The 288358-nt window shown below is 38.8% G+C and overlaps 5 protein-coding genes, 3 long non-coding RNA genes and 8 gene segments (V, D, J or C); 1 reads left to right on the forward strand and 15 right to left on the reverse strand.

Annotated features, from left to right (window-relative positions):
* The window catches only part of LOC101730959, a 7683-nt gene extending 2762 nt beyond the window's left edge, over nucleotides 1-4921 (reverse strand). Inside the window, 3 exon segments of the C gene segment in view lie at nucleotides 427-456; nucleotides 4207-4545; nucleotides 4893-4921. Coding sequence covers nucleotides 427-456; nucleotides 4207-4545; nucleotides 4893-4899 — 376 coding nt within the window.
* A 17853-nt stretch (nucleotides 4922-22774) lies between these two features.
* On the reverse strand, nucleotides 22775-23824 carry LOC116408327. Its single transcript, XR_004220874.1, has 2 exons — nucleotides 23705-23824; nucleotides 22775-22996 (listed from the first exon to the last, which is right to left on the reverse strand). It is a non-coding gene; the product is annotated as an uncharacterized LOC116408327 (long non-coding RNA).
* Nucleotides 23825-29638: 5814 nt separating this feature from the next.
* LOC116412143 lies at nucleotides 29639-39184 on the reverse strand. The segment is given in 5 exon segments: nucleotides 29639-30394; nucleotides 31770-32087; nucleotides 32493-32816; nucleotides 33952-34251; nucleotides 39046-39184. Coding segments are annotated over 5 exon segments (1401 nt in total).
* Nucleotides 39185-48044: 8860 nt separating this feature from the next.
* Nucleotides 48045-58400, reverse strand: LOC100135349 (Ig mu chain C region membrane-bound form). Its single transcript, XM_018089627.2, has 6 exons — nucleotides 58000-58400; nucleotides 55543-55893; nucleotides 54625-54945; nucleotides 53173-53502; nucleotides 48504-48622; nucleotides 48045-48381 (listed from the first exon to the last, which is right to left on the reverse strand). The coding sequence occupies exons 1-6, from the start codon at nucleotides 58322-58324 to the stop codon at nucleotides 48370-48372; spliced, it is 1458 nt and encodes a 485-aa protein (XP_017945116.2). The 5' UTR covers nucleotides 58325-58400; the 3' UTR covers nucleotides 48045-48369.
* A 2595-nt stretch (nucleotides 58401-60995) lies between these two features.
* Nucleotides 60996-65937, reverse strand: LOC116406682 (circumsporozoite protein-like). Its single transcript, XM_031891315.1, has 2 exons — nucleotides 64083-65937; nucleotides 60996-61741 (listed from the first exon to the last, which is right to left on the reverse strand). Exon 1 carries the CDS (start codon nucleotides 65461-65463, stop codon nucleotides 64225-64227), a length of 1239 nt encoding a protein of 412 aa, XP_031747175.1. The 5' UTR covers nucleotides 65464-65937; the 3' UTR covers nucleotides 60996-61741; nucleotides 64083-64224.
* A 15300-nt stretch (nucleotides 65938-81237) lies between these two features.
* Nucleotides 81238-82185, reverse strand: LOC116406690. Its single transcript, XR_004219752.1, has 2 exons — nucleotides 81974-82185; nucleotides 81238-81300 (listed from the first exon to the last, which is right to left on the reverse strand). It is a non-coding gene; the product is annotated as an uncharacterized LOC116406690 (long non-coding RNA).
* Nucleotides 82186-89858: 7673 nt separating this feature from the next.
* Nucleotides 89859-108249, reverse strand: LOC100494943 (Ig heavy chain C region, membrane-bound form). The gene is made up of 10 exons (XM_031891299.1): nucleotides 107976-108249; nucleotides 105284-105592; nucleotides 104171-104470; nucleotides 103061-103393; nucleotides 98439-98735; nucleotides 98019-98264; nucleotides 93140-93436; nucleotides 92018-92263; nucleotides 90957-91117; nucleotides 89859-90402 (listed from the first exon to the last, which is right to left on the reverse strand). The coding sequence occupies exons 1-10, from the start codon at nucleotides 108190-108192 to the stop codon at nucleotides 90394-90396; spliced, it is 2415 nt and encodes an 804-aa protein (XP_031747159.1). The 5' UTR covers nucleotides 108193-108249; the 3' UTR covers nucleotides 89859-90393.
* A 7416-nt stretch (nucleotides 108250-115665) lies between these two features.
* LOC548369 (uncharacterized loc548369) lies at nucleotides 115666-211059 on the reverse strand. Its single transcript, NM_001114211.1, is given in 9 exon segments — nucleotides 115666-116220; nucleotides 116651-116986; nucleotides 118078-118404; nucleotides 118915-119217; nucleotides 127570-127614; nucleotides 144831-144836; nucleotides 148266-148277; nucleotides 210580-210885; nucleotides 210974-211059. Coding segments are annotated over 8 exon segments (1554 nt in total). The 5' UTR covers nucleotides 210716-210885; nucleotides 210974-211059; the 3' UTR covers nucleotides 115666-115831.
* On the reverse strand, nucleotides 155061-156248 carry LOC116406695. Its single transcript, XR_004219755.1, has 2 exons — nucleotides 156075-156248; nucleotides 155061-155349 (listed from the first exon to the last, which is right to left on the reverse strand). It is a non-coding gene; the product is annotated as an uncharacterized LOC116406695 (long non-coding RNA).
* On the reverse strand, nucleotides 186088-186727 carry LOC116406688. The segment is given in 2 exon segments: nucleotides 186088-186487; nucleotides 186575-186727. Coding segments are annotated over 2 exon segments (375 nt in total).
* LOC108645683 lies at nucleotides 190917-191409 on the reverse strand. The segment is given in 2 exon segments: nucleotides 190917-191255; nucleotides 191342-191409. Coding segments are annotated over 2 exon segments (375 nt in total).
* On the reverse strand, nucleotides 200054-211041 carry LOC108645684. The segment is given in 2 exon segments: nucleotides 200054-200569; nucleotides 210974-211041. Coding segments are annotated over 2 exon segments (375 nt in total).
* Nucleotides 211060-218300: 7241 nt separating the features above from the next.
* LOC116406689 lies at nucleotides 218301-218788 on the reverse strand. The segment is given in 2 exon segments: nucleotides 218301-218637; nucleotides 218726-218788. Coding segments are annotated over 2 exon segments (375 nt in total).
* Nucleotides 218789-231276: 12488 nt separating this feature from the next.
* On the reverse strand, nucleotides 231277-231758 carry LOC116412146. The segment is given in 2 exon segments: nucleotides 231277-231602; nucleotides 231693-231758. Coding segments are annotated over 2 exon segments (372 nt in total).
* A 26462-nt stretch (nucleotides 231759-258220) lies between these two features.
* On the forward strand, nucleotides 258221-263207 carry LOC100494784. The gene is made up of 2 exons (XM_002942185.5): nucleotides 258221-258385; nucleotides 260328-263207. Exons 1-2 carry the CDS (start codon nucleotides 258314-258316, stop codon nucleotides 262683-262685), a joined length of 2430 nt encoding a protein of 809 aa, XP_002942231.5. The 5' UTR covers nucleotides 258221-258313; the 3' UTR covers nucleotides 262686-263207.
* Nucleotides 263208-287782: 24575 nt separating this feature from the next.
* LOC116412153 lies at nucleotides 287783-288302 on the reverse strand. The segment is given in 2 exon segments: nucleotides 287783-288165; nucleotides 288239-288302. Coding segments are annotated over 2 exon segments (438 nt in total).
* Nucleotides 288303-288358: the final 56 nt, after the last annotated feature.

Here is a 288358-nt window from a genome sequence, read left to right on the forward strand (position 1 = left end):
CTCTGGCAAGTGGCAGGCCAAATTCTGCCCAACACCCCACCTGCAATGTCAACACACACAGATTTCTCTTCCTTCTGTTGACTCTTGCTTATTTTTATACTTGTGCACGAATATATATGTAGGGTCTGTTTTGTCTTCACATAAGAGGTAAAAAAACAAGAAGGAATGTAATAAAAGGCACTAAGTTTGCCCAGGTGCAGTAACCCATAGCTACCAATCAGCAGGTGGAAATTACCTGTCACCTATTTGAAAGCAAACAGCTTATTGGTTGCTATTTTTTACTATATTTATTGAGCTCATATACATATTAACAACATAACCTCTTCTCATTGTGCCTTGGTATAACCTCTAATTATTCCCCTTAGTACTTAGCTGCTGCTGTGCATCTGTATTTTGTCACATGTAGAATAATGTTACATCACATACCTGGGCCAGTAATCCATGCCCCGAGGTCTTCTGAATGGGGAATTATAGAAGCCAGGAAAAACACAGCATTAGGGAAGTATTTGTAATATTTTTCTCTTCAAATTTAAATTTGAGAAGTTAGAACAGAAAATTGAAACAAAACAAATGTACAATAGAATCAATATATGAAGGAGAACCATAGCTATTATTAATATATCACCAGACATTACCTGATATTTATTCTAGGTTTTCTTGCAGATTTTATGGTTTATAAATGGTTTATTAATGTTCTTCCTCAAACAAACATTCCTTTTTTAATTGCAAACAACTCAGTTGTGGTATTGGAAATCGTTGGCACATGTTGGAATTAGCCAATTAGATGAGGGAAATCTGGCAGTGACTCACAGCTCCAAAAAAATGTTAGGCTGAGGAAATCTCAAATAAGATTTAATATACAAACAACTGTAAAAAGGAACCATTACTGTTTGCGAAACATATAAATTAAACAATCGCTACGGTGTGGTGCATTTTAATATAAGCAACAGTTCCTCTTCAAGGGTAGAAACATACATTAGAACAACAAATAATTGCAGCTACAATTCTTTAATGTAATCATATTATCAACTTACATTCATTTGGGCCTTTATCTCAACAGGGGCCTCCTGTTAGCTGTGTAATTCCCTTTTACAAAATACATTTTTAAATAGAATATCACAAATTATGTAAGAGGTAAAAAAAACAAGAAGGGATGTAATAAAAGTCACTAAGTTTGCCCAGGTGCAGTAATCCAAAACTACCAATCAGCAGGTGGAAATGACTTGTTACCTATTTGAAAGCAAACAGCTTATTGGTTACTATGGGTTACTGCTATTGGGCAAACAATGCCTTTTATTACATATGGAGGAAAGTATTTGTTATTTCCTTAATATTTTCTTTAAACAAAAACAAAGATAAAATAAAAAGTGAATGTATGTCCAGTTACCCTTTAAATCCCCCACTAGGAATCTCAATAAATTCTACATTGCTTACAGAATCCAGTTTCTTTCATTCATTCAGTTTATTTTTCTGCACCTTCTTATGCTTTTTATTCACAAATCCTTCTTGACGGTTGGGTTGACTGACCCCAGCAGCAAAAAAAGCTATTGCTCAAGCCTACAATGCTATTGTTATTGTTATTTTTACTCTATTCAGTCCCTCTCCTATTCATATTCCAGTCTCTCATTTAAATCAGTGCCTTGATGCTAGAATAATTTGGACCCTAGCAACTAGATAACTGCTGAAATTCCAAACTAGAGAGCTGCTGAATATAAATCTAAATGTAATGTTTTAGGGCTTTTTTTTACTAGCCCTAGGCAACACAGGACTTTCCTGCCAAAGATTTGTTCCTGCTAAGATGCCCCCAGTTGCCCCCCATTTTCTTTTCTGCAGTGTATTGAGTATATCCTTAGGGACCAACTCACTATGTATTATATATAAATAATTTGAAAGTCAAGGCTGATTACTAATGATTTTAGATTCTCATTGCATAGCAGAAACCAGTTCATTCTTCATCAAAATGTGATATCAGCCCTGTAGCATAAGCCTTTATGACAGCCAACACCTCATTTTTTGGTTGCTTAGCTTCTCAATAGCTGCCCAGAGCACACTGAGCATGTATCACTGACACTCCTAACAAAATCCAAGATGGTGACCCTCAGGTCACAACTTTGAAAGAATTGATCATTAAAATAATATTATACCTGAACTTCTACACTGTTGCAGTGAGTTTGGTGTGTAAAATACTACAACATTTCGACTCATATTTGTTTTTAGGGTTTAGTTTTACTTTATATGATAACACTTCTGTTTATTCAGACACATCATAACTCCCACTGGAACCAGTTCATTATGTCTACTGTTTGTTTAGTATATTTTCAGGATTGCTTTTTAAAACAATAAACTCAAAGACATCTACAGTCCCTCATTTATAGGAGTTACACTGGCCTAATATTGGGCAACCATGTTGAATGTTTTGGATTACACATTCTCAAATAACTAGTTTTATACATAATTAGCATTATCAATTGTGTAAATTTTATTCGTAAGCTGGTGACAAAAATTGGTCCTCACAATAATGATATATTTTACTGTATATTGGCAAAGATATTGTTGTATGAGCATTCCTGTAAACACAACACTTGCTGTTCCAGCTGCTTAATAATGAGCAATATTATTATTATGAAATTAGGTATCTTTATATTTTGCTGTCATGGATTCCCTTAAGATATAAAAGCAACTTACTCAAATAGGCGATAGTTTATATATTTAAAATTAGCTTTTGTAAATTAGCTGATACTGTACACTCTCTATGTTCCATGTTATATGTTCCCATATATTTTTTCCTACTGCATTTATTTGAGTAGCATGGAAACAGCCATTTCTCCATATAAATACTTGCATATAGTAGGGGAGGGTGAACAAAGACAAACATCTATATTGATAACGTCCTGCATATTCATGTGTCTGTTAGTAAATGAGGGTGTGAGTATAAACATGCTCTATTTCTAAAATAGGGCATGAAACAGTATAAGGAAGGCTTTTGTAATCATTTAAAACTTATATTAGAAAGAAAAAACTTTCAGTTATTTTCCAGCAATAATGACCTGCTTAGAAAAGGTAGCCAAAAATTCCTCTCTCCTCTCTGAGATTTGTTACCATTAGAGTTGTACATGGCCACATTTAGCCCTGGTTGAAAAATGCATGATATGTATTTTAGTGTAAGCAACAGCTGCTTTTAATATTATTCATTTTTGTGCTTACATATACAGGTATGGGACCTGTTAACCAGAATGCTGGAGACCTGGGATTTTCTGGATAAGTAATTTTTCTTTTTTCACCGATAAGGATTAATTATACAGTATCTTCATTAGAATCAAGTCCACGGTAGTGTTTACAGAGAAAAAGGATATCATTTGTAAAATTTGAATTATTTGTTTAAGTCTAGGGAGGAAGGCCTTCCCGTAATTCAGAGATTTCTGAATACCGGTTTTCAATGGATCCCATACCTGTACCAAGCAGCTTTGACTTTGTAACATTAAGGACAGAAGAATTTGGCTGTAAGGTGACACTACTGTCTGGGGCCTATTTATTAGGTGGTGTAAAATGAAATTTGCTGAAAATCAAATAATGCATTTAGACAATGTAAAATAAAACACACCTTGATAAATTTGCCATTGTTTCTGGCAGAAGTTGCCTTAAGGAAAAAAGCCTGGCGACGTGTGGCGAATTTTTTTGCCATAAATACACCACATAATAAATCTGCCCCTCTATGTCTGTCCCCAACATGGTTAGTGAATATGAACACAAATAAAGACACACAGTATGTTAGTGATGCAGCTTTGTACATTTCCATGTAACAATTTATTTATGCTTAAACAGACATGATAAGACACAGTTTCAGACAACCAAGGGCTCTTATAAATGATCATAAAAGATGGACGAATGGATTATATATTTGGATGCAGAAAAGCCATAAGCACCCTTTATGTGGGGCATGCCAAGGGATCTTTTGTTCGCATGAAAACACAGGAAAAGGTAATTATCTAATGATACATATGGTACTTGCATTAATAATGTACAAAGGGAGAGCTAGAGGGGTGGAAGTGCACAGGCAGGCAGTTATCAGACATCTTTGTGTTTCTGATATGGGACAGTATAAGGAAGTAATGCTAAGTGAAAGGGTCAACATTTTTTACTATAGCTGCTTGCTATCACACATGGAATGGACAGAACAGGTGAAAAAAAATAAAAATTAACAGTTACCAACAGATATTTCTTTGATCAGGGTTTCATTGCCATTTGTCATGTGACGCACATTGCAGGTATACCAGGTTTTCTTTTTCCATTTGTCTTTGGAGATGGTGATCATACTGAACATGGCGTATGTGTTGTCTCCTGATCCATTATTTAACTGGGGTTCACTGTTTAATACTTGGCTGGCATTCATGGGACTTCCATTTTGCTGCCAGGTAACGTTGACGTTTTTTGGATAGAAGCCCTTAACAAGGCATATAATGCTAATAAGGGAAGAGGCATCTTTTTCAAGTTCTTTTGTACGAGGTGAATACAAAAAAATTGATGGTTTAGTGTTGGTGTTGTTTCCTACAAAGAAAAAGTGATCTTTTTAGTGTGATGGAAAAGCATACCGTGCTCCTCGGCTAATACCCTATTTCAGAGTGCAGTGTAGGTCTGTGGCTTTATGGCTTTATGGTGTACCTCTAAGCTAGTCACAACAACTTGGTGCCCACCTCATTTCACCTCAAGTAACTCTTGAGCTTCTCTCACAGCTGTAAATAATGGTGGTGAATACCTAAAGTACCATTCTGTTTAGTTATTTTTCAAATATATGTGCAGTATGAACTTCAGTATACACAGGCCATAGATGAACACATATAGTAGCCCATAATGTTAATTTATTTAGTGTTATACAGGCTAATGCATTATCTTACCTGGCATTATGGAGGTTTTTGGAGTTCTGTTGCAGCTGGTGCCTAAAAATGCAAAGGTAATATTTTAGGAACATCAGGAATAATTTGAAAATCTTAGTGCTAAGGGAACAACAATGCAGGTTATAAGATAATATTCAGAAACAATATTTAGTTAAATTATAATTTGTTTTCATGAAAAGTGGCTAATTGGCCAGAGTGTGTATTATGTGCTTCAAAGAGGATCAGTTCATATGTACAGCTTGTTAATTTTAATATATTTTCCTCAGGCTATTTTGTGTTGAATAAAATGTGCTTAAAACTGTAAGTTGTTAGCAGCACTGTACCTTTTGAAACACCATACATACCCCTGAACCTACCTAAACTCATTTATACTTGCCTATGGCGCCGTGCCATGTACTAAAGGAAGGGAAAGAAGTACAAGAGCACTAAGGGGCACAGAGCTCACCATTTAGTACTTATTTAGGGACCACTTCTTCCCAAGGTCTGGCTGTTCTCTTTGATCTGAACTGAGAGTCAAAAAAGGCAATGGCATTCCGAGTACACAAACCCCCACCAACCCAATGAATAGTGACTGTCTATCGCATCTTACAGCAGCCCCTCTGGCATTTGCCAGAATCCACAGACTACTCACACGATAGCACACAATAAAGAAAATTAAGAGGAAGTTAGAGGATAGGGACCCTTACTAGCCTACCCATTTTCATTCTCTATGAATACAGTGCTTAATATGCTGTATTTAGGGGGGTATCCCCAGACAGTGTGCAAAGTGTAAGAAAGTGGCAGGTGCACCCCCTTTTGCACATTTCACACTGCCTGCACTGCACTGCAAATTTGTGTGCTTATTTTAAAAACCCAAATGTAGCCTATATCAGCTTCTTTTTCGCCATGGAGGCAGCCATTCAAGTTGAACAGTCCAAAAGGCACAAGTTACATAGCAGATAACAGATGTAAATTGTATACAATAAAATGGGTTTAGTTCTTACTCAGAAAAATAAACAGGGGTCAAATGCTATTGATGGAATAACAACCTTTTGCATATGAAACAGGACATTTGAAGCCAAGAAATAGTTTATTCGTAGTTGTTCAACAGATACAAATCAGCTGTGTTTCTGGGGCTGCTGTTGCATGAGGCAGCAGCTCTGATGCTGCCCACCCACCTGCCCCATGCTTACCTCTTTAGTGTGGGAATGAGTCTGGGGGGGGGCCGCATCACTAGTGCAGAAAGTGCTAATGTGCTCTCTGCACTAGCAGAGCTGAATTTCTGTTTAAAAAGAATGGAAATTTGGCTCTCAAAGTTACCAGAGGTTTTTCTGCTGTCCCTGGTTACTGGCTTCTCACCTTGCCTCATGGCAGGATCAGCCCTGACAAACATAAATTTAAAAAACAAAACACTCTTTTTGACATTCTAATACATTAATACATACCTGCAATATCTAATTTCCTTTAAAAAAAAAAAAACTATACTAATAATTTGTTGTATTTTTAAAAGTGTGTAGTATGGGCTGAAAAGGTATTATTGCAATAAGTGCTAGTAAAAAGTTATTTATTTAAACTGCATAGTACTCTGAATAACAGAACAATGATTATCACAATCTACTGTTCATGTTTTAGCTCGTATGTATGCCCCATAAATGTTTTTTTCTGTTCAGATTTTGATGTTAAGATCAAACTTTCAATTTTTTTACGTCTTTGCTAAGCTAACTCATCATACAAACATATATATGGTTTTAATGCTGTATGTATCTCTGCCTAGTACTGCAGTAATTATCATACTAATACAGATACAATAATAGCATTTACCGCTGTACTGATTAAAGTCAGTATCTGATTTGTAGCTCTATATCCAGATTCAGGGAAAAGTTTACCAGTTTGTGTATAAGGAAGATATGTGATGTGTGAAGGAAGATATGTGACGCTGAATATGAATACACATGGATAGCTGGAGTTTGGTTACTTAGTAATATTAACCTTTCATTTTAAAAACTAAACAAAAGCATCAGTGTTGTCAGTTGTCATTATCTCACCTTTTAGCTCTGAGGTGACTGGGGTGCTTGTTGATCCATGTGTCACAGTGCAAGTAAAAGATTCACTATTCCATCTAGAAATGGGGATGGTCAGCTGGCTACTGGAGGCAAAGTAACCGCTTTGCTGCGCAACTGCTGGGAAGTTCTTAATCCCACTAGTTATAGATCCTGAGCTGGACTTCCACTGGATGTTAACTGGTTGAGGAAGAAATCCAGAAGCAAAGCATCCAATAGTAGCAATTTCATTTGACGAACTACAGCAAGGTTTCAGAGGGAAAACAGATGGGGCACTGCTTTGAGCTGTGGATTTCAAATAGAGATATAAATTATTGTGTGTTATTGTTCCCTTAAACCCATTTTGATGGCAACAAGACTTTAACATATTCTTATCACATATAAGAGCCTTTCTTAAATTACATTTAAAGTCTGTTTCACTGGGAGGTGCAAAAATTCTAGACCCCCCCCCCCCCATGAAAAAGATTGCTAAGATTTTCTATGGGCTGGTGCTCCTGTTATGAGAAAACTGCACCGGCCTATGGAAAAGCTACTTAAGCGCTGCACTATCACCTTATGCGCCTTCAATCATGGAACATGGATTTTTGCAAGGGACGCTAGTAGGAAAGGTAAGTAAAATGCCAGTGCAGTGCTTAGTGAGGTTTTTCCAGAGACTGGTGAAGTTCTCTCCTAACAGGAGCACCAGCCTAGGGAAAAAAACTTTACTTTGAAATAATCTTTACATATCCTTTAAGGCACACAAGGTTGAAGAGAAAACAGTTAATTGGACATAAAGATACGATAACCTTTCAGGTAGAAAGAGGAATAAAAATCAGCAGTGCTTCAGATTTTTTAAATCCCCTCTTTGTTTTTCATCGTACTTAATGACTGATATAAAGAAACTTAATGAAAACAGTTTGATTCATTAGCTGCTGATGAAACTGACCATAGTATGTTGTGTGAAAGTAATAGGAAACTTAGACAGAAGTATACTAAAGTGTGTGTCATAATACAGTAGATTAAAAAGGTTTTAGATAAGAGACTTCCATAGGAATACTAATACTGGTTTAAGGAAATTTTAAACAGATGATTATGTTAAGGCTGTGGCCTTACATTTTACTAAACAGTTTTATTGTATCAGTGCTTACAGGCCTGGACTAGCCATCTGTGGGTTCTGGGAAATTCCAGAGGAGCTGCTGTAAGATGCCATAGGCATTTACTATTTATTGGGCTGGTGGGGGGGGATATTTGGGCCTCTGTATGTTTGAAATGCCAGGGCCTATTTTGTATCCCAGTCCAGCCCTGTGTACAGGCTTTTACAACCCCCTGCCATGGAGATTTCCATTTATGGGCCCATCTAGATGGCCGCAATTACATCTATATATATATATATATACAGTATATACAGGTATGGGACCTGTTATCCAGAATGCTGGGGACCTGGGGTTTTCAGGATAAGGGCTCTTTCCGTAATTTAGATCTCCACACCTTAAGTCTACTAACATCATATAAATGTTAAATAAACCCAATAGGATTGTTTTGACTTTAAGAAGCTTTAATTATATCTTAGTTGGGATTAAGTACAAGTTACGGTTTTATTATTATAGAGAACAAGAAAATAATTTTTAAAAATGAGAATTATTTGCTTATAATGTACTCTATGGGAAATGGCCTTTACGTAATGCGGAACTTTCTGGATAATGGGTTTCTGGATAAGGGGTCCTATACCTGTATATCTATATATATATATGCAACTCTGCAAGTTGGTATGAAAAATATATAAGTGTAATGAAGTTTCTATAGTAATTTTACAAAGGGATATTTTCTGGATAAAACGCCACATCTGAGACTTTGGGATATGGATGAACATAACTGTATGATAAACATATGCTGTGCCTTAAAACACGCCCGATCCCCCTTTATAAGATGCTGTACATTCAACGTAACCATTACCTCCATCTGTACAAGCTTATGCCACTATAAAATGAAATTACCAGAATCATGACACATCTTACAACTAGGCCTTTAAACCTCAGAATTACAATTCCTTGAACAACTGTTAGCATTCTACTCTCTGGGGCCTTGCTTATCACTAGGAAATGTTACAATTCTGGTCTCTGGGGTCTTGCTTATCACAAACAACTGCTACTTTTTGTGGTCTCTGGGGTCTTGCTTATCACAAACAACTGCTACACTTGTGGTCTCTGGGGGTCTTGCTTATCACAAGAAACCGCTACATTTTTGGTCTCTGGGGTCTTGCTTATCACAAGAAACTGCTACACTTGTGGTCTCTGGGGTCTTGCTTATCACAAACAACTGCTACACTTGTGGTCTCTGGGGTCTTTCTTATGACAACTCGCAATGTGCAAACAAACAACACAGGAAATGCTATTTATTGCTATGTTTATGTCATTGGTATTTTTTTGACAGAAGCACATTAATGAAAGGCTAGTAAGTACTGGCAAAGACTAAAAATATTTGCTATACTTATTCACATGAAGAGACTGCTGTTTGTAAGTATCTTTCTATATATTTTGTAATGTTATTCATATTATTCTCATTTATAAAGCACCAATGTTTTGCTCAGAGTTGCAGAACCATGAAAATTCACTGTGTGACAATAATTTACAGCTTAAACCAGCTTGCAGTCTGGAAGTCATGGGGTGCCCATGGATGGATGTGGTTTTTGAGATTTTGTAAAAATACAAATTAGGTATAAACGAAAGGACTAGGCTAGTAATGATCATGATATTGTAAGTTCTCAATGATGTTACATTTTTATCTTAGGACAACATTTAAACACAAGTTTCGCTTTAATTAAATAATACTTTAAGTTAATTTATAATGGGATCCTTTAGAGCCCTTGACATTCTACACATCATGATTTCCAAGATAAACCCCCTAATCATAAAATGGCAATATTTCCCAGCTGTCTTCAAAATCAGTTTATATTTGATATAAATATAATTATACTGTATTGAGATGCTTTCTGTTTTAATCTTTATCTTTTGCTTCTGAAGAATGGATGGAACTTGAAAATGGAATTCTTCTAAATGGAATGGACAAGCAAACACTCAAAATGTGAGTTTCTCAAATAAGCAACAGTTAATTATTATGATTTTTATTAATATGATTATTCCATTGATGGACCTTCACACAGGCAGGTCTCCTTTACTTGTAAGTGGCATTAAATTTATATTTGTATTAAAACAATTATTTCTATTTTCCTGTCTAGAGACTTTCAGCATGTAGCTTTGTATAAGCATATTCTTGTCTGTTTGGCCGCTTAAGCCCTATAGTGACATAGGAAAGACTTAAGATTTTACATACTGAAAGTTCTAGGTTTCATCAGGTTTGCCACACAATTCTGATTGCATTGGAAAATAATTTTGCTATAGGGATTTAATAATTTGGAGGATAAGCTATGAAGTTTTATAGCCATCTGTTGAATTAGGTAGAAAGCATTAGTTTTAAGGGCTAGGGTAAAGGAAGGAGCAGCATGCATTTTATTTGCAATTGATTAAGAACATACAGCTTTCTAGACTAGATATGAATTAACCACCCCTACTGCTGCAAAAGCGAGTCTTTGTCAGAGACACTCATTTCTGCCTGCCTGCTTTACTAACAATACCGTAGCTGCCAAACATTGTATGGTGGGGACAGAGTGGCACTGAGACAGGAACCCAGGAGGCCTTGGAAAGGGCATCACATGGGCACACTGAGCCACTGTCGAATACTGGAGGTTATGATTTGGGTGCTCAGGCAGGGTAGCAATAAATGCACATATAGGGTAGAAGAGAAAACAGTATCAGGTAGAGCCACAGGCAATTGCCATAACTGTGTAATACATGGAATGACTGAAGCTTAAAACAGGTTTGGGGTTGGTAACAGTGAAGCTGGAATTTTTTGAGCTTCCGTCTAGCATCTGGATACAATATAAAGCTATTCTGTGTAGATATCAGAAAGCTGGCATGGAGTAAAGTCTAGAATGGCATAAAGGATATATAATAGAATGGTGGATAGAAGCATACAACCTAGCACTTAACAGGGGAGCTGCAGGGCTAAGGCAAGATTTTGCTAGATAACAATAGGGGAAAGAATAAAGGAAGGATGGGGTTAATCAAACAATTTAGCTGGCTTCACAGAAGGATTGGTGTGCTCGGTTGCAGGGGCACTTATATGAACACTGGCCAATTTGAGCAACAGTGTAGCAATCCACAGCAATAAATAAACAAATGGCTTTTAACAGTTCGCTCCAAGTTAAAGCTAAAATACATTTTTAATTTGGTGGCCATGGATTACTGGCCTGGTACAAGATTGTATTATGTGCAAATATGCCCTATAGTGTAATAGGATGGAAAAATGTAGTGCATGGATGCAGTCATGCAGTGAATGCATGTATAGGCCACACAATATAAAAGCTTTAGTGCTGGATGGGTTTAAACACAGCACTGTATGTGTAAGACAGACATAGAAGAATATAGTTACTGAGTGAAAAGTGGGTCAGGTAGGTCAGAAGTGGACCATGGAGCTCCTGCTGTACTATATGTACTTTACAGAGCCTTGTATCATCACAATTACCAAAGGCAATAAAACATACATGCTATGCTCTATAGTATGCATATAGCAAGTAGTAGAAGCTTATGGTGTATCATATAGGAGTGAAAGAAAAGCAAGATACATGAGGGTTAGCTTTCTTAAGAAATGTGTTTTAAGAGATTGTCTAAAATTCAATTGGAAATTGGTACAATGTTAGAAATGTAGGTAGTTGTGTAACTATAAATTACAGGGCCGCATAGAAATTTTTAGAAACTTTGAGTAAATGACCTGTTTCAAAAACATTATAATACTGGACCCTCTATTCCTAGTACCATTTTAGCCACAGAGTCTGGTTCCCCTGTTGCTACACCCCTGCCTACATGCATGCAGTAAGCAGTATAACTGTATAAATATCTTTAGCCATCTCTAAAGTAAATAAAAATTTAGGATTAAGAAATGCCATTGCAAGTTTAAGCTTGTATTAGTTATAATAAAAGCTTTCTTGCATAGCTAACATGCTGTCCCAATGATATATGCATATACAGTAGCCAGACATCAAGCTAGAATTCCATTCAGCTCTCAAAAATTAAGAATGGGGAATATTTCAGGCATTGAGAGAAACTGTAAAAATTAACTAAAAAAACAAGTGGCTGGCAGGATTATGCAACATAACGCTACATGATAATTTGAGTTTTTTGGAACCTGCTATGCTTACAAAGATATGGTTTATTAAAAGGCATTTTAGTAAGAGACATTCTGCTTAACAGTGGGAGGAATCAAGAAAGCACTTAATAATGGCACTTATAAAAGGTGGTGGGGGGGGGGTATGGTACTAAATTAATGTTTGTAGCAGAATTATGAATGATAGGCAGATTTTATGTTTCTGTGTCATAGCTACAATGCCAGTAACTACAGATGATGTGGTACAGAAGGCATGTATACCAATTAAATTTGTTCTTACATTAAGCATTTTAAAGGCTGGACAATAGTATTGTTTGCAGGGACATTTAAGGTATATTACTATTAAATGACCAATGTGCTATTTTTCAAGAATCATAGTGATATTGGAATGTGCAGGGGACCTACAGGGGTACAAAAAGAAATGTAGGAACATCTACAATACATTGTGGAATGTTTTTGGGGGTATTGTCTATAGCACTAAGCAATTTAAAAAAAATTAAATGGGGGTGCAATGAGTGTGTGACCACAAAATGCATACAGACATTTGGTGTAATAAAAGCATGTAAATGTTATTGGAAGCTGCAGGTCAAAATGGAAGAACAGTGGGACTACACTATCCGCTCCTCCTGCTAAATAGCTGTATATATAGGAAAAGTGCTGCATGTGGGCACACTGAGCCACTGTGCCATAGTGATATTGGAATGTGCAGGGGACCTGCAGGGGTACAAAAAGAAATGTAGGAACATCTACAATACATTGTGGAATGTTTATGGGGGTACTGTCTATAGCACTAAGCAATTTCGAAAAATTAAATGGGGGTGCAATGAGTGTGTGACCATAAAATGCATACAGACATTTGGTGTAATAAAAGCATGTAAATGTTATTGGAAGCTGCAGGTCAAAATGGAAGAACAGTGGGACTACACTATCCACTCCTCCTGCTAAATAGCTGTATATATAGGAAAAGGGCTGCATGTGGGCACACTGAGCCACTGTGCCATAGTGATATTGGAATGTACAGGGGACCTGCAGGGGTACAAAAAGAAATGTAGGAACATCTACAATACATTGTGGAATGTTTTGGGGGTTATTGTCTATAGCACTAAGCAATTTTGAAAAATTAAATGGGGGTGCAATGAGTGTGTGACCACAAAATGCATACAGACTACAGACATTTGGTGTAATAAAAGCATGTAAATGTTATTGGAAGCTCCAGGTCAAAATGGAAGAACAGGGGACTACACTATCCACTCCTCCTGCTAAATAGCTGTATAGGAAAAGGGCTGCATGTGGGTACACTGAGCCACTGTGGAATGCTCAAGGTTAGAATTTGGGTGCTTCAACAGGGTAGCATTTAATGCATACATACATATATATGTTTGTGTTTTTATGTATGTGTGGATAACATGGAGCATGGTGCTGTTGAAATAGGTTAGAGAATTGTGATGCTGAGAAATAAATAAAAGAGGAAACAGAATCAGGATGAATCAGCTTACACCATAAGCTTCTCCTATCTGCAGGCAATTACTATGACTGTGTCATACAAGGAATGACTGGGCAGCTTAGTACAGGTTTGGGGATTGGTAACAGTGAAGCTGCAATTTATCTAGCTTCTTTCTAGCATCTGGATGCAGTTTAAAATTATTCTGTGTAGATATCAGAAAGCTGGTATGATCTTCTTGGAGTCAAGTCTAGCATGGTATATGAGATATATAATGGAATTGTGGATAAAAACATGCAAGCTAGTGGGTTAAGGATATGATGGAGGTTGCTGTGGTGGCAGGGGAGCTGCAGGGCTAAAGCTGTGTGGTAAAAAGAATGGGGAAAAGAAAAATGGGTTTAGCTGGCTTTGCAGTAGGATTGGTGTGCTAGGTTGCATGGGACCTTCAAGAATACATTTATGAACACTGTCCAAACCGACACCTGGATAACAATCCACAGCAATACATAAACAATAAATAAGCATATTGCTTTGAGCACTCCACTTAAAATTTAAATCTGAAATACATAATTTGTTGGTCACCATGGGTTACTGGACTGGAAATGTGTATATATGTAGTATAACAGTATGGAGAAATGTAGTGTATTAATGCAGTCAAGTAATATGACTGCATGTTGACACCATACAAATATAGCTGTAGTTCTGATATAAAAAATATAGATGTATATTGTTACAGAGCTGCAAAAATTGAATGTATAATGTGGAAATGTAGGTGAGGAGTGTACCACAGGGCTCTTGTTGATCTATATGTGCTGTACAGAGTTGTGCATCACCACAGACACATTATGCACTATATACTGATAGCTCACACAAAATATACGCTATAGTTCATGGGTTCAGTCTTTGTGGCCTAAACTAAGATGAACCATAGCTGTTGAATTGGGTAGAAAGCAAGTTTTAAGGGCTAGGGTAAAGGAAGGAGCAGCATGCATTGTATTTGCAATTGATTAAGAACATACAGCTTTCTAGACCACATATGAATTAACCCCCTTACTGCTGCCAAAGCGAGTTTTTGTCAGATAAACTAATTTCTGCCTGCCTGCTTTACTACCAATACTGTAGCTGCCAAATATTGTATGGTGGGGACAGAGTGGCACTGAGACAGGAACCCAGGAGGCCTTGAATATACTCCAGTCCTGCTGTAATTGTAAAGGTGTGATGGAAAGCATTTGGTGGAAAAAGGGCATGTAAATATTATTGGAAGCTGCAAATTATAATTGAAGAACAGTGGTACTACACAGTAAGGTGCCCCTACTAGATAGGAAAGGGCTGCACATGGACACACTGAGCCACTGTGGAATACTGGAGGTTATGATTTGGGTTCTCAGGCAGGGTAGAGAAAACAGTATCAGGTTGAGCCACAGGCAATCGCCATAACTGTGTAATACATGGAATGACTGTGAAGGTTCTTAGAACAGGTTTGGGGTTGGTAACAGTGAAGCTGGAAATTTTTGAGCTTCTGTCTAGCATCTGGATGCAATATAAAGTTATTCTGTGTAGATATCAGAAAGCTGGCATGATGTGCATGGAGTCATGTCTAGAATGGCATATAGGATATATAATGGAATGGTGGATAGAAGCATACAGCCTAGTAACAGGGGAGCTGCAGGGCTAAGGCGAGATTGTGCTAGACAACAATAGGGGAAAGAATAAAGGAAAGATGGGGTTAATCCAACAATTTAGCTGGCTTCACAGAAGGATTGGTGTGCTCGGTTGCAGGGGCACTTATATGAACACTGGCTAATTTGACACCAGTGTAGCAATCCACAGCAATAAATAAACAAATAGCTTTTAACAGTCCACTCCAAGTTAAAGCTGAAATTCATTTTTAATTTTGTAGCCATGGATTACTGGACTGGTACACAATTGTATTACCGTATATACTCGAGTATAAGCCGATCCGAATATAAGCCGAGGTACCTAATTTTACCTAAGAAAACTGGAAAAATGTACTGACTCGAGTATAAGCCCCTCAATGGTGCAGCATGAAAAGCATCCATATACCGGTATACAAAATCTTTAATCCCATAACTAAATATGGCACATATTAGTGTTAAATAGACTGGTAACAGTGATGTAGATCTGTAGATCGGTAGCATACACAATGAAATAGCAGACATGGATACATACAATACTATAGGGGTAATTTACCAAAAAGTATAAAAAGACAGGCATAAGCCCTTTGCACACTGAGCACATACAAATGCAGGTCTGATACACAGTAGCCATGTTTCCCAAGTGTAGGAGTCAGCTCACATAAATTATAATTTCACAGTATTAATCTTTAGTTTATATTTTTTCTCGCTCCTTTTCATGAATTTACATATGCTGTAAATGTGTTTGGTTCCATTTGGGAAGATTTTGTCACATACCACTCTGCAAACATATTGTTCAGTTGAAGCATTACAGTCCCTTTTTTTTTAATTTTTTTTTTTATAAAACATAACCTCATTCGTTTCAACTGTAAAATACACAGCTTTCTAACTGATTCTCCTCATTTCCCAGGGGCTGCCTCCATATGCCATGTAATTCAAGCACATCGTATTGTACAAGACTTCTGTTTATGTACATCGTATTGCACATATACAGAAGTACATGTAACATTCAGCAATTACTCACTGTGTCCCATAATGTCAGCAGGCTACTGTAGGCTGACGAACGTTGGTGCTCCTAATGGCCGTGCCGCACGCTGTGTCTGTATGTGCAGCCGTGTGCTGCACATTATGTGTATAAGGCCGGCGAACGGCGCGATGCTCATAATGTCTATGAGGACGCCGAGCGACGCGATGCTCATAATGTCCCGCGCACGCCGCGTATACATGCCGATTAAGGCGCGCAACAACCGTATTGCCTGTAGTTTAAGTGCAATTACCGTATATACCCGAGTATAAGCCAATGTTTAATTTTTAAGCACATTTTTAGGGTTGAAAATCTCGGCTTATACTCGAGTATATACGGTATGTGTGAATATGCCCCATAGTGTAATAAGAAGGAAAAATGTAGTGCAGGGATGCAGTTATGCAGTAAATGCATGTATAGGCCACACAATATAAAAGCTGTAGTACTGGATAGTTACTGACCTGTGAAAAGTGGGTCAGGTAGGTTAGAAGTGGGCATGGAGATCCTGCTGTACTATATGTACTGCACAGAGCCTTGTATCATCACAATTACCAAAGGCAATATAAAGATACATGCTATGCTCTACAGTATGTGTATAGCAGGTAGTAGAAGCTTACGGTGTATCATATAGGAGTGAAAGAAAAGCAAGATACATGAGGGTTAGCTTTCTTAAGAAATGTGTTTTAAGAGATTGTCTAAAATTCAATTGGAAATTGATACAATGTTAGACATGTTGGCAGTTGTGTAACTATAAATTACTGGGGCGCACAGAAAAATTATTTTTAGAAACTTTGAGTAAATGACCTGTTCCAAAGACATTATAATACATCCTTAAAATACTGGAACCTCTATTCCTAGTACCCTTTCAGCCACAGAGTCTGGTTCTCCTGTTGCTACACCCCTGCCTACATGCATGCAGTAAACAGTATAATTGTATAAATAGCTTTAGCCATCTCTAAAGTAAATGAAAAATGTAAGATTAAGAAATGCCATTGCAAGTTTAAGCTTACAGTATATTAGTTGTATTAAAAGCTTTCATGCATAGCTAACATGCTGTCCCAATGATATATGCATATACAGTAGCCAGCCATCAAACTAGAATTCCATTCAGCTCTCAAAAATAAAGAATGGGGAATATTTCAGGCACTGAAGGAAACTGTAAAAATGAACTAAAATAAGTGGCTGGCAGGATTATGCAACATAAAGCTACATGATAATTTGAGTTTGTTTGGAACCTGCTATGCTTACAAAGATATGGTTTATTAAAAGGCATTTTAGTTAAAGACATTCTGCTTAACAGTGGGAGGAATCAAAAAGAATTGGTAGCATTGGATAATGGCACTTATAAAAGGTGGGGGGGGTATGGTACTAAATTAATAATAGTAGCAGAATTATGAATGATAAGCAGATTTTATGTTTCTGTGTCATAGCAACAATGCCAGTAACTACAGATGATGTGGTAAAGAAGGCATGTATACCAATGAAATCTTGCTCTTACATTAAGCATCATAAAGGATGGACAATAGTATCATTTGCAGGGACATTTAAAGTATATTACTATTAAATGACCAATGTGCTATTTCTTAAGAATCATAGTGATATTGGAATGTGCAGGGGACCTGCAGGGGTACAAAAAGAAATGTAGGAACATCTACAATACATTGTGGAATGTTTTTGGGGGTATTGTCTATAGCACTAAGCAATTTTAAAAAATTAAATGGGGGTGCAATGAGTGTGTGACCACAAAATGCATACAGATATTTGGTGTAATAAAAGAATGTAAATGTTATTGGAAGCTGCAGGTCAAAATGGAAGAACAGTGGGACTACACTATCCACTCCTCCTGCCAAATAGCTGTAAAAAGGAAAAGGGCTGCATATGGGCACACTGAGTGATATTGGAATATGCAGGGGACCTGCAGGGGTGCAAAAAGAAATGTAGGAACATCTACAATACATTGTGGAATGTTTTGGGTGGTACTGTCTATAGCACTAAGCAATTTAAAATAATTAAATGGGGGTGCAATGAGTGTGTGACCACAAAATGCATACAGACATTTGGTGTAATAAAAGCATGTAAATGTTATTGGAAGCTGCAGGTCAAAATGGAAGAACAGTGGGACTACACTATCCGCTCCTCCTGCTAAATAGCTGTATATATAGGAAAAGGGCTGCATGTGGGCACACTGAGCCACTGTGGAATGCTCAAGGTTAGAATTTGGGTGCTCCAACAGGGTAGCATTTAATGCATACATACATACAGTATATATGTTTGTGTCTATATGTATAAGTGTGGATAACACGGAGCATGGTGCTGTTGAAATAGGTTAGAGAATTGCGATGCTGAGAAATAAATGAAAGAGGAAACAGAATCAGGTTGAGTAGCAGGCAATTACCATGACTGTGTCATACAAGGAATCACTGGGCAGCTTAGTACAGGTTTGGGGTTGGTAACCTGTGAAGCTGCAATTTATCTAGCTTCTTTCTAGCATCTGTATGCAGTTTGTGTAGATATCAGAAAGCTGGTATGATCTGCTTGGAGTCAAGTCTAGCATGGTATGTGAGATATATAATGGAATTGTGGATAAAAGCATGCAAGCTAGTGGGTTAAGGATACGATGGAGGTTGCTGTGGTTGCAGGACAGCTGCAGGGCTAAAGCTGTGTGGTAGAAAGAATGGGGAAAACAAAAATGGGTTTAACCAACAATTTAGCTGGCTTTGCAGTAGGATTGGTGTGCTAGGTTGCATGGGACCTTCAAGAGTACAATTATGAACGCTGTCCAAACCGACACCTGGATAACAATCCACAGCAATACATAAACAATAAATAAGCAAATTGCTTTGAGCACTCCACTTAAAATTTAAATCTGAAATACATAATTTGTTGGTCACCATGGGTTACTGGACTGGAAATGTATATATGTAGTATAACAGTATGGAGAAATGTAGTGTAAAAATGCAGTCAAGTGATATGACTGCATGTTGACACCATACAAATATAGGGGCTGTAGTTCTGATAGGTTTACAACACAGTGCTGTATGTGTAAGATATAAAAAAAATATAGATGTATATTGTTACAGAGCTGCAAAAATGTAATGTATAATGTGGAAATGTAGGTGAGGAGTGTACCACAGTGCTCCTGTTGATCTAAATGTGCTGTACAGAGTTGTGCATCACCACAGACACATTATGCACTATATACTGATAGCTCACACAAAATATACGCTATAGTTCATGGGTTCAGTCTTTGTGGCCTAAACTAAGATGAACCATAGCTTATTGCTGGGTATGTTGCAAAGACACCATTTTTGAAGCACATGCTATTGAAGTTCAGACTTGGATATTTAAGAGAAACCCATATACACATATTAGTGAAATAGGGTTGCTTGGAGGTCTGTGGTGTTTTGCAATTGCTACACAGCGAGGATAGCATTCATATCACAAGCTAGTACAGAGAGTAAATGATAAATGATGACCACAAAATGCATACAGACAAAGACAAGAGATCATCTACACTTACCCAAATCAATATATTTAGGACATAATTAAATTTTTTGTATATATAAAAATATAAAAAGTCTGTCTAATTGACTAATTTATAATCATAAGCCCAGTTATGTGAGCCAAAAAACAGCAGTGTTAATGCACTACACGCACTGCTAAAACTATAGAGCCATATTAAATAACATACTCTTTCTCTCAACTACAGGGCTTGGGCAATAAAGATCAGATCTGAAGCTGCAGTACAACACCAAGTAGAACCAGGGGCAGGCCAAGCTGACCGGGCGCCCTAGGCAACCCAGTCGGACACCTCGCCCCTGCACCTTCCTCATTCGCCCCCCCAACCCCCTTTGGCGCACATGTGCAGTTGAACGCGGGGGGGCGGGGTTCTCGTCGCGATTCGATGGATCATTGCCCCCACCGCGTAAGGACAAGCGGCGGGGACAATGACTAAAGAGCGCGGACTAGGGGTAGGCAGGAGAGGCTGCCTGGCGCCCCCCAATCATTGCGCCCTAGGCAGCTGCCTCTTCTGCCTACCCCTAGTTCCGGCCCTGAGTAGAACACCAGTGATTCCACAGCAGGCACTACATGACTGGCAAATTATAAGATTACATATAAAAAAATGAAAGTGGAGAAAGTATAGATGGCAAGAGAGCAATCTGTCATAATACTAATGCACAAAGCTAAGTTAGACACTCCCAGAATGATAATTATATATTTGAGTAGCATATTTTATATAAAGTTAATAGTACAAGAGGTTTTAAAGGAGTCTTTATTATGAAGGGACCAAATGACTAATGTTCAATATTTACATCTGACTTAAAAATAAATATTGGTTATGAAATGAACAGGTAGTAGCAAGATTCCCGGCTATTTCCAGTTACCCAGAAATCCCCTTTAATAGAACAGGAAGTGCTTCTGTGAAGTCACAATTGTTTCGTGTATTAAGGAGGTGTGTGCATTCTTTATTATTTCTGCATACCCAGTGAATTAATGCTTGCTTTGGGTTAAAGCTACATTTATTTAATAGACACAAGAGATTTTACTTTTCTTGCTTGTCCTAATCTTTCCCCACTCTCTCAAATGTTAAAATACTACATAGGCTACACCAAGGGATCTATTTTAAAAGAAAACTGTAATGAGATAGAGAAAAACTGTTAATGTCGTTATACCAGGCAATGTAAATGATCTCTTTCCTGTATGCAGAGCTGCTCAGAAATGTTTCAGTATTGCTGGCTCTTTATGATTACCTCTGACTGTGGATATTTTTTTGTTGGTAGGGTTCTGATTTTTCATATAGAAATTAATTCTTGCCATAAAAATTTTTGAAGTGCTGTGATTTTTTTGCTGACCTTGTCTTTACCTTTACATTCTTCTCGCTTTAAAAAAAAAAAAAAAAGCAGCAGAATCAACAGAAAGCACTTCTCTTGGAACCAGAGAACTTGCAGCTGTTCTCTTCATTAGCAACCAACATGGAAAGGTGCCTTCAGTCCTTTTTCCTAAATGTATTTAATGTTTAATTAATCAGGCTCATAAGATATGCAGGAGATTTGTATGTCCAACAGTATTTACTAAATATGCAATGTCTAGCCAGCCATCAAAGTGGTGGCTTCAGGGGAGACATTCATTAATTCATAATGGGTCTGTTAGGAGTTTCAAAATCTTTAGTTATATTGCATATTCAGTGCAAGGTCCTTCTTGGATAAACAGTAGGTTATATTTTTTTACTGTGGTAGTATTTTCCCTAATGATGATGTGACTACTCCAAGTTATTAAAGGAAAAGTAACACCAAAAAATTAAAGAGTTTTAAAGTAAATGAAATATAATGTACTGTTGCCCTGTACTGGTAAAAGTTGTGCGTTTGCTACAGTAACACTACTATAGTTTATATAAATAAGCTGCTGTGTAGCCCCGGGGGCAGCCATTCAAGCTGGAAAAAAGGAGAAAAGGTCCAGGTTACATAGCAGATAACAGATAAGCTCTGTAGAATACAATTGTGTTTTATCTGTTATCTGATAAGTGCCTGTGCCTTTTCTCCTTTGAATGGCTGCCCCTTTATATAAACTATAGTAGTGTTTCTGAGGCAAACTCACCAGTTGTACCAGTGCAGGGCCACAGTACATTATATTGGAATTTCTTTGAAACACTTGAATTTTTTGGTGTTACTGTTCCTTTAAACTATCAATGCCAGATAGTGTATAACCCAGTGCATCAGCCCTTCTCTTGATAAGGGGACCAACAGTGTCGTACTGGCCCACCAGGATACCAGGAAAACCCCTGGTGGGCCCAGGGGTCAGTGGGCCCTCCTGCTCATAGCCATTTGCCTACTTCATGGTCATCCCCTATTTATAATGGGAACAAAGAGGAGAAATAGATGGAAGGATAGATGCTAGCATGTAAATAAAAGAGACTTGGAGAATAGAAAAGTGGTTGAGTGAGGAAAGGATTAAAAATAGGTTGGAGGGTGGGGCCCATGGTCTAAGGTTTCCTGGTGGGCCCCTCGTCTTTCTTCTCTGTACTCTACTTCTACATGTGCCTTAGGTTCCAAGACAGGGAAACTTTGAGAGCAGAGGAAGAGTGTAATTCCCTGGTCTGACCTGCACACAAACTGAACCCACAATAGTCTCCCAAATTTCAACCCTAACGCTCCTGATCTAAGTGTCTACCCAAGGGTCTCACTGGATGTGGGTCAACCTGCACATCACTAATTGGGACCTTTAGTATTACACTGGAATACAGTAAGAAATCTTGAGGCCTGCCCTTAGTTATTAAACAAACAGACAAACACACAAACAAAAAAGCAACACTAACTAGCTTTAGTTACAGTGATATTAATAGAATATCTACTTTCTACCATTAACTAATGTGCTAGTATCACTTTAATATATGACCACGGTTAAGCATAGGTTTGACAATATGAATTCCAATAATTAGACTATTTTAATTAGATTATTTTATAAGGAAACTTGCATTATTTTAAATGCATCTGTATACTCACAACTTTTGAAGAATGAACGCAAGCTCAGTTAAAGTGACTTTATTAAATATTGGTAAGGCAGACATAACATGATGTAATGTTTTTTACTTATGAAACACTCATAAATAAGATGTGTATGACTAGAATAGACATACACTGTAGAATGTAAAAAAAGTCCCCTCACTGTGTGGTAGAGTCCAGCACTGTTATAAAGTGCTTTTCATCATGCATTTCAAACTGTAGAATTCTCGAGATGAACCATTTTACCTGTTTTGGGTAGAACAAAAAAGATTAATAGAGGAAGCAGTTGACAATAAATATACCTGGTACATTATTAAGCAGGAGCCGATAAATAAAAACTATAAAACATTTCTGAATCCTGGACAATACCAACTGCAAGGTAAGCCTTCACTTTGTGAATGTATTTCACATTCATCGGGCACACCTAAAAAATATTGCTATCTAGTGGTGCTCGCTGCCAGAGATTACATGTAAACATTACATGTAAACATCAATATACAGAGAAGCAGGGCACTCAGTATTATAAAAGTGGTATTTATTAATTCATAATTTCCAAATGTTTTAACCCAATGTGTTTTGACCCTTGTCAGGGGCACAGACAAATGCAGGTTTGCCAAATTTTTGGCAGGGGTCAAAATGTGTTGCTCAAAAACATTTGTAAATTATACGTTAATAAATACCACTTTTTATAATATTGAGTGCTCTGCTTCTCTGTAAACATACATTATTTTTGGAAAGCATTATGATTTTTAATTTCCCATCTTTAATTTACATATTTCAACACAGCCTGAGTTACATGAAACTGCAATAATAAACACAGCAAGCACATTTTCAAAGCAATTTCTCATATTAGTGGCATTTTTTAATTCAATTTAGAGTTTTAGCCTTTCGCCTTTAGTCTCCATTACCTGCAACTAGAAATTTAGAAGGTTTATGTACTGAGGATCTTCTTACCTTTACTAGTGTGATTGTGGCACTGTAGAAGATGCTAAGGAGAAACAAAGAGATAAATGTGATAGCCGTGGTCCACAGACTTTCATCATCTTCCTCATTGCTACAGTTAATATCACTATATTCCACTGTAGAAAGAAGATAAAAAAAAAGTAAACTAACATTATGTATTATACTTATTGATAGCAAATTAAAGAACAGATACAATTTGTTACTGTACTTTTTAAATTTTATTTTGTCACTTTGCTTCTTTACAATTTTAGAATTAGTGGCATACTTGCATTATGCTTACCAAAATCCAACAATTTATTTAGCTAGGTTTCTAGAATATGAAAATAAATTCTGCCCTTAAAAGTACTGTATCATAGTTTCTAAATAATTGTGATTAATATATTCATGGAAATAAAGGTTTGCCTACTTGATGAATAAATGATGATTAAACCCAGTGGCTTCCTCCATTTTTCTTATAAATTCCCTCTAGACGGAGGGAGGATGTATCAGGACAAGGAGCCTGGTAAGTTTGCTACTCTCCATTGGGCCCCTTTGAAAATTGTGTTTGCAGGGGGGCCCGAAGCAAAGTAGTTACGCCACTGAACTACAGAGTGGTATGTCAGTACAGAACCTACTCGGTTTAGCACGGGTTGACCCCTAGCATCTCTCCACAATTGCCCCCATGCCCAAACATGCAGTGTGACAAACCCTGTACCCTGTATCTGCACTCAGTCAATCCAGCTTCCCTTGTAAAGTAATTTTCAGGTAAAATGGTCACTATAAAAATACTACCTGAAATACTTAAATTCTGAAATTCTTACAATAGATGAAAGTGAATGCAGGCATGGCCAGACCAAGAGTTTGATCCAGCTGAGCACCCAAAATATTTGTAACATGCAGACAAATAACACTTGTTTTTTTTTAAAGGGGGTGGGGGGCATTTTTAAGCTTTTTGCACGAAATGTCTGAATGTCTTTAAATATTATGATATCGGTGAGGGTGAAGGATATCTCTGTGTTACTATTTGAAAATAGGTAATGAGGAGGTACCATGTAAGAATTGAAGAGAAAAAAGGCAAAGCGAATGTGTGTGTACTGTATATGATACAGCCACAACAAAAAATGTAATAAGTAGTCTAACATGTCCACAATGAGAATGAAGTCTCTAATATTAATCAGATTAACAGGTGGTAGAATGTCTAAAAGTTATCAAAAGGGACAGCTGTCATGATGTCAATTAATATCAATGGTGATGACAACTATAGGTAAATGATTCAAACACCTCACAATCATATAGAAAGTTGGTGTGATACCCTTTCCTGAAACCCTGCTCAGTCATCAGAATAAAATGTTATTTTATAAGCACTTTTCCTGATGAAGTTGGACTATTAAGCCAATGAAATGCATTGGGAATGATGTTCTGCACCCTATCAGATGTTCTGTAATGGGGCAGACAGAAGTAGTGGAAATAAAGACCTGACACAAGTCAGTTAATGTATTTATTATGGTCTTTATTATAGGAGCATACCCTGTGTTCATTTTAATTATATTTTCAGTATGACTACTGAGTTTTGGATTTGTGTCGGAAAGTGTTTCTATGTTAAAAAATTGCCGCTTGGGCTGACTCCTTATAAACAGGTGACACAATAAGACAACTGGAAGCAACAAAAGCCATGGAAGCCCTAGTTTAAGGCAACTGACAGGAGTCTCTGTATTTGAATGTTGCTCAAACTTGCCTGCCAAACATTAAAATAGTAATCTTGTAGTGGCTTCTTGGGCTGTAAATGAGCCCTCCAGAGTGTTACATACTAGCTATTCAAATCTTTTGATCACTTTGGGTCACAAGAATTTCCTTTTGGTTTAGGCTGTATAGTTATTTGTTTTTTTATTCTTCTCCACTCTGTGTCTTCTTATGTGCTCTCACCATTTTATTTGTTAGTCCTATCTTTCAATCTACAAATGCAGGTGCACTGAATTTAGTGCAGCCATGATAATTTGAAGTCACAGACTTTTTATTCAAAACAAATCTACCAAATTTAGTTCATCTTTTGGAGCACTACAGGTATGGGACCTGTTATCCGGAATACTTGACACCTAAGATTTTTCAGATTAGGGGTCTTTTCATAATTTGGATCTCCATGCCTTTAGTCTACTAAAAAACTATTTAGACATTAAAGAGGATTGTTTTGCCTTCAATAAGGATTCATTATATCTTATGGAGTCTATCGGAGAAGAACGTCCCATAATTCCCGGAGCTTTCTGAATAATAGGTTTCCGGATAACAGATTTTGTTCTTTATAGTATATACACATGATAAACAGAGATGAATGTCACTCTGTTGTCAGCTTGTATAGGCTGTAATTATCACATTTCCATTGTGCTACAAGTCTGTTTTTTTAACATATTAGTTGCAGATAGTTTCTCAGTGTGTGTTTCAACCCATGTCTGCCCTCAGTGTTTTAGTGTTTCCTATTATCTTTTACCAGCTTGATGCGTAGTTCATCAAGCTGAGATGCAAACAGCAGTAAGCCCCCTTCTCCACATAAGTGCAATGAATATGGCATGTGCTGAGCATACTCTTTTGCCTATGGTTCTTATCACAAAAAAACAAACTTTTTTAAATTTATTTTTTTGTTTACCTTACGGCAGTGGCACACAGGAAGATTAGTCACCCTTGATAAATCTTTGCTATTGCGGTCAACTAATCTCTCCACTGGCAAGAATGTAAATCACCGGTAGGATGGCATACGCGTCACTTTGTTTTTACGAAGTTGCCTCTCAAGGAAATGCACATGCTATCCCACTAGTGATTTACATTCTTGCTGGTGGGATGGCATTTCTGGGAGATTAGTCGCCCACAATAGTGAAGATTTATCGCGTGCGACTGCCCTAAATTGGGCAAATAAGGAAATTAAAGCTACTGTGTGTTGGGTTCTTGTGCAGTTGCTAATTACATTACCAAATCAGAGATAATCCTCCTGAATAATAGACTTCTGTTTATATAATTATCTATCTCACAAAGGCCAAACATGGAGAAGCTTTAGGCTAATGTCCCATGGAGCCAGTTAGGGCAGTGGCACACAGGGAGATTAGTGGCCCGCGATAAATCTTCACCATTGAGGTCGACTAATCTCCCAGGCATGCTATCCCACCACCAAGAATGTAAATCCCTGGTGGGATGGCATACGCATCGCTTCGGTAGTCGCCCAAAGTTTCCTTGCGAGGCAACCTCGGGCAACCAAAGGGATGTGTATACCATCCCACCGGCAATTTACATTCTTGCCGGTGGGATGGCATGTCAGGGAAATTGTCGTCCACAATAGTGAAAATTTACCGCGAGCGACTAATCTCTCCGAAATGCCTTTCCACAATAGAAGTCTCTGATGGAGTGGCATACATATCACTTCGGTTTTCTGAAGTCATGCAAAGTTGCTTGCAGGAGGAAACCTTGTGTAATTTTGGAAAGCCGAAGTGATGCGTAGGCCTTTCCACCACCGACTCATATTGTTGCCGATAGTAAGGCATTTCGTAGGGGTTAGTTGCTCAAGGTAGCAAAGATCTATCACAGGCGACTAACTTGCTCCATGGGACAGTAGCCTTAATTTTCATTTTAAGCTTAAGAAATAACAAAAACATTTTTTTTTGTGATTAAAAGAACAGGTGAAAACCATAATCCTGTTAAACTATAATCCTGTTAAAAAGGAGATATACTTCCAGATCAAATAAACCCTGCACTTCTGTGAGCATATTGCTTAGGTCAGTATCGGCTTCAGATGCTTTAGACTGGCAGCTAAAAACCATGTCATCAATATCAGTTTACATTCTAAATGCATGCTCTGTGCAGTCAATGGTAAATGCTTAATAAACCAACATCATAGAGATTTTGCCCATAGCAACCAATAAGATCTTTGCTTTTGTTTTCTAACTTTTAGGACTGTTTAAATCCAATTGCTGATTGGTTGTTATGTGCAACATCACTGTTGATGTTGGCTTGCACCCTATAATAAATTTGCCCCTTAGGGCCGACGTCACTGGTGATCTTGCCCATAGCAACCAATCAGATCTTTGCTTTTGTTTTCAAACTTGTAGGTGACCATTCAGTTCTAGTAAGAATTTTCCAGCTCCTCGTGGGAGGTACCTCACTGGAGGTGAAATGCAGACCAGAGCTGCTAAACAAATCCTTAATCAGTTAGTTGGCTACCATGGCTTAGATTCCTGAGAAATAAGACATCTCAGCGACAGCCAGTAGAACCTAAAGTAACATTAGACTTCCACTAAGGAATAGAACTGTTGATTAATTAGCACTCTTTGAGAGGGACTAGAATATCAAGGTACTTTAAGGGTACTGAGAGAATAATTCCCCATTTAATTGGGACAGTAAATGAAAATTCATTTTACAAAGCTGTTTACCCAGTGGTGTATTTCTTCCAGGAGACAAATGAAGTACACCAGAGCTGGACACAGTGGTGTAACTACCATGGGAGCAAGGGGTGCAACTAGACTGGGGCCTGCTGCCATGTTGGGAGCAGCCAAGAGCTCTGCATAGCCACAGCCAGAGTCTATTTATGCCCAGAAAGCTCCACGGTACTAGAGGGTCCAAGACTGCAATCTGATGTCATAATGAAGGGGGGGCGGGGGCAAATGCAGAACGTAAGTCTTTAGATAAACCAATGGCTGCACATGGCATAACTGAAACTCTCTCTGACACTCATGAGAATTTATAACCCCTAAATATCTTTTGGGCTTTTTCTTCTTTTCCCTTGTTTCCATGTTTTTCATTCCCTCTGTACCCCGTTCCAATGTGCCTAGTCCTGCTTTTAGCCAACACTTTTTTGTGAGATGTATATATGTAAACTGTTTGTAGTAATTCTCTCTTGTGTTTAAGAGAAACATTAAGTGGCATATGTCTAATCATGTCTAATCAGTTAAAAATAAAGTTTGCAATATTCCAAGGTCTGTTAATTAAAGACAACAACTTGTATTTTGGTATAGGTTCCCTTTAGACCAGTGGTTAACCGATTTATAGTTATAAGAACAGTTGGCCACGGCAGCAGCAATAAGTTTTGACCAGGCTTCTGCTAGAAGTTGCATAATAAAAGCAAAGACCTGATTGGCTGGTACAAACAACTACATAAATTAGCCCTTTTCATTTTTTTTTTAAAATGTAATCAAGGCTTTTGTGTACATGTCTCATATAACTTTTTTTCAGAAAAAGAAATTCAAAAGCTTCTGCATTAAATAACCGGGATGCTTTAAATATTCTATTCTGCTTACTTTTAATATGTTATGGCACTGCCTTTTGTTCAAAAATAACATTTTCTTTTATATTGCCTTTGAACATCCTAAAGAAATATGGCCAAAAAAAGGGACCATGATATGGAATTTAAAATGAAATTTCTGGTGGTACAAAGGCTTTTACAAATGATACAAATGATTTATTAATACATATGTCCCTTAAATGTAAAATGTTTGGTGTTTTAGCTATATTTTTTCTATCATAATACCTGATTATACCTAATAAGGTAGGGGGCAAAACACAAAACTGAAATAGCAGGCACTAGCTTCCATTAGGGCTCTGGTACACGGGGAGATTAGTCGCCCGCGAGCAGGGAGTTTTGCCGCGGGCGACTAATCTCCCCGTGTACCAGAGCCCTTAGCAGTCTAGAAAACTGTGTTTCCATATGTGTGTGCCTTTCCATTTAGTTGCCGTAAATCATAACTTATAATTCATTTGCTACATCTAACATATTATTTTTTATTGATAATTAGTACATATCCATTCAATTATTAGTTGTATTAAGGAATGTATTGCTCACTCTCCCCAACTTTCTGTACATTTCATTTTTCCCCGTATCCTCCAATCTCACAAATATTGTTGGTGGAATATTTTTTTAGATGACAAAATGACAAACATATATAGGTTAGTGATAGAATCATAAACATAAATTTATTGAAATAAGAGCACACATAAGTTGACAGACAAGAAGTTTCTACATCTGGTGTTCCACACATCAGACAGACACAGAGATTAGGCGCTGGAGCACAATATTTTGACTAAAATGGTACTATGACTATCAAAACTTAAACAGGTCAGGATATTTCCAAAACTGGGATAAATTACATTATTAACTGTGTACTTTTGTGCCTATTTACGTACTACAATAACCTTACACCAGATGCAGATGCAGGCAGGAATATTGAAGGTTAGAGGGCATTGTAACACGTAAACAGACTCTTCTCAAATTAGTGGTTGAGGAGATCTTTCTACCATGAAAAATGATGGTTTGATGTTCCACACACCAAACTGAGAAGACAGAAAACTATGTGAAGGATGTATATAGCTAATACATAAAGCAGAGAATTAAGAACACAGAATTCAAGACTCATTTACCCCTATTTTTCTTGATGTCTCTCTGACTGATCGTGTTGTGTGCAGCAATGCAGCTAAAAGTAGCTCCTCTTATCCAGTCTGATTTAGCAATGGTGAGTTTACTAAATGCAAGGTAGGTATCTTCTTCCTCTTCCAACACAGGAGTAGTGGTGATATAGTATTCTTTCTCTATTGGAACACCATCTTTTTTCCAAAATATATAGATCTCTTTGGGTTTGAAGTCTTTAACCACGCAGACAAGACTTACAAAATCATTTCTAAGTTCGTCATCTGAAGGTGGCAGCAGAGAGATGATTGGTTCTGCTCCTTGATCTAGAAAGAAGCAGCCAAAAATGAGCAAAAATGTAAAATTTTAAAATATGCCATACATTTAGGGGCAGATTTTCTTATTTTCAAATTCGATTGACATTTTGAATTGTTGCAGCGAAAATCTCGTCTTTATTGAATTGTCGCTGTGACAATTAGAAAAAGTTGTGATTTTTGGACAAAACCCTGCAAAATCTCTAAATTTTCAAGACAAAAAAAGAACTTCAACTTTGCCGTTGACTTTGACGTGAACTCAGCAAGTTTAAGCTGGCGAATTGGTGAATTTGGATTTTTAGTTGTTTAAACACATAGTAAATCCCGGAAAAGTTCCAGCGTTTTTTCTCTGCGACTTTTTCTAGACAAATTCGAATTGAGTTTAAAATGACTCAATGGTTAGTAAATGAGCCCCTTATTTCTACAGCTATAGTTGCCTAGTGTTTATAACCCTTGATGTAAGCACAGAATATAACATATCTTCACGTTGTAAAGTAATAAAGGGAACATTCATAGCTACATAAAGCTCCCATATTGTATTTTATGCTAATTTAATATGATGATATTAGGTTTGTTAGATTAGGAGAATCAGTCTATGACCCACAGAATGAGCAGTTTGAAGAACTCATGAATAACACATTAAAGAGACAGTTAACTAGACAATCAGTTAGGCATTCCCCATTTATTACAATCACAAACCTTGAACCTCAGGCCAGTGATACTATTTGATAAAATAAAGACATCATCCTGGGGTATATGCCTAAGTGCCATGCCGACATATTTAGTCTCTCCCAAGAGGTCCCTTTGGGTGTCCTGGGCGATACACATGTGCAGTTGAGTAAATTTTAACCTACTGCACATGCCACAAGCAAAGGTTTGGAAAAGAATAATACAGATTTGTTAAGCACTCTATAGACTTACATTGTGTTAACATGAATAGAATGCTTTCTATTTACCTTTAAAATATCAAGTATATAAGTGATATTGTAGAGGTTAGGGATAATACAGGAATATAATGAAATGGTAAGAATGGTATATAGACATATTTTTCTCTGAGCCAAGGACATATTTAAAGCATTTTCTACACACACACATTGTACGGACCTGGCCCTATTAAATTTGTGATTTGCACCTATACCTTTGGGCTCAGAAAATAGAGTTGCCACTTTTTTTTTTATATGCAAAGGTGGTAGCAATTACTAGTACTGCATATATATGGGTGGGCAGGTATATGTAGGTATCCACTGTCATACCCTCTAGCTTGTGTGTCATTCAGATACACAAGCTAGGTAGCACTGAAGGGCACAAAGTGTTAGGGAATCCTATTTTGACCCGTTGTTTTATTATATGATACACTATAACAAGACCATCATTAGATTACTCTTACCTTGATCTTTTTGTATTGACTTTTCTATTGGTGATGGAAGGTCCGGATGTATAATGTTGCAGCTAAATTGGTTGCGGGGTTGCCAGTCCCCAGAACTTATTTTCAAAATGCTTTTTACAGTGAAAGTTCCATCATACTCTTTTTCCGGGGGTGAATCAAATGCAATGACTCTCTTTTTATCACTGCGGGACCATTTCACAGTTAAGCCTTCTGCACTTGCCATCTTGGAGATCACACAGTACACTTTGGGTTCTCTGTTAACAAGCAGATCTTTGGGAGTTGGAGGAAGAACCTCCACCTTTGGCGTTAAGGCTGTGTCTAAAATTAGAAGTGATATATGGGAAAGCTTTTAGTTTAGAACATAGATTACATTCATAAATTGTTAATTTTTGTTTTATAAATTGCATAACAATTATACTCAATACTACAACTCTCTGTTTTTATGGGGCATTTACTGACAGCAGAGAAGGGAGCAAGGTACACTAAAGGGTACAATTTTAAGCCTCTTAGTCCCAAAGTTTGTCCCTAAGTGACTGGCATCATGGTAAGTGACCCTTATTATGTTTATATCAACCATAAACCTTTATTTATTTACACCTTTCCCCAATATTTTAGGATTATAATTGTAAAGTTCTGCAAGTGGTGACTATGACTTTATATATCTTTAGAATGAGAAATTAAAATCTGCAATGCCTCTGTGGTATGGTCTGTTTATTTACTTACCACTGCATTTTGAGATGCTGACATCAGTCTTGCTTCTGGTAGCAGGGTGGGTGACCCTGCAGGTATAGGTATCTCCAGAATTCCAGTCTTCTTTTGGAACAAACACTTTACTTCTGGAGGCAAATGTCCCATTGTCTTCCTTGCAGGGAGGGCTGTTGGATGGAGCAAGAGATGCATCTTCGCCATTGCGCAACCACTGCACTTTGATTTCTGAAGGAGCATATTCAGTCATAAGGCAGAGCAATTCAATTGAATTAGGAGCAGCGCAAGATCCTTGCAAAATCTCCACAGTTGGTTCACTTGGTTCAGTTTCATCTTTGCAATCTGAATTCAAGCAGAAAAAAACATTATTCATGTATGTAGCACCAACTTGATGCAACCCTTCAACTCTGTTTATGTGAAATAATACCAGCAGTTAAAACACTAAGTGCCTTTTGAAGGTTCTCTTTTAATTCAATGTTGTTACTTTCTAAAATACCCTATCATATTTTTATGTAATAAAAGATACAATATTTGCTACAGATCTAGTCCCCAATAACAACAAATCAGTAGGTAGCATTTACTAGTCACCAGTTTAAAAGCAAATATCCTATTGGTTGCTTTGGGTTACTGAACCTAGGCAAACTTAGCCTTCTATTACATATGGAGGGGTTTGAATTTTATTTTTACATTTTGAAAGTTTCCACATTTCTAATGTTTAAGAGGAATCACATGGTATTTTTATTTTTATTTTTTCAGACATGTAGGGGTCCTCCTGTATTTTCAATTAAAATGCCTTTATTGCAAATTTTAGGGGCATACAGCAAGTTTCAGGCCATGTGTGACCTTTTATCAAGCTTGATAAAAAGCCACACATGGCCTGAAATGTTGCTGTATGCCCCTAAAATTTGCAATAAAGGCATTTTAATTGAAAATACAGGAGGTGCTATTCCGGATTGTTTATACCTGGATGTGCCGATGGAAAGTCTCCATTGGGGAACTGCACTACTACAGATTAGAAACAAGGTGTTGTGCTGACTACTATCTCCAAAAATGTAGGGGTCCTCCACCAAAAACTATTTTTGCACAGTGAAATATACATTATTTAACACTGGTTTTAAGGTTATGTGTAAATATAACTGTCTGCCTGTTTATATCCTCTGCACTCCTGGCTGTGACTCCTTAAACAATGCTGTAAACCACCTGATAAAAGCTGAAAAGTCAGGAGTCAGGTCTCCTCCAGGTCTTTTAAACAGCTAGGACAGAAAAGGATACACAAACAATGCTTTCTGCTGCAATTACTTGCAAATAACTTTAAACCAATTTACAGTTTGTAATGAATATATTACTTGGACAACTGCTTAGAATTACATAAATTTAGCTTAAGTTACTGTAGACATACCGACACAAGTTGAATGGAAGAATATACAAAAAAGCCAATATGAAACAATATCAGTAATATTCATGATCCTTTGCCTACCTGGTATCTTTTTGTTTACTTTGGTACTGGTTGGTGCATGTTCCACATTACACTCAAAGGATTTATCCTTCCAGTCAGACAGAGGGATGGTCAGTTGGCTACTGGAGGCAAATGAGCCACTTTGCTGCAGGACAGCTGGAAAGTTCTTTATTCCACTTGTTATGGCTCCTGAATTCCATTTGACAGTTACTGGTGCAGGAAGGAATCCAGAAGACAAACAACCCACAGTGACATGAGAGTCGGAGCCCAGGGATCCACAGCAGGGCCTCAAGGGAAAGACTGATGGAGCATGCTGGGTTGCTAGGTAAAAATAAAACAGTGATAACTAATTTATGTGCTTCATAATATATATATATATATATCAAGCAGTATTTTTCTGTTGGGTAGAATCAAACAAATCAAATAAATCAAAATGAATCAAATAAATGTAGTTTGAAGACAGACATATTGAATAATTTCTTTGTACAATCAATCAAATATATTAAAGGAACATATTAAAATGTGAGTTATGTGAACATATTAAAATCAGTTATCTCCTGCCTCTAGTTATAACCATTGTATCAAGTATGCAGTTTAGTGCCTCTGTCTAGTTTGGACTTTATTTATTTATTTTGACTGGGTCCCCAAATGAGTGGTTCTTTTGCCAGTCTTACCATCAGTGTAGGGCCATATCTGGCATGTCTCAGTGTGTGTCCCAGAGGCCTACAACCAAACAGAGCCTGTGCTGTGTGGTTGGCTTCAGACCACATATATCAGTAATTGGCTAAACAGATTTCCCCTTGGCATGACTGATAGCTCTAAGTTTGAATGGACTTGATAATGAAAAAAAAAATTGTTTTGGTCACAAAGATGGACTCATAATCTGCCAGTTTGGCTGAGAATGGCAGAACAATTTTACACTAGTTGTATACTAGCAAACTAACTGCCATGTTGGGACAAATTCAGAAATCTCTTCAAGCTGACATTACCCAAGCTAATCGATGAGTTAGAGATGCTATTCCTTAGTAAAAAGATAAGCAGTTGGAACTGATACCGGGGCAAAAAAATGTATAAAAAGTTTATTGACTTACTTAAAACAAAACTAAGGAAATTTTTTATCAATGCCATAGGATAGTAAGCGTCTCCCATCTATATAAGAAGCAACTATAACATTCTTACTAACATTTTGTAAAGATTTAACGAAAGTTGTAATCAATAGACCTATAACATTTTACACATCAGACATTAAAAATCTGGCAAAGGTCGTTGCTACATGACTAGGCAAAGTCACATTTTCTTTGATTTCTTATGACTGATTTGGCTTTATGCCTACAAAGGCCACCTCCCTCACATGTGGCCAAGGCCACAAATGCTTTATGTCTACCCTGTGGCTTGTATAAGATCAAAAGGAGGAAATGAGAGAATGACTGGATCATCTTGCAATGCCAGTCTGTGAATGGACAAACTAGTCAAACCTATATATTGTATTTAGTACTGTAAATCATAGTTTGACACATTGATTAATCATTACCAACTGAGATGTGTCTTTGACTGATCACATATTATGTAACTTCTATATAGGGAAACTGTGTAATGAGCACTGAGTACCCTTACATACAGTTTTCACATCACAATTTTAGCAAATCACCAGTTCTCCAAGCACTGCTACCATCCTCTACCATGACAATGGTAATGATTCCCTTTATAAATATTAGGGGCTAATTTACTAAAGTTGGTACCATTGTGTACTAATTGTGGCTGTTATTTTCTAACTCTTAAAAGACTGCTGGTCAAATGAAGCATTTAAATTATTTAAAATATTTAATTTTTAAAAAAGCAAATAATTAAAAAAAATTGAATGATTTGATTAAACTGGACTGTGGGAGATGGCCTTCCTGTAATTCAGAGCTTTATGGATAAGGGGTTTCCGGATAACTGATCCCATACCTGTAACACTTTTTATCACGGCTTGTTACAAAATTGTTAATTAGTATACATTATTAGTTCACAGAAACAAAACTTTCCATTTTACTGTATCCATTACCAATTCCCTATTTTCATACAATACAAATGAGCCCATCAATTATTGATTTACTTGGATCTCATTTCCTAGCTTAAAAGCTTGCAAACCTATATAAAACCTAAATATTAACATTGCATCTACTGGAATTCCAGCTCTATTTATACAGCTCTTATTATAGATAAGCTTGCATTGTCTAAATTGTCTTGTGTATCAGGAAAAACAGAAGCCCTGAGTGAGTACAAATTAGAGAATGGTAAAAGAGATATGATATTTAAATATATTAAGGGTGTTGTTCACCTTGAAACATTATTTAGACTGTGTAAACTAAGTTTAGCAGGTCTTATATTATTTGCATTTGCAAAGATATCATATAACCATTTGATTTGTAGTTCTCCATTTTGCAATTTGAACAATATTGTTGCTATGTATGGTTCCACTTACCCTAGCAACCAGGTAGTTTTTTAAGTCATAGATTAAAAGATGACATGTGTATTCTACTGAAAACCTAATAGAAAGCTATTGGGAAATTTGGAATTGGATTAGGACAAGCAGTTTTTTCATCAAGCGGAATCTGACACATAGTTTAGTGCTATTCTGGTTTTTCCAAAGTCTTCAATGGAGTTTCAGGGGATAAACCCAAAGATATGTGTTTCTAATCAAATGTAATAATAATTTCTTATAATAAATTAAGTGCTTTTTTGTACAAACTAATAAATAAATAGAAAATAGGTGGCTTTTTATATCTCCCTGCAGTTGCCTTGATATACATTGGCTGTCTATAGGTCAGAGACAGCCGGAGCACCGTGGAAGGGGCATCATGGAACATCACTGTAATACTGTAAATACTGAGGTATTGGAGGTTTCATTATGAAACAAATGAATTGTGACTTTGGCTGCAGTACCTTCTGGAAGCTTATTTGGCACAGCTGCAACACTCACAATAAGACAATGCAAAGAAAGAAGATGTAATATAATGTAGTAACATGTTACATAGACACACATTTGCATGGTCTAGTAACTTGTAATGGCATATAACCCTTAGCTTTACTTGTCTAGCACAGTTAGAATACCTAAAGAAGACATCCTGTGGGCTGCTTACTGAACCATGCAAAAATTTTGCCTGTCTTAATAAACAAGATGTAGAGCTCACAAAATCAAAGATTTTGTACACATTTTAACATAAAACTGCAACAGCAACCATACATACATACAGTCACATATTCCTTTGGCTGCACCTGCATCTCCCACAACAAGCTCAATATAAGCACCATGTGCATACTGCTCACTTGCCCTATACACCTACACTAAAAGAATTAAATTAAAAGCTTAATTTCTCCCCTCACCAATCTCACCTAGTACTATGTGTAACTATACTGATAAATGCAGACTGTGTAAATACAAAAAACTATACAAAAAAATATACTTTTACAACCATAACACACATACCTTGCACTAGATGCTTAATATGCACAACCAGTAATAATATAATATATACAGGGCTTTATTTTTTCCCATTTTCATTTTTTGGGGCACTAACTTTCATTAATAACTTGCAACTGACTGACCAAGGCTGTTGATTGGCTGTTTCTGTTAACTGGACCTATGTACTTTTTTATAACCATGTTGGAAATTGTCCCCACAGGTCCTGGTAATTACACCTTCATCTTACTAAATAATACTCATAATACACATGCAACTCTGTAATTGCAGCCCCCTCTTACTATACTAGTTACCATATGCCCACATCTTAAAAACTATATATTAATTATAAATGTCTTTTGAGCGTAAAATATTTTCTACCCTAGTCTGCAGCACCCATATATATCACAAAAAACAATTTTGCCACACAGCTTAGACCTCATCAAGCATACCCCTATTTGTAATAAAAGGCAGTAAATGTACCTAGGTGCAGTAACCCATAGCAACTAATAAGATATTTGCTTTTAAACAGGTGAATGGTAAATACTGCCTCCTGAATTTTATTTTTTTGCTAAAGACTAGACCTGCAGCTTAGCACCTTATTACATTACCCCAACTAATAACACAGTGGACAAGCATTCTACATTTGTCCTAAACTGGATATATGATAAGCTCTTCTTAAGGCAGATGAAGGCAAACAGACCACAAGCCCCCCCAAACACAAACAATGCAATTCCATCAACTAGCTCACAGTGTCAAAGACTGGTGGCAGAGACTACCAATGAAGTTGTGGTTGGGGATTTGCACACTATATTATTTTCCCCATTCTCCATTTTCTTTAACTTATCCTGTCTTCCTTCATTTTTACACCAAATCTTCTCCTCTTACAAGTCCTTACATTATTTTTTCCTCTACTCATTGTTTTATATTTTGTCTCACAATCTGATTATTTATTATCTACCTCCTTTCCTGCATGCACCCTGCCTGGCCTGCTCTTCTCTATTATCATCTTTCCCTTTTTCTATTGCCCTTCTTTTCACCAAACCTATAATTTTTATTCCACCATTTGCCTTCAGGATCTGGGGCAGGGCATCACCTTATTCAAATGGACATAGCTCAGACATACAGTAACCCCTACAACCACCCTGCATCATACAACCCCACTTTATCTGAAAAGCACAGACTACAAACTACATTCTTCCTGAAACCAATGAGTCTGCCTGTTGTTGCGATTCTCTGATCAGAGCACCTACAGAGCAATATACATAGAAGCTACACTTTACCTCACAATCTACCTTCAGTTGATTCCCTAGCTACAAGTGCTTACAGAAGAGCAGTACATTGTTCTAGTGCATAACACAGACTTTTACACATTAAGAGGGAATCTCCAGTCTAACCGTTAGTGCTCTCGGCAGTACCTCCCATTCATGTACTGGGGCACAATGAACAGGTGCTTTCCAGGAGCTTGAAGGCTTAAGGGACCAGAACACAATAACAATATGTGTCATCAGATGCTTCCATTTGGCCTTGCAAACCTTGTACCTTACACCTGCATTTTATCTACTGCCTAACTGCATTTTGTCTACTGCCCTGTACTATTGAACTGGCATTATAACACCTTGAGCACAGCAGCAACCTCTTAATCTCCTTATACAGTCACAGCATTGCCATACATTTCCTAGGAAAAGGCAACTTGGTCTCATTATGAAAGCTATGAAGGTTAAAACCAGTGCCACAAGATAGGTGTTCCTTCCCTCTGTCTCGGTCAGGTGGTGGATATACTGACAGGTCTGTAATTGCACCTGTATCCATGTTGCATGGTGGAGTAAAACTTCACCCTATCCTGCATATTTATTATGTAACATTAATCGCTATATATACAGCCTATAATAACACCATATCTCAGTCATTTAGCTATAGTTATTGGAATATATAGGAATCCTAGTAAATTTTTACCATGTTTCTCCTTCCTAACTGACTTCAACTTTGCCAGTAGGAGAGCAGAAAGATATTTTTCCCAAATCTCTCCCTACTTGACCTTCATGCTAAGCCCAGCCATCCACTTCTCTGGGCCCCTAAAGGGGGCAACTGCACAGTTCAGGAACCACTGCCCTGCGGTGCTAATATACGGTACAAATCTACTGCTCATTCATATGCTGTACCAGCTAGGATGTATTATCCTATTATGTATTATAAGATGTATTATTTTATACTGAGCCTGTGTGATAGCTGGTACAGCATGTGCATGAGCAGTAGATTTTATACAGTATATTAACAGCACAGGGCAGTGGTTCCAGAACTGTGCTCACCCGTAACATTCTGGAATTGCATTTCCATTTCACCCTACAGGTTCAGAATATAGTAATACCAGCCAGTCACATACAACACATTTTTTCAACTCCTCTTCACATTCTATACATATTTCCTCTGTCCCTTGCTGACAATATACAGCTGGGAGCTACTGACCATACTCATAACACAATCCTATTGCACCTTCATTACACTCCCTACAATCACAATAAATAACTCTACTGAAGAAGCTTTGTTGCTTCCTTTAGTTTTTCAGGGAAAACATATTGTATGAAGTAAAAAGCTACTTGCCTCTAAATCTTCCAGAATTGAACTGTAGTGATACTGCAACTGTAAGCTCTACAGCTACATAACCACCCTGCTCTGCAGTATTAACATATAACACCACATGTACAGGGCATGTACAGTGATCTGTAACTGCATATAGCTCTATAGGTCCAATACATAGCAAGCTTTTTGGCATAAACATAATTCTATAATTAAATACTGCACTGACCATAGCCTCCACATATTTGTCACATAGCTCTGGAACTACATAGCTAGCCTTATCTCTAGCTATAATATACAGTACAAAGCTACTAACTAAATACATGCACGCTGTCACACAGAATATATATATATGTAATCATAATCACAAAGCAATACTGTTGCACCTCTCTTACACTCAGTGACCTACAGTGACAATTAAATATTCTACTGACGAACCTCTATTGCTTTAGTCAAGTTTCCAAAAGTATAACATATTGTATTAAGGAAAAAGCTACCCGCCCCCAGCTCTGACTGCTAGAGCTATAATATAGTAATATTGCAACTGCAAGCTCAACAACTTGATAGCCAACCTGCCCTGTAGTTTATATATATAACACCACATTTCAGTTCATGCCCAGCTTTATCTCTAGCTATAATATACAATACAAAACTATTGCTGATAACAAAATGGGCCCTGTAAATCTCTATCCATGTTGCATGGTTCAGTATTGTTACTCTTTGAAACTTCACCCTATCCTGCATATTTATTATGTAACATTAATCGCCATATATACAGCCTTCTATAATTACACCATATCTCAGTCATTTAGCTATAGTTATTGAAATATCTAGGAATGCTAGTAACTATTTACCATGCTTCTCCCCCTTAAGTGACCTCAACTTTGCCAGTAGTATCTTGGAGAGCAGATATTTTTCCCAAATCTCTCCCTACTTGACCTTCATGCTAAGCCCAGCCATCCATTTCTCTGGGCCCCTAAAGGGGGCAACCGCACAGTTCAGGAACCACTGCCCTGTGGTGCTAATATACTGTACAAATCTACAGCTCATTTATATGCTGTACCAGTTATCACACAGGCCAAGATGTAGTATTTTATACTAAGCCTGTGTGATAGCTGGTGTGGCATGTATTCACATGAGCAGTAGATTTTATACAGTATATTAACAGCACCGGGCAGTGGTTCCCGAACTGTGCTCACCCGTAACATTCTGGAACTGCGTTTCCATTTCACCCTACAGGCTCAGAATATAGTAATACCAGCCAGTCATTTACATCACATTTTTTCAACTCCCCTTCACATTCTATAAATATTCCCTCTGTCCATTGCAGACAATATACAGCTGAGAGCTACTGACCATACGCACAAAGCAATCCTATTGCACCTTCATTACACTCCCTACAATCACAATAAATGATTCTACTGAAGAAACTCTGTTGCTTCCTTCAGTTTTTTATGGAAAACATACTGTATGAAGTAAAAAGCTACTTGCCTCTAAATCTGACAGAATTGCAGTATAGTGATACTGCAACTGTAAGCTCTACAGCTACATAACCACCCTGCTCTGCAGTATTAACATATAACACCACATGTACAGGGCATGTACAGTGATCTGTAACTGCATATAGCTCTATGTATTGGACCCACTAGGTCCAATACATAGCAAGCTTTTTGACATAGACTTAATTCTATAATTAAATACTACACTACTTAGTCAGTATGTGACCATAGCCTCCACATATTTGTCACCCAGCTCTGGAACTACATAGCTAGCCTTATCTCTAGCTATAATATACAGTACAAAGCTACTAACTAAATGCATGCACCCTGTCATACAGAATATATATATGTAATCATAATCACAAAGCAATACTGTTGCACCTCTCTTACACTCCCTACAGTGACAATAAAATATTCTACTGATGCACCTCTATTGCTTTAGTCAAGTTTCCAAGGATAACATATTGTATAAGGGAAAGAGCTACCCACCTGCAGCTCTGACTGCTAGAGCTATAATATAGTAATATTGCAACTGCAAGCTCAGCAACTGGATAACTAACCTGCCCTGCAGTTTTTATATATAACACCACATTTCAGTTCATGCCCAGCTTTATCTCTAGCTATAATATACAATACAAAACTATTGCTGATAACAAAATGGACCACGTAAATCTCTATCCATGTTGCATGGTGCAGTATTGTTACTTATACTAAGCCCAGCCATCCCTTTCTCTGGGCCCCTAAAGGGGGCAACTGCACAGTTCAGGAACCACTGCCCTGTGGTGCTAATATACGGTACAAATCTACAGCTCATTTATATGCTGTACCAGTTATCACCCAGGCCAAGATGTAGTATTTTATAATAAGCCTGTGTGATAGCTGGTGTATTCACATGAGCAGTAGATTTTATACAGTATATTAACAGCACCGGGCAGTGGTTCCCGAACTGTGCTCACCCTTAACATTCTGGAATTGCATTTCCATTTCACCCTACAGGTTCAGAATATAGTAATGCCAGCCAGTGATATACAACACGTTTTTTCAACTCCCCTTCACATTTTATACATATTCCCTCTGTCCCTTGCTGACAATATACAGCTGGGAGTTACTGACCATACTCACAAAGCAATCCTATTGCACCTTCGTTACACTCCCTACAATCACAATAAATGATTCTACTGAAGAAGCTTTGTTGCTTCCTTTAGTTTTTCAGGGAAAACATACTGTATGAAGTAAAAAGCTACTTGCCTCTAAATCTGACAGAATTGCAGTATAGTGATACTGCAACTGTAAGCTCTACAGCTACATAACCACCCTGCTCTGCAGTATTAACATACAAAACCACATGTACAGGGCATGTACAGTGATCTGTAACTGCATATAGCGCTACAGTATGTATTGGACCCACTAGGTCCAATACATAGCAAGCTTTTTGGCATAAACATAATTCTATAATTAAATGCTACACTGACCATAGCCTCCACATATTTGTCGCCTAGCTCTGGAACTACATAGCTAGCCTTATCTCTAGCTGTAATATACAGTACAAAGCTACTAACTAAATGCATGCACACTGTCACACGGAATATATATATATGTAATCATAATCACAAAGCAATACTGTTACACTCCCTACAGTGAGAATAAAATATTCTGCTGATGAACCTCTATTGCTTTAGTCAAGTTTCCAAGGATAACATATTGTATAAAGGAAAAAGCCTCGAGCTCTGACAGCTAGAGTTATAATATAGTAATATTGCAAGCTCAGCAACTGGATAACCACCCTGCCCTGCAGTTTATATATAACATAACATTTCAGTTCATGCCCAACTTTATCTCTAGCTATAATATACAATAAAATACAAAACTATTAACTGTAGTATATGCATGCACCCTGTCACAAAGACTTACATACATAGCAGTTGCTTGTTGCATCTGTCTTGCATTCATGATAGACTGTATAATTGTGAAAACATTTACAAAACTATAATTGCACCTCCATCCTAAACTCCTCTCTATATAATAATATAGAACACAGAAACTATAGAATAAAAACATTACAGATCTGTAGTCATCTAACTCTACTGACACCAAAAAAGCCTCCTCGGCAAAGGTGGTTAGTTAAACAGACACATATGGTTTGTGGGACTGTGTTTTCACCTTACCTGGATTTTGACCTGGAAAGTAAGAAAGTATATAGTGAACTGCCATTATAAATTGTAGCCATGTCTCTATTCCTGAACAACTGCAGCCAGGTTGCTAACATTTAAACAGATCATGTCCTATATTGCCATTAGCACACAAACTGTAATATTACCCTCTTGGCAGGTAACTGTTGTTCATGTACTTGTGAAATCGCCATCTGAATACTGTTTTTTGCACAATGAAGAAAATGTTTTTCTAAGCAACTTTACAATATACATTGATTAAATATTTTTGAAATTATTTGTAAAGGTACCTCCAAGTGTAAACAATGTGCATTTATCCATTTTTTCTCTGTACTTTTTCCTGGTTCTGACTCATGAAATAATGTAACAAAGGTAATTTGTCCTCCTCCAGGTATATTAATCAGCTGGCCTCTGCTACCAGAACATACTGCCTTCAGTACCAATTTACCAATTACATTTCCAAATAACTTTAAAATCATTAATACAGACAAGAAAGGTTGCATAGAATTACATTTTTAGAACTTTTTGTTGCCTGGAGTCCTCATTTAAGTGAGATATTTTTCCATCTGCAACTCACAGATAATCCATCTGAACAGTAATGACAATGCTCAGAGTCTGAACATGGATTTTTTGCCATTCTGCTTTTCTAAGACTGCTAACTTACCATTACAGTAAATGCATCGGTTCCTCCCACACCTTTCATAAAGTAAATTGTACAAAGGAAAAAACTTCTATTTAGATTAAATTGATTCATTATTCATTATCACAAAAACAAATCACACAAATCCATAATAATTTTATCTTACTGACCATCAAAATGAGTTTCAAATGTTAAAAAGCTTAATTATGAAACTGGTATTTTTCTTTACAGATAATATAGCCTATAATGCATTAAAAATGCACATTACCACCTACAGATCACAGTAAGGAAATTTGAAACTAAATGGAAACAACTGGCTGCAGCTCTGCTAAAAGACTGACAGGAGACAGATCAAACTGACTGTAACTTCCTTTTGAGGTTGAGGGAACCGCAATATTCAGGTGAGTAGCAAATTTCCAACCTGAATCCCACTAGAGGTAGAGTGTTCACAAACATAATCTGGTCTTGGACATTTAAAATTGGAGTAAAAAGATATTTTGTAAAAATACTTACCTAGCCATAACTATTACCTTCTACAAGCAGCCACAAGTGCAATATGTGTTTCTCTGCCAGATGACATCTGTGCTAATATAACTGGTGTATGTCATGATGACTTAATAAAGAATCAGGCCCAAAATATCATTTCCTTTCCTGCTTATTTGAGACATTGTGTGAAGAACCTTGTACCCTGCTGCTGGGATAAGGGTCCCTTGAGAATTAAACACTCACATACTGAAAATGTTAAGTCACAGTTATAGCATTCAAAGTGGGTTTTTACTGCCCCCACACTCACGTTTTCAGAAAGACAAAGGTCATATCTGGCATTCCCCAATTCGATATTTACCCCAATTGCATTCCTTCCAAAAATAGGTTTCTTACTGTAAAGATTATATTCCTGGAACAAACTGATACTTTTACGAAAGCTGATACTTGTGTCAATTTGTAATAATGTTTTCAGCTGCTTCAAGTAGCCCAATACCCTTCTGTTTAATGGGCTAGTGGTCAGGGATGGCAGCAATGCTTGGCACTGTCACCCACCTGGACTCTTAATTGTATTTGTTCAGTTGTGGTAAATACATAATATTTATTACAACTTTACCCTCATTAGTAGACAAACTAGTACACATGAAGCATATACTCTTATATTGTTTGAAGGTAGAGTTGTCTGCTTCTAATCCTATCTAGATACTGGAAGCAGATAACTTTATCTTGTTATAGGTTCAGAAATAACTAAAAATGTCAAGAATTAACAAATCAATGCATGGGCTTCTGGCTATGAAAACAGTACTAAGATATGGATGCACTGGAACCATAACATGGGAAAATCTAGTTACCGTATATAGTTAAATACCTTGCTAAATAATACTCTTATGTATAATCATACCAACACATGAAGCAATTGTGTCTAATTCAAAGTAAATTAGACACAATTGTGCAGAAAGTCCAGTTGGCATCATTTCCGGCTTTGGTGTGAGAGTGATGTATGCACCCAATTCATTTGGTGCATCTGTGCCTACTGATGCAGGGAGCAGGGGGGACTCTAGAGCTCCCATCTGGTTCAGAGGGGGCAGCAACTACAGGGTTTCCCTGTGTCAATTGGCGCAGCAGAGCTCGATCAAACAGCAGCCAAGAGGTACTCTGTGGTGCCAAGCACAACTATTTGTAAGTGCAAGAGTGCATATTAAAGCAAATACCTTTAATAAATGGGGTTTTTACACTCAACTGACTGTGTGGAAATTTGCAGACGTGCAGTTGCAATCATGGTCATAAATAACTCTTAATATCTCCCACATGTCCTTAGGTACAAGAATAAAACATCATAAATATAAATGTCAGGGGTCTTCTGAACAGTTTGATGCCCAATATACATATGATTACCAAAGCAAGTTGGATGCAGAGATCCCAAAATAAAAACTGACTGTTTTAGCTACAGCAACACACTGCCTGCATTATCTGAGATTAATATGTGATAATTTCATTATTATTATTATAATTTCAACTGGTACATTGCCTTTTTTTCTTAGTAAATTGTATGTTTATCAAGTTAATCTTACCTAACTGTCAGTTGGATCCATTACCAGTTCATCATTGTTCTTAAGGTTACTATATCACATATGCATGTATTTTATTATTTGGGATTAAGACATTTAGTCCATTCTTGAGAATATTTAGTTCCTCTGCCAGTTATAAGTGCTTCAGTGAAATTATCTTCCTTTTTTTTTCTTCTCATCTCAAGGGATGCTTGTGTCTACACAGATTCATTATTCATCCATGTACATAATATACAGTATCTAGTAGAAATACTGTAAGTCTAAAGCAGCTTTTATTAAGATCTTCATCTCATTCTCAATAAAACTTATGTTGAAAGTCATGATCCGTTAATCTTAAACTATATACTGTTTTTTCTTGCATATTTACCCATATTTGGGTTTTATTTTGTACAATAAGTGGGTTTCATACATTAGACATACAGAGTAACATATAAAGCAATCAATAACCGATACAAGAGAGCCCTGCCCAAAAGAGCTAACAATCTACAACTATATGAAATCCTTGCTGTCCAGTTAGGATATATCATCCTTACAGGGGATTTTTATGTCTTTCCATGCCCTCCTACAAGTCATTAATAAACCAATAAAAGATGTATAGTACCTCTGACAACTGTTCTGTATATCATTCTTCAGCCAGTTATTTGTAAATTCTTGTTACCATGGGAAACATTAATTTGGACCTTTATGCATCATTCTTTTCTAGCATTTATCTTTCATGAAATGTGCAGATGTGCAGGTCTCCATAGATTTTTAGTGCAATAACATTTCCTGCATTATGAAAAAACTTTTTTCCAAAATTCATACAAGGTTTACATGTTCCTATGTGTTATTATAAAAAAGATGCTGGTCTTTTCTACCTTGGTGATGCCCAGATTCAATCTTCTTTTCTTGACTGGGATGTAGCAGTTTGAAACATAAAATTTAAATGGTTGCTTCCTTTATGTTTTGGCAATACTATACCTCTGCTCCAATCAATATCTGGGGAAATGTTATAGAATACGAAGAAGCTGGAACAAGGCAGCAATTTACTGCATATGTGCTTTGGACATAGCAGGATTTACTGCATTCTTCATGTTCTATAAAATTTGTACCATTGGTATGTGTAAGTAATTGGGTATTGAAAACTGATTTATGCACCAGGCATATAAGTGTTAAACCATGTTGCATTTATGCACTCTTGGCCATTTATCCACAACCATTTACTTACCCCATTGTTCCTTAAATTTGGAATGTAAACATGTTGTAGGAAACATATAAATTGTCTTAGAGATAATGTAAAGTGGCAGAGGTGTATATCCTGCTGAGGGCAGGATATATTCAAGATCAAAGGTGAATGGGAACACAGTCACAAAGACACAAACATTCTCTAACAGTCTCCCACACACAGCTCAGACAGAGACACTCACCCACATAATGCACTCTCTATACATCGTATAAATACATTTACTTTGGTTTATTATCACTAGGATTATTAGTAGGATATACCTAAGCCTACAGTCTATATCAGGACAGGAAGCAGAAGGAAGAGCTTTGTTGCCTGGTTGTTTGGGTCTGGAATCAGATTATAGTATTTGGTAATTTGCATTTCAGTATCTGGGGAAATAAAGTCCCCATAATTAAACGTTTGAAACAGGAGCTAAGTCTTCTTTATTTACATTAGGTCCTACTTACTGCTATTATTTATTGCCTGACTCATTCAACAATATCCCCATAAATATTACACAATCTGACAAAATGTTAATAAAAAAAAATTGTTTATTCTTTATTTGCATCTAAATTACAAGAAAATGGTTATTTCATTGGAATATTTTGGAAATGAATATATAGTTATAGAACATATTTATTGAGTACCTGACATAAATCAATGCAGTGTAACTGTCAGTTTACATTCCCTTCTCTACGAAATGGTTTTTCATGATGTTCCTGATAATGTAATAGCATAACAATGCTATCCAACACCTTCCTACATATAGTATTTTTGGGGATGCTGAAATCTGTCCATTTAGCTGAAGTTTTCTTTCAGGTGAAGTTTAGTGCATTACTTTGATCATCTCAATCCCGGTCATTCCTTAACCTGAGGAGAAACCACAATACAGTTTAAAACAGTTTAACTAGAGATAATTTTTTTTTTGCATTGATACATAAGGCACTCATTGTTCTCTGGAGCTATAACAATTACACATTTTCTGTGATTACCTTGAACGCTGTGATAGTCACATTATAAAAGAGACTTAGAATGAATAGGACCATGAAGACAGTAGCTGTAAACCAGTTGTTTTCCATCTCTTCTATGCACTCATTTCCCCGCAGAAATACTGAAATAAATTAAGTGGTAGTTACAATTAGTGACAAATTTGTAGTACCTACACTTTACAAACAATTTATACATGCTTATTCAATGCAACCAAAAGTCTATTGGAGCTATAAATGTAAATACAAGGAAAATGTTCCCATAAATTTAAAGCCTTGATAAATTATTACCTTCACTGTCAAACATTGACAGTGAAGATAAGCTGCAACAAATTCTACTCATGGGCCAATATTTTGTAATAGTGGTGCTGGGGGTAAATAGTCTGAGAATGGTAAAACATTTCTTCTGGGACCCTCAACAACTTTTTCCCTCACTGACCTTGGGCCAATGGCATTGTCCATGTCTACATTAGATAAATGACTAACCTCTAGCTAAAATCTTGGCAAAAAAAAGATCTTACAAAGACCCCAGACCAAATTGTCAAAGGAATATTTCACCTTTGGTTTTCAATAAACACTTGGATGTCTTGGGTCCTCGCTGCACTCTGCACCATGTGCTGGATTAAAAACTGGGTGCAATTCTGGGGACACAAGGCAGCCTTGTCCTTACAGCCTGGGCAGGTAGTATGGACAGTGCCCCTTAACACCCTGTTCTGGCATTTCCTAACTTGCACTGAATGCTGCTCCTCATAAATATAGTGCTGCCAAACACTGGCAGTATTAATTGGAAGAGGGCAGGCCTTTGCACTCTGTTCAGGACTACAAATACATGCAGCCATGGGGCAAAATGTGGTGCAGGGTGCAAATGTGCAAAAAAAATATATATGTACCAAATTGTTTTTTCGATTTTCTTCTAGAAATGCAAAAAAGAAAAAAAAACCCACCAAAATATATTTATATAACCCAGTTTTCTTTTTAAATGAAGATTAAAAAGTGTTGTATAGCTTTCTGTTTAATATCATAAGAACTTTTCCTTAATTACAATATAATGTACTGTTACCCTGCACTGGTGCAACTGGTGTGTTTGCCTCTGAAATCCTACTATAGTTTATATAAACAAAGCTTGAATGGCTGCCCCCATGGCTACACAGTAGCTTATTTATATAGACTATAGGAGCGTTCTGTAGCAAACACACCAGTGTTACCAGTGCAAGGCACCAGTACATTACATTTTAATTAAAATTAACTTCCTTTAACCTAATTTTCTATATATTGTGGTGGTGAGGAGGCAAATGTCTTGGGCTCTTCACCTATTGGGGACCAACATGTAGATATGATTTAATGTGGATTTGAACTGCTATCTGCTTATCATTTTAATAAAAAAAAAACAAAAATTATAAGGAATATTCATCATCATGAAGCAATCTGCTTGCTGGTTAATGAATTTACAGTAGGTACTGTATGTGCCAATGATCCCCAACCAGTGGTTCATGAGCAACATGTTGCTCCCCAACCCCTTGGATGTTGCGCCCAGTGGCCTTAATGTAAGTGCTTATTATTGAATTCCTGGCTTGAAGGCAAGTTTTGGTTGCATAAAAACCAGTTGTACTGCCAAACAGAACCTTCTATAGGCTGCCAGTCCACATAGGGGCTACCAAATAGCCAATCACAGCCCTTATTTGGCACCCTTGTAAACATTTTTCATGCTTGTGTTGCTCCCCAACTCTTTTTACATTTGAGTGTGGCTCACGGGTTAAAAAGGTTGGGGACCCCTGGTATGTGCTAACCAAAAGGATGCTTGATAATATTTCATGTTGGTTCTTAGCATAGGGGATTATCTATACCAAATAATTTTATGGTTTGTCTGCTCAGATAAGAACAAACTTAAGTCCCTCTTGCTGCTTGTATTGGTCTCAGGAATGGTTTAGCTACTTTTGCTCATGGCACTTTAATTTCTAGGACAACCCATTGCTTAATTACTAAGCCACCCCAATTATACATATAACATTTACTTCTTGTAAGAGAACTGAAAATAAAGTTTGGGGAGGAAACAAGGGGATTGCAGATTATATATAAAGCAACACCATCATGCTTTACGTACAATTTTGTTGGACAATTGGCTGATTTCGACCATACTACATGACTGCCCATATATTTCAGCCTGGCGTATCACTTAAAAACATTATAATTTTATCTGGTAAGTCAACATGTCGGAGAGATCTACAGCACTTGGCCATTTTTGTATATGGGCAATTTTACTACTTTACTATGGGCTTATGAGTAGGAAAAGTCAGGAGAGTCAGTAGGAAAGTCAGCGTGTTAGCAACCTAACTATGTATAAGCTATAAAGTCAGTTAGCCCTCTGAGTTCCAAAGAGGACTGTTGAGCTGAATTCCTGATATTAGTAGCATATTAAATTCGTTAATATCTTAAAAACCACAAAACTTGAACATGGTGCTCAGACTCATTGTTATTATGTGAACCAGTTTTTATATACTTATCCTCCACTAAAGAATTTTTTCTATATATATCTGTCTAAATGTGATATCAAAGAGATCTGCAAAGGGTCTCACTTGCTGGTGTGGATGAGTCTACTTCCAATTATGCTCTGCATGTTTATAAAATGGAGGGAGGAAATCACCTAGGAAGTGGGCTAGTGCTGTCTGTGGGGCTCCATAGATCATGCTTTAATTAATCTGTTTGCCACAGTCACGCCTCTCCCTGGATTGTGTCTACCTGCTTCTAACTGTATGAGATGATACCTAGAGAATATTTCATGATCCCTGTTCATTAGTAGTTCTGTACCTACTACTAGTTGATACAAAGTGCCCATTCAGTGCCCATGTGCCTCATTAGAAAACTGCACTGACTAAAGTCATAGTCATAAAAAGATAAAAGTCATAAGATTAAAGTCATAGTGAGTTATGCTGAATGATTCAAATATATCAATCACACACCTATCCCTTGCTTTTTGTTCTCCTAGAAAACATGCTGTAGGTAAGAACTTCTAATGATATCCTAGTTGGTTGATGTCTAAATGGGTAAAAGAAAAGTTTTACCCAGAAGTGTTCCAGTTATCCACAGTATTATACAAGTGTGGGCAGGAATATAATGCAATGAGATGCCATTAAAAAATAGAAACTAAAAAAAAAATCAGACTGAGAGGCACAAAAATCCACTCAAGTTCGTCACCCGACCCGTGAGCCCTGATTTTAGACATTGTAATGAAATTACAGGTATAGGACCCATTATCCAGAATACTCGGGACCAAGGGTATTCCGGATAAGGGATCTTTCCGTAATTTGGATCTCCATACCTTGTCTACTAAAAAATCAATAAAACATGAATTAAACCCCATAGGGTTGTTTTGCATCCAAGAAGGATTATTTATATCTTAGTTGGAATCAATTACAAGGTACTGTTTTATTACTACAGAGAAAAAGAGAATCAGTTTTAAAATTCTGTATTATTTGATTAAAATGGAGTCTATGGGAGACAGGCTTTCCGTAATTTGGAGCTTTCTGGATATTGGGTTTCCGGATAAGGGATCCGATACCTGTATTACACATTTATAAATGTGCATTATCTCTATGTGTTTAGTGAATTTTCAAATTTCTTAAACCTTGAAATGTTAATTCTAAACTTTATTGTAAAAAAAGATACATTTATACTTCTGCATTGTTATTAGTTCTGTTTTAATTAGTTCTGTCACTTGGAAATTACATAACATTTACCATAGCATGGAAGAAAGACCAGGTCCTTTGCTCTAAATATTAGATATATTTTATATAAGGGTCATGATGATTAAAAATAACTAAGCTTTAATTAATGATCATTTCATATGACCTTTAGGTCATGCCCTTGGTGGTTACATTTCACTGCTTTGTACAGAACACCTTTTTCAAGCATTATTATGGTGATACATTTATCACTTAAAAACCTCCAGATATAGTCATTTTATTTTATAAAAAAATATTTCATTTTGTACCAGGAGGAAAGACTGGTATGGAAATATATATGTTTGCCTCTAGATCAGGGATCCCCAACCTTTTTTACCCGTGAGCCACGTTCAAATGTAAAAAGAGTTGGGGAGCAACACAAACATGATAAATGTACATAGGGTGCCAAATAAGGGCTGTGACTGGTTATTTGGTAACCCCTATGTTGACTGGAAGCCTACAGGAGACCTGGTCAGTACACATGGTTCTTATTCAACCAAAGCTTGCCTCCTAACCAAGAATTCACAAAAATAAAGCACCTGCTTTGAGGCCACCGGGAGCAACATCCAAGGGGTCAGTGAGCGACATGTTGCTTGCAAGCCACTGGTTGGGGATCACTGCTCTAGATGAACACTACCAGATTAGTAAAGAAATTGGACTTGATGAACATTGTTACATTTTAAGCCTAAATAATGAATTCAGGATTTTTGTTATACCATTGACATTATTGTATTGTTTTTAAATCCTTGTATCAGAACACATATAGCTCAATGGAACAAAAGCATGTATCTTTGGACAAAACATTTTATTGTTGCTTAAGGTGGGTTACATAAAACGAGACAACAAACACAGCACTGAACAACTTTCCTTAAAACCATCAGAAATCTGGAGAGCCTAATAACAAGTAGAAGCAGCGTCAGACAAAACAAGGGTAACATTAACATGACTTGGTTTACCGCTTGACTTATCAATGCTTTGCTGTGTGATGTACAGGGGTAGAGCTTCATGCCCAACAATGCAGGTGTATGTATTTCCTTGATTCCAGTGGGCTGCTGGGATGGTCAGCTTGCTATATAAAAAGTATGTTTGCTCGTCATCATTCTTCATAGCAACAGTATTTACAAATTTGTCTTCACTGATGCTTGCACTTCCTTGCATCCATTGTACGAAGATTTCTTTGGGGTAAAAGCCTTTGATATAACAGGTAATTGTAGCCACCTCCTGCTGTAAAATTTCTTGAGGGGATGGTGGAAGTAAATAGACATCTGGAGCTTTTGGAGTTCCTTCTAAGATACATTATGAAAAAAATAGTTTTGAAGTTATTTTCAATATGTTAAGTGGCAAACCTAAGTTATAAATGACTGTCCTATTGATAGTAGATATCATACTATCTGTTTAGACTGCTACTACTAATTATTATTATTAACATTTATTTATAAAGTGCCAACATATTCCACAGAGCTGTACAATAAGTGGGTTTCATACATTGGACATACAGAGTAACATTTAAAGCAATCAATAACCGATACAAAAGGTGGAGAGGGCCCTGCCCAAAAGAGCTTACAATCTACAAGGAGAAGGGGTTGAGACACAAGGGGGCTGATTTACTACTATTACACGAATTCGAATCCGAATTGGAAAAATTCTGATTGGAAAACGAACATTTTGCGACTTTTTCGTATTTTTTGCGATTTTTTCGTCGCTGTTACGACTTTTCGAAAATTGTCGTGACTTTTTTCGTAACCATTACGTTTTGCGCGAAAAGACGCGACTTTTTCACAACCGTTACGATTTGCTCGTATCTTGTCGCGACTTTTTCGTATTGAGTGCACGTAAGCGGCGGGAGAAACTTTCAGACTTAGCATGATTTTGGAAGCCTCCCATAGGACTCAATGGCACCCTGCAGCTCCAACCTGGCTCAAGAAAAGTCACCATACTGAAGCTTGAATGAATCCAAAACTTTCGTACTCGGCGCGAAAGCTGCGAAAAAGTTGCAACAATTCGCGCAAGTCGTAACGCTACGAAAAAGTCGTGACTTTTTGCGAAACATTCGGAATGGCTACAAAAAAGTTGAGACAATTTTGCGAAAAATCGCAAAATACTGATCATTACGAAAAAAACGCTTTCGGACGCATTCGACCAGTTCGTGGGTTAGTAAATGTGCCCCAAGGTGTGGGAATGGGCATGACTAGAGTTGTGAGAGGTGTGGCAGTACTAATAAGATTGGTTCATTTTTATGTATGGAAAATGCAAACACCCATTTGTTAAACCTCTGGCCAACTTTTCTTCTGTTAATAATCATTTTCTCACTTGAAAAGGAATTAGCCCTTGGTTAACTAATGTAAATTAAATAATGTGTTAGTATATAAATATATAGTAAGAGTACATAATGAATAGCCTGCACTTACCATTCTGTTTGAAGATTGTTTTCTTAACTGGTGATGGCAAATCCTGGCTTCTTACAGTGCATGAGAACTTTTCCCTACTTTCCCAATCCTCAGCACAAACACTTAGGACACTGACAACGCTATAGGTCCCATTGTCATGGAGAACAGGATCCTCAGTGACAAACTCTAGTTTTCCCTCTTTCTCTCTTTCCCAAGCAATGTTAAAGTTTTCTGTGGTTTTCATGCTGCTCACAAGGCAGGTAATCTTAGCAATCCGACTAAAGTAAAGGTCATGAAAGGTGGGTGGGAGAGGATGCACTTGGAGGTTGTCATAGCATTCTTCTGGCAGGAGAAGACAAAGATACATTTGTTCTTAAAGTAAGAGCCATACCAGGTTAATAGCATTTCTAGGACTAGTTGAATAAATAGAATTAATAAGTTTAACAGCAAACTTGTTTGACATCTCTCAGCTCCTAACATTATTAAATGATGATCTGTGTCGTCACAAAGCCAGCTATTCTCCTGGGTACCAATAACCCACTATCTGCCGTTATCGCTAGGATCATATATTTCATCTCATGAAAACTAAAATATTGTAGATTTTTTTACTATCTCATGCATTCTAAACAAAACGTTTACAATCTATTTATTTGCTGATATATGCTTCCAAAATGTTGCAGCTAAAAAATACCAGCTCAATGTATACACATTGATTCCAGCTCATTGTACACATTTATGACATAAAGATTAAAATGTGTGTGCTTCCTATGAATTTGATTCATATTTTCAGTTTGAAGTAAGATCCATAGCACACACTATGGGAATAATGTAATAGCAGGGGGAATTATTATTTCATTTTAGCATGCCATAGCAAAGAAAAAGTTCAGATGTTAATATTATGTGTTAAATGCTAAACCTTTTTACAAATACAATATTTACCTGTGCACTTGGTGATATTTGCTATGGTAGTTGTATTAGAGGAAGGATGAGTGACAACACAGGAGTACTGCATGCCCTTGTTCCACATCCCTTTTAGAATACGCAGTTGGCTGCTGGCACTGTAGGTACCGTCCTCTGTCTTTATAGGGTTTGGCACTGATGCTTCTGCACTTAAATCTTGTTTCCCATTCATCAGCCACTTAAGTTTAATTTGCTCATGGTAGAAGTTCTTAATTATACACACAAGATCCAATGTAGCATTTATTTTCTGAGGTTTTGTATCAGGAGCCACGTCACTCATGCATGGTGGCTGCAGAAATATCTGGACATGAGGCTCTATACAGGGTAACACTGTGATTAAATAAGAAAAAAGGAAAAACAAGAATTCAGAATTTCAAAACCATCATGCAGAACACTAGAAAGAATAAGTCATCTATAGCTTACTTTTTGGTTATAATACTTAATTAGAAATAGTTTTGCTTATATTTACGTAACCTTACTTTTCCATATCTTCATAGCTATAAAAATGACAAATTTACATTATGAACAATAAAGCACCCTGTAGCCCTCATATGACCTGATCTGAGCCAATGCACAGGGGTCAAAGTGACCCTAGTCACAAGTATCCTGAAAATAATAACTTCATTTTTCTTTAGTCAGGCGTGTGGCCAAGTAGTGTCACTGAAAGGAAACCTCTTCATACTGAGGTAATGAATGAATAAAAACAATAATGATGGGTTGTACAAGTGGGGTAGCAAGTAAATTCTCATTAGCCTACTATTCTTTATCATATATAAATCATTCTTATATGGGATCTAAACTGTCCTTAATCTATGCCACTTTGCCCCCTAGTTCTCTAATGTAGATGACCAAAATATAATTGCTGATACAAATAAATTCACCAGTAAAAATGCTGCATACTAGCGGTATGTCAGCCATCTTGCTGTTAACTTACCTACAGAGATAATAATGTGTCAGGTTTCTGCCAGCAACAGTGGGGTTATGGTACTGACTGCTGTTGGCTAATTGGGGAAGGGATAAATAGCTGCCTGCCCTGAGCAAGCAGGTTAATCCATGGTGTGTGTATTTTTTAGCAAGTCTTGTTGCTGAATTGGTATTTAACTTTGGCATGTTTGTTTGGACTTTGAATCTCTCTTACTCCTTGGTGTTCTGATAATCTGATCTATTGATTATGACCCTGGCCTGCTGACAATCTGATTGAGCTTATCCCTGAGTAATTCCTGCATTCCAGATCAGCAGGGCTTATCACAACAGACTGATGAGCTGTGTCTCCCAACAGCTTTCTGCTGCTCTTCCCTGCTAGTGCTGCTTAAAAGTCTAAAAGATTAATTACCTTTTCAACTCTGGGGTCTTAGATCTCTGCTGCATTGCCATAGTTCCATTCCACTCTGCACCTAGCCACTAGAATCCATTTCAGCTCTCTCACTCAGAACATAACATAGTGTCATTTTAGAACCCGTTATCCAGAATGCTCAAGACCAAGGGTATTCCGGATAAGGGGGTCTTTCCATAATTTGGATCTCCATACCTTAAGTCCATTAAAAAAGCAATAAAACATTAATTAAACCCAATAGGATTGTTTTGCATCCAATAAGGATTAATTATATCTTAGTTGGGATCAAGTACAAGGTACTGTTTTATTATTACAGAGAAAAAGGAAATTTGAAAAATCGGAATTATTTGATTAAAATGGAGTCTATGGGAGACAGGCTTCGGAGCTAATTAGGAGCATTCTGGATAACGGGTTCCCGGATAAGGGATCACATACTTGTACAAAGTAATCAAAAAGGAGCAATTACTCCTATTTAGCATTCTGTGATAGATAAAATAATTGACACTGTTTAAAGCAGCGGCCCTCAGTACAGTATTTTGTGGCCCGCACCAACGCCTTCTCAAAAGCAATGAATGGATCGCGATTTTTATTGCGATTCAAGGGATAATGCAAGGCACGGCGGGCGGGAGCTGCTGATTGCGGAAATGACGTTATTCCATCATAACAGTTATTTGCACACAGAACGTCTTCCCATAATAACTGTTATGATGGCATAACGTCATTTCCACAATCAGCAGCTCCCGCCGTGCCTTGCATTATCCCTTGAAAGCCAATTTTTTGTGAAATCCCTTATGTGGCCCAGCCTCATCCTGACTTTGCCTCCTGTGGCCCCCAGGTAAATTAAGTTTGAGCCCCCTGGTTTAAAGTGTCAAGTTGTAGGAAAAAGAAACCAGCTTTACATAGATCATGTGACACTGGCAGATTGGTTTGCATTTTAATAGCTACACTGGTCTGTACCGACAGAGAAAAGTTTACCCTATTAATATGGTGAATAAGAAATATTTAAGCTGTGATCATTGTCCAGAACCCCTTAGGTAGAGAATTGTTAAACAACAGTGTTTAGATGCCCTTTAATCAATCATATAAACATATATTTAGATTACCTTTTAAAGACTTCTCCTGTTTTGTATTGGTAGAATTGTGCACTACTTTACATCTGTATGTTGTGTTCTTCCATTCTGAGGCTAAGATGGTAAGCTGGCTGCTCAAGGTGTAAAGTCCATCAGCTGCACTGAGCACAGGCCCCATAGTCTTGATCCCAGTTGTAATACTACCATCATTCCATTGAATTTCTAATGGATCTGCCATGTAGCCAGTCACCAAGCAGCCCATTGTCACTGAGTTCTCAAAGTCAACATTGCCACAGCAGGGAATAAGAGGAAAGACTGAGGGGGCTGATGCTGTAACTAGAAACAGAGAAACAAGCATACATTATGTATTCAAAAAATGTACTAAAAAAGACTAAAATAGTGTACATCTTTAAAAAATGAAACACTCTTGGCATAGCTGTGAACATGTGGAGACCACAGTTTTCTTTAGTTATAGATTACTTATAGAGATAGAGATAACAGCACTAGACAAGACAATTGTAATAATTGACTGCATACAGGACAGGATGCAAAGTGCAAAATATGATTTGATTTCTACATTCTAGATTTCTAGATTTTCTAGAAGAAGTAAAGAATGCCTGGACCCTAGACATGAATACTCCCTCGTATGACTTAAAGTGATACTGACAAGAAAAAACTACTTTTCAAAATATGAATATATATAAAAAGCTACCTATAGGTCGTGTTGACGGTTTTTCGCTGACAGGTTTGGTTTTGTAAGTAATTGTTACTTGAAGTTCATTCACCTGACTGTTTTGCCAGCCTGACTGTCCCTTCTCAGCCTGTCAGTTACAGCTTCTAATGCTAACAGACAAATATGGCAGCCCCCTCATAGAGGAACACGGGGGATCAGACAGGTTATGTAAATGCCTCAGGCAAATATTTTTATGGCAAAATTATAAAATTCTTGCAAAGACAATGTTATGATAGATGTAAAAAAAGATTTAATCTGGTGTCAGTATCACTTTAATGGTGCTCTTTTGTGCTTTTATACTTCTGCCCAAGGTCTTTGTAAATGACCTCTTGTACCCATTTTTGCCTGTTGCCCATTTCCTCCACGTCAAGCACTAGAAAAACTTGTCACAGAAAGTTTTCTATTCATAAATCTGTTTTGCTGGTGTTTATCCCTGTATCAAAGGTATATCTCTTTCCAAGCACAATGATCCCCACAAATATACAGTACACTGATTCAGGCTACTGCAAATTCACAGTTCTATGGCAAAGCCCTGTTACATCCTTGTTGTTCAAAATGAATATGGCTAAATGCAAACTTGATAAAAAGCATAGTATGGGACCATTTAGTGTATTGCAAAGCTATCTTTATATAGTCAAACAGTTCAATGTGCAGTAACAACAATAGGTAGAATACCAATATATTACAATATACATACCACAGTTTCCCTTGGTGCAAAAAAAGTTCCAAAAGCAAAGCAGACACATTCGGCAAAAGAGAAAACCCTGATGCTTTAGAACTAAGCTCTCTATCAAGGGTTCTAATGTTTTTCTTATTGATTTATCTTGTTCACGCACAACTATTCCTATGTTTTTAATGCTTTTATTTCACCCCATTTTACTTTAAAGGAGATCTAAATCCATTTTAAAAAGTCTAAAAACCACGAAAAACTTCAATACTAAACTACACCATCTAAAAGCTGGCGAGGTCATGTAGAGTTTTAGGGTTTAGAGGTTCTTGGGATTTTTTTCGTTTGTAATCACATAAAATTTTTTACGAAAATTAGAATTTCAAGGTTTTCATACTCTTATTTGTATTCCTTCCATTTTTCATTTGTGCTTTTTATAATACTTTTTTTTAATAAATGAGTTTAGTCATGGTAGAAACAAAACACAAAAAATATGCAAATACAATTTTTCTTGAGTATGCCCCTTAGTAGTTTCCGAAATACTAGCAGTTGGGGTTATATATGATAAAAGGTGCAAATATTTCTGCAAGTCAATTTACTAGGGATCTGTTTAAAAGTAAGCATCTTATAGGTTGCCACGGGTTACTGCACCAGTGCAAACTGAAAGCATTTTAGTACATATAAAGGTTGCTAATACAGGCACATATAGAGTTTTCCCTATTTTAAAGTAAGAAACCCGGTTAACTGCCTATGAAAGTAGGGCTGACAGATAGGGGTGTATTTATCATGCTGTGTAAAAAGTGGAGTAAAACATTATCAGAGATGTTTCTCATAGCAGCCAATCAGATGCTTTGGTATTTTAACTGTTGAAATCTAATTGCTGATTGGTTGCCCTGGGCAACATCACCGGTAATGCTTCACTTCACTTTTTACACAACAAGATAAATATACCCCTTAGACTCAGTAAAAGAGGTGTAAAGCTGAAAGCCTGGTACACCAGTCAAAAGAATGACAACAGAGACAGCAGATCCTGTAGTTCAGATGTGGGATTACATAAATACATGATGATAATTATAAGATGTTGTTATGGAAATGACATTGGCACATGTGTAATTACCATTGCTAATAGAGAACTCACTGCAGATTCTGATTTGACCTTCAGTTATATCTCATCCTGTTATGGACTTGCTGAATGGTTTGAGGGACAGTAACTTTTTTAGCTACACATATAACTTTTGGTTTAATCGAAAAATATATATAGTGGGAGCACGAGACAAAATGCAAAATTGCTGCCAAAAAATGCTTTTATTTTTATGCCATATACAATATGTTTCGGGCCCCTTTCGTGCCCTTTATCAAGGGCCAAGGTCTCTGCTTCTGGTGCCTTAAGCAGCAATAAATAAGTGCTTCAAGGGAACTTAAGAAGTTAGTAGGATGGATAGATGTTTATACATATTTATTTCACATCCTTAAGAGCTTTTAGAAGCATTGGTTATTCTGGTTTTGGTTTAATATAAGAAGTCAATGTTTGCCACGTTAATACAACAGAAATTTTTTATTTTGTCTAATAAATTAAAGAAATAGATTTTCATCCAGTAGAGCAGTTAAATGTCTGTGCTTACTTGTGCTATACTACTAGTCCCATACACCAGTATACTGTTTGGACCTATTTAAGTGCATATAGTACAAAGGGCAAAGTGCTGCGTACTCATGTACTGTGCTGCAAAGTAGCCCTGTAGCCCTTCCTACTTGACAAAGCAGTACGTAGAGCCTTGCTCTTCTTCTTATAAGTGCTTGAATCACATATGACTGAAGGGTACATTATTGTATACACATGTCCCATCCATATGCCACCTCCCTCCTTCACAGGCACAAGTTACAGTGCAACTATTTTGCCTTAGGTATCTGGCACACAATTTTGAGAAGCCACAATCATGTTGGCATTCTGGGAACAAATGTTGCATTGTGGGTACAAAAAAATATGACAGGTTGCACCAGTTTTTTTCGTAGGTGACAACTATAGCATCTTAAAAGTGGAATATGCACCTTTAGATTGTACAGGCATATTTTTATAATGATTCCATGATCTTTGTTTGTGAGCTATGAGCTAAAAACTCACAAGGTCATTACTGGCTTGTATAGTACCACTGGGTATGCTGTGCTGCAAGGGATTTGCTAAGCTTTAAAACCTAAGGTGTTCTATATTGCTTGCCTACTGTACGGTCTTGCAATTCACTTTTAATTTCATTTTTTTAAGGTCAGCAACACCCATGTTGACTAGACTTAATACAGGCTATCAAGTAAACTTTTATGGTTGTAGCCATTATATTGAGGGACCACAGTCTTACCTGGCTCAGATACTCATTAAAACTGACCTTATACCAAGGGGGGACATATATGAAATACGACTCAGATTTGCACATATTTGATGGCAGCCAAACAGAATTCATTTAAGGTGTGCCATATTAAGGGTGGCTATTGCTAACCCTGTAACAAGCCTTCTCACTCCATGACTGCCTAATAGAGAGCAACACCATGGAAGCACTGATCCCCTTCTTGACAAGCTATGCCTCCAAAATTACCTTGACAAGCTATGCCTCCAAAATTACCTTGACAGGCTGCTATGCCTCCACAATTACCTTGACAGGCTGCTATGCCTCCACAATTACCTTGACAGGCTGCTATGCCTCCACAATTACCTTGACAGTCTGCTATGCCTCCAAAATTACCTTGACAGGCTGCTATGCCTCCACAATTACCTTGACAAGCTCTGCCTCCAAAATTACCTTGACAAGCTATGCCTCCAAAATTACCTTGACAGTCTGCTATGCCTCCAAAATTACCTTGACAGGCTGCTATGCCTCCACAATTACCTTGACAGGCTGCTATGCCTCCACAATTACCTTGACAGGCTGCTATGCCTCCAAAATTACCTTGACAGGCTGCTATGCCTCCAAAATTACCTTGACAAGCTCTGCCTCCAAAATTACCTTGACAAGCTATGCCTCCAAAATTACCTTGACAGTCTGCTATGCCTCCAAAATTACCTTGACAGGCTGCTATGCCTCCACAATTACCTTGACAGGCTGCTATGCCTCCACAATTACCTTGACAGGCTGCTATGCCTCCACAATTACCTTGACAAGCTATGCCTCCACAATTACCTTGACAGTCTGCTATGCCTCCAAAATTACCTTGACAGGCTGCTATGCCTCCACAATTACCTTGACAGGCTGCTATGCCTCCAAAATTACCTTGACAAGCTCTGCCTCCAAAATTACCTTGACAAGCTATGCCTCCAAAATTACCTTGACAGTCTGCTATGCCTCCAAAATTACCTTGACAAGCTCTGCCTCCAAAATTACCTTGACAGGCTGCTATGCCTCCAAAATTACCTTGACAAGCTCTGCCTCCAAAATTACCTTGACAAGCTCTGCCTCCAAAATTACCTTGACAAGCTCTGCTTCCAAAATTACCTTGACAAGCTATGCCTCCAAAATTACCTTGACAAGCTATGCCTCCAAGCTTACCACAGTTCAACAGAAGCCGACTCTCAGTTTGATAAATATGCCCAAAAAATCCCATCCAAAGAAACAAGTGAAATTTCCCTGCAGCTACAATTCCTTATCAAGGATATGCCTCCCCTCAGTGCTTGACCAATCAAGCTGCAGCTTCATAATGGTATGAACAATGGCCCTTAATCATAAAGCTTCTTTTCTCTTACCTCTGGTTCTACAGGAGACATGCACACTCTGTTCGCTCTGATTCCTCAATGATCTTATGATCACTGTATAAGCAGTGTGTTCCTGCCCAAAACCCTACATCCATTCCTGTACTGTATATTGCAACAGTGAATGATCTACTAACTGAATAGCTAAAATTTAACATGCAGTTGCAATGCTCATCTCCCCTACAGCATTACCAAAATAATCTAACTTTACCTCATATACACAAACAGTTCTATGTTCCACTTAATTCCTAAGCAATTTAAGTCAGTGATAGTGCTTCTAGCTGCAGCCCTGTCCAGATAATAGCCAGCTGATGTTATCTCTACTGTGCAATAGTCATTAACAGCCTTAACCTCCCAAATAGAGCTAACCAGCTCAAAAGTTCTAAGCCAACACTAACTCAGTTAGACTTTTTCAGTATAGCCTTTTAAGATCCCACTTTTTAATACTCTAAACCGGTGCTGTCCAACTTCTGCTTGTAGATTGTAAGCTCTCTTGTAGATTGTAAGCTCTTTTGGGCAGGGCCCTCTTCACCTCTTGTATCGGTTACTGATTGCTTTATATGTTACTCTGTATGTCCAATGTATGTAACCCACTTATTGTACAGCGCTGCGGAATATAATGGCGCTTTATAAATAAATGTTAATGTAATGTAATGTAATGTACCGAGGGCCGGAATTTCTCTAGCATATATAGTGGAGGGCTGCTAATGGAAGCCAGTTTTTACCAAATGGTTGGTGCTCACTGTAGTGATATCACCCTTCATTCATATGTGAAAGAATTATATTATGTCATATTAAGACACACCCTTAAATCCAAATGCCTCCTCTTCCCCTGTGGATAGCACAGCAACCCCCAGCACATAATTACACATCTTAGGGACCATTTAATGGCTATTTCTAACTACTAACAAACTCCCAGAACAAACCCCTGCCAGGTTCACCTCCTACAGGCAGCATAGGGCAGACAGAGCATGGCACACACTGACCTTATACCAAGGGGGGACATATATGAAATACGACTCAGATTTGCACATATTTGATGGCAGCCAAACAGAATTCATTTAAGGTGTGCCATATTAAGGGTGGCTATTGCTAACCCTGTAACAAGCCTTCTCACTCCATGACTGCCTAATAGAGAGCAACACCATGGAAGCACTGATCCCCTTCTTGACAAGCTATGCCTCCAAAATTACCTTGACAAGCTATGCCTCCAAAATTACCTTGACAGGCTGCTATGCCTCCACAATTACCTTGACAGGCTGCTATGCCTCCACAATTACCTTGACAGGCTGCTATGCCTCCACAATTACCTTGACAGTCTGCTATGCCTCCAAAATTACCTTGACAGGCTGCTATGCCTCCAAAATTACCTTGACAGGCTGCTATGCCTCCACAATTACCTTGACAAGCTCTGCCTCCAAAATTACCTTGACAAGCTATGCCTCCAAAATTACCTTGACAGTCTGCTATGCCTCCAAAATTACCTTGACAGGCTGCTATGCCTCCACAATTACCTTGACAGGCTGCTATGCCTCCACAATTACCTTGACAGGCTGCTATGCCTCCACAATTACCTTGACAGTCTGCTATGCCTCCAAAATTACCTTGACAGGCTGCTATGCCTCCAAAATTACCTTGACAAGCTCTGCCTCCAAAATTACCTTGACAAGCTATGCCTCCAAAATTACCTTGACAGTCTGCTATGCCTCCAAAATTACCTTGACAGGCTGCTATGCCTCCACAATTACCTTGACAGGCTGCTATGCCTCCACAATTACCTTGACAGGCTGCTATGCCTCCACAATTACCTTGACAGTCTGCTATGCCTCCAAAATTACCTTGACAGGCTGCTATGCCTCCACAATTACCTTGACAGGCTGCTATGCCTCCAAAATTACCTTGACAAGCTCTGCCTCCAAAATTACCTTGACAAGCTATGCCTCCAAAATTACCTTGACAGTCTGCTATGCCTCCAAAATTACCTTGACAAGCTCTGCCTCCAAAATTACCTTGACAGGCTGCTATGCCTCCACAATTACCTTGACAAGCTCTGCCTCCAAAATTACCTTGACAAGCTCTGCCTCCAAAATTACCTTGACAAGCTCTGCTTCCAAAATTACCTTGACAAGCTATGCCTCCAAAATTACCTTGACAGGCTGCTATGCCTCCACAATTACCTTGACAAGCTCTGCCTCCAAAATTACCTTGACAAGCTCTGCCTCCAAAATTACCTTGACAAGCTCTGCTTCCAAAATTACCTTGACAAGCTATGCCTCCAAAATTACCTTGACAAGCTATGCCTCCAAGCTTACCACAGTTCAACAGAAGCCGACTCTCAGTTTGATAAATATGCCCAAAAAATCCCATCCAAAGAAACAAGTGAAATTTCCCTGCAGCTACAATTCCTTATCAAGGATATGCCTCCCCTCAGTGCTTGACCAATCAAGCTGCAGCTTCATAATGGTATGAACAATGGCCCTTAATCATAAAGCTTCTTTTCTCTTACCTCTGGTTCTACAGGAGACATGCACACTCTGTTCGCTCTGATTCCTCAATGATCTTATGATCACTGTATAAGCAGTGTGTTCCTGCCCAAAACCCTACATCCATTCCTGTACTGTATATTGCAACAGTGAATGATCTACTAACTGAATAGCTAAAATTTAACATGCAGTTGCAATGCTCATCTCCCCTACAGCATTACCAAAATAATCTAACTTTACCTCATATACACAAACAGTTCTATGTTCCACTTAATTCCTAAGCAATTTAAGTCAGTGATAGTGCTTCTAGCTGCAGCCCTGTCCAGATAATAGCCAGCTGATGTTATCTCTACTGTGCAATAGTCATTAACAGCCTTAACCTCCCAAATAAAGCTAACCAGCTCAAAAGTTCTAAGCCAACACTAACTCAGTTAGACTTTTTCAGTATAGCCTTTTAAGATCCCACTTTTTAATACTCTAAACCGGTGCTGTCCAACTTCTGCTTGTAGATTGTAAGCTCTCTTGTAGATTGTAAGCTCTTTTGGGCAGGGCCCTCTTCACCTCTTGTATCGGTTACTGATTGCTTTATATGTTACTCTGTATGTCCAATGTATGTAACCCACTTATTGTACAGCGCTGCGGAATATAATGGCGCTTTATAAATAAATGTTAATGTAATGTAATGTAATGTACCGAGGGCCGGAATTTCTCTAGCATATATAGTGGAGGGCTGCTAATGGAAGCCAGTTTTTACCAAATGGTTGGTGCTCACTGTAGTGATATCACCCTTCATTCATATGTGAAAGAATTATATTATGTCATATTAAGACACACCCTTAAATCCAAATGCCTCCTCTTCCCCTGTGGATAGCACAGCAACCCCCAGCACATAATTACACACCATTTAATGGCTATTTCTAACTACTAACAAACTCCCAGAACAAACCCCTGCCAGGTTCACCTCCTACAGGCAGCATAGGGCAGTCAGAGCATGGCACACACAGGCAGCATAGGGCAGGCAGAGTATGGCACACACAGGCAACATAGGGCAGGCAAAGAATGGCACACACAGGCAGCATAGGGCAGGTAGATTATGGTTCACAGGTGCAGCATAGGGCAGGCAGAGTATGGCACACACAGGCAGCATAGGGCAGGCAGAGTATGGCACACACAGGCAGCATAGGGCAAGCAGAGTATGGCACACACAAGCAGTACTCTGCCTGCCCTATGCTGCCTGTGTGTGCCCTACTCTGCGCTATGTTGCCTGTGTGTGCCATGCTCTGTCTGCCTATGCTGCCTGTGTGTGCCATGCTCTGTCTGCCCTATGCTGCACCTGTGAGCCATAATCTACCTGCCCAAGCTGCCTGTGTGTGCCATGCTCTGTCTGCCCTATGCTGCATGTGTGTATTATTCTTCAAATGCTTAGCATATTGCTATTACCTAATATTGATGGGAAAGGTTTTGCTTTACAACTAGCCAACCATGGTATCTCTCTGAATCCTCTAGTGCATCTTCATATGCAGCTGGCAGATTTTCCCTATAAAACCCTTAAATCCCACTATATATAAGAATGAATTTTATAGCTGGAACTAGAGCACAAAATTCATGGCCATGCAATAAAAAGCTCAATAAAAGTAGTTTAATGCTAATTTATGTTACATTGTACCCTTAACTATACCATGTCAGTGAGCCCAGGAGTAGCATATACTGTGTATGATCTAATAAAATTAGAGGACTTAACTTGATGTTGAAAGATTAAAAGTATAAAATAAGAATGTTCCTCTTTAAAGAAAAGCAAGCTCAGGGGGGCACAATGCATTAAAAAAACATGGTAAAAGATTAAAGTCAAGACAGCAAACTAAACAAACACTCTTACTTTCCTCTGTCAGATCTTATGATTTCATAAAGAGCAATATAATCTGTTTGCTTTTATCACTTTTGCTAAGCTTCCCACTAAACTAAAGCATCTCCAGTAGCTTCTCCCATATATTTGTATGAAACCGCTCACCACCTTGCGTTCTGCTCATTATAATGTAACACTCACTATAACTATCTATATAACATAAAATGCAGATGCCGCTCCTTTCTGCCCCATAGCACCACTAATAGTTTCTCACTTTCTCTCTTTTGTTTCTACTAATTTTACTTTCTATTGAGTAGTGAAACTACAATAACCACATACTTGATGTTACTAACAGAAAAAAAATCCATATAACCTTAAAAGATATATACATATTACCATTAAATTGATTGCTTCTTTTCTGGTCATGATAAAAAGAGATGTAGAATGATGTATCCAAAGGTTCTCAGTCCCATAAGTGAAATACAGACAGACATCCCTACACCATAGTGTCTGTGGATTTGCATAAACTGAGTACCTGAACAACACTTGGTCTCAAAGGTGCAGAATAATATGTAATTGCTTCCTCTATTATCATGGTCTCTAGAGAACCAATTACAAGGCTGAATAAACACAAGAACATACTATGCTCCATATGATTGAACTCTCTGTATGTTGGGTACCCACAAGAGGTCACAACCTACTACAGATGTACAGTGATAAAAAACAAACAAACAACCAACAACTAAGGGGCACATTTATTATAGTGTGTAAGCCAACATCACTGGTCAGATCTTTGGTTTTGCTTTCTTAATTGGGGACCATCTATTTACCAAACTGTTTCTACATGTATACATGGAAACCCATGTATCATTTATAATCTATTTAGTTTCTGTTATTATGCGTAGTACACTTATATAATGCAGTCTTCCTGCGTAAATAGGCTAAATAGCGCACAATTCAGAATGGAAGGCATGAAGGACTAAGCAGCACCTAGTACAAATATACAAAGCTGCAATGAACACAATTACCTTTAATAAAAAGAGGTTTTATGCACAACTGATTGCAGGGAAATTGCACTTTTGGACATAAATAAGCCCTAATATATGAAATGTCTCATATGCAGAATGGCTCAGATGTATCAATAAAGTCCCCGAGTTAGAAAACATTCGAATTACATACAACTTACACTTACCAACGGAGACTATTACAGTACCGGGCTGCAGCCAAAACATACCACACAGGGTTACCACACTCATCTAAAAAGTTATAATTGAAAAGTTACCGTGCTTGTGCTTTTCTTCCAGGTCTGGTTCATAGTACTGATAGTACCTTACAGAGTTTTGGCTCTTGTTATTCTTGTAACCCTGTACACTGTCATTTAATGTTTTTAAAGCAGTGACATTTTTTTGCCTCCAAAACACAAATCTGATGCAAGTGCTGGTGAGAAAAGAAAAACCATCATCATGGAAAATAAAGTAGAAGTAATAATAAAATCAGAGAGAGGTGAAACTGCAACATCCATTGGCAGAGCATTAGCTTACAGTCGGTCAACAACAGCAACAAAAGACAAAGGTAAAATAATGGACCATGTGAAAGGCCATACCTCATTGAATGCTACGATTATTACCAAGCAATGCAGTGGTTTGATTATTTAGATGGAAAGAATGTTGATAATTTGGATAGAAGTATTTACTCCTAATAAATTTGGAGGCTTTCAGCCAATCCAACCTCAATATATATATATATATATATATATATATATATATATATATATATATATATATATATATATATATATATATATATATATATATACTGTATTAAATAACTATCTGTTATATTATTCTAACCCTTAACAGGTTAAATATCAGGCTCACTGGAGTATTCAAGAGGCTGGGGTGCCCATGCCCCAAACCTCTCGCTTGTTTCTTTCTCTCTCTGTTTTTAATAGCCCGTGGACCACATCATTTTCAAAAAACAGATTATTCTCTCACCACTTGCTTGTAGTGGCCTGGGTGCAGTGCCCCAGACCCGCAGCAAAGGGAAATCCAAACAATTAAGCACGCACTCGTCAAGCACTAGGACAACGGATTTAAAAGGTTCCAAAAACTTTATTGATGGCATAGGTTCTGCCATGAATAATGTTTTTGTAACATTTTAAATCTATTGTCCTAGCGCAAGAAAAGGCTCAAAGCCTTTTCAATGATTTTAAAGCTGCTCATACAACAAGTGAAGGCGACAAAGAATTTGGGGTTATTTCAATCGCTTTAAAGAAAGGGAAAATTTGCATAATATTAAAGTAGTATTAAAGTAAAGATGAAGCAGCGAGTGCCAACGTACATGCTGCAAGTGATTTTCCTGAAACATTGAAAACTGTTATTATTGAGGGTTATATGCCAAAACAAGTTTTTAATGTAGATGAAACTGGCTTGCTAGTGCCTTGGATATTCACACCTGTAAACCTTTGTTCACATATGTAAGACCTTAAGCTCAGACTGTAGGCTCCCACATAGGCCATACTTTGCCTGCCCTACCCTGCCTGTGTGTGCCATACTCTGCCTGCCCTGCTCTATCATGCCTGTGTGTGCCATACTCTGCCTGCCCTATGCTGCCTGTATGTGCCATACTCTGCCTGCCCTATGCTGCCTGTGTGTGCCATACTCTGCCTGCCCTATGCTGCCAGCGTTTGCCATACTCTGCCTGCCCTATGCTGCCTGTGTGTGCCATACTCTGCCTGCCCTATGCTGCCTGTGTGTGCCATACTCTGCCTGCCATACCCTGCCTGTGTGCCATACTCTGCCAACCTTTGTTTCATTCTCTGCCTGCCCTATGCAGCCTATAGGAGGTGAATCTGGCAGGGGTCTGGTCTGGGAGTTTGTTACCATTTGGAAATAGTTGCCAATATTTGTATATTTTTGTGTGCTACCACCATTTATGTGGTTATTGTCTTAAAACTATTGCGATAACATGGGTGTGGTTTGAAGTGGGTGTGGTTTAAAAAAGGGAATGGTCAAAACTGGCTTACATTATCACCCCTCCATTGCGTAGGTCAGAAAAAATCCTTCCCTTGGTACCACAAAAGTGGGATAGCACTGTTTTACATCATCCAAGGTTGTTTAAGGTTGTATTTGAAAATGTTTAAGAATTTATATGCACATAAAGGTAAAAATAAATATTATGTAAGAAGAAACATCTGTATAAGTTGCATTTAATATGTAAATGCATTTCTTCCAACTTACATACAAATTTAACTTAAGAACAAACCTCATTCATAACCAAGGGGCTGCCTGTGTAACAATGGATCAGATTATTACAACATTTTCAAATATTTTCCAGGGGGACTTATTAGATGGGCCTCTGTGCAACTTCTAAAAGTATTGTGCTAATGGGAGAATAATGACCTACATTAAGTTTAGTATAAATAGCTGTCATGATTATAACAATGCAGATGTGGGACAGATATACTGCATATCAAAGAGGGAATTTTGGCCTATCAAATGGATCAAAATGATTTAATATCATCCAGACCTTCCAGAGATACTTTAAGAGTTATTTACAAGAAAAAAATGCATTTGCAGTCGCACAAAGTCTTTAAAGGTATTTGGGTCAAAAGCTCCTTGCACATCTATATAGTTAAGCTTATTGTTGCTTGGTCTGCCCCCCCTCCTGTTAAGAATTAAGTTAAATATGTCTATTGAAGCAGGGCAACCCTGGAGTTACTGACACCTTTGAAGGTGGTGTAGAAGCATTCAATAACAATAATACACTCTTCAGAAATATTTTGCAGTATCTTGTTTTTGTTCTTAACTAGGCTTTATGAATCCAGGCAAAAATCCTATTGGGTTAATTTAATTTAGTAAACTTAAAAAATAAGTGTCAGCGTTTACCTAGAGTGTCCATGTATGGCCAAGCCACAGCTAGGCTGGTATACTGCAGTCCTTGATAATATTGTTCCTCCAGGTTGCACAGATCCAGTGGGGCTGATGGTTCCATAAGGGCCTTAATAGGAGAAATGTTGGTCTCTGAGTTTCCCTTTTGTAGTGCAATATAAATCCTTTTGCTTAAGGTGGATTAAAGGTCCAGTAATGGGTTAGACCCATTTTGCCAGGTGACCCCTCATCCACTGACTCCCCAAACTACAGATACCTCCCTTATACAGGTATCGGACCCCTTATCCGGAAACCCGTTATCCAGAAAGCTCCGAATTACGGAAAGCCCATCTCCCATAGACTCCATTATAAGCAAATAATTCAGAAATGTAAAACTGATTTCCTTTTTTTATGTAGAAATAAAACAGTACCTTGTAATTGATCCCAACTAAGATATAAATAATCCTTATTGGATGCAAAACAATCCTATTGGGTTTAATTAATGTTTTATTGATTTTTTAGTAGACTTAAGGTATGGAGATCCAAATTATGGAAAGACCCCTTATCCGGAATACCCTTGGTCCCGAGCATTCTGGATAATGGGTCCTATACCTTTAATATAATTTCTAACTTATCCTTTGTATTTTCACACCCCATCCCTCGAAAATACCATACTATTGCATTCCTTTGTTCTTTCTAATCACCATTCTGGGCTTAATGGGTGAAGCAACAGACAAGGTATGGCCAGGAAATACTTAAAGTAGGTAATGGAACTCCCATATTGACAGGCTGGTTTTAGAAATTCTTAGAAGAAAAACGGCTCTTGAAGCACCACAACCGCCAGATAATAAATAAAATACGATCTTTATTCACATCCTTTTAAAAACCCAGAACGCCTGACACATTTCATGCTTTTAAGCACTTAATCATAGGCATGCTTATGATTTTAAAAGGATGTGAATAAAGATCAGATTTTATTTATTCTCTGGCAGTTGTGGTGCTTCAAGAGCTGTTTTTCTTCTAAGATTTGGTTTTGCTCCCTTGGGCTACGGGTTTTGGGGCTCTAAGCACCTGAACCAGACTGCAGCATCTGTGAGTTCCTTTTGACTACTGTGATTTCCAGTGTGGGGGTGCTGGCTTTTAGCAGAGGACCTGGGGTTTAATACACCCAGATCACTATCTACTTTAGGTAAATTTTGGGCACTGGCCTTGTATTTATTAATGTAGTTTCGATATGATTGGATCAGTATACCTCATATACAACCTTTATTTCAATAAGTGTGTATATGTGGATATTCATATTGGCTTTAGAAATTGCTGGGCCCAGTTGCAACCATTTTGGTGGGGCCCCCTACACAAAGTATTGCCAGCTGGAACAGAGTTCTGGGGCTGGGTGGGCAAATAGTCCCTGCCTCTCACTCATTTCATGTAAATAATGTTGTAACCCTGCCTTTTCACCTCTCTTTCTCTTGTTTCATTGGCCCCCAACATTATTTGGCACAATATGGCCCCCAAGCACTGGATACTGACACCAAGCATACTATATACAATGTGAACAGTGATTATTGGCCCCTCAAGCACACTATACAGTACACAGCTTTAGGTCCAATTGGCCTAAGGCCGCCCTGAATACTGAATGTGCAATTTGTTGTGCAGACAGAATGGCATCAGTGCCACTAAGGCCAACAGCAAGCTTACTTTCCAAATCACAGAATAATGTAACGTTTAATATCCTGTAACAGAATACACAGCATGAAATAAAGGTATACTGTGAATACAAGATAATTAGGAATAGCACACACACCCATGACCTGAGCACCACACCCAGCTCATATTTTCCTGACTATTCAAAGTCTCACAAAGATGAAAAGTAAATACTTTATTCTAATCTCATTATTACATTATGATGATGCAAGTTTCCTTGTTACTATGACATGTTTTAAGCAAAGGCAGGCCAGACCCCATTGCAGCCTGCATTGCATAAATAGTCTATTTGATGTGCAACTGAAACTAACCTTGCAAGAGATAGTTATAGTATATACTCGAGTATAAGCCGAGTTTTTCAGCACCCAAAATGTGCTGAAAAATTAACCCTCGGCTTATACTTGAGTCCCTCCAACTAACACCCTCTGCTACCTGATTCCCTGTGTGCTCTTCTGTGCTCTGCTGCTTCCTTGCCCCGCCCCCCGGCATGATATCACACGCTCCCTGCTTTCAGCTCCTGTATCTGTGTCTGATGGGGAGGGAGAGCCTTTACAAGCAGGCAGGAATGGAACTGTTTAAAGCAGGCAGGCAGTAAACGAAACATCAAGCATGCATGCTATTGAGGTGAGGAGGGAGGGAGGGAGGGAGGGAGAGGGAGTTCCTTGAAGTAAACCTCAAGCTGAATCCTCTCAGTTTATGATGTGCTCCTTTTGATAGACAGGTTGAGGAGCAAGGCATTTATGAGTGATTACTTCTCCAGGTGACCCTGCTAGAGGAGGCAGTAGGGGGTGCCTGGCATCTCGCATACTCATTCCCTGCACGTATGATTGATAAATCCTAATTTTATTGGAATTTATTTTGATTATTGAAACTTAGAAGCTGCTGCATTTCCCATCCTAGGCTTATACTCGAGTCAATAGGTTTTTCCGGTTTTCTTAGGTAAAATTAGGTACCTCGGCTTATATTCGGATCAGCTTATACTCGAGTATATACGGTAATCCCTGTGTTATTACAAATAGAGCCTAAAATACTGTCCAGGCAATAATAAAACCTATTTTCAAGGCTTCATTAGTAGACTCTGAAGCTCAGGGTAGGGGCCCCATTCTCAATGTCACATCAGTAAAAGTGTATAAAACCCCACACCCCCCAGGGTCAGGTTAGAAGTGTCCCTATGTGAACACTTCTCCACATACATGTTATCAAAAAACATTTCTGTTAAAGCAATAGCAACGTCTCTGAGGGGTCCGGTAAACACTACTCGACACCCCTTATGTCTGTAGTCAGCATGCTTACAATATACCACAATTAGTCCTCTTTCAGAAATATTTGCAGAGAAGGGTGTTACTGAGCATATATGTTATATAAATGCATACATGTATGTCAGGAACTTCATTCAATTAGAATCAGGTGTTTACTGACTGTGGCTGAGGCAGTGCAATCAGAGACTGGCAGATTATATCAATGACTTCCCCCCTGTCTGTATTCCCTAACCACACCCATGATCCAGCTGCAGGCAATTGGCCAATTAAAAGGCTATTTAAACCTCCCTCATACAACAGCCTGTGCTGGATCATTGGTACATTCTGCCATGTTCATACCTCTAGTTCCTGTCCTAAAAATCCTGTTCCTGCCCTGTCCTTTTTCCCTCTGATGATCTGACTTCCAGGTTTTGACCTTGGCCTGTTATGTAACTCCACACACTTTCTGCCTGTCCTGACCTTCGGCCCGTTATAAGAACTGTGATTCTTTGCTGCCTGCCCAGAACTGTGCCTGTTTTTGGAGTTACGTTTTCTGCCAGTTCCTGGATTTTTAGTTCTTGTTATTAAATCTTTTTATAATTACGCAGCAAACTGGCTCCTGATTGATAATTAAGTGTGCAATCATTACAATATGTTTGAAACCATACACAAACAATAGCTTTTGGCTTCCTTAGAAACTGATACATTTGCCCTCTTCTGGTTCACCTCCCCCTCTCATTGTAATGTTGTAAACTCAATGTAACTGTGTTTTTTGGGGTCTTTTACTTTAATTTTGCTTAGTGGGGTAGATAAAGTTGTGCTGCGATGCTAAACCGCATTTGCCAAATAACAGGTAAACCTGTTTAAACCAGCTCCAGCATGTCACATTCTGCTTATTCATTTAGGTCAACCACAAATTTTACCCGGAGCATAATAAATAAATCTTCTTAGGTCACTGCATTACTGATGTGTTGCAAAATATAAAGCGATAGGTGTAAAACACAACATGTTATTGATATCTGGGGCTCCTGCACGAGGTTATCTACAACCTGATTCACCATATGTTTCCTCTGTAAAGCAGAAGTGGTACATGTGCCTGTTCCAGGAGACTGCCATTTTACAGATTATAACTAAGAGTTACAGGCTGCAGCAGGTGTTTCCTTTCAAAATATTAAAAAATACCAATACATGGAATCTTAGAATAAAAAACAAGTGTTCTATCAAATCAAACTTCATTAATAGATTTAGAATATCATGACATTGAAGTAGGGATCATTTAAAGAACCATTTAAAGAGAAAAGTTTAACCTTCAGTTGAAAATTGTATTAAACTTACCATGATTTTCATTTCCTGGATGTATTCCATAAGAACTATTCCTCGGATATCCCCGCCCTCATGCCCCACAGAAGGATCCTCCCAAAAGTTTTAAAAGCCACCCCACCCCCTCTCTATGGCGTCTTTGTTACAAGCTTTAAGACAACCATTATAGAAGGTATGGGAATGTAGTGACATGGAGAAAGGAAAATCATGGTAAATATGATACAATTTTCCTTGTTCCCTGGATGTACTCCATATTAGCTCACTCACCAGGACATAGCAAGCTTAATGCCCAGTTGGGAGGGAAACTAGATTCCAACAGATAATACTACAATAACTTACTGTTGTAACGTTTAGCAACTATTCATTGTCATACTATCAGCTTCAGTTGCAGAACCTAGTAATGTACAGGAGACTTCTTAGCATGTTTTAAATTTAATCTAGAGGAATTGAGCAACAAACAATGATACTAAAGTAAGAAAATCTCTAAATGAATGCAAAAGCTGCACCCAAAGAACTAGAAATTATTTGCAAGAAGAAGAAATACCACACAAACTCATACTGTTTGTAGAGAACAGGACAAAATACGATAACATATCAGGTGAGCAGCATTTCAGTGCAACAGAAAAACCCACAAGGCAACTGAAAAATTGCATCATGGAGAAATACTGTAGTCAGAACCCTAAAAGCCCTGTTAGACTTTCATGAGGTCTTCACAGTATGTGCCTATGCTGACTTCTTGACCACTCATAGTACACTATCCTGTTATGATCTCAAAAGGTTGCTATCCTGTAACCTAACTAGCAAGCTGACCCTTACAAGGATATCCTATTTCCAGAAAACCTCACTTATAGATGTACTGCAATATGTAGACAAACAGCCCCTAAATATGGGCTGTATGATGACACATTAAGGCAACCATCTCTCAAAAGGATAACTATCATAAAATGAGACAAGTAGGACAACCAATCCCTCATTAAAACCTTGTTCTTTAGGCAAGCACAAGACAAGGGCACCCATGCCACTACACTAATATATGGTATAATAATCCCAATCAACATATTGCAGGCACTGGGCAGGAACAAAGTAATACATTCAAAGTAGGAGTCAAGGTCACACCTGATGGACCTAACCAATGTATCCTGTATCCTGACTAAATCTGATGAAGGCCAAAAGCTGTTCCAAGCTCCCCAGCTGGGGAACAACCTTCAGGGAAAGTAATTAACTGTTTTACATGCAATAACACATGCCAGTTAGTTGGCCCATAAGCAGGAAATTTACCTCAAAGGACTATGATAGCAAAAGCCATAACCTAAAAAAAATATATGTTTTATGTCCCTAATCTCTGTGCATGTGATTCCCAGACACATGCCTTACAGATACCTTCAGGGAGACAAGGTTATACTTTGTAGATAAAACCTGCAATCAGAATAGTAATATAATAAAGCCTCTGAGAACAAAGATTTCTTGTCTCCTTTTTTCCTATACTAGAGTCTGCACAGCTCTCTCCTCACACCCCTCTCCTGCTCTTCCCCCTTAGGAATGTGGATCTGAGCCATTCAGCTGGAAGCTTACTCATAGTCTTACAAACTGTGCATCTACAGGGGTCTTGGTGCAGGAGCATGGCATCATGGGAATTTTGTTTACAGAGCTCAGCATTTTTTTTTCCTGTGAGGCTTCTGATCATCTGAAAAGGTGAAATATGGGGAGACTTAAGGGCACTGTTGAGAGAACTGATGGTATGCCTGCAGCTTGAGATTAACTCTTTATTAGCCTTTCCTTCTCCTTTAAGTAGTCAGAATGCTATAGCTTTCTAAACCAACAGCAATACGACCCACCTTAAGCACCAGTAAACTGGAAAAGACCCCTAAAAGAGGACTGCTTTTAACAGAACAAGTAAAACAGAATCAAAGTTAGGGCGCATAGTCACAAGCGTTTAGTCCTGTGCAGAATTAAATGCAATTGATTCTTTTGAATGTGCCTGTACTCACACAGGCGCATGTAAGTGTCGAACACAGCATATTCAGTTCCACCTTCGTTTGGAGCTTACATGCACCTTTGCCAGTAAAGCCCCCCTGCGCTCCACTGCAAGAGAATACCACCACAGAGCAGCGCAGGAAAAAAAGCTGGTGAGTATAAGCCCTAAAGGTATTTGTGTCCAAAGCCAATCCTTGAACTTCTATACAGTAGCACTCAGCGACACAGCATTCTTTCTGTCTCCTATTTCAAAGTGCAGGTGCATCTATAGACCCAGAGGGACCCTGGAGCTACCACCTCTGACGCTGAAGTGGCAATAGATCCAGAGTGCACACAGCAGCCTGCATCACAACATACTTGTGTCAACATAATCAGACACACATAGCTGAAAGCCATAAGGGGTCATTTCTATTTTTACAGTGCAATTTCATTTGATTTGAAATCATTAGTGTTAGACACATCTCCCTCTCATGGCCACAATTACACTGGAATTCTTTAAAATGCAGCGCTTTCCCCCATAATTCCAGCATAATTGCAGCCTGAAGCAATTGCATCTTATCCATTATATTGTGCTGTTGTGGGATGCAATTGCACAAATAATCTTGCAATGTTTTCATTTCTGACATGTAGCAACAAAATTACATCTGTGCCTGATTCTTTAGGCATGAGTATACTCTGTCTATTGCTGGATGCCAATTTGGAAACCCTGGAGTGGTTTCCTCTACGTCAATAGGCACACTGCACATGATTCCTCTTAACAGACTGGCAAGGTTAGACTGTGCAAGTCCAAGGAGAAGCTTCAGACACAAGTACCTTTAATGAATGTTGATGATTTGCAGCTTTGTGTGCAGTTATAATGTACACAATTTGTTCAATAACCAGCTGCCTTGTTTATTTGCTTTGGCAAAACATTTAATTTAGAAAAAGAAAAAAAAATGTTTTTCTTGCTTTTTTGATACCTTTAAAAGTTTAAATTACCCTTCATTGGGGCCGATTGACTAAAGGTCGAAACAATGGGCCTGATTCACTAAAGGGCGATAAAACGTGCGCTATTTTTAGTGTGCGCTAAAATTTTTACCGCTTGTTGATTTTTGCGACTTTTCGCACGATTCACTATAAGCATACTCGCGCCATTTTATGCGCGATACGGCGTGCGATATTTTATTCACTAAATAACGTGCGCGCTAAATGTGTGCGCTAAACATGTACGCTACTTTTCGCACTTCTGTGTGCTAATTATCACACACCCACAGCGGTATGGCACGCATGCACGCTAATTGACGCGCACCCACAACGTTAACTGACGCAAGCGCGCTAATTCACGCACGTGACTTGACGCACGCCACAGCATAAAACTGGCGCCATTTTGCACATTTGCCCTGGGAGAGCACAGAAGTGCTAGAGATTTTTTGGAGAGTTTGTTACAAAAAAAGTTATGTCAAGCAGAAAGGTTGCCAAGAGGAGGGAGCACCTTCAAAGACCTGTGGTGTCAGCCAGCTCTGCCACTGACACAGAGGTGCCCCTTTATCAAGGCAGCTCGGATTTATCTGAGGGTACAGAGTACCAGCCCCAGGAGGCCAGTGAAGAGAGCGAGGAGCTTCCCCCCACCTCATCATCTGGGAAGAAACAGCAGGAGGGTAGGCTTCGCCAGCTGAAGTTTTCTGCATTTGAAAATGAGGCTCTTGTGGAGGGACTGGTGCCTGTGTACCATCGTGTTCTTGGCAAATATGCCACAAAAACGCCCACCTCAAGAAAAAGCCAAGCATGGAAAGACATTGCGGAGCGTGTTAACAGTGTGGCCGTCTGTCTCCGCAATGTCCATCAATGTAAGAAGCGATATCAGGACATTAAGAGGTGCCTGAAAAAAAAGCTGGCAGAGGAGTCCAGATACAGGTAAATATCTTACATTCATCTTTCTATTGAAACACTTGCTCATCTGCTTTTCTACTCAACTGGCTTTTCCTCTTGGCTTACTGTCTTTCCTTCCTTTTTGCATTCTTTCCTGCTTACTTTACTTGTATGTATGGCATGCCTATTATTATGTGTGTAACTTATGTCCTCAAAGCTGTGTAGTACAACATGAAATTAGGCCAGTAAATGGGGGGGGGGGGCCTTTAAGAATATTTATCCAAATACTTAGGGTTCCGTTTACTAAATTGGCTTAAATTAAGTTAGAGATTTTACACACAGAATAAATGGCAAATGTGTTATGGGCACTTTATTAAATTGCAATTATTCTGGCAACAAAACATTGGATTGGCAGTTATCCCACTCGCCAGAAAATATGCTATGTACTAATTAACGCAAGTTTAACTATTCAGCAAAATCCATGTCTATATTAAAGTCCCTGCGCAACCTGGCTATTAGGTCACGCAGGATGGCCCTCTTCCTTTCATGGACCCATAAGGGCCCCAGCGGCAGGCTGTCATACCCTGAGCTGGCGCGCACAAATTTCCTAAACTTACGATAATGCGATACGATAATTTCCTAAACTTACGATAATGCGCCAAAAACCAACAAAAATTTGTACAATTAACAATCATTACAAAAAAAACGCATTCGGACGCATTTGGCACGTTTGTGGATTACTGAATGTGCCCCTTAGTATTGTTACACTTGAAAGTAAATGGAATTGATTTGGGTAACAATGAGTAACAAAAAGTGACTGCGTTGTTATGGGATTGATTATTGGAGACAACACAATAAAACCATTTGTCTATTTTCCTTAGATCAGGAACTGGAGGTGGACCATGTAGAAGGGTGCATTTCACCCGGTATGAACAACTGCTGATGCCGTTTTTACACCGGGAGAGTGTGTAAGGTGTCTCCGGCACCTTCGATACAGACCGGAATGTTGGCCAAGGTAGGTGTAATGACCGTAATCCAAGTGTATTTACTCTTGCAGAGAAGCTTAAGATTAAAGTGATACTGACACAAAAAAACAACTATTTAAAAAATCAATCTGCATAAAAAGACCCTATAGGTCGTGTTGCTCATTTTTGGCTGATAGGTTTGCTTTTGGAAGTAATTGTTACTTGAAAGCCCAAAACCTGACTGTTTTGCCAGCCTGACTGTCCCTTCTCAGCCTGTCAGTTATAGCTTCTAATGCTAACGGCCTCCTCCTGGACAAATATGGCCGCCACCTCATAGAGGAACATGGGGGATCAGATAGGGAATGTAAAAGCTTGGACAAATCCTTTTATGGGAAAATTAGAAATAGCATGCAAACACAATGTTATGACAGATGTAAAAATGGTTTCATTTCTGGTGTCAGTATCTCTTGAAGGTTAAACAATCTTTTTCTCCCACAGATTCAGCTCCACCTGGGCCGAGCAGGCGCAGACAAACGGCATCTGCTCCTGTTCCAGGTATTATTCTTAACAAATTTGTTTTGATGTGTGTTTTGTGTTAGGCTTGTGCAGTGGCATAATAATTAATTGTGTCTGTGTATATTGCAACTGTTTCAATTCCAGAAGTGCAGTGTATTGCTAATAAGATAGGGGGTGTTATTTGGCAAGTGTGTCTTGCTGGCTTAGGTGCAGTCAGTTCATCTTGTACTTTTGGACAGTCAGTCTTTTCAAATTGATTTTACCTTTTTGCCTTATTTGGAATGAATCAATGTCCACAAATATTTTGGCTCAAATTAACTTGTTTATGTTTTCACAAAACTCATTTTGTCCATGAACATAATCCAAAATGAAAGATTTTTTATTTCTTCTTTCTTTTCAAAGGTGGTTGCTCCTTGTCAGTGCTGGCCTCCCCACGCAGCGATCCTGGAATAGAAGGAGAAGGATTTAGTGGGGAGGCAAGTGAGAGAGGGTCCCACGTCGGTGGCAGCGGCGTGGCCTTCTCCTCAGATGAGGAGACGGCTAACACTCCGGAGCAACAACAGCAGCAGATCACAACCCAGGCTCCAACCCAGGCAGCTAAAAATGCCTTTCATGAGGCTATTAATAGGCATCATAAAGCCCATATGAGAAAACTACACATCCAACATGTCGACTCGTGTGTGGCAACTAATGCCTTCAATGCAGCTCAGGCAAGGCAAGCCACACACGAGTCGGCTATGCTTGCTCTTCAACAAGAGCTTGTTCAGATCAGTCAGGCCAGACATGCTGCACAACTGCAGCATGAGGCAAGGATGGAAGCCATCATGGAGCAGAGGCATCTTGCTCAATCACAGCAAAAGGCAAAAACTGGCTCTGTTGGCTAAAGAGAAACAACAAAGTGCTGCACCAAAGCCAACAGAGCCCACCAGCTCTACCAGCGCAGCTCCCCCTCCTGCAGGCTCAACAAGGCAGCTTCGCAAGCGAAAGTAATGTGTTTTTTTTTTTTTTCCATTACTTTATTAAACCTTCCAAAGGTTCTGTGAAAATAAAAATCTTTTTTTTGCCTCAAGTTGTTTGGTATGTGTTGTGTATGGGATTAAAGATTTTAGGTACTTACAGGCAAAGTAATTATTAACAATTTGTCCCCGGACTTGACTCCCTCGGGCATCCGCACGTTGGACAGGATCCGGTGGATGGACGGGGTCCTCAAGGTCATGGGCCACCTCAGCTGTAAAGTTGTGAGGAACACGGGTCCAAAACAAATCATTACAGTAATGATGCTTCATCAGGGCCACTGCTGGCCAAATGGGTGCCCTAAGCTGAAATTAACTTTTGTGCCCCCTCCCACAAATATTACGGAATTAACATTTTTAAAAAACAACTACTATAGAGGCCACACACACAGTGCCCCCAATTGCCTCCATAGACAATGCCCCCATAGTAAGTGGCAACAATAACCCCCATAGATTGATTTAACTATCCGGGAAATTGGGATGCGCTCTAAAAACCAGTGTTGGGGAGTATGTTATAATATATACAATTATTTATTTTTGGGAGCTGGGATGGTGTCCCCCTGGCAGTTGGTGGCATATGCAGTACTCTGCTTATAGGGAGCAGCGGCCCTGTGCTTCATTGTTATTTGGATATGACAACTAAACTTGTAAAATTGCAAACCTGGTAGGCCGTGCCGGTTCGCCACATTGTGCAGTACAGCACACGCACCGATGATATTTGCCACTTTGGTGGGGCTGTACAGCAGGCTGCCTCCTGATCTATCGAGGCAGCGGAACCGGCTCTTGAGGACACCAAACGTCTGCTCTATCACAGACCACGTTGTCCTGTGTGCTTGATTAAAGGCACACTCCGCCTGTGAGCGCGGCCTGTGAATTGGTGTTATTAGCCACCGACCGCACGGGTAGCCAGCATATCCTATCGCCTATTATTATGTGTTTAACTTATGTCCTTAAAGCTGTGTATTACAACATCAAATTAGGCCAGTAAATAGGGGGGGGGGGCATTTAAGAAATCTTTGGCCAAATACTTAGGGGTCCATTTACTATTACTAGTGGCTTAAATTAAGTGGTAGATTTTAGACACAGAAAAAATGGCAAATATGTTGCGGGCACTTTATTAAACGTGGACAAATATAATATTGCAATTATTCAGGCAACAAAATGGGCTAAAGACAAAATTGTTGTCAGAATATTTGTAAAAATTTAACCAATATAGCATATTGATGCTGTTAATGATAAATGTAAGAGTGTAGGGGAAACTACATGAAAGTATAGAATACCATATCAAGGAAGGAGAAATGATAACACATTACTCAGTTCAAATGTATGAAACTATAAAATTTTACTACAATAAAATAATAAAATACATTTCAAAAAGGGGGAAGGAAAAAAAAACTTAGGGCTTGCTGCCCTTGAGTTCCTCCAAGTCACTGTGCAGTTGTGCTACTTCCCCCCGGAGCTGGGCCAGCTCAGCCATTACATTGTCCAGGTCCTCCCGCATGGACCGATGTGCTGGGCCAGGAGAACCTGGTGGCTGGCATCCGGGGGGCTGGGTGGGGAACTCAAGGGCTGGGGAAAATGGGGACAAACTGGGGGAGGAGTAAAGGGGGGGGTGTCCGGGGCCTCCATGGCCTCCTCTGCCTCGGGGGCCTCCTCCGCCTCATCATCTGAGGCCTCGGGGGCCTGGCTGGGTCCTGAGGCCTGGCTGGGTCCTGGGGCCTGGCTGGGTCCTGGGGCCTCGGGGGCCTGGGCAGGTCCTGGGGCCAGTTGAGCCTGGTCTGCCTGGGGTGCTGCCTCCAGAGGGAGGAGAGGCCCAATGTCGATGTTAAGTTCTGTGAGACAGAGTAGTGCAAGATGTTATTTGAATCTATTATATATATATATAGATATATATTCATACACAGAGGGCCACCATCCTAAATAACGGGGTGCCTCACAACAACATTTTTGGGGCCCCACTCCTCCCACGCCCCCACTGGCCCCTCCCCCTGTGAACCCTCACATCAATCCAAAGGACACACAGACATTGTTAGCCAGGGCCCCCTAAAACATTTGTGGCCCTTCCCCCAAATGGGCCGCTCCTTGCTGCTTCCCCCCCTGCTTTAAACTCATTTATGCATATGTTTTTTAAAATGTGTGTGTGTGTGTGTGTGTGTGTATATATATATATAATTTAAAAAAATCATTTCCTTTTTCTCTGAAGTAATTAAACAGCACCTTCCTTTATTGTGTATTTTCTAAAAAAACATGCATATATACACATATAGAGAGAGACAGAGAGAGAGACAGAGAGAGAGAAATTACATTTCATGTTCAAATTACTTGCTAAATCTTTTAATAAACGTATTTTGTGTAAAACCATATTAAAATAGAATAATTACCTTCAGCTATTGCAGCTATCTCCTGAAAGTTCCTGCGCTTCAGGTCTGACCAAATCCACTGGAGCTGGTGGAGGTCCATTATGAGGCGAAGGTCCCTGCGCAACCCAGCTATTAGGTCACGCAGGATAGCCCTCTTCCTCTCATGGACCCCTATTGGCCCCAGCGGCAGCCTGTCATAACCTGAGCGCAGGAGAAATGCAATAATATATTGCCTCTCCTCCATAAGCAGCTCTGACACCCCAGGCATAATGGTGACAGCAGGCTGAATGACACAAAATGGCCGCAAGTCGCACATGTCACGAGATTACAAAATCGCCACAAAATGGCCGCAAGTCTCGCGTGACACCTAGTAATGTATTTTGTGCGACTAAATATTCACCACTATAGTACTGTATATTATCGTGACTAATTATTTACCGCTATTGTACTGTATATTAGTGGCGAAATTCCATACATGCCAAGACTTTAGTGAAAATGAGTAAAAAGACACATACTTGAATAAATAACACTGTAAGTCCATATTTTATTGTCAAAAATCAGTTACTGTACTTTTCTCTAATTTTTCGCCTGCCTGTAGTAGGAGTTAATTTTAGCATACCCGAATGCGATATTTAGCGCGCAAAAGTTATAGTGAATCATGCGATCGTATTCTTTTCAGCACAGAAATTAACGCATGCGGTTAAACTAGTGCGAAAAATAACCCATGCGAAAATGGTGATTTTCGCACGCGATAATACTATGGTGAATCGCGCGCAAATTATTTTGCGTTTTTTAACGCGAAAAAGCGTGCGATAATTTTTATCGCCCTTTAGTGAATCAGGCCCAATGAGTGATATTTATAGCATGCGTTAAAAATATAATCACTTCTTATTTTTTGCAAGTTATTCCTTTCATTAAAAGGACACTTGTCATAATTAAGAAGCAATGTTCTTGGCGTTATTAATCTGGTGATGAGCGATTTTACGCAATATTTTTACGCACTATAATTTAAGCTGCGTGCAATATTTTTGCCGCACTTGATATTAGCGAATGCTATTACGCACGTAGCAGTTACTTTCTGAAAACTACTGTTATGAAAATTACCATTTTCCTGAAAACACAAGCATGCATCACTCTAGGACGATCACATACTTGAAAAAATCCGACTGCAAACTCCATCTTGTCACCCCAGACAATCCCCAGATGCAATTTTGTTTAGTAACGCCTACTCCTGGGAGTAGTTATGGCCACATTTTCCGTGTTTAACACTTCATATGTGTTAGTATTATTTGTATGCGATAATTGGCACAATGCGTTAAAAATAACGCTTTGCGATAATGCAATATGGTTGTTAACGCACGATTTTTAACACAAAAAAACTATGCGATAAACGTTATCGACCTTTAGTAAATCAGCTAATCTTTTAGAGCACACAAACCCGCACAAGACTCCTGAGGGGTCAGTTACAATTAGGGAAGCTGTGTGCAAAGTACAAACCGTATTGCACACTGCCTTCTTGGTTTAAAGGGGACCAGCCACCCTAAGAAATAATTCGAAATCCTTTTCTATCATGTTAGTCAATCAAAATCAACTATACTTAACAATAAATAAATATGTTAAATCTAGTTAGGCTCATGCGGCATGAAGCATATGACGCATATTTTTAGCAAGCCGAGAATACGCGCCATACGCATAAAACTCCCCCTACTTGTGCCTGCACCCGAATGAATTAAATACACTCAGGTGCAGGCACGTTTAGCCGATATCCGCATAAGAGCACGAGAAAATGCAAAGTCTCGCGTTTTTATCTGGATATGGCTACATGTGCCTGCACCCGAGCGTATTTAATTCATTTGGGTGCAGGCACAGGTAGGAGCGTATGGAGTGTATTTTTGGCAAGTGTTTTTCATCTTGACGAAAATATGCTCCATATGCTACATGTGGCATTTGCCTTATAATTTACAATCACAGCAAGCTGGCAGGTGTCATTTTGTGGACAACCAGGCTTTGCATCATCATCCCAAAATCTTGTTTATGTGACAGAATGGGGGACCTGATGTCCATGCCCATGCACAGGTTACAAAGGTCTAGACCCGGTCTAGGCCCCCCCAAGAACTTCTTTCATGCTTGTGTGGCTCACCAACACTCACCAGTGTTGCGCATTAGTGAAAATGGTTGGGTATCCTTGGTCTAGACCAGTGCTGTCCAACTGGCGGCCCGCGGGCCGCATGCGGCCCGCGACCCCCCTCTGTGTGGCCCCCCACATGTCTGGCTGCTTTGATGGCTTACCTTTGTGTAAGCATTAAATGGTATCAGTACTGAGATTAACTGGCCCCCTGCATGGTTCTCACCTCAGATTCAGGCTGTAATCCCTCTGTATTGTTTAAATATGTAATCCCCTGTGTTTTTCACACCTTTTAATACCTGCATTTTTCACCCCCTGCAGTGTTCACACCTCAGGCTCAGACTGTAATCACTCCCATTGTTCACTTCTTCACACCTCAGACATAGGTACTGTAGGCAGAATATGGCACATACAGCCAACATAGGTCAGGGAGGGAATGGCACACACAGGAAGGGTAGGACAGGCAGAGTATGGCACATACAGCCAGCATAGGGCAGGTAGAGTATGGCACACACAGGCAGCATAGGTCAGGGAGGGAATGGCACACACAGGAAGGGTAGGGCAGGCAGAGTATGGCACACACAGGCAGGGTAGGCAGGCAGAATATGGCACACAGAGGCAGCTTAGGGAAGGCAGAGTATGGCACACACAAGCAGGGTAGGACAGGCAGAGTATGGCACACACAGACAGCATAGGACAGGCAGAGTGCTGCCTGTGTGTGCCATACTCTGCCTGCCCTATGCTGCTTGTGGGAGGTGAACCTGGCATGGGTTTGTTGTGGGAGTTTGTTAGCAGTTGGAAATAGCCATTAAATGGTCCCTAAGGTGTGTAATTATGTACTGGGGGTTGCTCTGCTATCCACAGGGGAGGAGGAGGCATATGGAATTTAAGGGTATATCTTAATATGACATAATTCTTTCACATATGAATGATGGTTGATATCCCCACAGTAAGGACCAAGCATTTGGGATTTTGCTGTGCTACCACCATTGTGATAAAATAGGTGTGGTTTTGAAGTGGGTGTGGTTTCAAAAAGGGGAGTGGTCAAAACTGGCTTCCATTAGCGGCCCTCCACCATGTATGCTAGAAAAATTCCGGCCCTCGGCACTGTAGAAGTTGGACAGCACTGGTCTAGACGGTGAGGTGGGAGCGGGAATGAGAGGATTGCTGTGACATCTGGGAAGTGCAGATCGGAAAGTGAAAGTAATTGCCTGCTCTGCCTGCATGCATGATACATATATGTGGGGCAGGTAATATATGATTGACAACTGCTTTTTTAAAATATCTTTATAACAGGTATGGATGTTTTGATAAAAAAAAAAATGGTGTTTCATGTTTAATTTGGAAAGGATTTTCATTATACAGTGTTTTATGTGTGTTTGACAGGTTCCCTTTCAAGAATTGCTACAGGTCTTTGAGGTCCATTTTGGAGGGCAGACACTTGCAGCTACCCCCATAAATAGAATTCTGCCTGTGTTTATGAGGGATGAGCTGGGGGAGCACATAGGTGTTTCTGTCCCCGAGTTTCATTCTATGTCTAACAACCACAATGGTCCGGTTAGACCTTTCCAAAACATTAATTCAGACAATATACATCTTTGTTTAGCATGATCCCAATAATTGGGCTTCAGCTGGACATGCATTGATCCTTTTATTTCCATGAAAAATATTAAAGATAAAGAATAAATACCTATCCTATTCTGGTATCTTGAATTATGTTTTAGGCATAATACAAGAGTATGTAATTTATTTACAGATTTATTGACAATAATGTTCAGTCAAGATCCTAAAAAGAATATGTTTCCTATTTTAAAGTAAGATTCTCTATGCAAGCCCTATTTATTTATCTCATGTTAAACATAAGTGTAAATTATCTCTTTAGAATTAAAGAGCACCTATTGAATATCTGAGCTCATGCACTGGATCATGTGTTGCCTCTGCACAAATTGTTTTATGAATGAGGAGCAACAAAATTATTACAATCTTTAAACTTGGAAACATTTTTCCCCATCTTTTAGCATTTATAGGTCAGATAAATAGCACTTACTTAGTGGTGGCATAGACTGTTATGGTGTGGAGGACACAGACAATGTGATGGTTGAATGTGAATGTTGGCATACATATTTTATTTTGCTTTGTAAGGGGGGTGGTCTAAGTGCACATCCATATTCCTATTTTCATTACTTTGTTGATGTATATTCAGCAATAATATATGAACAAATACATATATCCAAAGAAAGCTCTATAGTCTAAAGTTTGAACAATTCTATTCTGAAAACTCACAGAAATCTGCTTCCCCTTCCTTTCCCTTCCATGGACTTAATGTCACCAAATGCCCCTGGCATTATTTCTGAATTTTTATGAAAGGATTTTAGTTCTTCAAAAATAGCCTATTAGCTAAAATCACATTAGCTTTGTATCTACAACTGGAGAGCAAATAACCGTACTCAAAACTAATGCAAGTCACTTTTCCAGAGACTTGTCCATGTCCATGGCCTTGGACATTGACACCTAATTTGAGATCTTAAATTCCAAGATGAGCATCTGAAAGTCTATAACAATGATCCCCAACCAGTGGCTCAGGAGCAACATACTGCTCACCAACCCCTTGGATGTTGCTCCCCAACCCCTTGGATGTTGCTCTTTGTGTCCTCAAAGCAGGTACTTATTTTTGAATTTGTGGCTTGCAGGCAAGATTTGGTTGCATAAAAACCAGTTGTACGGCAAACCAGAGCCTCATTTAGGCTGCCAGTCCATATAGGGGCTACCAAATAGCCAATTACAGCCCTTATTTGGCACCCTCATACACATTTTTCATGCTTGTGTTGCTCCCAAACTCTTTTTACATTTGAGTGTGGCTCACGGGTAAAAAAGGCTGGGGATCCCTGTACCAACACATAAGTATGCTTTTTCCAAGAAAAAAAATACATTGAATATTAAAGGTCAGACTTACTATAATTCTAGGGTCAGGTAAAATGATGTAAAAAAAAGTGTGAGTGGGTTTTAACATGTTGCATTTTACCAAAAAGAGGATCCCAAATGGCCAGTCAAACAGGGCCAAAGTAATTGGGACACAGCCCCCAGATTAAAGGGCAAATCAAATAATTTACCAGTTGTGTCCCAAACTTGACAAAAAAATCTAAAAAGAAAATCACATTTTTATTTGAAAATCCATATTAAAAACATATGCAAACCCCCAAATTAGCCACTTTATGCATTTCGTACCCCAACGGTAAGCCTATTTTGGGGTTCGTATATGTTTTAAATATGGATTTTTAAATAAAAATGTGATTTTCTTTTTAAATTTTCTTTTTTTCTTTTTTTATCAAGTTTGGGATACAACTGGTAAATTATTGGGTTTTTATGTGGTTTTACTTGAACATGACCCTCAAATAATAATAAATCTGCCCCAAAATGTTTACTGAATGGGGTCAAGATCTTTGCAATGATCCACAACTATATCTCAATAAAGAAAAAAACAGTTCCAAAAAACACAATCAATAGTCAGTTTGGTTTAATAAAGACAATCTTTTATTTTTATGGTTGAGGAGAGTAGTTTTATTCTTAAATGAAGAATGACATTCTTTTCTCAAAGGCATAACTGTGTTAGTATTATTGGGTGGAAGCAAGAAGGTTTTCATTTTTACTTAGGATTGTTTATCTTAAAATTAACAAAACTAAGCAATGGCACCAAGGCTTTAAAAATAAAAATATTTAACTGACTCCACAAAAGCGATGTTCGTGTGTTAGTCCCTGAGGAAGTTATCGGCATACAGACTTTGCCTGTGATTGTAATTTATTCTGGCTGCACAGGATTTTTCATGACACAAGAAAGCTTATGCTGCCGGTTACATTTGTTTATAAAGCACCAAGATATTGAGTAGCACTGCACATAAGGGTATATAATAAGTAACAAACAAACTGATATATTAGGGAATGGGACCCTGCTAGCACCAGCTTACAAGTTATAGAAGTGAGGTGAGTAGTAGTGCAGGTAAAGTAGAATAGTTGATGAAATAGTCAGTTTCCTTCTTGGTACTTATTTCACCTAAAAGAGAACACATTCTAAATAAATTAAATATACACTCATACTGTAATATGATGAAAATCAGTGGAAAAATGTTAAATGTAAATTGTATCTTTTTAGTACTGCGTAGTCACTGACTAAGCATTAATGAGTATGGCCATAAAATTTGATTATTTTTCATGGAATGATTTGACTATAAGTTTGTGTTAGAGCCTCACTAATAATTTGAGTACTGTTGATATTATTGCGCCAGAGAACGGAAAATGGAAAACCCCTTTGAATCGTGCAACATCCTGGACTGAATCCAAACCCTAATTTACACATGCAAATGAGGCCAGAAAATCGTTAGAAAAAAGGGTTTGGTCAGGCACTTGGATTCAGCAAAATTCTGATGGATAAGGTTTAAATACGGTGAATCCCAAACCAAATACTGGATTCAGTGCATCCCTAAATAATAATAAAAATAACGATATCCAACCAAAAAATCTATGGCTCTACTGAACATATACCCTTATTTTTATGGTGTCAAGGAAAAAGGTTAAAGTTTGGCAAGGTATACAGAGTAAGAGACTTACCTTAATGAATGTAACAAAGGTGCTGTATACAATGGTAATTAAAAAAAGAGTAATAAAAGTGGTTGATGTTGTCCACACACTACTGGTATCTTCTGTGTCACTGAGCTCCTCTCCTCCTTCATCTTGGTAAATAAAAGGAGTATCGGTAGGCTGCGTAGTATCTGCAAACCAGATTAGAGTATGCATTGAATGAGGATTATATTCCAGTCTATTTAACCTGCAAGATACTTCAGGAAACTTATATACAAAAGAACGAAACAACCCCATGTAAATGGGAAATTTCAGTCAGAATTGCATTTCACTGTGAAGTAGACATTTAGAAGACAATATGCAATTGTTTTTCTAAAAATGGAGCGGACATTACCTCTTAAGCTATAAATACAGGTATTTTGGTGATAAGGTATAATGAACCTTTTGTTTTTAACCAAGGAAACCCAAGTACCAATAATTCATCCCTTATGAAAACAAAGGCATAAATGCCCCACCACCATTAGTTGTGTTAAGATAGGAAAAGTCTTCTCCTCACTGTGTGTATGTTAGTGTATACTAACACACACATGCTATACTAACACACACTATACTAACACACACTAGACTGAATACAAGGGGCAAGCTGGGGTTTATTTTATAATTACTTAAAACCACATTCTGGTGTTGTACTAATGTGCTAATGCATTCAATGTTTTAACAATTATTTGGATGAACATTGTTTATCATTATCATTATCATTATCCATGCAGTTTACAAAGAATTTGTCTGGACAAAAATTCATCATGAAGCAAGGCATGGTGTACATATTATCTGGTGGTAATAAATGACCTACTGGGGGAGCATTTTCCTGTTGCTGTAAAAATGGAAAGGATATAAATAAAATAATATCTGCTGTAATATTGCAGGACAAAAACAGCAAATTCCTCTCCATCAAAAGTGCAGTATGGAAAGAAAGTGTGATACCATGTTTTATTATTTTTAACTAGACACATTAATAAAGCTTTTGCTTAGTAATGTATTTCTATTGACTATACAACAACCAGAAACCTGTTGTTTAGTGCAGTACTTACTATACGTTCTTAAGACATTTAGCTTTGGTTCTTGTGGAAGATCTAACATACAGCTAAAATTGGAAGTCGCATTCCATCCTTCAAGGTCAATGCTAACTGTGCTTTTGAACCAGGTCCTATTGTTGTGTATAATTTGTTCTTTGCTATCATTTTGGGATCTTGGCTTTCCATCTAAAATCCATTTTATGGAAGGATTGATGGCATTGGTGACACATGAAATATGTGCAGTCTTATCAACAAGCAGACCTGTGAAGGAAAGGATGGATATACAGTGTAAGCACTGGGAACCAAAGTTAGCTGTGTTCTTTAAAACAAACAATATAATATGCATTATAGAGATAAAGTAATAAGAGTTGCAAAGTTTGCAACCAGCCTGGCAGCCCACACCAACCAGTAGGCAGACAATATTTATTGGTCATCTGCTTGAAAGCAAATATGTGATTAGTTGCTATTATGACAGGTGCAAATTTTGCACCTTTATCTCTTATATACTTCTTAACACTTAAAAACAACAGAATTTATATCATAGATTTTATGCAACTTTATCTTCACAATAGCCTGAATACAATAATCAGTGTTTTCCATTGCTTCCTACTTACTACACATTCCCTGCCACCCTCTTATTATGGACTGAGTTCCCCAATGATCACCAATAGAGCACCAGTAGTGGCCCATCATGCACTGAGCATACACTGCCCTGTCAGAGGGAGATAGATCATGGATATACTGAAGATGCCACATTTGAAGCATTGGTGAACCAGTTCAGGAATACAAAACTTGACTCTAAAAGGGCTTCTGAGCCAATGGCCCCACAAGGCAGCCTTACAACTATAGTAAACATGTATTACAACATATCTTTTATGCCATTTAGTAGTCAAAAACAGTTAAATGAAGCAAAAGCTATTCAGCAATAAGTCATATTAACTTAGTCACCCATATCTGAAAATCATATATCTTTTAAATCCTGTTCTGCTTGGTAACTTGATAGTAAGTGTGTAGACATCCATTGGTTATACACTGAATATGCATGTAAACCAAAATTCCACAAAGCTGTAAAGAACCTAAACAATGCAGATTGTACATTAGACACACCAGGAAAAATGCATTCTGTAATTAACTTACCTAAAGCATTAATGGTCTTAACTATGTTTTTAGAGATGGATTTATGTGAGACTTCACAGGTGTAGGTATGACCTTTGGCCCAATCATCTTTGCTAACTTCAATGCTACACATTGTTCTGTATGTCCCATCACTCTTGTACTCTGTTTCATTATAAGAAGAATCTAGACTTTCATTATGAACTTTCCATTCAACCTTTATTTCTTTGGGAAAGTGTCCATCCGCAATACAGACAAGTGTTTTCCTTTCCTCAGAATCAGGAGATTGAAGTACAAGAACAGAGGGTTCTCTTTGGGTCTCTAGATAAAACAGGGTAGCTTTGTCAAAATGTCTTTTAATTACACAAATGTTAAAACATGGGGCAAAACATTTTTAACAATAAATGAGATTGTGGAATCCATGGGCTTAGCATCACTATGTGAGTAATATTTACATGAGTAACGATCCAAGCTCAGTTTAAACATGATAACAAAGCTTCATGACAAACAAAAGTGTTTCATTAGTGATGAGCGAACCTGTCCCATTTTGCTTTGGCCAAAAAATTCATGAAACGGTGAAAAATTCGCAAAATGCAGCTACTGCACAACTTTTTTGACGTCCATGACTTTTTTTGATGTAACCACAAAAAAAAAAACACAAAGTAGGAAAGAAAAAATCTGGAGACTGTGAATCCCACACATTTTAGTTACATTTTTAGTTAAATTTCCTTGACATCTTATGTAGGATAGGATACAGTAACTATTCCATGAACTGTTTTAAAACAGCACACATTTAGGTGTCCTTTAAACATTACTGACTCATGTATGTCTGAAATTGACTTAAAAGTCTGAACGGAAAAAGTATGTGTGGAAAAAAAGTTGCAGAGAAGTCACAAAAATGCTACTTTTTCAAATTGCTGCACCGGAATCTCTACTTTTTTGGATTGTTGCACAAAAACCAGCATCAAAAAATCCAAAAACCACTAAAGTTTTGAAGCAAAGAAAAATCTTCCAGGAAAGGGAGGGGACATCTTTCATTGACTTCTACATGATCTCAACAAGTTGTAGCTGTAGTATTTTCAGACTCGGATTTGTAGCCATTTTGTCACATAGTAAATCTCAAAAAATTTGCAACTTCTCTTTTGACAACTTTTGGTGCTAAAAAATCCGAATCGGAAAAAAAAAATTAGACAACTAGTAAATGTCTCCTTAATGTCAACAGTTCACACTATAATGTTTAATTATTTAAATAAATAATTGTTTAAATAAATACTTTGACATGTGTGGGTAATTGTGTCCTGCATAGTCACAATAAAGTCCCATTGGGAAAAGTGATTTTTGAGCAAAGAAAGGTCTGTGCAGTATTTAGCCTAAAGGTTGGGCTATTTTTATACTTTTTTGTTTAGCTTTGATTCTTATAACTCAGCATATTTACCTCTATAGTATATATCTTAATATTTCTATCAGAGATTATTAAGATTGTCCCAGATTGTTACATTTTCTTATCTGAAATCTCAAGGGTTATATTAATTCAGTTGGAGACCTTGGAGACTTTGAATGAAATTAACCCTTGGTAAGTCACCTTAGAAAACCTTATTATCTAGCACAGTGCTGTCCAACTTCTGTGGTACCGAGGGTTACATTTTTTTTCTGGTCTACATAGTGGAGGGCTGATAATGGAAGCCAGTTTTGACCACTTTCCTTTTTTAAACCACACCCACTTCAAACCACACCTACCTTATCACAAGAGCTTTAAGGACCATTAGTGCACCAAAAACCCAAATGGAATATCATTCTTTATTCATATATGAAAGAAGTTTATTATGTCATATTAAGACATACCCTAAAATCCATCCATCAATCGTCTGTGCATAGCACCGCAACCTTAAGCACACAATTACACACCTTAGGGCAGAGATCCCCAACCTTTTTAACCTGTGAGCCACAATCAACTGTAAAAAAAGTTGGGGAACAACACAAGCATGAAAATAGTTTTTGGGTTGCCAAATAAGGGCCATGATTGGCTATTTGGTAGCCCCCTATGTGGACTGGAAGCCAACAGGAGCCTCTTTTTTGGCATTACTTCTAGTTTTTATGCAACCAAAACTTGCCTCTAAGCCAGGGACTTAAAAATAAGCACCTTCTTTAATGTTATTGGGAGCAACACCCAAGGGGTTGGTGAGCAACATGTTGCTCACGAGCCACTGGTTGGGGATCACTGCCTTAGGGCCATATAATATAATATAATGGAGAGTATGGCACACACAGACAGCGTAGGGTAGGCAGAGTATGGCATAAACCTAAATACACATATAGAATAAGTTAAAAATATAATGTGCTAGCATAATAATATTAAAGAATTATTGAATATACAAATTAAGTAAAAACCAGGAGAATACCTAAAGTAAGCGTTGACCCGGGTGTGTATACCCCAAGTCCTTCACCACGTAAAACTGCAGCCAGCTCACAATGAAACGTCACAAAGGTAAAAAATAACTCACCATCGCTGGAGTTTTGTCCGGGTGCTCAAAGCCCCGAACCCGTAGCCCAAGGGAGCAAACTCAAATCCTCTGAAGAAACAGCTTTAAAAGCACCACGGACAGCCAGAAAGTATTGTAAAACTCAGTCTTTAATCATATCCTTTTAAAACCCAGGACACCTGACACGTTTTGTGTGCATGCGCACTTAATCACAGGTATACACTTTGAGAGGAGCACATGATATATAGCCCATTAATTAGTGACATCACACATTCAATAAAAACAAAAAGGAAAGAAAAGAATAAATAAAGCAAAGAACTGAACAAAACATAGTATATTTACAATACTGGCACCAACACTTGGAAGGAACATAGCAATTAATATCAAAAATGGAATTTAAACCATTTATTTGGCGCTTGCCTAATACAAATATCCATTTCATCTCCTTCCATAAGGGCTCTGGCACACGGGGAGCACACGGGGAGATTAGTCGCCCGTGACAAATCTCCCTTGTCACGGGCGACTAATCTCCCCAAGTTGCCATGACCCGCCATCCCACTGGCGAACATGTAAGTTGCCGGCGGGATGGCACACGCGGCAGCGCGATTTCCCGAAATAGCCGAAAAGGACCTTCTACAAGCTCTTCCAATAGTAAACTTTTCATCAAACATATTCCACCCAACAAGGCTTGCCTCTCCATATGTAACGTTTTTATAAATGCTGGCAGAAGGTGCTTCATGGTATAACCTCGATTTAAAAAGCGATCCCTCAAATTGCAAGCTTGCTTTACAAGTGCAGCAGTTTCTTCATAGTCTATGGAATTGCCCCAGGGGAATCCCCTTAAACAAATGCTTAGGGTGGCAAGAGTCAGTCCTCAAAAGGGAATTACCTGCACAAGGTTTTCTATAAATATCAGTCTCAACAGACATATTTTGGCCCCTCAATTCAAGATCCAAAAATATAATATGTGTTGTATTATATTCACATGTAAATTTCAAAATCAAATCATTCCTATTTAATTCATCCACAAACTGTAAAAAGGCACATTCAGTCCCCCTCCACACAAACAGGAGGTCATCCACATATCTCTAATACAACACCACGTGCCATAATAAGGGTGATTCCCCTCCAAAGACGTGGGACTCCTCCCACCAGCCCATATATAGATTAGCATATATGGGCGCGAATTTGGAGTCCATTGAGGTCCCACATCTCTGGAGGTAGAAAATACCATTTAACTTTTAACAAATTGTGCATTAACAAATACAAGACAGCATCCAAAATAAAATCTTTTAACAACCGATCATATGAGCTGTATCTATCCAAGTGATAGGAAATAGCCTGCAAGCCTCTGTCATGAGGGATGCAGGAATAAAGAGATGGGCCTGGATGAGTTCTTGAACAATCAGAATATCCAAGGCTATTGTGATACTAATATCTACAGTTAGTACTAGTGGTTGTATTTATAGTTTATGTATGTGAGTGTATAGATTGGTAGGTGTGGGTTAGGTGTGCTGGGTTTACTTGGATGGGTTGAACTTGATGGACACTGGTCTTTTTTCAACCTTATGTAACTATGTAACTATCCACTGTACCCCAAGAGTATTGATCCTGCCACCCAAAGTCACCCAAAATCTGTAAGACATGTATGGCAGAGTATGACACACAGGCAGCATAGGGCAGGCAGAGTATGGCACACACAGGCAGCATAGGGCAGGTAAGGTATGGCACACACAGGCACCATAGTACAGGCATAGTTTGGCACACATAGGCAGCATAGGGTGTAAACAATATAGGAGTTTACAGCCTAAATCTGAGGTGTGAACAATACAGGGGGCCAGTTAATCTCAGTTCTGATACCATTTAAAGCTTACACAAATGTTAGCAGACACAGCAGCCAGACAGGTGGTGGGCCACACAATGGATGGGGGGGAAGGGCACAGGCCACCAGATGGACAGCACTGATCTAGCACATCCTAAGAAATCATTTGTGATAGCCAGCAATCCATATTAGGATGTTGAATTAAACCAACTGGGTTACAATGAGCAGTGTTGGTTTTGGTTTCCACAGCTGATGTGACTGGGTCAGAAACATCCTGCTCGACTATGATGTCATTAATCATCTAGGTTACAAAGATTTAATCTCGGTAGAAATTCTTTATAAAGCAAAACAGGGACAGCTTATCGGACCTCTTTGGCTGGTAGTAATAATTAAAATGCTGTAAAAGTGAAAAGGAAATAATGAAAACATTTTCTGCTGTAATAATGTGGGATATTTACTCTCAATCAAAGGTGAAGTAAGGAAAAAATGAATTGTACAATTTTTTAACATCCTTAACAAGAAATATTAATAAAGCTTTCTTTTAATTTATGACAGTTTACTATACAACAAACTTAAACCTTTTGTTTACTATAGTACTTACTGTATGTCTTCAACTGGCTTTGTGGCAGTTCCTTTGGAACATCCAACATACAGCTAAAATTGGAAGCTGCATTCCATTCTTTAAAGCCAATGCTAATGGTGCTTTTGATCCAGGTCCTATTATTATGGATTATTTGTTCCTTACTATCATTTTGTAATCTTGGCTTCCCATCTAAAATCCACTTTATGGAAGCATTGATGGCATTGGTCACACAAGAAACATGTGAAGTCTTACTAGCAAAGAGACCTATGAAGGAAGAGTTTGATATATAAGCCTAGAGAACCATAGATAGCTGTGAGCAACCATTTTATATACATTGAATGTGTCTGGGGAACATAATTCCAAAAGAAAGATTCTAAACAATACAGATTGTACAAGATATGAAAGGGTAAGAGAGGATGCATTTTATAATTAACTTACCAAATGCATTAATGTTCTTCACTATCTTTTTCACTATAGATTTATGTGTGACTTCACATTTGTAGGTATGGCCCATGGCCCAATAGTCTTTCTTAACTGGAATGCTACAAATTGTTCTGAAGGTCCCATTGTTCTTGTAGTCTGTTTCAGTTGAGGAAGGAAGTGTACTTCCATCATGAAGTTTCCATTCAATCTTTATGTCCTTGGGAAAGTGTCCATCCGCAATACAGGCAAGAGTTTTTTTCTCCTCCGAATCAGAAGATTGAAGAACAAGAACAGAAGGTTCTCTTTGGGTCTCTAAGATAAAATATGGCAGCACAACTGCTTTGTCAAAATGACTTTTTTTTAATATATATATATATTAGTATGCATGGATAGATGTTAGTGCATTGTGAAGAGAAACTGTTTCCGCCTGTTACTTATGATGGTGGATTGATACTCATGTAGTCCAGCTGAAATGCTACCCATGCCCATTAAGCATTATACTCACAGTACAATGTTCTTATGGTGCATACATATATGTGAAGTATGAGCTCACTTATAGGATTGAGGATGTTTTGTGCACACAGCTGCCAATAAAAAGTAGGGATGCACCGAAACCAGTTTTTTGGGTTTGGACAAACCCCTGAATCCATTGTAAGGAATTCGACTGAATACCAAACCGAATCATAATTAGCATTTGCTAATGAGGATACCAAACGGTTAAATTTTCCACCTCTGCGACATTTAACCCTTCAAAATCTAATTAGCATATGCTAATTAGGATTCAGTTTGGGCCGAATCTGAACCCTGCCGAAAAAGGCTGAATCCTGGCCAAATACCAAACTAAATCCTGGATTCGGTGCATCCCTAATAAAAAGGATTTGCTTTCCATATATTGCAATAAATTCAAGCTATCTTGTGAATGTGAGTATGTGTTACTTTTGCTTTTGGGGGAAGTGCATTATGAACTGCAATAGCATAACCCAAAAATGTTTAATCTGCATCATCAGCAGTCTCCTTCCATCTCGATAACATAGAGCCGGCAGGCAAGAGATAAAAAATATATAACATCAGGCACCCATACCTGTACTGATTCTTCCCTCGAACCTTGCTCTCCCAAAAAGTATACGTGGGATTTCAGTGGACACACCTCAGAACAGTAGTATTTTTTTTGACTTTGAAAACGTAGACTAAAAATTTTAACCTGCTGTGTATGTGCAAGTCTTAGGGGCATATTTATTATGCTGTGTAAAAAATGGCGAGAAAATTCGTCACACATCGCCAGGCTTCGCCGTGTAAAAACGATGTAAAACCGGACAAAAAATTGGCGTAATTTTTTTACGCATTTTTTCTTCCACCGGAACTTATGGAAAATAACGGTGTAATATCCGGTGTAATATCCGGCGTTCAGACGACGATCTTTTCCATTTATTTTACACAGCTTTTTACTCTGTTTTTCCGGCGAATTAGTTTTACACAGCATAATAAATACACCCCTTAGTCTGCAGGGGGACACTTGAGAAAGATAGGTAACAGGGCGCCACAGACTACTTTCATTTTTCTCCTCTGGCTGATTCATTTTTTCATAAAAGCAGCACAGACCCAGGGAGGAAAGTATCTTGACAATTAAAATAGTACACCCCAATGAGCTGTACTTCCTTGTTCTCTTTTTAAGTAATTCCTTTACTCCCATAAGGACACATAAAGCAGTCAAGATGTATATTTAGTTGGTAAAACACATATGTAACAGTGGTGTATCTTGACATTTACCAAGGTGTTACTAAGGCCACAATTTGTTATAAATCTCTCTGAAAAAAACAGAGACCCCATAATAGAAGACTGTAGTGTAGTCTATTTTTGTGGCTTCCCCAACCCTTGTGGCCTAAATGGCTTCCTGCAGTAAAGATCTGGGTAAGGATAAGTTACATTGGGTTGAAAAAAGACCAGAGTCTATCATGTTTAACCTTTCCAAGTAAACCCAGCACACACAACCTATACTGACCTATCTATACACTCACATACATAAACTATACATACAACCACTAATACTAACTGTAGATATTAATATCACAATAGCCTTGGATATTCTGATTGTTCAACAACTCATCCAGGCCCCTCTTAAAGGCATTAACAGAATCTGCCATTACAACATCATTTGAAAGGGCATTCCCAAACCTCACTGCCCGCACAGCGGAAAACCCCTACGCTGCTTCAAATGGAAGCTCCTTTTCTCTAATCTAAAGTGGTGGTCTCTGGTGCGTTGATCTTTTTTATGGGAAAAAAACATCCCCTATCTGCCTATAATCCCCTCTAATGTACTTGTACTGAGTAATCATGTCCCCTCGCAAGCGCCCTGCATGGAACTTATAGTTTTTCACAATTTAGTTTCATCAGCAAAAATAGAAACAGTACTGTCTATGCCCACCTCCAGGTTATTAATAAACAAGTTAAAAAGGAAAGGACCAAGGACTGACCCCTGCGGTACCCAACTAACAACACTAGACCAATTAAATAACACTCTGTGTAATCTATCCTTCAGTCAGTTCTCTATCCAATTACAAATATTACGTTTTAGGCCAATATTTCTCAGTTTTATTATTAACTTTCTGTGAGGTACGGTATCAAAAGCTTTAGCAAAGTCCAAGTAGATGACATCCACTGCCATTCCAGCGTCAAGGTTCCTGCTCACCTCCTCATAAAAGGCAATTAAATTAGTCTGGCAAGATCTGTTATGCATAAAACCATGCTGGCACAAACTTATAGTTGTGTGATTTGCAATGTATTCAAGTACCCTATCCCTTATTAAAGGAGAAAGAAAGGTAAAAACTAAGTAAGCTTTATCAGAAATGTCTATGTAAGTACAGCCATAAGCACTCAAAAGATTTCTTGTGTCTGTTTTCCTCTGCTAGAGACACACAGCTCTCTCCCCTCTCCTGCTCCCCCCTATCTCAAGGGTGCTAAGAACTCACTCCCCCCCTTAGGAATGTGGATCTGAACCAATCAGCAGGAAGCTTCCTCATAGTCTTACAAACTGAGCATGTACACGGGTCTTGCTCTTGGTGCAGGAGTGAGGCATTATGGGAACTTTCTTTACACAGCTCAGCGTTTTTTCTTCCTGTTTGGCTTCTGATCATCTGAACGAAAGAAGTATGGGGAGATTTAAGGGCACTATTGAGAGAACTGAAGGTATGCCTGCATCTTGAGATTAACTCTTTAGTTATTAGGCTGAGAACCGGATCCTTTTATAAATAACGGCACTTAGCCAGACCTCAAATAATCCTGAAAAATTAAGTGAAGACGTTTGGCAATCACAGCGCTCAGCTTGTTTAATACCCTGGGATGAATCCCATCCGGTCCTGGACCTTTGTTTACCTCCCGAGTGACCCACGCGTCAGTAGCTAAATTACTAGAACTGGGCATATTAAAAGGGAATCCTTCATTATCTGGCTCCTCAGATGTATAGACAGATGAAAAATAAGAGTTCAAAATTTCTGCTTTTTCCCCGTTCTCATCAACCAACTTACCCCCCCCCCCGTGATAATAAGGTTCCCACCCCTTCTTGCTTCATTTTTTTACTATTTAGATATTTAAAAAATAATTTTCCTTTTACTCCTAGCTGCAATATCCCTTTCCATCTCTATTTTAGCTTGCTTGATAGCTTTTTTGCATGCTTTATTTGCTTCCTTGTACCTGATGAAAGTTTCTGCTGTCCCAGCTAATTTGAATGCTTTAAAAGCACATTTTTTCTTACCAACCTCGACACTAAAGGTCCCCATACACGTTGAGATTCGCTCGCTTGGCGAGATCGCCAAGTGAGCGGATCTTCACCCGATATCCCCACCTGCGGGTGGGCGATATCGGGCAGCGTGAAGGTAAAAAAATAAAATAAAGGCATGTTAGTTGGCATAGTTTTTGGACATTCCCTTAATTTCCCTTGTTCCTTGTAAATGGAATTAGTTTATATAAAGTAAATAGGAATTGATTTACTATTTTGGATACAAGGCTAGGCACAAATATGTATGAAAACTTTCAGTAAGTTACAGAATGCCATATTCCTAGCAACTTTGTCACTGGTTTTTATTATTTATTCTTTTAGTTTTTGAAATATTTGCTTTTCTCCTCTGATTCTTTCCAGCTTTCAAATAGGGGTCACTGACCCCAGCAGCCAAAAATTATTGACTTGTGAGGCTACAATTTTATTGCTATCATTAACTTTTATTATTTACCTTTCTGTGCAGGCTCTCACCTATTCATCTTCCAGACTCTCGTTCAAACCACTGCCTGGTTGCTTAGTTTAATCAGTAACCAGATCCACCCATCATTTTGCTTTGTATTTGTCCCCATTAGCTAATGAGGCACATGGCCATTTATAGTCATGTATTTATAAATAAAAAAGATATCACTATGAAAACAACATTAAATATTTGTGATATAAATAAGAATGTGTAAATTTTAGCAAATCTTTGATTTACAAAGTATTTTTTATCTTAGCCAAAAAAGACATGATCCTGTGTCCCCAAAAGTGAAAACCATCTGCATATTGTCTTAGAATACCACTGTCTGTTTTCAGGCACATTTCATCTTTAGAGCAACGTTGAGCCACATCAAAGAATAGATCAATTTTAGTTACATTTTCCTACCTGTTACTTTTTGGGAAATCCTTCGGTTGGGCTGTTTTAAGCTCTTGTGCTGTATAACACATTGGTACCCTCCTATTTCCTCCTTCTTGGAAAATTTCAAGAGACTAAAGGCAGAGCAGCTTTTCTCAGAACAACTCACTGGACTTCTGGTATATGAAGATGCACTGACCCCCTTATTCTTATTTTCCCACTTGATACCAATCTCTTCTGGGTAAAATCCAGTGACTTTGCAGATCAGAGTGATCCATTCCCCTTCCTGAAATTCATGGTGGTAAAGTCTGGACACAGAGACGGATGGGATTTTGAAGTCTTTAGGCTCTGTCTTTTTCTTTTCTATCAAGAATGAAGAATGGATATTTTTATTTTATAGTAGGGACACACCAAATTCTCTATTGTGAGATTCTGCCAAATCCTTCATGAAAGATTCTGGATTCAACCAAATTCTACAATAGGGGATTCTGTACCAAATCTAAACCATTTGCAAATTAGGGCAAGGAACGGTTAAAAAAGGACCCTGTGTAAAAAAATTGTGATTTCCTTGTTCCCACAATGAAGTGTCACATAATTTTAACGGTTTGAATTTGGCTGTGTGGGACAGATAATCACTTTGCATGTACCTGAAATATACTCAAGCAAAGTTTGTCTTTTAGTCTGAGGTTTCATCATTGCAGGCACAGTTAAGTACACTGAGATGAGATCTTATTAATGGAACAGTACCTCCATTATAATGTACTTATTTTTACATGTATTTAGTTGTGCAAGTGAGTGGCTATAGTAACTGCCTATAGTCATAAGAGTGGTTATTTTGCAAATATTTATAGGTAATTTGAGCATGAGGGCAATTCACATTGTATTATAAAGATTCATGCAAGCTCACATAATAAGCTTCCCACTCATACTAACTATTTAAATGAATATCATTTATACATAGCATATATTTTCGTAAAAGTATATGGAATATAGAAAACTTCCCTCCTTAATTTTTCTCATATAGGGATATAATACTTTTGGCAACATTTAATCCATTTAACACAGCAGAAAATACAATTCACTTCAGTGCAAATAACGTGATACTTCAGGCTGCGTAGGAAGGACTGCATTAACACGTACCTATTTTTATAGTCTTTTCAGTGTCTGTGCTAGTGCAATACTTGGTAGCCACACATGATAATTCTGTGGTTGATTCCCATTGTTCAAGTGTAATCTTGTAAGTGATCTTTACATGTTTATCATCTTGTGTTTTGTTGTCTTCAGTGTTGACTTTAATCCCGTTTCTTTTTACGTATACTTCCTTGATATCCAATTTACTCCCAAAGACTGTGCAAGTAATTTTGCCTTCATTAGAAAACAATTCTTCATTTGTTGGCTGATCCAGTATTACAACAGGATCCCCAGAGGTGCTCTGGCATGCTATAGAGAAGAACAACACAAGAGTAGCTTCAGTGTGTTGGGATAAGTTACAGGGGAATGATATTCCCACTGAGGGGTTGTTCCTTTTATAAGAACTAGCAAATTATCATGTTTTATATTTTATCAAAGCCCAAAATATTCAAAGTTAATCTCTTAATTTCTGTAGCTAACACAGCTAGCTCACTTGAAGAGTAGAAGGTAGACAAACGTCAAACCATGATTATCAGTGTATAGCATTGGGGGTGATTAGCTGTCTTTTTTGTACATGTAAACAGGGTAAGGTCACAAATTACTTAAGAAGAGTCAATGATGTTTTTGAGTTGGATGTTAGCTTGGAAACACACCCCAGACATATAAACAGGGAAGCCCTCCAATTAATACAACTCTCTACTACCAACTGACTCTTCATAAAACTGCCCCTCTAAACATATCTACTATAAACATTTATGTATTTTATTCATAGCTGCTCCAGATTTTTTTTAATTACCATTAGGTTTTTTTTTAATGTATTAGCTACCAACAAACCTATTGTGCCAGTAGCTCACTCTGTGTTCTGCTAGAGGGCAGGGATTGGGTGGAGGTATTGCTGTGCTTAGACAGAGATTCACGTTCATAGAAAATTCACAGGGGCTCCCCCTACACACCCTCCCATCAGGCAAAAAAACTAAGAGAGAGCTGCTGGTCTATAGCATTTCAATATTAATCTGAAATGTTTCTATTATGGCCATTATTTGTTACATTTAAGTAGAGCATTTGTAAACATATAAATACTATGTGAAGTAAGAAACACATATTCCCTCATTTTCACCTTACCTGAACATCTGCTGATGTTCCTGATGATTGATTTATCATGGGAGGTCACCTGACATGTATATATATCCTCTTTATTCCAGCTTTCACTTGACACATTCTTAATGCTCTTTCCCATAACAATATGTGCATTGTCTAATTCAGGGCTGAATCCAACATAATTATTTTCAGCGACACCATTTCTAAGCCAGACCAGTTTAGTTACATTTGGCCTAAAGTTGGTAACAAAACAAGTCAGAGGTACTATATCTATAGCTGCACAGGAAGATATCAAGGTCTCAACTATGGGATCTGAATAGCTTTTTCCGCACCCTGAAAAATCAAACATAAGACAAACAGAGTTTACAACACCCTCCTTACAGAGTTTACAACACCTTACCCTCCTGTAACACTTGTGTACATCTATACAATACAGGTATGGACCTATTACTTGGGACCTGGGGTTTTCCAGGTTAGGGGTCTTTCTGTATTTTGGATCTTCATACCTTAAGTCTGCTAAAAAATAATTTAAACATTAACTATATCCAATACGATTGTTTTGCCATCGATAAGTATTAATTATATCTTCATTTGGATCAAGTATAAGTTACTGTTTAATTATTACAGAGAAATAGGAGATTAATAAAAAAATGTAATTATTTGATTACAATGAAGCTATGGGAGATGATCTTCCCGTAATTCTGAACTTTTTGGATAACAGGTTTCCAAATAATGGATTCCCTACCTGTATAATGAAGCAACTCAAGAGGCATGTAGTGGACTAAAAGTTTGCTAATTTATATTGTTCCCAAGAGAAACATTGGCAAGGTAGCTTGTTGCAACTAATCTGACCAAAGTGGCTTGTGTGGCTGGCCCTACAAGGTGACTCAGTACATTTATATTTAAAATAATAATCCGTGTTGGCTGATTACTAGTCATTTCAGAAGCATGCAGCATAGTCTTCTATAGAGATGAGCTAATTTTTAACTAGCCATACAGACTCTGAATTTTAGAGTTTTGTTTTATAAAAAATAACCTGGCAACTCTGTTATATGAAACTTATGTAGGAGATGGGAAGGAGTTTAACATTTCCTCCTGTGTAATGTACAGTTTACCCAGTGCTATTTAGAATGGGTGTTCTCTTTGGCCCAGGGCATTCTGATAGATCCTAGTCTATAAGAATCCCAAGGTTCTGTGTTTTTTGGGTGGATGTATTAATGTAGGAGGCCTCAGTAAGATAGGACCCTAAAGCAGGCCCAGCACCTTAGAGCTAATTAGTGTAATAGACTGTGAATGTTGGATAATGGCAGGAACTTATTTAAAGCACACTCCAGTGTGTAGTACTCCTATGTCTATAGCACTACTTTTCTGAAATCCACATACTACAAATTAATCAGATCACCTTTTCAAAACATGGTATTATAGAAACAGTGCAGTCTACCGCAGAGTTGAAGCATTAGCTTTATTGACCATTTTAATTGCTGCTAATGTTTTGATGATATGCAACAACCCCTAAACTCAGTGTTTCCATGAAAGCACAGCACACACAATGTGAAGTGCTGCATATACTATAGGGAAAGCTTAGTAGCATCAGAAAGATACTTTAAAAGAGATGCTACTCTGTTGGATATGCCTGCACCACTTTTGTTTTAATTCCAGGTTCCAGGCATTGGATCTCTTCTTTTTCCCAAATCTTATGCACAAAATTAACTCACTCAATCAAATTTATTATCAAAATTTACAGGTATGGGATCAATTATCCGGACACCTGTTATCCAGAAAGCTTCAAACTACAAGAAGTACATCTGCCCTTGTACTTGCTCCTACCCTAGATATAATTAATTCTTATTGAAGGCAAAACAATCCTTTTGGGTTAATTATATGTTTAATGTTTTAGTAGACTTAAAGTATGGTGATCGAAATTATGGAAAGATCCCTTATACAAAAAAACCCCAGGTCCAAAGCATTCTGGATAACCGGTCCCACTAATAAAAGTAATATTCCAAGTCCTAATAATGGAACTGTTTCCCACTAATAAAAAATAATAATTAAGTTAATGTTGTCTTCCTCAGGACAGTTGTTCAAGTGTTGACAATAGAGACTGAATATATACAGTATCTGATATTTAAAAGTCTAGAGTTCATCAGAGTACTTTTTAATTTTTCATAGGGATGCATGGGCTAGTCCATTCAGGTAATGTACAGCATTTCTAGCATTTATCAGAATTTAGTGATTTAAGGGGAACAACTGGGGAGATAAATTTAGGGAAAGGCATATGAGTGAGCCAGCAAAGTAAATAAATATATATATGTAATATCAGAGCCACTTTTTCTTACCACAAGATCTCTTGATTATTATACTAAAATTCCCTGATAGCCTTTAGCAATAAAGCTATACAAGCAGGGGATTGTGTGAGCCATGCTTTACTGAGAGCTAGGGCTCATATTTTGACTGATCAGATGGTAAGAAAGTGTCACTGAAATGAAACAGCCAACTAGGTTTACGAGGGTGTGTTGTGGTTTAGAGAGTAATTTGTCAACTGACGTTACTGAACATCACACAATATTATAATTATTTTGAAATAGAAATGATAGAACTCTGAAGGTACCTGTATATATAGCTATTTATTAGGAACTACTGGCCTGCCAAGGGATTAGCTTTATGAAATATGCACTTTATGACTGTTTAGATGCCGCTAACAGTTTTCTATACTTACTTCTTTGTAGGTCGAACTTTTTATTTGTATTATCTTCCTTGATAGAGCAGGTAAAATGCTTATTGTTCCAATCCTGAGATGGAATGGCCAGAATGCTGATTTGAGCAGCATCATATCTTTTTTCATTAACTTGACTTTTATCTTTTGTTGTCCACTCAATTGTCTCTGGCTTTACTGAACCTATTATAATGCAGCCAATTAGGATATTTTCTTGCATACTCTGGGCCAGTGAACAGCAGGGAACCAGGGGGAAAATAGCAGATGTACCTGTATCTGAAACAAAATCGGAAAATTATTTAATAAATTATTCCTTTTTGCATGTTTTTAGCTAGATCTTGTGTAAGAGAAGGAATGAAACAGTCACATGTTATTAACAATATGTAAATTATTTTGCTTTTATTAGGTTTTGTTAGTTGTTTTTGCTTCAGGGGAATACCTTGAATACTGCACCCACCTCTGTACTTTGCTTTTGAAATGCAATAGCCAGTTACTTAGTCCTCTACCTGTGTAACATATACTTCCCTGCCAGACTGGGCTTTGAGGTCTTCTCTAATACTAGTATTATATGTATGGGCTCTGCTCCCATTCTCCAAAAATATGAGAGGTACAGAACCACCATGTCTCCTAATGTCCTTTTATACAAATAATTCTTAATTTCTGTGATTCATTGTCAAGATTTTTGCTTAAAGAAGTGGATATGCATTGTAAAAGGTTGCAATGTATTTTTCAGTCACCTATGAACTTGTTTATTAGTGAGCTTGTAGCAAATAACCTTAAGGTACCTGTAGTGGAAACATTAAGTAAAAACGCCTGCACAAGAAATCAATTATACATCAGATTACACAATATAATGAAATGCATAACCTGCAAATTTCTGCCTACCTAACAGCACAAAGACATCCCCAAGTTCCATGTTCATTCCACCCCAGTTTTATTCAGTACAAATTAAAAACAAAACTCAGAGGTCCAGGTATAGGATCCAACATTTACAGGTATAGGGTTTCTTTTCTAGAACTCAAGACTATTCTCCACTGCCTACTCTTCAATTTAGGTTAATGTTGGAAGGAATGAGAAAGTGGTTGAGGAACCTAAAGCCCACACCCAAATCCAGTACAACTCTGGCATTGGGTGTGGGTTGCCATGCTGTTTTTCAGAGTCTTCTGGAACCTGTGAAGCAGGATAAGATTCTTCATACCTTTATTAGAAAAGAAGTACTATATACAAAGTACTAAAATTGAACTAAAAGCAAAGGGAATGTAATACAGCAACCTTCAATAAATGCTGGAAAAAAACAGTTATTTTAAAGTACTCAGAGTAGTACAGAATATCAGCATAGAAGACATCTTGAAGTTTGTACCTGTATAAAATCAGCCTGTAGCCTTATGCCTTTACAAGGTTTCATATTCCCTAATATAATGAATATCAACTCTGTCCTAGCCTAAGACCTTCAAACTGGTGCAGTGTTTAGGGTCTGATGTAGTGAGAAAAGCCAAGAAAGTCAGCACAGACAGATATGCTCAGCAAATATCCAACAAAAATGCCTCTACATTCACATCTCCAAACAACACTCATGCACTGGAAAGGCAAAAAATGATCAGATCATATTTATGTTAATATAACATAACTTTATTTTACTAATTAAGAACATTTAAACATAAAAACATTTAAAGAAAAAGTAGACAATGAAACAGATCCATGTCACAACACAACGCTTAAACTGAAAATTATCAAATGCCCAAGTATTTACAAAGTTGAAAAATGTGTGGCTCCAGTCACCAGAAAGATGTATCTCACTCTCATCAGAAAACCATTTGCTGATTCATGTATTAAGGTTCCTTTTCACCAGGATCTTATTTAACCTTAAATGAATAAAATAGCAACAGATAGTTATTCTTGTTCCATAACATATGTAAACATTTATAAATACATTTGAAACAACAGGGTTTAAGTATCTAAGCAAGACTATATATATATATATATATACAGGGGTCATTTGGGGTCCAAAGTGCAAAAAATTAGGGCAGTATACCAAATCTTTTCACTTTGCCTTCCATTCTAGTTGAAATGTCATTGGTTTCTGTGCTCCAACACAGCGCACAGAGATATGCATCCCCATATGTCCCATATGACACTTTTTGAGGGCATGTAGAGGTCCCCCCTCCTGGCCCCTAACCATCCCCTAACTTGAGCCTTATTCATATAAACCCATAGGCTATATTAGGGCCATATACTTACCACCAACACTAAGCTCTGTACTTTGCACTGGATAAAAAATGCAAAAAAGAGCACAGTCAGACCCTGGGTAGATGTATCCTCTGAATATACTTTTGTGCCCCTTAGTGGTAACAAAACCCTATAATAGTCATTACTGTTAAAGGAAAACTATACCCCCAAACAATGTAGGCCTCCATAAAAATATATTGCATAAACAGGCTCATATATAAAACCCTGCTTCATAAAAATATACTTTTTTGTAGTATTTGCTATTGGGTACTTCTAAATAGAAAATTGCCATTTTAAGAATTAAGGGCCGCCTCCTGGGATCATATGATTCACAGTGCACACAAACAAGCCAAAGCACATGTACATGCTAGGCCACATCAGCCAATGAATGGAGAGAGTTCTGCCTTTTGCTTCCACACTTCTTCTACAGTTAGAGCTGCATTATTTCTGGTCATGTGATCTCTGAGGCAACCCATTAAATGGTGGATCAAGGGAAAAGATGTGAAAGGGCTCTATTTACTGAAATATATATTCCAGTTTGGGGAGATTCTTAAATAGGTGACTTAACATAATATGAACTATTTGTTGGTTAAGTATTCATTCTGGGGGTTTAGTATTCCTTTAAATAATGAATTACATTGGATTGCAGTTTGAACAGATGGGGTTAAGTAATAGAATATGCTAGAGGTCTAGTCACTGGTCCAGTCACTTATACCAGTCAATCAGCAGGTATCATTTATTGTTCACCTGTTTGAAGCAAATATCTTATTGGTTGCTATGGGTTAGCACATTTGAGCACACTTTGTGCCTTATATGCAGCAACATACGTGGGCTTAATCTAAACATCTATGAACTTTCAGCTTTTTTGGCTGGTTATTCACCTTTTTATTATTCAGCATGTGTAGTATATTCTGTACAGTAGTATATTCTGTAGAGGGCTATATATGTATACATAGTTATTTAATAGCATATATAGTTATTTTATAGCATATTATAAATGATCTCAAAACTTAAAGGAGAACTATAATGACATTCAAATGCATAATATAACAAGGTAATGTTAAGAGAAACATTTTCTTAAATATGGTGTTTTTTATGTATTTATTGTTTTGAATACATTATTTCCCACTGCCTCCACTCCTCCCATGAAGTTTTCTCTCCTGGTGCTGGCAAATTGCCAAGATTCTCTCTGGCGACTCCCACCTTTGATAGAGATCTAATTATATAGCATTTTTTTTTATTATTATGGGCAGTTGGCTTCCTGATACATTATTGCTGGATGCCACACTTGAATCGTGAAAAACACTTTCATCACACTTTCACAGTAAATACATTTAAAAAACCACCATATTTAAGAAAATGTTTTTTTTTTAACATTACCTTGTTATATTGTGAATTTGAATTTCATTTCATATTTCTCTTTTAAATTTGCCAAGAAGTTATGATTTTTCACCCCAGATTATGATTTGTCAGTTATCTGGATCTCCATTACATAGGGGCATATTTATCACATGGCGAAAACAGAATTAATCACAATCATAATCATCAATGTGGATCTCCCCACTGCTATCACTTGCCCAGTTAAATCATGCACATGTGTAAGGGCTCTGGCACACGGGGGAGATTAGTCGCCCGCGACAAAACTCCCTGTTTGCGGGCGACTAATCTCCCCGAGTTGCCATGACCCGCCATCCCACCTGAAATCGTCCCGCCGCGTCTGCCATCCCGCTGGTGGGATGGCAGGGGTAGGCAACTCAGGGAGATTAGTCGCCCGCGAACAGGGAGTTTTGCTGCGGGCGACTAATCTCCCCGTGTGCCAGAGCCCTAAGAGAATATCCTTACCCTGCCTGCAGGATCACCCTAATAACCTGTATGGAATAAGCATGCAGCGTTATGCAAGATAAGTGCATTGCTTGCACCTGGTGTTTGATGCAAAATGTTGCAGGGACTTGAGACCACAATAAAAATTCAGTGATAACAATAGGTTTTATTATCTCACCTTGAAGAGAGTGACTGTGGCGCTATAGAATAGGCTCAGAAGGAAGAGCACAATGAAGGTTGAGGCAGTGGTCCACAGGCTGGCCATTTCTTCCCCTTCATCTATAAAAAGTGCAAGGGCTGCAAAAATATAACAGAGAGATACACACTAAAGGTCAGAATTTTTGTGGAATGAATAATACAACACTAATGAAAGAAGCAACAAACAGAACACCACAGCCCCAATCAGAGAAGTTAGACCTATACAGAAGTTTAGTATCAATGTAATGAGCACCATTTTTATGCTGGGGTTGCTGGAAAATCTAATTTCACTTTATATTTATGAATTGGAAAACTTTATATCACCAGAGTTAATGAATAATTTTAAAGATAAAACTAATATAACCACTGGTTTAATATTATTCTATTATCCATATAGGTTTGCCACTGATAATCATTACTCTCCGTATACAGGGTGCAAATGAATGATTTTACCTGTTTACTGAATTTGGAGGACAAACACCTCATAACTGTGCTGCTTTACAAGCAAACTTAAGACTGGAAGAGTTTAACATATTTAGCACTGTGCTACCCCCAAATATTTAATTAGTTAAATCAGTTTAGATTTTGCTGGCTTGTTTAACTTGTATACGTAATGGGGCCCAGACACTTTATCTTGGGGGATTTTTTTTTTCAATGAAAGCCTTCATTTTTACCCCCAGACTGTTCTGACTATTTTACTTTTGCCTTATCTACAGCTCTTGTGCTTACTGTCACCTCCCAGCAGCTGCCAAAACTGCCATTTGCCAACATGCAATACATGTTGATTTGGACAAACTATATGGATGCCCCTATTTATAAGACAAACCTCACCCAGTGGAATTTTTCTTCTACTTCATTTTAACTGCTTATTCTGCACCGTTACTATAATATTTTACTGAAGTGATCTTTCTTTTTATTCCTATGTAGCAAGTTAATAGTTGTGGTTCTGTGTTCCTTTATAAACTGCTAAGGGACACACTTTAGACTGGGGAGCTTGATATACTTTTACTAACTTACAATTCCATGGACCCCCTGAGGTTAAAGGGCTTAACCCCAAAAGAGTTATGAATTTATTCTCATTTGTGAAAAACACTTAAGGCAATGTTATTCTACAGCAAATCTTTATTAGTGAGCCATTATACTTGCTAAGAAATACAGAATTAACCATGCCACACGCTAGCATTATTCTGTGACTTACAAATATTTTTAATTTTATATAGAAAATCCAGAGCCCACTAAAAAACTGTAACAGGATGTCAGGCAAGGCAAACCCTGAAGGAAATTGTTTATAATTCCATACAAGGAATGTAAGGCTTAGCTTTAGGTATTGAATACGGCAGCTTCCTTTTGGTCTATATATATATATATATATATATATATATATAGTACTATATATACTTATTTCATACCAGTTAAACTAGAGATGTCCAGACTGTGTCTTGTGAGTAGTTGTAGAGCTACAAATAAAGGAACTTTGATCTAAACTGCAAAGCTAAATGGGATATAATGGAACCTACTGTAGTGCTGTTAGGAAACATTTCTTATTCTCATGCCATAAATTATCAACATGCTAATTAGGGGATGAACCTGGACATTTGGATTAGAAGGCTTGATGTCCAAAAACAAGTTGACAAGTTTTACTTATATTGTGAGCATACACCACGTGTGATGTGCCATGTCCTAATAAAAGTATTGCTGTTTGACAGTACAGCTAACATGTCCTCTCTTCTGTGTTTTTACACTAGCTAGGTATAGATTTTTTAGGTTAGCTATTGATTCTTCTTCCTACCACCCTCCTATCCTTAACAGTATTCAGTACTGCCAGTGCAATTACACCCTGATAATAGTGCTCATACTTTGAACTTCATTGATCTACTGACCAGTGTGGCAGAAAATGGTAAAAATGCCATTAATCTGATGAAAACCTGGACAGTATTTTATTTTCAATCAGCTTAAAACACTGGTAAATATGAACAAAACAGAGGTATGTTCTTTTAAATCTCCCATTTTTCTGTTTTATACCAGTACCAAGAAGACTACCTATCCTGGAGCCCATTACTGTTTTCATCTACATAACCCGATCCCCCATATGCCTTCAAGCCCTTTGCTTGTTAGTTGGACACTGGGAGTTGAATGACAGATAGAGGGGTGCAAGCTATATTCTAGAACTACATTTTAGTTACATAAAAGGTTTCATTGTAGATGTTTATGTTTTTGACAATAATGCTGTAAACCGCAATATTGCATTTCCACTTCTGTCATTGTAGATAGCTCTGTTATTATAAATATTACAAATATCTCTTGCTCATCTAAATTATTTTCTGCCCATGTTAAATTCATGCCACCTTAATGATAGCATTAGGATATATGAAAAAATTCTATATGTCTATAATTGCATTTTTTTAATGGAAAGTATTGCATTGGTTGAACTCTTCATTTGAAGATAACTTATTGCAGTTTGGGCCCAGAATTTTCTCAAGAGAGAAGAGTAAAGCTTTATATATAAAGTGTATAAAGTGCAATAAACACTATATTTGAATTTGATATCATTTACACATGCATGCCTTGTTGTATTTAGATAATATAGCTCTAAACTTATTCCTAATCCTTTGCTTGTTTACTTTCAGTGAGAGAGCTGTAGCAAACCCCTTAGTTTGTGATTTTGCAATAGCTTGAGCAGCAAATGTTGCTTTTTCCTGACTTATAACTTGGGTGCTTATATAAAATAGTAAGTGTAAAATATATCTCCAAATTCAGTATTTTGGCTTACCAAATAAACTATTCTTAATATTAAATTATAAAGGGATATCTCTATCAATAGGGAAAGTAAATTTGCACAAAAGGTTGCAATGAAAAAGCCAATAAAATCAAGTTATGTTACCCAAAATATCTAATTTTAATTGAATTTTAACAATCCATACTAATTGCTGATGGTGGTAATAGTTAGAATAGACAGAATTCTCGGTCTTATTAAAATACAGTCAACCAAAAATCCTTGAATAGCGTTTTGATTGAGCTATGATCAATGTAGTCATGATGTTCTGGATAGGTCAACAATATTTGGGTGGCAAACTGGGCAACCCCCCTAGTGCATTAACATCCAACTTGTAATGTAATGTACACCAACAGTCAGTTTTTCTTATATGTTCTAAGATGAACACACATTACCCACAACATAGAAAGTTTAGATTAACTGAATGGATGTCTATACTGACTACAATAATGGTTTGTAAGTGTCCCTTTCTCAAGTACTAAAGTGTTAATGTAATGTGCTAAGCTCTTAGGGGTATGCAGCAATGAGGAGCCTCTAGAGCTCTAGTGTATCTAATGGCTGTGTAGCTCAAGAATATCTGGAAGGTTACAAATTCAAATCCTTAATGCAGGCTACAAACTAATGCAGCAGTATTTCCATTTTCCAAATCACCAATTGCATACATACAAACAAACATTTTATAAATTGATTTTTATTTCTACTTTTAATTTTGCAGACAAGAAATGTACAAGAACAGACAGACAAACATAACGTCAACATTTCTCCCTCCTCCTTGTCCATTACACCATTTAGGGAAGAACATGAACATGAGATGGAGTTACAAGGTCTTTGGAGATGATCACTAACAGGTATCAGACAAGACGAGGGACACATTCATGTTAGTAGGTTTACCAGAAGACTTGTCAATGCTCCTTTGGGTGAGCTGTAGTGGCAAAGACTCATGGCCAACCACGCAGGAAAAACTATCACCATCCTTCCAGTTTCTACTGTCTATGGTGAAAAGACTGTAGAGAAAGAAGGTCTTTCTTCCATTAGAAGAGAGTTCCTCATTGATGTTGGTATTTGTGTAATGGTTCTTGGAAACCTCCTCATTTTTGTGAACCCATTTTACAAATATGTCGGAGGGGCTGAACCCTTTAACCAAGCATGTCAAGGTGGCAGTTTCACCTAGAGACAATTCCTCTTGTGGGGGTGGGAAAACATATACAGATGGTGAAATTAAAGGTGCTCCTATATTAAAAAAGAAAATTAAAATTTGAGTTACAAATCTCTGATCTGCTTTTTAAAGACAAACACACCTTAAAATACAACTCAAATGGATGTCACAATTGAATGTACAGGTAGGTGATCTGCTCATGTTAAAAACTGCTTATGTCTTGCTAATATAATAGTTTCTACAGAATGTTGGTCTTTGGTGTTTAAAACAGACTCTAATGGAAATATTTAGCAATTGCAGATTAGTAATAGCTAGCAAATTAGTCAATGAATAATAACCTGTATATGAAAAACATGTGCTATATTGGTAGCAAGTATGATGGTTATGGGTACAATATCTGTACTGATGCTAGCAACTTGGCTACTGCAAAAAAGTACAGGTCGACTTGCTTCTTTATATGCAATTTATTTAACAGCTAAGGTATGTACAGTCAGAGGGCCTTACCTTTTTCTTTAGAGAGAGAGACCTCCTTTACTGAAGCCAGCTCTGTGTGTTCTACTTTGCAGACAAAACTGTCCTTATTCCACTCATCAGCACAGACAGTTGCGGTTCCTTCTTTAGAATAAGTGCGGTTATCATGATAGATGTCATTTCCTAGTGTTGTTTTCAATTGTTCTTCTTTATTCCCAGATATTTTAAACCATGATATTGATCTCAGGTCCTCAGAATTATCCATATTACTAACCAGGCAGGTAAGTGTGGCAGATTTTTTCTCAAAAATGCTCTCTAATGATGGTGGAATAGTGATTACTTTGATATTAGTTTGTGGTGTTTGGGTGTCTAAGAAAAGGAAAAAATAATATGTGAGATAATCATACTGCAAATGATACATTATTTATATTAAATTCCCTTCCCCCAATAACAGAATTAACATTAAGCTACCATTACACTGTGCATTATTGTCAGTCAGCTTTTTGGTTTTAACCAAAATGACTATAAATGATTATCTGTTTATGTTTGCCCCCATACCCCAAGAAGTTTTGGGATCAGATCTCAGTTGTAAGGCAACATCTGGTCTGCTGCTCTCTGACATTCATTGACAAGTCACTACCATTCTATAACCCCCTAAACAGTAGTGCATAATACTATGACACCAGTGAAGCAAGAAGAAAAAAACCTAAACATTTCCCACTCAAATATATACATCTATAAAATTGGAAAAATGATGATGCACACCAAGAATTTCTACAAAAGATATTCTGTTTATTAGATAGATGTTACGGTCCTCACCTGGGACCTTTATCAAGAATATAACAGAATATCTTTTCTAGAAATTCCTGGTGTGCATCAGCATTTTTTTCAATTTTGTATTACATTTCTGATTTGCACCCACATCAAAACCTCATGTGTGTGTGCCTAAGCCTCCAGCAATATATATATATTTATATATATATATAGTAGATGTTGATTTGAATAAAACTTCTATATTTTCTTAAGACCTGTGAGTGCGGACTCTCTCTACAGCTATTCCATCTATTATTTTGGGACTGCACCCAGGCTCCCTTGGACCTACTTATACGTGAGTGCCTGTCTTCTTGCAACAATATATATATATATATATATATATATATATATATATGCAGTCATGCAGTTAATGTATGATTTGTGCTTTTAATTAAATTCAAATATTACTTGCTATTTAGGTAAATAAAGGCAAGATCCCTTTCTTCCTTTTCAAAACTGATATATTTTGCCCTTTATTGATCATAATCCGAAAATTAAAATATTTTCATTATAAAATTAAAATACACCAACAGTTAAGCAAATAAGGCCCCCAGTAATAACTTGTTAAATAAATAATAAATTGTTTAATACAGTGGTGCTCCTAATCTGTGGGAAGATAATCATCAATAAACATCACAAGAACTTACCGCACATAAGTGATTTGCTCATATTCTTCACTTGTAAGGAACCCGAATCAACATGTTCAACTACACATGAGTATGTTGTTTCCAAATCCCATTCCTTTCTAGTTATGGAGATATAGGATGTTGTCTCATATCCTCCATTTTTGTCTACAGTGGGCTCTTCAACTGTGACACCATCTGTTGTCTGCTTGCCATTCTGCAGCCATTTAACTGATATACTTTTAGGATTAAAACCAGTTGCAAGACACACAACATAGAGACTTTCATTCAAAGCAAGGGCATCCTTTGATGGAGGGTGAATAGTTACAACTGGCTGTGTTCTTAAAGAGTCTGTGATGAAAGGGATAGAAAAGAATTGGATTAGGGGATTTTGTTGTTGTTAGAACCAAATTGCAGAAAATTGGCAACACATATTGTTGTTGTTAGTTGCATTTTTGGATGTAATCTGTATGCTCAGCATATACAATCATTTATTGTACAGGGCTGCTGAATATTTTGGCACTTGATACATTTGTGTTATTATGATCAGTAATAATAATTATACAGTATAAAAGGAAGTGTACTTTGTAACATTTGTGTATGTTTTTGCTAAAAACATGGGAAAGAGCAAATGTCCTTTCTACTGTTCGCATGCTGTTGTGTACTAAATGAAAATTCTATTAGTTTCTACTGTTTTACAGAGCACACATTTATGGTATGAATGCACTGATCATTTAGACAGTCAGGTTTATGTCACACAGGGAGATTAGTAGCTGCTCCTTGAAACAGGCCCATTACATTGTTTTTTGTGAATGAAACATTGTTTATTCATACATTTTGCTATTATTCTTTGATGTTTACCTATTTTTCCGATCTCCACACGCTTGGTGACTTCCAGGTGTTTAGCATTACAGTAAAATGGTTTGCTTTTATCCCATGTTGCAGAATCAACGTTGATTTGGGAGCTGGCTGAGTAGGTGCCGGAAGCTTGCATCACAGGTCTATAGCTCTTGACGCCATTGGAGATACTGGTATTGGACTTATCTTCCCAGCTGAAGCTTATACTGTCAGGGAGGAAACCTTTGGCCAAACAACCAAGGGTGACTGGGTCCATAGACTCCCCACAAGAAATGAGCGGAAAAAGGGATGGGGGCGATGTAACAGCTAAGAATACAAGCAAAAGAGAAGGGGGAAGGAATGAATATTTGTTGTTACGGTTAGAGTTGGTAAATAAGTTCAAGGTAGTTAGATGGAATGTGGGGATTTCACTGGAACCAGGTTTGTTAAGATTTGTGGTAGAGTTAGTGCAAAGAACACATCTTCACTGGCCCACTGTGACAAACAATTCACCACAAATAAAATACCATAAACACTGCACCAGCTAAACTGTATGATTAATCAATATTAGCAGACCTTATAGATTCCATTGTTATGTTTTTCCCTATGACAATTAATTGTCAATTTATATTTATGGTCCTGAGGCTTTGGGTACAATATCTGTACTGATGCTAGGGACTTGGCCATTTGCTCCATGGAAATCACTGTATAATAAAAAGTAAAGGTAAAAGGAAGGCAGTTGTAGGTTAAGTTGATTTATTTAATCAGCACAGCGTGTTCTGCTGATGCATGTATGAAGCATCCTTTGATCCTGTATAAGAAACAGATACCCCAGAATTACCCCAGTTTAGTGTGTAGCAATATATTGTAGATGATACAAGCATTTTCAAACTGAGCTACTGCTACTGTTCAGGTCAACATGCAACTTTATATACTATTGATTTAACAGCTAAGGTAGGTGTCCATCTTGGCTGGAAGATACAAATGTGATGGAGAGCCTTGCTAATTAATATCCAGAACCCTACAAAGTCCCTGCTAGATGAAACTGAGCTATAGTATATAACGATTGCTGGACTACTGGATTACTCTGGACTACTAATTCAGTACAAGATGAGCTTTAGGTACTTCTAAGATGGCCATGCCAAGCTATGAACCATACAGAATTATATCAGTAAAAGCCATGATTTTCAGACCAAGTCTATTTCTATGAATATGTCAGTAAAGCCCTGCTCAAGCCAACCTGATTATTATATATTAAGTATAGAGCATACTGGTCAGACAAGCAAAGTTTTATAGCATCCAGACCAAGATGAACTTTGCAGACACCATTTCCCTACCAAGCTGAGGGTTATATCCGCTTTAGTTACACCCCTGGATAGATGATTGATTAGATAGCTTCTAGTCCTAATTAAGATGCGCAGTGAAGAGAAGTAAATTAATATATAACTTCTAGTCTTGACCAACCTGCACTTTATATAGAATTTATTTAGTTTATATAGTTTCAAGACCAAACTGAGCTTTATATAGAATCCAGTATATATCTTTATATACATATATCCTCCAATTATTATACATAACTAATTTAGCATAGATTTTCCAGTCCAAAATAAATGAAAATTATAAAGAATGATTAGCAGCTTTCAGTTCTGACCAAGCTGAGCATTACACAGAATTAATTCAGTACATAGCTTTTAACCCTTACGAAGCTAAGCTTTATTCAGAATTGATTCAGTATATTGCTTCTAAACCAGGCTGAGAATTGTATAGAATGATTCATTGCACAGCTTACGCTTCTGTTCAAGCCGTGCATTATACAAAATTAGTTCAGTCCAGACCAAGCTGGGCTTTATACTGAATTAATTTAGTATAGTACTATAAAAAAGCTGAACATTATACAGAATGATTTATTGCTCAGCTTCCAGTCCTGACCAAGCAGTGCATTATATAGAATAAGTTCAGTATATAGCTCCAATCCAGACCAAGCTGGGCATTATACAGAATTAATTCATTACTGTGCTACCAAAAAAGCTGATCAGTATACAGAATGTTTTATTGCTCAGCTTCCAGTCCTGACCAAGCAGTGCATTATATAGAATTAGTTCAATATATAGCTCCAATCCAGACCAAGCTGGGCTTTATACGGCATTAATTCAGTATGATGCTACCAAATAAGCAGAGCATTATACAGAATGATTTAAATCTCAGCTTCCAGTCCTGACCAAGTGTGCATTATATAGAATTAGTTTGGTATATAGCTCCAATCCAGACCAAGCTGGGCTTTATACGGAATTAATTCATTATTGTGCCCACCAAAAAAGCTGAGCAGTATACAGAATGATTTATTGCCCAGCTTCCAGTCCTGACCAAGCGGTGCGTTATATAGAATTACTTCAGTATATAGCTCCAATCCAGACCAAGCTGGACTTTACACAGAATTAATTCAGTATGGTGCTACCAAATAAGCAGAGCATTATACAGAATGATTTATTGCTCAGCTTCCAGTCCTGCCCAAGCGGTGCGTTATACAGAAATAGTTCAGTATATAGCTCCAATTCAGACCAAGCTGAGCTTTATACATTATATAACTTTCAGTACTGACCAACGATGAATAATGCAGAATTAGTTCAGTATATAGCTACCAATCTAGACCAAGCTGAGCTTTATACAGAATTTATTTAGTATATTGCTCCCAAACCTGAATCTGAGCAGTATACAGAATGATTCATTATAAAGCTTTCAGTTCCGACCGAGCAGTACATTATACAGAATTTGTTCAGTACATAGCTTCCAATCCAGACCAAACTGGGCTTTATACAAATGAATTCAGTATGCTGCTACCAAAAAAGCTGAGCATTATACAGAATGATTTATTGCTCAGCTTCCAGTTCTGGCCAAGCAGTGCATTATATAGAATTAGTTCAGTATATAGCTCCAATCCAGACCAAGCTGGGCTTTATACAGAATTAATTCAGTATGATACTACCAAATAAGCAGAGCATTATACAGAATGATTTATAACTCAGCTTCCAGTCCTGACCAAGCAGTGGATTATATAGAATTAGTTCAGTATACAGCTCCAATCCAGACCAAGCTGGGCTTTATACGGAATTAATTCATTATTGTGCCCAACCAAAAAAGCTGAGCAGTATACAGAATGATTTATTGCCCAGCTTCCAGTCCTGACCAAGCGGTGCGTTATATAGAATTACTTCAGTATATAGCTCCAATCCAGACCAAGCTGGGCTTTACACAGAATTAATTCAGTATGGTGCTACCAAATAAGCAGAGCATTATACAGAATGATTTATTGCTCAGCTTCCAGTCCTGACCAAGCCGTGCGCTATATAGAATTACTTCAGTATATAGCTCCAATCCAGACCAAGCTGGGCTTTATACAGAATTAATTCATTATTGTGCTACCAAAAAAGCTGAGCAGTATACAGAATGATTTATTGCCCAGCTTCCAGTCCTGAGCAAGCGGTGCGTTATACAGAATTAATTCAGTATGGGGCTACCAAAAAAGCTGAGCAGTATACAGAATCATTTATTGTCAGGTTCCAGTCCTGACCAAGCGGTGCGTTATACAGAATTAATTCAGTATGGGGCTACCAAAAAAGCTGAGCAGTATACAGAATCATTTATTGCCAGGTTCCAGTCCTGACCAAGCCGTGCGCTATATAGAATTACTTCAGTATATAGCTCCAATCCAGACCAAGCTGGGCTTTATACAGAATTAATTCATTATTGTGCTACCAAAAAAGCTGAGCAGTATACAGAATGATTTATTGCCCAGCTTCCAGTCCTGACCAAGCGGTGCGTTATACAGAATTAATTCAGTATGGTGCTACGAAAAAAGCTGAGCAGTATACAGAATCATTTATTGCCCAGCTTCCAGTCCTGACCAAGCGGTGCGTTATACAGAATTAATTCAGTATGGGGCTACAAAAAAGCTGAGCAGTATACAGAATCATTTATTGCCAGGTTCCAGTCCTGGTGCGTTATACAGAATTAATTCAGTATGGGGCTACCAAAAAAGCTGAGCAGTATACAGAATAATTTATTGCCAGGTTCCAGTCCTGACCAAGCGGTGCGTTATACAGAATTAATTCAGTATGGGGCTATGAAAAAAGCTGAGCAGTATACAGAATGATTTATTGCCCAGCTTCCAGTCCTGACCAAGCGGTGCGTTAAATAGAATTGGTTCAATATATAGCTCCAATTCAGGCCAAGCTGAGCTTTATACATTATATAACTTTCAGTACTGACCAAGCGATGCATAATGCAGAATTAGTTCAGCACATAGCTACCTGTATAAAGCTGAGCTTTATACAGAATTTATTTGATATATTACTCCCACAGCAATCTGAGCATTATACAGAATGATTTATTATAAAGCTTCCAGTTCCGACCAAGCGGTACATTATACAGAATTAGTTCAGTACAAGCTTCCAATCCAGACCAAGCTGGGCTTTACACAGAAATAATTCAGTATATTGCTTCTGAACCAAATAGTGCATCATATGAATGATTGATTAAATAGCTTCCAATCTAGACCAAGTTAAGCTTTATACAGAATGTATTCAGTATATTACTTCAAAAACCAAGCTGAGCATTATATCGATTATTATACAGCTTCCAGTCCTTAGCAAGCTGTGTATTATACAGAACTAATTTAGTACATAGCTTCAGACCAAGCTGAACTGTATACTGAATGCATTCAGTGTATTGCTTTTGAAGCAAGCCGAGCATTACACAGAATTATTTATTACAATCCTGATCAAGCTGTGCATTATACAGAATTAGGTCAGTACATGGCTTCTAATTCAGACCAAGCTGAGCTGTATACAGAATTCATACAGTATATTGCCTTTAAACTAAGCTGAGCATGATACGAATAACTGATATAGAATCAATTCACTATATTGCTTCCAAACCGAGCTGAGCATTATACAGAATGATTCATTACATAGCTTCCAGCCCTGACCAAGCTGAGCATTTTAAATAATGAATCATATTGATACTGCAACTTCTAGCCCTGGCCAAGCTACTTATTACAAATAATTAATTGAGTAAATAGCAAATAGTCTAAGAAAAGCTAAGCATTAAGCAGACTTAATAAATAGTATTCAGCATAGACTAAGCTAATTATTACACTAAATGTTTAGAACACAGAACCCAGTCAAAATAAACTGAGAATTATGTGTAATGATTATTAAGCAGCTAGTACAGACCAAGACTAGATTTACACAGGCAGTAATATATCATAATTATAATTAATCCAGTCCAGATTAAACTGAACACTGTATAAAAGTGAATTCATAAAACAATCAATCTGAACATTAAATAATAAATAAACAGTTCCTATTGTCAAAGCAATCTCAATCTAAATTCAAACAAAACTGAGTATGCAGAATGAATGCAATATCATTCAGTTCAACCCTATATATATATATATATATATATATATATATATATATATATATATGTGTGTATATATATATATATATATATATATATATATATATATATATATATATATATATATATATATATATAGGGTTGAACTGAATGATATTGCATTCATTCTATATATATATATGCACTATATATTTATATATAATATACTGTATAATATAAATGGTATATATTGATAGGTAGGATATATTAATTAAATTAATTATAATTAAAGTCTTTCATATTGGCTATTTAAATACTATTTCAAGTAAAAAACCTTGCCATTTAGCTGTTTGCAAATTTTGCATTGTAAAATTCACAGAGAAACAGAAAAAAATGATGAAATAATATCTTACCAGTTCCAGGATCCTGCTTGTATTATCCTTCAATGCTGTTAAATTGTATCTTCTAATAGCAATTCTTTATATTTAATTTGTCTAACTTTATACAGTATACTAAATTGTATACTAGTATATGATGTTATATTTGTATGCTATTAATAATAGCTTTATGTTTAAAAAATATACACACACATATATATATATAAATATATATATATATATATATATATATATATATATATTACACATCTAAATATATATAAATCATATATAAATCTAAATGTCATGTTCAGATAAAAATAATTATTTACTGAGAATACATTTGAAGTTAAAAAAAGACACTTGTTTTTCCCAACACCTGCCATTTAAGAAAGTCAGCAGAGCGTTACTTTCAGATCTAATTCTAGAGACAGACACACCCGTAACATCTGTTTGTGCTTAGTGCCACCTGTGCAAGTGCAGTTTCACTTCCCTCTGATAATGAAAACCGCATACATTGATAAAAATGTTCCCATTTTTAAAAAAAATATATGAACTTATCAAATAATCATTCTAAATAATAAGTATTTTTGTAGAGTTATAGAAATATATTAAATAAATGTAATTCATGTTAAATATCCACATGCAAGTATAATCATTTAATATCAAATAATAGAACTAAACTAGATATTGAGATCTAGACATATTTATTACTATATATTCATATTTTACAATCTAAGATAACGAATTGATCTCTTTTTTCTATTCATATATAATTATAAATATACTTATTACTTAATATGAATATTTAATAAATGTGCATATTAGAAATTCATAAAGATACAATGAAATTAGTTATATATATATATATATATACAGTATATACATTTATAACTGATTACAAGAACAGTGTATCTTTATTAATACATGTATTACATACATATATACATTCTTGTTCACTTTATCAGAACATTATTTAGCCCATACATATTAAGGAAACCTAATACTTTAAATGATATCATATGACACATATAACTCTTTTCAAAAATATACATGTAGATACAAGAATAAATTAAAGCTATATTTCTAATAATCATTCGATACCTACCTCCTTCTCAGAAGAACACTACTAACAACAGGGCACATTAACAATTAGTCTAATACTTAAATATGTTTAAACAGTTTAATACTTTAATAACTAAAAAAATGTACTTATAAAGAGACCACAAACAATTTATAATAGTGAACGTATGTTTTGCTGTTTTTATCAAACCCAAAACATTTTTTTAATAACACTATGAATAAAATTTAAGAAATCAAGTGATTTTTCAGCCTCAGTTCTAAAGAAAGGAACATAGTTGGACAGACATGACAAAAACAGGACAAAATGATAATATAAGTGATTTACCTGTTGTTACCGTCACCATGGTACCTTGACCCCAGTAAGCGAACCAGTCGTCACATTGAAATATCTCTACATTAAGTCAGTTACAAATCTTTCACTACAGCCTACCTGCAAATAATCAACTCAACTCCACTAACTCTAATAGTAGTTACAGTAATTATGAATTATATAAATTATATTTGCCCCATTATAAATGTATTATATTTATATATATTTATTTATTAAGGTTACAAATCTTACCTGCTGTCACGATGTTATTTCTGCTAAAATGAACAACTCCAGTGTTACATTTAATGACTATTTTCCACTTTAAAGTCAGCAATAAATTGAGAGTGAATATTTAAATGTAACTAACAAAAAATATTTTTTTGTGTGAATAGTTCAGAAACACAGAAAACAGCCATTATCAGTTTCCCTTAATCTAAATAAGTCACCAAATGATAATAAAATAAAAAATTCAGACTGAGAAATGGAATATTAAGAGGAAATATTACCTGATGTGACGGTGACCATTGTTCCAGGGCCCCAGTAATCGAAAGCATAGTACACATTATGTAATTATCCTCAGAAGACATACAATAAATACTAAAACACTAACCTACATGTAATTCTTATGTTTTAATGTCTATATTACTTTAACTGGCTCTTTTTCTACCTCTTTAAATAGAATTATATTAAATACTGGTGACTAAAAATCTCAGGTCATATTTAAAAAAAAACCCAGAGAATAAATTATGACTGCAAAAGAGAAGAAACCAATACTGTATAGCAAGAACTAATGTTAGAATAAAGTAGATACCTGATGTTACAGTAACCAGGGTTCCTTGTCCCCAGTCATAGACACACAGTTTCTGATTCTTACACAAAAAAGACATAACCAAACACATCAGAAAAACATAAAAAGACTTAAAGACTTTGCCGAAATATCTACTATGAGGTCTGAACTTTGTTATAATCTGTTACTTGTCATTGCCATGAACAAGTTAATCAGTACCGGGGGGAAAACTGAAAAAGGTTAAATCAATGACTTTTATATTTCAAATAAATAGAGAGATGAGAACAGGAAAATGAACTAGTTATGTTAATGGTGTTTTCGACCAACAAATTGAAAACATTTGATCTATAATTGTTATTATTATTATTTTCATTTATCAAATATCTTTAAGACTGACTAATGTGAGAGGAAAATAATGAAACATTTACCTGAGGTGACGGTGACCATGGTGCCTGAACCCCAGTGCTCGAAATACCAGTAGCACTGAGGTACTTTGTCGGGTGGTCTCAGTACAAATAAGGACCCCCTTAGACTGCCCCAAGACCCATTATATAGTTGTTACAATAACATTTTCTTGGAAGAAACTGACATTTATTTCCACATTCTGCTTCAGTGACACCAATTAGTTAAGTCAGTATTGAGGCAAAAAAAAGTTATAATTCCAGAGAAACAAAATCTTGGGATTTTAGGAATAGTTAGATTAGAAAAGAGAATAATGTTGTTACCTGAAGTGACGGTGACCATGGTCCCTGGTCCCCAGTAGTCAAAGTAGTCACAGTGTCTCAGAACTGTACTAAAGCCTGTCAAATACTCTGACCATATCTAAACTCATAAGTGCCTGACATCTAGTAAAAGGGATCATTTCATTTAGCTGAAGCACTCTGAAATCCCTTAAAGATTACTAAATGTACAGTATAATTCTATGCAAACATAATTCAACAACGCAGCAAAAAAATACATGGATAAAAGCCAGTAAGGTTACCTGAAGTGACGGTGACCATAGTTCCTTGTCCCCAGTAAGCGAAGTAATCACAGTAACTAAAGTTCTAATTTAGACTGACAAAAACGCTTGCCCAACGCTTTAAGCTTATGGCATCATAATATATATAACTAGGATATATGGGCAGATAAAAATTGTGAGGGCACAACTGAAATAAGTAAGGTAAGAAAACAAAATGTGATAGTACAGTACCTGAGGTAACTGTGACTGTGGTCCCTTGTCCCCAGGCGTCAAAGTAAGCATAGTAACACAGCATGCTTTAAGATATTTGCCATTAAGCAATATCCCCATTATGGCCCCCACCACAGCTTCCTGCAGCTACCCTCCCACCTCACTTTGTCTGCGGAGAGGAATATTAAAGAGAAAGATGAATTTCAAAATGTTAACTAAAGAAGTAGGGCTGAGATGTTGCACATTATGTTTTGGGGTTCGGTATCAGCCCAAGGCAATGTTGGCTGCTAGCAGTGAAGATCTGTGCCTCTAAATCCTAATTATTTACATTCATAGATTTTACTGGGGCTGTCCTATTGCTTATTTTTGAAGACAGCTTGTGTTTGTTTGGCCAGGAAATGTATTTTGGTGCTGGCTTGCCAGTGGCATTATTACATGAGTCTTTTGGTAAATGGGCCCCTTTGTATGAGACATTACAGTATGAGTCTGCAACCAAACATGTCTTTGTAACTGGCATCAGTACACCAGGGTCTCAGGGTCACATCTGTTACTTTATGTTAGTGTTCAGTCCCCCTCCCACAACGCTTAACTCCTTTGGACCCAGGATTTACCATGCAATTCTTCAAAATTGATATCATTATTAAAAATCTTTATTTGCACAGTGCAACTGAATTAAACTACTGATGTGTTTCATGCCCCAATTTCCTGCACTTTCTATGCTATACATTCAAAAACCCCAACAGAACATTTATACTATCTATACTATAAAGGTTTCCATCTAAGATATAGATATAACATATTACCAATACACATATCATGTGCCAAGTGTTCAACATACAGAGCATACACTTCCATATCTCATATACATAAATTAATAGACTGATGTACATTACCATCGTGCATTGCAGAAGTTGTATCTTCTCTCCCTACAGAAGCAATATGCTCTAAAATTCTGTCTTTCAGCCTCCGATTGGTCTTCCCAACTTATTATTGGTCTTCCCAACTTATTAACTTATCCAAATTTACAAGTTGCCAGATAAATCACATTCTCTGTGCGACAATTCACCTAATATCTACATTCATATTCCTTACCCCTAACTGTGCTGTTAAACGCTTTAGATACATTCAGAAATCCACATGCCTTACAACCTTCCCAGATTTGATTTGTAATATTAAATGTAACCAAAAATGTCACATTTAGAGCAATGGGGCTTTATCAGTTGCTAAACAACTGTACTTTTCAGCTTTATTCTCTTCCCTATCCTCTAAACCACAACAACATTTTAATCCTTGCTATAACCCCTCTGCATCCTCCGCCCATTACTGTAACTGCCCAAGACCTTGCTTGTTTAATTAAGGACAAAATCAAGCTCATTAGACTGAGGGGCACATTTACTAATCCACGAATCCGAATGGGAAAAATTCGGATTGGAAACGAACATTTTGCGACTTTTTCGTATTTTTTGCGATTTTTTTCGTCGCCGTTATGACTTTTTCGTAGCCGTTACGACTTGCGCGAATTGTCGCGACTTTTTCGTCGCCGTTACCATTTGCTCGTATATTGTCGCAACTTTTTCATATTGAGCGCTCGTAAAACGGCGAGCAAACCTTTCAGACTTTGCATGATTTTGGAAGCCTCCCATAGGACTCAATGGCACTCTGCAGCTCCAACCTGAAGCTTGAATCAATACGAAACTTTCGTACTTGGCGCGACGGCTACGAAAAAGTCGCGACAATTCGCGCAAGTCGTAACGCTACAAAAAAGTCGCGACAATTTACGAAAAAGTGGTAACGCCTACGAAAAAGTCGCAACAATTTATGTAAAAATCGCAAAATACCGATCATTACGAAAAAAACGCATTCGGACGCTTTTCGGACGTTCGTGGATTAGTAAATGTGCCCCTGAGTATACCAGTTGATAAAAATCTTAAATTAAAATGCAGTACACTCACATCTATGTTACACTCTTTCACCCCTTTAGATGAAGTGAGAAAACGTCCAGCCTGCTCAAACCCCACAACCTGCTCCCTCAACCCTATACCTTCTCACCTCCTTTACCCAATTTCTGATACACTCAGCCCTGCACTGACCCACCTATTTAACCTGCCACTTTCTATGCCACTTTCTACTGGTACTTCTCCTTCTTCGTACAAATAAGCACTAATCACTCTCATCTAGTGATGAGCGAATCTGTTCTGTGCCGCCGAAATGACGAAAATGTTGCATGTCAAAAAAGTTAATTCACAATTTTTAAATTTGTTTTTATATGAAAAAATCCATATATGTAGAAAACTCCTTGAAAATTATGTCAATTCGAAGTTTGATAAATCGGCTTACCCATTACAATGAAATCACATTGTTTCATTCATTTACAAAAATTCTACTGGTGAAAAAACTTGAAAAATAAAATAGATTAAATGTTTTTTCATTCATATTTTTTAAAAAATGTTATTGATAAATCATGTAAACTCAAATTTCGAAAATTCAAATGAAAAAATACGAAAGATCGTGTTTTATTACCATTATTTTCTTGAAATTCAGAAGAAAAAACACAATCTTGAATTTTAATTAGCGATGAGTGAAAAATTTTGGCACAAAAAAGTTGTGTAAAATAGGTAAGGTCATGTAGAAAAAGACAAAGTTGCACCAAAAGGGGGTGGTCATGTTAAAAAGGTGTGGTCATGTGAAAAAAAGTCACGTGGTACCCACATTTGGCAAGTTTGTCTGCAGCTTTGCTAATTTTTTGGCAAAGCAAAATGGGACAGATTCACTCATCACTAATTTTAATAAATAGGCCCCTTATCATGTTTATGACTCTATAGAAATGTCTGTCAGTGCAGTTTATGAGAACCTTCTTGGAAAATATTCCTGTAAGCTGACAATCATTAATGCCTGAAGAAAATAATTAACCATAGGTTACAATGACATATGAGCATGGTCACTGTATTTACATCTCTCAGTTTCTTCATAGGAGAACCTAGCTGCTCTGAGCTATCAGTAGTACAATCTATGTGGTTTCCTAGGAGGAAGTTATGGTAATTGAGCTGTTTCCTTGTCTCTACTTGCTTAAAATCTGTTTGAAAATAATTTATATATATAATAGCACTGGGGAAAGGTTTCTTCACTTCCTCTTATCATTCAAAGAAAAAAACCAAAACACAGAGAAAATGCACACGGGACAAATAAAAATTCTTTTGCCCAAGCATGAAATTAACAGGGACAATTTACTGATTGCAGCAGTCATTATTTGTCTGATTTAAAAAGGCTTGGTAAATCAGTCCCTGTATGTTTGGTTATTTACCCGTCTATCATACAGTGTTGCAGATTATGCTGCCAATTTAAAGAATCTTGTTAATAATAATAATATTATGACTTATTTAATTAATTACTAAATGTGCTATGTAAAGAATACAATAAACATGAATCCCTAATACATATGTCCCTACTGCAAACAATAACTTTAATAGCACAGTCTATCTGACATGGTGGAACATATTTCAGGGAAATAGTACTGCCTACAATTTTAAAAACTTGTTCAACTTAGTGCACCATTTAACCTTTCTTTGTATATCAATAGGGAAAACACTTGAAGTAGAACCAATACACTGGAAGACTTCAATCCTAAATATTAGGAGTCCTAAATATTAGGTATCATTGACCCTGTGTAATGTTCAAACTTAAGACACAATTTTTATGTTTTTTACCCACAATGCAATAATGACATCTTGCAGTTAGTGATCAGCAAATCTGTTCCATTTTGGCAAAAAAATCAATGGGCGTTTTTTGCCGCTACTTTTCACATGACTTTATTTTACCCTGTGACTATGGGTTTTTTTCATGATGAAACCTTGCTAAAATTTCACTCTTCACTACTTCCAGTGTATTTTCCCATAATTCCATGTAATTGTGGTTACAATAGGATGTGCCTGAAACAACTGCAGCCGATGCGTCAATTTGTTCACTTGCGGTTTGATGCAAATTGGACACAGTTGTGTTAAAAATCATCCACCTGCCGTCACTTCTGGTGTTTAAAGTGAGGATGTGTGTGCCCCAATCTCAACTCAAGCATATATATTTGTAAAAGATATACAATGATGATACAGAGACTGAAGAAGAGATAACAAACAATAAGTAAAACTAATATTAATTCAGGACTTTTGCGGTTTTTATTGGTTATTACCATATATACTCGAGTATAAGCCGATCCGAATATAAGCCGAGGTACCTAATTTTACCTAAGAAAACTGTAAAAACTTATTGATTCGAGTATAAGCCTAGGGTGGGAAATGCAGCAGCTACTGTGGCTATGAGTTCCTGGATTGTTATACATGGAATTGCCACTGTGGTAATATTGCTATAAGTTCTGGGCAATTATACATAAAATTGACTTTTATTTACTTACTGAGTATGTATCAGAAAAATGTAATAGAGCTGCTAAAGCTTGAGTTTTCCAGCTAATGCATAACTCAGTAACTCAGTTATGATAACTCAGTTGTGATACAGTTATTGCAGCATATTGACAGCGACTGGAGAAAACACAGCCAGCGGCTCCATTTTTTATTTATGGAAATTGCTGCAGGTTCCCATAACTTCATTATCAGGCTGTATCAAGTGATCTACAGTTGCCAGCAGCAGCACAGGTGTAAGAGCCAGTGTGGAATTTAGTGAACTTCTTAACACTTTCCCCCCCCCTGTGCTTGTCCTGCATTGCAGAGGCACTTCAGAATGCAGTATTTTACATGGGCTGAGGGAAGTGCTTGGTAATAGAATTGGCCTGGGTGCTTTCCATCAGGGTTTCACCCGTACCAAATTGCTAAAATACTGATGTAGAACTGCTCAGTCTGTCTATACCAAACCAGTCACACATATGCAATCACATATATGATCAGCTCATCAGTTCTACAGCTTCATGTGCCCCACAGAATTTGTATTCTATGCATATTTGAAAAACACAAGTGGTGCTCAGACCACTAGAACAATGTACTGTACTGATATAATAGCATAATACCATAATAAACCCTAACACAGCTGTCTCTCCCCAGTGCAATATCCACCATCTACCGACACACAGCTGTCTCTCCCCAGTGCAATATCCACCATCTACCGACACACAGCTGTCTCTCCCCAGTGCAATATCCACCATCTACCGACACACAGCTGTCTCTCCCCAGTGCAATATCCACCATCTACCGACACACAGCTGTCTCTCCCCAGTGCAATATCCACCATCTACCGACACACAGCTGTCTCTCCCCAGTGCAATATCCACCATCTACCGACACACAGCTGTCTCTCCCTAGTGCAATATCCACCATCTACGGACACATAGAGATGTAGCGAACTGTTCGCCGGAGAACTAATTCACGCGAACATCGGGTGTTCGCAAGTCCGCAAATTCGCGAACTTTTGGTGATGTTCGCCATGTTGGGTTCGCCGCGTTTTTTTGCCTCGGTTTCTTCCGTCACGTTTATTCGCTTCGGTTTTTCGCCTTTGCGTATACATAGGAATAGCTTGCGTTTTTTTTTTGGCGTTATTTTTTTGCGTTTTTTTTTGCGTTTTTTTTTTGTGTTTTTTTTACAAAGTATTTTTCAGAGGAATTTTTGCCCTTGATCCCCCTCCTGCATGCCACTGTCCAGGTCGTGGCACCCTTTAAACAACTTTAAAATCAGTTTTCTGGCCAGAAATGGCTTTTCTAGGTTTTAAAGTTCGCCTTCCCATTGAAGTCTATGGGGTTCGCAAAGTTTGCGAATATTCGCGAGTTTTGCCGAAAGTCCGCGAACGGGTTCGCGAACATTTTTGCCAATGTTCGCTACATCCCTACCGACACACAGCTGTCTCTCCCCAGTGCAATTCTTTTTAAGAACATGTACAGTGTAGTGGTGATTAAGTTGTAAACAAAAGATCATCAAAGAGAACATTACTAAAGAGCAGGGAAATGCATGAAAACCATTATTCCCCATCAAATGTGCTACATTTCTCTACTGACCCACAGCTGTTGCCTCCCCTGCTATTCAGCGCACACGTCGCACCCCCCCCCCCTCTACCCACCACGTGTACTCGGGCTGTCTTCTCTCCTGGCATTCTCACCTCACCCCCTCCCTCCCTAACACGCACGACGCACCCCCCTTCCCCCCCGTGTGTACTGGGGTGCTTGCGTATGTGTGCACACACGCGAACGGGCAAGTACACGTGGGGGGGGGGGGGGTGCGCACCGAATGCCAGCGCAGCCTATATTCACGCGAGTATAAGCCGAGCCTCAGTTTTTCAGCACATTTTTCGTGCTGAAAAAGTTGGCTTATACTCGAGTATATACGGTAAGCTTTTTTTAACTTCATATCTGCCTTTTGCAACATGAATCAATGAATAGGGTTTTTGCCACACATACCTTTAAACCCCCAAAAAGGCTATGGGTTTTTGTTATTTCTTGAGCCAAAAAGAGCAAACAACTAGAATGAAGCTACTCCGTGTTTGGTTCTTGGGAGGAAGAGAATTAGATTATACAATGAGAGAAAATGTGTTTCCCCTTTCTCTTCTCTTCCAGTTTCACTGTTGGACAAAGGTTTTTGCATTGGAGAGAAGCACAGTGGTTCCCCACACTGATACAAAGACTCACAAAAACATCTGTTCCTATAATAACTTGCGCAAAATAGAATATTCTTAAAGGATTAAAAGCAGAGCAGGCAGGAAGAGTAAAAGGAACAAAAAGAATCATATACATAAAAAGATCAACTATAAAAAAACAAGCTATTGCAAATACAGATAATATGGAACTGCGTCACATCACAGAATCAAAAAGTGACTACAAAAGGTTTTCATACTGCTGCATGTTAAGGGAGAAAATTCTGTGTCAGACATATTAATAAACTGTTATCTCTCCTGTCTTATTTTTTGGGAATTTATAAATAGTTAATCAAGCTCAACCCCTCCAAATGAACGTAAACATGTATCACACACATAAACAGATCTATATATACACTGATATATATAGTGCACAGGGAGGAGCACACCCTATACAAGTCCAAATGCCCTTGGTGCAGGTCAAAAACAAAAATATAATAGAAAGAGTGCCGCCCACACAGGGACTTGATACAAAAGAAAAAGTGTTTTTATTGAAAAACACTTTTTCTTTTGTATAAAGTGCCTGTGTGTGCGCCACTCTTTCTATTATATATATATATATACAGGTATATATATATAGATCTATATATCTAAAGATCAAATGGAAGCTCCGTTCCTCTAATCTAAAGGGGTGACCTCTGGTGCGTTGATTGTTTTTATGGGAAAAAACAAAATCCCCCATCTGCCTATAATCCCCTCTAATGTACTTGTACAGAGTAATCATGTCCCCTTGCAAGTGTTTTTTTTCCAGAGAAAACAACCCCAACCTCGACAGTATAATTCCCATTTATATTATTCCTAATAAAGTGTGAACCTTGCATTTATCAAATGTTATTGCCTATTATCAAATCCATTCTGTATAAGCTGTTTCTCATAGCAAAGGCTAGTACCAGAAACATTTCTACATAATGAGAAAACTGAAACCAATTTTTATTGTTGCCTGGAGAGTGGTGTTATGTAAAATTATGACAGAAATGATAAAGGGGGTGAGCTGTGGAGTCAGTTTTTCTCAACATGACCACCTAACATTACTGAGACTATTGGTAAAAAATAATATGAATACACATTTTATTAGTCAATAAATTGATATTATTTAGTAGATAACTATTATAAAAAATTGGTGATATTAGTTAATTGCCCATCATTAAATATAGTACAGGTGTGGGACCTATCATCCTGAATGTTTAGGACCTGGGGCATTTTGCATAAAGGGTCCTCCCATAAATTTTATCCTCATACTTATAGATATACTTAAGATATACTTACCCCCAAATTTTTGGTCTGGCAAAATTTCTATTACTGCCGCTTCGTTGGCGAAAAGTTGTAGCACAACAAAATGGCAAATTCTGTTATGTAATTCTAAATAATTATTACATTCTCAAGATAAAATATCATTCACACATTAACATACGGAAATGAAAAAATTCATTAATGTTACATTGGTTGACTCCTTTCCCTTGTCACATGTCCTGCTCTACCATTTTATTGCTTGTCTTGCTGTGTGTGTGACAAGATACCAGAGCTTAGATCACTCACGGACAAATGTGCTTATGAGTTGGTAAGCTTTTTGCTGCCCACCAATTATGACAATTTGCCTATTTGGGTACAACACAAGCAGGCACAAAAAAGTCAACTCATGACAAGGATGCAGTTTTGAACTCCACATCCTTCAAAGGATGTGGATCGATTTGAAGAGAAGGAGCCCTGATTATGTCACGCAGGTGCAGTGGGACATAGAAAGTAAGTGTTTAAGTAAGTAAAATGTTTATGCTTGTGCTACAAAAAAATGTTTGTCCCATAAGGAAGACAAGCTGCCCATGCAGAGCAGGAGATAGTGGCATAGGAGCAGATAGAGGAGCAACAGCCTGCACCCAGTGCCCCAGAGCCACACATTGAGGAGAATATAAAGGCAGTGGAGCCTGGTGAATGTAATTATTTTTCACTTAGAAATGTATGTTACTATCTCAGTATGTATATTGTTGTTAGGAAAGACATTATAAAAATGGTCTACACTGACGAAAATAGATTAGTACAGGGCTGTCTAACTGGTGAAAGCATACTGTATGACATATGATTGGCCACTACATGTAATAAGTTGGACAAAACTAGATTAGGACATGCAATGGCATTTGGAAATCTATGTATCTATGTATCTTTTAAAATGTTGGGATGTAAGATTTCCACCTATTTATCATAGAACTGTGGTTGGGTGATATAATGGAGCCACCCACAATTAGCCCAACAAGCCCCACCTCTGAAGGTAAATAAAAATATTAATATATTCATTGAAGGTTGTTTTTGCCTCAGAAATTCTAATGCCCAGTCAAGGTAAAGAAAGCCTGGGGGAGTGTAGGCACGAGGCTAACGAGGAGGGCAGACAGGCAGGAGCCCGCCCTTTGAGAAATGTGGCAAGAGCTCCAAACACTCAAAAAAGGCTGGAGACCCTAGAAAAAAAATTAAAGAAATCATTTTTTTGTTTATTTTTAAAAAAAATTATTTTTGAGAAAAAGTTTTCTAAATATTTGTTATATTATGGCCCAGAGGCCACCCCCTGTAAGGTGCCCCTCTCACTCCCCCTCCCCCCAGGATCCCCCAGGATTGCGCAGAAGCTCATCCATTTGTCTTGCACATGGAGCACTGGGAACAGGACCTGCAGAAATCCCCAGCATGCCTAGACCCCAGTGCTCCATATGTGAGCAAAGTTGAAGTACAGCTGGGTGGCACACCACTCTTACATTTACCTTGCCATAGGCCTGGGCCTTTGTGGCCTTAAAAAGAGCAAGCACTGGCACTCCAAAGAAATTATAGGCATGGCAAGCCCTTGCAAGTTAATTGCAAACGTGCAACGCTTCGGAGCCAAAAGTCCCTTTGTCCGGACCTGAAGGCATGCCCTCCCCTTTAAAGGACATGGAAAGGCAAAGTCACTTGGGGGTGCCAAAATATTAGGCACCCCCAAGTGACTTTAATCGCCTACCTTTTACCCCGGGCTGGTGCCCCAGTTGGGAGAGAACAGCACCAGCCTGGGGTAGCTGCCAGCGCTTCCTTCTTCCTGTATCGCCGCGCGCATGCGCAGTAGAGTGAAAAGCCGAGCTTTAACAGAAAAGTCGGCTTTTCACTCTACTGCGCATGCGCCTGACTCACAGTCACACCTTAACAAAGCCGGAAGGAGGAAGCGCATTGCCCCAGGTGCCCCGGGCTGGTGCTGTTTTCTCCTAACAGGGACACCAGCCCGGGGTACAAGGTAAGCGATCTAAGTCACTTGGGGGTGCCTAACATTTTGGTGATTTTTATTTGTTGCAACTTTTTCTGAGCAATATACATTGGTGTTATTGGGTGTTTTTTTATGGCAAAAAAAAAATCCTCACAGATACTAAGGGGCTCATTTACTAAACATCATTTTTAATTTTAAACTGGATTTAAATTTTTTTTTAAAAGTCACAGAGGAAAAACCCTACGACTATTCTGAAATTTACTATGCGTTTATGTGGCTAAAAATCTGAATTTGACAATTTGCCAGATTAAAGTTGCCAAGTTCACGTAGAAGTCTTTGAAGTTTCCTTGAAGTTCTCTCTTTTGTCTCAAAATTTTAAAGATTTTGCTGGGTTTTATCTGAAAATCATGTTGGGATTTTTGCAGTGACAATCTGAACTTGAGTTTTTCAAGACTTCTCTCACAGCGACTTTTTTTTAGGTGTTCAGGAAAACGAGTTTAGTCGAATTTGAAAATAAAAAAAAATGAAAAATTATGAAGTTTTAGTAAAACTGCCCCTTATTATTATTATTATTATTATTATTATTATTATAGAAAATGTGTCAAGCTACACAAACTTTGTGCAGTTCTTATGTTTTGATGGCTGTGTACATCATGAACTACCACAAACCAGATTTGGTTATGTATATTTAGAACTCTATTATACTGTCTGCGGGTAATCTGTTTCCTATGTTTATTCCATTTCCTTTCTATTGAAATATTTCCTCTTTTTCAAAAACAGGTGCATAATAACTGTGCTATACTTAATGCAAGGCATGTCTGTAGATCTTATGATGAGTTTTCTTCATCTTCAAGACCTAATGATTCAAAAAGAGGTAAAATCTTATAATTCCCTCCTTATACAAGAAAAACGTGGGTTTAATCTTTCTCCACCTGTTTTTTTTTTTATATATTTTATGGTACAGTATTTTATCCAGTTAAGATATGGTAATGGTTAGGCTGAACAGTAATAACAGATGCACGGGAAGTTTTTGTACTAAGATTGTGCATTGTGCCCCAGCTCGCACAGTGACACAGAGAAGTACATTAACTTTCAGCCAGAATAGGCTTAGGGCTGTAAATCTCAGCTATTGTACATATATACGGCTATGAGTGAGTATATTTTCAGGAGGATTGTCTGTCTGAACAGTGATAACAGATGCAAGGGAAGTTTTTGTATGAGGATCATGCATTGTGCCCCCAGTGTACACAGTGACACAGAGCAGTACATTAACTTTTAGCCAGAATAAGCTTCGTGCTCTAAGTCTCAGCTGCAATGCATATGTAACCATGAATGAGTAGATTTACAAGAGGATAAATCATTGTTGTTGGGAAACTATACAGAGGGGGACAGATCAGATGACCATCAGTAATGTGTCTAAGTCCCTTAATGAACATTTTTAATGATCTCAATTGCATTATTAATGCAAAAATAAAGTTAGTGACCACCAATGCCATATGTAAGCTGTCACTGCCAAGGCCAAAACATTTATATTCTAGTAGTATTATAAGTCTGCATATTTTTGTATAAAATGTTATTTATGCATAAAATGTGTTAAGTATAATCCGTGCCATTCAGTCTGGTATTATTGAATTAATTAATAGGGTTTTTAAGTCCTTGAAATTTACAGATTATCTGCACAAAGGAAAAAAAGAAAAAGTGTCTGCCTCTGAAACTCTAAGTTAATTTATATAAATAAAGTACTAAATAACTATTGGTGGCTGCCATTTGCATTCATTGTAGGACAGTACGACTATGTAGACCAGGGGTACCCAGATTTTATCACCCTGTGATCTACTATTGCCATCTGGCTAATATTTGGCTCCAACTGCAAGAAAAAGTATCACTCTTGATGTTTAATACCCAAATACACATAACAATATATAAATGCAGTGCCAACATAGCAGTATGTAAATACATAAAAGTTTAATGTGAAAAGGATTGTAGTACTTTTAATTTCCCTTCTTTGAAGCCCACATGGTGGTTTGCATACAGATACATATATAAAGTGGGAACAAATGTATACAGTGGCCAGACGGGGACAATCTTCTATTCTGGGATGAAACTACAAGGATGGATGACAAACTCAGCCTCACTCAAAAGCTCTGGTAGTATATGTTGGCGGGAAAAAAGAAGTGTCGGGATGGCATTCTGCTGCATTCCGCCTCATGGGCTACCAGAAACTTTTGAAGTATAATAAACAGGGGCGCGCGGCATGGGGAAAAGTTGCGTGCGTAAAGTCGTGCACGGCGAAAAGTCACGTCGAAGCGTGCACGTCCGCACGCTTTGACGTGCGTCCTGATGCAGCGCGCACTTGCGTCTTGTTGCCACCCTGTAAATACTCGCCATGTACATGCCATCTTTGCTTGGTTATCAAGTTATCCTGGTGCCTGGCATTTTTCCCTAATCTGATTCTTCTGTTGTTAACCTCTGCCTGGAATCCGCTTTTGAACCTGTTCTGCCTGCCTCGACCTGGACCTGTCTGACCATCCTCCTGCTTGATCCTGTTGTTACTGCGTTTTGGGTCTCCGGCCTCTCTCCACTCCCGTGCTTCCTGTTCTCATCCTCAGGCAAGCCTCCGGTTAGTGTGAGACGTTTGTAGGCTTGCTGGCTACGGCCTCCACTCCTCGGCCTGACACACAGTTAAGGTCCCCATACACGGGCCGATAGTAGCTGCCGATATCGGTCCCTTGGACTGATTCGGCAGCTAATCGGCCCGTGTATGGGCAGAACCGAGCGGCCTGGCCGACCGATATCTGACCTGAAATTGGCCAGATCTCGATCGGCCAGGTTAGAAAATCCACTCGGATTCCCGTAGGTGGGGATATCGGGTAAAGGTTAGTAAAGGTTAGAAAATCCACTCGGATTCCCGTAGGTGGGGATATGGGGTAAAGATCCGCTCGCTTGGCGACATCGCCAAGCGAGCGGATCTTATAGTGTATGGGGAGCTTTACATAGCAAATAGTAGGTAAGCTATTTGGAAAACAGGTATGGGACCTGTTATTCAGAATGCTTGGGACCTGGGGCTTTCCGTAACATATGCCACAAGTTCCTGTGAAGGAGCCAATGAAGGTAGAAACTTGATAATATGAGACCCCTATGAAGCTAGTGCAGGGTTGCTGCATCATTTTAATATGTGACCTGGAATAAATGTACATAGGTCTGAGGTCATTCCTGCACACTGTCAGCAAAAGGGGCTGAGTTTGCAACCCTAAACATGGCTGAATTATTTCACCCGCAAGTGCTCAGGTCCAACACAAACATTTTTCGTAATATATTTTACTGATGTAACCCAGCCTTTCACATAAGTGAAACGTACCTGTTGTCAGAGCATATTGCAGTTAGCAAAGTGTCTGGTGCTAGTATGAAGAAGATACATTTTATAGAAACAGTGCAGCTGTGATTTTGTAGTGTTTTTTTCCCATTGGTTTTACCCCTGTATCAACAGTTTTTTCACTATCTTCTGATTTTATACTTTCAAGGGTCAAGTAGATTGCATTGCTAGAAACCTGCCAGGTGATGCTTGATTTGCCTTGAAATAGAGTCTCCATCATTCGACAGTTCTCCTATCTATTCCATTCTTTTCCCAGATGGATACCAGTTAGATCCATTCATGATAGTGTAACCAGTAACTGTACAGGTAAGTGTGAAAGACTGTGATGGTACAATTATAGCACATTGGATTTCTTGATTTAAGGTGAGAAAGCCATGATACTAACAACTTGGACATACAAGAATAAAAAAAAATATATTAAAAATAGTGTACATAATTCATTAGTACTTACTAGAATGAAAGGTAAGGAAAACAAAAGTAAATAAATACTAGGAGAGTAGGAAAAATTTGTCTTACTATGACTTGCCCACGTGATAATGTATAATCTGTCTATGGTTTATTGCATACAAATTAACAAAGGGGGCACTATAATGAAGAGAACTGTGACATGCTGACTGCCTGTACACGCAATTTTGGGGGAATTAGCAATGGTAGGCAGGCATGCAGAGGATCTGGAGCATAAGAGACATGGACACCATGTCTTTAGGCAAAACACAGGTTTATTCAGGGCCAATTCTTCCCAACAGAAACATAAGACAGTTCATCAACAGTTCAGTGTTATGATATGTCCCTTCTTCAGGGCTCTCACCTTCCAGGGTTACTTCCACTCTCTGGAACACTCAGGCTTCACATTAAGCCTTGCTGACTCTTCTCAGCACTCATCTGTCTGCTCCTGGCAGTGGCAGGAGGCACCCCCTGGGAGTTACTAACACAGGCAGCCCTCCTGCCCTGTGCTCCCACTCTGAGAGTGACCCTCTGAGTCCAGAATCAGTCTCCGACTCTCTAACCCCCTGTGTAATCACACAGCCCTTTTATTTGCTGCTCACCTGCAGCCTAATCTGAATGGTAGTGTATTGGGGGTATCCTTAATGGAGAAGGATCTAGTGGTATTTGTTGATAACAAGTTGTCTAATTCCAGGCAGTGTCATTCTGTGGCTACTAAAGCAAATAAAGTGCTGTCTTGTATAAAAAAGGGCATTGACTCAAGGGATGAGAACATAATTTTGCCCCTTTATAGGTCCCTGGTAAGGCCTCACCTTGAGTATGCGGTGCAGTTTTGGGCTCCAGTCCTTAAGAAGGATATTAATGAGCTGGAGAGAGTGCAGAGACGTGCAACTAAACTGGTTAAGGGGATGGAAGATTTAAGCTATGAGGTTAGACTGTCGAGGTTGGGGTTGTTTTCTCTGGAAAAGAGGTGCTTGCGAGGGGACATGATTACTCTGTACAAGTACATTAGAGGGGATTATAGGCAGATAGGGGATGTTCTTTTTTCCCATAAAAACAATCAGCGCACCAGAGGCCACCCCTTTAGATTAGAGGAACGGAGCTTCCATTTGAAGCAGCGTAGGTGGTTTTTCACGGTGAGGGCAGTGAGGTTGTGGAATGCCCTTCCTAGTGATGTGGTAATGGCAGATTCTGTTAATGCCTTTAAGAGGGGCCTGGATGAGTTCTTGAACAATCAGAATATCCAAGGCTATTGTGATACTAATATCTACAGTTAGTGTTGGTGGTTGTATGTGTGGTTTGTGTATGTGGGTGTATGGATTGGTGGGTGTGGGTTGTGTGTGCTGGGTTTACTTGGATGGGTTGAACTTGATGGACTCTGGTCATTTTTCAACCCTATGTAACTATGTAACTATGTAACTATGTAACTATCTAATCAGGCAGCTCCCTACACCTGGCCAACTGAAAACATTAAAGGGAATTTGGAATGGAGAACCTAACCAATTAACCCTCCATTTACTCCAGGGACCTATTCATTTGGCTTTTCCCAAGCCAGTAACATAAACCCAGCATCACCTGCCGAAAAACCAGGTATTTTACCTGGTGCCATTTGTATCCCACCTTAAACACTGGTGGAAATACACCAAATAATGATCTTTTCCATTGCATCTCTCACAGAACATAGACATTTTTTATGGTTCACCAAAAAATTAGGCCTTGCTCATAATTTATCTTCAGTAACCCCATCTCAGGAATCTGACTTCATTTAGAAGTCAGATTTTGATTGACTGCTCAGTGTTCCCTTTCATTAGCCAATTAAAGCTGACCTTCAAAATAACTCCAACACAAAGCTGCATGTACAGAGACAGATTGCTGTGAGGAGAATATTAAGGAGTAACTTGATTTAGTCAACAGTGCAGAATGTTTACCATGATTCATAATTAATAGTTTGGCTAAATTTTGGGCGTGGCAGGAGCATGAAGTCTGAAAAGCTTGAATTCTTGCACTTTGGGGTGATATACACCTACAACTAGGCCCTGCATATAGATACAATTCCCTCTCAGTTTTTAATGGGGGCTACGGTTGGCACTAGTCCAGTTTTTAACTGAACAGTCTGTTTTTTCCAGAGGCAGTCCTTGTGCCTAGTTTTTATGGTTTTGAAAACTTGAAGTTCCTTCATACCACACAGTGTATGACATCATAGCCCTGCCACAACATCATCTCCCTGATCCTCAGTGTCATTGCTCCCATGACATTATCAGCCTGCCCCCTTTGTCTAGCTTTCATTGCTGAGAAAGGTGCCAACAATAATTGGGTGATTTGTAGCATTTTGTCACTCTCCTATGGAGCAAACTAGGGCAGAAATCATGGACCATTAACATAAGTATATTCTTTCCTCATTTGTTTTATAGCCTATACCTCTACAAGACTACAGGAGTTCTAAGTAAATACAATATAATAAATAATGTATTAAAAAGGGGTGAATGAGATCTTTCCTTTTGGATCTCCTTAAACAGGGAATTAATATTTGCTGCTGGGTCTCCAGGGGTATATTTTGCTACCCTGACTGGAATGTTTTACCCCAGACTTATACAGTCACAATAAGGAAGTGTATATGTTTTTGAATGAAGCTGAATCACAGTGTCGCTACCCCAGTAAGCACTCTGATTAAAGCTCATGCAAAAAGCACCCTGTATTAGTGGGAATAAACATTATCTGAGCATTCAACATTGCATCACTACTCATTATAAATATATACCTCTTTAAAAGAGGAAGCTTACTTTATTGTTTTCAAAATAATATTCCACAAATTTAGGTTTACCTTATGAATTAATTTGTTAGATTTTTGACAGGACTAACTGAGCCATAACATTATGGAATCCTATTTCAAAAGTGAAAAAATGTATGCCTTGCTAACATCCCTAAAAGCTATGAGGCATATGACATTATTTTTTCCATATCATTGACTGAGACTAAAACGTTTTGACTTTTGCAAAACTCTGACACTAACATGTGTTAAGTTTATGACAGGGACCTTAGCTTGTAAACTCCTCTAAAGCATGGACTGCTGTGAATGATAAACAATTTCTAAGCACCCTAAGGGTTAACTCCCCTGCTAGTTTTGGGAATCCACTATTAGGTTTCCCAGAAGTCCTGGTACCTGTAACCTGGATCCCTGGGCAGAATGTGTTTCTTATTAGTAAGTGGGAACAAGATGCTCCTCCTCTTCCTCCACCTGTGGAACACGGGGCATGATGCTGGGGAAGCCTGGGATCGGGGCTTTAGTAAAGACAAGGGAGTCAGGTCCTTGGAGAAGATGAGCTCCTGTCATAGTACACTCTTGTAGAGTAAAGGTTGCCATACACACTAAGATCCACTTGCTTGGAGACGTCGCCAAGCAAGTAGATCTTCTCCCTAAATCCCCACCTAGGGGTGGGTGATATCAAGCTAATTCTGTCATTTGGCCGTGGGGCCCAACGATCAGATTAGAACGCTCGGTATAGGCGCACGTTGGTTCGGGGACCGTATCAACGAGCCGATGCGGTCCCCGATCCTACGAAAAATCAAACCTACCCAATCGAGATCTGCCTGATTTCCTGCCAAATACACCCCAAGGCAGCGTCAGTGTGTGAAAGGCTCTGTAGCTGAATGTGCCTTGGGCACTTAACATCAGAGAAGCCTGTACTGTGAGTACGATCTTTACTGTTATTTTTGATTCGAGGACTCCTGGCTTCCAGAAATGCTATTAGGGCAGCTGAAAGGAATAGCTCTGCAACATCTCTTCCTTCATCCACACATGTATGCAAGGGCCCAGGTGAAACTGAGAGGCTAATATAACCAATGCTCTATACCAGTTAAGTGGAAAATATTTCTGAGTGGAAAAATAAATGGTTATAACTTGCTCCCTGAATATCCTATTACTTACAAGTGGTGGCAATAATTGGTACATTCTTGTGCGCCCTAGAAGCCGACATTTATATTTAGCTGGTGCCACCACTTTAGGTATTGGGGTTTATATATCCATGGATATTAGTGTACATATTTATTGTATATATGATAAAGTACAGAGAATGTTTTTATAGAATGAACTTCCGGAATAGTTTTATTTGATGAACTATGAACACGATCCAAATTGATTTAGGAATTTATTGTATGTAATATCCCCTATCTGTTTTAATCAAGTGGTGTGGTTTTTTTTTTATGTTAGTTCACTTTTGTTTTCTCACAGTATTTAAATTAATTGTATTGACACTGATATTAATTCAGGAGCACAGACAGGGTTTGTATATACTGCGCTCCCTGAATATAATAGAACTATATAGAGAAAGCACAATAGTATAAAACCTAGGAATGGCTCTTAGTGGTCCTTTCATTACATGTAGTCTGTTTTCTATTTGGTGCCTCTTCACCAATGATTCCCTATGTTAGTTGTACTTTCTTTGTAAAGAAATATTTTACCTTTTTGCAGCACAGATCTATAAAAAATAGTGCATTCCATGTCTTGCTCTCCTCATTCCAAAGGCTAGGCAGAGTTTTGCCAATTTTCCTCCAATGCAAAAAATCCTGACCATGCAAGAAAGGTAAAAGCTGTTTTTTTTTTAAGGTAAACTTCATAGCTAGAAAACTCCCTTGCGATGCTTCTTCTGCCTTGGAAAAGAGTTCCATAATTAGCAACCCCGCCAGAAGACATCTCTCCTGTCCACTCCAGTCTTTCCCAGATGTCAAAGAACCCACATCCACCAGTTAGTTCCATGTGTGATAGAGACATCATTAACTTAAGGTAAGTGTGATAGACTGTGATGGCTTCACAACTCCAAGGCCAGACTCAACCAGGGTCATCGCAGATCAGACTCCTTGATTTAAGATGACAAGGGTATAATGTTAAAGACTTATATAAAGCAATATAATTAATATAAAGCAATCAACATTTTATAGCAGTACTTACTAGAATAAATGGCAAAGAAAACGATTATAAATACAGACTTCATACTGTTTATGAAGATAAAGCAGTGTAGCTTTCCCCAACTGAGATACAATGTGCTCTGAAGCTACACTGTTTTATCAGGAAGTCGTTGATCAGAATTTGCATGCTGCAGTACAATTATATATATATATAGAACAATGTAGGGACAATATTTAGTATTCTACATTTATATACAATAGAATAGGGGCAATTTGTGCTATTAATACTGAACCACCTGCTGATGTAAAATATTTCTCAAGTTTTCAAGATAAGATGTTTATGAGTCTATTATCTGATAATAGGGAGACTAGAAATATAGATTAAAAAGAGGTCTTCATAAAATATCTTATTTTAAATAGCAAACTACAAATAAATACTTTATCAACTGTTTAAAGGAGAAGTAAAGGTAAAATTACTGGGGGGTGCCAAAATGTTAGGCCCCCCCATGATTGTAATCGCTTACCTTAGACCCTGGACTTGTTCTACTGTTAAGAGAAAACAGCATCAGTCTGGGGTAACTGCTGCAACCGAGCATTTCATGGGGTATGACCAAAAGCAACATGCTGAGCTTTATTCTGCCATCCATTTACCCCAAACACATGCCTCCTATTTGACCAATCACATTGTTCCACTTTATAGTTTTAGAGAATTGGAAGCAGATAATTATGGAAAGGCACAAAATAATGGAAAGGAACAAAATACTGACCTTGGTTTTTTAAAGTGTTAAGCGTCAGTATGCCATCTGTTTAAAACAAAATGACACGCTAGCTCATATGACCAATGAGACTGTGCCATTCCATAGTACTGAATAATTACCCAGCAGGACATTGTTATAAAGGATATTTGGTTGCTAACCTGATTAGTTTACTAACCAGTGCTGGGTGCGGTCCATCTGCCTTCCTGACTAATGTAATGTACTTCTGAGCATCTTACACCGGATAAAAAAATCCAGTGCAAGGAACATAGTGCAGCATTGGCTGGCACAGGCAACAAGGATTGGGCCCCATTGTAGCCTGCGGCTTCTTGCTGTATTGACTCCAATTCCTACAATGCCTTGCATACTCTGTGAAGGATGACAGTAATGTGCAAGGGATAAAGGGAAATTATGTTTTTTGCTCAAGGAAAGCTGATCTCTGCTACATTGTTTTTTTAGTGAAGTAAATAGTAAAGAACAGATAGATACAATACTGATTTCAGCGGCAAACCAATTTAGTTATGGTTATGTGGTCTATTCGGTTTTGAATTAGAGCTGAGGAACTACTGTGTAATGCTCCCTTTTGGACATGTTACATAACTGCCATACTGTCAGGTTAGAATACCAAGCAGTTAAGAGAGCAGTACCAATGGACCAATGGACAATGAGGCAACATTCTCTGTTTAGGGCATTACTTTGATAGTGTAAGGTTTAATTACTGTTCTTGCTCTACTGGAAAAAACACATTACAAATAAGGTAGTGCTGTAAGTTTGCTGAATAAAATAAAAGTACATTTTTTACATATATCATCTAAATTGTATTGTTGTTGCTGCTGGACAATCTAAAATTTCATAATTTGCTGCAATAACTGAAATGTTTTATCACAGACTAATACAGGCACAATAAGAACATATATATGTTTTTGTATGAAACTGAATCACAGTGCTGCTACCCCCGTAAAGCACTCTGATTAAAGTTCATGCAAAAAGCACCCTGTGGCAGTAGGAATAAACATACCCTTCTGTAACTGATCTTTTTTATTTGGGAACTTCCTTGGTGGACATCCTAAACCCACTGAGCCATAACAATAGATGCTGTCAGCCTTGTTTACATATGCCTTGCTAACTCTCGTTAACCATCTATTGTCTATATAAAAAGCTTTGAATAATTAGTAATGTTTCTACCAATCATATATGTATGTCCCTGCAGTCACCCACTGTTTTAATATCTTGTAGATGAAAGATATCTTCAACACTAATAACACATCTATCTTTTACCATTTACCTCCATTATTAATTATTAAAAAGACCCTGAGTTAAAACAACATGTACATGGAAGTAACTATTAGGGGCAGATTTAAAACAAAGATGTCTTAATAGAGGAATGTATTGGAAAAAGCTGAAAGGAAAACATCAGCTACGCAGAGAGGAGATACTATGGACACTATGGAGCAAATTATTTAAACATAAAAAAACAGATTATTAAAAAGTAAAGTGTATAGGGTGAAATAATATTCTCTGTGGAATATAACTGGGTAGAGAAAAACGGCACCCAAAAACTTTACTGCTCAGGTGTCTGTGTGCATAAAATGCATGCTTATAGATATATCACTGGCAAGACATAAAATACATCAATAAGCCCTGTTGTTCCAGTATTTTTGCAATATTGGTATTACCTTGGAGGGTGCTGATCCCTCTATTAATACTGAGCATCAGGTGAAGAATTAGTGCACATGTGTCAAACACAAGGCCCACGGCCGAATCTGGCCTGACTGGCACCAGTCCGTGGTGACTGTGCATGAACGTGCAGCACCAATCACCTGACCGCACTGTGATTGACTGTGCAGCACCAATTGCCTGACTGCGCCAATCCAGTCTCAGTGGCGCTCCGAGTGGGCCCTTTTGTTCTGCCCTGCAGGGTGCGAGATGCGGAATGACATAATATGCACCAAGCACCCTGCAGGGCAGAACATAAGTGGCCGCTCAGAGCACCACATTTCCTTCTTTCTTTTCTTTCACCATTTTAACGAAATTGATTTTAAACATTATTTAATAAAGTTTACATTTTAGGTTCTGAAGCGGGTGTGCTGAGATCCCATGTGTCTTTCTAAATTCAAGCCTACACTGGGACTGGAGCGACGCAGTCAGGCAATTGGTGCTGCACCATCAGGCACAGTCACAGCACAGTCAGGTGATTGGTGCTGCACGGTCAGGCATAGTCAACACTGGCCTAATAAAACAGGCAAAAGCAGCCACTTCCATAGCAATGCAACCCCACGCCACAAGTTTGCGCCTGGTGGGTGAGTCCTGCCCCACGGCTCCCACAGTTTGTAATTTAACTGTTTTGTTTACAGTTTGCTTTGTGCTTGTTGTTATTTTCAGAACATGATTAACGCACGAGGATGGCGTGTGATATGGTGTTTCGGTGTGAGGAAGGATCTATCCTTCTACTTAATAAAAAATGCAGCCCGCCACTTAGCCTGCATTAGTGGAAAGGCCAGTGGAAAGGCGTGTGCGTGCCTCAGGGATCTACTTGACACCCAAGGGATCTACTTTTCTATCCAATACTGCTACTGAGTTAAAATTGTATAGAATAATTAAAAGAGACAATACTGTACCCCATTAGGTGTCACTGTTTAACCAGATATGTTCCTTTTTCTTAAAGAAAAGTAACATGCAAGGTTTTCACTCCCAACAATGTATTAAACACCGCTGCCTTTAGTCAGCATAGTATCTGCTTAGCAGTTCATGTCATCTTTCTATGCACATTGCAATATAATAACCCCAAGCTCTCACCTGCTGTTATGAACTTTTATCCCACACACTATGGCACAGCTAAAAGTGCTGGGAAATGATATGCTTCCATGCTGTGAGAGTAACAAAGCCAATTATTTGTTCCATTATGGGACAACTGAGACAACTGATATTATGGGCTGATACACAGGGTATTTTTTTTTTACAAATGAATGTATTATGACAAGTAAAATGTAAGCTTATTGCATTACCATCTATTATCCAGGTGGCATAAACTTTTATACCCTCTCTTGTTATTTACAGAGGCTCTTGGGCTCATTATTGGAGTTTGCAGTTTGAATTATGTTTATTTGCATTGCGATGTATCTATGATATGTGTATATACACACACACACATACAGTATATATATATATTTTTTGACCTGCACCCAGGGCTGTTGTTTTAGAGAATTTAGTGAATTTGGAGCTTTCTGGCCCGGTGCCTTGGGGTTATCCTTGATTCTGCCCTGTCCTTCACCCCTCATATCCAATCACTTATCAAATCATGTCACTTTCACCTAAGAAATATCTCCAAAATCCGATCATTTATCACCCAAGATGCTGCCAAAATTCTTATTCACTCTCTTATAATATCTCGCCTGGACTACTGTAACTCCCTATTAATTGGCCTTCCCCTCCAAAGACTGTCCCCTCTCCAGTCCATAATGAATACTGCTGCCAGGCTCATACACCTCTCCAACTGCTCCTCCTCTGCCATCCCACTCTGCCAATCCCTGCACTGGCTTCCCCTACCATCCAGGATAAAATTCAAACTATTGACCCTCACATTTAAAGCAGTCCATAACTCTGCCCCACCCTACATCTCTGAACTCATCTCTAGGTACCATCCAACCCACTTGTTACGCTCCTCTACTGACCTGCTCCTCAACTCCTCTCTCATTCCCCCCTCACACGCTCGCATTCAAGACTTTGCAAGGGCTGCCCCCCTTCTCTGGAATTCGCTCCCACAAACTGTCAGACTTTCTCCCAATCTCTCTGCCTTCAAGAGATCTCTAAAAACACATTTATTTAGAGAAGCTTACCCTAATCTAGCTTAGCAAAACCCTGTGCCACACCTCTCACAACTCTGGTCATGCCCATTCCCACACCTTGTGTCTCAACCCTTTCTCCTTGTAGATTGTAAGCTCTTTTGGGCAGGGCCCTCTTCACCTCTTGTATCGGTTACTGATTGCTTTATATGTTACTCTGTATGTCCAATGTATGTAACCCACTTATTGTAGAGCGCTGCGGAATATGTTGGCGCTTTATAAATAAATGTTAATGTAATGTAATGTAATAATGGGTTTCCGGATAACCAATCCCATACCTGTATTAAGAAGACGCAGTATTAGAATTGGCAGAAGTGTGGCAGGTTAGCTGAGTTGAGGATCCCTTTCTAAACATAAATAGAAGTGCTCTACAAAACTCTTTTTGTGAAATGATTCATGGATTGTCTTTTTAGTGGGTATGGGCACATTATTTGTTGTTGGAAGAAAGGATATTGAGGCTTCATCTGTGATGTTTTTACAGGAAATCCACTTATGAAATGATCACCAGCAAGAGCTAGAAGCACAAAGTAGTGAATGCTTCACCATGTACAATGAAATGTGGAGACTAATATAGCAGCTTGTAGGACTGATTTTAAACAAAAGCAAACTTTAAAAATCCTTTAATAACCCTGACATTAAATTAAATAAACATAGATTATAATTATAAATAATGATATGTGAGTTTAACAGTAAAACATTATATCTGATGCACAGACTGTAGATCTTTCTTTTAACTTTAAAATTAGAATAGAATGTGATTCTGGCATTTGATTCTTCACGTCTCACTGTAAATAACTATGGATGTAATAAAAACATAAAGAACATAAGAAAATATAAGTTCAATTACAATATTATACACATCTCTTTTGTCCTTTTTTAAAATGATTTCTTGCCCTTCAGTCTAGATTTCCTCTACTTTATTAAGTGTCTGTTGGTGTGTAGTTTGATACCCAGTCTTCCCTTCCTTGTATCACTGTGTCTCTTGCACAGTAATATACTCCAGAGTCTTCGCTTCTCATACTGGACACTGCCAGGTATATTTCATTCTTTGAAGTGTCTCTAGTTAAAGTGACTCGATTCTGAAAAGCAGGAGTATGCTCTGTGGCACCAGCGCTAGTAATTCTTCCCATATATTCCAGCCCTTTCCCGGGAGCTTGCCTGACCCATGCCCAGTAATAGCTGCTAACAGAGGTAGAAACTTTACAGGCAATTTTTAGTGTATCCGACGGCTTGACAACTATAGATCCAGGCTGCTCAAATGTTATTTGTGAAAAGACACCTGTGATGAGAGAAACAGAAAATATCAGCGTTAAACATAGGGTACAAAGTATAAAGACAAATACTGAAAAGAAGGGGCTGTTTCCTACATGAGTGAAGTTTCAAAAGGAGGAGAATTGAAAATAGATTCTTCATTGTGACGCAGACTGGATGTCAGTCTCTGCTGAGACAGATTCAGAACTGCCTCCCTTTAACCAGGAGGAATTATCCGTGATTTGCATTAGGATTGGGTGTGTATAAATGAGGTTGTGTTATAATACTTGGCTTTGCATCTGGAAATATGAATATCTAACACAGAACATATTCTTTGCTTTGTTTTGCAGAGATTATTAGGTCTCTAGTAATGTGCTGACAACATGGTGACTTGCATCTGCTTTTTTGAACTTTGCCTGCCCTGCACATAATGAACATCATATAAAGCAGGGCACACACACGACTCAAAAGTATGGTGAAAAAAGAATTAAGCTTTATTTGTTTTACGTTTGTAAAACATTTGTGCAGAGTGATGTTTGGCCGTGTAATTGGTCCTGGATCTATAGTGTGCCAAAACTCACTGGGCTGCTGGATCATTAATGGAACACGTTATTTACAACCAACTTATCTATTCAATAATCATCCTGCAGAGGTGGACAGGTCTCACAAGAGTAAGAACCCCTAGCAGCGGCACAGCGTTATGGTGGCTGCATCACTTAGCAACAAGCCATTTTCTCTATTATCACCAGTCCCACCGCTGCTAACCCAGTTTTGCATGGCTTCTGGGAGTTAGAGGCGCTTGCAGATTGCACTGTCAATTGCTGTTGTTATCCCAAGTTTTTGCCAATTTATTATTATCAGCTATCACCTGTTAAAAGGGGCTCCAAAGTACAACATTTTGCCAGGCCCATTTGCAGGATATATTGGACCCCCACCGCGTGGTGCCCCCCCCCAAAAAAAAACAAAACAAAAAAAACACACACGCACGTCACCTTAATCCTGATTGTTTAAGAACTTAAAGGAGAAGGAAAGGTATAAGAACAGTGAAATGCACATAGATTGACCTCAGCCCTCTCTCCCAAATATTTTTGCTAAATTGTTACTTTTCAAGTGCACATAGCACCTGAGTGTCCCTATGTTCTTTAATCAACTCATGGATGCCATCTTACTTTGCCATAATTTAATTTACCACTGCTCCCTTTCATTATGTGAGTGTGCCGAATCACATCTTTGCTCAGTTTAGGAATGTAGGAAACAGAACACTATGGGGCAGATTTATCAAAGTGTAAAATTATTTATTTCTTTGGGAATTTTAGAAGCTAATAGAGTTAATGGTGAACTCTAACTTATAACCGTTGATAAATACTTCTAAAAACCCCATAGGAATGAATAGAAAGTGGGTGATAAATATGCCCCGATGTGTCCTTTTGTCAGAAAGCTGATGGGAGGTAGTGCTCTTACTTAGAGTAATAGGGAAGTGTTGTGGGTGCATCAGCCTGGGACAAGTGGGTTTAGTAATGAAAGTGAGCAGACACCACAGAGCTAATAAAAAGGGGTATATTTACTAAAGTGTGTCACCTACAAGTTAGAAAACAAATGCAAAGATCTGATTGGTTGCTATAGGCAACATCACAGGTGATCACAGGTGATCCTGGCTTAAACACTATATATATATATATATATATAGCATGAAATAATCCATGGCCGGCACACCCTTAAAATTCAAAAAAATTCACAGAATACTAAAAGCCTTGGAGTGCAGACACCATCAGGACTGATATATATATATATATATATATATATATATATATATATACTGTATATAAATATGCCCCTAAGTGTCAAAGGAAGGAGCTGATCTATCGCTGCCATTCTGACACATGCAGATCAGTGCAGTAGGTAACACACAAGCTTGTTTAATATAGGCCTTGCTTCTCCTTTTGAAAATCTTTTTCTGTTGTAAGTGTTTTTGCTATTCAGTTTCATTATTTTTCAAGGCTAATAAAGAGTTAATCTCAAGCTGCAGGCATACCTTCAGTTGTCTCAATAGTGCCCTTAAGTCTCCTCATATTTCACCTGTTCAGAAGATCTGAAGCCAAACAGGAAGAAAAATTCTGAGCTTTGTAAAGAAAGTTCCCATAATGCCTCACTCCTGCACAGACATGCAGACCAAACTAAACATGCTCAGTTAGTAAGACTATGGGGCACATTTACTAATCCACGAACGTCCGAAAAGCATCCAAATGCGTTTTTTCCGCAATGATCGGTATTTTTCCGAATAAAATGATAAAGTCGTGACGGCGACAAAAAAATCACGCAAAATACGAAAAAAAAACGTGACGGCGACGAAAAAGTCGCTAAATTTTCGTTTACAATCCGATTTTTTCCCTTTCGGGATTCGGATTCGTGGATTAGTAAATGTGCCCCTAAGAGTCAGCTTCCTGCAGATTGGCTCAGATCCTAGATAAGTAATAACTGTCTATGGCATCTTTCAGCCAAATTTTTATATTCAAGTCTTTGAGCTTTTTGCTTGTAATAAATCTTGAAAAACAGAAACAATTCAAATGTTGATAAATTTGCCCCTAAGTCTTGCATGCAGTGTAATACTTTTGTATTTGGAATGAGGCTGTATATGAGTGAGCTATCAGCGAAGTTCCTAATCTTTATTGATTTATTGATATATTTGTAATAGTCCCATCCTTATCATTGTGCTGATTGGAAATTTTAATTTGTGCTTTTTTTCTCCAGATTGTCTCCAAAAGGGCAAATTATGCTAAGAGTATCCAGGAACAGACAGCATTTAGTGGAAGAAGCTGTGTTTTTCCTCATCATCTTCAAGGATTGTAAATACATCAAAACAGATAAGGGGTCAAATAATTCAGCAGCCAGATGGCCGCATTTTCTTAGGAAAAAATTCCTGCATGGCATCATGTTCTGCCTGAAAAATGAAAATAAAAAATTTAGTTTTCTTGTCTGGGCTTTATTTTGCCTTTTCTTTATACATTTTGACTCATTCACCCACAGACTCATAAGGATCTAAGGTCCCCTTAGTGGTTTTTTTTGAAATCAGAATAGTTATAGTTATATACTGTACAAAGCATTCATCACATGGCAGATGTACCCTACAGTATATGCTCGACTATGTTCCTTGAATTAGTTGAATCTCTTTATAATTTAATGCATGTTGCATCACAAAATGCTAAGAATACTCTGATTGTATGTTATTATATATTAGTGTACCCCAAAAATGAATATTATTGTGACTAACCCTTTTCTTTTCAAACCATATACTGCAGCATTAACAAATGTCAGTACAGTTTTTGTAACAATATAAGTCATTGTGCTGTAACCCCCCGAATAATAGTCACATTGATATAGACTTTGACAAAAACCTTTACTCCTTACTTCATTATGAATCTAGAGTTAAAACATACTCAGATAAATATACTTATGTCTGTTTTTGCTAAAATTTGTCAAGTGACACATTCCCTAACCACCTAGTAAGCTCAAGTATTCCTGTTATTTGACCTTAATAACTTGGGTTTTGTTTTTTTATTAAGCACTAGGTTACTATTCAGATCTCAAGTTACCATATATTTTAAAAACATAATCTGCAATAAGCCTTATTCTAACTATTGTGGGCTACATGCAGCAATTACTTACCTTGTTTTCAAAGGAATCTTGGCAAACACTTGAAGGCAAAAAATGTTTCTGATTTCAAAAATAAGTGCAAAAAATAAGTGCAAGTAAACATAACCACATCCAAGGAAACGTTCATTTGCATCACAAATTCAGCATCACAGTATGAGTCTGACTGGTGTTTTGTTTGCATCCTTCTTTGTAGGCAGAGACTGCTACACTGCCACAAGCAAAGATATATTTCCTGTCTGTATCCTGTTTAGTTTCTAGAATGTTTTTTTTTCTTTTCCGTTTACAAGGAATATCCACCCAAAAACTATTTGCATAATGAAAAAAATGTAATGTGAAGCAACATTTTTATACGTTCATTATAAATTTTCATTGGTATTAAAGTTATTTGTAGTGATGAGCGAATCTGTTCCGTTTCGCTTCGCCGAAAAATTCGCGAAACGGCGAAAATGTCGTGCGACAAAAAAAATTGTCGCCCGCGGCTATTATTTTGTCGCGCGGCTATTATTTTGTCGAGTGCGGCTCTTGTTTCGTCGCGCGGCTCTTGTTTCGTCGCCCGCGGCTCTTGTTTTGTCGCGCGGCTATTGTTTCGTCGCCCGCGGCTATTATTTCGTCGCCCGCGGCTATTGTTTCGTCGCGCGGCTATTATTTCGTCGCCCGCAGCTATTATTTTGTCGCACGGCTATTGTTTCGTCGCACGCGGCTCTTGTTTCGTCGCGCGGCTCTTGTTTCGTCGCCCGCGGCTATTATTTTGTTGCGCGCTATTGTTTCGTCGCCCGCGGCTATTATTTTGTCGCCCGCGACTATTCTTTTTTGATGCCGGCGACAATTTTTGGACGTGCGGCGAATTTTTCCACAGCGAAATTTTTCATCCGTTTCGCGAAACAATCCGCCAATGGCGAAACACGGAAATTCGCCGCGAATCCATGTCTGGCGAAACTTTTCGCCCATCACTAGTTATTTGTAAATGTAATTGTTATTAAAAACAAAATGATTCGCGCTGGTTATTTTATATTTTCTGTATTCCTGGCTCTGACTCCTGAGACAATGCAGCAGCAGCCAATTCATTAAAAGACCCAGAGAAGGGATGCATTTTGCTACATTATTATAAGAACCAGTCAGTAAACTGAAAGGAACAAGCAAATATTTCTTTAAGTTGCATATTTACACTTAACTTTAAAACCACTCAGTGTTACACTTATGGAATCCTTTATCCAGAAGCAAACAGTGTCATTAGTGATGAGTGAGTTTTTTTTACCGCAAATTCCAGTTTCACCTTTGGCAAATTTTTACACAAATAAACTAATTTTTGACCTGCACTGTTTTGTTTTGCTTTAAAAATCCAAAACACTGGACTAGGAGACAAGGGGCAGGGCAGGAACAGACATACAAGAACAGAAACCCAGGAAAATCAGCATGAAGGCTAATGATCCAGCACCAGAGTATGGGAGAGACAAGCTCAAAGGGGATGTTCACCTTCAGACAATAGTCTGAATTTAAACCACTCCTTGTAAATCATCTTTTATTATTTAAAAGGGAGGGAGCATATCAGTTAGAGCTAAGCAGCACTGATCCTGGTCTGTAGCTTCAAAACTACACATTTTAAATAATAAAGATGATTTACAAAAAAAAAAATTTCTCACGAGGGCTGTTTAAATTCAGAAGGTGTCTGAAGGTGAACATCCCCTTTAAATAGTCCCTTAATGGGCTTTTGCCTACAGCTGGACCATGGGCGTGGTTAACAGGGAAGAAAAAACAGAACAGCACAAGTCTCCACCAATATTATTCACAGTTGGTGCACGTTTTCAATCTCGGTAGATGACCTATTACTTGGAAACGTAATTGGTGTACACACAGCCTGTGTGTGCCATACTTTACCTGCCCTACCCTGCCTGTGTGTGCCATACATTGCCTGCCCTATGCTGCCTGTGTGTGCCATACTTTACCTGCCCTACCCTGCCTGTGTGTGCCATACTCTACCTGCCCTACCCTGCCTATGTGTGCCATACATTGCCTGCCCTATGCTGCCTGTGTGTGCCATACTTTACCTGCCCTACCCTGCCTGTGTGTGCCATACTTTACCTGCCCTACCCTGCCTGTGTGTGCCATACTTTACCTGCCCTACCCTGCCTATGTGTGCCATACATTGCCTGCCCTATGCTGCCTGTGTGTGCCATACTTTACCTGCCCTACCCTGCCTGTGTGTGCCATACTTTACCTGCCCTACCCTGCCTGTGTGTGCCATACTTTACCTGCCCTACCCTGCCTATGTGTGCCATACATTGCCTGCCCTATGCTACCTGTGTGTGCCATACTTTACCTGCCCTACCCTGCCTGTGTGTGCCATACTTTACCTGCCCTACCCTGCCTGTGTGTGCCATACTTTACCTGCCCTACCCTGCCTGTGTGTGCCATACTTTACCTGCCCTACCCTGCCTGTGTGTGCCATACATTGCCTGCCCTATGCTGCCTGTGTGTGCCATACTTTACCTGCCCTACCCTGCCTGTGTGTGCCATACTTTACCTGCCCTACCCTGCCTGTGTGTGCCATACATTGCCTGCCCTATGCAGCCTGTGGGTGCCATGCTCTCTCTGCCCTATGCTTTCTATGTGTGCCATACACAGTACATACAGTGACACAATGTTGGCACTGCTCCTACAGTCTGTCTGAGGTGTGAACAGGTGAACAATGTGGGTGTTTACAATCTGAGCCTGAGGTGTGAATGGAACATTTTCTAATTGGGCCAGTGTTGTTAGTGGAGTACCGCAGGGGTCAGTCCTTGGTCCTTTGCTTTTTACTTGTTTATTAATGACCATGCAGAGCAATTTGATACAATTGGAAAACTGGGAAGTAAAATGGAAAATGAGGTTCAGTGTTGAAAAGTACAAAGTTATGCACTTTAGTAGAAATAATATAAATGCAAGTTATACACTAAATGATAGTGTGTTGGGTGGATCCTTAACTGAGAAGGATCTGGGGATGAGAACATAATTTTGCCCCTTTATAGGTCCCTGGTAAGGCCTCACCTTGAGTATGCAGTGCAGTTTTGGGCTCCAGTCCTTAAGAAGGATATTAATGAGCTGGAGAGAGTGCAGAGACTGCAACTAAACTGGTAAAGGGGATGGAAGATTTAAGCTATGAGGTTAGACTGTCAAGGTTGGGGTTGTTTTCTCTGGAAAAAAAGATGCTTGATTACTCTGTACAAGTACATTAGAGGGGATTACAGGCAGATAGGGGATGTTCTCTTTTCCCATAAAAACGATCAGAGCACCAGAGGTCACCCCTTTAGATTAGAGGAATGGAGCTTCCATTTGAAGCAGCGTAGGTGGTTTTTTACAGTGAGGGCAGTGAGGTTGTGGAATGCCCTTCCTAGTGATGTTTTGATGGAAGTTCAGTTAATGTCTTTAAGAGGGGCCTGGATGAGTTCTTGAACAAGCATACTGTAGTATCCAAGGCCATACTGATACTAAAACCTACAGTTATTATTGCTGTTGGTAAATATGGTTTATGTAGGAGAGTGTATAGATAGGTTGGTATGGCTCTGTGTGTGTGTGCTGGGTTTGCTTGAAAGAGTTGAACTTGATGGACTTTGGTCTTTTTTCAACCCAACTTAACTATGTAACTATGTAAAGGCAATTAAAGAAAATAATGTCCTAAAATAAAGTACATAAAACTCTTTTTTTTTTATAAAACTGTTTTTATCAACATGTATACAAAAGCAAGCCTGAATTTGAACATGGTCCATAGCATTGAAAATTGCAAGCTAGGAGCTCTAACCCCTACACCAGGGGAAATGTCCTTGAATTGGGTGTGTTAAAAGTATATTTTCTGGTGACCTAAAGTCCAGATGATCACATGACGGTGATATCACAGATCTTCCTTTCCACACTACGGACGAGCATTCACCCTGTCACAATGGGAAACATTTTTTTTCCTAAACAAAAACCAGTCATTGCATAAGGGAAAGGAGCTTTTCTAACAAGGTAGGCACTTTATATGTTACTTCAGAGTTTAAAAATGCCTTAACCACAATATAAGGCAAAATGTCTGAATTAAATCCTTGTATGATGGGAGAGATTAGATGGGTGTACAGTACAAGCAGCTAGGTGCCATTATCTAATAAGCTCTGGGGTGATACAGTTTAGATGTACACATTGGCAAATACAGTTATATACATTAAAGTAACATGATTACTAATTTATCCATAGTCCAGATAACAGTTCAAACAATTCAAAGGATGGTTTATTCAATAAGAACCATATAATATAACCATACAAGCAATAGTTTCAGTTACCACTCTGTTCCAGGGTTTCAGTTACTATTTCAGTTTAAAGGGTACTTTTTAAAGAGCAATTTTTTTGCTTTTTAAATTAGCTTTTTAAATTTCCAGTTTTTCAATATACTGTATCACCACAAGTTTACAAGCCATGAAAAAAATGAGTTTATATTTTTTGAATGAAGAGATAGGGTTTTTAAGTTATTCTTTGTTTAATTGGAAGCCATGATAAGGACTTCAGCAGGGGAGGGGTCTGTACTTTCTTTATGAGAGCAGTATGTAATACAGACTGTAGTGGCGGAGAGGCCAGTTAGTAGTAGGTTACAGTAGTCTAGTTGGGGTAGGATGAGAGTATGCACGAGTGTCTTAGCTGTTACAGTTGAAAGAAAGGGACTGATAATATTTAACTCTTTTACTGCCAAGCACGTATGGCATACGTGATGGCAGTAAAAGGGCTTAAACGCCAACGACGTGTCTCATACGTCGTTGGCGTTTAAGCGCTGCCCTCTGCAGCGGCGGCATGTGCCGCCGCTGCAGAGGGCTTCTAACAATGACAGCCCCCCTGGGCAATGTGCCAGGGGGGCTGTCATCAGGGTCCTGCGAGCCGATCGCTCGCAGGACCCTCCAGGAAGCAGCAGATGCGATCGCATCGCATCTGCTGCTTCCTGCTTCCTCCCTCTCCCCCAGCGCCGGCCCAAATGAGGAAGGAGGCGATCGGTCTTCAGGAACAGGTAAGGACTTTTTTTTTTTATTGCATTTACACACTTTTACACACTTATACACACATTTACATACATTTATACACACTTACATACATTTACACACACTTACAGCACACATTTTAGCATTTTTTTATTTTTTATTTTTTTTTTTTTTTTTTTTCATTTTTCACACTTTTATACACTTATTTACACTCATATACACACTTACACACTATCACACAACTTTTACACATGTACACACATGTATACACAAACACTTTGGGTTTTTTTTGTTTTGCTTTTTTTTTTTTTTTTTTTTCATTTTACCACTTTGTTTTTATTTTCTTTTACCTAAAAACTGTTTATTTTGACAGCGTAACTATTGGATCAGATATTCTGGCCACTAATTACACTGTCATGTAACTTATTTTGTTGTTTCACTGATTTGCACAATTTTTGTGGTTTTATCACATTTTATCCCTATATAAGTGTTCCTGATCTGTTTTTAGCGTAGCTTTGCCAGGTGTAACTTTGGTGTACAAAAATAACTTTACCTATTTTGAATTCATCAGAATGTGTACTTTCCAAAAATATATGGTTTTCTGGGGGTCACTGTATAGTTAGGGGGGGTTACTGCACATAATACACTGACAGGGGGCTCTGTGTGCAAAAGCTGAGCTGGCAGGCGAGAAATCCTTATGCGCTATTTTCATTTTGGGTTCAGTACATACCGCAGACTTTGGTATATCTATGCATATTGGGCATCAATCTGTTCAGTAGACCTCTGGTGTTCCTATTTGGGGTGACTTGCCTTTGTACGCAAGAAATTGTGTGAGATAAATGCGGCAAATTGCAACATTTTTAGGCGATTTTCTGAAATCTCATAAAAACCGATAACTTTAGGAAAGCTTTGCGGCTTGGTACTTTGGTGTAGAAAGGACTCTTTACCCTTGTTGGATTTGTCAGAATGTGTACTTTCCAAAAATATATGGTTTTGTGGGGGTCTCTGTATAGTTAGGGGAAGTTTTGGCACATAATACACTGACAGGGGGCTCTGTGTGCAAAAGCTGAGCTGGCAGGCGAGAAATCCTTATGCGCTATTTTCATTTAGGGTTCAGTACATACTGCAGACTTTGGTATATCTATGCATATTGGGCATCAAACTGTTCAGTAGGCCTCTGGTGTTCCTATTTGGGGTGACTTGCCTTTGTACGCAAGAAATTGTGTGAGATAAATGCGACAAATTGCAACATTTTTAGGCAATTTTCTGAAATGTCATAAAAACCAATAACTTTAGGAAAGCTCTGCAGATTGGTACTTTGGTGTAGAAAGGACTCTTTACCCTTGTTGGATTTGTCAGAATGTGTACTTTCCAAAAATATATGGTTTTGTGGGGGATCTGTATAGTTAGGGGAAGTTTTGGCACATAATACACGGACAGGGGGCTCTGTGTGCAAAAGCTGAGCTGGCAGGCGAGAAATCCTTATGCGCTATTTTCATTTAGGGTTCAGTACATACCGCAGACTTTGGTATATCTATGCATATTGGGCATCAAACTGTTCAGTAGGCCTCTGGTGTTCCTATTTGGGGTGACTTGCCTTTGTACGCAAGAAATTGTGTGAGATAAATGCGGCAAATTGCAACATTTTTAGGCGATTTTCTGAAATGTCATAAAAACCGATAACTTTAGGAAAGCTTTGCGGCTTGGTACTTTGGTGTAGAAAGGACTCTTTACCTTTGTTGGATTTGTCAGAATGTGTACTTTCCAAAAATATATGGTTTTGTGGGGGTCTCTGTATAGTTAGGGGAAGTTTTGGCACATAATACACTGACAGGGGGCTCTGTGTGCAAAAGCTGAGCTGGCAGGCGAGAAATCCTTATGCGCTATTTTCATTTAGGGTTCAGTACATACCGCAGACTTTGGTATATCTATGCATATTGGGCATCAAACTGTTCAGTAGGCCTCTGGTGTTCCTATTTGGGGTGACTTGCCTTTGTACGCAAGAAATTGTGTGAGATAAATGCGGCAAATTGCAACATTTTTAGGCGATTTTCTGAAATGTCATAAAAACCGATAACTTTAGGAAAGCTTTGCGGCTTGGTACTTTGGTGTAGAAAGGACTCTTTACCTTTGTTGGATTTGTCAGAATGTGTACTTTCCAAAAATATATGGTTTTGTGGGGGTCTCTGTATAGTTAGGGGAAGTTTTGGCACATAATACACTGACAGGGGGCTCTGTGTGCAAAAGCTGAGCTGGCAGGCGAGAAATCCTTATGCGCTATTTTCATTTAGGGTTCAGTACATACCGCAGACTTTGGTATATCTATGCATATTGGGCATCAAACTGTTCAGTAGACCTCTGGTGTTCCTTTTTGGGGTGATTTGTCTTTATCTGATCTTTATCAAGAAATTGTGAGAGATAAATGCGGCAAATTGCAACATTTTTATGCGATTTTCGAAAATGTCATATAAATCTGCAAACTTAGGAAAGCTTTACAGCTTGGTACTTTGTAGCAATAAGAAATATTTACCCATTATAGATTCGGGGGGATGTGTATTTTCCAAAAATATATGGCTTTCTGGGGTGAATGTACTTTTTTTGTAGCATTATCCCACATAAAGGATGTAAATGTGTTGATTTTGCAGGAGCTGAAATGATAGATCATATGGGGGTATGTTCCCATTGGGGCCCCTACATGCCACATACTTAGGTAAACCTATACATATTGGGCATCAAACTGTTCAGTGGACCCCTGGCGTTCATATTTAGGGTGTTTTATCTTGGTACCTAACACTATGTGGGAGATAAGATGCTGCAAAGTGGAAGCTTTGAGGGGATTTTTGGAAATGTCATCAAAATTGCTAACTTTAGAAAAGCTGTGCGGCTTGGTACTTTGGAGTAGAAAGACATGGGTACCCATTTTAGATTCGGGGGAATGTGTACTTTCCAAAAATATATGGCTTTCTGGGGTGAGCGTACTTTTTTGTAGCTTTATCTCACATATAATGATGTAAATGTGTTGATTTTGCAGGAGCTGAAATGACAGAAATGACAGTATATATGGGGGTATGTTCACATTCGGGCCCCTACATGCCACATACTTGGGTAAACCTATACATATTGGGCATCAAACTGTTCAGTGGACCCCTGGTGTTCAAATTCAGGGTGTTTTATCTTGGTACCTAATGCTATGTGGGAGATAAGATGCTTCAAAATGGAAGCTTTGAGGGGATTTTTGGAAATGTCATCAAAATTGCTAACTTTAGAAAAGCTGTGCGGCTTGGTACTTTGGAGTAGAAAGACATGGGTACCCATTTTAGATTCGGGGGAATGTGTACTTTCCAAAAATATATGGCTTTCTGGGGTGAGCGTACTTTTTTGTAGCTTTATCTCACATATAATGATGTAAATGTGTTGATTTTGCAGGAGCTGAAATGACAGAAATGACAGTATATATGGGGGTATGTTCACATTCGGGCCCCTACATGCCACATACTTGGGTAAACCTATACATATTGGGCATCAAACTGTTCAGTGGACCCCTGGTGTTCAAATTCAGGGTGTTTTATCTTGGTACCTAATGCTATGTGGGAGATAAGATGCTTCAAAATGGAAGCTTTGAGGGGATTTTTGGAAATGTCATCAAAATTGCTAACTTTAGAAAAGCTGTGCGGCTTGGTACTTTGGAGTAGAAAGACATGGGTACCCATTTTAGATTCGGGGGAATGTGTACTTTCCAAAAATATATGGCTTTCTGGGGTGAGCGTACTTTTTTGTAGCTTTATCTCACATATAATGATGTAAATGTGTTGATTTTGCAGGAGCTGAAATGACAGAAATGACAGTATATATGGGGGTATGTTCACATTCGGGCCCCTACATGCCACATACTTGGGTAAACCTATACATATTGGGCATCAAACTGTTCAGTGGACCCCTGGTGTTCAAATTCAGGGTGTTTTATCTTGGTACCTAATGCTATGTGGGAGATAAGATGCTTCAAAATGGAAGCTTTGAGGGGATTTTTGGAAATGTCATCAAAATTGCTAACTTTAGAAAAGCTGTGCGGCTTGGTACTTTGGAGTAGAAAGACATGGGTACCCATTTTAGATTCGGGGGAATGTGTACTTTCCAAAAATATATGGCTTTCTGGGGTGAGCGTACTTTTTTGTAGCTTTATCTCACATATAATGATGTAAATGTGTTGATTTTGCAGGAGCTGAAATGACAGAAATGACAGTATATATGGGGGTATGTTCACATTCGGGCCCCTACATGCCACATACTTGGGTAAACCTATACATATTGGGCATCAAACTGTTCAGTGGACCCCTGGTGTTCAAATTCAGGGTGTTTTATCTTGGTACCTAATGCTATGTGGGAGATAAGATGCTTCAAAGTGGAAGCTTTGAGGGGATTTTTGGAAATGTCATCAAAATTGCTAACTTTAGAAAAGCTGTGCGGCTTGGTACTTTGGAGTAGAAAGACATGGGTACCCATTTTAGATTCGGGGGAATGTGTACTTTCCAAAAATATATGACTTTCTGGGGTGAGCGTACTTTTTTGTAGCTTTATCCCACATATAATTATGTAAATGTGTTGATTTTGCAGGAGCTGAAATGACAGAAATGACAGTTCATATGGGGGTATGTTCACATTGGGGCCCCTACATGCCACATACTTAGGTAAACCTATACATATTGGGCATCAAACTGTTCAGTGGACCCCTGGCGTTCAAATTCAGGGTGTTTTATCTTGGTACCTAATGCTATGTGGGAGATAAGATGCTTCAAAGTGGAAGCTTTGAGGGGATTTTTGGAAATGTCATCAAAATTGCTAACTTTAGAAAAGCTGTGCGGCTTGGTACTTTGGAGTAGAAAGACATAGGTACCCATTTTAGATTCGGGGGAATGTGTACTTTCCAAAAATATATGACTTTCTGGGGTGAGCATCCTTTTTACTAGCTTTATCCCACATATAATGATGTAAATGTGTTGATTTTGCAGAAGCTGAAATGACAGAAATGACAGTATATATGGGGGTATGTTCACATTCGGGCCCCTACATGCCACATACTTGGGTAAACCTATACATATTGGGCATCAAACTGTTCAGTGGACCCCTGGTGTTCAAATTCAGGGTGTTTTATCTTGGTACCTAATGCTATGTGGGAGATAAGATGCTTCAAAATGGAAGCTTTGAGGGGATTTTTGGAAATGTCATCAAAATTGCTAACTTTAGAAAAGCTGTGCGGCTTGGTACTTTGGAGTAGAAAGACATGGGTACCCATTTTAGATTCGGGGGAATGTGTACTTTCCAAAAATATATGACTTTCTGGGGTGAGCGTACTTTTTTGTAGCTTTATCCCACATATAATAATGTAAATGTGTTGATTTTGCAGGAGCTGAAATGACAGAAATGACAGTTCATATGGGGGTATGTTCACATTGGGGCCCCTACATGCCACATACTTAGGTAAACCTATACATATTGGGCATCAAACTGTTCAGTGGACCCCTGGCGTTCAAATTCAGGGTGTTTTATCTTGGTACCTAATGCTATGTGGGAGATAAGATGCTTCAAAGTGGAAGCTTTGAGGGGATTTTTGGAAATGTCATCAAAATTGCTAACTTTAGAAAAGCTGTGCGGCTTGGTACTTTGGAGTAGAAAGACATGGGTACCCATTTTAGATTCGGGGGAATGTGTACTTTCCAAAAATATATGACTTTCTGGGGTGAGCGTACTTTTTACTAGCTTCATCCCACATATAATGATGTAAATGTGTTGATTTTGCAGAAGCTGAAATGACAGAAATGACAGTTCATATGGGGTATGTTCACATTGGGGCCCCTACATGCCACATACTTAGGTAAACCTATACATATTGGGCATCAAACTGTTCAGTGGACCCCAGGCATTCATATTTAGGGTGTTTTATTTGGTTACTTTATGACCTGTAGGAGATAAGATACTATAGACTAGAAGCTTTGAAGCGATTTTTAAAAAAAATCACAAATTTTGATAAAAACCAATAACTTTAGGAAAGCATTGCGACTTGATAGTTTGGAGTAGACAGACAGTTGTGCCTATTCTGTATTCCCCAGAATCAGTTCTTTCCAAAAATGTACAATTTTCTGGGATAAACCTTCTGTTAGTGGAATTTTGGCCTTGAAATCCAAAGTATGCAGTTTTTTTGGAGCAGTGCTTTGGGAATTTGGTAGTGTACTGCTGGGAGTTTTTGACCTATACAAGTGAGAAATCTCCATAAAACTATATATATTTGGTATTGGCACGTTCAGGAGACATGGGACTTTCCAAATCAGTTGTATATTCGTGCATAAAATAATTTTTGTTTCTAGTATGTGTGATTATATTATGGAAAATTTGATTTTTTTTGCATTTTTAGACATTTAGAAGCCTATATCTTGTTACAGAATTGGAATTACACAAAAATTCTACCATATTTTGAAAGCTTAGGTTGTTCTGAAAAAAACGATATATTGTTTTCCTTGGTAAACTAAAAGTCCCCCCGAGGAAAGGCCCCTAAAGTGAAACAGTGCAAAATGTTCAAAAACTGTCTGGCAATACAAGTTCCGCTTTGACCAAAATGGCTGGCAGTAAAAGGGTTAAAGCCAAATGAGAGGATGAGCCACAAACAAAATAAAGGGCAAGTCCTTAATAGCTCTGGAGCGTCAAGTTCTATGCATCATTACGGCACAATATAACAATTGCTAGGTAAATATATATGAATTCATTGCTTAGATGCAGTTAGCACCCATTAAAATACAGTAATTACTTTACACAGATGAAGAAACCTGTGCATGTGTGACTGTGGATGTGTGTCCAATGGGTAAGATCTTGACACATAATTAATAGTAAAAAAACATACAGGTAACATTTTGGGCCCTCCTGTGCCCTTTTCAAGCCTAAACAATAGTGACTGCAACACAAAGTTATAAAGCCAAAAAGTAGGTGGGGTAAAAAACCCAACCCTCAATTAGTCACATCACAGTGTTCCCCAAAGATTGGGTGTGAATATACAATATAATTCCCCGTGATAACAGATTTGCACTGTGTGCAGTGTAGGCAGTTGTGTGGATTTTTTTCTGACTCCCAATGTCTGCTTTGACCAGTTGATCTCTAAAGTTTCTGCCTCATATAAAGGCCATGATTGGTGCCTGTTGGAAGGCTAGTATATTTGTAACCAGTGCCAGTGTTTCCAAATGATATTACTTATTTTTCTAGCGGCTGTTGTGAATTTGCTCACAAAAAATTCAAGCTTCATTATCCCTTTTTTCCAGGGCTAGGTTTTCCCTATTCCCTATTTTAATCTTTTGTAATGGAAATACTTCTGGTCAGTACCCCATTAAGATAACCTCTCTTTATGGAACCTTTTAATTAATTCAGCTGCATGTTCAATAAAGGTATTTTCATCACTTAGGGGCTGATTTACTAATCCACGAATCCGAATGGGAAAAAATCGGATTGGAAACAAACATTTTGCGACTTTTTTGTATTTTTTGCGATTTTTACGTCACCGTCGCGACTTTTTCGTAGCCGCTACGACGTGCGCGAATTGTCGCAACGTTTTCATTGCCATTATGACTTTCGTGAATTGTTGCGACTTTTGCATAGCCATTATGACTTTCGTGAATTGTCGCGACTTTTGCATAGCTATTACGACTTTCACGAATTGTTGCGATTTTTCGTATTGAGCGCTCGAAAAATTCGCGACAATTCGCGAAAAAGTCGCAAAATACCGATCATTACGAAAAAACGCATTCGGACGCTTTTCGGACATTTGTGGATTAGTAAATGTGCCCCTTAGAATACATTTAAAACATGTGTATTGTGTCAAACGTAATGAGTTTTTTAAAGAACTTGGATGAAAACTCAGAAAGTCTGTAATTTTTTAAAATAAATCTGTTGAAAGGGTTTGACCCTCAAGCGTTAAGTGTACATCCAGAAATTTCAGTGTCCTAGTGTCATAGTTACAGGTACATTTTAAAGTACTTTCCATACTGTTCAAATACTGATGAAACTGGAGCAAACTGTCACATGCACAACCCCATAGTACCAAGAGATCATCTATGAAGTTAGTCTTCTTTGGACTATTTTACTTGTCACAACCTGCCTGCAGAGACTTAGTTACATTAACCTAAACTGGTATATCTGCATACCTCTACCAGGCTTAAAATTACGGGATGATCATGCACTGATGAGCCTCAGTAATTTCAATGCCAATTTATCTGTATCATATGCAAGACAAGAGTTTTCATTACAGGCATATTGTTACCCTTTTTTATGACATGCATTACTGAAATTACTCTACTTATTTACATCTCAGGATGAGGTTTTAAAATCAGTTTTCACTTCCTTCTGTCACTGTGTGTCTATCGCACAGTAATATGTCCCAGAGTCTTCACTTTTCATACTGGTCATTTCTAAGTAAATTTCGTTCTTTGAGGTGTCCCCGGTGAAAGTGACTCGACTTTGAAATGAGGGGGCTGGGTAAGAGCCCCTGTTGCTGCTCAAATACCCCATATCCACAAGCCCTTTGCCAGGAGCCTGCCAGATCCATCCCCAGGGTGCACTACTTACAGACACTGAGACTTTACAGGAAAGTTTTAGGGTTCCTGATGGATTCACAACTGCAGAGCCAGGTTGGTCCAAAGTAATCTGAGAGAGGGCACCTGAAAATAGAAGTGCAAAGACAGGTTAGACATAAACTACATATAATAGTGAGACAGAACAAAAGGTAACAGGGGGAGTTCCCTACATGACACAAGTTTAATCAGGATCAGAAGAGAAAAAAAATCCTTCATGTTGATGTCTCTGCTGGGCTGCTCTCTGTCCAATGCATTCAAAAATAAAAAACACTGCCTATTTACCAAGTGAAGCTGTGCTAATTTGCATAAAGGTAAATATATATATTAATATATTTATGAGCATATAAGGCATATACATTATATAGTTACAGTGGTGTGAAAAACTATTTGCCCCCTTCCTGATTTCTTATTCTTTTGCATGTTTGTCACACAAAATGTTTCTGATCATCAAACACATTTAACTATTAGTCAAAGATAACACAAGTAAACACAAAATGCAGGTTTTAAATGAGGGTTTTTATTATTTAGGGAGAAAAAAAATCCAAACCTACATGGCCCTGTGTGAAAAAGTAATTGCCCCCTGAACCTAATAACTGGTTGGGCCACCCTTAGCAGCAATAACTGCAATCAAGCGTTTGCGATAACTTGCAACGAGTCTTTTACAGCGCTCTGGAGGAATTTTGGCCCACTCATCTTTGCAGTATTGTTGTAATTCAGCTTTATTTGAGGGTTTTCTAGCATGAACCGCCTTTTTAAGGTCATGCCACAACATCTCAATAGGATTCAGGTCAGGACTTTGACTAGGCCACTCCAAAGTCTTCATTTTGTTTTTCTTCAGCCATTCAGAGGTGGATTTTCTGGTGTGTTTTGGGTCATTGTCCTGCTGCAGCACCCAAGATCGCTTCAGATCGCTTCAGAACAGATGGCCAGACATTCTCCTTCAGGATTTTTTGGTAGACAGTAGAATTCATGGTTCCATCTATCACAGCAAGCCTTCCAGGTCCTGAAGCAGCAAAACAACCCCAGACCATCACACTACCACCACCATATTTTACTGTTGGTATGATGTTCTTTTTCTGAAATGCTGTGTTACTTTTACGCCAGATGTAACGGGACATGCACCTTCCAAAAAGTTCAACTTTTGTCTCGTCGGTCCACAAGGTATTTTCTCAAAAGTCTTGGCAATCATTGAGATGTTTTTTAGCAAAATTGAGACGAGCCATAATGTTCTTTTTGCTTAAAAGTGGTTTGCGCCTTTTTTGCCCAGTGTCTTTCTTATGGTGGAGTCGTGAACACTGACCTTAATTGAGGCAAGTGAGGCCTGCAGTTCTTTAGATGTTGTCCTGGGGTCTTTTGTGGCCTCTCGGATGAGTTGTCTTTGCGCTCTTGGGGGAATTTTGGTCGGCCGGCCACTCCTGGGAAGGTTCACCACTGTTCCATGTTTTTGCCATTTGTGGATAATGGCTCTCACTGTGGTTCGCTGGAGTCCCAAAGCTTTAGAAATGGCTTTATAACCTTTACCAGACTGATAGATCTCAATTACTTTTGTTCTCATTTGTTCCTGAATTTCTTTGGATCTTGGCATGATGTCTAGCTTTTGAGGTGCTTTTGGTCTACTTCTCTGTGTCAGGTAGCTCCTATTTAAGTGATTTCTTGATTGAAACAGGTGTGGCAGTAATCAGGCCTGGGGGTGACTACAGAAATTGATATTGAAATTGAAAATTGAAATTGATAAACCACAGTTAAGTTATTTTTTAACAAGGGGGGCAATCACTTTTTCACACAGGGCCATGTAGATTTGGAGTTTTTTTTCTCCCTTAATAACGTAAACCTTCATTTAAAAACTGCATTTTGTGTTCAATTATGTTATCTTTGACTAATAGTTAACGGTTTTTGATGAGCAGAAACATTTAAGTGTGACAAACATGCAAAAGAATAAGAAATCAGGAAGGGGGCAAATAGTTTTTCACACCACTGTATAAGAGTCTTTACAGAGTCTTGTTAAATAAACTATTAGTCTAACTCATAAATGGAAATAGATGAGCTGCATGTTTATAGAAGCTTTACATCTCTGCTCAGATCTTTTTCACCAGGCAAGATTAGAAACACATCACTCAAGATGAAATCTAAAATATTGTAACATTTTATACTATATAATTTTATTTTAACTCCTACAGATACAAAGAACTCTTCACAATTAAACCATTTCCAGGCCCCAATAATGTCTTTATCTTAAATGATTTTGTATTATCTAGTATTTAGTACACATTCATGCAGCCCCAGTCACATCAGTCCCTGCCCCAGTTAAGCTTACAATCTAATGTCCCTATTACATTCACACACACTAGGGCGAATTTTATCAGAAGCCAATTTACCTGCCTTTATGTTTTGGGGTGTGGGAGGAAACCGGAGTACCCAGAAGAATCACACACAAACATGGGGGGAACATACATTAAACATTGATACCCATGCCATATAAGGTAGATGCACTTTATGTTTAGGAGAAACATTATCTCTTGCTGTTGAACATGTAAAGGAAGAGGAAGAGGGAAAGCAGAAGTTTCCTGAATTATATGGTTTCACAACTTTTTTTCTGCCAAATAGTATTAGAAAATTTAAAATGTGAAGTATAAACAGTTTGAGATTTCAGTAAGTGCAAAAACCACATAGAAATGTAATTGGCTGATTAAAACATATAAAGCAAACTTCAAAGACCATTGTTTTACCCACATTGCAGTGATACTTCCCTGAATTTGTGCTTTGTGGTGCAACTTGCATATTGCATATTATAAATGAAATTAAAATACTCAAACACTATGGGGCCCATTCACTTACTCACGAACCGGCCGAATGCGTCCGATTGCGTTTTTTTCGTAATGATCGGTATTTGGCGATTTTTTCGGAAAATTATCGTGACTTTTTCGTTGCCATCCGAATGTTGCGCAAAATCTGGCGATTTTTTTGTAGCGTTCGGATTCATACAAGCTTCAGTATGGTGACTTTTCTTGGGCCAGGTTGGAGCTGCAGGGTGCCATTGAGTCCTATGGGAGACTTTCCTTGGGCCGGGTTGGAGCTGCAGGGTGCCATTGAGTCCTATGGGAGACTTTCCTTGGGCCAGGTTGGAGCTGCAGAGTGCCATTGAGTCCTATGGGAGACTTTCCTTGGGCCAGGTTGGAGCTGCAGAGTGCCATTGAGCCCTATGGGAGACTTTCCTTGGGCCGGGTTGGAGCTGCAGAGTGCCATTGAGCCCTATGGGAGACTTTCCTTGGGCCAGGTTGGAGCTGCAGAGTGCCATTGAGCCCTATGGGAGGCTTTCCTTGGGCCAGGTTGGAGCTGCAGAGTGCCATTGAGCCCTATGGGAGACTTTCCTTGGGCCAGGTTGGAGCTGCAGAGTGCCATTGAGCCCTATGGGAGGCTTCCAAAATCATGCTAAGTCTGAAAGTTTCGGCCTCCGCTTACGAGCGCTCAATACGAAAAAGTCGCGACAAGATACGAGCGAATCGTAATGGCTACGAAAAACTCGCGTTTTTTCGCGAAAATCGTATTGGTAACGAAAAAGTCGCGACAATTTCGGAAAAGTCGTAAAGGCGCCGAAAAAATCGCAAAAAATACGAAAAACTCGCAAAATGTTCGTTTTCCAATCGGAATTTTTCCAATTCGGATTAGAATTCGTGTCTTAGTAAATCAGCCCCTATGATGTCAGTGTTTCTTCAGTGGCATTAGTGATATGCAAATGTTTTCACCAGGCATGAATTCGCTGCAAAATTCTGCATTTCGCGGTTGGCAAATTTTTTAGTGAAACTGGCGCAAAAATTCTCCATGTCACGAATTCGGCAAGTGAGGAAAAAGTACCAGGGCAAATTTGCTCATCACTAGTCCCCATTACTCACAGATAGGCTATTGGGTATCACAAGATGAGGCAGAGGTGGAAATATTGTGTGTATGCCTAAAGCTGGGCTGCCCTCATCTTGACTGTACTTGCATGTATTCCCAGCAACATGACAGTATCTCAATAGTTGGTACACCAAAATATAAAGAATTGTGGAATCTCTTCCAGGTTTCTTTGTTTTTATACACAACCCTTCAGGTTTGTGAAGTGAACAAAAAAAACAAAAACCCACAGATTTCCCACCTGTGTAACAGGTTGGTACTACAAGTCACCAGTTACTTACTGTATATAGTTATATATATATATATATAGCAAGAGAATGAGCTGCACACACCAGGACTTGGCAAAAATATAATAAGTTTATTTAAGAAAAGAGATCCAACGTTTCGAGCACTAACTGTGCTCTTCCTCAGGGAATATATATATCATTTAAAAACATTTAGATTAGATTAGAGCCCACATGCTGGTTTACCCTGGTAGATAGTGCCATGCTAAAATTACAAATAGTGATGAGCGAATTTTTTTACCAGGCATGGATTTGCAGCGAATTTCCACATTCCCACATTGGTGAATTGTTTTGCGAAAGTTCAGTGAAAATTTGCAGTGGAAAATTTTGTCACGTGGAATTTTTTTGTCGCGTGACAAATTGGGCGTGGTCGCGTCCCAAAAAGCGCAGACGACAAAAAAATAGCCGTGGCAACAAAAAAAGCACAGGCGACAAAAAAAAATAGCCACGGCGACAAAAATAGATGTAGGCGACAAAAAAGATGCAGGCAACAAAACAAAACGCGCAACAAATGCATTTTGCGAATCTTCTTGCTATTTCACAAATATTATGGCGAAGCAAAACGGGACAGATTCGCTCATCACTAATTACAAAGGACAGAAACCGCTCATGGTGATCAGACAGTAGGTTTGGTCCAATACAATGTAATGGTCCAGTCAAACTGCTGGAAGAGATATGAACACTGTGTGTGCTGTGTGCATAGTGCAGTTTTAGATGCAATTCTCCATGTTTTTTTTTTACACACAGGATGCAACATTTTTTCCCACAATATTTTCCTAATTGGGCTAGTGTGAAAATAACTGGGGGAGTGTACAATTGCCTATGATGCATTAAAGGAACACTTCAGTGTAAAAATAAAACTGGGTAAATAGATGGCGGAAAAAAAAAGGTATACAATATAGTTAGCCAAAAATGTAATCTATAAAGGCTGGATGGATGTCTAACATAATGTATGTATAACTTTATTTATAAAACGCTACAAGGATACGCATTGCTGTACAATCTTACAATAGACACAATTACACACAGGGAGGACAAGTGTTATAATAAATACAATAAATAAGTATAAATACACAGGGAATAGGTGCCATGTGGTATGGGACACAGTAGGAAGGAGGTCCCTGCCCCGTAGAGCTTACAGTCTAAGTGGTTGGGTAACATACAGGCACAAATTGGAAGGTAAGACTGTACTAGGTATAATGGCCAGAACACTACTTCCTCCTTTCAACTCTCTATAGATTACATTTAACTATATTGGAAATATTTTTTATTTTGCCCAGCCTATTTATTTACCTAGTTTTATTTTTACACTGAACTGTTCCTTTAAAGTGCACACAATAGAGCCTGTGGGCCCGATTCCCTAAAGTCCGAAATAAGGAGTGCTATTTATAGCATGCGTTAAAAATCTTATCACTTCTTATTTTTCACTCGATTCACTAAAAGGACACTTGTCATAATTAAGAAGCGATGTTCTTGGCGTTATTTATCTTACGATGACATATTTTCAAGCAATATATTACGCAGCACACAAGATATTACGCAGCGCGCGATATTTTATGCAGAGCGCAATATATTACGCACGTAACCATTACTTTCTGAAAACCACCATTTCCCTGAAAACTGGAGGATGCATCACTCTAGGGCCAACATATACTTGAAAAAATACGACTGCAAACTCCATGTTGTGTTGCCAATAGCTCACGAACCGCAATTTTCTTTAAGTACCGCCTGCCCCAAGTAGGGTTAATATTCACACAGATTAACACGATATTTTGCACGTTTAACGCTTCATATGTGTTTGTGAATCATGCGTTAGTACTATTTCTATTCGCTAATTAACGCAATGCGTTTTTTTTGTGCATGCGATATGCGGATTAACACATGCGAAATGACTTTGATGAATCGGTACTTAATTATCGCATGCTTTTTAATGAAAAAAACTATGCGATAAGCGTTATTGACCTTTAGTGAATCGGCCCCTGTGTGTTTTGCAACTGCACTCAAAATATCTGGAATGGGGACTGTGTCATTTCCTATTCCGGTGATCAAATGATATCTGTGTGTGATGATTTTGCTGTGCCTATTGATGCAGTGGTATGTAATTACTGTCAGGTTCAATGTGGTGGTAGCCCAGGGTTCCCCTGCATCAATAGATTCATCAGAACAGAATGATGGGGTGCAACGGTGCTTGGTACAAATACACACCAGTGTGGATACCTGCAACAAATATGCCAATTCTGGTTGCTTTCACAAATGAGCCCTATACTCCAATGACAGGCAGACATCAAGAGATATGAATGCCTGTTGTGAATAATTAGTCACTTTACTAGTAATGTATTCCTGCAAGTGTACACATTTTTAAAAATAAGGGTTTTCAATTACAAATATATGAGTTTCCAAGCCACCATACCAAATAAATATACACCTTATATGGCGGCCCCAATTATTTACCTCTGGTCATTTTTTATAGGCTGGCACCTTCCTGCTTAGTTGTATTTTTATGGGAAAAAATACATCCCACACAGAGGCCTATAGTGCGACCACTACACGATTAATTGTGTTAACATTATGGCTTGTATGTACATAATAAACTCTTATCATTTGGCTTTTCATGTGTGATCATTATGCCTATAATTTATTGCACCACACAGTAAGATAATTTTGTTTCTCAGCTATACTATTGTCAGTAAATCTGCTTCCATATCACACACTGCACTTCCTTTGCATAAGTGCATGTTAGTAAGGTTTTTGTAATATTCTGAATCACTGTGCTGTACCCGCTAGCGTCACACTGACTCAGACTGTGACAAAAACCTTTCCCTCATTTCAGATCCCTTATGTTCAATCATGTAATGCAATGATTTTATGGCTTCTGCTTTCCTTGAAACTCAAACAGTTCCTGCCCAGTGGTGCATAACCAGAACCTACTGGCTTTGGGCCACAATGTTTATACCATACTTGAAGGGTGAAAAAGAATGCTAGCAGTAAGATCCACAACTACTTTCTCTTAGAAATTATTATTATACAAGAACTATTACAACATTCACAAGACTTACCTACATTAAAGTTTGTGCAAATAATGAGCCCGATTCACTAAAGTCCGAAATAAGGAGTGCTATTTATAGCATGCGTTAAAAATCTTATCACTTCTTATTTTTCACTGGATTCACTAAAAGGACACTGTTCATAATTAAGAAGCGATGTTCTTGGCGTTATTTATCTTACGATGACATATTTTAATGAAAAAAACTATGCGATAAGCGTTATAGGGGCCGATTCACTAAAGGTCAATAACGCTTATCGCATAGTTTTTTTCATTAAAAAGCATGCGATAATTAAGTACCGATTCATCAAAGTCATTTCGCATGTGTTAATCCGCATATCGCATGCACAAAAAAAACACATTGCGTTAATTAGCGAATAGAAATAGTACTAACGCATGATTCACAAACACATATGAAGCGTTAAACGTGCAAAATATCGTGTTAATCTGTGTGAATATTAACCCTACTTGGGGCAGATGGTCCTTAAAGAAAATTGCGGTTCGTGAGCTATTGGCAACACAACATGGAGTTTGCAGTCGTATTTTTTCAAGTATATGTTGGCCCTAGAGTGATGCATCCTCCAGTTTTCAGGGAAATGGTGGTTTTCAGAAAGTAATGGTTACGTGCGTAATATCTTGTGCGCTGCGTAATATATTGCTTGAAAATATGTCCTCGTAAGATAAATAACGCCAAGAACATCGCTTCTTAATTATGACAAGTGTCCTTTTAGTGAATCGAGTGAAAAATAAGAAGTGATAAGATTTTTAACGCATGCTATAAATAGCACTCCTTATTTCGGACTTTAGTGAATCGGGCCCAATGTCTGTTATACATCAAACTGATATCCAACAATATCTCAAGTGTTCCACTGAACTGGCATTATTTTTTCCAGTCATCACCACAAACTGGCATTGTCCAAGTACCATATAATCTGAATGAATAGAAAACATTCAGTAACTTTGTTGTGGATAACACACCCCAAATCAGCATTATGAATAGAGTTATGAATTGACCCTTCTCTCTTCTGTTCATTCTACAGGTATTTATTCCAATTCCATCTCCATTGTGGCCTGCATTTTTGCCTTTTTATTGCTGCTTTATTTAATCCAATAATTTCCATTTCCAATATTGCATGTCCATTATTCTTGTGCTCCAACAATTTGTTGATTTTATGACCCCCATTGTAAACTCCTCAAAACAAACTTTGAAATGCATTTGTCGAGGCAACCACACGCCTTTTTTTACACGTACAACAAATTTTTTATGCATGCAACGCGTGAGACTTTTTTTTTTCATTCCAAATCACTTACCTGAAACCCCCAGCCTTTCAATCTCCTTTAAAGTCAATGGACGTGTTTTCCCTGTAAATTTCCGCCACAGTTTCACAAAACAATTTGCAAATGGTGAAATTTGAAAATTTGCTCTGGAACTGACTGAAATGTTTTATCTTGTGATTTTATGCATGTTTGTATGAATTGTGTAGTAAAGTGTGAGTTGACTAAAAGTCCTGCACCTGATTCAGCAAGTCCCCTCTATTTATAGACCCACAACCAACCCGCCCATCTCTGACATCACAAAAGGGGTGCACCTCTAAATTAAGGAAGCCAGAAGCCAGTCTAAGCTTGCCGGTGTGGAGACTGGAAGGAAGAGCTCAACCCAAATCCACCCATGACCTTCAGTGGGCCTGAACCCTCTTGACCTGAGGGTTTTGGCACAGCCCACACATCACTAGAATTGGGCTTTTTAGCAAAAAATATCCAGAGTCTGGAATGTTCATATGCCCTTTATTTTTGGTACAATTCTGTAGCTCATATTTTGGGCAACTGATGCTGTATTTAATCACATAACATTGTTAACATTGGTTTGCAATCTAATTATTTGTAGTGCATTAGACCACGGCACTATATCACAAATAAAATAAATAAAACACCGGAGTGTTGCATGTGGTCCTCAAAAAGCCCAATAGGAATTATTGACATTCACGTGGATATATTTTATCTTAGTAACCATCAGGTAAAAGGTACTGATTTATTATTACAGAGAAAAAGGAAATTGTTTGGATTAATGGGAATCTACAAAGTTTTCTGGATAATGGGTTTGCAGATAAATCCAGTACAATTTTCGGTGCAGGTCAGCATGTTTTAACCCATGATTCAAGAGTAATTGTTGACACACGTGGGTGATGCATCTGACTCAACAGAGGCTAATGCGTTAAAAACATGCGCAATTGCATGAGCACTTTGATGCAAATTCAACGCATTTAAATCAATTAAGAATTAGGATTAGAGCTGATGGAGCATTTCAGACAGCAGACAGCCATTTGCAGACAGCCAAGAAGAAATTAGAGGGAACATTTCCCAGGAGCCTGCCAGATCCATGCCCAGTGCTCACTACTTACAGACACTGAGACTTTACAGGAAAGTTTTAGGGTTCCTGATGGATTCACAACTGCAGAGCCAGGTTGGTCCAAAGTAATCTGACAGATGACACTTAGGGGCATGAAGGGACATAGTTATGTATAAATAGAACAGAAATTTACCTTGTAAAGAGTCTCAGTTACCTAATTTTTAAATGTTATGTGGGCAAGAAAGGCCAAGATGATGCTAGTTACTTATACTGCTGGACTGATGCATCAATGTATGTACATCACTATTATAAATATAGTGCCGCCATCTATCTCAGTATACAGAATAAGGCAGTGGTTCCCCCCAGTGGTTCAAGTCGTTTTACCTCTTGATTCCCAAACAGTTGATTATTCACTTAAAAAGACAAGATTAACTAGGGGGTGCCTATAGGTTGGCCACCCCCCTCCTCCCAGTAAATTCAGCCACTCATTTTTTTTTTTCCAGGGCCGTTGCTCCTTTCTTCACTCCCAGGCAATGCTACGCAGACTTAGAAATGTTGGTGAATTAAATGTTGGCAAGTAAAATTTTCAGATTTAACTGTCCGTTAAACAAACCTTATGGCATTTAAATGATGACAAAAGTGCCTAGACACCATGCAAAGAATTAAAATAATTTTAATGCTCATAATAACAATATTTCTGACTATATTTTACAAAAGTTTAGATAAATTTGCACTTTGCTCGCTGCACTTGCAGACACAAACAGGCACTCATACACTGTAAGAATATTACTTGAGAAAGTATTTAGCCGGCAGTGTTACAACAAAAAATAATTACACATTTAGATATAAAATCCAGTAATTATGTTGGGTTGAAAAACTGTTCTCCGACTTCAGCTTATTCTTCTGCTTTTTCTTCTTATTCTTCATTCAGTTACCCCGAATGAAACAGCGACATTTGTTGAATGACCCCAAAGTGGGAGGGGCCAACAACAGCCAACCAAATTTCACCCATTGACTTTTATGGGGAAATTGAAACTGCTGCCAATCTTACAGCTTTGAGGCGACACCCCCCAAACTTGAATCACATAGTCATGGGGTCAGCCTGAATGAAAATATGATGATTGCTGGATGCCCAAAAGTGGGCGGAGCTGTGAACAGCCAATCAGATTTTACCTATTGATTTGGCGGAAATTCAACCTGCTGCCATTCTCACAGTAATAACACCAGGGTCCCCAAACTTTTCACAGTTGGTCACTAGAGGACTGCAGTTTTAGGTTTGAAAAGTGGGCAGAGTCACCGAATAGCCAATCAGATTTCACCTATTGATTTTTATTAGTTTGATAGTTAGTCAACTTGCTGCCATTCTCACAGTAATAACACCAGGGTTCCCAAACTTTGCACAGTCACTAGGTGACTACACATTCACGGGGTTTTTTTTAAGTGGGCAGAGCCACCAACAGCCAATCAGATTTTACCTATTGACTTTCAAAGGGGAAATTCAACCTGCTGCTATTCTCACAGTATTAACACCAGGGTCCCCAAACTTTTCACAGTTGGTCAATAGGAGACTGCAGTTTTAGTTTTAAAAAGTGGGTGGAGACACCAACAGCCAATCAGATGTAAAATCTGATTGGCTGTTGGTGGCTCCACCCACTTTTAAAAACTAAAACTGCAGTCTCCTATTGACCAGCTGTGAAAAGTCACTAGAGGCCTTTTTGGTTTGATGCCAGGGTTCCCAAACTTTGCACAATCAGTCACTGGGTGACTACGTATTCAGGTTTTTTTCAAGTGGGCAGAACCACCAACAGCCAATCAGATTTTACCTATTGACTTTTAATGGGGAAATTCAACCAGCTGCCATTCTCCCAGTATTAACACCAGGGTTCCCGAACTCTTCACAGTTGGTCACTAGGGGGCTGCAGTTTTAGGTTTGAAAAGTGGGCAGAGCCACCAGAAGCCAATCATATTTCACCTATTGATATTTATTGGTTTGATGCCAGAGTTCCCAAACTTTGCACAGTCAGTCACTGGGTGACTACACATTCACAGTTTGTTTGGTTTTTAAAGTGGGTGGAGCCACCAACAGCCAATCAGATTTTACCTATTGACTTTCAATGGGGAAATTCAACCTGCTGCCATTCTCACATTATTATTACCAGTGTCCCCAAACTTTTCACAGTTGGTCAATAGGAGTGAACAGTGGGTGGAGTCACCAACAGTCAATCAGATTTTTCCTATTGAATTTTAATGACCTGCTGCCATTCTTACAGTATTATCACCAGGGTTCCCAAACTTTTCACAGTTGGTTACTAGAGGACTGCAGTTTTAGCTTTGAAAAAGTGGGCGGAGCCACCAACTGCCAATCAGATCTCACTCGTTGACTTCCAGTGGGGAAATTTAAATTGCTGCCATTCAAACACTATTAAAACCAGGGTCCCCAAACTTTGCACAGTGGTTTTTACTATATAACAAAAATCCAGCTGTAATGTATTAGTCCTGTAGGGTGATTTTTATTTAGCTTTCTATAACTTTTCTGAATACATTTCCCACTGTTTCTGTTAAAATAATAGCCAAACCTTTGAAGTATGTTTTAGTTAATAGGCTATATAATTTTATAGTTCTTTTTCATATTACAAGGTGCCACTTCTTCAGTACAAACAAATCCAACCAAGATTTGTAAAGGACAAGCTTCATTCCCTTGCTCTTTCCAGAAATATCTCTAATTCTATAAGTAAGTTTGTGTTTTTGTTTGTATGTGGCTTTGCTCTTTATGCATTCAGATTTAGGGGCAGATTTATTAAAGTTTGAGATTACCTCAACACAGTTAAATTCCACCATTCTAAATTGATTCAGAAAGTGGTGGAATTTTACCGAGGTGAGGTCTAATTTCATATTTTGATAAATCTGCCTCATAGTGTTAACAACTACAACAAAAATTCTCAGGGACCATCCACACATCCATGAGGCTGTCAACAGTATTTTTTATTCTAAAAAGAAAGGGAACATTTGGACAATGACTGTATATCTCAGATTCTTATCTAACATATCAATTACTTAGGTATGGAATGCAACTAACCAGCCCAATATCCTTATGATCAATTAGAATTCAGCATTCTATTGCATATAACCAAATGGAACAAAACATTCATGTATTTGTTTTTAAAAATACTGAACTTCAATCTGCCTTCTGTTTACCCCATTCATGGGGCCCCTGCAGGTCTCTACCCTCTAAAAAAAGAGCACAGGGACTCACAGCAATTGTGGGGAAAAGAAAGGCTATGTGCAAAGTGCAAAAAAAGTCCGGTTTTAGCACTTTGGTCACTGCCTTCCTAAAAGCAAATTACACCTGTTGTATGAGTAGTCTGCTCTCCCTCAGCTATGGCAGTGTAAGGTGCAAAGATCATGTGAGCGCATCTATCCTGGCTGGCCTTCGGCATCACTGGCGTCATGGCTGATGCTTCTGCATGCTTGCATGATGGGAGAGGTAAAGGGGGCCGATGGATGGCAGTTAAGAGGGGGAGTCTGTTGTAGGAAGTGGGGTTTAGTTCTTCTTTAAGCAACAGAGAGACTTTGCAGGATGATTAATACTAGATAAAAACAGATTCTGAGAATATAGAAAAAGAAGTGTTTAACAATTATAATAGCATTTGTTCAGCAGGAAACATTTTTGTAAATACCATGAGTCTTTTTTGTCACTCTATTAAAAATAGAAACAAAGAAAAGAAACATTGTCTAAGAAAGATTTTTCAAATATAACCAAGGCTATACTGTATATTTGCTTGTAATTCAACTACTTTTTTGATCTCTCTTTCTAGATGAATATGTTATACAAGAACTATAACAAAATTCACATAACTTTCAGCCTTACCTACATGAGAGTTTCTGCAAATATTGTCTGTTGTACATCAAACTGATATCCAGCAATATCGCAAGTTTCCCACTGATGAACTGGTATTATTTGTTTCACACTATGAAATGACCGAAGTATTCAGCAAATTGCCATTCTCCAACTTCTATATAATCTAAATGTATAGAAAACATTCTGTAACTTTTTTGCAGACAACACACCCTGAATCAGCATTAACATATAAATGCAAATAAAGAAAAGCTGAAAGTTTGTAGCCCTTATTAGACCTCTGTTGCTTTCTGAATACACTGAGCAGCCCTGTAAAGATTCCCACAAGAAGAAAGACATTTCTTGTCTGTATCTTGTTGCTTTCTTTTCATTTAACTTATCTTTCTTGTTGTGAGTGGGCAGTGATGTTTTAGTGTAACTAATGGCAAGTCTGGATGTAGGATAACAAACTGAAATACCAACCAACATTACATCAATAACCAGCACCCTCCTTGATGTGGATTTTTTTTATATCAAGTGTATGGACAGATATTGGTTGGGCAGACTAGATTTCTGGCTGCAAAAACGCAGACAAATAAGCTACAGATTAGATATGGAGTGACCAAAGTTGGCAGCTAATGTCAGCCAGAGTATGGCCAATTTGAAAGTACAATTTTGCACTGAATTCTCTGCATAAACAAACAGAGTTTCCAGTAGAAATATGCACACTTAGGGGCTATTTATTATGCTGTGTAAAACAAAATTTGCTAAAAAAACGGTGTAAAAAGCAGTGTAAACTAATCAGAGGAATTTGCTGCCCAAACGCCAGATTCTACATTAGTTCCAGCGGAAGAAAAATGCATAAAACATTAGGCTGATTTTAGGCCTTTATTTATAAGGAGAAGCCTGGTGATGTTTGGCGAATTTAGTTGCCCTTCTTTACACAGCATAATAAATCTACCCCAATACTTCATCCAGTCGAAACTTGGAAATTCTCAGTAACATCCATAAGAAAAAAACACTCCCAGCATTACAATTACAGAAGAATCCTGATTTTATGTTGGCCAGGGGACCGAATCAAAGCAGTGCAAAATCCAGAAAAAAAGCAGTTTGCCTCTTTGTAAAGAAAACAGTGTAAATTTAGAGAATAAAACACAGTGACTACAGGTATAACCATATGTATTACATTTACATTGCACCAACAGAAAAAAAGAACAGAGAAGAGCAATTGTAATGCAACATTGTGACACTTTAAATTTTCTGTAAGAAGCAGCAGCCATTACGGTGTGGATGAAGGAGTTCGCTGGAGCTTCACCAGATACCAAAAAAGTCTCCAATTTTGAGGAACACTTGTTAACCCACACTGTTGTAACCACTAACAACTAATACAGGGAAAAGTTCCATCGACAGATACAGGTATGGGATCCATTATCTGGAAACCCGTTATACAGAAAGTTCCCAATTATCCCATCTCCCATAGATTTCATTATGAACAAATAATTCTAACTTTTAAAAATGATTCCTTTTTTCTCTGTTATTATAAATTCTGGTAGGTAATGGTAACAAAGCTATAGTTAACCCTTATTGGAGGCAAAACTATCTTATAAGGTTTAATCAATGTTAAATTATTTTTTAGTACACTTAGGGGCTGATTTACTAACCCACGAATCCGACCCGAATTGGAAAAGTTCCGACTTGAAAACGAACATTTTGCGACTTTTTCGTATGTTTTGCGATTTTTTCGGTTTCTTTACGAATTTTTCGTTACCAATACGATTTTTGCGTAAAAACGCGAGTTTTTCGTATCCATTACGAAAGTTGCGTAAAAAGTTGCGCTTTTTTCGTAGCGTTAAAACTTACGCGAAAAGTTGCGCATTTTTCGTAGTGTTAAAACTTAAAAGGTGCAAAGTTTCGCGTAAGTTTTAACGCTACGAAAAAAGCGCAACTTTTTGCGCAAGTTTTAACGCTACGAAAAATCGCCAGATTTTACGCAACTTTCGTAATGGCTACGAAAAACTCGCGTTTTTACACAAAAATCGTATATGTAACGAAAAATTCGTAAAGAATCCGAAAAAATTGCAAAAAATACGAAAAAATCGCAAAATACCGATCATTACGAAAAAAACGCAATCGGACTCATTTCGACCCGTTCGTGGGTAAGTAAATCAGCCCCTTAGGGGCACATTTACTAACCCATGAACGGGCCGAATGCGTCCGATTGCGTTTTTTTCGTAATGATTGGTATTTTGCGATTTTTCGGAAAATTGTCGCAACTTTTTCGTAGCCATTCCGAAAGTTGCGCAAAATGTTGCGATTTTTTCGTAGCGTTAAAACTTGCGCGAAAAGTCGCGCCTTTTTCGTAGCCATTCCGAAAGTTGCGCAAAATCTGGCGATTTTTTCATAGCATTAAAACTTGCGCGAAAAGTCACGCCTTTTAAGTTTTAACGCTACGAAAAAAATCGCCAGATTTTGCGGAACTTTCGTAATGGCTACGAAAAACTCGCGTTTTTTCACGTAAATCGTATTGGTAACGAAAAAGTCACGACAATTTCCGAAAATTTGTAAAGGCGCCGAAAAAATCGCAAAAAATATGAAAAAGTCGCAAAATGTTCGTTTTCCAATCGGAATTTTTCCAATTCGGATTCGTGGGTTAGTAAATGTGCCCCTTAAGGTACGGAAATCCAAATTATGGAAAGACCCCTTATTGGAAAAACAGGTTCCATACCTGTAATAAACATTAGAGCTTGTTTACAAACACATGTGAAAAGTGCGAGCCACAAGAACTGGAGCATAATAACAGATGCCCAAAACAAAAAGTAGTAACTATCTTATTCTTTGCAGGATATTGGACCACTGAACTATATAACAAATAAAATAAATAGAACACGTCGTCCCCAAAACAACAATAGGAATTATTGCCACTAACGTAATTATTTTAGCTTAGTTATCATCAGGTCAAAAGTACTGATTAATTAATACAGAGAAAAAGGAAATTGTTTGGATAAATGGAAATCTACAAATGTTTCTGGATAATGGGTTTGTCCATAAGCCCTATTTTTATGTTCTGCGTTTCAGCAACCACTCTTCTCATCTCAGGATGAGGTTTTAAAATCAGTTTTCACTTCCTTCTGTCACTGTGTATCTTGCACAGTAATATGTCCCAGAGTCTTCGCTTTTCATACTGGTCATTTGTAAGTAAATTTCGTTCTTTGAGGTGTCCCTGGTGTAAGTGACTCGACTTTGAAATGAGGAGGCTGGGTTAGAGCTCCCGCTGCTGCCTAAATACCCCATATACACCAGTCCTTTCCCAGGAGCCTGCCAGATCCATGCCCAGGGTGCACTACTTACAGACACTGAGACTTTACAGGAAAGTTTAAGGGTTCCTGATGGATTCACAACTGCAGAGCCAGGTTGGTCCAAAGTAATCTGACAGATGACACCTAGAATTAGAAGTGCAAATGCATGTTAGCCATAAGCTATATGGTATAAAAAAATAGTAGATTAAATTGGGGGAGAGGGTTCCCTACATGAAACAAGTTTCATCAGGATCAGAAGAGAAAATATATCCTTCATGGTGATTTCTGTGCTGAGTAGCTCTCTGGGTTGCACATTCAGATATAAAGGCGCCTGCCCTTTTTACCAATGAGAAGCTGTACTAATTTGCATAAAGGGAAATAGCTGTGTATAAATAGAACCGAAAACAGAAATCCACCTTGTAAAGAGTCTCAGCTACTTCATTTTTAAATGTTATGTGGGCAAGAAAGGCCACAATGATGCTAGTTACTTATACTGCTGGACTAATGCATCAATGTATGTACATCACTATTATAAATATAGTGCCACCATCTATCTCAGTATACAGAGTAAGGCGGTGCCCCCCCCTCATTGGTACAAGTAGTTTATCTCATGATATACAAACAGTTGAATAATCACTTAAAAAGACAAAATAACCTGGGGGTGCTAATAGGTTGGACACCCCCCCCCCCAGCTTAATACTCATAATAATAATATTTATGACCATAACTAAATTTGCCAGTGCAGTCCAAGAAGAGCGTTTTGTATATTTATATGAAAGGTAACACAATAAAGATGCACTGTAAATAGATTGCTTAACAGTAAAGAGTGAACTGCAAAAATATAATAGAAATACATGTCAAATACTAAGAAAACACATGGGGGTTGATTCACTAAAGTGCGATAAATTTTAATGGGGAAATCCAACCTGCTGCCATTCTCACAGTATTATCACCAGGGTCCCCAAACTTTTCACAGTTGGTCACTAGGGGACTGCAGTTTTAGCTTTGAAAAAGTGGGCAGAGCCACCAACCGCCGATCAGATGTCACTCGTTGACTTTCAGTGGGGAAATTTAAATTGCTGCCATTCAGACACTATTAAAACCAGGGTCCCCAAACTTTGCACAGTGGTTTTTACTATATAACAAAAATCCAGCTGTAATGTATCAGTCCTGTAGGGGGTGGGTGATTTTTATTTAGCTTTCTATAACTTTTCTGAATACATTTCCCACTGTTTCTGTTAAAATAATAGCCAAACCTTTGAAGTATGTTTTAGTTAATAGGCTATATAATTTTATAGTTCTTTTTCATATTACAAGGTGCCACTTCTTCAGTACAAACAAACCCAAGCAAGATTTGTAAAGGACAAGCTTCATTCCCTTGCTCTTTCCAGAAATATCTCTAATTCTATAAGTAAGTTTGTCTTTTTGTTTGTATGTGGCTTTGCTCTTTATGCATTCAGATTTAGGGGCAGATTTATTAAAGTTTGAGATTACCTCAACACAATTAAATTCCACCATTCTAAATTGATTCAGAAAGTGGTGGAATTTTACTGAGGTGAGGTCTAATTTCATATTTTGATAAATCTGCCCCATAGTGTTACTGACTGCAACAAAAATTCTCAGGAACCATCCACACATCCATGAGGCTGTCAACAGTATTTTTTATTCTTAAAAGAAAGGGAACCTTTGGACAATGACTGCATATCTCAGATTCTTATCTAACATATCAATTACTCAGGCATGGAATGCAACAAAACAGCCCAATATCCTTTATGATCAATTAGAATGCAGCATTCTATTGGATATAACCAAATGGAACAAAATCTTCATGTATTTGTTTTTAAAAATACTGAGCTTCAATCTGCCTTCTGTTTACCCCATTCATGGGGCCCCTGCAGGTCTCTACCCTCTAAAAAAAGAGCACAGGGATTCGCAGCAATTGTGGGGAAAAGAAAGGCTGTGTGCAAAGTGCAAAAAAAGTCCAATTTTAGCACTTTGGTCACTGCCTTCCTAAAAGCAAATTACGCCTGTTGTATGAGTAGTCTGCTCTCCTTCAGCTATGGCAGTGTAAGGTGCAAAGATCATGTGAGCGCATCTATCCTGGCTGGCCTTCGGCATCACTGGCGTCATGGCTGATGCTTCTGCATGCTTGCATGATGGGAGAGGTAAAGGGGGCCGATGGATGGCAGTTAAGAGGGGGAGTCTGTTGTAGGAAGTGGGGTTTAGTTCTTCTTTAAGCAACAGAGAGACTTTGCAGGATGATTAATACTAGATAAAAACAGATTCTGAGAATATAGAAAAAGAAGTGTTTAACAATTATAATAGCATTTGTTCAGCAGGAAACATTTTTGTAAATACCATGAGTCTTTTTTGTCACTCTATTAAAAATAGAAACAAAGAAAAGAAACATTGTCTAGGAAAGATTTTTCAAATATAACCAAGGCTATACTGTATATTTGCTTGTAATTCAAACATCTACAACTACTTTTTTGATCTCTCTTTCTAGATGAATATGTTATACAAGAACTATAACAAAATTCACATAACTTTCTGCCTTACCTACATGAGAGTTTCTGCAAATCCAGCAATATCTCAAGTGTCCCACTCATGAACTGGTATTATTTGTTTCACACTATGAAATGACCGGAGTAGTCACCACAAATTGCCATTCTCCAACTTCCATATAATCTAAATGTATAGAAAACATGCTGTAACTTTTTTGCAGACAACACACCCTGAATCAGCATTAATAAACATATAACTGCAAATAAAGAAAAGCTGAAAGTTTGTAGCCCTTATTAGACCTCTGTTGCTTTCTGAATACACTGAGCAGCCCTGTAAAGATTCCCACAAGAAGAGAGACGTTTCTTGTCTGTATTTTTCTTGTCTGCTTTCTTTTCATTTAACTTATCTTTCTTGTTGTGAGTGGGCAGTGATGTTTTAGTGTAACTAATGGCAAGTCTGGATGTAGGATAACAAACTGAAATACCAACCAACATTACATCAATAACCACCACCCTCCTTGATCAAGTGTATGGACAGATATTGGTTGTGCAGACTAGATTTCTGGCTGCAAAAATGCTGACAAATAAGCTACAGATTAGATATGGAGTGACCAAAGTTGGCAGCTAATGTCAGCCAGAGTATGGCCAATTTGAAAGTGCAATTTAGCACTGAATTCTCTGCATAAACAGAGGAATCCTCTGAGTTTCCAGTAGAAATATGCACACTTAGGGGCCTATTTATTATGCTTTGTAAAACAAAATTTGCTGAAAAAACAGTGTAAAAAGCAGTGTAAACTAATCAGAGGAATTTGCTGCCCAGATTTTACGTTAGTTCCAGCGGAAGAAAAATACATAAAACATTAGGCTGATTTTAGGCCTTTATATTTTTTTCTCGCCCTAAAAACGCCGCACAAGCCACCCATGGCGTTTTTCAGCAAATACCGTTTCCATGGTGCTAATAGTGCGAAATAGCAAAAAAACGCTGCGTTTTTACACAACGCTGTGTCAACAAAGTATTTTTCAGATAAATTTTTGCCCTTGATCCCCCTCCTGCATGTCACTGTCCAGGTCGTGGCACCCTTTAAACAACTTTAAAATCAGTTTTCTGGCCAGAAGTGGCATTTTTAGGTTTTAAAGTTCGCCTTCCCATTGAAGTCTACGGGGTTCACAAAGTTCGCAAACTTTCGCACTTTTTGGCGTAAGTTCGCGAATGGGTTCGCAAACTTTTTTTTTGAGGTTCGCTACATCCCTAATGAGGATGAAGGAGTTCGCTGGAGCTTCACCAGATACCAAAAAAGTCTCCAATTTTGAGGAACACTTGTTAACCCACATTGTTGTAACCACTAACAACTAATACAGGGAAAAGTTCCATCGACAGATACAGGTATGGGATCCATTATCTGGAAACCCGTTATACAGAAAGTTCCAAATTATCCCATCTCCCATAGATTTCATTATGAACAAATAATTCTAACTTTTAAAAATGATTCCTTTTTTCTCTGTTATAAATCCTGGTAGGTAATGGTAACAAAGCTATAGTTAACCCTTATTGGAGGCAAAACTATCCTATAAGGTTTAATCAATGTTAATCAATTATTTTTTAGTAGACTTAAGGTACGGAGATCCAAATTATGGAAAGAACCCTTATCGGAAAAACCCCATGTCACAAGCATTCTGGATAACAGGTCCCATACCTGTAATAAACATTAGAGCTTGTTTACAAACACATGTGAAAAGTGCAAGCCACAAGAACTGGAGTATAATTACAGATGCCCAAGGAAAGAGTAGTAACTATCTTATTCTTTGCAGGATATTGGACCACTGAACTATATAACAAATAAAATAAATAGAACACGTCGTCCCCAAAACAACAATAGGAATTATTGCCACTAACGTAATTATTTTAGCTTAGTTATCATCAGGTCAAAAGTACTGATTAATTAATACAGAGAAAAAGGAAGTTGTTTGGATAAATGGAAATCTACAAATGTTTCTGGATAATGGGTTTGTCCATAAGCCCTATTTTTATGTTCTGCGTTTCAGCAACCACTCTTCTCATCTCAGGATGAGGTTTTAAAATCAGATTTCACTTCCTTCTGTCACTGTGTATCTTGCACAGTAATATGTCCCAGAGTCTTCACTTTTCATACTGGTCATTTGTAAGTAAACTTCGTTCTTTGAGGTGTCCCTGGTGAAAGTGGCTCGACTTTGAAATGAGGAGGCTGGGTAAGAGCCCCCGCTGCTATCTAAATAACCAATATACACCAGTCCTTTCCCAGGAGCCTGCCAAATCCATGCCCAGTGCTCACTACTTACAGACACTGAGACTTTACAGGAAAGTTTTAGGGTTCCTGATGGATTCACAACTGCAGAGCCAGGTTGGTCCAAAGTAATCTGACAGATGACACCTAGAATTAGAAGTGCAAATGCATGTTAGCTATAAGCTATATGGTATGAAAAATAGTAGATTAAATTGGAGGAGAGGGTTCCCTACATGAAACAAGTTTCATCAGGATCAGAAGAGAAAATATATCCTTCATGGTGATTTCTGTGCTGAGTAGCTCTCTGGGTTGCACATTCAGATATAAAGGCGCCTGCCCTTTTTACCAAAGAGAAGCTGTACTAATTTGCTTAAAGGGAAATAGCTGTGTATAAATAGAACAGAAAACAGAAATCCACCTTGTAAAGCATCTTAGCTACTTAATTTTTTTAGTGTTATTTGGGCAAGAAAGGCCAAGATGATGCTAGTTACTTATACTGCTGGACTGATGCATCAATGTATGTACATCACTATTATAAATATAGTGCCACCATCTATCTCAGTATACAGAGTAAGGCAGTGCCCCCCCCCCCCTCATTGGTACAAGTAGTTTATCTCTTGATTTACAAACAGTTGAATAATCACTTAAAAAGACAAAATAACCTGGGGGTGCTAATACCCCCCCCAGCTTAATACTCATAATAACAATATTTATGACCATAACTAAATTTGCCAGTGCAGTCCAAGAACAGCGTTTTGTATATTTATATGAAAGGTAACACAATAAAGACTATAAATAGATTGCTTAACAGTAAAGAGTGAACTGCAAAAATACAATAGAAATACATGTCAAATACTGAGAAAACACATGGCCTGTGGTGCTACCAGGTTGGTGCCATTGCCAGACAGAAATGCCCTGCTGTGAATTGGCTTAGATCAGGTAAATTCCAGGCCAGTGAATGTTTATTTACCTTTAAGGGGTTAAAACTTTGCTTAGAGTTGACCTTTGCTCAATGCACTTGCAGACACAAACAGGCACTCAAACGATGTAAGAATATTACTTGAGAAAGTGTTTAGCCAGCAGTGTCACAAAAAAAAAAAAATATATATTTTAATATAAAATCCAGTAATTGTACTTGTGTTTGGTTTTATACCAGATTTAAAAAATTAAAATCAATTCATTGATCGCCATTATTTTTACCTTAAGCAATACAGCGCTTTTTCCAGGTTAATCAATACACAAATCTAGAAAAAGCACACACATTTATTTTAGTTCCATTAAATATTTTAGTAGATATATGATGATAATGATGGTAATTAAAGTATTACTTTAATAAATTTAAGGTAGGAAATATGATTAATTTTGCTTTAAAAATCCTGTTTAAAAAACAGTGAAGCATCAGTACTGTAAGGGGGGGTTGCTTTCTATTTAGCTTTCTATAGCTTTTCTTCAAATAATACCCAAACCAGAGAAACATCTCTATTTCTGTACTTTCTTTTCTGATTAATGGAGATGTCACATATTAAAAGGGATGTCACCCACAAATAGAAAAAAAATATGTTTGTGTTTTTGTTTGTATGCGGCTTTGTTCTTTATCCAGATCAGATTCAGATTCAAAAGCATATTTATCACAGTGGGAAATTACCTTACCCCAGTAACATTGCACAATTCTCTATTCATTCAGAGAGTGTGTGAGGCTTAATTCTGTACTTATAAATAAACCCCTTAGTGTAAACGACTGCAAAAAAATTCTTAGGGACCATCCTCTCCATAAGGATAAGCATAGAAATAACATGTACAGCCCTATATATCAGCATTCAGATTTGTGTCGTTTTAGAGGTTTTCTTCTACCACAACTTAATTCACAAATAAAAAAAGCATGAATGTTCCCTTGTTTATTATAAACCACAACAACAAAAAAATGCAGGTGCCCAAAATGCATAAAAAAACCCTGAAAATACCTCAAACTTTACATAACTTAAATTGCACGAATAGCTCCCCCCAAAAATACAATAATAATGAATACCTCAATGTAAAAGGACCACAAAAAATTGCCTAGGACCTTGACAACTTTTAGATGGCATTGTTTTACATTCACATTTTTTGTGTTTTTGTTGTATAATAAATGGTGTATTTTTAACGCAAAGTACAAACCGCAGAAAAAAAAATACAATTATTGATAAATTAGCACCGAAGGGGCAGATTTATCAAAAATTACGTTGGAAAAAATATGTAGCAAAATAAGGCAAATATATAGTGAATAAAGTACCCCCTACTGTAAAATATAGGGATATTATAAGCCACCAAGGAGTTCCATAACCATATAAAGGTCAAGGAACTTCAAGGTGACTTCTAATATCCTCATATTTTACAACAGGGGGTACTTTATTTAATATACTGTACAAGTTTTAGTAAGTCATGTGACAGAAATTACATCACTAAGCTCCAATTATAACTGTGTCCTGGTGGTCACATAGCAAGAACAATGCAGACTGAAGGGAATTGTGGTGCTACAGTATATGTGAAAGAGCGATTAAAAAAGGAAGTGGACTCCAAACAAAAGAGTAGTTTCTTGGTTCCCTATTACAGGACCTCAAAATCCAAATGTAGGAACAACAGCATGCACTCATCGGACTCCGGGGTACCGGTTTAAAATTTCAAAAAGCTTTATTGAATAATAAAAACCTGACGCGTTTCGTGTGTTCCCACACGTATTCATAGGTACAGAGTCAGTTACATAGTTACATAGTTACATAGGGTTGAAAAAAGACCTGTGTCCATCAAGTTCAACCCATCCAAGTAAACCCAGCACACCTAACCCACACCTACCAATCTATACACTCACATACATAAACTATAAATACAACCACTAGTACTAACTGTAGATATTAGTATCACAATAGCCTTGGATATTCTGATTGATCAAGAACTCATCCAGGCCCCTCTTAAAGGCATTAACAGAATCTGCCATTACCACATCACTAGGAAGGGCATTCCATAACCTCACTGCCCTCACCGTGAAAAACCACCTACGCTGCTTCAAATGGAAACTCCTTTCCTCTAATCTAAAGGGGTGGCCTCTGGTGCGTTGATTGTTTTTATGGGAAAAAAGAACACCCCCCAACTGCCTATAATCCCCTCTAATGTACTTGTACAGAGTAATCATGTCCCCTCGCAAGCGCCTCTTTTCCAGAGAAAACAACCCCAACCTCGACAGTCTCACCTCATAGCTTAAATCTTCCATCCCCTTAACCAGTTTAGTTGCACGTCTCTGCACTCTCTCCAGCTCATTAATATCCTTCTTAAGGACTGGAGCCCAAAACTGCACTGCATACTCAAGGTGAGGCCTTACCAGGGACCTATAAAGGGGCAAAATTATGTTCTCATCCCTTGAGTCAATGCCCTTTTTTATACAAGACAGCACTTTATTTGCTGTAGTAGCCACAGAATGACACTGCCTGGAATTAGACAACTTGTTATCAACAAAAACCCCTAGATCCTTCTCCATTAAGGATACCCCCAACACACTACCATTCAGTAGTAACATACAATCACGAGTTTAAAAAGTGTGTAGGGATGACATCACTCCTGATGTCACTTCCCTTTTAGTTATGTTTCAATAAAGTTTCTATTCTTTATAAAAACAATGAAAAAAAGCCAATAAAAGAAGTAATAAATTTCTTTTTTTGAAAACATGTATGAATCACATTATTTCGATTTACATATATGTCACTTATTAGTTACATTTATATTTATCTCCATGGTTTGTCAAAATAAATTAATAGAGTGCTAAGAAGGGAGAAAAAAAAAAGGAAACATTAATGCTGTGGCAACTTGAGTCCCATCTAACAATGAGCTCTCGTGGCTCCCGTGTATCAAGTAAGAAAATCCATTTATCTTCTAGCTTTAAGAGCCTTTTTAATTTATCCCCGCCTCTGTCTGACATGGTTACCTTATCAATACCTTGAATTCTTAACATTGACACATTTTCCCCATTGCAAGATGTAAAATGCCGTGCAACAGTAGTTGCCTCACTTTTGTATGTAATTTGATTTAAATGTTCTTGCATGCGGTTTTTTAAAGGGTGAACTGTGCATCCTACATATTGAATGCTACAGTTCATACAGGTGTGACCGTTGTGTTACAATTAATGTAGCCATGTATCTTATACTGTCTACCCATGCTAGTGCTGGTAAAGTATTTTGATACAAATCCTCTTGAGCAGGTGATACAGCCTGAAGAGTCACATTGATACATCTCTTCCATTTTTAACCAGTATCCCTATTACATACCTGAGTTATATAGAGTTTGATTCAAGATAGGCAGGTAGGAGGAGGAAAGTAAGCGCCCCATTCCACTCTGTATGAATGATTCACAAGGTACAGAGAAACAGAAGGCACAGCCTGCATCGGGGTGCTGTTACTACCACCTACTCTAAGGCAGACTGTAGGACAGGGTTTTGGGGCATATTCTGGTTTTTGCTGCTTTTTGCATGAAGTGCTGTTTTTTTATGTGAACAGCAGTAAACCAGAGGGTGCAAGTGCTGTGAAAATGATCACTAAGGGGCATGCTCTTGCTTTAATTACACTACCTTTCATGCCATGCATTAATGATACTACCCTACTTATTTACATCTCAGGATGAGGTTTTAAAATCAGTTTTCACTTCCTTCTGTCACTGTGTATCTTGCACAGTAATATGTCCCAGAGTCTTCACTTTTCATACTGTTCATTTGTAAGTAAACTTAATTCTTTGAGGTGTCCCTGGTGAAAGTGACTCGACTTTGAAATGAGGGGGTTGGGTTAGAGCCCCCGCTGCTGCTCAAATACCCCATATACACCAGTCCTTTCCCAGGAGCCTGCCAGATCCATGCCCAGTGCTGACTACTTACAGACACTGAGACTTTACAGGAAAGTTTTAGGGTTCCTGATGGATTCACAACTGCAGAGCCAGGTTGGTCCAAAGTAATCTGACAGATGACACCTAGAATTAGAAGTGCAAATGCATGTTAGCCTTAAGCTATATATATTATAAAAAAAAAAAAAATAGTAGATTAATTTGGAGGAGAGGGTTCCCTACATGAAACTAGTTTCATCAGGATCAGAAGAGAAAATATATCCTTCATGGTGATTTCTGTGCTGAGTAGCTCTCTGGGTTGCACATTCAGAAATAAAGGCGCCTGCCCTTTTTACCAATGAGAAGCTGTACTAATTTGCATAAAGGGAAATAGCTGTGTATAAATAGAACAGAAAACAGAAATCTACCTTGTAAAGAGTCTTAGCTACTTCATTTTTAAATGTTATGTGGGCAAGAAAGGCCACAATGATGCTAGTTACTTATACTGCTGGACTAATGCATCACTATTATAAATATAGTGCCACCATCTATCTCAGTATACAGAGTAAGGCAGTGCCCCCCCCCCCCCCCATTGGTACAAGTAGTTTATCTCTTTATTTACAAACAGTTAAATATTCACAAGATAACTTGGGTTAACTAGAGGGTGCTAAGGTTGGACACCCCCCATCTTAATGCTCATAATAACAATATTTCTGACCATAACTATATTTGCCAGTGCAGTCCAAGAAGTGAGCTTTGTATATTTATATGAAAGGTAACAAAAGATAGCTTAAAATAAAGATGCACTGTAAATAGCTTGCTTAAGAGTGAACTGCAAAAATACAATAGAAATACATGTCAAATAAAGAGAAAAGGGAAAACACGGCCTGTGGTGCTACCAGGTTGGTGTCATTGCAAGCCATAAATGCCCTGCTGTAAATTGGCTTAGATCCAGGCTAGTGCATGTTTATTTACAGTACCTTTATGGGGTTTAAAATTTTGCTTTTTTTGCACTTTGCTCACTGCACTTGCAGACACAAACAAGCACTCATACATTGTAAGAATATTACTTAAAGTGTTTAGAAGGAAGTTACAAAAAATCATACATTTTGATATAAAATCCAGTAATTGTACTTGTGTTTTGGTTTTATACCAGATTTTAAAAAATAAAACCAATTCATTGATCACTCTTATTTTTACCCTAAGCAATACAGCACTTTTTCCAGTTTACTCAATAAGGCAAATTTGGCAAAACACACAAAGTTTATTTTAGTTCCATTAAATATTTTAGTAGATAATGATGGTAATGAATGTATTACTTTAATAAATTTAAGGTAGGAAATTAATTTTGCTTTAAAAATCCAGCTGTGATGTATCAGTACTGTAAGGGGTGGGTAATTTCTATTTAGCTTTCTATAGCTTTTCTGAATACATTTCCCACTGTTTCTGTTCAAATAATACCCAAACTGATATCCAGCAATATCTCAAGTGTCCCACTGAACTGGCATTATTTGTTTCACACTATGAAATGACCGGAGTAGTCACCACAATTTGCCATTCTCCAACTTCCATATAATCTAAATGTATAGAAAACATTCTGTAAATTTTTTTTACACCCTAAATCAGCATTAATTCACATATAACTACAAATAAAGAAAAGCTGAAGAAAAGTTTGTAGCCCTTATTAGAATGTTGTTGCTTTGTGAATACAAAGCCCATGCTTTTTTTACGCGACCACCCCTTTTTCGATGCAACCGCACCCTTTCTTGACACGGCAGCGCCCAATTTGATGCGCGACAAAAAAATTCTGATAATGGGATCCATTATCAGTTATACAGAAAGTTCAGAATTACAGAAAGGCAATCCCCCATAGACTAAATTATACACAAATAATTCTAACTTTTAAAAATGATTTCCTTTTTCTCTGTAATTATAAAACCTTGTAGGTAATGATAACAAAGCTACAGTTAACCCTTATTGGAGGCAAAATCCAATCTTATCAGGTTTAATCAATGTACAGAGATCCAAATTATGGAAAGATCCCTTATCGGAAAAACCCATGTCCCAAGCAATCTGGATAACAGGTCCCATACCTGTTGTAATAAACATTAGAGCTTATTTACAAACACACGTGAAAATGCCCAAAAGAAATAGTAGTAACTATCTTAGTCTTTGCAGGATATTAGGCCACTGAACTATATCACAAATAAAATGAATAGGGACGATATTCTCGTTCCCAAACCTACAAAAGAAAGCCCCACAAGCCAACCTTACATTTTTTGAATACCTACAACTAAGAGACTTTCTCCGCCCATTTATCCTGCACAAAAAACTAAAGCCAGCACATGGTTTGAGCTCATAGCTAAACAAGGCTTACCCCAAAAAGGTCTGATCTCTAAGATATATCAGCTTCTCATCACACCATCTCCCGTGCAAGCGCCCTACCATAAATATATGTCTAAGTGGAATGAAAACAGGACACAACACATCACAGAGGAAAAATGGGCTTCCATATGGGTGAACACTAAAAGAATGGTGACATGCACAAGGTGAAAAGAAAACATATATAAAATTATGATGCACTGGTACAGGTATGGGATCACTTATCCGGAAACCCATTATCCAGAAAGCTCCGAATTACGAGAAGCCCTCTCCCATAGACTCCATTTTAATCAAATAATTCAGAACTTTAAAACTTATTTCCTTTTTCTCTGTAATAATAAAACAGTACCTTGTAATTGATCCCAACTAAGATATAAATAATCCTTATTGGATGCAAAACAATCCTATTGGGTTTAATAAATGTTTTACTGATTTTTTAGTAGACTTATGGTATAGAGATCCAAATTATAGAAAGACCCCTTATCGGGAATATCCTTGGTCCCGAGCATTCTGGATAATGGGTCCTATACCTGTATAACACTCTGAAGAGACTTAACACCTTTTTCCCTAACCACTCCTCACTCTGCTGGAGAGGATGCCAAACCGTAGGCACTTTAGAACATATTCTATGGACATGCCCCATAATACAGACTTATTGGGACAGTATTAGGAACCTTTTATGTCGACTCAACTGTCGAACCCTCCAGAAAGACTCTCTCACATTTCTATTGGGAAAGCCATTCCCAGGATTACATAAGACTTCTCAAACTCTGCTAAATCAAGTATTAACAGCTGCCAGGCTAGCACTTATGAGCTAATGGAAGTCGGAAACTCCACCCTCAATAGCCGAGGTAGCAAGGACAGCAAACAGAAACAAAGAGTTTGAATCCAGAATAGCCCATATACAGAATAAAAATACTCAATTTCTGGAAACATGAGCAATGTAGGAACTAGTAGGTCCAAAATGACTAATCCAATGGATACCCAATTCAGTGATGTACTCAAAACAGAGGAATCCCAACTGGCTTAGCACTTCTTCCCTGGACAAAAACCTATCATGATCACTAAAGTAAGACCATATAATGACAATTATGGCCGTGTAAATAGTTCCCTGGACATCAGAACCTGATTCACCCAATACTCCACCCATGAACTAATGAGGCTACGCAACCTGTACCTGCTGCGATAACCTGTTTGTTATGTTTATATATACTTTATATTTTCTTTCTTCTCAATTACCTTAATAAAAAATTTAAGTTACAAAAAAAAAGACAAATAAAATAGATAGAACACAGGAGTGTTGCACATGGTCCCCCCTCCAAAAATAGGGATTATTGCCACTAACGTATTTATTTTAGCTTAGTCACCATCAGGTAAAAAGTACTGATTTATTAATAAAGAGAAAAAGGAAATTTTAGATGCTGAGATACTACTACATGTGAACAGTATAAAACAATTTCTATATCTGAGAAGGCCATGCATTAAAATGTTATGTATATGAAAACTGCAATAAACTTTAATATGAAAAAAAAAGAAAAAGGAAGTTGCTTGGATAAATGGAAATCTACAAACGTTTCTGGAAAATGCGATTGTCGATAAACCTTATATCAGTACTACACTATGGGCCTGATTTAAGAGTGCAAGTGCAACGTAAGGTGCAGGTCAGCATGTTTTACCTACAATTTAAGAATAACTATTGACGCACGGGGGCGATGTAACATACTGTACACAATAGTGGTCAATGCATTAAAACGTGTGCAGTTGCATATGCACTTTGATGGGAATTGGACACATTTAAATCAATCAAGGAATAGGATTAGAGCTGATGAAGCAATTCAAAGTAATTTTCTATTTGTTATGTTCTGCATTCCTGTAACCACTCTCCTGTTAACGTCTCAGGATAAGGTTTTAAAATCAGTTTTCACTTCCTTCTGTCACTGTGTATCTTGCACAGTAATATGTCCCAGAGTCTTCACTTTTCATACTGGTCATTTGTAAGTAAATCTCGTTCTTTGAGGTGTCCCTGGTGAAAGTGACTCGACTTTGAAATGAGGGGGCTGGGATAGAGCTCCCGCCGCTGTTTAATAAACCAATATACACCAGTCCTTTCCCAGGAGCCTGCCAGATCCATGCCCAGTGCTGACTACTTACAGACACTGAGACTTTGCAGGAAAGTTTTAGGGTTCCTGATGGATTCACAACTGCAGAGCCAGGCTGGTCCAAAGTAATCTGACAGATGACACCTAGAATTAGAAGTGCAAATGCATGTTAGCCATAAGTTATATGGTATAATAAAATAGTAGATTAAATTGCAGGAGAGGGTTCCCTACATGTAACAAGTTTCATCAGGATCAGAAGAGAGAATATATCCTTCATGGTGATTTCTGTGCTGAGTAGCTCTCTGGGTTGCACATTCAGATATAAAGGCGCCTGCCCTTTTTACCAAAGAGAAGCTGCACTAATTTGCATAAAAGGAAATAGCTGTGTATAAATAGAACAGAAAACAGAAATCCACCTTGTAAAGAGTCTTAGCTCCTCAATATTCCAGTGTTATTTGGGCAAGAAAGGCCAAGATGATGCTAATTACTTATACTGCTGGACTGATGCATCAATGTATGTACATCACTATTATAAATATAGTGCCACCATCAATCTCAGTATACAGAGTAAGGGGGTGCCCCCTCTCATTGCACTTTGCTCACTGCACATGCAGACACAAACAAACACTCATACGTTGTAAGAATATTACTTGAGGAAGTGTTTAGCAGGCAGTGTTACATTAAAAAAAATCATTCATTTTGATATAAAATCCAGTAATTGTACTTGTGTTTGGTTTTATACCAGATTTAAAAAAATAAATCAAATTCATTTTTCCAGTTCACTTCTATGAAATAAAGTAACCTTGCATTCTAACAATCTCAAATAATACCCAAACAAACCCAACCTATACTGTATATACAGTATATGTATAATGGAAAATCTTATTTTTCTTGTTTTATTCAGAAACATTTCTAATTCTGTACTTTCTTTTCTGATTAATGGAGATGTCACATATTAAAAGGGATGTCACCCACAAACGGAAAAAAAAATATGTTTGTGATTGTTGTTTGTATGCGGCTTTGTTCTTTGCACACAGAATCAGGGGCAGATTTATCAGTGTGAAATTACCATAACACAGTAACATTCCACAATTTTTTATTCATTCAGAGAGTGTGGTGAGATCTAAGTTTGTTTTTATATATATATATATATATATGCACCATAGTGTGAACGACTGCAAGAAAATTCTTAGGGACCATCCTCTCATCAATAAAGCTGTCAACAATATGTTTTTTTTTTTGTTTTTTTTTTAAAAAGGAACCTATGAGCAATGACCCCGTATATTTCAGACCCCCATCTGACATGTTACTTCATGATATCACATATCAATCATTCAGGCATGGAATGCAACAAAACAGCCCAACATTCTTTATGACCAATCAGAATTCAGCATTCCATGGGATATGACAAAATGGAACAAAACCTTCTGGCCATGCCCTTTTTTGACGCGGCCACGCCTATTTTTACAAATTTTTGCATCAAAACTTCGCAGAGGATGGTGAAGAAAGTGAACTATTTAATTTGGAATAAAGCTGTGTATGTGTGAGCTATCGTTATAGTGGCGACAATTTAAGCCCTATAAGCACCCATAATGATGACTAGAAATTTTCGATTCTGCTTTTTTTGTTCTTCCTTATAAATAGTGATGAGTGAATCTGTTCTTTTTCGCTTAACCCAAAAATTCTCGAAACTACAGAAAAATTTGCAAAACAGTGAGAAATTCATGAAACAAGGAAGTCCAGTAACTTTGTTTGATGTGCATGACTTTTTTGACACAACTGCACCTTTTTTATGCGACCACAAATTTTCATGCAAAAATTCGCAGGAGTTTCAAGAAACTATTAGACAATGGCGGAATGTGGAATTTCGCTACGAATCCATTGCTACAGACAAAATGAAGTGGAAAAAGCTGTGTTCCTCCTCAACATCTTGAAGGATTGTAAATGCATCAAGACTGAATAGGGATTGAAGAATTCCACAACCAGATGGCCACGTCTGGTTTAAATTTTTGATGACACTAAAATAATAAATAACATTCTGATGCAGTCCCCCAAAGACTCATAAGGATCTATGGCCCCTTAGTGGTGTCTTTTGAAATAACATCAGAATAGAACATATTATTCTTCTTTACAAAGCATTTACTGCACGGCAGATGTACCCTACTGTATATGCTTCACTACTGGTTCCTTGATTTTTTTCTCAAGTTATCTCATGATTTAATGCATGTTGAATCCACAAATCACTAAGTTATCATATGTTAAAGTACACTGTGTGAATATTATCATCATTAAATCTTCTTACAAAACACATAAGCATTAATGCATGTCAGTATGGTTTTTGTATCACTATAATTCACAGTGCTGTAACTGATAACAAACCTGCTATAAGTATCAGCGTCACATTGAAATAGACTTTGACAAAAACCTTTACTCCTTACTTGATAATGTATGCTGGGTTCAAACATACTCAAATTGTGATAGTTATTATGTTGGGTTAAAAAACCCAATATACTTTTCTTCCAATTCAGCTTCGCTTCGCTTTTTCCTCTTGTTCTTAGCGCCCCCCATTTTCTAAATGCTACTCTACAGTTTTACTACAGTTTTAGGGGTATAACACCCAAACTCTCCACACTTCTTTGCCCTATAGCGGAGCAGGTTGCTTGTGCTTTTATAAGTGATCCCGCCCCCTTCTTTTTGTGGCGCCGCTCCAAACACCCCAATTTTCCCATTGACTTTGACAGGGAAGATTTTTAAACTGCTGCCACTCTTACAGCTTTGAAGCTGGGGTCGCCCCAAATGAAACAGCAACATTTGTTGGATGACCCAAAGTGGGAGGGGCCAACAATAGCCAATCAAATTTCACCCATTGACTTTAATATGAAAATTGAAACTGCTGCCAATGTTACAGTTTTGAGGCTGCACTCCCCAATATTGAATTACATTGTCATGGGGTCAGCCTGAATGAAAATATGATGATTGTTGGATGCCCAAAAGTGGGCTGAGCTGTAAACAGCCAATCATATTTTACCTATTAACTTTCAATGGGGAAAGTTCAACCTGCTGCCATTCTCACAGTAATAACACCAGGGTCCCAAAACTTTGCATGCAAGCAGAGTTATGCACCAGGTAACCGTGATTCAAGGTTAGAAAAAGAGTGGGCGGAGCCACAAACAGCCAATCAGATTTCATGTATTGAATTTTCACATATTGGTTTGATGCCAGTGTTCCCAAACTTTGCACAGTCAGTCACTGGGTAAGTATGTATTCAAGTTTTAAAAAAAGTCTGCGGAGCCACCAACAGCCAATCAGATTTTACCTATTGACTATCAATAGGGAAATTCCACCTGCTGCCATTCTTACAGTATTAACACAAGGGTCCCCAAACTTTAATTCTAATGTTGTTAAACTTTTCAAAGTTAGTCATAAATGTAAATATACAATTTCTAGCTCCGTATATAGGGTGGGTTATTATTAAGCTCTAGGTTACTGCTCAGTTCCCAAGCTTCCTAAGCTTATTTTAACTAATGAGCCACACTTAACAAGGAATTACCTTATTTTGAAAGAAATCTTGGGAAGCAGCTGAATACAAAATCCTTTTCTGACTTCAGAGGAATAACTGCAAGTAGAAAGCAGCTCAAACATAACCAGATCCGGGAAAAAACAAATTCACACCACAAATTGAATAGACAATAGACAGGATAAGTTTAACTAATGTTTGTATGTTTCTTTATAGGCAGAAGACTGTTACATTACCACAAGCAAAGAGACATTGTTCCTGTATCCTGTATCTTTTTTTTTTTTTCCATTGTCATGCGGCTTACTGTATATTCTCTGCATTCCTGGCTCTGACTCTTGAAACCATGCAGCAAAAGCCAATTTTTAATTTAAAAACCTAGAGCAGAGATGACTTTTGCTTCACGAACCATTCATAACCAGAGAGCAGGAAGGGATGAGTAAATACTGCTTTAATAGCAATTACATTTACACGTAACTTTAAAACAACTGAAAAGTGTTAATTATATTGGAAAGCTGGAAATTTTCTTTCATTATGCAAAAAAAAATTCTCTTTAATGTACTGTCTTTTCTTATTTTATTTCTCGAATTAAGGATAAGCATAGAAATAATATGTGGAGACCTATACATCATTTTAGAGGTTTTCTAACCTCAACAAAAATGCAGGTGCCCAAAATGCGCAGAAAAAACCCTGAAAATATCTCAAACTTTACACAATTTAAATTGCACGAATATCTCCCCCAAAAAATACAATAATAATGAATACCGCAAAGTAAAAGGACCACAAAAAAAATGCCTAGGACCTTGACAACCTTAAGGGGCTGATTTATCAAAGTCCGAATTTCGGATCATTAAAAGTACGAGTACAAAAAATTCGTATTAAATACGAAAATTTCTGATGTGCGTTAATTTTGCAAAAAGTTGCGTCGTGCTTGTACCAAAATATTGTGATGCAATCCAAAAGTTACGTAATTTTCTTATCCGAACAATCGTAAACGGCGCGAAAACCTTTCTGACTTTGAACCTTCTGTGCATGATTTTGGAAGCCTCCCATAGGACTCAATGGCACTCTGCAGCTCCAACCTGGCCCAAGGAAAGTCTCCCATAGGGCTCAATGGCACTCTGCAGCTCCAACCTGGCCCAAGGAAAGTCTCCCATAGGGCTCAATGGCACTCTGCAGCTCCAACCCGGCCCAAGGAAAGTCTCCCATAGGGCTCAATGGCACTCTGCAGCTCCAACCCGGCCCAAGGAAAGTCTCCCATAGGGCTCAATGGCACTCTGCAGCTCCAACCCGGCCCAAGGAAAGTCTCCCATAGGGCTCAATGGCACTCTGCAGCTCCAACCTGGCCCAAGGAAAGTCTCCCATAGGGCTCAATGGCACTCTGCAGCTCCAACCCGGCCCAAGGAAAGTCTCCCATAGGGCTCAATGGCATTCTGCAGCTCCAACCCGGCCCAAGGAAAGCCTCCCATAGGACTCAATGGCACTCTGCAGCTCCAACCTGGCCCAAGGGAAGCCTCCCATAGGGCTCAATGGCACTCTGCAGCTCCAACCTGGCCCAAGGAAAGTCTCCCATAGGGCTCAATGGCACTCTGCAGCTCCAACCTGGCCCAAGGGAAGCCTCCCATAGGGCTCAATGGCACTCTGCAGCTCCAACCTGGCCCAAGGAAAGTCTCCCATAGGGCTCAATGGCACTCTGCAGCTCCAACCTGGCCCAAGGAAAGTCTCCCATAGGGCTCAATGGCACTCTGCAGCTCCAACCTGGCCCAAGGAAAGTCTCCCATAGGGCTCAATGGCACTCTGCAGCTCCAACCTGGCCCAAGGAAAGTCTCCCATAGGGCTCAATGGCACTCTGCAGCTCCAACCTGGCCCAAGGAAAGTCTCCCATAGGGCTCAATGGCACTCTGCAGCTCCAACCTGGCCCAAGGAAAGTCTCCCATAGGGCTCAATGGCACTCTGCAGCTCCAACCTGGCCCAAGGAAAGTCTCCCATAGGGCTCAATGGCACTCTGCAGCTCCAACCTGGCCCAAGGAAAGTCTCCCATAGGGCTCAATGGCACTCTGCAGCTCCAACCTGGCCCAAGGAAAGTCTCCCATAGGGCTCAATGGCACTCTGCAGCTCCAACCTGGCCCAAGGAAAGTCTCCCATAGGGCTCAATGGCACTCTGCAGCTCCAACCCGGCCCAAGGAAAGTCTCCCATAGGGCTCAATGGCACTCTGCAGCTCCAACCCGGCCCAAGGAAAGTCTCCCATAGGGCTCAATGGCACTCTGCAGCTCCAACCTGGCCCAAGGAAAGTCTCCCATAGGGCTCAATGGCACTCTGCAGCTCCAACCCGGCCCAAGGAAAGTCTCCCATAGGGCTCAATGGCATTCTGCAGCTCCAACCCGGCCCAAGGAAAGCCTCCCATAGGACTCAATGGCACTCTGCAGCTCCAACCTGGCCCAAGGGAAGCCTCCCATAGGGCCATAGGGCTCAATGGCACTCTGCAGCTCCAACCTGGCCCAAGGAAAGTCTCCCATAGGGCTCAATGGCACTCTGCAGCTCCAACCTGGCCCAAGGGAAGCCTCCCATAGGGCTCAATGGCACTCTGCAGCTCCAACCTGGCCCAAGGAAAGTCTCCCATAGGGCTCAATGGCACTCTGCAGCTCCAACCCGGCCCAAGGAAAGCCTCCCATAGGGCTCAATGGCACTCTGCAGCTCCAACCTGGCCCAAGGAAAGTCACGATACCGAAGCTTGAATGAATTGGAAACTTTCATACTCGTTGCGACAAATGTGATTTTGTCGCACAAATCATCGCAAAGTATGAAAAAGTTGCAGAAATTAATGAAAAAAATCGCAGAAAATAGAAAAAAACCACAAATTTATTTTAATCGTACCCAATCGTACATTGATAAATGGGCCCCTTAGATGGCATAATTTTACATTCACATTTTTTTGCGTTTTTATTGTATAATAAATGGTGTATTTTTAAAGCAAAGTAAAAACTTCAACACCTAAGGGGCAGATTTATCAAAAATTACATTAAAAAGTAGCAGAATAAGGCAAATATATAGTGAATAAAGTACCCCCTATTGTAAAATATAGGGATATTATAACCTCCCCCTTCTTTCTTCTGTTCTTACCACCTACTCTAAGGCAGACTGGGACAGGGTTTGGGGGCATATTCTGATGCTGCTTTTTGCATGAAGTGCTGTTTTTTTATGTGAACAGCAGTAAACCAGAGAGTGCAAGTGCTGTGAAAATGAGCACTAAGGGGCATGCTCTTGATTTAATTACACTTACGTTCACTACTTTTTATGACATGCATAATGAAACTACCCTACTTATTTACATCTCAGGATGAGGTTTTAAAATCAGATTTCACTTCCTTCTGTCACTGTGTATCTTGCACAGTAATATGTCCCAGAGTCTTCACTTTTCATACTGGTCATTTGTAAGTAAATTTCATTCTTAGAGGTGTCCCTGGTGAAAGTGACTCGACTTTGAAATGAGGGGGCTGGGTAAGAGCTCCCGCTGCTGCCTAAATTCCCCATATACACCAGCCCTTTCCCAGGAGCCTGCCAGATCCATGCCCAGTCCCTACCAGCTACAGAGACTGAGACTTTACAGGAGAGTTTTAGGGTTCCTGATGGATTCACAACTGCAGAGCCAGGCTGGTCCAGAGTAATCTGAGAGACGGTACCTGAACATAGAAGTGCAAAGAGAGGTTAGACATAAACTATATATTATAATGAGACAGAACAGAAGGTAACGGGGGGTAGGGGGGTTCCGTACATGACACAAGTTTCATCAGGACCAGAAGAGAAAAAAAATCCTTCATGTTGATGTCTCTGCTGGGCTGCTCTCTGTCCAATGCATTCAGAAATAAAAACACTGCCTATTTACCTAGAGGAAGTGGTGTTCATTTGCATAGAGGTAAATATATATTTTAATAGATTCATGAGCATATAAAGGGGCACACACAATGTCAAGAGCCTCAGCTGCTACTTTTGACAAATATGAGAGTCTTTTGACTCATAAATGGAAATTGATGAGCTATCAGCATGGTTATAGGAGCTTTACATCTCTGCTAAGATCTTTATCACCAGGCAAGATTACAAACATGTCACTCAAGATGAAATCTAAAATATTGTGACTTTTTATAACACATATTGTTGTTTTAACCCCTATTAATACAAGGAACTTATCACAATGAAACCATTTCCAGGACACAATAATGTCCTTATCTTAATTCATTTTTGTATTATCTCTTATTTAAAACACAATCATGCAGCCCCAGTCACATCAGTCCCTGCCCCAGTGGAGCTTACAATCTAAGGTCCCTATTGCATTCTACAGTCAATTTTATCAAAAGTCAATTAACCTGCCTGTTTTGGGGTGTGGGTGGAAACTGCACTACAAAGAAATTCACATAAACACGGGGAGAAAATACAGTAAACAATGATATCCATGGCATGTGGAGTTGATGCGTAGCACATCAGATCTAGGTGAAAAACTTCTTATGAATTGCTTTCTTACACTCCAGAGATATTTGTACATTAACTCCTGCTGCTGAATATAGGCTATTGGGTATACAGTAACAGGCAGAGGTGAGTTCACAAAAAAGAACTATGTAAGGGCTAAACAACATGGAAGATTTTCATCAGATTTAAAGAAAAAAAAAAATCATCACACGACAGCATGGGCTTTAGAAGGGTGCTACAAAATCTGAATACTTGTTTGTATCAAAGTAGATGCACTCAATAAAAAGTAACTTTTTCAATAAATAAGCAAACATTCAAGTTTTTCTTTAAAGTGTAAGTTTATTCTATGTAGAAAAAAAAAAATCAAATTTTGATAAATAGGCCTCCGGAAATAAGGATAAAAGAAACAAAACCAATAAACCAAAAGGTTTTATGTGAAATCTAAGGACGAGATTCACATGAGAACTCTATTGAAGTCTATGTGAAAAACTGAAACTGAATTAAGAGAAACATTTTTTCTCCTTGAATTAAAGGAGAAGGAAAAGTAAAAACTAAGTAAGCTTTATCAGAAAGGGCTATGTAAATACAGCCATAAGAGTCCTCTATCAAAAAGAGGATTTTGTGTCTCCTTCCTTGTCTCTATAATTCCTGTGCCAGAGTCTGCACAGCTCTCTCCCCTCTCCTGCTCCCCCCTCCCTCAAGAATGCGAAGAACTCCCTCCCCCCCACTAAGGAATGTGGATCTGAGCCAATCAGCAGGAAGCTGACTAATAGTCTTACAAACTGAGCATGTACACCGGTATGGGTCTCGGTGCAGGAGCGAGGCATTATGGGAACTTTCTTTACACAGCTCAGCGTTTTTTCTTCCTGTTTGGCTTCTGATCATCTGAACAGGAGAAATATGGGGAGACTTAAGGGCACTATTGAGAGAACTGAAGGTATCCAAAATATCATGAATTAGTCACAGTCTAAGCCAGGTAGTGTAGAAATCTTACCCGTAGTGTAAGTGGGTCCGGGTGCTAATGCCCCAGACCTTTAGCTTAGGGAGCCATAAATCACATGGAAAAATATGAGCAGGCACTCCGATTCCCAACGAAAGCAGCATCAAACAGTCATATTAAAGTTTCAAAAAGTGTACAAATTTTATTTAATCCATATATAAAAAAAGAAAACAAAAGCCTTACGTGTTTCATACCAGTAGGGTACTTAGCCTATGATTAGCCTATGATTAAGTACCCTGCTGGTACGAAACGCGTAAGGCTTTTGTTTTCTTTTTTGAAAAGTGCGAGCCACAAGAACTGGAGCATAATAACAGATGTCCACAAGAAAGATCTTATTATCTAGTACAGGTATAGGACCTGTTATCCAGAATGCTCGGGACCAAGGGTATTCAGGATAAGGGGTCTTTCCATAATTTGGATCTCCATACCTAAAGTCTACTAAAAAATCAATAAAACATTAATTAAACCCAATAGGATTGTTTTGCATCCAATAATGATTATTTATATCTTAGTTAGGATCAATTACAAGGTACAGAGAAAAAGGAAATCAGTTTTAAAATTCGGAATTATTTAATTAAAATGGAGTCTATGGGAGATGGGCTTTCCGTAATTCGGAGTTTTCTGGAAAACGGGTTTCCGGATAAGGGATCCCATACCTGTATAGGGAAATCTAAAGCAATGGGACTTGCTATGTAATCATGCAATCGTTGAACTGAAGAAGCTGTTCGGATGAGTAGTGAAACAACCAATTCTTTTAGATTTACCTATACTAGATTTACCATGACCTGAATGAATAAAAATCTTCAGAGTCAACTATCTTACTCTTTGCAGGATATTTGACCACTGAACTATATCACAAATAAAATAAATAGAACACAGGACTGTTGCACATGCCCCTCCCCCCCAAAAAAAAGGAATTATTTCCATTAACGTATTTTATTTTATTTACAAGTGGGCGATGCAACTCACGCAATAGCTGTCAATGTATTAAAACGTGCACAATTGCATAAGCACTTTGATGGGAATTGGACACATTTAAATCAATAAAGGAATAGGATTAGAGCTGATGAAGCAATTCAAAGTGATTTTCTAATTGTTATGTTCTGCATTCCTGTAACCACTCTCCTGTTAACGTCGCAGGATAAGGTTTTAAAATCAGTTTTCACTTCCTTCTGTCACTGTGTATCTTGCACAGTAATATGTCCCAGAGTCTGCGCTTTTCATACTGGTAATTTGTAAGTGAATCTCGTTCTTTGAGGCGTCCCTGGTGAAAGTGACTCGACTTTGAAATGAGGGGGCTGGGAAAGACCTCATGTCGATGTTTAAATACCCAATATACTCCAGTCCTTTCCCAGGAGCCTGCCAGATCCATGCCCAGTGCTGACTACTTACAGACACTGAGACTTTACAGGAAAGTTTTAGGGTTCCTGATGGATTCACAACTGCAGAGCCAGGTTGGTCCAGAGTAACCTGACAAATGATACCTAGAATTAGAAGTACAAATGCATGTTAGCTTCAAGCTATATGGTATAAAAAAAATAGTAGATTAAATTGGAGGAGAGTGTTCCCTACATGAAACAAGTTTCATCAGGATCAGAAGAGAAAATATATCCTTCATGGTGATTTCTGTGCTGAGTAGCTCTCTGGGTTGCACATTCAGATATAAAGGCGCCTGCCCTTTTTACCAATGAGAAGCTGCACTAATTTGCATAAAGGGAAATAGCTGTGTATAAATATATCTTAGCTACTTAATTTTTAAATGTTATGTGGGCAAGAAAGGCTACAATGATGCTAGTTACTAATACTGCATAATATAGTGCCACCATCTATCTCGGTATACAGAATAAGGCAGTATTTCCCTCACATTGGATCAAGTAGTTTTACCTCTTCTTGATTCCCAAACAGTTGAATATTCCCTGAAAAAGATAACCTGGATTAACTAGGGGTGCTAATAGGTTGGGTGCCCCCTTAGTAAATTCAGTCACTAAGTTTCTTCACTCCCAGGCCTCCCTAAGCAGACTTAGAAATATAATAATCTTAATGTTCAAAATAACAATATTTATGACCATAATTAAATTTGCCAGTGCAGTCCAAGAAGAGTGCTTGGTATATTTATATGAAAGGTAACAAAATAAAGATGCACTGTAAATAGCTTGTTTAACAGTAAAGAGTGAACTGCAAAAATACAATAGAAATGCATGTCAAATACTGAGAAAACACACGGCCTGTGGTGCTACCAGGTTGGTGCCATTACCAGCCATAAATGCCCTGCTGTGAATTGGCATCAGTGCTGTCCACCTGGCGGCTGTGAGCCACATTCAGCCTGTGGCCCCCTTCTGTGTATGGCTGCTGTGACTGCTTACCTTTGTAAGATTTATATGGTATTAGTACTGAGATTACCTGGCCCCCTGCATGGTTCTCACCTCAGATTCAGGCTGTAATTCCCCTGTATTGTTTAAACATGTAATCCCCTGTACTGTTCACCTCTTTTAGCCCTGCATTGTTCACACCTTAGATTCAGGCTGTAAACCCCCACACTGTTCACCTGTTCATACCTCAAACAGACTGTAGGAGCAGTGCCAGCACACAGGCAGCATAGTGCAGGCAGAGTATGGCACACAGGCAGCATAGGGCAGGCAGAGTATGGCACACAAGCAGCATAGGGCAGGCAGAGTATGGCACACACAGGCAGCATAGGGCAGGCAGAGTATGGCACACAGGCAGCATAGGGCAGGCAGAGTATGGCACACACAGGTAGCATAGGGCAGGCAGAGTATGGCACACACAGACAGCATAGGACAGGCAGAGTATGGCACATAGGCAGCATAGGGCAGGCAGAGCATGGCACATACAGGCAGCATAGGGCAGGCAGAGTTTACTCAGTAAAACAAATCTGGCGAAAACATGCAGTTTATTTTAGTTCCATTAAATATTTTAGTAGAAATTATGGTAATTAATGTAGTTTAAGGTAGGGGATGTAATTAATTTTGCTGTAACAAATTAAACTGTGATGTATCAGTACTGTAAGGGGGGGGTTGCTTTCTATTTAGATTTCTATAGCTTTTCTGAAGCCTAAATACTAAAATTCCCACTGTTTCAGTAAATGTTTCTGTGAGTAAAAGCAAACTTGCTTTTTAACAATCTCCAATAATACCCAAACCATTAAAGTATGTTAATAGTTAATAGGCTCTTCCTCAGTTGTATAGTTCTTTTTCATATAAATACAAGTAGTGATAGGCAAAAAAATTTGTCATGCATGGATTCACTGCAAATTTACACATTTCGGCATTGACTGATTTTTCCGCGAAATTGGTATCAAAATTTGCAGGGAAAAATTAGCCACGCATCAAAAAATTGTCGGGCGTGTCAAAAAAATTTATCACGCACGTACAAAAAATGAAACAAGGAAAAAAAAAGTTTTCTGCAAAGCGAAACGGGACAGATTCGCTCATCACTACTTACAAGGTGCCACTTCTTAAGTGCAAACTGTCTTTTCTGAGTATTGGAGATGTCACATATTAAAAGGGATGTCATCCACAAATAGAAAAAAAATATGTATGTTTGCAGGGTCAGACTGGGGGGTGTAGGGCCCACTGGGGCCCTGCAGGTGCCCCCGCTGCCCTTGTCCCCAGCACCCCCTAACCCACCCAGCTGAACCTCCCTAACACCCCCCAGTTTCCCCCACCCTACGTCCTCCCCTGAGCGTGTATAAGTTTAACACGTTTTTAACATTATGACCAATCAGAATTCAGCATTCCATAGGATATGACCATATGGAACAAAACCTTCATGTATGGGTTTTTAAAATGCTGAGCTTTAATCTGCCATCCACTTAACCCATTCATGGGACCTCTGCAGGTCTCTTCACTCTTAAAAGGAGCACAGAGACCTGAGGCGTCCATTGAAAAGTTTTATAACTACATTTTATGTTTTATGACTCCGTTATTCCAAATATATTCGTTGTTATTTTGATCATATTACTAGCTCTCTAGAAGTGTTAAATGAGTTTGGATTTTCCCAAACCTGATGTGGCAGGTTATTAATGTGCTATACCTAGCAATGCATTCATGTTGGAATGTGTATTAGATTAATGTACACATGCTACTATCTATCACTCTTCTGTAAAATAATGCTCTGCTATTTTTCTTTTGGTGTTTTACCCAATTCAGACTATAGGTGTCATTTACCTAGACCAAAGCACAAAAATGCCTGCCCGCTTAGTGCTAATTCAAAATGCACTTCCATCCCACTGCACTCTGCACATTGCGCCAAATAAAAAAATCCAGCATATGGTGCAGAGCACTGTGTCAGTGGGTGTAAGGCAGCCTTGTTCAGAGGGCAGGGAGTAAGTATTGGATCCTGTTGTGGCCTGAGCCCTTTAGTGTTTTCTAATTTGCACATCTTAAAGGGAAGAGGCCCCCGACCTCCCCTTAAAATTACAGCACTGCTAAATTCAGGTTCCACTGTACTCACAACAGCATGGGATTTAGAAGGGTGCTACACAATCTAAATACTTGTTTGTATCAAAGTGGATGCACTCAATAAAAAGTAACTTTTATTATTTCCATACTAACCTGCGGCTCATTTATCAACACTCAGCTTGTTATTATTTTTGCAATTTGAGTATTTTTGTGCTAAAAATCATTCATTTTATTTATGTTTTCAAAATATTTAAATTTGTGTTATTTGATAAGTACTAAAAGCGCGGAAAAGTGTGCGAGGTCATGTAGAAATCAATAGGAGCTGACCTAGCCAAGATCTAAACTATTTATTCAGTTTAGGTTTTCAAGTTTTTTGAATGTTTTTGAGCTAACCCATTAAAAATGATGAGTAACATACGAATTTGAGATATTCAAGTTTTTTCACAACTTTATTCATTCAAGTTCTTTATATTTGTTTTTTTAATAAATAAGCAAACATTCAAGTTTTTTTTTCAAAGTGTATGTTTATTCTATGTAGAAAAAAAACCGAAATTCAATTTTTTTTAAATAGGCCTCCGGGAATAAGGATCAAAGAAACAAAACCAATAAACCAAAAGGTTTATCATGTGAAATCTAAGGACGAGATTTACATGAAAACTCTACTGAAGTCTATGGCAAAAACTGAAAATGAATTAATGAAATGATTTTTCACCTAGAATTAAACCTGCCTGTATGTTTTGGAAAATTGTCAGTTTATTTTCATCATACAATTGTAAAGGGAAAAATTTGCTAGAGAATTTGAAAATGACATATTGGACATTAGCATGGAAGAGATAACTCAGATAATAAGATGCAAAAATGGCTGCTGTAATAAACATTAGAGCTTATTAACAAACACGTGAAAAGTGCAAGCCACAAGAACCGGAGCATAATAACAGATGCCCACAAGAGTAATTACTTATCTTATTCTTTGCAGGATATTAGACCACTGAACTATATCACAAATAAAATAAATAGAACACAGGAGTGTTGCACATGGTCCCCCAAAAATACAATAGGAATTATTGCCACTAACATATTTATTTTAGCTTAGTTACTATCAGGTAAAAGGTACTGATTTATTAATACAGAGAAAAAGGAAATTGTTTGGATAAACGGAAATCTACAAACGTTTCTGGATAATTGGTTTGTTGATAAACCCTATATCAGTACTACACTATAGGCCTGATTTAAGAGCGCAAGTGCAATGTAAGGTGCAGGTTAGCATGTTTTTACCCACAATTCAAGAATAACTACTGACGCAAGTGGGCGTTGCAACTTACACAGTAGCGGTCAATGCCTTAAAACATGCGCAGTTGCATGTGATGGGAACTGGACACATTTAAAATAGAGCTGATGAAGCAATTCACAAGTGATTTTCAATTTATGTCTTGCATTCCTGTAACCACTCTCCTGTTAAAGGACATGTCAACCCTAAAAATAATTTTTTGCCTAACTTTGCAATTTACATGCATACATTACATTAAAGGTTTTTAAGTTATTTGTACATATAAGTGCTATTAAAAGCAGAGTCTGCCTGTCCTTTTTATTCTCTGCCCTGGTGGCTCTGGCATTTGAAACAATTTAACACAAACCAGCAGACTGATAGGCCTGTTTTTCTGGAGGAGCCTGGTACTTGCGACATTGTTTAAAAAGTAACAACCAAGAGTTCAGAAAATGCTGCTTTCTATAGCAATTACATTTACAAACTAGAAAGGGAGGTTTGAGAACAAACTTCATGTTGGTTTGAAAAATGTGAAGTCACTGAATGAAATCTGCTTTGTTGTTGGCTCCGCCCACTTTTTCTAACCTGGAACTGCAGTTACCTAGTGACTAACTCTGCAAAGTTTAGGGACCCTAGGATTAATAGTTAAAGAACGGCAGCAGTTTAAAGTTAAACCAGTATAAGTCAATAGGTAAATTGTGATTGGTGGTTGGTGGGTGTGCCCACTTTTTCTAATCTTGAATCGAAGTCACCCAGTGACAAACAGTGGGCACCCTGGCATAAATAGTGTGAGAATTACAGCATTTTAAATTTAAACCAATAAAACTCAATGGATGAAATCTGATTGGCTGCTAGTGGCCCAACCCACTTTTCCTATTTTTGAACTGCAGTCCCCCAGTGACCAACTTAATTTAATTTTGAACGGCTAATACCCAGTGACTTACTTTGGAAAGTTTAACAACCCTGGAATTAATACTTAAATAATGGCATCAGTTTAAATATAAACCAATTAAATTTAATGGCTGGGAATGGATTGGCTGTTGGTGGCTCCACCCACTTTTTCTAACCCTGAATACAAAGTCAGCCAGTGACTGACTGTGCAAAGTTTGGGAACCCTGACATAAAGTGTGAGAAAGGCAGCATTTTAAATTTAAACCAAAATTCCATATGAGAAGTTTGATTGGCTGTTGGTGGCTCCACAAACTTTTTTAAATCCTAAAAATGCAGTCCCCTAGTGACCCTGGTGTTACTGTGAGAATGGCAGCAGGTTGAATTTCCCCATTAAAAATCAACAGTTAAAATCTGATTGGCTGTTGGTGGCACCGCCCACTTTTTTTAAAACTCTGAACCGCAGTTACCAGGTGACTAGCTCTGCAAAGTTTGGGGACCTTAGTATTATTATTTAAAGAATGGCAGCAGTTTAAATTTAACCTTATGAAGTCTATAGGTGAAATCTGATTGGCTGTTTTTGGCCCCACCCACTTTTCTATACTTGGAATGTAGTCACCCAGTGACCAACTGCAAAGTTTGGGGACTCTAACATTAAACATGTGAGAATGGAAGTAGTTAAATTTTCCCCACTGAAAACAATGAAAGAAATGTGATTGGCTTTTGGTGGCCCGCCCACTTTTGCTAACCTTGAATACATAGTCACCCAGTGACTGACAATGGAACCCTGGCATCAAACCAATAAAATTCAATAGGTGAAATCTGATTGGCTGTTGGTGGCTCCGCCCACTTTTCAAAACTAAAATTGCAGTCCCCTTGTGACCAACTGTCAAAAGTTTGGGGACCCTGGTGTTAATACTGTGAGAATGGCAGCAGGTTGAATTTCCCCATTGAAGTCAATAAAATCTGATTGGCTGTTGATGGCTCCGCCCACTTTAATTAAAAAAAAAACTTGAATACGTAGTCACCCAGTGACTGACTGTGCAAAGTTTGGAAACTCTGGCATCAAACCAATAAAATTCCATAAGTGAAACCTGATTGGCTGTTGGTGGCCCTGCCCACTTTTTAAAACTGAAACTGCAGTCCCCTAGTGACCAACTGTGAAAAGTTTGGGGACCTTGGTGTTAATACTGTGAGAATGGCAGCAGGTTGAATTTCCCCACTGAAGTCAATAAAATCTGATTGGCTGTTGATGGCTCCACCCACTTTAATTAAAAAAAAACAAAACTTGAATACGTAGTCACACAGTGACTGACTGTGCAAAGTTTGGAAACTCTGGCATCAAACCAATAAAATTCCATAAGTGAAACCTGATTGGCTGTTGGTGGTCCTGCCCACTTTTTAAAACTAAAACTGCAGTCCCCTAGTGGCCAACTGTGAAAAGTTTGGGGACCCTGGTGTTAATACTGTGAGAATGGCAGCAGGTTGAATTTCCCCATTGAAAGTCAATAAAATCTGATTGGCTGTTGGTGGCTCTGCCCACTTTTTCTAACCTTGAACTGCAGTTACCTGGTGCCTAACTCTTCAAAGTTTGGGGACACTGGTGTTATTACTGTGAGAATGGCAGCAGGTTGAATTTCCGCCAAGTCAATAGGTATAATCTGATTGGCTGTTGTTGGCCCCTCCCATCAAAATTTTTATTCAGGCTGACCCCATGACTATGTGATTCAAGTTTGGGGAGTGTAGCCTATAAGCTGTAAGACTGGCAGCAGTTTCAATTTCCCCATAAAAGTCAATGGGTGCAATTTGGTTGGCTGTTGTTGGCCCCTCCCACTTTGGGGGGTCATCCAAGAAATGTTGCGGTTTCATTCAGGGTGGCCCCATGATTATGTTATTCAAGTTTGGGGGGTGTAGCTTCAAAGCTGTAAGAGTGGCAGCAGTTTGAAAATCTTCCCTGTCAAAGTCAATGGGAAAATTGGGGGGTTCGGAGCGGCGCCACAAAAAGACGGGGGGCGGGATCACTTATAAAAGCACAACCAACCTGCTCCGCTATAGGGCGAAGAAGTGTGGAGAGTTTGGGTGTTGTACCCCTAAAACTGTAGGGGAGTAGCGTTTAGAAAATGGGGGGCGCTAAGAATAAGAAAAAAAAGCGGAAGAATAAGCTGAAGTTGAAGAACAGTAGGTTGGGTTTTTTAACCCAAGATAATAACTTTTAAAGCATTAATAATTTTTAATAAACTGGAAAGTTGCTTAGAATTATGTTTTCTTTTATCAGGCAAAACATTTTTTTGGGAGTTGACATGTTCTTTAACATCTCAGGATGAGGTTTTAAAATCAGTTTTCACTTCCTTCTGTCACTGTGTGTCTTGCACAGTAATATGTCCCAGAGTCTTCACTTTTCATACTGGTCATTTGTAAGTAAACTTCATTCTTAGAGGTGTCCCTGGTGAAAGTGACTCGACTTTGAAATGAGGGGGCTGGGTAAGAGCTCCCGCCGCTGCTCAAATACCCCATATACACCAAACCTTTCCCAGGAGCCTGCCAGATCCATGCCCAGTGCTGACTACTTACAGACACTGAGACTTTACAGGAAAGTTTTAGGGTTCCTGATGGATTCACAACTGCAGAGCCAGGTTGGTCCAGAGTAATCTGACAGATGACACCTAGAATTAGAAGTACAAATGCATGTTAGCCTTAAGCTATATGGTATAAAAAAAAAAGTAGATTAAATTGGGGGAGAGTGTTCCCTACATGAAACAAGTTTCATCAGGATCAGAAGAGAAAATATATCCTTCATGGTGATTTCTGTGCTGAGTAGCTCTCTGGGTTGCACATTCAGATATAAAGGCGCCTGCCCTTTTTACCAATGAGAAGCTGCACTAATTTGCATAAAGGGAAATAGCTGTGTATAAATAGAACAGAAATCCACCTTGTAAAGAGTCTTAGCTACTTCATTTTTAAATGTTATGTGGGGAAGAAAGGCCACAATGATGCTAGTTACTTATACTATGCCACCATCTATGTCAGTATACAGAGTAAGGCAGTGCCCCCCCCCATTGGTACTAGTAGTTTATCTCATGATATACAAACAGTTAAATATTCACTTAAAAAGACAAAATAACCTGGGGGTGCTAATAGGTTGGACACCACCCCTCCCACCGATCATAATACTCATAATAACAATATTAATGACCATGACTAAATTTGCCAGTGCAGTCCAAGAAGAACGTTTTGTATATTTATATGAAAGGTAACAAAATAAAGATGCACTGTAAATAGATTGCTTAACAGTAAAGAGTGAACTGCAAAAATACAATAGAAATGCATGTCAAATACTGAGAAAACACATGGCCTGTGGTGCTACCAGGTTGGTGCCATTGCCAAACAGAAATGCCCTGCTGTGAATTGGCTTAGATCAGGTAAATTCCAGGCCAGTGTGTGTTTATTTACTTTTAAGGGGTTCAAACTTTGCTTAGAATTGCACTTTGCTCACAAACAGGCACTCATACACTGAGAATGTTTTTAATGCGGCAGTGTTACAATAAAACAATAAAAAAATTATACATGTTGATATAAAATCCAGTGATTGTACTTGTGTTTGGTTTTATACCAGATTTAAAAAATTAAAACCAATTCATTGATCGCCATTATTTTTTTTCCAGGTTACTCAATACACAAATCTAGAGAAAACACACACAGTTTATTTTAGTTCCATTAAATATTTTAGTATATAATGATGGTAATTCATGTATTACTTTAATAAATTAAAGGTAGGAAATTCAGTTTGCTTTAAAAATCCAGCTGTGATGTATCAGTACTGTTGGGGGGGTTGCTTTCTATTTAGCTTTCTATAGCTTTTCTGAAGTCTAAATACTACATTTCCCACTGTTGCAGTGAATCTTTCTATGAAATAAAGTAACATTGCATTTTAAAAATCTCAAATAATACCCAAACCAGAGAAACATCTCCAATTCTGTACTTTCTTTTTCTGATTAATGGAGATGTCACATATTAACCCTTTAAGTGCCAGCCGAATTCGTCATTTCGGTTCCCCCCAGTGCCAGACGTTTTTTAAGCATTTTGTACTCATTCACTTTAACAATGTTTTTTGGTAGGAAAACCTCCACGAAACTAGGGAAATTATATATCGTTTTTTTCGTCACTAATTGGGCTTCGACATACATACCAAATTTTATAACTTTTCTGGAGATATGATGTGTATTTTGGGTGAAATATGTAAAAAAAAAATAAAATTATGAAAAATTTCTGTATATTTTGAGGTTTTTTTCCATAGAAAAGTTAATTTTACTCACTTTTTTTTATTGTTTGTAAAAGCCCTGATACTCCCAATTCCAACGATACCAAATATGTGGTGGTACCCCACAGTTCCTGTCCAGAAGTAACCCCCAAACTAAAGCAATACTTAGTACAATATCACACCAGAACAAAGCAGAAAAGCGCTTGTAACAGTTAATGCAGCATAACTTATATGTAAATCTAAAATATCCCCTCATGTTTGGTATCTTTAGAAACTACAGACCTTCAGGTTTCTAGGTGCAATGTAGTTTTCACTCAAAAGCCAAATACCTTTTGTCAGTGCATTGTGAAATTTGGAACTTTTTATGACATTTTTTTTTTTTTCTAAAACGTAAACTTGGACGCATGATCAAATGTGGATTTGACAAAAAAAAATCTCATAAAAATTTTCTAACAAAGGCATATTTGAAAGACAAACTTCTCCTGAATAAAATGATGCCCCATATGTATGGGTGCACATAAAGACATGGGCACCAAACACTCCAAAGCAGGGGCAATGCACAAGGGCAATTACAGCTAAAAATGTGGGGGCTGCGCTCTATGTGCACTTCCTGCAGTTTTTCAGTGTTAACCCCCCCTACCTGTGAAATAACCCCCACAATCTATATATTTCTGAAAAGTGCACACCTTCAGCTATTCAGAGACACCACTCTTCTCTTTCTACATGGAAAATTGTGGCCGCAGTCCCTTGCAGAAGTAAGCGCTTTGGTCAGAAATCAAGGAAAAACCAGATAAAAAACCTAGATTTCTCCCCAAAATCTCCATGGCAACTACCAAAAACTTACTAAACATCGATCTGCAAGTTCCCCTGAATAAAACGATACCCCATATGTATGGGTGCACATAAAGACGTGGCCACCAAATGCCCCAAAACAGGGGCAATGCATAAGGGCAATTTCTGTTGAAATTTTGGGGGCTGCGCTCTATGTGCACTACCTGCAGTTTTTCAGTGTTAACCCCCCCTACCTGTGAGATAACCCCCACAATCTATATATTTCCGAAAAGTGCACACCTTCAGCTATTCAGAGACACCACTCTTCTCTTTCTACATGGAAAATTGTGGCCGCAGTCCCTTGCAGAAGTTAGCGCTTTGGTCAGAAATCAAGGAAAAACTAGATACAAACCTAGATTTCTCCCCAAAATCTCCATGGCAACTACCAAAAACTTACTAACCATCAATCTGCAAGTTCCCCTGAATAAAACGATACCCCATATGTATGGGTGCACATAAAGACGTGGCCACCAAATGCCCCAAAACAGGGGCAATGCATAAGGGCAATTTCAGTTGAAATTTTGGAGGCTGCGCTCTATGTGCACTACCTGCAGTTTTTCAGTGATAACCCCCCCTACCTGTGAGATAACCCCCACAATCTATATATTTACGAAAAGTGCACACCTTCAGCTATTCAGAGACACCATTCTTCTCTTTCTACATGGAAAATTGTGGCCGCAGTCCCTTGCAGAAGTCAGCGCTTTGGTCAGAAATCAAGGAAAAACCAGATACAACCCTAGATTTTGGTCAGAAATCAAGGAAAAACCAGATAAAAACCTAGGATTTCTCCCCAAAATCTCCATGGCAACTACCAAAAACTTACTAAACCTCAATCTGCAAGTTCCCCTGAATAAAACGATACCCCATATGTATGGGTGCACATAAAGACGTGGCCACCAAATGCCCCAAAACAGGGGCAATGCATAAGGGCAATTTCAGTTGAAATTTTGGGGGCTGCGCTCTATGTGCACTACCTGCAGTTTTTCAGTGTTAACCCCCCCTACCTGTGAGATAACCCCCACAATCTATATATTTCCGAAAAGTGCACACCTTCAGCTATTCAGAGACACCACTCTTCTCTTTCTACATGGACAATTGTGGCCGCAGTCCCTTGCAGAAGTTAGCGCTTTGGTCAGAAATCAAGGAAAAACCAGATAAAAACCTAGATTTCTCCCCAAAATCTCCATGGCAACTACCAAAAACTTACTAAACATCAATCTGCAAGTTCCCCTGAATAAAACGATACCCCATATGTATGGGTGCACATAAAGACGTGGCCACCAAATGCCCCAAAACAGGGGCAATGCATAAGGGCAATTTCAGTTGAAATTTTGGGGGCTGCGCTCTATGTGCACTACCTGCAGTTTTTCAGTGTTAACCCCCCCTACCTGTGAGATAACCCCCACAATCTATATATTTACGAAAAGTGCACACCTTCAGCTATTCAGAGACACCACTCTTCTCTTTCTACATGGAAAATTGTGGCCGCAGTCCCTTGCAGAAGTTAGCGCTTTGGTCAGAAATCAAGGAAAAACTAGATACAAACCTAGATTTCTCCCCAAAATCTCCATGGCAACTACCAAAAACTTACTAACCATCAATCTGCAAGTTCCCCTGAATAAAACGATACCCCATATGTATGGGTGCACATAAAGACGTGGCCACCAAATGCCCCAAAACAGGGGCAATGCATAAGGGCAATTTCAGTTGAAATTTTGGAGGCTGCGCTCTATGTGCACTACCTGCAGTTTTTCAGTGATAACCCCCCCTACCTGTGAGATAACCCCCACAATCTATATATTTACGAAAAGTGCACACCTTCAGCTATTCAGAGACACCATTCTTCTCTTTCTACATGGAAAATTGTGGCCACAGTCCCTTGCAGAAGTCAGCGCTTTGGTCAGAAATCAAGGAAAAACCAGATACAACCCTAGATTTTGGTCAGAAATCAAGGAAAAACCAGATAAAAATCTAGATTTCTCCCCAAAATCTCCATGGCAACTACCAAAAACTTACTAAACCTCAATCTGTAAGTTCCCCTGAATAAAACGATACCCCATATGTATGGGTGCACATAAAGACGTGGCCACCAAATGCCCCAAAACAGGGGCAATGCATAAGGGCAATTTCAGTTGAAATTTTGGGGGCTGCGCTCTATGTGCACTACCTGCAGTTTTTCATTGATAACCCCCCCTACCTGTGAGATAACCCCCACAATCTATATATTTCCGAAAAGTGCACACCTTCAGCTATTCAGAGACACCACTCTTCTCTTTCTACATGGACAATTGTGGCCGCAGTCCCTTGCAGAAGTCAGCGCTTTGGTCAGAAATCAAGGAAAAACCAGATAAAAACCTAGATTTCTCCCCAAAATCTCCATGGCAACTACCAAAAACTTACTAAACCTCAATCTGCAAGTTCCCCTGAATAAAACGATACCCCATATGTATGGGTACACATAAAGACGTGGCCACCAAATGCCCCCAAACAGGGGCAATGCATAAGGGGGGGCTGTGCTCTACCTGCAGTTATTTAGTCTAAACACCCCCATACCTGTGAAATAACCCCCACAAACTATATATTTCTGAAAAGTGCACACCTTCAGCTATTCAGAGACGCCACTCTCCTCTTTCTACATGGAAAATTGTGGCCGCAGTGCCTTGCAGAAGGCAGCGCTTTGGTCAGAAATCAAGGAAAAACCAGATACAACCCTAGATTTTGGTCAGAAATCAAGGAAAAACCAGATAAAAACCTAGATTTCTCCCCAAAATCTCCATGGCAACTACCAAAAACTTACTAAACCTCAATCTGCAAGTTCCCCTGAATAAAACGATACCCCATATGTATGGGTACACATAAAGACGTGGCCACCAAATGCCCCCAAACAGGGGCAATGCATAAGGGGGGGCTGTGCTCTATATGCTCTACCTGCAGTTATTTAGTCTAAACACCCCCATACCTGTGAAATAACCCCCGCAAACTATATATTTCTGAAAAGTGCACACCTTCAGCTATTCAGAGACGCCACTCTCCTCTTTCTACATGGAAAATTGTGGCCGCAGTGCCTTGCAGAAGTCAGCGCTTTAGTCAGAAATCAAGGAAAAACCAGATACAAACCTAGATTTCTCCCCAAAATCTCCATGGCAACTACCAAAAACTTACTAAACCTCAATCTGCAAGTTCCCCTGAATAAAACGATACCCCATATGCATGGGTACACATAAAGACGTGGCCACCAAATGCCCCCAAACCGGGGCAATGCATAAGGGGGGGCTGTGCTCTATGTGCTCTACCTGCAGTTATTTAGTCTAAACACCCCCATACCTGTGAAATAACCCCCGCAAACTATATATTTCTGAAAAGTGCACACCTTCAGCTATTCAGAGACGCCACTCTCCTCTTTCTACATGAAAAATTGTGGCCGCAGTCCCTTGCAGAAGTCAGCGCTTTGGTCAGAAATCAAGGAAAAACCAGATAAAAAAACCTAGATTTCTCCCCAAAATCTCCATGGCAACTACCAAAAACTTACTAAACCTCAATTTGCAAGTTCCCCTGAATAAAACGATACCCCATATGTATGGGTGCACGTAAAGACGTGGCCACCAAATGCCCCAAAACAGGGGCAATGCATAAGGGCAATTTCAGTTGAAATTTTGGGGGCTGCGCTCTATGTGCACTACCTGCAGTTTTTCAGTGTTAACCACCCCTACCTGTGAGATAACCCCCACAATCTATATATTTACGAAAAGTGCACACCTTCAGCTATTCAGAGACACCACTCTTCTCTTTCTACATGGAAAATTGTGGCCGCAGTCCCTTGCAGAAGTCAGCGCTTTGGTCAGAAATCAAGGAAAAACCAGATACAACCCTAGATTTTGGTCAGAAATCAAGGAAAAACCAGATAAAAACCTAGATTTCTCCCCAAAATCTCCATGGCAACTACCAAAAACTTACTAAACCTCAATCTGCAAGTTCCCCTGAATAAAACGATACCCCATATGTATGGGTACACATAAAGACGTGGCCACCAAATGCCCCCAAACAGGGGCAATGCATAAGGGGGGGCTGTGCTCTATGTGCTCTACCTGCAGTTATTTAGTCTAAACACCCCCATACCTGTGAAATAACCCCCGCAAACTATATATTTCTGAAAAGTGCACACCTTCAGCTATTCAGAGACGCCACTCTCCTCTTTCTACATGGAAAATTGTGGCCGCAGTCCCTTGCAGAAGTCAGCGCTTTGGTCAGAAATCAAGGAAAAACCAGATACAACCCTAGATTTTGGTCAGAAATCAAGGAAAAACCAGATACAAACCTAGATTTCTCCCCAAAATCTCCATGGCAACTACCAAAAACTTACTAAACCTCAATCTGCAAGTTCCCCTGAATAAAACGATACCCCATATGTATGGGTACACACAAAGACGTGGCCACCAAATGCCCCCAAACCGGGGCAATGCATAAGGGGGGGCTGTGCTCTATCTGCAGTTATTTAGTCTAAACACCCCCATACCTGTGAAATAACCCCCGCAAACTATATATTTCTGAAAAGTGCACACCTTCAGCTATTCAGAGACGCCACTCTCCTCTTTCTACATGAAAAATTGTGGCCGCAGTCCCTTGCAGAAGTCAGCGCTTTGGTCAGAAATCAAGGAAAAACCAGATAAAAAACCTAGATTTCTCCCCAAAATCTCCATGGCAACTACCAAAAACTTACTAAACCTCAATTTGCAAGTTCCCCTGAATAAAACGATACCCCATATGTATGGGTGCACATAAAGACGTGGCCACCAAATGCCCCAAAACAGGGGCAATGCATAAGGGCAATTTCAGTTGAAATTTTGGGGGCTGCGCTCTATGTGCACTACCTGCAGTTTTTCAGTGTTAACCCCCCCTACCTGTGAGATAACCCCCACAATCTATATATTTACGAAAAGTGCACACCTTCAGCTATTCAGAGACACCATTCTTCTCTTTCTACATGGAAAATTGTGGCCGCAGTCCCTTGCAGAAGTCAGCGCTTTGGTCAGAAATCAAGGAAAAACCAGATAAAAAACCTAGATTTCTCCCCAAAATCTCCATGGCAACTACCAAAAACTTACTAACCATCAATCTGCAAGTTCCCCTGAATAAAACGATACCTATGTCTGGTTGCGCATAAGTACATGGCCACCAAACCTGAAAATGCATAATATTGGGGCTGCACTCTATGCACCCCTTTTTTTTTGCCTGCACCCGAATGAATGGAATACGCTCGGGTGCAGGCACATGTAGCCGATATACGCATGAAAACGCGTGAGAATGCAAAGTCTCGCGTTTTCATGCGTATATCGGCTACATGTGCCTGCACCCGAGCGTATCCCATTCATTCGGGTGCAGGCACAAGTAGCAGGCGTAGGGCTGAATTTTCGGCAATCGTTTTTCCACTTGCTGAAAAAATCAGCCCTACGCCATGTGTGGCATCAGCCTAACCCTTGGCAATAGAAACTACCAGAACAATCTTAGCACCTCTGGACCTTTCTAGAACAACTGAAATCAAATGAAGTTAAAATGGAATAAAACCACTAAAAGCAATCAAAGAACAATAGTTGCAATGAAATCGGTGGTCAGAGCCCTGGATCCACCAATGTCACTGCAAAAGCAACCTTTTAGGGGCACTAAACACACAAAGAACAATGCAAAGATAAAACACCATAAAATCAGTAAAATCCAATAAAACCACCTAAACCAACAGAAGAACAATAATTGCAATGAAATCGGTGGTCAGAGCCCTGGATCCACCAACGTCACTGCAAATTCAGCACCCAATAGCAATAAAAAAGTTACAGTGCAATAGAATAATTCAAAAACAGAAATCAATTATGAAAATGCCAAAAAAACACTAAAATGCAACCAAATAAATCAGATAATTATAGAGCAAGATCAGAAATAAAGTTTTAGTAAAAAAAAAGACTGCCAAAGAAAGCAAAGAAAGAAAGAAAAGAAAAGAAAGAAAAAAAAAAAAAAAAAAAAGTGTAAGTGTAAGTGTAAGTGTCTGTGTGTGCTTGGGAAAGTTGTAAATAAGTGTGTATGTGTACAAAAGTGTAATAATGACAAAGATAGAAGAAAAAATTGAAAAAAAAAAAAAAAAAATTTTTAGACAGTTGAGATAGAAATAAGCAAAATAAACAGTGGTAGAGAGTTGTAGTTCAGCTTACCCAAGGCAGGCAGGCGATCAGAGGCGATCAGGGTCGATAAATCCAGCAGGCAGGCAGCAGGGGAGCTCCATCCGGTCCAACGTGCGCAGCAGGAGTGAGGGAGCCGACAGTAGGTGGCGCTATTTAAAGGGACAGCAGTGGACACGTCATCAATGCGTGTCCACTGCTGTCATTGGCTGGAGCGACGATCGGTGCGGCTGGGCGACCGGATCGGTGAGTATGTCCTTATTCGCTCGTTGCCTAGGGGGTTGTGAAGGCTTTACAAGCGCTGCGCTGCTTTAAAAGCGAGCGCAGCGCTTGTAAACCCGACAGTGCCATTGGACGTAGATTCTACGTCCCATGGCACTTTGGTCCCTTGGTACCTGGGACGTAGAATCTACGTCCCTTGGCACTTAAAGGGTTAAAAGGGATGTCACCCGCAAACAGAAAATTATGTTTGTGTTTTTGTTTGTATGCGGCTTTGCGCTTTATACATTCAGAAACAAATTACCTTACCCCAGTAACATTGCACAATTCTCTATTCATTCAGAGAGTGTGTGAGGCTTAATTTTGTACTTATAAATAAACCCCTTAGTGTGAACGACTGCAGCAAAATTCTTAGGGACCATCCTCTCCATAAAACTGTCAACAATATGTTTTTGTTTTGTTTTTTAAAAAAGGGAACCTATGAGCAATGACCCTGTATATCTCAGGCCCCCATTTGACATGTTACTTCATGATATCACATATTAATCATTCAGGCATGGAATGCAACAAAACAACCCAATATTCTTTATGACAAATCAGAATTCAGCATTCCATAGGATATGTATCCTGAGTTGTACTCTGCCTTTTCTATAAACATTCTGATGCAGTCCCACAAAGACTCATAAGGAGCTATGGTGCCCTTAGTGGTGTTTTTTGAAATAACATCAGAATAGAATGATTATATTTCTATACAAAGCATTTACTGCACAGCAGATGTACCCTACTGTATCTGATTCACTACTGATTCCTTGATTTTTCTTTCAAGTTATCTCATTATTTAATGCATGTTGAATCCACAAATCACTAAGTTATTATATTTTAATGTATACTGTGTGAATATTATCATCATTAAATCTGATAAATGATAACAAACCCGCTATAAGTATATGTGTCACACTGTAATAGACTTTGACAATAACCTTTTATCCTTCCTTCATTTATGTATGCTGGGTTCAAACATATTCAAATGGTGATACTTATTTGCTTATGTTTTTGATATGATTTGTCAAGTGTCGCATTCCCAGAACTCCTAGTAAGCTCCTTAGTATTTCTGATATACCTCAAATGTGATGCCTTTTTTACTGTGATGCAATCCTACATGTAGTATTATTCTGTTACCCAAGGAAAATAAATGGAGCCAGAAACAAAGATTCATTATTTTTGCATTATAATAATAAAAATATTTGTTTGCCAGTATGTAAATATATTGTTTTTTTTATTAACAATGAGTAACACAAAATCCGAAAAACACAGCACTCTTTTCAGGGATATTCATTAGGGGGTCAAACATACTTAGGATATATGTGGATCAATGTCAGTGTGAATTTTTTTAGTTTAGTTTTTGCTTTTTTTCCACATTTTTTTTTGTTTGTGCCTTTTCAATTCGGATCCTTTAATAAATTACAAGACGTTTGTGGTTTTAGTGGAAATGAGTTTAGTCATGGTTTCAAAAACCTCTAAACCACCAAAATCTGAATGTTTATAAATCTGCCCCTAAATGTGTGTCTGTGATACATTAAACTGACAACCAGAGGTTTTCGCAGAGTGCCATAAAATCAAGCTCAGTATATAGGGTGGGTTATGATTAAGCACTAGGTTACTGCTAGTTCCCAAGCTACCATATATTTTGAAAGTGTGACCTGCAATAAGCCTTATTTTAACTTATGAGCCACACTTAACAAGGAATTACCTTATTTTGAAAGGAATATTGGGGAGCAATTGAATATAAAATCCATTTCTGACTTCAGAATAACTGCAAGTAGAAAGCAGCTCAAACCAGATCCTGGGAAAACCAAATTCACACCACAGGTTTAATAGACATCACAGGTTAATTCTAACTAATGTTTGTATTTTTCTTTATATGCAGAGGACTGTTACATTGCCACAAGCAATTTTTTTCTTTTTTGTTTCCATGTGTCATGTGGCTTATATTCTCTGCATTTCTGGCTCTGACCCCTGAAACCATGCAGCAGAAGCCAATTGTTTTAAAGACCAAGAGCAGAGATGACTTTTGCTTCAAGAACCATTCAGAACCAGAGAACAGGAAGGGATGAGTAAATACTGCTTTCAAAGCAATTACATTTACATATAACTTTAAAACCACTGAAAAATTTATATTGGAAAGCTGGAAATTTATGCAGAAAAATGTTTTGGGTGAAAATTCTCTTTAATGTCTTTTCATATGTCATTTCTTAAATTAAGGATAAGCATAGAAATAACATGTGGAGACCTATATATCAACATTCAGATTTGTGTCGTTTTAGAGGTTTCCTTCTACCACAACTTAATTCACAAATGAAAAAAAGCATGAATGTTCCCTTATTTATTAAAAAACACTTCAACAAAAATGCAGATGCCAAAATGTGTAAAAAAAAAAAATAACTCAAATTTGACATCACTTAAATTGCACGAATAGCTCCGCCCAAAAATTACAAAAATAATGAGTACTGCAAAAAAAAAATGCCTAGGACAGCTCCAATTGAATTCTACGTGACCTTAACAACTTTTAGATGGCGTATTTTTACATTCAAGTTTTTAACGGTTTTGTTGCATAATAAATGGTGAAAAATTCTACTGTATGAAATGAAAAAATCAGAATTTTAACACAAAATACAAACTGCAGAAAAAACAACCATTGATAAATTAGCACCTAAGGGGCAGATTTAGCAAAAAATAAGCAAATTAAGGTGAATATAAAATATTATTTCCTGAAACCTTGAATTTGACCTAAACCACACTTAATTATCATCATTGTCAAAAAGGTGAAAAATAATCTCCAAAAATTCAATAGTTTATACTGTACATATAAATTTATATATATAAGGATATACAGACAATATTATTAGAGGCATTTCTGCCTTGGCTCCTAGCATGAGGTGCATCACACACAAGCATGCATTATGCATAATGAGGGAGGGATGCTAGACACAAAAACATATTAAAAGGGCCAGTTCTCATTCCTCATTCCATAATTCAGAGATTTATGGAAAACGGGTTTCCGGGTAAGGGATACCATACCTGTACTATAAAAAAATTACATTTTGGTCACTGCCTGGCACATTTTATTACATCCTTTAAGATTGTCGAGGCTGCCAAATGAGCAGATCTTTCGCCAATATGTCCAACTATGGTGGGCGATATTAGACTGATACAATCGCTTGGCTTATACAAAGAGGAAATAAGCCACCAGGGCATGGACTGTATCGATGAACTCATGTGGCCCTCGATCCAACAGGAAAATAAAACCTGTCTGATCCTGTCAGCCACATATTGGTCAGGTAGGGCCCCATACATGGGCAGATAAGCTGCCGATGCTATTGTGCAAATAGCTGCAGGCCTCAGTGCTCTGTTTTGAAGCGCAGAGACCTACAGTATGGACTGTGCTTTGAATTGAGTGCTGCCTGCACTATGTAGAGCTTGATTCAAGAGCGGTGGGTAGGGGGAGGCAAGTAAGCATCCCCACCCAGTCTTAATGATGCCGAAGATACAGAGCGACAGAAGGCGCAGTCTGCATCGGAGCACTGTTCTTACCACCTACTCTAAGGCAGACTGTAGAACAGGGCTGGGGTGCATATACTGATGCTGCTTTTTGCATGTAGTACTGGGTTTTTGATTTGAACAGCAGTAAACCAGAGAGTGGACGTGCTGTGAAAATGAGCACTTAAGGGCATGCTCTTGATTTAATTGCACTTACGTTCACTACCCTTCTTTATAGCATGCATTACTGAAACCACCCTAATTATTTAGGTTCTCAGGATGAGGTTTTAAAATCAGTTTTGACTTCCTTCTGTCACTGTGTATCTTGCACAGTAATATGTCCCAGAGTCTTCACTTTTCATACTGGTCATTTGTAAGTAAATCTCGTTCTTTGAGGTGTCCCTGGTGTAAGTGACTCTTTGAAATGAGGAGGCTGGGTAAGAGCTCCCGCCGCTGCTTAAATACCCCATATACACCAGCCCTTTCCCAGGAGCCTGCCAGATCCATGCCCAGTCCCAACTAGCTACAGAGACCGAGACTTTACAGGAGAGTTTTAGAGTTCCTGATGGATTCACAACTGCAGAGCCAGGCTGGTCCAAAGTAATCTGTGAGACGGTACCTGAACATAGAAGTGCAAAGAGAGGTTAGACAAACTATGTATTATAATGAGACAGAACAGAAGGTAACAGGGGGTAGGGGGGTTCCGTACATGACATAAGTTTCATCAGGACCAGAAGAGAAAAAAAATCCTTCATGTTGATGTCTCTGCTGGGCTGCTCTCTGTCCAACACATTCAGAAATAAAAAACACTGCCTATTTACCTAGAGGAAGCGGTGTTCATTTGCATAGAGGTAAATAGATTTAATAGGTTCATGAGCATATAAAGGGACACACACAATGTCAAGAGCCTTAGCTGCTACTTTTGAAGAATATGAGTCTTTTGACTCATAAATGGAAATCGATGAGCTATCAGCATGTTTATAGGAGCTTTACATCTCTGCTCAGATATTTTTCACCAGACAAGATTATAAACAAGTCACTCAAGATGAAATCTTAAATATTGTGACTTTTTATACTATATATTTTTGTTTTAACTCATATTGAGTTAAAGGAACATATCAATATGAAACCATTTCTAGGCCAATGTCTTTATCTTAATTCATTTTTGTATTATCTGGTACAGGTATAGGATCCCTTATCCGGAAACCCATTATCCAGAAAGTTCTGAATTACGGAAAGGTCATCTCCCATAGACTCCATGATAAGCAAATAATTCTAATTTTTAAAAATGATTCCCTTTTTCTCTGTAATAATAAAACAGAACCTTGTACTTGATCCCAGCTAAGATATAAATAAAGATATGGAGATCCCTTATCCGGAAAGCCCCAGGTCCTGAGCATTCTGGATAACAGGTCTATACCTGTATTTAAAACACAATCAGGCAGCCCCAGTCACATCAGTCCCTGCCCCAGTGGAGCTTACAATCTAAGGTCCCTATTGCATTCTAGGGTCAATTTTTTCAGAAGCCAATTAACCTGCCTGTTTTGGGGTGTGGAGGAAAACCAGAGTACTCACAAACATACATTAACATTGGGAGAACATACAGTAAACATTAATATCCATGGCATGTGGAGTTGATGTGTAGCACTTCAGGTCTAGGAGAGAAACATCTTATGAATTGCTTTCTTACACTCTAAAGTTATTTGTACATTATCTCCTGCTGCTAACCATATAAAGAAGGAAGAGGGAAAGCAGATGTTTCCTGAATTGGAAAGTTTCGCAAGCATATGTTTTTTATTCTGCCTCATGGTGCCAAATACTAATATATAAAAAATATAAAAAGTATGAGACTTAAGCAAGTGAAAAACCACATGGAAATGTAATTGACTGATTAGAAACTTAAAGTGAACTTACAAGACAATTGTTTTATCCACATTGCAGCGGTACTTCCCTGAATTTGCGCTTTGCATGTTGCATTGGTAAATGTGTGTGGGCTCACATGACTTATGATAATTGTTATTATAATTATTATAATCAGTGGCCGTTACTCAAAGTTAGGCTATTGGGTATCACAGGCAGAGGTGGGTTCACAAAGAAGAACTATGTAAGTGTAAGGCAGGGATCCCCAACCTTTTATACCTGTGAGCAACATTCAAATGAAAAAAGTTTTGGAGAGCAACACAAGCATGAAAAACAGTTCCTGGAGGTGCCAAAAAGAACTATAATTGGCTATTTAATTGTCCCTGTGTTGACTGGAAGCCTACAGAAGGCTCTGTTTGGCCATTACACTGGATAGTATGCAATCAAAGCTTGCCTCCTAACCAGAAATTAAAAAATAACTACCTGCTTTGAGGCCACTGGGAGCAACACCCAAAGGGTTGGAGAGCAACATGTTGCTCACGAGCTACTGGTTGGAGATCACTGGTGTAAGGGATAAACTACACAGGAGATTTTCATCTGATTTAAAGACGCAACATCACACAACAACATGAGATTTAGTAGGGTGCTACAAAATCTGAATACTTGTTTGTATCAAAGTGGATGCACTCAATAAAAAGTAACTTGGGGCTAATTTATCAACACTCGTATTATTCTTGCAATGTAAGTATTTTGTGCTAAAAATTATTAATTGTATTTATGTTTCAAAATATTTAAATTTTTATTATTCAATAAGTGCTAAAAGCACAAAAACGTGCAAGGTTATGTGGAAGTCAATAGGAGCTGTCCTAGCCAAGATTTAAACTATTTATTCAATCAGCTTTTTGTATTTGCATTTTTTTTATAAATAAGCATACATTCAAGTTTTGTTTTGTTTTTAAAGTGTGACTTTATTCTAAGTAGAAAAAAACTAAATCCAAATTTTGATAAATAGGCCTCTGTTAATATGGATAACAAGAAACAAAACCAATAAGTGTTAAAATCAATTAAACACCATTTATTAATTGATTTAAATACTTACTGGGTTTTGTTTCTCGTTGTCCATATCTTTTAGTGTAGAAATAAGTTATTGTTAATTAAGTGCATCCACTTTGACACAAATAAGTATTTCGATTAGGGATGTATAGAGCCCAGAGTCACATTTTCACAAATGTTGTCCTATAAAATCTGATCGCCACTGTAATGAAAGTTGGGTCAGATAAAGGGCCCAATTCAATTCAATGAAAAAAAGGTTTATCATGTGAAAACTGATGGAAGAGATTTACATTAAAATTCTACTATGAAAGGGATCTAGAAAATACAAAGAAAACCCTCTAAAATACAAATGCTATGGGGCATAGTTACTAGAGGGTCAATTTCCTCCTCCCCTAACTCCACCAAGATTTGCCTCTATTCCCTAGGCATCTCCTATTTACTAAAATTCACAAGTATGTTGAGAGACGTGGCAAATTTTCTCTTGGCATAAATTCTCTGTTTATTTTCCTCATACAATTGTAGGTAAGAAAATTCACTAGAAAATTTAACAACAAAAGAATTACATATGTGCAAGCATGGAAGAGATGACACAGACAATGAGATGTAAAAGTGGCTTCTCTATCTTTTTAATGGTAGATTGCTAGCTTTGACTTGGAGAAATTTCTCTTGACAAAAAATCATTCTTGTGCTTGTACATTGTCCTGGAGAAATTTCACCTGGTGATAAGATCTGAATATTCGGAAAGAGAACTTTCACCAGTGCAAAGGTAATTCGGCAAAACTTGTCTAAGCAAAGTGGAAATGTTTTGCCGAATTTTCACTTTTGGAGAAGATACTCCGAATTTGAACTTTTGCTGCTTTAGTAAAGATGCCCCATGAATATAATGCCCTGGTAAGATTTAAAATGATAACCCAACGGCTGTAACATAGAAATGCTAACCACCGGGCTGTCCTTTATACACATACAGCAGTGATACGTGGGTTGACCTGAAATCCGTGGGTCAGGCCAGTTTGAGTTGAAATTTGGGTAACATTGCAGATTTACATTGCGTGCGGGAAGTACACATCATCTACGCTCCTGAAAATTCCCTGTCATGGAGCAGAAAAATGTGGGTACAAGATGGGTGTGGGTCCTACAATGGCAACAATGTGTTTTAGGGTCAGGTGTGGCTTGATGTTTTGTGGGTTAGGGTCGGGTGCAGGTTGAGTTTTTCCTGACCCACACATCAGTAATACACAGGTGCCTATAGTGACATCACCATATGATTGCACACTGGCTTATGACCTGAGGATTTCTTTTGTCCTCAATGGTTTGTTCCTGTACCCCCATCTTAGGTACCAACAATTTTACATACAGACTTCACAGCGCTCTGCTGCAAATCTGTTTATTTAACTAGTGGTTGTTTTTCAGCTATAAATGTTTATTATACTTTTAAAGGAATACTATTGTCAGTAAATCTCCTTCCATATCACACACTGCACTTCCTTTGCATAAGTGCATGTTTGCAAGGTTTTTGTAATATTCTGAATCACTGTGCCGTACCCGCTAGCGTCACACTGACTCAGACTGTGACAAAAACCTTTCCTCGTTTCAGATCTCTTATGTTCAGTCACGTGATGCAATGATTTAATGGCTTCTTTTTTAGCTACAGGCCACAATTAGACATACCATAATTCCAAGGTGAAAAAGAATGCTAGCAGTGAGAAACAAATAAAATCTCTGACATGCTTACAGTGATACCGTTGTACTGGCACTTAATCAAAAGAGAGTCATTGCAGGACATGCGCCAAAATATTAGTTACCGCAAAGCGATATGTCCATCACATTGCGATAATTAATAATACTAATGCATAATTTACAGACATATTTTAAGCATTAAAAGCATAAAATGTTGCGATAATTACTGTGAAACTTAACACCTCCTAGGAGGGGGCGTTACTAAAAAACATTGTGGTAGTTTTCAGAAAGCAACGGTTACGTGTGTAGTGTGCGCTGATATTGCGTGCTACGAAATAACGCATAAATATATTGCATGCTTTAAAATATCGCTTAAAAATATGTCATCGCAAGATAAATAACGACAATAAAATTGGTTCTTAATTCAGACAAGTGTCCTTTTTGTGAATTGATCGTTAATTCTCAAAATATAAAAAGTGATAATATTTTAAACGCTTGCTAAAAATAACACTCGTTTTTTTGACCTTTTGTGAATCGCCCCTGAGAATACAAAAAAAATACATGAGTTATTTTTAGAAATGCTCAATGGCACCCTATTAAAAATAGGAACAAAGAAATGAAATATTCACTAGGGGTGATTTTTCATATATAAACAAGGATATATTTGCTTGTAATACAAAGATCCTCCATTACTTTGTTGATCTCTGTTTCTAGATGAATATGTTATACAAGAACGAAAACAAAGTTTACAAGACTTACAAAGTTCAGCCTTACCTACATGAGAGTTTCTGCAGATAATGTCTGTTATACATCAAACTGATATCCAGCAATATCTCAAGTGTCCCACTGAACTGGCATTATTTGTTTCACGCTAATGAAATGACCAGAGTAGGCACCATAATTTTCCAACTACAAGAACTATATAATCTGAATGCATAGAAAACATTCTGGTAATTTTTTTTCCAGGCAACACACCTGGAATCAGAATTATTTTTCAAATAACTGAAAATAGGGTACAGCTCAAATATATCCACGTCTATAGAAAAAAATTGAACCCAAAAAAACAGTAGAGATTGCAGCTCTGGCTAGTCTTTGTTGCTTGTACTTTCTAAATACACTGAGCAGCCCTGTTAGATTCCCACAAGGGAAAGTCATGTTTCCTGTCTGTATCCTGTTTGGGTTCTTTTTTTGTTATCTCGATCAAAAAGAAAAAAATTATGGGTTCCTCAAAGAAAGTAAAAAATAATAAAGCAAAGTTAAAAGATCATTTATTTAGGACAAAAAAAACCCCCTGATGGGTTTCGTGCCTGTTGGGGCACTTATTCATAGGCTAATGGACATATTCCTGTATATGATTTTTATAGGGGTTATAGCCAATCAGATTAAAGTACACAATAGCAAATGAAAGATGTGGAAACAAAACTAGTGATACAATACAAACCATATAAGTAGAAAATATATATATGTCTAAGGTAAAATAAGAGGATAAACAAAGTTTACAGCAAATTACAAAAATATTAAGGAAAAAAACAATAAAGTAAAATACAAAAACACTGTACTGGCTGTACAGGCTGTGTTAACTACACATGTTTTTAAAACATGATACAGATTTAGTAGAATGACTGCAATTATAAATCTTATTTCAAAGCTGTGTAGAACCTATCCGAGGGAGCGCACATCCTAAGATGATATAATACCTAATAAAAATTGATAATGCATAAAAAATATGGAGGAGAAACATATACCTACTCTTATCTGAAATAATGAGTAACATTAAATTCACTATTGAGACCCAGCAGTTTCCTACTGTGAAGATAAAAGATCCATTTTGTTTCGAGTTGGAGCAACCTGGCAGACCAACCTTTTAATTGCCAAAGGTACACCTTAACTTCAGTGTAATCCTTACTTTCTCTCTTTAAGAAAGATATTAAAGGAGAAAGAAAGGTAAAAACTAAGTAAGCTTTATCAGAAAGGTCTATGTAAATACAGCCATAAGCACTCACTCTCTGTCAAAAGATTTGTTGTGAGAATTCATGTGTCAGAGACACGCAGCTCTCTGCTCTCTCCCCTCTCCTGCCCCCACCTCCCTCAAGAATGAGAAGAACTCAATCAGCAAATTGAGCATGTACACTTGGTCTCGGTGTAGGAGCGAAGCATTATGGGAACTTTTTTTACACAGCTAAGTGTTTTTTCTTCCTGTTTCCCTTCTGATCATCTAAACAGGTGAAATATGGGGATACTTAAGGGCACTATTGAGACAACTGAAGGTATGCCTGCAGTTTGAGATTAACTCTTTATTAGCCTTTCCTTCTCCTTTAAGGATTACAGTGACGGAAAGGTGAACCTTTTTGTATGGATCCTGCTTTTTGAATCTGACATACGTTATCTAAGAATTACTTACAGTTTCTGACTGTTACACATTCTAGAATACCAGTACTTTACCTTCTCTCAAAAATACATAAGAATCTACAGCACCCACCAGGGAGATTGATTGTGTCTAGGGTTGGCTCTGTTTTACAACCCCTATCACAATTTGTGTATGCAAATCTACAAGACATTGTCAAACAAATACCCCAATGTTGATGTGCAATCATTATACACCTCAATACCCCACACTACATGATTTCCTCATGGCATTGTTGTCCTTTGTACTTAAGCATAATTAGTTTGATAAGGAATATTACATCCAAATACAGGGCATGGCAATGGGCAGTAACCTGGCACCCAGTACGCAATACTTTTATGCACTTTTTAAATGTGGATTATTACTTTAAAATCCTATGTTTCACTCCTGTGAATGACATCTTAATTATTTGGCCATATAACAGAATTTCATGGAGTACATAGTAACATAGTAAGTTGGGTTGAAAAAAGACATAAGTCCATCAAGTTCAACCATAATGCCTATATATAACCTGCCTAACTACTAGTTGATCCAGAGGAAGGCAAAAAACCCCATCTGAAGCCTCTCTAATTTGCCACAGAGGGGAAAAAATTCCTTCCTGACTCCAAGATGGCAATCGGACCAGTCCCTGGATCAACTAGTACTAAGAGCTATCTCCCATAACCCTGTATTCCCTCCCTTACATTAATTAATAGTATATAATTCTGTTAAATTCACAGTGGAGTATAATAAGAAATGTATCCACTACCTTAATGTACAAGTTATTAGTCAGAATGGACACATAGCCACACACCTTTTTTTTACTAAACCTACATTAAGAAATAACATTCTCAGTTTTCTTGTACCCAGTACTATTAGAGGCAAACTCAAGGTCCACACTTATAGAGAAGTTTGTGGAGAAGGGATATGACTTTAAAGAGCTTTGTAATACAAGGGATGATGTGCTAAAAAGGAAAGCAAGGAACCACTAAAAGATAACTAGAACAGAGGATTCCTTTTGTAAGCCACTCTGGCCTGCTAAGCAAGAGGCTTGAAAAACTAGTCCTACACCATTGTTCTATATTACAAATTTGGGAAAATTCTGTAAATCACTACCTTTTTTCATACATAAAGAGGGAGCAACCTGGCCGATACATTAGTAAAAGCAGATATCGGTGAAACAGAAAGAAAACCATGCTTCCTGGGTCCCCCTAAGCGTGGCACATATCCTTGCTAGGGGTGCAGTTGTAACTCTATTATAAAAGAAGACTTTATAACACACCCACAAAAGGGACATAAGATACCATACATGCAATTCTAAATTTGTGGTCTATACACTAATGCAGCGTTTTTCAACCGCTGTTCCGCGGCACACTAGTGTGCCGCGAGATGTTGCCTGGTGTGCCGTAGGCAGGGCCGCAATTTTTACTTTCAAAAAAAAATCCGGGCCCTGTCATTGGTTGCGCCCCGTGTGTACGGGTGCTGTCAGTACGCACGAGGCGCAACGTTATAAAAGGGCCTGTGTGCGGTTGCGTGTAGGCAGAAGTGCAGAGGCGGCGCGCGTGAGGGGAAGATGCTGCTGAAGCCGCCGAAGAGTAAAATGCTGCTGGGCACCAATGTATTAGGGGGGGCCACGGGGCACACTGACTTATGGGGGCACTGCTGCTGGGCACCAATGTACTAGGGGGGCTGGCTCTTGGCACCAATGTACTGGGGGGCACTGCTGCTGGGCACCAATGTACTAGGGGGGCACTGCTCTTGGCACCAATGTACTAGGGGGGCACTGCTGCTGGGCACCAATGTACTAGGGGGGCACTGCTCTTGGCACCAATGTACTAGGGGGGCACTGCTGCTGGGCACCAGTGTACTAGGGGGGCACTGCTCTTGGCACCAATGTACTAGGGGGGCACTGCTGCTGGGCACCAATGTACTAGGGGGGCACTGCTCTTGGCACCAATGTACTAGGGGGGCACTGCTGCTGGGCACCAATGTACTAGGGGGGCACTGCTCTTGGCACCAATGTACTAGGGGGGCACTGCTGCTGGGCACCAGTGTACTAGGGGGGCACTGCTGCTGGGCACAGAGTTAAATTTTTTAACATTTTCTAATGGTGGTGTGCCTCGTGATATTTTTCATGAAACAAGTGTGCCTTTGCCCAAAAAAGGTTGAAAAACACTGCACTAATGTGTCCATGTGGAAAAATGTATATAGGAGAAGTGGTTGGACAAATCAAGGTTAGGATTCGGGAACACAAATATTCTATCACCACTTATGATCCAGAATAGAAGAAAAAACACAGACACCTGTGGAGAAACATTTTTAAATAAACATAGTTCAGCAACATTACGATGGCTTGTCTTGGAGGAAGTACATCTCCCACAAAGAGGAAGGGGGGATAGAACATGCCTGTTACTCCAGTGTGAAGCAAAATGGATTCATAGAATAGACACAATAGAACCTCATGGTATGAATGAAGCACTGAGTTTCAAATTTAAAAAAAACAAACAAACAAGTTTTTGTAACATATCTTTTCATTTTCAGACTTGCTGAATATAGACTCTTTCTCTTTATAAATGTACTGAACAATACTTTGATTAATGCAATTTTGGGTAGGAAATGGACTTCTTAATTTGAATCTATGAAATCAAAACTTAATCTACTTGTGATGTTAGGGGAGTAGGCCACCAAATGGCAGTACACCTTTTGTTCTATGATATCATATGTACCTGGCCACACTAGGGAACTGGTGGAACCTGTTGATATAATGTAGTGTTTAAAAGTTGGTTTGCTTGTGTCACTTGTATAAGCAGCTGAGAGAGGCTGTTGAGCCGAAACATGTAGTGCATAAGGTTTCCACAATAAAGTCACTGTGATGAAGCTATAAGGCTTGTTGTGCTCTCTAGGTAACTGAATTATCATATTTGTAACTATATGCACCACCACCACCATGGGAGTCTGCAACCCGTTGATAGGCACTTACTACTACAGAACATATACTGCTAAGGACAACTAATTATGTGCAATGGTTATCTGACTTTTCTTCCCCGGGGGGAAAGGCATCTTGCACTACCTACCTAACAATATAGATCTAACTTTCTATGCTGTACAGGTATGTCTGCTTATTATTATATTATTATCTCTATCCACTGTTTTCTTCTAACTATGGAATTTTAACACTAGTCCTCACTTCCTTCTGCCACTGTGTATTTGGCACAGTAATATGTTCCATGGTCTTCAATTTTCATGTTGATCATTTGCAAGTAAACTTCGTTCCTTGAGGTATCCCTGGTAAATGTGACTTGACTTTGAAATGAGGGGGCTGGGTAAGAGCTCCCAATGGTGTTCAAATACCCCATATGTTCCAGGCCTTTCCCTAAAGTCTGTCTGACCCATGCCCAATCATAACTGCTAACAGAGATGGAAAGTTTACATGAGAGTTTCAGGGTTTCTGATACTGTCACAAACACAGAAGTAGATTGGTCCAAAGTAACTTGAGTGAAGACACCTGAAAGCAAATATAAATATTAAATCTGGGCTTTTACATTATAAAAAAGATCATGCGTACATTTGGAAGACAATTCATACATGATGCAAGTTTCAGCAAGAGCAGGAAAGAAAAGAAATCCCTCATGGTGGCGTCTTTACTAGGCTGCCCTTGAGCCAACACATGTAGAAACAAATAAGCCAGTCCTTATAACAAATAAAAGTTCTACTGATTTGCATGAAAGGAAACATATTTGCATAAAGAGAAATAACCTATGTAAAGACACCCAGCGTTTAGAAACATTCAGATATTTTAAATAGCAATTAATACTAAACAGGGTAATCATTTTGCACTCAAGTTACATGAACTAGTATTTTTCTTTGAATATTTCTAAATAAGCTATAGTTGTTCCTGCTTCTAGGGGAGTAACCTTAAAGAAATGTCAAAGTGTACATAATTGCCATTTTATAGACTCAATAAGGTAAAAGGCACACAGAAAATTTTGAGTCGACCAGTCACACTCAAAAATCCCATATATATGTTAAATATAAGGATATTGGACATAAAGGAAAGTTCTAATATCCTCATGGTTTACAAAACAGGTAAATGAATTCCATAACCACATAAAGGCATGAGGCTGAAGAAAAACTTGAGGAAACTCAGATGTGACTTCTAATATCCTTATATTTTACAACAGAGGTGCAATATTTATGTGACAGAAATTACATCACTAAGCACCGTTTATAAGCATATGATATAAAAGATATGAATGGCTTTTATGTGTTATAAAAATATGCTGGACATCTAACAAGTTGTAAAACATTTGCCTATGATTAAATGTCTGTGAACACAAAACGCGTAATTCGGTACTCCAATAAAGTTACTTTTTAATCAAGAATTCTGCCTGAAGATTTGCTCAGTGAGCGCCAGCTCTTCAAAAAACAGGGAAGTTGTGAAACACTAACAAAGTAGAAAATGTAAATGTCTAATTACTGATTGCTATATTCCTTTATCCTGCAACTGGAAATCTGGTTTTCAAGGTCACTGGCCTAAAAATAACTTACTGCAAGGCTTTAGTTTTATTGTATTTCGTTTAATACTGTCTATATCATCCTAAAAGTTATGTTTGAGGTGAACTACTCAACTTACTACATTACCGTCGTTCCTGCCCCAATAAACTGTATACATTGCACAATACTCCAGAAGATGTTTGAGCTTTATTTAAAAAATGCTGTTGCTTCTTTGAATGCATTGTAGTATGAAGTAATCGGGGACTTAAAGAGATGCTGTATAGATAACATTTCATGCTGCTGTGATTCAATAGACACAAAATACAGTAATACTTGGAGAACATCACTTTATCGCATGTCAAAACCTGTCAGGACTAGAACCAGGGACCTTCTACTTTCTCCTGGCTGAGCTACAGAAAGCTTTGTGCTATGTTATAAATTGTTTTATTTTCCCATTACCCAGAAAGTTTCAAATGACAGGAAGGCCATCTCCCATAGACTCCATTATAAGCAATAATTCTGATTTTTAAAAATGATTTCATTTTTTTCTGTAATAACAAAATAATACCTTCTACTTGATCCCAACTAAGATATAATTAATCCTTATTGGAGGCAGAACAATGCTATTGGGTTTATTTAATGTTTAAATGATTTTTTAGTAGACTCTAGGTATGGAGATCCAAATTACGGAAAGACCCCTTATCCAGAAAACCTCAGGTCCAGAGCATTCTGGATAATGGGTCCCATACCTCTATTAAGGTTTTTCATTGTTTTCTTTTTCGTCTGTCTTCAGTTTTAATTGCTTTTTTTATTTGCTTGTTTGTTTCATTTAACTCTGACTGTTGATTCTCTAGCTCAACACTAGTTGGTGCTGTTGACACACATTTGTACTTCATAATATCTTTTTCTGTCTTCTAAATTCTTGCTATAAAGAGTACAATGAGATCATAGATCACTACTGCCGAATTTGCTTTTGACAAAGGTATTGGACCTAGGGTTTTCCAGATTAGTTTTTCCGTAATTTGGATCTCCATATTTTAAACTTTAAATAAACCCAATAGGATTGTTTTACCTCCTAAAAGTTATCATTATATCTTAGTTAGGATCAAGTACAGAGAAAAAACAAATAACTTTTAAAATGTTAATTATTTGATTATGGGTTATTGAGTCCATGGGAGATGGCTTTCCTGTAATTTGGAGGTTTATGGATAATGGGTTTCCGGTTATTGAATCCCATACCCGTACTAGGATAAAAATTAGTAGGAAAAGCATATCAGCTCAAATAAAATTCAGTATCACTGAACATAAGTATGTTTTGCTGTAGATATTTTAATATATTGGTAAGTACCTTATAAAATACATTATGTAATAATACAATCTGTAGTAGTTCTGGATTGGGGAGCAACAAACATCTTTTGAAGCTGCCCATTTGCTGATTCACCTGTAGGCAATAATCAGAGCAGGGGAACTAGTAGGCTCTTGTGTGCCACCCTCCTGACAAACAGCAGGCATATGGAAATTGCACATCTGCTTTTGTTTCTATTTCCTCACTATACTGGGCCACATGGTGATGCCTTCATTTCCCCCAGCGCCTAGGTAAGTGACTTTATTAAACTAGTACAAACACACATATTATTTGGGAGGAAGCGGCCTTTTGCAAACTCACAGTATGCATTACCTGTTTCTTTCACGTGGCAGTGGGCAGCCAATAGGTAATCTATTACAGCATTAATGGGACAGGATATGGTAAATTATTAAAGACAAACTTCTGACCACCATCTTTATCCTTCCTGTTATTCTCTCCTGCCAGTGAAGTCACCTCTTCTCCTCTAAAGCTCTGGGACCAAGGATTTAGCTTTATGCAAGTCTCTGAAGAAACCGGCGGTCGTGGCAATGCCAAACTGCCTTGGTGGATTGTAATTAAAGGAGAAGGAAAGTCATTTTGGCATTTTACTGCCAATAGATTCACCACATTAGTGCCACCTAGAATGCTATATTTATTCAGCAGAAAGCTTTATTATACCTGAATAAAGAGCCCTAGAAGCTCCCTCCAATAGCAGCTGCCATTTTAGCTTGGTCTTGGTAGCTTCCTGCTGCAGTCATAGCTGTTGGAAGCTCAGATCACTCATTCCTAAGGGTAGGGGAAGTGAGTTTTTATGCATTCTTATGGGAGGGGGGAGCAGGAGAATGGAGGGGCAGAGGGAGAGAGGAAAGAACTGAGCAGACTCAAGCCCCAAACCTGAAGGAGCCCTAAAAGAGAGGAAGTCTGATACCGAAGAACATGTTCCCTGTTACCAAAAAAGAAGACAAGAAATCCTATGTTTTTTTTAATAGAGGTTTCAGTGCAGCGTTTCTGTGAGTGCTTATGGCCGTATTTACATAGACCTTTCTGATAAAGCTTACTTAGTTTTAACCTTTCCTTCTCCTTTAAGGTGCTGTTTTTGCCACTTCCAATATGGCACCAAACAGAAAGAGTGTTCTAAGACCACTTAAATGGCAACTGATACAAACTGAGATTATTTGTCACAGCTATTTCCAGGGTAGCCAAGCATACAGTACCTTCCTGTTGAAGGAAGGGATGAAACAGAATGTAGACAAGAAACCATTCTTAAACAGACATATGTGGTTTGAGGAATTATAGAATGTCATAACAATATCTTACCCCTCTTTTTCAATGAACTGTTGCCACTCAATTGATGCACCCAAGAAGCAAGAAGCCTCAAACGTATTATCTCTCATCATAAATGATGTGCTTATGAGAAAAATTCTTTAAGGTTCCTTATGGAGAAAAAAAACTCAAGAATGTACTCTTACATATTGCTCAAAAGTAAACTTAATAGGGCATTTTTAGTAAATCTCAATCTAAAACATCTAAACAAGGCACTGAAAAGCCCATCTTTAGAATGGAACATTAAAGGAGAAAGAAAGGTAAAAGCTAAGTAAGCTTTATCAGAATGGTCTATGTAAATACAGCCATAAGTAGTGATGAGCGAATTTGTCCCGTTTCGCTTCGCCGAATTATTCGCGAAACGGCGAAAAAATTCGCGAAACGGCGAAAAATTCGCGAAACTAATTTGTCGCGCGGCGTAATTTTTCGCGCGGCGTAATAAATTTGGCGCCACCGTTTTCGTTGCGCGGCGCAATTTTTCGTCGCGAGGCGTAATTTTTCGCGTGGCGTAATAAATTTGGCGCCACCGTTTTCGTTTCGCGGCGGAATTTTCCGTCGCGCGAAAATAACTGTAAGCGCGCGGCGAAAATTTCGCGGCGCGACGAGCGCACAAATTCTACAGGTGGTTTTGTTTGTGGGTTGCACCTTTTTCACTGAGAACAACATCCAAGGGGTTGGTGAGCAGCATGTTGCCCCCGAGCTGATGTAGAGAGAGATATTCTGAGACAATTTGCAATTGGTCTTCATTTTTTTTATTTATGAGGGCCGATTCACTTAAGTGCGTTGAAACGAGCGCTATTTCTAGCATGCGTTAAAAATTTTATCGAGATGCTGTGTGTGTTATTTAAGTCGTGAAGACTATTTTCATGCTATATTGGACGCATCACATCAACGCATCGCGCACAAATAGTCGCCGTATGCAAAAAAACGCACGCCATATTAGCCAAACACGGCATTACTTTCGGAAAACTACTGTTCTGAAAATGCCCATTTCCCTGCAAACTGGCGGCTGCATCACTCTAGGGCCAACACAGACTTGAATAAATCCCACTGCAAAGTACATATTTTGTTGCCAAAAGCTCATTTACTGCACTTTTCTATAATTACCGCCTGCCCCAAGTAGGGGTTCATTTTCGCATAGCCTAATGCGATATTTAGCGCGTCTAAGTGTGAATCATGCGTTAGTATTATTTCTATGTGCAAATTAACGCATGCGGTTCCTGTTATCTGGTTGCTAGTTTCCAAATTACCTTAGCCAAAGTAGCAACATTGCAAGTAGCCAGTATAGGCCATAATTAGAAGAAATTAGACGATACTGTGGCAGCAGCGGCAGCAGCAGCAGCAGGTTCTTAGAAAACAACAGACCACAAATTAGAAGACATTGGTCCATATTTTAGCAGAAGTCGCAACGGTATAATTAGGAGCCATTTCCAGCCCCATAGTAGATGATACTTGCAGGCATAGCAACATTGCAAGTAGCCTTGATAGGCCATAATTAGAAGAAATTAGACGATACTGTGGCAGCAGCGGCAGCAGCAGCAGGTTCTTAGAAAACAACAGACCACAAATTAGAAGACATTGGTCCATATTTTAGCAGAAGTCGCAACGGTATAATTAGGAGCCATTTCCGGCCCCATAGTAGATGATATTTTGCCAAAGTAGCAACATTGCAAGTAGCCTTGATAGGCCATAATTAGAAGAAATTAGACGATACTGTGGCAGCAGCAGCAGCAGGTTCTTAGAAAACAACAGACCACAAATTAGAAGACATTGGTCCATATTTTAGCAGAAGTCGCAACGGTATAATTAGGAGCCATTTCCGGCCCCATAGTAGATGATACTTGCAGGCATAGCAACATTGCAAGTAGCCTTGATAGGCCATAATTAGAAGAAATTAGAAGATACTGTGGCAGCAGCGGCAGCAGCAGCAGCAGCAGCAGCAGCAGGTTCTTAGAAAACAACAGACCACAAATTAGAAGACATTGGTCCATATTTTAGCAGAAGTCGCAACGGTATAATTAGGAGCCATTTCCGGCCCCATAGTAGATGATATTTTGCCAAAGTAGCAACATTGCAAGTAGCCAGTATAGGCCATAATTAGAAGAAATTAGACAATACTGTGGCAGCAGCAGCAGGTTATTAGAAAACAACAGACCACAAATTAGAAGACATTGGTCCATATTTTAGCAGAAGTCGCAACGGTATAATTAGGAGCCATTTCCAGCCCCATAGTAGATGATACTTGCAGGCATAGCAACATTGCAAGTAGCCTTGATAGGCCATAATTAGAAGAAATTAGACAATACTGTGGCAGCAGTGGCAGCAGCAGCAGGTTCTTAGAAAACAACAGACCACAAATTAGAAGACATTGGTCCATATTTTAGCAGAAGTCGCAACGGTATAATTAGGAGCCATTTCTGGCCCCATAGTAGATGATATTTTGCCAAAGTAGCAACATTGAAAGTAGCCTTGATAGGCCATAATTAGAAGAAATTAGACGATACTGTGGCAGCAGTGGCAGCAGCGGCAGCAGCAGCAGCAGGTTCTTAGAAAACAACAGACCACAAATTAGAAGACATTGGTCCATATTTTAGCAGAAGTCGCAACGGTATAATTAGGAGCCATTTCCGGCCCCATAGTAGATGATACTTGCAGGCATAGCAACATTGCAAGTAGCCAGTATAGGCCATAATTAGAAGAAATTAGACGATACTGTGGCAGCAGCGGCAGCAGCAGCAGCAGGTTCTTAGAAAACAACAGACCACAAATTAGAAGACATTGGTCCATATTTTAGCAGAAGTCGCAACGGTATAATTAGGAGCCATTTCCGGCCCCATAGTAGATGATATTTTGCCAAAGTAGCAACATTGCAAGTAGCCAGTATAGGCCATAATTAGAAGAAATTAGACGATACTGTGGCGGCAGCAGCAGCAGCAGGTTCTTAGAAAACCACAGACCACAAATTAGAAGACATTGGTCCATATTTTAGCAGAAGTCGCAACGGTATAATTAGGAGCCATTTCCGGCCCCATAGTAGATGATATTTTGCCAAAGTAGCAACATTGCAAGTAGCCAGTATAGGCCATAATTAGAAGAAATTAGATGATACTGTGGCAGCAGCAGGTTATTAGAAAACAACAGACCACAAATTAGAAGACATTGGTCCATATTTTAGCAGAAGTCGCAACGGTATAATCAGGAGCCATTTCCAGCCCCATAGTAGATGATATTTTGCCGAAGTAGCAACATTGCAAGTAGCCAGTATAGGCCATAATTAGAAGAAATTAGATGATACTGTGGCAGCAGCAGGTTATTAGAAAACAACAGACTACAAATTAGAAGACATTGGTCCATATTTTAGCAGAAGTAGCAACGATATAATTAGGAGCCATTTCCAGCCCCAAAGTAGATGATATTTTGTAGGAGTAGCCACAATATAATTAGGAGCCATTTCCAGCCCCAAAGTAGATGATATTTTTCAAGAGTAGCCACAATATAATTAGGAGCCGTTTCAGACCCCAAATTAGAAGAAATTAGAATTTAAGAAATAGTAGCAACATTGTAAGGACCCTTGATAGGCCACAAATTAGAATATGATATGAGATGATATAGTGGCAGCAGCAGCAGCAGCAGCAGCAGCAGCAGCAGCAGCAGCAGCTAGATTATTAGGGGAGTATAAGGCAGCAATTGAGAGAGGAGGGTACATCTGGGAGGAGAGGAGGAAGGAGAGGAGGCTAGTCCCTGATGTCAGCAATGGGCACATGGATATCCCCGCTTATCCATGCCTCATTCATTTTAATAAATGATAGCCTATCCACGCTGCCAGTGGATAGGCGTGTCCGCTTCTCCGTGACCACCCCACCTGCGGCACTGAAGACACGCTCTGACAGGACACTGGCAGGGGGGCAAGCCAGCACCTCCAGAGCGTATTGTGCCAGTTCTGGCCACTGGTCGAGCCTCGACACCCAAAAATTCATGGGGTCATCATCAATGTGCATGGCGTCCTGCACACTCACAGACCCCATGTAGTCAGCCACCATATTCTCCAGCCGTTTTTGGTGGTGACTTTGGGTGCTAACCAGGCCTGCTGCTGCCTGGCGAGGCTCGAAGAAGCTTCTCCACACATCCATTAGATTCCCACCACCTCTAGCTGCGCTGCTGCTGCTGCTGCTGCTGCTGCTAGACTCCTGTCTCTGCTGGATGTGTGGAGTAGTGGAGGCCTGAGTGTCAGGCTGGGGGAAGGCCTCCATCAGCTTGGCGCACAGAGCCCTTTTCAATTGACCCACCCTCCTCTCTCTCTGGCTGGGTACAAGGAACTGCGCCATCTTTTCCTTGTACCGTGGGTCAATCATTGTAGCCACCCAGTAATCCTCCCGGTCTTTAATGGCGCAGATCCGGGAATCACTCCGGAGGCATGTCTGCATATGGGCAGCCATGTAGAAGAGGTGTCCCCGACCAACCTCTTCTTGACTGCCCTGGAGATGCAGCAGGTCATCTCCTGCCTCCTCCCCCTGCTCTGTGTCTTCCCAGCCGCGGACAACAGCTGGGGTGGTAGGGTGGCGTGGGCCCTGCTCCCCCTGCTCAGCAGGCACCCAGTCCTCCTCTCCTTCATCCTCCTCATCAGGCATGTCCTCCTCATCATGCCTCGCAGCCCCTTCCACCTGCCTACGGGGCCTGCACTCCTCCTCCTCAGGCACGTCACCCTCCTCTAGCAGGCCATCCAACGTGCACTTGAGGAGGAAAACCAGGGGTATGATGTCGCTCACACACGCATTGTCCCTGCTAACAAAGCGTGTGGCTTGCTCAAAGGGGGCAAGTACTCGGCAGAGCTGCCTCATCTGCTGCCACTGCTCTGCACTGAAATACCCCAAATTTGCCCCCTGAGTACCCCTGGCACTGTGCTCCAGCAGGTAGTTGCTGACCGCCCAGCGCTGCTCTACAAGGCGCTCCACCATGTGCAGGGTCGAATTCCAGCTCGTCGGCAGGTCACAGATCAGCCGGTGGGGTGGCAAGCTATGTTGCCGCTGCATCCGTGACAAAGACGCGCTGGCGGTGGGGGACCTGCGGAAGTGGCCGCATACCCTACGTGCCTTCTCCAGCACAACTCCCAACCCTGTGTAGCTCTTCAGGAAGTGCTGAACCACAAGGTTGAGAACATGTGCGAAGCAAGGCACGTGGGTCAGACGGCCTAGGTGGAGGGCGGCCAGCAGGTTGCGACCATTGTCGCACACAACATTCCCTGCTTGGAGCTGGCGGGGAGCGAACCACCGCTGCACCTGAGTCTGGAAGGCGGCATGGAGCTCAGGTGCAGTATGACTCCTCTCTCCAAGGCAGAGGAGTTGCAGCACAGCCTGGCAGCGCTTGTACTGCACTGAAGCGTAACTGCGGGGACGCTTCAGGGGTGGCTCATCCATAGTGGAGGAGGAGGAGGAGGAAGTGGCCGTGTGGGGTTTGCCCTTTACCCCACGGGGAGGCACCTCTAGCCTGAGGGGAGTCCTGCTGCCTGCACCCTCCCCAGCACTCATGAGGGTGACCCAGTGGGCAGTGTATGAAATGTATCGCCCCTGCCCATGCCTGCTGGTCCAGGTGTCTGTGGTGCAGTGCACCCTGCCCCCAACAGCATAGTCGAGGGACAGGGACACATTATCCACCACCTGCTGGTGGAGGGCAGGGACGGCCTTCCTGGCAAAATAATGGCGGCTGGGGATCCGCCAGTTAGGGGCAGCGCAAGCCATCAGCTCTCGGAAGGGGGCTGCGTCAACCAGCTGATAGGGCAGCAGCTGCACTGCCAGAAGCTTTGCCAGGCAGGCATTGAGCCTCTGCACTTGGGGGTGGCTGGAGGAAAGAGGTGCCTTGCGGGCAAGGAACTGGGGGAGGGAGACCTGCCGGGTCAGGGGCTGTGCAGATGGCAATAAGGAGGAGGAGGAGACAGAGGGGGCTGCAGAAGAGGCAGAGCTGCACAGTGGCCGCCTCCTACTGTGAGCCTCAGAATCCTCTTCCCTTGCTACAGGGATTGGGGAGCTAGCACCTGTTCTTTGGGGAATGGGAGGAGGTGGACAGGAAGCACCGCTGCCGCCCGGTGCCCTGCCACTTTGGTGCTGCTCCCACGTCATCCTGTGATGACGTTTCATATGGGAACTTAATGCTGATGTTCCCATATGTGACCCTGTCTGCCCCCTACGTACTTTCTGTCGGCAAAGGTGACAGACTGCTACTGATGGGTCCTGACTCTGGCACGTAAAAAATGCCCACACTGCTGAAGTGCGGGCCACCACCTTGCCTGCTGTGGAGGGCTGGGGACCTGAAGGCTGAAGGTCCCTGCCCATACGCCCAGAACCTGTGGACCCAGGTGCAGTGCTGCCCTGTTGCCTACCCCCCCTAGCAGTGGTTGGTGGGGTCTTCTGCTTCTTTGGGGCCGGCTCTTCATCAGCATCACTAACAACAACACACAGCTCCCCCTCTGAACTGCTGCTGTTATCCTCCTGAGCCGGCACCCAGGATCTGTCCCCATCATCCTCCCTCTGATCAGACCCTGCATCCACATCCACATCTGGCTCATCAGCCTGCTGCCCTGCCATTAGGGGACCCTGCCCAACATCCCCTACAGCTGATGTGGTGTGCTGTGCCACATACACCTCCTCCTCATCAGACTGGAATGCCCCCCCCATACCTGTCTGATCATCAAAAAGATCCTGGGTGTCTGGGCTGAAGTCCACCTCAGGATCAAATAATAAGGGGGATAGCATGCCCCTTATCACTGAGCTAGCAGGTGATGCCACCTCCTGCTGCTCACTAGAGTCTGCAGCAGACGAGGTAGCCTGGGTGAGCCAGTCCATAACTGCCTCTGCCTGCTGCGACTGAATAGGTCGCGAAGTGGTGGCAAACAAATCTGGCAAAGTCTTGCGACTGCCAGTTGCCCCACTGCGACCTGCCACCTGCTGCTGTTGCAGCTGCTGCTGCTGTGACTGCTGCTGTTGCAGCTGCTGCTGTGGCTGCTGCCCTATATTGCCCAGACTGGGCATAACACGTGTGCTGGGCTCTTGCCCACAGCCAGCACCACGGCTTCTCCCACCTAAACCACCCTTGCCTCCCACCCCACCCTCACCACCCACACCTCCCTTCCTCCCACCCTCACCACCCACACCACCCTTCCTCCCACCCCCACCACCCACACCACCCTTCCTCCCACCCCCACCACCCTTGCCTCCCATCCCACCCTTCCTCCCTCTCCCACGGCCCGTCATCCTGGACCAACTAAAAAAGAAAAAAAAATAGGGGGGGGGGGTTTGGATATTTGGGGGAAGGTAGAGATAAATAAATAAAAGACTAAACCCCAGAAGTGTGCACCCACAAGGGATACACACACACAAACAAAGACAGACAAACGTAGCCCTAACAAGGGCTCTTGGGTCTCACAGGGGAGCAGGCAAGCAGAAGAGGGAAAGCAGTGAACTGAAATCCACAACTTCCACTTGCACTGACTCACAGAAAGCTCTAACAACTCCTACCTCTAGCTAAACAGACAACTCACACACCTCAGCTCCTACTCTATCCACTACCAAAAACGCACTGAGTAATGGCCGCCTCTGCACCTCCTTATATGGACAGTGGGAGGGCTCCAATCTAATTGGCTGATGTGGAAGAAATGGGCAAGGCTAAAATGACGTTTCCGTTTGTCGCGCGTTTTTTTTTTGTCGCACGGCGGAAAAATCGGCGCACACGGCAAAAATTGCCCGCGCGCGACTAAAATTGGCTGCTCGCGTCAAAAATTGCTCGCGCGCGCAAAAATAACCGCGCGACAAAAAAATTTGGACGTGCGTAAAAAATTTTCCGCACGGCGAATTTTTGCCGCCGTTTCGCGAAACATTTCGCCGGCGGCGAAACGCAAAAGTTCGCCGCGAAACCGACGCTGGCGAATTTTTTCGCTCATCCCTAGCCATAAGCACTCACAGAAACGCTGCACTGACTTCTCTGTAAAAAGATTAGTTGTGTCTGTAATTCTTGTGCCACAGACACGCATCTTTCTGCTCTCTGCTCTTTCCTGCTTCCCCCTCCCTTAAGAATGCTAAGAACTCACTCCCCCCTCTTAGGAATGTGGATCTAAGCCAATCAGCAGGAAGCTTCCTCATAGTCTTACTGAGCATGTTCACTTAGTCTGTTTGTCTGTGCAAGAGCGAGGCATTATGGGAACTTTCTTTACACAGCTCAGCATTTTTTCTTCCTGTTTGGCTTCAGATCTTCTGAACAGGTGAAATTTGGGGAGACTTAAGGGCACTATTGAGACAACTGAAGGTATGCCTGCAGCTTGAGATTAACTCTTTACTAGCCTTTCCTTCTCCTTTAATAACCCTTATCAAGTTCTAAGCCCAGGTTAGTGAAAAGCAAAACTAAATCGGAAGTTCCTATTTGGCTGGATCACATGAGGTTTTTAAGGTTAATAAATATTGTTATTAATAAATATTCACCTACTTAGACAATCTTCTAATAACAGGAGCATCCTAATTTAATAATCAAGATCTTCTCTCTCATTATGTGGAGATAGTCCTCTCCAATCTTTAGAAGTATGGATGGATCATCATCTGGGAAAAATCTCAAATATTCAATTTTTGGAAGCCTTGATTATTTGGGTATAACTATAAGTACAGTACCCTTCCATACAACAGAAAACCATCCAGTGTTTTGCAGTTGCACAAGCACCCTATTGCCAGGCTCTTGGTTGCTTTCTGCCATGTGAAAGAAACTTGTGAATGGTTGATATATTAAAAAATTGGAAATTGAAAAAGCTAGTTTGTTTTTTTGCACAATATCCTTTGCTCTGTATATTGCTGCTGATTTTGCACTTCTTTCCTGTTGTATGTGTTTCAGGGGTTGTATTAAATGAACTGTAATAATTGAGTTAAGACTGAGACTGAGACATGGCATTTATTGCACAAATTACAAAAAAATAAAATAAATCTTTTGTAAAACTTGTGAATGGTTGATATATTGAAAAATTGGAAATTGAAAAAGCTAGTTTGTTTTTTGCACAATATCCTACGCTCTGTATATTGCTGCTGATTTTGTACTTCTTTGCTGTTGTATGTGTTTATGGGTGTAATATGTGTTGTATTGTTTGGGCCTGGAAAGAAAATGCAACTTCATCCCACTCTATGTTTATATGCAGATGAGATGACAATAAAACAGGACTTGACAAGCTTACACAACAACCCTTTAAAAAGATGTATTCACTGCAATGTAATTGTAATGCGCTTTCAAGTGGATAACTAAATCTGGAAGAAGATAATAAAAGGACACATGGATTATCTTTAGTCCATTCTGAAGTTTCAGAGCAGCTATTATTTCCTACTTGCATTTACATGACAAAATAAGTGGGATAGAGTGCCTCTGTGAGAGTCTCTGCTGCTAAGTTTCTGTCAAGCCATGGGGAGGAAAGACTCAGTGTGGCAGTGGTGACTAGCGATGTGCTCCCAACCCGGGGATCCATGTCTATTTCTAGACCCGCTCCCACCCTATCTCTGATGTCACAGATGGGTGGGGCAGGCATGCACCTATAAATAGATGCTGCCAAAGGCAGAAGCTGGGCTTAGCTAGGTTGCGCGCAGGGACGGTAAAAAGAGATCAGCCCAAACCTACCTGTGACCTGCTTTTGTTGTGTGGAGTTGGCTCAAACCTGCCTGATGGTTTCGGCCTGGCCTATACATCACTAGTGGGCACATGGAGAAAGAAAACAGTGCAAAGTGTACATAAATCATACCCATGTATATAGAACAAAAGGCCTGAATCAATATAGTAACATCTACATCGCCAATCCCCCCACATTTACATTGATCAAGGGGGAAGGGGGCAGGGCCAAGAATGTAGGTAGTGAAAAGGCACCAAAGTATGGCTTGTGGATGAGTTACATATGACTGACCCTCCGGAGATGCTCTCAGTAGTTCCTGATCTTCTTTCTCTGTGCTGCTGTCCGATACCTGAGCTTAGGGACTGACTCACCATATATTGCATATATAGAATATAGAAGTAACAATAACAAGGCTGATTAGCAATTCATTCAGATTCAGTATTGTGACTTTCCTTGGGCAAGGTTGGAGCTGCAGAGTGCCATTGAGCCCTATGGGAGACTTTCCTTGGGCCGGGTTGGAGCTACAGAGTGCCATTGAGCCCTATGGGAGAATTTCCTTGGGCCGGCTTGGAGATGCAGAGTGCCATTGAGCCCTATGGGAGACTTTCCTTGGGCCAGGTTGGAGCTGCAGAGTGCCATTGAGCCCTATGGGAGACTTCCCTTGGGCCAGGTTGGATCTGCAGAGTGCCATTGAGTCCTTTGGGAGACTTTCCTTGGGCCAGGTTGGATCTGCAGAGTGCCATTGAGCCCTATGGGAGACTGTCCTTGGGCCAGGTTGGAGCTGCAGAGTGCCATTGAGCCCTATGGGAGACTTTCCTTGGGCCAGGTTGGATCTGCAGAGTGCCATTGAGCCCTATGGGAGACTTCCCTTGGGCCAGGTTGGAGCTGCAGAGTGCAATTGAGCCCTATGGGAGACTTCCCTTGGGCCAGGTTGGAGCTGCAGAGTGCCATTGAGCCCTATGGGAGACTTCCCTTGGGCCAGGTTGGAGCTGCAGAGTGCCATTGAGCCCTATGGGAGACTTTCCTTGGGCCGGGTTGCAGCTGCAGAGTGCTATTGAGCCCTATGGGAGACTTTCCTTGGGCCGGGTTGCAGCTGCAGAATGCCATTGAGCCCTATGGGAGACTTTCCTTGGGCCAGGTTGGAGCTGCAGAATGCCATTAAGCCCTATGGGAGACTTTCCTTGGGCCGGGTTGGAGCTGCAGAGTGCCATTGAGCCCTATGGGAGACTTTCCTTGGGCCAGGTTGGAGCTGCAGAGTGCCATTGAGCCCTATGGGAGACTTCCCTTGGGCCGGGTTGGAGCTGCAGAGTGCCATTGAGCCCTATGGGAGACTTTCCTTGGGCCGGGTTGGAGCTGCAGAGTGCCATTGAGCCCTATGGGAGACTTTCCTTGGGCCGGGTTGGAGCTGCAGAGTGCCATTGAGCCCTATGGGAGACTTCCCTTGGGCCGGGTTGGAGCTGCAGAGTGCCATTGAGCCCTATGGGAGACTTTCCTTGGGCCGGGTTGGAGCTGCAGAGTGCCATTGAGCCCTATGGGAGACTTTCCTTGGGCCGGGTTGGAGCTGCAGAGTGCCATTGAGCCCTATGGGAGACTTTCCTTGGGCCGGGTTGGAGCTGCAGAGTGCCATTGAGCCCTATGGGAGACTTTCCTTGGGCCGGGTTGGAGCTGCAGAGTGCCATTGAGCCCTATGGGAGACTTTCCTTGGGCCGGGTTGGAGCTGCAGAGTGCCATTGAGCCCTATGGGAGACTTTCCTTGGGCCGGGTTGGAGCTGCAGAGTTCCATTGAGCCCTATGGGAGACTTTCCTTGGGCCGGGTTGGAGCAGCAGAATGCCATTGAGCCCTATGGGAGACTTTCCTTGGGCCAGGTTGGAGCTGCAGAATGCCATTGAGCCCTATGGGAGACTTTCCTTGGGCTGGGTTGGAGCTGCAGAGTGCCATTGAGCCCTATGGGAGACTTTCCTTGGGCCAGGTTGGAGCTGCAGAGTGCCATTGAGCCCTATGGGAGACTTTCCTTGGGCCAGGTTGGAGCTGCAGAGTGCCATTGAGCCCTATGGGAGACTTTCCTTGGGCCGGGTTGGAGCTGCAGAGTGCCATTGAGCCCTATGGGAGACTTCCCTTGGGCCAGGTTGGAGCTGCAGAGTGCCACTGGTCCTATGGTCCAAAATCATGCACAGAAGGATCAAAGTCAGAAAGGTTTTCCCGCCGTTTGCAATCGTTCGGATACGAAAATTTTGTGACTTTCGCAAACAATCGTTTCAATATGATTTACAATTTCAGATTGTAAGTATGAAATTTTCGTATTCAAACGAACTGAATTTTCGTCACTTTTCCAAACATCAGAAATTATCGGATTTCGTGATTCGGATTTGTACTTTGATGAATCTGGCCCTAAAGGTCTAGATCACATATGTGAATACAAGGTCTGCTGGCAGAATCCTGCCCGCCTGGCTGTTTTATGTGGCCCTAGGTGAGTGTGTCTGACCGTCCAGCGTGAAAAATTTCCATTTTCCTCACATAGTAACTCAGACTTAGGGGCACATTTACTAATCCACGAACGTCCGAAAAGCGCCCGAATGCGTTTTTTTCGTAATGATCGGTATTTTGTGACTTTTTCGCGAATTGTTGCGAATTTTTCGAGCTCAATACGAAAAAGTCGCGACAATTCACTAAAGTCGGAATGGCTATGAAAAAGTCGTGACAATTCATGAAAGTCATATTGGCTATGAAACAGTCGCGACAATTCACGGAAGTCATAATGGCTATGAAAACGTCGCGACAATTCACGGAAGTCATAATGGCTATGAAAAAGTCGCGACAATTCACGAAATTTGTAATGGCTATGAAAAAGTCGCAACAATTCGCGTAAGTCGTACCGGTTACGAAAAAGTCGCGAAAATTTACGAAAAAGTCGTAACGGCGATGAAAAAAACCCAAAAAAGTCACAAAATGTTCGTTTTCCAATCGGAATTTTTCCCATTCAGATTCGTGGATTAGTAAATCAGCCCCTTAGTATCTTAATTAAAAATTTGGACAGTGACTTAGCATGTGGCTTAGATTTCGGTCCTCTTATGCGATTGAGTTGCCCTGGTCTAGATCCTTGCAGCTATACAGATGTCTAAGCTTTAAGCTAATAAATTGAACTCAGTATATGAAATCAAGCATTTCTACACATTCCATTTTGAATAAAAATGAAGGCAGAGCATTTGCCCATATCAATTGCGTTGAGTTATAATCCATACATGAAAGCAGCCGCAGGGCTGACTCAAACACTGACAACTTGCACACAGAGGCACAGCGAAACCCCACACCTTATACACTACCTACACTTTTACCCATGGTTACATGGTAACGCTATAGCAGCCCTATAACAGTACTCAGCAAGCTGCGTTATTTAAGCTCTATTTACAAGTATGACTTGTGCGCAACTAAACGTTCTATAACGCAGCTTGAACAAACACTGAATACCACCGAGCTTCACATTCCATAACGTTCCCTACTCGGCTACTTCCGCTTCCTGTCTTGCTTCCGCTGACGCCACGCCTGCTTGGTCCGAGCAAAACATTATCGGAGAGATGGACAGCGAGCACCTAGTAAGCGAAGCAGGCAGCAAAGGGGAGCTGTCGGCATGTGGGAGCACACAGTGGGTAAGGAGATGTGCTGAGGCAGCAGCCTCATTGCCAGACACACACACTATGATTATGGCAGAATTTCTCTCGATTTATATGAAAGTGTACCTAATTCCCAGCCCAAGTCAAAATGAAAGATCCAGGGTTTTATAATCACATGTTGCTTTTTCACCTTACCAAGGGGTGCTGGTGAGATGAAGTTTATACGTTCTTATGGTTGTTTATAGGTCAGAGTAGGTAGAGACGTACTTGCTTCTTAAAGAGAAAGGAAAGACTTTTACCCTATCTCATACTGATTAGGCCCCTGCGGGTACCTAAATGCTGAAATATTTTGAAAAAAATCTGCTCCTGTCTCAAGTATTGCCCTCCAGCTATTTCTCCTCCGCCGCCGACGCGCATGCGCTAAAAGTTTTCTGCCCCCGGGACATGAGAATTATCATGTGTGCATGCGCCTAATCCAAATAGCATCTGATTGGCTGCTATAAACAACTTTACCGGTAATGTTTTACTCCACTTTTTACAGAGCATGATAAATATACCCCTTAATGTGCATGCATTACCAGTCTCGGTTTTGATGATAGAGCGATGGATTGTGGGTTACATTTTCTTATACATTTATGAAAATAGTGACTTCAGATCTTCTAAACTGCTGCCAGCTTGAACTATATGGCTGCAATATTAGCCTTTATATAGATATGCCTTTCCCTGGACACAGTATTTTATTCTTTCCTTTAAATTAGTCCATTTCCCCAACACTGCAAACTTCAGGAACACAGCTCCAAAATTATCTTTATCATTTACTTACCTAGCGCCAGAACTTTACCTTTATTTACAACACAGCAACCTACCTTAATTTATAATCCAGCACTTTCATTTATTATAAACCATAGCCTTACATTACTTTAAAAACAAGGGTTACAGACTAAAAATGTAATAAAAAGGGCCCTGTTCACAAGAGCTTACAATGTAAAGGAACATATTTTGTAATAACAATAGGCATGGTTGCTATGACTTTACTATATTTTAACCCCTTCAAAAACTGTTTCTTTGTCTTTGATATTAAATATCTATATACAGTTCACTGAAATTATTATAGCAGTTGGTCAAAATAAAATACTTATTAGAGAACTACTAATATATATTTATGTTTCACTACAAATGCTCTGGATTATCTGTCATGGGGCATCTTAATCTTTTTTTTTTTTTTTTTTTTAAGGATTTGTTTAAGGGTATTGGGAAGCAGGGATGCATCAAATTCATAATTTTAGGATTAAGCCAAATCCATAAAACAATTTTGTAGCATTCCAAAAACAGGTGATCTTCAGTTGTCCAGTGGTGTGAAATCGCATTGGATTCAGACTGATATGGCTGAATCTGAATCTTGGGAAAAGTGCTGTGATTTTGCCAAAGCTCAAATTGAGTCCTGCCTAAGTATGTTGTTTCTTATCATCTCTGCACTGTTTTACTGGTGCAACAGAATCCTTGGTCTGGAAAGCCAATGTTGCCCAAATACGTATATAGCTTTGTGGTCCCCACTGGAATTTTTTTTATAGACACTGAACTGATGCAGCAGTTGTATTGCAAATTTAAAAGCATGGAAATGCAAATGTTGCATATTTCATTTCTGTACCTCTGTATTTTTACAATTACCTTATTTTAGTTTAATCTTTTACAATAGCAGCATTAGCATTGTATTTTGACTTGAGCGTGTTAGCTCAGCAAGAAAATAAGGGTGAAGATCAATTTGAATGCTTTATAAACTATACCTTTTATTTAGCTTTCCTGAACAACTTTCTTGAGGGCTCTAGTAGTTCTTGTTTTCACTTGTACCAGGCTTTGAGAGTGCAGGTAAACTTAAAGTACAACACAATACAAAGTATTTAAGTGGGCAAAAACGATTAATATTGTTTCACAATGTATTTTTTATTTTCGAAATTAACTACATTTACATTTATTCCAGAACCCCATGTGCTCAGCCGCAAAAAAACGTCCGAATGAAGAAGATCTTAGTGATGCCTTTGAATCATCAAAGAAGCTGTATCCGATAAACACAGATTTAATTAAGAAGGAAATTAAAGCTGATGATGAAGAAGAAGAGAGTGGCTCTGAGGAAGCATGGCTTAAAGGGTTTTCCTTGTACATTGATGAAGTAACTCAGTCAAGCATTCAATCTAATGCTGCTGATATCAGCTTAAATACTTTTGCAGATGCAGTGTTGGGGTCCAGCACAGAATTTCAAGGCAATGAGCATGCAAGAACAGCTTTTGATGTTGATAAACCATTTCAACCACCTGCAGAACATGTGCCACCTCAGTGTTTTGGTACCAGGAGACTGAGGTTCCAAAGTGCCTGGTACACAGATTTCCCATGGCTCCACTACAGCCCTCAGCTGAAAGCTGTTTTATGTTTTACATGTGGGAAGGCTGAGAGCATGGGCTTACTGGGCTCATCGAGGAGAAAGGATTCTGTATTTACAGCAGTGGGGTTTTCTAATTGGAAGAAGGCTCGAGAGAAATTTGGCTATCATCAAAAGTCCAAGAGTCATGAATTTGCAACATGGAAACTAATGCATGCCTTGCAGAATCAGAAGAGGGAAGCAGCACTGGAACAACAAAGGAAAGTCCGTCAGGCCATCCCCAGTATTTGCCTAAACAAACTTATTTGTGCTGTACGATTTTTAATTCACAGAGGCCACACATTTCAAAGTCATGAGTCAATTGAGGAAAGTTTATTTGAACTTCTTAAATTTGTAGGCCAAGACAATGAAATGTTCAGATACTGGCTTCTAACTAATCAGAATTTTACTAGTACAGAAGTCCAGTATGAAATAATTAGTTTAATGAGCCATGAGCTTATCAGTTTGATTACAAAGGATGTGAACCAGGGCTCAGTGTACTATTCTGTGATTGTGGACTGCATTCAAAACACAGACTCACAACAGCTAAGCCTCTGTTTAAGGTACTTGGATTCTGAAATGCAAGCCCAAGAAGAGTTCATAGGTTTTCTTGATCCAGTTGAGGAAACTGGGACTTCTGCTGCAAATCTTATTCTGGATATTCTTGATCGAAATTCTTTACCAATTGATCTTCTGAGGGGGATAGCATTTGAGGCGTCAACCAGCTATAAGGAATCATGTTCCTTGCTAAAACAAAAGCAGTCACTTGCCATGTTTGTTCATTGTGGAACACCTTGTGGCAGTTTATTGGCAAAAGACAGCAGCCAAGCCAGCCCTCTTTTGCAGCACACATTATATTCTGTAAATGACCTATTTGATCTGTTCAGTAAAAGCATCAAACATAAGTTTTTATTTGCTGAAGTTACTCAAAACTTTAATTCTTCAACCCGAAACCTGGGCTCCTCAAAGTGGTGTGTTAATTTACCTGTGGTCAATGCAGTTATTCAGCACTATGGGCTTATTATTGACGGTCTGAGGGAAATGAAATCGAGTACTGGTGAGGGTGGAGTTAAGGTACACTTTGTATTAGAAAAAGTTATGGAAGGAAATACATATGCCAGTTTATTAATTATTAGATCCATAATGGAGTCTTTAAATATCCTAAATATAAAATTAGATGATCAGAACTTACTTATGTCAAGTACTTTGAAGAAAGTGAAGCTGGTAAAGGAAATATTAGCTCGATTACGACAAGAAGCAACTGTAGTGGATCTTTTAAGGCAAGCAGAAGAAGCTGTAACTAAATTTAATTTGATGCCTATTGCCATCCCTCAGCCACATCAACTGTCCAGTCAGCTTCAGCAAAGTGCAGATCAGTTGAGTTTTGAAAATAAAGGGGATTTTTTTAAAAATGAATATCTTAAAATGCTTGATGCAGCTATTTCCCACTTAGAAAATAGGTTTATGCAACAAGGATTTATTGAGTACTGTAATTTGGAAGATGTGCTCCTTTGTGCTGGTAAAGGAGGGGAATCTGATCGTATTATTGAGGAAAAATTGGCTTTTCTATCTAAATATCCAGAGTTCAATGTGCGGATGCTAAAAGTACAGCTTGAAATGTTTGCACACAAAAAAAGCTTTAGTTCTCTCGCTGAGGCCGTAAGTCTTTACAAATCAGTCAGTCCTGAGGTCAAGGAATTTTTCAGTGAACTTGGAAAGCTCTTAAAACTCTTGCTCATTATACCTGTGTGCACTAATGACAGTGAGCAAGTCTGTTGTCCAGTCCAGAGGCTTCGGACTGTGCTGCAGTTCACAACCGCAGAAACTCGATCTAGTGATGTTGCTGTCTGCTATGTGAATGAGACCCGCTTAGACAATCTGTGCTTGGAAACAGTTGCTCATAACTTTGTTCATGGACTATAAACAAAGTTTCCTCTAAAGCAAATAAAATGGGGTTACATCAATATAATTATAAACAATAATTTTATTTGTATAATATTGTATTTTAATTGTAAATATTTTACTTTAAACTGCTTGCCAAATAGGGCTGCTATAATTGCCAATGCCACCTTTGTAATTAATGTTATTACAATAGCAGGTAAACAAATCTGTAAAAAACAGATATAAAATTAATTTTGTGCATGTAAAAATCCATCCTCTGCAAGAAGGCACACACAACTAAATAATACTTGAACATCAAATGCAAAGTGGCAAAAAAACCCAGAAGGTTGGCTCAGTTTTGTATTTTTGCACAGCTCTGTAGTGTTGTATAAAAATGTATATAAATGTATATTTTTTTGGCATATAAAAATAAAAGTTACCGGAATTTTATGTAAGAAACAGTCTTTCGTTTATGGAGCTTTACATGACCAATAAATATATGAGCATAAACAAGCTCATATGTAAAAACCTGCTTCTTGTAAATAAACCATTTTCATAAAAATATATTTTTTTAGTAGTATGTGCTATTGGGTATTCCTAAATAGAAAATTGCCATTTTAAGAATTAAGGGCTGCCTCCTGGGATCATAGGATTCACAGTGCACACAAACAAGCCAAGGCACATGTACATGCTAGGCCACATTAGCCAATGAATGGACAGTGTTCTGCCTTTTGTTTCCACACTGTTACAGCTGCATTATTTCTGGTCATGTGATCTCTGAGGGAGCACACAGCCCATCACTAAATGGTGGATCAAGGGAAAGGATGTAAAAGGGAAATATTTACTGATATATATATTCCAATTTGGTGAGATTCTTTAATAGGTCAATACACATAATATAATCTTTTGGTTAAGTATTCATTCTGGAGGTATAGATTTTCTTTAAAATATAATATTAACGTAACAACAATGCACCCATTTTCTGGTAGTTCTCCATCTAAGGGTAACTAGTCAGGGCAAATAGGATCATATGTTTGTGCCAACAGTACATTTTTAATGACTAATGTTGACATAGAGGTAAAATGTAAACCATATTAAATATAGAACTAATTATATTTTGTAATGCTAAAATATGTCATCTTTTCAATGCTTGGTAAAGCTGTAAAAAATAAGTTTTGCATGTTCTGAATAATTGCAATTGTCATGAAACCTTCGGTTTTGATGTTATCTGCACCTCTGCAACAAAAATACTTTTAAAACTATAATTCCTTGTTTCACTATTAAGATATACAGAACTTTGTTATTCGTTTAAGAACTTTCAGGTCTGAATAAACCAACACTGACAAAATTATTGACTTGAGATGTTTGGTAGTACAGGTATAGGACCAGTTATCCAGAATGCTCGGGACCAAGGGTATTCCGGATAAGGGGTCTTTCTGTAATTTGGATCTTCATACCTTAATTCTACTAAGAAATCAATAAAACATTAATTAAACCCAACAGGATTATTTTACATCCAGAAAGGATTAATTATATCTTATTTGGGATCAAATACAAAGCACTATTTGATTTTTACAGAGAAAAAGGTAATCAATTTTCAATGATGTTTTGATGTCAGACCAGTAATGCAAGTCAGGCAAAAAGTATAAGAATCCGATTTGCTAGAGGAGAAATATCTCTCAGATTTTTTTTTGTACCTGGATAAATAAGCTGGGTATTGTTCTTGCCACTAATATTTATATGTAATGCAATTTGATAATAATTTGGTTAATAGTTTTTGGCCAGGCTTTCAGTTTATTTGTCAAGCTGTGCATATCTTGCACAATAATATGTTGCAGATTCTTCTGGTTTTGCCTCAGTGAGTTTAAAATAAACTTCTCCTTTATTTGTGTCTCTTGATAATGTCAGACGTCCCTGCACTGTTGTGGCATAGCCTGTGCTGGCATCATGCCATATTGCCCCCAGCCACTCCAGCCCTTTCCCTGCAGGCTGACGGACCCACTGTACTCCATACATGTTAGTGCTGTCAGTGAGACTGGCACCTGTTACTGTACATGTCAGTTGAAGGGTAGTTGCTGGCTTCACAGTGCCTGGGCCAGACTCCGTCAATGAAATTTGGGAAGTGACACCTGAAAACACACAGAGAAATGTTACACTTCTTAGATTATTTTGTTATAAACTGCCACAACTTTAACATAAAACTCACAGTGTATTAAGGAAACAAACAATAGCAGTATAGCCTTCATATTTGTAGTAATGGAACAGGATGAAATCAGGATCTGGTTATACAGATCTAGCTCTATGAACAATTCCTCTATAGAATGTTCGTTATTTAAACAGGATGTAATTTGAATAAATTTACACAGTGAATGAGCAAAGCCAGGGCCCTATAAGCAACCCTCCTATCATTTCCAGTTTATTCTGGATAGTAATCTACATATTATAATGGTGGAATAATCAGCAGAAACTATTGCCTCAGCAGTCTGGAACACACACTGATTTGAATATAAAAAAACTGACACTGGTCTATACTGTTTTTTTTTGTGTTAGAACAATATATTCTGTGCATAGACATCATATACAGGTTTATCGCCATTTCATGAATTCCTCCTAAATGTTAAAGGAATATAACAAAAAATGAAAGTGTTTTAAAGTAATTCAAATATAATGTACTGCTGCTCTGCACTGGTAAAACTGGTGTGTTTGCTACAGAAACAGCACTATAGTTTATATAAATATGCTACTGTTTAGCCACGGGGGCAGCCATTCAAACTGGGAAAAAAGGAAAAAGGACACCGATTACGTAGCAGATAACAGATAAGCTCTGTAGAATATAATGAGTTTTAATCTGTTATCTGCTAAGTAACATGAACCTTTTCTCATCTGAATGGCTGCCGCCATGGCTACACAGCCGCTTTGTTTATATAAACTATAGTAGTCTTTCTGAGGCAAACACACCAGTTTTACCAGTGCAGGGTAACGGTATATTGTATTGTAATTTCTTTTATACACTTTCATTTTTTGGTGTTACTGTTCCATTAATCAACAGGGAGACTAATAATTGCCTTCAAGTCAACCTCATGGGAAGGAATATACAGCAACTGGAGAGCTGTACCAAGTACTACTGTGTAATAATGATAAACCTCTGCTTTCTCTTTTTAAAAAGAAATCCAATCCCACCAGTTAACTATTCTAAACCACCACACTTGCTAGTGAGTTCCATTAGCTGTATCTTCTTACTGTAAAAACCATTGCAGGCCGCAATTGTGAGATTACATCCTCTTGTTGCATGTTAACATTTTAGCAACATTTTTTAGGTGCTGTCTAGCTCTGAATTCTGCAAGTAATTGTTTTTCATTGCAGATTTACCTAAAGAGATACTTTTTTTGTCTATAAATTACTTGCTTATTGCTGAATCTTATGTGCATGACTTAAATCTACCATTTTTGTGCCCAATGCTCCATGTTAAGCAGGTGTCAAGCATAGATTCACGCACATTGTAAAATATAGGCTTAATTTAAAATACCAACAAATATAAAGACATATTTATTTTTCCCTTAACCCTTTAAGTGCCAGCCGAATTCGTCATTTCGGTTCCCCCCAGTGCCAGACGTTTTTTAAGCATTTTGTACTCATTCGCTTTAACAATGTTTTTTGGTAGGAAAACCTCCATGAAACTAGGGAAATTATATATCGTTTTTTTCGTCACTAATTGGGCTTCGACATACATACCAAATTTTATAACTTTTCTGGAGATATGATGTGTATTTTGGGTGAATTATGTAAAAAAAAAATAAAATTATGAAAAATTTCTGTATATTTTGAGTTTTTTTTCCATAGAAAAGTTAATTTTACACACTTTTTTTTGTTGTTTGTAAAAGCCCTGATACTCCCAAGTCCAACGATACCAAATATGTGGTGGTACCCCACAGTTCCTGTCCAGAAGTAACCCCCAAACGAAAGAAATACTTTGTACAATATCACACCAGAACAAAGCGGAAAAGCGCTTGTAACAGTTGATGCAGCATAACTTATATGTAAACCTAAAATATCCCCTCATGTTTGGTATCTTTAGAAACTACAGACCTTCAGGTTTCTAGGTGCAATGTAGTTTTCACTCAAAAGCCAAATACCTTTTGTCAGTGCATTGTGAAATTTGGAAGTTTTTTTGACATTTTTTTTTTTTTCTAAAACGTAAACTTGGACGCATGATCAAATGTGGATTTGACAAAAAAAAAATCTCATAAAAATTTTCTAACAAAGGCAAATTTGAAAGACAAATTTCTACTGAATAAAATGATGCCCCATATGTATGGGTGCACATAAAGACATGGCCACCAAACACTCCAAAGCAGGGGCAATGCACAAGGGCAATTACAGCTAAAAATGTGGGTGCTGTGCTCTTTGTGCACTACCTGCAGTTTTTCAGTGTTAACCCCCCCTACTTGTGAAATAACCCCCACAAACTATATATTTCTGAAAAGTGCACACCTTCAGCTATTCAGAGACACCACTCTTCTCTTTCTACATAGAAAATTGTGGCCGCAGTCCCTTGCAGAAGTCAGCGCTTTGGTCAGAAATCGAGGAAAAAACTGATAAAAAACCTAGATTTCTCCCCAAAATCTCCATGGCAACTACCAAAAACTTACTAAACATCAATCTGCAAGTTCCCCTGAATAAAACAATACCCCATATGTATGGGTACACATAAAGACGTGGCCACCAAATGCCCCAAAACAGGGGCAATGCATAAGGGCAATTTCAGTTGAAATTTTGGGGGCTGCGCTCTATGTGCACTTCCTGCAGTTTTTCAGTGTTAACTCCCCCTACCTGTAAAATAACCCCCACAAACTATATATTTCTGAAAAGTGTACACCTTCAGCTATTCAGAGACACCACTGTCCTCTTTCTACATGGAAAATTGTGGCCGCAGTCCCTTGCAGAAGTCAGCGCATTGGTCAGAAATCAAGGAAAAACCAGATACAAACCTAGATTTCTCCCCAAAATCTCCATGGCAACTACCAAAAACTTACTAAACATCAATCTGCAAGTTCCCCTGAATAAAACGATACCCCATATGTATGGGTACACATAAAGAGGTGGCCACCAAATGCCCCAAAACAGGGGCAATGCATAAGGGCAATTTCAGTTGAAATTTTGGGGGCTGCGCTCTATGTGCACTTCCTGCAGTTTTTCAGTGTTAACCCCCCCTACCTGTAAAATAACCCCCACAAACTATATATTTCTGAAAAGTGCACACCTTCAGCTATTCAGAGACACCACTCTCCTCTTTCTACATGGAAAATTGTGGCCGCAGTCCCTTGCAGAAGTCAGCGCATTGGTCAGAAATCAAGGAAAAAACAGACAAAAACCTAGATTTCTCCCCAAAATCTCCATGGCAACTACCAAAAACTTACTAAACATCAATCTGCAAGTTCCCCTGAATAAAACGATACCCCATATGTATGGGTACACATAAAGACGTGGCCACCAAATGCCCCAAAACAGGGGCAATGCATAAGGGCAATTTCAGTTGAAATTTTGGGGGCTGCGCTCTATGTGCACTTCCTGCAGTTTTTCAGTGTTAACCCCCCCTACCTGTAAAATAACCCCCACAAACTATATATTTCTGAAAAGTGCACACCTTCAGCTATTCAGAGACACCACTCTCCTCTTTCTACATGGAAAATTGTGGCCGCAGTCCCTTGCAGAAGTCAGCGCATTGGTCAGAAATCAAGGAAAAAACAGACACAAACCTAGATTTCTCCCCAAAATCTCCATGGCAACTACCAAAAACTTACTAAACATCAATCTGCAAGTTCCCCTGAATAAAACGATACCCCATATGTATGGGTACACATAAAGACGTGGCCACCAAATGCCCCAAAACAGGGGCAATGCATAAGGGCAATTTCAGTTGAAATTTTGGGGGCTGCGCTCTATGTGCACTTCCTGCAGTTTTTCAGTGTTAACCCCCCCTACCTGTAAAATAACCCCCACAAACTATATATTTCTGAAAAGTGCACACCTTCAGCTATTCAGAGACACCACTCTCCTCTTTCTACATGGAAAATTGTGGCCGCAGTCCCTTGCAGAAGTCAGCGCATTGGTCAGAAATCAAGGAAAAAACAGACACAAACCTAGATTTCTCCCCAAAATCTCCATGGCAACTACCAAAAACTTACTAAACATCAATCTGCAAGTTCCCCTGAATAAAACGATACCCCATATGTATGGGTACACATAAAGACGTGGCCACCAAATGCCCCAAAACAGGGGCAATGCATAAGGGCAATTTCAGTTGAAATTTTGGGGGCTGCGCTCTATGTGCACTTCCTGCAGTTTTTCAGCGTTAACCCCCCCTACCTGTAAAATAACCCCCGCAAACTATATATTTCCAAAAAGTGCACACCTTCAGCTATTCAGAGACACTACTCTCCTCTTTCTACATGGAAAATTGTGGCCGCAGTCCCTTGCAGAAGTAAGCGCATCGGTCAGAAATCAAGGAAAAACCAGATACAAACCTAGATTTCTCCCCAAAATCTCCATGGCAACTACCAAAAACTTACTAAACATCAATCTGCAAGTTCCCCTGAATAAAACGATACCCCATATGTATGGGTACACATAAAGACGTGGCCACCAAATGCCCCAAAACAGGGGCAATGCATAATAATGGGGCTGCAATTTATGTGCACATCTCAAAGCTTTTCAGACAAATTTTCCCCTTACCTGTGAAAAAAACCATATAAACTGTATATTGATTAAAAAAAGACAACTTCAGCTATTCAGAGACACCACTCTTCTCTTTCTACATGGAAAATTGTGGCCGCAGTCCCTTGCAGAAGTCAGTGCTTTGGTCAGAAATTAAGGAAAAACCAGATACAAACCTAGATTTTGGTCAGAAATCAAGGAAAAACCAGATAAAAAACCTAGATTTCTCCCCAAAATCTCCATGGCAACTACCAAAAACTTACTAAACCTCAATTTGCAAGTTCCCCTGAATAAAACGATACCCCATATGTATGGGTGCACATAAAGACGTGTCCACCAAATGCCCCCAAACAGGGGCAATGCATAAGGGGGGGGCTGTGCTCTATGTGCTCTACCTGCAGTTATTTAGTCTAAACACCCCCATACCTGTGAAATAACCCCCACAAACTATATATTTCCAAAAAGTGCACACCTTCAGCTATTCAGAGACACCACTCTTCTCTTTCTACATGGAAAATTGTGGCCACAGTCCCTTGCAGAAGTCAGCGCTTTGGTCAGAAATCAAGGAAAAACCAGATACAAACCTAGATTTCTCCCCAAAATCTCCATGGCAACTACCAAAAACTTACTAACCATTAATCTGCAAGTTCCCCTGAATAAAACGATACCCCATATGTATGGGTGCACATAAAGACGTGGCCACCAAATGCCCCAAAACAGGGGCAATGCATAAGGGCAATTTCAGTTGAAATTTTGGGGGCTGCGCTCTATGTGCACTACCTGCAGTTTTTCAGTGTTAACCCCCCCTACCTGTGAAATAACCCCCACAATCTATATATTTACGAAAAGTGCACACCTTCAGCTATTCAGAGACACCACTCTTCTCTTTCTACATGGAAAATTGTGGCCGCAGTCCCTTGCAGAAGTCAGTGCTTTGGTCAGAAATCAAGGAAAAACCAGATACAAACCTAGATTTTGGTCAGAAATCAAGGAAAAACCAGATAAAAAACCTAGATTTCTCCCCAAAATCTCCATGGCAACTACCAAAAACTTACTAAACCTCAATTTGCAAGTTCCCCTGAATAAAACGATACCCCATATGTATGGGTGCACATAAAGACGTGGCCACCAAATGCCCCCTAACAGGGGCAATGCATAACGGGGGGCTTTGCTCTACCTGCAGTTATTTAGTCTAAACACCCCCATACCTGTGAAATAACCCCCGCAAACTATATATTTCCAAAAAGTGCACACCTTCAGCTATTCAGAGACACCACTCTTCTCTTTCTACATGGAAAATTGTGGCCGCAGTCCCTTGCAGAAGTCAGCGCTTTGGTCAGAAATCAAGGAAAAACCAGATACAAACCTAGATTTTGGTCAGAAATCAAGGAAAAACCAGATAAAAAAACCTAGATTTCTCCCCAAAATCTCCATGGCAACTACCAAAAACTTACTAAACCTCAATTTGCAAGTTCCCCTGAATAAAACGATACCCCATATGTATGGGTGCACATAAAGACGTGGCCACCAAATGCCCCCAAACAGGGGCAATGCATAAGGGGGGGCTTTGCTCTACCTGCAGTTTTTCAGTGTTAACCACCCCTACCTGTGAAATAACCCCCACAATCTATATATTTACGAAAAGTGCACACCTTCAGCTATTCAGAGACACCACTCTTCTCTTTCTACATGGAAAATTGTGGCCGCAGTCCCTTGCAGAAGTCAGCGCATTGGTCAGAAATCAAGGAAAAACCAGATAAAAAACCTAGATTTCTCCCCAAAATCTCCATGGCAACTACCAAAAACTTACTAAACCTCAATTTGCAAGTTCCCCTGAATAAAACGATACCCCATATGTATGGGTGCACATAAAGACGTGGCCACCAAATGCCCCAAAACTGGGGCAATGCATAAGGGCAATTTCAGTTGAAATTTTGGGGGCTGCGCTCTATGTGCACTACCTGCAGTTTTTCAGTGTTAACCCCCCCTACCTGTGAAATAACCCCCACAATCTATATATTTACGAAAAGTGCACACCTTCAGCTATTCAGAGACACCACTCTTCTCTTTCTACATGGAAAATTGTGGCCGCAGTCCCTTGCAGAAGTCAGCGCTTTGGTCAGAAATCAAGGAAAAACCAGATACAAACCTAGATTTTGGTCAGAAATCAAGGAAAAACCAGATACAAACCTAGATTTCTCCCCAAAATCTCCATGGCAACTACCAAAAACTTACTAAACCTCAATTTGCAAGTTCCCCTGAATAAAACGATACCCCATATGTATGGGTGCACATAAAAACGTGGCCACCAAATGCCCCCAAACAGGGGCAATGCATAAGGGGGGTCTGTGCTCTATGTGCTCTACCTGCAGTTATTTAGTCTAAACACCCCCCTACCTGTGAAATAACCCCCGCAAACTATATATTTATGAAAAGTGCACAGCTTCAGCTATTCAAAGACACCACTCTTCTCTTTCTACATGGAAAATTGTGGCCGCAGTCCCTTGCAGAAGTCACGCTTTGGTCAGAAATCAAGGAAAAACCAGATACAAACCTAGATTTCTCCCCAAAATCTCCATGGCAACTACCAAAAACTTACTAACCATAAATCTGCAAGTTCCCCTGAATAAAACGATACCCCATATGTATGGGTGCACATAAGTACATGGCCGCCAAACCTGAAAATGCATAATATTGGGGCTGCACTCTATGCACCCCTTTTTTTTTGCCTGCACCCGAATGAATGGAATACGCTCGGGTGCAGGCACATGTAGCCGATATACGCATGAAAACGCGTGAGAATGCAAAGTCTCGCGTTTTCATGCGTATATCGGCTACATGTGCCTGCACCCGAGCGTATTCCATTCATTCGGGTGCAGGCACAAGTAGCAGGCGTAGGGCTGAATTTTCGGCAAGCGTTTTTCCACTTGCTGAAAAAATCAGCCCTACGCCATGTGTGGCATCAGCCTAACCCTTGGCAATAGAAACTACCAGAACAATCTTAGCACCTCTGGACCTTTCTAGAACAACTGAAATCAAATGAAGTTAAAATGGAATAAAACCACTAAAAGCAATCAAAGAACAATAATTGCAATGAAATCGGTGGTCAGAGCCCTGGATCCACCAATGTCACTGCAAAAGCAACCTTTTTGGGGCACTAAATACACAATAAAGAACAATGCAAAGATAAAACACCATAAAATCAGTAAATTCAAATAAAAACCAACAGAAGAACAATTATTGCAATGAAATCGGTGGTCAGAGCCCTGGATCCACCAATGTCACTGCAAATTCAGCACCCAATAGCAATACAAAAGTTATAGTGCAATAGAATAATTCAAAAACAGAAATCAATTATGAAAATGCAAAAAAAACACTAAAATGCAACCAAATAAATCAGATAATTATAGAGCAAGATCAGAAATAAAGTTTTAGTAAAAAAAAAAAGACTGCCAGAGAAAGCAAAGAAAGAAAGAAAAGAAAAGAAAGAAAGAAAAAAAAAAAAAAAAAAAAAAAAAGTGTAAGTGTAAGTGTGTGTGTAAGTGTCTGTGTGTGCTTGGGAAAGTTGTAAATAAGTGTGTATGTGTGTAAAAGTGTAATAATGACAAAGATAGAAGAAGAAATGGAAAAAAAAAAAAAAAAAATTTTAGACAGTTGAGATAGAAATAAGCAAAATAAACAGTGGTTAGAGAGTTGTAGTTCAGCTTACACAATGCAGGCAGGCGATCAGGGCGACCAATCTGGCAGGAAGGCAGCAGGAAGGCAGCAGGGGGGCTCCAGCAGTCTCACGTGGCAGCAGAGTGAAGAGGCGACGGCGGGGGCGGCGACAATTAAAGGGACAGCAGTGGACACGTCATCAATGCGTGTCCACTGCTGTCATTGGCTGAGGACCCGGATCGGCGGCGCTGGGGGACCCGGATCGGTGAGTATGTCCTCTCTTGCTCGTTGCCTAGGGGGTTGTGCAGGCTTTACAAGCGCTGCGCTGCTTTAAAAGCGAGCGCAGCGCTTGTAAACCCATTAGTGCTGTAGGACGTAGATTCTACGTTCTATGGCACTTTGGTCCCTTGGTACCTAGGACGTAGAATCTACGTCCTATGGCACTAAAAAGGTTAAATAATGAGGGGGTGCTGCAATTGCATTTTGGCATTAATAGACCTCCCACTCCTGTTATTAGATACTGCTTATTCTCCTAAATGGAAATTGCCCATCTTGTAGTACACCATGCAACCCTAGAAGAAATATTGCAAGAGTAATGCAGAATGGAGATCTGGCAACAGAACTCCACAGTTTCTACTACACAGAGGTTCCCGGAGTTCAGAGCAGACACTTCAGTGGCAGGATACCAGTAGATGAGCCAAAGTCCAGTATACAATAAGCATAGCGAACTGAGATCAGTGAAAGTGGAGAATGAGAATTTAGGCTGCGTATTGGATAAGCAACAGTCAGAATCTATGCCAGGTCAAGTAGGAAATATGAGAATAGGCAATGGTCAGCAACAAGGATACACTGAAAGAATTTATTAACTCCAGGATGGCTGAAGATTATTTAAGGGGTCCTAAAATAGGCAAGGCAGATGCAGAAAAATCCAAATGCATTTTTTGATGGGCATCTTTTTAACCTTGCTTCACCTTAATGCCAGATTTGCAAACCACTGCTGCCCACACAAGAACCCATAGAACTGCTACTTGCCGATGATTTTAACACAGTACATGTAGTTACAGTTGCCTGTGTAAGTGGTAGGTTGCACGCCATCTACTTGTTTAAATGTACATATGTCTGATCTTGGGAAGTATTGTCGCGTTTTACATTTTTAAAGCCTGTAACTGGGGGCAAGATTAGTAGGGTCTCCTAAAATGATAATAGAGAGGAGAAATATATGACTTGGTCTCAGATTTTTTTGTACCTGGAATAATGAGCTGGGTACTGTTTCTGCCACTAATATTTATATGTAATGCAATTTGACAGATGATAATTTGGTTAATAGTTTTTGGCCAGTCTCTCAGTTTATTTGTCAAGCTGTGCATATCTTGCACAATAATATGTTGCAGATTCTTCTGTTTTTGCCTCAGTGAGTTTAAAATAAACTTCTCCTTTATTTGTGTCTCTTGATAATGTCAGACGTCCCTGCACTGTGGTGGCATACCGTGTATTATCGTTATAATATATTGCCCCCAGCCACTCCAGCCCTTTCCCTGCAGGCTGACGGACCCACTGTACTCCATACATGTTAGTGCTGTCAGTGAGACTGGCACCTGTTACTGTACATGTCAGTTGAAGGGTAGTTGCTGGCTTCACAGTGCCTGGGCCAGACTCCGTCAATGAAATTTGGGAAGTGACACCTGAAAATACACAGAGAAATGTTACACTTCTTAGATTATTTTGTTATAAACTGCCACAATTTGAAAATCAGACTCACAGTGTATTAAGGAAACAACAATAGCAGTATAGCCTTCATATTTGTAGTAATGGATCTGGATGAAATCAGCCCAGGATCTGGTTTTACAGATTTAGCTCTATGAACAATTCCTCTTTAGAATGTTCAGTACTTAAACAGAATGCAATTTGAATACATTTACACAATGAATGAGCAAAGCCAGGGCCCTACAAGCAACCCGTATAAAATTTGGGAAGTGACACCTGAAAATAAACAGATTAATGTTACAGTCCTTAGATTATATTGCTGGAAATTTACTAACATAATCTGAACATAACACTCACAGTGTATGAAAGAAACAGCAAACAGAAGTATAATCTTCATATTTGTACTAAAGAATTAGGATTAAATCAGCATGAGGTCCTGTTCTACAATTTCAGCTCTACAAAGAAATTCCTTGGAGAACATTCTGTATTTAAACAGGAAGCTATTTGAATATATTTTCATAGTGAATGAATGAAGCTAAATGACAACACCCAACCTGCCTATAATACCCATTTTATCTTGTCAGCTACTATATATGTATGTATGTATAACTTTATTTATAAAGCGCAACAAGGTTACGCAACGCTGTACAATCTTACACAGGGAGTAAAGTTACTAAATGTTAATAAACAAAATGAACATTCACCCAGGTTAATTTCTCAGTAATGTAGACTGTTTCACAGTACTGATTATATCAAAGCTGAATACTGGTGTATACAAGATTTGCGAATAATGTAATGGCTGTTTAGGGTGGGTCATCATATTCCCTCTAAATACAGTGAGAAAATAATGTTTAAAAAGTTAATAAAACTTGGAGATAGGGAGGAATGCAAAAAACCTTGCAGCTTATACAATGTATTAATATACCCCCTTAGACTCCTCTATCGAGAAAATTTTGTTTCCATGGTATTGCCAGGAAGTAGGTTGATATGGGCATGGTGTGGTATCCTCACTATTAGAGATGTATGGCAGGGGGCAGCAATGGTCACTGTTGATGTACTTAAACAAAACTTTCACCTTTCCACCTTTCAAACTGACTACTTGATGCAATGCTCTAAGAAGGGTGTTATTTCAAGGCTGCATAGTAAATGATTTAACAAGCCACTGAATAAACTCATGACAAATGGGGCGGCGATATAGTCTTATTACAAATGGTACAAGCAGTTTAAGTCCCCACTGTCAACTTCTCTTGATCACAGAGACCGAATAATCCAATTGTGTACATACAGCTTAATATTATCCAGCTAAACTACATCAAATATTTCCTTCTCAGTATGTCCTAGGTGCCACAGGCAAGTCTCTCTTTTTCATATAATGCTGGACTGCATGGTCCTGCCATCATTTACAAATTCTTGATAATTTATAAGCAATCCTTGAGGCACCGTTTGCCAGAACACCCCAAATGTGCTTATTAGTGCTAAGTGAAATTTTTCTCAAGGCATGGATTCACTGTGAATTTCCACGTTTCGCAATTGGCAGATTTTCCCGTGAAATGGGCGCAAAAATCCACCATGGAAAAAATGTGTACATCAAAAAAAAATTGTTGGGCATGTCAAAAAAAGAAGACACTCGCATCAAAAAAAATTACACTCGTCAAATAAATTATGCGCAAAACAATTTTGTTTGCCACGCATCATTTGTCACGGTTCACAAATTTTTCGCCATTTCACAAATTTTTTCACAGTTTCGCTAATTTTTTGGCGAACCAAAACTGGACAGATTCGCTCATCACTAGTGCCTAGAAAATAAAGATTTGAAATGTAAATAGTTAGGCAATATTCAGTTTAGCCAGCAGGTGGCACCAACCCCTAAGGTGGCCTGTAGATAGGATTCTTCTATTCCTATTCCTTTATTTTGCTTCTACTTTATTTCAAATGAAATGGAGCAAATTCTTAAAGGGATAAGTAATCATAGCCATTTCACCTCCTTTCACCGGAACCTTAATTCCAGTGATGAAATTTATTCTCTTTCAAAACTCAGCTATAATCACAACTGCCACCTCTCTTGGCAGTAAGTTCAACATGAATAGTTATGAAAAAAACTCTCATAGACAGTAAAGATTGCGTGCTAATTTTCTACTTCCATAATATATATATATATACATAAGGATTGTTTGTTTTTATCATTATGGCAAATTATCTTTCTTGTCAGCAGGGGAGGGTGATTTCTGAGTGCTGCAGTCCCCCTGACTTGTACACCATAACCATAAAGGTGTGTCTATATGTACCTGTACGACACTATATTCAAATCATTGTTGCTTGTGTATTATAGATATAGAAAGATTCGCCGCGAAAAAATTCAGAGAGTGAGGAAAAGTCACAGTTGCGTCAAATGCATTGTGGTTGCTTCAAAAAAAGTTGCGGTCAAGTAAAAAAAGTCATAATTCCGTCAAAAAGTCATGGTCGTGCCAAAAAAGTTGTGTGTGATAAAATTATGGTTTTATAATAGACAGAGTACACAAAAATTGGCTTTCAAGTGCGGCAATTGATGGTGGGGAACTCTGGAGCTATGGCCATGTGAAAGGTGGCAGCTACCTCTGTGTGCTACTTGAAAATGTGTAGCGAAATTAATGTAATTATTAGAAAACAAACTGCATTGTGGGTAAAAAAAATAAATGGCAAGTTGTGTCAGAAATTGAACTCTGCATACTGCACCTAAGTAAGTAAATATTAGCCCTAATGTCTTTCACTTTGCTGTCAATAAAACCTGACTCCTACTCCTGCATGAAGACTGACAGATTGCAAAGTGCAGAATTTTTAACTGGTCATAATTAGAAAATTCCTTGCCTGCATCCACCCTCCCCTGCCCTTCACCTGATACCTCACTGAGCTAATGTGGTTTGTTATTTAGTATTCATTTGTTATAAAAAATAAAAAAAACAATTTAACCCTGTGGCTGGGAAGCCTGCCTACATTAATCTATCTGTTATATATCCTAGCCCTGAGAGGATTATATGTGTTATTTTTATTTTAATGTCTAAGAAGGCTGACCAGCCATGGGCAATAAATGAATACTGAATAACTCAGTGCACTGGGGTCATTTATAAAGACTGGGTAAATTTGCACCTGGGCAGTAACTCATAACAACCAATCAATGGTTAGATTTTTCCAGCCAGCTGCAGGTTAAACACTGAAAGCAATCATCTGATTGGTTGCCATTGGTAACTGCCCAGGTGCAAATTTGCCTAGTTTTTCTAAACAACAGTTATTTTTCCTTTTTATGAGATGACTGAATTACTGTCTCTAACTATTTAAAGAGTTGCTTTATAGGGGCTGTTAGCTGAAAAATTGGGGGGAGGCTAAAATCTACTCTTTTTATTGAAGTGTATTGACACATAATAGTCACAATCTAAAATACTGATCACTGTGCCTGACTCAGGCATACATTATTTAATCATAATGCAACTATAGATCCGTTATCCAGAAACCAGTTATCCAGAATTACAGGAAGCCCATCCACCATAGACTCTATTCTATTCAGATGATTTCCTTCTTCTCTGTAATAATAAAACAGTAGCTTGTACTTGAGCTCAGCTAAGATATAACTAACCTTACTGGAGGCAATATTATCCTATTGGGTTTGTTTACATTAACATTTATTTATAAAGCGCCAACATATTCCGCAGCGCTGTACAATATGTGGGTTACATACATTGGACATACAGAGTAACATATAAAGCAATCAATAACTGATACAAGAGGTGAAGAGGGCCCTGCCCAAAAGAGCTTACAATCTACAAAAAGAGCTTGTTTAATGATTAAATGATTTTTTAGCAGACTTAAAATATGGAGATCCAAATTGTAGAAAGATCTCTTATCTGAAAAACCCCAGGTCGTGTGCATTCTAGATAATAGATCCTATACCTGTACTGTAAGTTCTTCATACTTTAAGTTTTGTCTGGCAAGGGAATGCATTATGGCATTGTAACAGAGAGTACATGTAGCCAACACTAAAGCATACTTTAGGTGCTAAGTCTAAAGGAGGCCATACACGGGCTGATTTTAGCTGGCGACATCGGTCCTTTAGGCTGATCCCAGACGTGGCGTAGGGCTGGTATTTTTGGCAAGCGGAAAAACACTTGGAGAAAATACAGCCCAAGCCTGCTACTTGTGCCTGCACCTGAATGAATGGGATACGCTCGGGTGCAGGCACATGTACCCGATATACGCATGAAAATGCGAGACTTTGCATTATCTTGCGTTTTCATGCCTATATCGGCTACATGTGCCTGCACCCGAGCCCTACGCCACGTCTGGCATTAGCTTTAGACAGATTCTGCAACTTATCTGCTGCGTATGGGCACCAGCGACGGGCCTCCCTGACCAACATCTGGCCTGAAATCGGGCAGATCCGGATCAGGCAGGTTTGATTTTTCCTTTGGATCAGGGACCACATCAGCTCATTGATGCAGTCCCTGAACTGGTGGCGCCTGTGCCCGCCGTTTTAATAAGATCGTTTGTCCCTTTAATTAGTCTGATATCGCCCATCCGTTGGTGGGCATATTGGGAGAAGATCCGCTCGCTTGGCGACCTCGCCAAACGAGCGGATCTTACGGTGTATGGTCACCTTAAGTCTTGCTCAATGATAAATTAAGCATTGCAATACAGTGCCTCACTAGGAGACACATTATAATATTGTATTTATGTAAATGAGGCTTTAGGTGTTTTAATACTATGCTTGTGTAAAATGTGCAATATGACATCTTATTCTGCAAGGGACACATTTTGTATTTCTAAGGAGTAATAAAAACAAATATTTGCATCTTGCAATGAGCTTTGAGTGAATCTAAGTGAACTGACTGATCATGTAGAATTTGTTCACTTCCTTTTATATTATCAAACACTGTGTGCTTTGCACAGTAATACATGGCTGTGTCTTCAGCTGTCATTCCTCTGAATTCCAAATAGGCTTCATTTTTGGCAGTGTCCCGGGACAAGGTAAGTCTACTTTTCAAAGCAGAATTCAGGGCTGTGCCTTGTGCATAATTAATATGAGCCAAGAACTCGAATCTGCTCCCTGAAAACTGCCTTATAAAATTCACTGCGGGTATTTTGCTGCTGTCAGTGATCAGGGCGCCGCTTACTTTACAGGCCAACCTGAGAGTCTCTGAAGGTTTCACTAATTCAGGTACAGAGAGAGACACTGTGACCTGAGATAGGACACCTTGAACGAAAAGAAATCAGAATTATACACAATCACATATATAAGCGATATCTCTTGCTTAGTGTTTGAATCTACTTACAAGGCAAAGCTGAAATAAAAGAAAATAAAAGGAAAATGAGGCTCATGTTGTAAATACAGTTAGTGACTGTGGTGAAGCCAGTAAATTTCCTTCCCTGCTTAATCTCTTTTTTGCAGCCCATTGCATTTATCCGTTTGGGCTGCATTTAAATATTATTTTTAGTATGATTTGCATGACTGAATTCTGGTATGAATACTTCACTAAACTGCATTACTGACATTATCTGCATTCAAACCAGTATGTGTAAAGGAAAAGGCGGGACCTCTCTTGTACAAAGTGACTGTCCCTAAAAGCTAAAAAGGGAAACAGAATTTAAGGTAATGCTTTCATTTAAAGGGAAGCTGTCATTAGGCTAAAAAAAATCCACAAAAAAAAAGAAATCTGTTTCACAAATAGTCTTTATTATTCTTTTTGTAGTTAAAGGTAAAGAGGATTTTCTTATCGTTATTTGTTTTTTAGTTGTCTTGCTGTTATTTTGATTAGTTAAAGAAAAAGGAAAGTTAACATCATATCTCTTATTAATCCCATAGCCCAAATACCCCAACCTCAAACATAATGGGCCAGATTCAAATCAATGAGAAAATATTATTTTATGATGTATCACGTAAAAATTTATGGGCAAGATTCAATTTGAGGAGAAAAAATGTTTCTCCTAATTTAGTTCCAGATTTTCCCATAGACTTCAATAGAGTATTCGTTTGATAAACAATGAGATGAAGATTTTCTGGCCCTAGGGCAATCTGGAATTGAATAAGGTGGCTACATAGGGGCCAATAAAATTACTGATTCAGTCCTTTTGAATTACAGGTAGAAAACAATTAAGCCTGAAAGACATTTATAAAAGAGATTTCATTCATTCCCCTTTAAGGCACTATGGGGCCGATTCACTAAAGGTCGATAACGCTTATCGCATCCTTTTTTGCGTTAAAAAGTATGCAATAAATAAGTACCGATTCAGAAATAGTACTAACGCATGATTCACAAACACATATGAAGCGTTAAACGTGCAAAATATCGCTTTGATCTGTGCAAATATTAACACCTACTTAGGCGGTACTTAAAGAACATTGTGGTTCGTGAGATTTTGGCAACACAACATGGAGTTTGCAGTCGGATTTTTCCAAGTATGTGTTGGCCCTAGAGTGTAGAAAGATCTTTTATCTGAAAAACCCCAGGTCCTCTGCATTCTAGATAATAGATCCTATACCTGTACTGTAAGTTCTTCATACTTTAAGTTTTGTCTGGCAAGGGAATGCATTATGGCATTGTAACAGAGAGTACATGTAGCCAACACTAAAGCATACTTTAGGTGCTAAGTCAAAAGGAGGCCATACACAGACTGATTTTAGCTGGCGACATCGGTCCTTTAGACAGATTCGGCAACTTATCTGCCGTGTATGGGCACCAACGACGGGCCTCCCTGACCAACATCTGGCCTGAAATCGGGCAGATCCCGATCAGGCAGGTTTGATTTTTGCATTGGATCAGGGACCACATCAGCTCATTGATGTGGTCCCTGAACTGGTGGCACCTGTGCCTGCCATTTTAATAAGATCGTTTGTCCCTTTAATTAGTCTGATATTGCCCATCCGTAAGTGGGCATATAGGGAGACCTCGCCAAACGAGCGGATCTTACGGTGTATGGCCACCTTAAAGGAGACATATTGGATAAATGGGAAAAACGCTTATTTTGTAGGCAATTATAAATAATATACGGTGCTGGTTTCACTTTGTGCTAAAAATTAATCCTCTCTGTAAAAATGGCCCCTTTATTGGAACTCCCTGTAGATCGTATCACTTCTCCGTCCAGTGTGAAATGAAGAGTGGGCGTGTCCTAACGGTCCCTGCCAGAAGAACAGTAGGAGGGGGAGAGCCAATCACAGCCCTGCACTCACACAAGAAGACACGCTTCAGTTCCCTATCAGGACAGCCTAGCTGCTGATTGGTTCCTATCTTATAGTCCAGTGTACAGAGGGCCGCCGGCTCCCCAGCTCATCCAGAGAATTCAGCCAGCAGGAAGTGGAACAGATGGGCGGGACTAGTGGGGTTTTTGTGGAATTTCTCAAAAAATCAGTCAGAAACACAACTTTTTAAAGCACAATCCTTCTATATCTAGAGGAGTATAATTCACTGGTACATTCATAATTTTTATAGCATATGTCTCCTTTAAGTCTTGCTCAATGATAAATTAAGCATTGAAATACAGTGCCTCACTAGGAGACACATTATGATATTGCATTTATGTAAATGAGGCTTTAGGTGTTTTAAGGTGTTTAAAATGTGCAATATGACATCTTAAAGGAGAAGGAAAGGCTACATAAGAGTTAATCTCAAGCTGCAGGCTTACCATCCGCTGTGTCAATAGTGCCCTTAAGTCTCCCCATATAGCGATGGTTTAGAAGTTCAGAAGCCAAACCGGGAAAAAAAGCGCTGAGCTGTGTGAAGAAAGTTCCCATGATGCATCGCTCCTGCACTGACTTAAGGACCGAGGAACTGAGGCGGCGCATGCGCATGTCTATGATCCGTAGGCGTGCTCCCCATTTAGCACCCTCTGAGCCGGCCCCTATGAGCCCACACCATAAGCGCGCCGTCAGTACCGGAGTCAGGAAGCGGCGCATGCGCATTAGAAGCAGGCACAAGGGGGGAAGTGATGTAAGCAGTTTTAAAATGTCGGCACCAAGGAATGAAGACAGGATATTCTTCTGCTGGATGGAGCACTGATCCACATATATCATTTTTTCACTTTCCTTTTCCTTTAATCAAATATTTGTTTTTATTACTCCTTAGAAATACAAAATGTGTATTTTGTATTTCTAAGGAGTAATAAAAACAAATATTTGCATCTTGCAATGTGCTTTGAGTGAATCTAAGTGAACTGACTGATCATGTAGAATTTGTTCACTTCCTTTTATATTATCAAACACTGTGTCCTTTGCACAGTAATACATGGCTGTGTCTTCAGCTGTCATTCCTCTGAATTCCAAATAGGCTTCATTTTTGGCAGTGTCCCGGGACAAGGTAAGTCTACTTTTCAATGCAGAATTCAGGGCTGTGCCTTGTTGGTAATTAATATGAGCCAAGAACTCAAATCTGCTCCCTGAAAACTGCCTTATAAAATCCACTGCGTGTATTTTGCTGCCGTCAGTGATCAGGGCGCCGCTTACTTTACAGGCCAACCTGAGAGTCTCTGAAGGTTTCACTAATTCAGGTACAGAGAGAGACACTGTGACCTGAGATAGGACACCTTGAAAGAAAAGAAATCAGAATTATACACAATCACATATATAAGCGATATCTCTTGCTTAAGTGTTTGAATCTACTTACAAGGCAAAGCTGAAATAAAAGAAAATAAAAGGAAAATGAGGCTCATGTTGTAAATACAGTTAGTGACTGTGGTGAAGCCAGTAAATTTCCTTCCCTGCTTAATCTCTAATTGCAGCCCATTGCATTTATCCGTTTGGGCTGCATTTAAATATTATTTTTAGTATGATTTGCATGACTGAATTCTGGTATGAATACTTCACTAAACTGCGTTACTGACATTATCTGCATTCAAACCAGTATGTGTAAAGGAAAAGGCGGGACCTCTCTTGTACAAAGTGACTGTCCCTAAAAGCTAAAAAGGGAAACAGAATTTAAGGTAATGCTTTCATTTAAAGGGAAGCTGTCATTAGGCTAAAAAAATCCACAAAAAAAAGAAATCTGTTTCACAAATAGTCTTTATTATTCTTTTTTGTAGTTATTCAGGTAAAGAGGATTTTCTTATAGTTATTTGTTTTTTAGTTGCCTTGTAGCTTTATTTTGATTAGTTAACGAAAAAGGAAAGTTAACATCATATCTCTTATTAATCTGATAGCCCAAATACCCCAACCTCAAACATGATGGGCCAATTTCAAATAAATGAGAAAATATGATTTTATTATGTATCGTGTAAAAATTTATGGGCGAGATTCAATTTGAGGAGAAAAAATGTTCCTCCTAATTTAGTTCTTCAATAGAGTATTTGTTTGATAAACAATGAGATGAAGATTTTCTCATAGAATTGCATCTGGCTCTATAGGGAAATCTGGAATTGAATAAAGCAATAAGCTTTTTTTTTATCAGATTGAATCTGGCGCTATGTTTGAAAAGTCCAGCACATCAGAGTGAAGATGGGTGCACCTTAGAAAGTTGCGCCTGCTGCCATGTTGGATTCCTGAATTTTTGAATCCATCATTACTGGCAATGGGGAAAGAAAATGCTTATTGGTGGCAGCATGGGGGAACTGATGACATGTTCTGACTGATTTGTGTGTGCACCTAGACTGTGGTGGGCCCCCTGCTGTAGCCTATAAGGTGGCTACACAGGGGCCAATAAAATTACTGATTCAGTCCTTTTGAATTACAGGTATAAAATACTTAAGCCTGAAAGACATTTATAAAAGGGATTCATTCCCCTTTAAGGCACTATGTTGAAATCCATAAAAAAATTATCAATTTTGCAATGAGATATATTTATTTACTAATGTTTCAGAATTATAACCTTTGCTGTGCTACATTTAAATTTCCTATCGTCTGCTCCCATGCTGCCAAAACTAAATTGGTTGCTGACTGCATGGAGTTGTACATTGGGAACAAATCAGATGCTAGTATACAAGTCACAGAAGTGCAAGGTTAAAATTGTGCACCATGTATACTAAATTCCATTGTGGAATGTGGAAATGGACATCCATGAGAGATTCCCATCCGACAGAACTATCTGCCATTGAGTGATTTCATTCAAAGCTGCTTGGCAGTCAGCAAATATGTCTAAAGACATACCTTTTTTAATTAATAATTGCAGAACATTTTTATATAAAATATTTAGTCTTGTTAATGTGTGAAGCAGATATATGACTAAACATTATTCTGCAACTTGGTTTTGCAGTGCCACCTAGCCACGGATAAACATTATTGCCACCAGCGTAAAAATAAGAAATGGGCATGTGGTATAGGGCAAAGCTCCCTCTGGTGACCAAAGAGGGGTAGAACCACTAGACACAAAAATTGAAGCTCAAATACTACCTATGATGCCTAAAGGCATTGCATGTAAGGGTTTTGTGCTGTTTTTAATGGACTGAAATAAATGTATTATATTTTTTACACATCATAGGTGGTATTTGAGCTTCAATTGTTGTGTACAGCCTTTTTGTAGTCTAAATTGTTAGTTATGTCTCTTATCACTTGAGCAATGCTTGGAACATCTTGTTTTTTCCAGTTTCTTGCGAGGGGAAAACTCTTTTAAGGTCAATAGGAAAAAACTGGAACTGAATAAGTAGAAAAGGTTTTTCTTCTTAAATTAAATCTTGCCCAACTACAACTTACTTGTGCCAAGTAAATATAATGATAGTGCCCTCACTGACAAAATGCAGGCACCTCTGCAATCTGCAATAGCAGGATCTGCTTTCTTTGTAGTTACGCCCTTGCACTGACAAATGCCAAAAGCAAAACCATTTGCATACAGATGCAGTAGGAAAAATCGTTTGCTTAGAAGTGGATAAATAGTACGGTATTTTTGTTATTGGAAATATGTGAGCCCCAACAATCTACATTCATATTTGTATATTGCACACAAGATGTGATGGACATGAGTTAGAGGATGTCCATTACATTGTAATGGGATGGGAAGGTTTTCTGATGCTGTTAGCATGGAACACAGTAATATGCAGCAGTTTCCTCCACTTTCATTCCAGTGAGTTTTATATAAGGTAAATGTTTTTTTTAAACGGGTAATACATTCCCTTGTTCAACTTGAGTTCTATGAATAAGGCTTGTTTGAACATAATGTTGTAATCATAAAAAATCATGAATGATTATCTGTACACTGGGTGCCTAATAATCTGCCTCACAAGAACCAATCACGGAGTAGTTTCAGTTTCCCTGGTTGCCCTGTTTAGCGCAAGAAATAACAAAAACCATAAATTTATACTAAAAACATGCCACGCCAGAATGTGCCATCATTGCACTTTGGATTGCTAACAAAATCAAAAGATGCCAAAGACCCGGATAGAATTGTTTATTGTAGGTCTTACGGGAAAATAATAAATATAACAGGAAAAAATTGCACAAATGATAAAAACATGCTTTTCCTAACATTATATTTGTTAGACAGTTATTGCTTTGCAAATTTTAATTGTGCATTTTAATTGCACACTTTAAGACATGTTTGGAAGTGGTGTAATTAGTAATAAGTTTTTCACTAAGAAGTTTTATTACATAATTGTGTACTGGTTCAAACTATAAAATTTGAAATCTTTCTTCCACTGGCAAAAGTGTTTGGCAAACAGTTTCCGGGTTCACAAAAGCTGTATTAAATTTGCACAAATTGGCACAAAAGAAAATCTTGACCACCCAATTACTTAACTACTTCGGTAGCTTGATATTGGAGCTTTCTCCTAAACCCAGACTTTGGGTCCAAAAGATTGTGTGACCCATATAGAAATAAACCTCTCCTAATTAACTGCTTGATTTCCCCATAGACCTCAGTGAAGATTTCATTAAATAGATCTGGAGGTAAATTGTTCTAATAAGGTTGTTGCTGATCTAGAATGTCTTTTGTGCTTTTATAAAAAAAAAAATTCCTGAGTAGTTCTTGAGGTGCAGTTCAAACGCCCAACTCTGAATCTAAGTTTGGAAGTAAAGACATACGGTTGTGTGTTATCCAGAAGACACATGGGCCAGAAGATGGACTGGAGTTCAGAAGAGGAGTGAAGAAAGTAGGGGAAAAGGTTTGGTGCTGCTTTTGTTTTAAAAATTCATGTGTTTTAAAAGAGAATGTTTTTGCAACAATGCACACAAGAGCTGAGTTTACATGGAGTCACATTTTACAGCCCATGTTGATACCTGGCTCCTATTATTGATGGTTTCCTTGAGTACACAAAGACATTGTAGGCCTGGTGAGCATTGTTAAAAAAAAAGATGACATGCTAAATTACATCAGTGAGGTCAGTGTTGGACTGGGAACCCAGGGGCCCACCGGAAACCTTAGACCCCTTCCAAACTATTTTTCCTCCTTTCCTCACCCATCCTCTTTATTCTCCTAGTCTCTTTTATTTACATGCTAGCATCTGTTTCTCCTCTTTCTTCCCATCTTCCCAAATAGGGAATGACCATGAAACAGGCCAAATGGTCAGAAGCAGGAGGGCCCACTTACACCTGGGCCCACCGGGAGTTTTCCTTGTATCTTGGTGGTCCAGTCTGACACTTAGGGGCTGATTTACTAAGACACGATTTCGAATCCGAATTGGAAAAATTCCGATTGGAAACGAACATTTTGCGACTTTTTCGGTAATTTTGCGATTTTTTCGTATTTTTTGCGATTTTTTTGGCGTCTTTACGATTTTTGCGTAAAAACGCAAGTTCTTCGTAGCCATTACGAAAGTTGGGCAAAGTCGCGATTTTTTCGTAGCGTTAACCCTTGCGCGCAAAGTCGCGCCTTTTTCGTAGCGTTAAAACTTAAAAGACGCGACGTTTCGCGCAAGTTTTAACGCTACGAAAAAATCGCAACTTTGCTCAACTTTCGTAATGGCTACGAAAAACTCGCGTTTTTACGCAAAAAACGTAAAGACGCCGAAAAAATCGCAAAAGATACGAAAAAAAATCGCAAAAGATACGAAAAAAATCGCAAAATTACCGATCATTACGAAAAAAACGCAATCGGACGCATTCGGCCCGTTCGTGGGTTAGTAAATGTTCCCCTTAGTGAGGTTACTACTCTGATTTGTTATGTGTAAAATATACAATTTTTTCATAGTTCCACAGATATCAGGACATGTTCTTTACACATGCTCTCATAATATATGTCCCACTGTGCTTCTCTAGCACAGTAATATACAGCAGTTTCCTCTGGTTTCATTCCAGTGAGTTTTAAATAAACTTCTCCTTTATTTGTGTCTCTTGATACTGTGATACGTCCCTGCAAGGACTGGGCATAGCGTGTGACAGCATCATGCCATATCCCTCCCAGCCACTCCAGCCCTTTCCCTGCAGGATCACGAACCCACTGAACAGACCACATTTTGGATCTGTCAGTGAGGGAGGCTCCGGTCACTTTACAGGGCAGCTGAAGAACCTCTGATGGCTTCACAGTGACAGCACCGGGCTGAGTCAGGGAGATCTCACATCTCACACCTACACATAATAAAGGAGAATTTTAGAGCTGGCAAATTATTGCACAATCAATAGAATTTAAAATATTACTCACATATCAACAAAGACAACACAGATATTAAGTACAAGAGATTCTTCATGTTTAACATAGTCTATTTTATTTTTGCTACAACTGTGAGGTGACTTCTCCTACTCATAGTATTTCTACAGGAAG

Source organism: Xenopus tropicalis, chromosome 1 (assembly GCF_000004195.4).
Source record: "Xenopus tropicalis strain Nigerian chromosome 1, UCB_Xtro_10.0, whole genome shotgun sequence".
In the NCBI taxonomy this organism is placed as follows: Eukaryota; Metazoa; Chordata; class Amphibia; order Anura; family Pipidae; genus Xenopus; species Xenopus tropicalis.

Excerpts from the sequence above, each read along its gene's own strand:
- LOC100494943 (XM_031891299.1), bottom strand. The coding sequence starts at position 108,192 with ATGCAAGAAAATATCCTAATTGGCTGCATTATAATAGGTTCAGTAAAG. Across the intron at positions 98,736-103,060 it reads GATTTCCCAAAAAGTAACAG|AGACCCAAAGAGAACCTTCT; the intron begins GTAGGAAAATGT and ends ATTTTATCTTAG. Across the intron at positions 92,264-93,139 it reads TAAGACCATTAATGCTTTAG|GTCTGCTTGTTGATAAGACT; the intron begins GTAAGTTAATTA and ends TTTCCTTCACAG.
- LOC116406682 (XM_031891315.1), bottom strand. The coding sequence starts at position 65,463 with ATGGGATTTTTTGGGCATATTTATCAAACTGAGAGTCGGCTTCTGTTG.
- LOC100135349 (XM_018089627.2), bottom strand. The coding sequence starts at position 58,324 with ATGCTTGTTTCTCTGTTTCTAGTTACAGCATCAGCCCCCTCAGTCTTT. Across the intron at positions 54,946-55,542 it reads AAATATCACCAAGTGCACAG|AAGAATGCTATGACAACCTC; the intron begins GTAAATATTGTA and ends TTCTCCTGCCAG. Across the intron at positions 53,503-54,624 it reads AACAATCTTCAAACAGAATG|AAGGAACTCCAAAAGCTCCA; the intron begins GTAAGTGCAGGC and ends AATGTATCTTAG.
- LOC100494784 (XM_002942185.5), top strand. The coding sequence starts at position 258,314 with ATGGACAGCGAGCACCTAGTAAGCGAAGCAGGCAGCAAAGGGGAGCTG. Across the intron at positions 258,386-260,327 it reads CATGTGGGAGCACACAGTGG|AACCCCATGTGCTCAGCCGC; the intron begins GTAAGGAGATGT and ends CATTTATTCCAG.